This window comes from Schistocerca cancellata, chromosome 8 (assembly GCF_023864275.1).
Source record: "Schistocerca cancellata isolate TAMUIC-IGC-003103 chromosome 8, iqSchCanc2.1, whole genome shotgun sequence".
NCBI lineage: Eukaryota > Metazoa > Arthropoda > Insecta > Orthoptera > Acrididae > Schistocerca > Schistocerca cancellata.
This window is the reverse complement of record NC_064633.1, coordinates 126,022,251-126,310,608: the sequence shown is the minus strand read 5'-3', so window position 1 is coordinate 126,310,608 and position 288,358 is coordinate 126,022,251. Positions and strand designations below refer to the sequence as shown.

Here is a 288,358-nt window from a genome sequence, read left to right as displayed (position 1 = left end):
CCGATTTCTGCTTGGTCCCCTCATGTCCTGGCTTTACCCTGACCCTTTGAGGCTGTTGCCCTTTCTGTACTTGCCCGAGGCCATCTAATCTAAAAAAAAAAAAAAAACGCCCGCTCCACGCCACACAACCCCTGATACCCGAGTAGCCGCCTGATGTGTGTGGTGGACTCTTGACCCATCCAGAGGAACCCAAAACCCCACCACCCTATGACGAATGTCGAGGAATCTGCAGCCCACGCGGTCGCAGAACCGTCTCAGCTTCTGATTCAGACACTCCACTCGGTTCTGTACCAAAGGTCCGCAATCAGTCCTGTCGACGATGCTGCAGATGGTGAGCTCTGCTTTCATCCCGCTAGCAAGACTGGCAGTCTTCACCAAATCAGATAGCCGTCGGAAGCCAGAGAGGTTTTCCACCGATCCATAGCGACACACATCATTGGTGCCGACATGAGCGACCACCTGCAGATGGATGCACCTTGTACCCTTCATGGCATCTGGAAGGACCCTTTCATATCTGGAATGACTCCCCCAAGTATGCACATGGACTGCACATTGTTTTTCTTCCCCTCCCTTGCAGCCATATTGCTAAGGGCTCCCATTACGCACCTGACGTTGACGCTCCCAACTCAGGGATCGAGACGTGGCTGCACGATCCGTTACAGCCATGCGGATAAGATGCCTGACATCTCGACTGCTAGTGATACGAGACCGTTGGGATCCAGCACGGCGTTCCGTATTACCCTCCTGAACCCACCGATTCCATATTCTGCTAATAGTCGTTGGATCTCGACCAACGCGAGTGAAATTTCAGGATTTATTCTGTATTTAATTTGCTGAGACAGAGAACAGGTCTACCACTTTTAACAAGTGACAACTTTCCACTAATGACCGTGAAGATTCACTAAAAGCACTTACTACAAGAGAACTATTACAATCACTCATTTTGAGAAACTGCTGGCTAAAGTATTATTCAGCCACATTAAACACTAGGCATTCATCCGTCACAGAACACACAAATGCACGCTGAATTCATGGTAGTAGAAGAAAAAACTTGTTAAATGCAATATTCCTATCGCATGCAGCTGTTGATGTTTCACGTGAGCTTGGTGTGACGTCACAAATGGACAAATGGGAGTCGAGACCACCACGTTTCAAGAACTATCACAAGGAAGCGCTCACTCGGGCGCACCATCTATTGTGCAGCGCAGAAAGAAGATGTCGGTTCAAAGCGAGGACAATAAGGGCTATGAGGAAGATATTAAATTATGATTAGACTTACAATGAATATTTGTGACTTAACGACTCATCTATTTCAAAGGGCACGCGGTCCATACATTACATTCATGGAGAATATTTGATGCCATCATATTTGTCCTTTATATATATATTCTACTTTTGCTTCTATGCCTATGGTAGTAGCAATATACAGTAAAACGTTTTTCCTTGACTAGAAGTGTAAAAGTCGATAGTAAATATTCTAGTACTTCGTTTTTCTCTAGCTTGTGGTACTGACACAATTTGCGTAAATTAAATAGATTTTCACCTGAGTAAAGACACTCCATTTTATGTACAGTTTTAAGATGCTTTCCTACGTTAGCCAGAAAGTTGGCAATTAATTAGATTCTAGTTGTATGAATATTTACATTTTTTTGAGTGGCTCTATGTAATAAACTACAGATATATGTATGAATGAGATGAAAGTGAAGAGTGTTTTAGCAGGGACTGATCATCGTTTACTTGTATAGAACATTTGCATAGATACCGCTGTTTTTGAAAGCAGTAAAAGGTATACCTCATTACAATATCAGAAGTATATTCAGTGTTGTTGAAGTAGATAAAAAGAAAAGTCTGGAATGTTTCTTTTAATTTTTGAAGAGGTGATGACTTGGTATTGATACTGTTTTCATTTGCAACATGTGCACATAATTACTGTAGATTTGTATGAAAATAAGCTAACATTAGTAGTCTACCATCTTTCTCACAGGAAGAGTTAATGATTAGAATTAACTGTGCTGAACAGACATTTAATCGGGCTGCATTAGGTACTTTTCACACTATTTTCATTGATATCTGTACAAGGCAGTTTTGATGTTTTTTTTGTTTAGTCTAAATATATTACCAATCGATTTCCATTTATGTTCTATGTCTACTTATCACAGATATAACGAAAATGTAACAGGTATGCAATTATTGGTTCAGGGACGAGACAATGAGACGTCTGCCTGATTACAGAATGATGACTCAGGAAGGAGCCACTGCCAAGTTGTTCGTTAGTAACCAATTATTTGTTACCCTGTGGATGTTCCTGCTGTTCACAAATTTTCTTTGGGGATTCTAGCTTCTTTTTGGTTTCTCAGAAATAATTTCTGGGGTTTTTGGAATGAAAAATCACTGGAGGGACGTTAGGAGCACTGGTATCTTTGGTGTTGTAATCTAGTGATATTGCACTCCATACTTATAGCTGGCTTCTGGTGCCCTTCTTCGATGCAGGGGGAACTGTCTTATTATTTGTCGTCAGCGATGCCCAAATACTACTAGTCAAGTGGCGAGTGAGTGTTCAGAGGGTCACTGTTGGGGTTACATACGGAGCGGTCCTCCTTATCCATGTCATTCGTAAATGGTCGGAAGAATTTGGTAGAAAGTATGACACACAGGTTGAAAATAATACGTCGGTCCATAAGGTAAAAGTATTTCAGTGGCTTCGGTTCATTCGCGGAAAAGTGGGCGTAAATTTCTATAAAAGCATAGGCTGAAACACTTTCCTATTGTTAATCAGTAACTTCCGTCGCGGAACATATCGACATTACTGCATAATTGGAAAAGGTTACCGTGATCAGTGGTTACCTGTTAAATTAAAAATTCTGTACCTCGGAGTAGCTCGCCGAACGTCTGGTTTGTCTTCTCCTTTACCTAGTCTACCTTCTGTACGTAGTGTCTTCCCTGTAATCTTTTCTCATTGATTCTCCAAATTATTCCTCTGTTGCTTAAGTACGTGACCAAAGAAATGCAGGATTCCCTGGAAACATATTCTCGACAAGCACTTTTCCACCTTGATGTCTTGAACGATTGATTTGTACGTTTATTTTTTCATCCATTATATTCTCAGGAAATTTCTGTATGTTTGCAACTCAAAAGCATCAATTTAATGCGATACCATTGAGATATTTTTTCAGTACTCTCAATTTAGTGTCTGGTTAACGCCCAGCTTTTCCAAATCATTGTCAGTTTCCATGCAGCATCTCTAACTAGAACAATTCTACGTCGTATTTCCCATGTACAGCCGCCCTGTTTCATTACAGAGCCCAGGTATGCAAACTTATATACTTGCTCATATTGTTACAGTCCACCAATATCTGGTAGTGACTCACCTCTGTCAGTATCATGATCTCGGTGTTCTTCTTATTCACTAACTACCCCAGTAGCTCACTTTCTCTCTGAAATCTCTCCAGTAACTCCTTTATTTCCACTTGCGGTTATGTGGATAGCGTGGTGTCATCAAAACATCTTACATTACTGACTCTACATCCTCCCTACTAATAGAGACTTTTTCTCAAAATATATTCTCCTTGGATGTCGAACAGAACTGGTGATAGAACGCACCCTATACGACTCCTTACCTTGTTCAAAAAGACTTAAGGATCCCACTGTGCCCCGCCGTAACTGGAGTACAATGATCGAAAAGGAGCCCAGAGAACTGCATGGGCTACGTTCTGAAAAAAATGTTCAAACGTGTGTGAAATCTTATGGGACTTAACTGCCAAGGTCATCAGTCCCTAAGCTTACACACTACTTAACCTAAATTTACCTAAGGACAAACACATACACCCATGCCCGAGGGAGGACTCGAACTTCCGCCACGACCGGCTATGTACTGATGGACTGTTACTTTCTAAAGACCGGTAAAATAGTAGGCTGTCATTCGGAGATTTAATGTGTGTGTGTGTGTGTGTGTGTATTATAACACTTCCGTCTGCTACATCTATACCATAACCTCGAAGCTGGAGGCAGATTGTGAAATAAAACTATCTTATTAAAGCAATTATGGTATAACGCAACAGAACAGTGTTACCCTCTGAGAGGAATTTCGCTAGGTTTACCGTGTTGTACTTAACGGAAATGGCTTATCGGAAATGAAAGTCAGAATTATGTAAATATTCGAACAGTAACAAACAATATTTTTGCCTAGCTATACTGTTTAAAGAATAAGGAAAACGGTCGCCAGTCTAATTAGGCAAGAGAAAGATTAATGTTCTCGTTTAAGAAAGTAGGTATGAGTAACTTTAACGGATAAATACAACCTATACTTGGCCACACGTGAGTGCAATGAACTCTGACACATACATATGTTTACGGTAAGATTGAAGCTAACAGCTAGAGCAGCACAAACTATTTGCAAAAATATAACAGATACCGAAACACTCTATTACTTTCAGGACTTGTTCAAACTGAATGGTCTTTATAACATTACTATTAACATTCACTGCAGGATCATAAATTGGACATAAGTTAAGTCTCTCTCAGTTAAATACTTTACTATTTGAAATGGAAGTTAATTGGAATCCACTAACAGGTTGCTTCTCACTATCTTTTGAATAAATAAATTATGGTTTTCATAAGTAGTGGTCTTCCCATTACTTGTTACTTAGCATTAGCAAAATAGACAAACTGTGAATCCTGTTATACTATCAATATGCACTTCCAATACACAAGAGAGACAAACACTTAGCAGTCATGAACATATAATTTCCTACTATTGCAGTTTTCCACTTTTACTACAGTGAAACACAATGTTGACAAAATTGCAAGAAACTGACTCACCTTTTAATTTACTACAGCTAGCACTATGATCATTAACTGAGCAAAACTTTATAAGCCTCAATTTCAAGAACTTTAATTTATAAAAGGAACAGCAAATTTTACTTTCAAGTAAATGATTAAATAGGTGACTTTGAAACTTCACAAAACTACATTTACTGCCTCCCACAATTTCACTAAATCCACAGTAAATCTGAATATGCCCTTCTCATCAAAGATCAAATAACATTATGTAATTAACTGTCTAACTTCGAGGCTTTCATTTTTTCCACAAAATAGGACACTCGGTAATCATAATTCAAATGGAGAGAAACCTGAGAGGTGTTGTGATAGGAAAAAATCAAGGTAGGTACATAAATTCGGTTATAAGTTACCTTATATTTTTGCACACTAAATCGCCCAATAAGCTGATCCTTCACTGTACATTATTATAGTACTCCTTTACAGTGATTGCGCAATGTGGTGGCAACTGCATGTTGGTAGGCGGATTTGCAGACAGAATTGCTGGACTCTGGCCCTTCTTGATGGCGATGATGAGTACTAATTCCAGAATCGTTCCAGCTATTTATCCATCCATCCGAGGCATTGGAAAGTACCAGAAAAAGTCTCTCTCGGAACCAGCACAATATGCATCTTTTACATGGCAGTGCACAGTTTGGTAGCTCGTCCCCGACTGACTCTTGTTCCACCTTTCCTACCTAGGACAACCACAATTTGCGCGCGCTACACAGTTCCGTTTCCGAGGGGAACCACTACACCTTTTACATACAAACTAACTAAGAATCCTAAGTGAGGAGCAGAAGTTTACATAACAGCAACCACACACATTAAATAAAACAGAACATTTGCACATATTGACATTTCTACAAAAAATTATTCACACAAAATTACAATTATATACAGTAAGTTTTGTTCCCTCCAAATGGGACAAACACACTACATTGCATAGAACCAAACCATGACATCAAAGTTCTTGCAAAGAAAGGAGTATACAATTTTATGTTATCGATTCAAACAAACACATTTACAGAAGCTCAACGATGTAACATTAAATAAAACAAAAGCAAAATAAATCAGTAGAGTATAAGAGCTATGGTGTTACAGTGTGTGTGTGTGTGTGTGTGTGTGTGTGTGTGTGTGAGAGAGAGAGAGAGAGAGAGAGAGAGAGTATGTTTTCTTAGGTTTCTGCAATGAAAGTTTTGTAACGAAGCATTGTGTGTAACATAACATTAGTACGAAGCATTATCTGCTACGCCATACTGGTACAATGCGCTCTCTGACAAGTAACACTGGTACGAAGTATAGTCTGCAATGCAACATTGGTAACAAGAATCCCCCCACAACTGTTGACATCAACCAGGCGCCAAAGCCCTACCACCGAATGTAGGCAACTCAAACTTCAAGATCATTAGGTGCCGGTTTTCTGCAAAGCTGGCGCAGAAAGTACACTAATCTCTTACCGCCAGATACTTCACCCAAATTTTTAACATCATAAAAATGAATAAAGTATGTTTCTAGAAAGTAGTTATTGACTACATTCATTTGAAGGTATTGGTAAGGTGGAAACTTTCATTAAAGACCAAGGAAAAAGATAATGAATTTCAAAAGTTCCCAACTGTACATAAACCTATTATAACAATCAGTATTCGTTTATTCTGTCAAATAATTCACGTGTAAATACAATTAAATGGATTTGTACGTTCACGTTGCAGCTGAAACCATAGACAAAAGACTCTCTCACAAGTGAGACAATACGTCAGTTGAAACCTTGATTGACTAAATTAGGTTTTGATCCTCACTCATTCAAAAGAAACAGAGCGCGAAGAAAGATCTGGCATTTCCCACGGCAAATTGGACTGAGTAATGCACGGTCTGAAAGGTCACATAATTTACAATCACGCAAATTCAGTTGAGATGTGCTAGGCCCCAACAATCTCACCGTAACTGAACGAAATGACCTCAGTGCATCCATCTCACTATACCAAGACAAAGCATGTGGACTATGAGGATAACTGGTGTGTACAGTTGTCACTGCAGCAGGAAAGGAAACAGAGTGCCTTTCTCTGCTGGTCACAAGGCCCACCAATCAAGTTCTGCTGCGTAGCACACATATTTTCTTGCTTCAGCCAAGGCTCACGTTATCCGTCAAGACACACGTTGGAGTTTACAGAGAGAGGTGAACTTTGCTAGTGGACAGTTAGAAGGAAACAGATCTTTCGAGGCTGACCAGTGACTACCGTACCGTGCATGGATACAAGGCATAAAAGGTCATCTGTGCCATAGCAGATGCCTTTCATCACTCTCCCACACAAATAAAATGATTGCTAGAATATTTTCTACTAATCCCACAGTTTTAGACATTCTTGCAATTAACTGAACTCTTGACCTTTTTAAAAAGGTTACATTCCTTGGCCGAATAAAGTTAGAGATTTAGCTTTAGTCAAAGACCGAACACAAAATAAGATCACGAAACAAGCATTCGCTAATATATTATGATAGGAGCATGGAATTCAATTAAAAGGAATAGATAAAACTTCGAACATATACGAGTAACTACTGCCCTTTTTCCAAAACTTACAAACAAGTATTTATGAAGTGGGTGGTCAAACGATCTTAGCCACGAAAGTGTCTTTCACTATATATATACCAAGTAACGTTAATGTGACCACCTGTCAGAAGCCTGAATAACTATCTTTTGCAATGCTGACAGTAGTAAGATGTGCTGGAAGACAGTCAGTGATGTTCTGGGACGTACCAACACGGATGTGGAGCGATATAGGCTGCTTATAATTAAAGTTAAACTTTCAAAACGCATTAAAAATAACACCATTGCTCAGAATGACGATAAATTGCAACAGAATATCATCGGAGAATGGGCAAAACATATGGCAGAAGGAAAAAAAAACAGTGTGAAAATTTATCCGTAGATGGCGCCGTATGTGTCAGAATACGTAAATGAAAACACCTGTCATGAGCACGACCCATTGAAGTTGGTATAAACACGCCGGGTACATGGCTTTTCATCCTCTGGCCTCTGCGACGTTCTCTATGACCGTCTCAATGCAGGATCGCGCATTACTTGTAAAGCTGTATTACGAGAATGGTGACTGTGCACACGTCTCTCTGCAGAAGTTCCGGACACGGAAGGGTTTGAAAAAAGGCGTTGGTCCGACGTCTGCCGTAGGTCTGGAGAAAATGATTCGGAAAATCGAAAAGACGGGTTCTTTTGGTGCGCAACCTGGTAGAGGGAGGAAACGAATTGATTTGACGTCAGTGGAAGCAGTGGCCACGGCACTGCAGGAGGAGACGAGTGGTGGTGTGCAAACGTGTAGTGCACGGAGAATTGCCCGAACACTGGACACACCCGTGTGCGTAAAATCCTACAAAACATCCTTCTTTGCTATCCATTCAAAATTACCCATGTGCACCAGTTGCTTTCTTTTGACCTGCCAGCAGGAGAGACCTTTGCTTTAGAATTTCTTGCTCGCATGGAAGTAGACAATGATTGGCCGTGGAAGATTTTGAGGACAGACGAAGCCCACCTCCAGGATATGTCAATACACAGAATTGTCGAATACTCGGCAACAAAAAATCCACTCGCAAATAAACCAGTACCACTTCATCCTGAAAAGGTCACTGTGTGGTGCGGGTTTACGGCATCATTTACCATAGGGCGGTATTTTTTTTTCCGAAGAGACAGGTGCTTCCTGTCCTGTTACCTGTACCGCTACTGGTAAGCGTTATGCGTGTCTTTCGCGCAACCACGACACTCCAGCTCTCCAACAGAGTGAATGTGTGGATGGGATCATTTTTATGCAAGATGGCGCACCTCCGCACATTGCAAATTCAGTTAAGCTGCTGCTGAAGCGCCATTTCGGAAATGCTAGAATTATCAGTAGCCATTTCCCTACAGCCTGGAGGTCCCGATCACCTGATCTTAATCGATGTTACTTCTGGCTGTGGGGCTACCTGAAAGATGTTGTGTTCAGTGTTCACCATGAAGACTTAACTGGATTGAAAGTACGTATTGCGCAACACATTCTGAACGTGATCCCGGAAACACTTCCATCAATTGTGGAACATGCTGTACATCGATTTCAACTTGTTGCAGAAAACGGTGGACAGCATATTGAACATGTTTTGCGCCAGTCAGACGGAAATTAATAATCCGATTTCAATTTGCGGTTTTTGGTATCAGGACAAATTAAAAACCGATGTGATTGGTGCTTTATAAGCGGTTTTTAGCCTCAGGACAATTGAAAACTGCTGTGAGTGATGCTTTTCATGCGGTTTTTTGCCTCGGGACAATTAAAAACCGATTTTTCACATCCGATGTAATATGACCTTGCCGTGGTGGATGGGCTTACGTAACTAACAGTATCACACCTGTACACCCAAGCACACTGAGTAATGCAGTTTTAACGTTAAACGCAGACCTTACGCATTGTTGTATGATTCATTTGTCATTTGTAGCCGACCAATATTAAATTATGATGCTTACAGCGCCATCTATTGCTGCATTTTGTAACTACTTGTTTTTCTTCTGCCAAACGTTTTCCCCTTTCGATAATATTCCGTTGCAATTTGACGTCATTGTGACCAGTGGTGTTATTTCTACAGCGGTGTGGAAGTTTAGTTATAATCACCCTATATATAAAAAATGGTTCAAATGGCTCTGAGCACTATGGGAATTAACTTCTGAGGTCATCAGTCCCTAGAACTTAGAACTATTTAAACCTGACTAACCTAAGGACATCACACACATCCATGCCCGAGGCAGGATTCGAAACTGCGACGGAAGCGGTCGCACGGTTCCAGACTGTAGCGCCTAGAACCACTCGGCCACCCTGGCTGGTTCACCCTATATATATATATATATATATATATTGAGACTAGCAAAAAACGTACCTAGATTCGAGAATACTTAACTTTAATCCATAGTTGGTGAACATCGCTCTTGACGGTACATGTTTTACAGCATCAATAGTGACTGGTAATGGCGCCTTGCTAGGTCCTAGCAAATGACGTAGCTGAAGGCTATGCTAACTATCGTCTCGGCAAATGAGAGCGTAATTTGTCAGTGAACCATCGCTAGCATAGTCGGCTGTCTAACTGGGGCGAGTGCTAGGAAGTGTCTCTAGACCTGCCGTGTGGCGGCGCTCGGTCTGCAATCACTGATAGTGGCGACACGCGGGTCCGACGTATACTAACGGACCGCGGCCGATTTAAAGGCTACCACCTAGCAAGTGTGGTGTCTGTGGTGTCTATATATATATATAGATTGTGGTGTCACCACCAGACACCACACTTGCTAGGTGGTAGCCTTTAAATCGGCCGCGGTCCGTTAGTATACGTCGGACCCGCGTGTCGCCACTATCAGTGATTGCAGACCGAGCGCCGCCACACGGCAGGTCTAGAGACACTTCCTAGCACTCGCCCCAGTTAGACAGCCGACTATGCTAGCGATGGTTCACTGACAAATTACGCTCTCATTTGCCGAGACGATAGTTAGCATAGCCTTCAGCTACGTCATTTGCTAGGACCTAGCAAGGCGCCATTACCAGTCACTATTGATGCTGTAAAACATGTACCGTCAAGAGCGATGTTCACCAACTATGGATTAAAGTTAAGTATTCTCGAATCTAGGTACGTTTTTTGCTAGTCTCAATTCCTTGTCCTGTTCCAGACCTCACGCCAGCCTGCGTGAGTTTAAACGCGTGCCTTTCGGCTTCCTCATAGTGGGTTGGCTGTCTTGCCAATCCAAAACATATATATATATATATATATATATATATATATATATATATATATGTGTGTGTGTGTGTGTGTGTGTGTGTGTGTGTGTGTGTGTGTGTGCGTGCGCGTATGCTTGCCAAACCATACCAAGGACGCCGGATCCCTCCCCAATTCAGTACGTTTGTAGCATTATGGGCAGGGTCTTCCAACCAGCTCGGCATCTTGATAAACTAACGTGCCAATTGGAGAGAACATGGCACGATAGCCCTCAGAAGGATATACAAAAACCCTATCAATCAGTGTGTAGTTGAATAACTTCATATACATCTAGAACTTCTGGAACTTCTTGCATATGGGCCAAAGGTGGACCAGCGCAATACGGACTTGCTCAATTGTGAAGCTATGTCTCGCCAGATTCTCATACTGTCTCGCTCTATACGCAAAAATTATTAAACCTACAGAAAAAAATGGGCAGAACTTTCCGTAGGAAATTTAATGCAGTTAGATTTTTCGGCGAGATATTTTCGCCGTAGACCATGGTTTTCGAATTATTAAAAAAAAACGTTTGAACATCACTTCTGTGCGATTTCCTTGACTGATTCAAAAACTACGGCCTCCATCGAGTACGTATCCAAGTACAAAATTTAACTACATTAAATTTCCTACAAAAATGTCCTGTTCATTTTTTCTGTAGAACCAATAGTTTATGCATAGCAAGCGAGAGAATATGAGAATCTTGGGTGTGGTGTCTGAAGGCACTACAGGTTGTAGAAAACCAATGCGTACGGGCAACTGAATCATCCGGTATACGGACCGTTTATTTCTACCTGAGAGAACAAAATATCTCGAAAACGAAACGAATCATAGAAAAAAACGTTCTAGGTAAAAAGTTAATATAGTAAAGGGGACATCCGTCTGTACTACGAGTGATCAAATCCTAACCACCCCTCCTGCGTGGGTGGGATCGATTTTGTATTTTGAAATGGAAACACCCCATTTTTATTGTATATTCGGATTCTACCCCAAAAATACATACGATTTACTCAAAATATTTTTTCCCATTTGCGGTAGATGGTGATGCTATCGAGAAATATCAAGCGTGCCTGTTTTCACAATTAAGATTCGAAGCGTTTGATTTTACATGTAATTTACAATATAAATGTAAATCTTTGAGTTCTAACGGCTAATGTTGATATTCAGACGGTATTTGACTGAAGAAAACGAGGTAGTACATAACAAATAATGCATGTAGATGTTGATATTTCTGTCAAGTAGGGTACCTGTATGGCAACGTAGTTTTATGTTACCTACGGGGTTGAATGTGGTGAGTCACCAAGCCATCGGAATGCTTGGCTTCGGTGGCCGTTCTCTAAACCTTCCAGTAGGGTGATTGATACAGCTGTGTGTTTCCACCCAACCACCGTAACTCTTGCGATGGCCGCTTCGTGGTTACTGGCAGAATACAAACCACAACCATTGTAACTGTCTTTGAACTGATAGCAACAGGCACATCTGCCGTGGATACTCACAGAACGCAAGCACCCCAATGATGAGAGGCGATGGGACTCCCCTAAATAAAGCACCCGAATGGGACCATAAAACTGTTACATCCACGTCCTTATTATTGCATCAAGCTAAACGTAGTTTCTAACCAGATATTGAAACTGCTGTCGTTCTTAACAAAGAGATTTACTAATTTAAATTCGAACATAAATATAAACCTTTAGAACACAAAATCTTACTTTTACGTCGTAAATGGAATCAGACGCATCGGCCCTTAACTCTAAAATCAGGCATACCTGACACTTGTCGGCTACAGCGACATCTACAACGAATGGGAAACAATGGTTTCAGTAAACTAAACGTATATTTTGGCGTAGAATTTCAACACGGAATAAAAATGAGGGGTTCCCATTTTAAAATACAAAGCTGAAGCCGTCCTCGCTGAAGGGATGGTTAGGAAGTGGCCAGTGAGGTGTCTTCTTTACCAATTGTAACTTTAAAGCTAGAAATTTTTTCTTTGCAATTAGTTGTTTTAGCGATATTTAGTTGTCTCAGGTTAAAACAATACACTATGTGTGTGTGTGTGTGTGTGTGTGTGTGTGTGTGTGTGTGTGTGTTCCACATCTCCTGAACTTCCGTCATCTGTCGGCACCTTTGACGACTGCCTGTGAGGAAGAACGGGGAAGCCCAGGCGCAGCGCAGGTAGTCAGTGCACTGTCTGTCTGCGACCTGGTGGCCGAGCAGGGCTCTTGCTGGGAGAAACGGGCTTTTCAAGGATTAGGGCGGAAACAGCCCACAGGCACCCTGAGAATTTGCTACCTGTTCTGCGGTGCTGTTCTGAGCAGTGCAGCCTGGGGTTTTATGCAAAAATTGTTTTCGTGCCCCTATCTTTCGTTACTTATAAACGAAACGTTATAAGTTTTGAGATATCGTCAATGAATTGGTTGCCAAATTTCGCAGTAATTAAGTAAGGTCATGGATACACCTCACACAGCGCTGGAAACTGTGCACAGTGCCAAGCAGTTATCTCTGTAGTCGTACCAAAAGAAGCCATTGTCGCAGCAAAGAACGTACACTAATTCCAAACGAAATTATGCCGTATTTCAAAAAGACAGAAGAAAAATAACTGTTTTGTTAGATAAGTAATCCGAATGAAAGAGCTGTAGTACTGATCGATCGAAAAAAATAGCCTCACTAATGCACTTCATTTTCTACCTAGCTGGGTTATGTTTCATTGTTAGCACTCACGACAATGTTACCAGACGGCGTGAAGTACTCTGCTCAGAACGAACACTTGTACTAGTTTCGCATTCACGTCGTACACATTTTTCTGGTGACAAAGGGCATAACCCTGGCGTCCAAATTACGAACCCGCCAGTTTATTTGAAGCGTATACAGTCTGTTAAAGTCACTGTAATCGCATCACATGGGGATCCGCGGGTTGACAGGGTAATGGAGGTGTCAGGTCAGAGGGGTGTTCTGAACACAATTTCGACACAAAGCAGCTCAATAGGCTGTGGAGTGGAAGGGGTACGCTAGCAATAGAACAGTGCATCACCATTGACTGTACACTCATTTATTGAACACATAAGTCAGGTATTACCCAAAGGAACAATCAGTACAAATTACAAAATAATATTCTTTTCCTTTAAGTCACTCGACATTTAAACAGGCAAATAGCAATCATTTAACTGAAAGCCTTTTAAGAAAGCAAGACTAGAAAATTTGAATGATGACTTAAAATCATATTTAAATAGGCTCTGACCGAGCACATATTTTAAAACGAAATACTTCCTTTAAGGAACCAGCGATCAAAATTAATTACATAATCCTCAACAACCATATTACATCCAAGACATTTAAGATTAAACAGTAATATATAACATCAGAGAGCTGCAGTCCCAACACTGCAACAGTACAAGTCCCTCAGAGAATCTCCCCACACAGGAAATTATTGCCGCAATCGACAAAATATCAACATCATTCCACGTACAGACCTAAAACAAAGCTCTCTTAAGTTTGGTACAGTTACTTCCCTTTCAACATAACATACATCACAAGTCTAGCCCTAGGACGGCACCGACACACCGCAATTTAGCACTCGAAAAACTACAGCGATGTACTCATCACGTATCCTTACAAAATCCAAGAACAGAGAGCCGGCTCCCCAATAGCGGAACGTTTAACCACGCGCAGCGTGCGGATTTGCGGGATGCTGATCTCGCCCTTAACCTCAACACCAGTTCAAATACCAGTCAGCCTACAATCTTGAACCACCATACACATTCCTTCAGTTACTGCGTAGAAAGCCAATGTGATAGGCAAACAGACCAGCATATGATAAAACCTTAAGCAATTTCCTTATAGACAACCATTATGAATAGTAGCCGTGATATTTTTTTCTTTTAAACGTGAGCACACCGACAATCAAAAGACAAACAACGCCAATCATAAGGACAGTAGCACATAAGGAAGTAGCAATGGTAACTTCTGCTTAGATTGGCTACAAATCAGCTCATGATTTAACACACCAGAGAACAGTCTTTACAACATAACCATCAATACAATAGCAAATTACTCACACATGTACTCCCCCGCGATTTCGATTCGCAAAGCCATAGACAAAACGTAGAGAACCTATCACTTAGACGCTCCCTCAGTTACCCCATATAACTGACTCCTTTAGTTGCACAGCAAAGAACCAGACCTAATGAAACCACCACAGTTTTCGCCTCTAAATTGTCACAGTACAAGTGAGACTCAATCACAAATATATTTTTACATCACCAGTTCCCGTATAGTCAATACAAGCGCCTGATTTTCATCCGTTTATAACGGCAGGCAGCAACATCGTACGGAAAAGAGCGTAGACACAATTCTCTTCTCCGAAAGCAGCCACCGCAACTATCGGGAACCACTGGGACATCCAATGTAAAAATCGTTATTCCTTCACACGAATTACAGGACGACCGCTTCCCGCTGCTTGCTACGGCTCTTTCCGTTCAGAGCCAACTTGTGTATGTCCATGCGATAGGTCCGGACCCACACTCGCTGCGATGCGTCAACCCGACAACCGTCTTCCACCACGTCCCGGAGCACCCCCCCCCCCCCCCACAGGACCTCGCCTCGTTACTGCTCGCGTAGGCCCCAGAGGGCGCTGCTTACCGCCCTGACCGTGGCAGGAAAGATAAACCACCAGAGTTGCACTATCGATATCAGCCGCCACGGCTCAGTAATAAAACGGCATTTTTGCAGTTACGCAGTATAAGTGATTATTACTCTGATGAACATAGCCTACTACGGCGAAAAGTTATAACATGATTACGTACAGTTCATGTGTACAATTGTACGGAATAGTTAATAACTGACTTTTCTGTTTTCCAATTGTCAGAAGTAAGTTGTTTACAAATCTGATATATTAGAATTAACGCATATCGCCTTCGTAATTTTGAGAGTTTCCGTGTGTGACATTCTAAACGTGACCTTCAAAAGCTGTATGTTCTAGGATAGGTTATTGAGATAGGATTGCGGGAAGTGGGACGCCAAACGATTGCATTTAGCACCATAATCTATCATTAATACCTGCACATTCATTTTTATTACAATATCGATATTAAAAATAAATATTAGGTTTATAGCGCTAACTCCACCCGCGCCCCCCCCCCCCCCCCCCCCCCCACAGGAGGGCGCGCCCACCAGTTTGGGAACCTCTGGTCTAGGTGCTGACCACCAACACCCGCTGCGAGTCTCTCACCGCCGCCTGCTGCTGCTGCCCGCCAAGGTGTCGCCTCCCCCTCGCAGTTCTTCCGTCCGCCGCACCTGAGCACACCGTTTCGCAGAAGCGACGTGTATACTACTCTTGAGCTCATCGCCTCGTTATGGGACATTTCCACTCATCAGTTGACTGCCTATGTGCTCCCAGCCTCTCAGGACCGTGACATTGTTTATCTTCCCTGCTCCTCGCCACTACGCGCATGGACTTCGTATCTGTGAGCAATTTCATCAAGGTGCTACCTTTCATTTGTTATTTATTTGTGTGGGCATTCGATTCTCATAAGTTGTACTTATTTGATGTTAATAAAGAAACAGTTGTTACGGCGAAGTGTGTATTTCAGTACTGTCTTGTTACATCAGTCGGTTCAGGACATTTCTATGAGGAATCGCATATACGACACTGTATTTACATGATTGTTTGTACCCTTATCTTTGTGAAAACAGCATGCTAATTCGAATACAGTGGATGGCTCACCTCGTTAGAGAGATAGAGACCTAATCTACAGTACATCTCCATCCATACTCCGCAAGCCACCTGCGGTGTGTGGGTGTGTGGCGGAGGGTACCTTCAGTACCTCTATCGGTTCTCCCATCTATTCCAGTCTCGTATTGTTCGGGGAAAGAAAGATTGTCGGTATGCCTCTGTGTGGACTCTAATCTTTCTGATTTTACCCTCATGGTCTCTTCGCGAGATATACGTAGGAGGGAGCAATATACTGCTTGACTCCTCGGTGAAGGTATGTTCTCGAAACTTCAACAAAAGCCCGTACCGAGCTACTGAGCGTCTCTCCTGCAGAATCTTCCACTGGAGTTTATCTATCATCTCCGTAACGCTTTCGCGATTACTAAATGATCCTGTAACGAAGAGCGCTGCTCTCCGTTGGATCTTCTCTATCTCTTCTATCAACCCTATCTGGTACGGATCCCACACTGCTGAGCAGTTTTCAAGCAGTGGGCGAACAAGCGTACTGTGACCTACTTCCTTTGTTTTCGGATTGCATTTCCTTAGAATTCTTCCAATGAATCTCAGTCTGGCATCTGCTTTACCGACGATCAACATTATATGATCATTCTATTTTAAATCACTCCTAATGCGTACTCCCAGATAATTTACGGAATTAACTGCTTCCAGTTGCTGACTTGCTATATTGTAGCTAAAAGATACGGGATCTTTCTTTCTATGAATTCGCAGCACATTACACTTATCTACATTGAGATTCAATTGCCATTCCCTGCACCATGCGTCAATTCGCTGCAGATCCTCCTGCATTTCAGTACAATTTTCCATTGTTACAACCTCTCGATATACCACAGCATCATCCGCAAAAAGCCTCAGTGAACTTCCAATGTCATCCACAAGGTCATTTATGTATATTGTGAATAGGAACGGTCCAAGACACTCCCCTGCGGCACGCCTGAAATCACTTTTACTTCGGAAGACTTCTCTCCATTGAGAATTACATGCTGCGTTCTGTTATCTAGGAACTCTTCAATCCAATCACGCAATTGGTCTGATAGTCCATATGCTCTTACTTTGTTCGTTAAACGACTGTGGGGAACTGTATCGAACGCCTTGCGAAAGAAACACGGCATCTACCTGGGAACCCGTGTCTATGGCCCTCTGAATCTCGTGGACGAATAGCGCGAGCTGTTGAAAATACGATCATATAATGACATCTTAAATAACGATAACAGGACTTAAGTTTCTTTTCAAAACTCATTTTAAATTTCAGACACTTTTCGAAACCCCGTATTTGTCCCCCCATTCTGACGCATAAATTTGAAATTCCGCTCAAAGTTGCCTACAACTTACCTCTATAATAGTGAAAAAGCGTGGCGCATTGCTACCTCACCCTCAGGCTCAGCGACACTTCAAACAACAAGGTGTCGATAAATGCGAAAAAAAGCAGTCCTGAAGTCCCTGTGAGCTTTCAGATGTGTTAATAACACCGCATTGTAGCGAAATTTGACCACACTTTTGCCCAACGCCAACGTGGATGTGTCAAACAATGGGAAGGTCGTCACATCCCCGCGTACCATATTTCACTTCTTTTGCGCCTCTGCGATGGTGGTCAGAAATTACACGTCCAGCGTTGAAATCATACTGTTTCCTTATGGGTGGCTGAGGGAAACATTTAAAACATATCGACGCCCAGCATCGATACGAAAAGGCATCACGGAGTGTGATAAAGGGCGTCAGTAAACACACTCCTTCCCCTGAGGCATTGATTCCCACACATTTTGTTGTCGAAAATGACAGTCTGCAGAACGACGTTCCCGTCAAAGTTCGATATACCCTGGTTGTTTCAACCCTACTCTAAGGACATCGTGGGGCTGCAACCCCAGTGAAAGTGGCCTGACCCCTTGGAGTGCAGTGCGACCGATGTTTATCCTGTGGCATACAGGACAGCACCACTAGGGAGCGTTCAAAACCATTTAGCGACATTTGAAAGTGATCCGAAGCAACAAACGTGTTTTAGGCTTTTCTCACCACATCCTTTTCGCGCTTTCCCGTGGCGTAGTCACTGGGGTGTGGTCCATTATCAAGTGTGTGAATAAAAAGTCCAAAGGTTCCTCTAAGACCCCCAGTTCTGAAACCCCCTTGGCGCCACCCATGTACCTGTTTTGGGCACGTTAAGAATGTATCTGCCAGAAACCTCGACGTCGATTAAACCTCGTTGTTGCTCTAATGCTTTATGTGTCTTTATCTTCCTTATTGTGCATTTTTATGTAATTTGAATACTAATTAGTCGTACAACAAAATGCTTATTTCAGCTAACGCCTTTTGTGTTTTAAATAAAAATGTGAGTAAGGCATTAAATGTACGAATATACATTTGTGTTTATACGATTGTAAAATTTCCACCTATTTTTTTGCAAATGCTAAAATATTTATGCCCTACATCTTCGTACGTTAACCCCCTCTGCCGGAGCTGCTTTTCTTATATTTTTATGGCAACACGTAAGCCAGTTTGCACTCGTGTTTCACATAATGAATTTCGAAGCGATATTTTGTACGAATAGGATTGTGGTAAAGGTAATTAATTTCTGCAGTGTTCGTAGTATGCTCCAATGGTATTGCTCACTTATTTCCCATTTTATGTTTTTCGTATTTTACTCAACTTTATTGTTTTACTCTATATGTTTCTCAATGTACCCTATCTATTTTTCATTTAATTACGTTTAAAATGATTTAAAAATGAAATTTGTAAGGATTAAGGAATTATAGTAAAGGACTGTGGTCAAGACAGAAGTTCTGTTATAAGTGCAAAATATGAGCGCCAAATCTTGCAGAGCTTTTGTGCAGTACAAATCTAGTGCTAATCTTCCATGTAGTGATGTAAAAACATACGTTGTGAATCCAAACACATGTATATGACATACACAGTGCTATCTTGCAAATATTAGTGTAACAGTCACCAGAAAGCTAGGCTCAAGTAAGAACTGTTACAAAATAATCACCTGTACAAGTTCTAATATCAGCTTTGAAATGTGTCCCTGAAACTATGTAAAAGAAGTTTAATAAATGAAACCTGACATGCTGGTTTACCGGAAGATCACAGACCACTACATCACTGAGGAGAGAAGGAAAGAAGAACACTCTTAGACATTCAAAAGCCCAGCCAACAATTCCATCACAACACATATCCATTTCAACAGTTAAGAATAAAAAAATCCCTGACCGAAAACATACTATTCAAAATACAAATATTTCACCTCATCAAAATTTCTTACCTCATTGCTTTCAAAATGGCTATCATGGTCATATGAAACATCAGTGAAATCAAACAGTCACTCTTTTATATCCTCCATCTGGAAGGAATTTATGAACAGACGCATTCATCACTGGAGTAACCAAACAAATGCAGTTCTCAGTACAGCTTCAAAATATTATAACATCATTCACTTCTGTACTAACTTGAAAACAATAATGTACAGTGCCATCACAATTTCAGTGAACTCACGATCATCATATGTTAGAAACTTTACTGGGAGACAAACCGTATCATTAGATATTTTCCACAAATTATTGCAGCGCTATGTTTACATTCCTGTTATAATTACATAAGACCAATTCCAATCAACTTATTTCACTTACTATGGTCAACCCATTTTTAGTTATTTCAACCAATTATTCACATAGCAAATCTTACCATATGACCTCATTAACCAAATACTCCCTATATTATTGTCTATCATTTTCCACTGATTTGTAAATTTTATCAGCTGACTACTTTTCTAAACAGGCAGAGGCCTCAGTCTTGGCACATCCTTGATATAAAAAGTACATCACCATGAGGGTAAAATGTGACTCTCCTCACTTCATACCAGATGCGTAACTCAGTTCCCCTTGTTTAACCTGATTGAGCAATTAATAGTGGAATAAACACCTTTCGTATCATATACGCAGGTCAAAAATGCCAATAGGCAGGTAAGTAGCAGAATTCAAAACTGACTTGTCTGGATAAATGGTAGACAGTAGACTTACAAGCAAATCCATAACCAATCAGTCAAGAAAAGTCATAAAATTTAAAGTACAGGCTGTCCCACTCAAACCTCCCAGATTTCAAAGACCCAGGAAAAAAAAACAGTAGATACGACAATGAAAAATGCACCACATTGTAGAGCATCTCAAAGAATTTATTTATTTATCATCAATACAAATGAACCATTTGTAGCAAAAAGGTTATTGAGTCTATATTCAATTTCTTGCCAAGTTCTTTGTAACATTTCGTCTGTTATTGTTGCAATCATATTAGAGATATGATGTTGCAATGTAGGAATATCGTCCACTTTGGTCACATACACACCGTCCTTCACGAATCCCCACATGAAGAAATCAAGCAGAATAGTAATAACGGGTGAACGTGCTGGCCAGGCAATGGGTCCTCCGCGTCCGATCCAACGATCGGGAAATTTCATATCCAGGAACTTGCCAACAGCCGTTGACCAATGCAGCGGAGCTCCATCTTGTTGAAAAATGATGTTGGGTTCCAAATCTTGTATCAGAGGGTACACAAACGATTCCAACATGACCAGATATACTGACCCAGTCACTGTTCGTTCTGCAAAGAAGAACGGTCCGACAATCCTGTTGTGCATTAGCCTGCACCAGACGTTTAGTTTAGGGCTATCACGAACTTGTTCTATGACGAGAGGATTTTGCGAACCCAAAATCCGAACATTATGCCTACTAACCCTTCCTGATAGATGAAAGGTTGCCTCATCTGAGAATAAACATATTTCCAGGAACCTTGCATCCATTTTAATTCTCTGCAGCATATCGGCAACAAATTTTTGTCGGACTGGTTTGTCGTTCGGCGTCAATGTTGCGGAATTTGCACTTTGTAAGCACACATACAAAGACGCTGGTGAACTACACGATGCATTAAGTTGCCTAGATGCGTGACGAATTGACTTACGTGGGCTTCTGAGAAACGATTGTCTAATGTCCTCCACTGTCTCTTCTGATGCTCCGTAACATGCACTGCCAGAATGTTTCACAACACTTCCTGTTGCCAGAAACTTCCTACACCATTCCTTAATTGTTTTCACATCAAGTGGATCATATTCATACACATGACGAAAGTTTCTTTGTACAGTAATCGGCGATTTTGTTTCTCCAAACCAGACTGCTGCTTGCGTGTATTGCTGTGGAGTCGCCATTTTCACTTCATGCAACCATGCTGCACTCTGGCGACGATACTTGGCACTTCTGACGAGGGAATATAAATTCTTTGAGATGCTCTGCACTGTGGTTCATTTTTCACTGTCGTATCTACTGTGGCTTTTCTCTACTGGGTCCTTGAAATGAGGGAGGTTTGAGTGGGACATCCTGTATAAACTGCAATAAATTGAAACTTCCTGGCAGATTAAAACTGTGTGCTGGGGGATGTTTTCATGTTAAGCCATTTCTCCGCAATATCCTTTCTTCCAGGAGTGCTAGTTCTGCAAGGTTCACAGGAGAGCTTCTGTGAAGTTCGGAAGGTAAGAGACGAGATACTGGCAGAAGTAAATCTGTGAGGACGGGGCGGAGTCATGCTTGGGTAGCTCATTTGGTGGAGCACCTGCCCACAAAAGCCAGAGGTCTCGAGTTCGAGTCTCGGTCAGGCAAGCAATTTTAATCTGCCAGGACGTTTCATATCAGTGCACACACCACTGCAGAGTGAAAATTTCATTCTGCAATAAATTGTTTTACTCAAACCACCAAACCAATTTACCCTTAACTATATAACTATATTTTTTAATATGGCCTAGTCTTTGTTTAAGAAGATTGTCACTTAGTCACAGCAAAATGAAATCATCAAATTAAAAACCTAGAAATTTTTTAAACAGATCTGGCATTGACCTTCCTACTCATACGTCACCCTGATATTGCTTATTAGTCAACAGAAAAATCCATCACTTAACTGGTTTACGTGGCCATCCCCCACAGTAAGGACAGAAATATTTGTTTTGTAAATAAAACCTGCCTTTGCTTGCTGCACTGTAATTTATTTCTCCCAGAAATGTATCGCCTCTTTTTAGTCTAAGGCATCTTCAGTGGGAACTAGAATGATACTGTTTTGTTTTGTGTTATTTCTGTATTATAAAACAGTTCACATGATTTCTCTTATGTAAATAAGTAATTAGAGTTCTTTTGGTTTTTGATTGGCATGTGTGTTAGTTGGACTAAGTATAGAACTAGAATAAAATGAAATCCGTAATACAATAACATATAAAATAACATTCCAAAATTAAAATCTGATACAACAAACAGATTCCAGACGAAAGAGAAAAACCCTCTGAAAAACATACACACCATAATGAGTAACATCGATAAAAGAAAGCTCACACAGGTTAATACCACTGCACACATTCTCAGAAGCTAACCAGAGATCCACAAAATGAATCTTCCTGTGAGGTCAATACAGAATTTCAGAAGGTCTCTGACTTACAATCTTGCAGGACACATGTTAAAATTACTGCCTGAAAATTTCAAAGTACAAGAAGACAGAACGATTAAAACACTACACAGATAACACAACAAATAAAAGATTCGAAAATCCCAGACACAGCTACACTCCTCTCATCTGATATAACAGGTATGTATTTCAGCATACCAGTACAGGAAATAACAGAAATCGTAGATGAGAACCAGAAAACTTACAGTCAACTCCCTGATGAACAGATTAATAAAATACTTGCATTAATAAAGTTCATAAAACAACAAAATTACTTGCAATTAAATAATGAATTTTATTTACATGAAGATGGATTACCAATGGGGTCCCCAGTTTCAAGAGCTTTAGGAAATATTTTTGTCAACCACAATGAACAGACCATTTTCACAAAAGTAGTAGCAAAAGAATACAACATATTATATTGGTTCAGATGTATGGATTAATCCTTTGCTTAACAGACGAAACATGAATAAAAAACTGAAAATGTAAGTACTGACATCAACATAGCACATAAACATATAAAATTCACAATTGAAAACGAATAAAATAACCAAATTAATTTTCTGCATATAATAATTAAAAAAACCAAACAATAAGCATATGTTTGAAATTTACCATAAAGCCACAGCAACCGTCATTATCATGCCCCAACCCTCGAAGCACCCACACCCATAAAAGGAAGCAGCACTTTAACACATGCTCCATGCTCCATAGGCTCAACACAGTGCCGCTCACCAAAGAAAACTACCAGAAATAACTTGGCACAATAATGCAGATATCACAAAACTGTGATTGCAATAGCAACATAGTCAAAAAGCTAAACAAGAAAATTAAAAGTACAATAAAAGCAGAAAGTAACAAACTACTGACAACAACATATCAAAACCCAGTACCATAACATCTTCATAGAATAATCAGAAAACTAGAAAAGGAATCACAAGTTGGTACTCAATTATATACAAACAGAAACTCACACATCAAACTGCCAACACTTTCAATAGAGTGGGAGTAAACACAGCATACGCAATACACAGTCCTATGCAAAAGTACACCCCATAACTGCCAAAAGAGAGAGACATACACGAGAGAGAAGACATATACACACATCAAAAAAAAATTTGCATCACCTCGGTTCCGAGAGTTCCCGAACCTGTACAGAAACTTGCAACAGAGATCAATATAAACATCATTTCCGCACTTTTTATTGCTCATGAAAACCACACATTGCATGTTGTTCCACCATACAGCGAGACCTTTACAGGTGGTGGTCGACACTGCTGTACACACTGGTATCTCCAATACCCAGTAGCACGTCCTCTTGCGTTGATGCATGCCTGTATCCACAAGTTCGTCAAAGCACTGTTGGTCCAGATCGTCCCACTCCTCAACAGCGATTCGGCGTAAATCCCTCAAAGTGGTTGGTGGGTCACGTCGTCCATAACACAGCCTTTTTCAGTCTATCCCAGGCTTGTTCGATAGGGTTCATGTCTGGAGCACTTGGTGGCCACTCTAGAAGAGCGATGTCATTGTCCTGGAGGAGGTCATTCACAAGATGTGCACGTTGGGGGCGGGAATTGTCATCCATTAAGACAAATGCCTCGCCAATATGCTACCGATATGGCTACAATATCGGTCGGAGGATGGCATTCACATATCGTACTGCCGTTAAGGCGCCTTCCATGTGCACCAACGGCGTACGTCGGCCCCCCATAGTGCCTTCCTAAAACAGCAGGGAACCTCCACCTTACTGCACTCGCTGTACAGTGTGTCTAAGGCGTTCTGCCTGACCGGGTTGTCTCCAAACACATCTCGGACGACCGTCTGGTTGAAGGCATATTCGACGCTCATCGGTGAAGTAAATGTGATCCCAATCCTGAGCCGTTCATTCGGCTTGTTGTTGGACCCATCTGTACCGCGCTGCGTTGTGTCGTAGTTGCAAAGATGGACCTTGTCATGGACGTCGGGAGTGAAGTTACGCATTATGCAGCCTATTGCCCACAGCTTGAGTCGTAACACGACGTCTTGTAGCTGCACGAAAAGCATTATTCAACACGGTAGCTTTGCTGTCAGGGTTTCTCCGAGTCATAATCCGTAGGTAGCGGTCATGTACTACAGTAGTAATCCTTGAGCGGCCTGAGCGAGGCATGTCATCGACAGTTCCTGTCTGTCTGTATCTCCTCGATGTCCAAATAACATCGCTTTGGTACACTTCGAGACGCCTGGACACTTCCCTTGTTGAGAACCCTTCCTGGCACAAAGTAACAATGCGGGCTAGATCTAACCGCGGTATTGACCGTCTAGGCATGGTTGAACAGGTGGAATGACTGGAACTGATCGGCTGTCGGATCCCCTACGTCTAACAGGCGCTGCTCATGCATAGTTGCTTACATCTTCGGGCTAGTTTAGTGACAACTCTGAACAGTCAAAGGGACTGTGTCTGTGATATAATATCCATAGTAAACGTCTGTCTTCAGGAGATATGGGAACTGGAGGGTTGCAAAACTTTTTTTGATATGTGTATCAACCTCAGTGTAACATTGGTGATGGAAGATACATAGTACAAACAGGCAGAATATTTATTGTCAGGTACAAAGAACACATGAGAGCCTGGAAGTATGGGAAAAACCACTCCATATCTGCAGAACACCTAAGAGAACGTAATCACAAACCAAACACTAGAGAAAATGATGTGAAAGTAATCAGAATAAATTAAAAAAAAAAAACCCTAACCCTGCAAGAAAATTACCACTTACAGAAAACCAAAGAAGAAAACGAAAACCTGCTCGTTGCCCAAGTATACATGCCAAAAATTCATTGTTTACACTAACACTACTACAATAACACTCGGTAAGTGAGTTATCATAATAATAATAATAATAATAACAATAATAATCAGAAAGAGTCAGATGAAGTTTTATGAACTATCAGATTACATGGAAATAGACTAACTAAACGTCTATTGGATTGTGTGACATCCCTTAAAACAGCAATACCGTGGGTAACAGAAGTTAAGAAGGATTTGACATAAGCAAATATTTACGTAACAAACACATCAGACAGCGATACATTCAGAAGCAAAATTGATGAGTGGAAGGTTATTCCAGACATGTAACCAAACCCATACCAACCAAAGTGGACTAAATAAAGAAAGAAGGTCTTCTTGGAGAAAATTAAGAAATATTGGGAAAATAAGGAGAACTATAGGAAAGATTGAAAATCACCTGCTTATCGTTCACCAATGAGGACATTCGCTAATAATAATAATAATAATAATAATACCACCCAACACCTTTCTACTCGTCGATGAACTCCTCCAAAGAACATTTAAATCAAAACTCAAATCATCTAATCACCAAAGATTTCAATCAGTCTCTGATAGCTATTACATTCATAATCAACACTCTACAACTCACACTAAATAACCCTCCGTACTCCCACCCCTTGCCCCCCCTCCTCACTCAATCACAAAGTAATAATAATAACAGTAGTAGTTGTTTATGAAGGAATACTGGGCGAAAAGGAAGGCCAACAAATGTTGATTACGCGTGGTACTAAGTGATCCATCCGCGAAGAAGAAGAAGAGGTAGTAGTAATAATATATCTCTCTGTTTCTGTTTGCCTCTCTCATACACACACACACAGATATGAAGAATAGACTTTACTTTTCAACATATACTTCGTTATGTTGGAAACATGTAGGTAAGCAAACCAAACACGGTGAGATACATACTAAACTCGCAATATTTACGTCTTTTAAAGTACAGTAGTAAGTAAAGTAGTTCACCACAAAAACAAGGGTAAACAAGATGAAGAGTGTGAAGGAAAAAGTTCGAATAAAAAAATGTGCTTATGTTCCGTAAACTGTGTCATTCTAGATTCCGCTGAAAGTTCCTTAGAGTAAAAAGACATGAAACGCGTCTGGGAGAAATAAATTACATTGCAGCGAGAAAAGGCAGCTTTTAATTACAAAACAGATAGCCAACACTTCTTATAAATAAATGTTATTCGTTCAGACAATAAATTTTCTACAGCACAAGCTCGGGAAAACTCTCTTTCTAGCAAATGACAATGGCCCACGAATGGTAGCCGTAGGGATTTTACCCAGTAATCATAAGCGTCAGGAAACTCCCCTAAGAGAACGTCACAGTGCTATTTGACAACGTCCACCTATCCGTGAACATCACAAGATCCTAATGATGATTCCAGCACGTCGATCGCTTAGAAGAAACATGACACAGCCCAACAACCTAGAAGGGGCTACCTTCAAAGACAACGCCCACGACAGCCTGCGGCCTTATATAACATGAATGTAGTGCGCTTGCAGTATGTGGTTCTTGAACGAACATTTCTGGAGGTATGAAACATGTGAAAAGATTCATTAAATATTGACCACGAGGAGGATAGTGAATCTGCAGTATCCCACCTATTTTCAGAATTAATGCACGACTGAACGAAACAACGCAACACCAAAAAATTATTAACGTAGTGTAATGACATTTCTGGAATACATTTATCTAGGTAACACATTTAAGTCATTAACATTGCAATATCACAGGTTAACGTGCGGGCGAGATAAGGCTGGGTAAATGGAAATGTTGATACATGAATCACCGGTGTAACCGTCAGAAAGTTGAATACATGCATGTAAACGTGCATGCACCTTGTTGTAAAGGTGCCAGATATTGTTGGATTTGTGAGAAAGAATTACAAGACTATTGCAGTTGGTAGGTATATACAACAATGGTTAGTGCTACACCACTGACCATTAAAATAGCTACACCACGAAGATGACGTGCTACAGAATCGAAATTTAACCGACAGAAAGAAGATGTGATATGCAAATCATTAGCTTTTCGGAACATTCCCACAAGGTTGGCGACAGTGGCGACACCTACAACGTGCTGACATGAGGAAAGTTTCCAACCGATTTCTCATACACAAACAGCTGTTGACCGGCGTTGCCTGGTGAAACGTTGTTGTGATGCCTCGTGTAAGGAGGAGAAATGCGTACCATCACGTTTCCGACTTCTGTAAAGGTCGGATTGTAGCCTATCGTGATTGCGGTTTATCGTATCGCGACATTGCTGCTCGCGTTGGTCGAGATCCAATGACTGTTAGCAGAATATGGAATCGGTGGGTTCAGGAGGGTAATACGGAACGCCGTGCTGGATCACCTCGTATCACAAGCAGTCGAGATGACAGGCATCTTATCCACGTGGCTGTAACGGATCGTGCAGCAATGTCTCGATCCCTGAGTCAACAGATGGGGACGTTTGCAAGACAACAATCACCTGCACGAACAGTTCGACGACTTTTGCAGCACCATGGACTATCAGCTCGGAGAGCATGGCTGCGGTTACCCTGGACGCTGCATCACAGACAGGAGCGCCTGCGATGGTGTACTCAACGACGAACCTGGGTGCACGAATGGCAAAACATTTTTTCGGATGAATCCATGTTCTGTTTACAGCATCATGATGGTCGCATCCGTGTTTGGCGACATCGTGGTGAACGCACATTGGAAGAGTGTATTCGTCATCGCCATTCTGGGGTATCACCCGGCGTGATGGTATGGGGTGCCATTGGTTACACGTCTCGGTCACCTCTTGTTCGCATTGACGGCACTTTGAACAGTGGACGTTACATTTCAGATGTGTTACGACCTGTGGCTCTACCCTTCATTCGATTCCTGCGAAACTCTACATTTCAGCAGGATAATGCACGACCGCATGTTGCAGGTAGTGTACGGGTCTTTCTGGATACAGAAAATGTTCGACTGCTGCCCTGGACAGCATATTCTCCAGATCTCTCACCAATTGCAAACGTCTGGTCAATGGTGGCGGAGCAACTGGCTCACCACAATATGCCAGTCACTACTCTTGATGAACTGTGGTAACGTGTTGGAGCTGCATGGGCAGCTGTACCTGTACACGCCATCCAAGTTCTGTTTGACTCAATGCCCAGGCGTATTAAGGCCGTTATTGCGGCCAGAGATGATTGTTCTGGGTACTGATTTCTCAGGATGTATGCACCCAAATTTCGTGAAAATGTAACCACATGTCAGTTCTAGAGTAATATATTTGTCGAATAAATACCCGTTTATCATCTGCACTTCTTCTTGGTGTAGCAATTTTAATGGCTAGTAGTGTATTTATGGATCACGCTGGAGTTGCGTTCGGTGATGTCCCATATGTGCTTCACTGGAGACAGATCTGGTAATCGAGCAGCCAAGGTTACAATAGCAATATGTGGACGAGCGTTATGCTGTTGGAAAACACCCCTTGAAATCCTGTTCAAAAATGGCTTCAGCAGACTGACGTATAAATTTGCATTCTGGTTGCTTGGGATAGCCACGAGAGCGTTCCTGCTGTCATACAAAATCGCAACCCATATCGTAATTCCAGGTAAAGGTCCAGTGTGTCTAGCATTCAGGCAAGTTGGGTGCAGGTCCTCAATTGGTCTACTTACCAACGCACGGCCGTCAATGGCACCGACGCAGAACCAGCGTTCATCAGAAAACGCACCAGACCTCCACCTTGCCCTCCAGTGAGCTCTCGCTGGACATCACTGAAGTCACGGTGCTTTGGGGTCAGTGGAACGGACGCTATAGTGCGACTGGCTCGGAGCTGTCGTTGAAGTAACCTTTTATTTAGTAACGTAGTTCGTAGTGTCGCTACGGTGCCAACCGCTGCTCAAATTGCTGCTGCAGATGCAGTTCGATGCTCCAGAACCATATGCCGAACCCTATAGTCTTCTCTCTTGGTAGTTCCACGTAGCCGTCTGGAGCATGGTCTTCTTGCGACCACCACTGCCCGCAGTCATGTTCAGTGGCTACAATGCTGCCAAGCCTTTCTGCAGTATCGCAGAAGGAACATCCAGGTTCTTGTAGCTCTGCTACAGGACGTTGTTTAAACTCACAGAGCTGCTGACAACGGCGTCTTTGCCGGGGTGACAAACATTAACTCACCAAGTCCAGTCCCAATATAACCAATGTTCACGATCGCTACTGCTTGTATTTAAAGAAAACTTGATTTGCATCCTCATAGTGGCACTACTAGCGCGACTTTTATGCGACTGGCGCGAACTTTGAGCACATATCACGTTCCAGACGTAGAAACATGCCCACCAACTTTCACTTATGTCGTACAACTCCTTCTCAGTGTTGTGATTTTTTCCGTCGATGTTGTTGTTGTTGTTGTGGTCTTCAGTCCTGAGACTGGTTTGATGCAGCTCTCCATGCTACTCTATCCTGTGCAAGCTTCTTCATCTCCCAGTACCTACTGCAACCTACATCCTTCTGAATCTGCTTAGTGTATTGATCTCTTGGTCTCCCTCTACGATTTTTACCCTCCACGCTGCCCTCCAATGCTAAATTTGTGATCCCTCGATGCCTCAGAACATGTCCCACCAACCGATCCCTTCTTCTAGTCAAGTTGTGCCACAAACTTCTCTTCTCCCCAATCCTATTCAATACCTCCTCATTAGTTACGTGATCTACCCACCTTATCTTCAGCATTCTTCTGTAGCACCACATTTCGAAAGCTTCTATTCTCTTCTTGTCCAAACTAGTTATCGTCCATGTCTCACTTCCATACATGGCTACACTCCATACAAATACTTTCAGAAACGACTTCCTGACACCTAAATCTATATTCGATGTTAACAAATTTCTCTTCTTGAGAAACGCTTTCCTTGCCATTGCCAGTCTACATTTTATATCCTCTCTACTTCGACCATCATCGGTTATTTTACTCCCTAAATAGCAAAACTCCTTTACTACTTTAAGTGTCTCATTTCCTAATCTAATTCCCTCAGCATCACCCGACTTAATTTGACTACATTCCATTATCCTCGTTTTGCTTTTGTTGATGTTCATCTTATATCCTCCTTTCAAGACACTGTCCATTCCGTTCAACTGCTCTTCCAAGTCCTTTGCTGTCTCTGACAGAATTACAATGTCATCGGCGAACCTCAAAGTTTTTACTTCTTCTCCATGAATTTTAATACCTACTCCGAATTTTTCTTTTGTTTCCTTTACTGCTTGCTCAATATACAGATTGAATAACATCGGGGAGAGGCTACAACCCTGTCTCACTCCTTTCCCAACCACTGCCTCCCTTTCATGCCCCTCGACTCTTATAACTGCCATCTGGTTTCTGTACAAATTGTAAATAGCCTTTCGCTCCCTGTATTTTACCCCTGCCTCCTTCAGAATTTGAAAGAGAGTATTCCAGTCAACATTGTCAAAAGCTTTCTCAAAGTCTACAAATGCTAGAAACGTAGGTTTGCCTTTTCTTAATCTTTCTTCCAAGATAAGTCGTAAGGTCAGTATTGCCTCACGTGTTCCAACATTTCTACGGAATCCAAACTGATCTTCCCCGAGGTCGGCTTCTACCAGTTTTTCCATTCGTCTGTAAAGAATTCGCGTTAGTATTTTGCAGCTGTGACTTATTAAACTGATAGTTCGGTAACTTTCACATCTGTCAACACCTGCTTTCTTTGGGATTGGAATTATTATATTCTTTTTAAAGTCTGAGGGTATTTCGCCTGTCTCATACATCGTGCTCACCAGATGGTAGAGTTTTGTCAGGAATGACTCTCCCAAGGCCGTCAGTAGTTCTAATGGAATGTTGTCTACTCCGGGGGCCTTGTTTCGACTCAGGTCTTTCAGTGCTCTGTCAAACTCTTCACGCAGTATCGTATCTCCCATTTCATCTACATCTACATCCTCTTCCATTTCCATAATATTGTCCTCAAGTACATCGCCCTTGTATAAACCCTCTATATACTCCTTCCACCTTTCTGCTTTCCCTTCTTTGCTTAGAACTGGGTTGCCATCTGAGCTCTTGATATCCATACAAGTGGTTTTCTTCTCTCCAAAGGTCTCTTTAATTTTCCTGTAGGCAGTATCTATCTTACCCCTAGTGAGACAAGCCTCTACATCCTTACATTTGTCCTCTCTCCGTCGATGTATCATGTCTAAACACGATTCAACGAATCATGTGTCTTTAAATTCGATAGAATGCAGTAGACAGTAGAAAATAACAGCATAATTTTGTTACTTTCTGAAACATTGTTTTTCGATTGGAGGAGCACTGAAATAAGTCACTTGAAACCTTGGAAGACTAATTGAGAAATGAATGTTGATCTACTACAGTTCTAAAGGTGTTGAAAGCACGAAAAGAAACTGAGCATTCCAAAAGGCTAGTACGACGGCAAAAGGAAAGTCAGCTACAGTAAGAGCTCACACGACTAGTCAAGGCAAACCTTACAATTTACGGCTAGACGTATACTGCGCCAGCAGGCAGATAGATGACTACACTGCTGGCCATTAAAATTGCTACTCCAAGAAGAAATGCAGATGATAAACGGATATTCATTGGACAAATATATTATACTAGAACTGACATGTGTTTACATTTTCACGCAATTTGTGTGCATAGATCCTGAGAAATCAGTACCCAGAACAACCATCTCTGGCCGTAATAATGGCATTGATACGCCTGGGCATTGAGTCAAAGAGAGCTTGGATGGCACGTACAGGTACAGCTGTCCATGCAGCTTCAGCACGATACCGCAATTCATCAAAAGTAGTGACTGACGTATTGTGACGAGCCAGCTGCTCGGCCACCATTAACCAGACCTTTTCCATTGGTGAGAGCTCGAACATTTTCTGTATCCAGAAAGGCCCGCACAGGACCTGCAACATGCGGTCGTGCATTATCCTGCTGAAATGTAGGGTTTCGCAGGAATCGAATGAAGGGTAGAGCCACGGGTCGTAACACATCTGAAATGTAACGTCCACTGTTCAAAGTGCCGTCAATGCGAACAAGAGGTGACCGAGACGTGTAACCAATGGCACCCCATACCATCACGCCGGGTGATACCCCAGTATGGCGATGACGAATACACGCTTCCATTGTGCGTTCACCGCGATGTCGCCAAACACGGATGTGACCATCATGATGCTGTAAACACAACATGGATTCATCCGAAAAAATGACGTTTTGCCATTCGTGCACTTAGTTTCGTCATTGAGTACACCATAGCAGGCGCTCCTGTCTGTGATGCAGCGTCAAGGGTAACAGCAGCCATGCTCTCCGAGCTGATAGTCCATGCTGCTGCAAACGTCGTCGAACTGTTCGTGCAGATGGTTGTTGTCTTGCAAACGTCCCCATCTGTTGACTCAGGGATCGAGACGTGGCTGCACGATCCGTTACAGCCACGTGGATAATATGTCTGTCATCTTGACTGCTTGTGATACGAGGTGATCCAGCACGGCGTTCCGTATTACCCTCCTGAACCCACCGATTCCATATTCTGCTACCAGCCATTGGATCTCGACCAACGCGAGCAGCAATGTCGCGATACGATAAACCGCAATCACGATAGGCTACAATCCGACCTTTATCAAAGTCGGAAACGTGATGGTACACATTTCTCCTCCTTACACGAGGCATCACAACAATCTTTCACCAGGCAACGCCGGTCAACCGCTGTTTGTGTATGAGAAATCGGTTGGAAACTTTCCTCATGTCAGCACGTTGTAGGTGTCGCCACCGGCGCCAACCTTGTGTGAATGCTCTGAAAAGCTAATCGTTTGCATGTCACAGCATCTTCTTCCTGTTGGTTAAATTTCGCGTCTGTAGCACGTCATCTTCGTGGTGTAGAAATTTTAATGGCCAGTAGTGCATATATCTTTGATACGGACGTCTACCGCAGCGTGGACGAGTGCTTGGCGTGAAAGATGTTTTGCGTCAAAGCAGAAGCTTTTTACTTTATGCGTGTCTTTCTCGAGAGACTACGTAGGAACTCTGCTGGTTTTTTTTCTGGTGGATTTTGTTATGTAACCAGCTTCGTATACCAAGGATGTGGCAAGCTTGAGAACCCTAGCCGTTAGCAGTACTTATTTCGTTTTTCTGTGCTGCTTTCCATTCTGTCTCTGTCCTGATGTCTGTTAGTGGAGAACTGTGTTTAATTTTCGTTATGCCGATACAATCTACTGACGTACAGCTTGCTATTTATGGTATCTATGCTGCTTCCAATATAAAAGGATGTCGGATGTCAGGTGCGAAGATGAAGTTCCATACTCTGTACACCTCATACAGCAACTGGTGAAGCAAGTTACGCCAAGGCAAAATTGACCTTCGTCAGTAATCACAACTCTGCGCCATTCGTTCTCGACTTACAACTTCCGCTGAACAATGGAATGCAGGTTTCGCGACACTGGAATCTGAGAGAACGGTTGGCGAGCGTTGTACCTGCTTGTAGCCTAGTACTTAGCAAACGCTCTCTGATGGGAGTCGATGACCGCTGGATAGAGTCCCAATTTATCGTAATGTTGCACTGAGGCTGGCAATAACTGCTCCTCCGGTGCAGCGATAGGACTTGAGTTGTATGATGCTGCTATCCGGAACGTAGATGACGAGTTATTGTACCTTTATTAGACTGTCACCACTAATTCACAGCTGGCACGTCATATCCAACCAGCTGCGCAATTCCTTTTACCAGCCACTCAGTCTCCGTTAGTCATGTTTTAGAAAATGACCTCGGTGAAGTTCTGGTAACTGCACAAATTATACTCAACGACGCCATCTAGGCATTTGAACAGTATTCGCTATTGCAGTATATGTTACTCGAAACAGCAGACTAATCTTCACGTAACTCTGATAGAGATGTAACGGGCAGAATGTTTTCATAGTCAGTATGTGATTCCAACCGTGTTCAGGGCATGATGCTTTTACTACTCTTTTTTGCTCAGTGTCCTACATGCAATATAATACTTCTATGTTACTTCATCGATGTGTTTGTTTTTCATTCTTCAGTTGTCTCTTTATATCGCAAGAGCCACTTGCTTTCTCAACAGGCTATCAATGAACTGTTAACGGAGAGGATTCAGTTCTTTTGTGAATTCAGTACGGTATTGACCAAGGATTCAGCGAGATCCAGTTGCCTTACTTAGTGTTGAGGGTAGTACTTGTAGTTGCCCTTTGATTCTGTCACCAACTGCCTCTTTATTGGTAATTAAGTTCAAATCGATAAAAACGCTACCTGAAAGTACATGAACAACCTGTGAATTAAAAGAGGAAGTTTCGATATTTCGGTACACGTGTTCAACAAGCAGCTAAACTAAGGAATTCAATCCATCAATCCAATCTACGTGAGAGCATAATCATATTCATTTTTTATACACTAGATCAGGGGCGGGCAGGAATCCTGCACGTGTGCGGTGCACTTGCACGCGTGCAGTTAACAGGTGTTCTGCGTGCACACAGGGGCAAGCTGGCCACCCGCTTACCTCCCCTCCCCACCATACTTTCTGTCCTCTCCTTCCTCTGTAATGCGTTTTGTTTTTCTAGCTTGCTTTATTGAATGATGGAATAAGGTTAGCAGGAGTGCTTGAAATAAATCATGGTTTGAAAAAGTACCTATTAACTACGATACGTTTTATTCAATTATCACAGGTGGAGTTTACAAATACGCTTAATATCTGGAACAAAATTTCTGCATACAGACAAACGCAAACAGTTACGTAAATTTTCATCACTTATGTTTGCTCTTAACCGAGGCTTATTAATTCAGCAAATGGTTTTCCAGCTCTCACTATATTAAGCGCAATTTTATAGCTTGCACGTACCGCTGGGCGATTATTGTTGTCGTCCTGAAAAATTGAAAACAGTGCTCCATAAAATGTTAAATCAGTTAGATGAGAGACATGACGAGAGAAAGTCGCAGATCTCTCGTGACAACGGCAACTAGCACAGATGCATCTAATATCTTCAGGTCGCTCTTCTTAAGCTCAGTCAATTTCCCCATCCGCTCAGAATCCGACAATAAACTGTACTCGTCCTTGTGAAATTTATTATAATGGCCTTCAATACTAAACTTCCGCTGACCAGCGAGAATACTGCCACATATTAAACATTTCGAATTTTCGCGTCTTTGCACAAAGAAAAAATGATTCTCCCATTACTTTTTAAAAGACAGCAAATCTCCACGTCTCCGTTTCCTTGATTCACTCTGCATTTTCCGGTTCTTGAAATACAACGTTCACTACGTAGTGGTCGCTTCGCATCAACGTCCGCGGCTTGGCCTTGTACTACACTGCCGCAACCCGACGCCTGTCGCCACTGCCCCATTCGATGATTGCACGCGAGCAGCACACGTGCAGCGCTGTTCGCTCACGAGCCGCGTGCAACGTTTGCCCGCCCCTGCACTAGATGAAGGATGTTTTCCTTGCTGATCGTAGGTGGGAATTAAAAATCTGAATACACGAAAGTTTTTTCGGTCCGAAAGTGATGTATTAGGGAATACATTAAAATTAAAAGTTTCAGAACGTAGCTGGACGAACGGTGGATTCGTATGTCAACATTCTCTTCATTTCATAAGCGAATGAGTTGTGTAGTCGAAAATGTTTTTATAGCCTGAAACCAAGATCGTACAACAATAACAATGCTTGTGAAACAAGGGAAAAAGGGTGTTTCGTTTACGTAATAGAACGAAACTAGGAAATAATAAAAAATACACCAGACGTGTTTCTGCTGACTTCAAAGGATGAGCTTGTAATATTAGTAATTTTCGCCTCACAAACATTAATATACGCTCAATAGTAAACGCCTGATGGCCTAAAGTTATCGAACAATTGTAAAGTAAAAGAAATGAACCATCGCATAGCAGTGACAGAATCTATTATTCTTTATCTTTGCCGTTCTTGCGCGGTGCCAGTAAATCTGTATGTACATGTATCGATTAATGGTGTAAAAAAAAAGAATTCTGTTGTTTCAAGACAAATGAGGCTTTTGGCGCCTCACCTTTTACTGTTTGTATTCCATGAGAGGCGGACGCGGACTTGCTGCGTTCCGCAACTGTATTTTATATTCTAAGTGAAAGTATTGAGTGAATATGCTAATTGTTATTTTTTCCAATCAGAAAACATGTAGTTTCTTGTAACTGATATCGAACAGACAGAGTCAAGAGGACATTTTGACTGTTATGTATAAAGTATCTAACCACAATGGTCATCTATTGTAATTTAATATGAAAAGGTACGTAGCATTAAAAAACGTGTGTTAAAGATAAGTGTGCTTATTTTCGTAAATTAACCTTGATGATTCCATCTCCTTATTTACCTGTATGTTAATTATTTTTGTGTTACTTCATCACCAGAAATACGATCACGCTGATGGGCCGAATGCAGCATGAGGCAGAAGGAACATTATCGTTTTCCTATTATTTCTGAACCAACTCCTTTTTTTTTAATTGTGTAGTGTTGCATTTCTTTTAAAGTCTATAAATCTTCTGGTCCCTTAGTGTTGATCCGGGTATGACTACATCGCGACTATAAAAATGCATAGAAATGATAATGTTTCTTCCGAACGATCTCAAATATATATATATATATCAATATGCTGCTCTTATTCAGGTATTTAATGCTCAACGTATGTTATTATAATAGTGTAATCAATCCCTGATTCTGTTGCCAAGTGGCCCACCAAAATATTCACTTTTTCGACATTAAAAAAAAAGTAACAGTTCTTTTCATTTTCGTCCCCCAAGAGCAACGCTACAAGCTGGATTTACTATTTAACAAAGAATTTTGACGAAAAATATGTTCAGGGTTGATCTTCTATGTAGTTCTGTCGTAGAACTTCTTTGAGTTTTATTTTAGTCGAGTGAACTCCAGTGTGAATCTAATAACTGTGTTAAGATACAAAGGAATTACAGACATTGGATGGAAGCGGGCATTGGTTAAAGTCAATGGGGAAAGTTGATAATTAATGCCGGGCAGGGATTCGAACCCTGGTCTCCTGTTTACTAGGCACATGCCCTCACCATTGAGCCACGTGGGCACAGTGGTCATTGCAGCTTCACGGATTACCCTAGCATGCCTTTCGTCAGACTCAACTTGTCAAATCATACACATGCTACTAATATGGCACCCCTTACCCATTATCCTGGTTAATCGCGGTATTTCCAAATGAACAGACACGGCATGTATACATACGTATAACAACTTGGTATTAAACTTTAACTGAATTTAGTTTTATTTGTTTCAGACCTACGCACCAGCAATGTAGAATTATCGACCATCAGTGTTTTAGTTTGTAAGTAGGTGGTAAATAACTTGGTAGAATGTATATTAACTGTTGAGACTTTGTTTCTATTTGCTTCTGAGAATTAATGTGACACGTGCAACTAGTTTCCCTGGGCCGGATATTACCGGCTCTGCCCTTGGCGGAAGGTATTTTTCCTACTTGAAGTCTGCCTGTCCTTCTACAACTCGGTCGGAATACTTTCCTCGTCTGAGACAGCCAGTCAGGACCCAGGAGCGCCTCGCGTCCTCCACGATACTCGTCTAACCTGCGCTACTTGCCCAGTCGCGACTGACAGCCAACTGTTTGCAATCTAACTTGACTCTCACATTTCATAATAGCAACACGTTTACGTAATGCAGCTGGGCAAGCGGTAGCCTGTGGGTCTGGCCTCGAGGAAGCAGAAAACGCTACTATGGAACTCCGTACCGACGGCGTCCATCTACATCAACGGAATCACGTGCCAGCTCGATGGTCAAGGCCACTAAAGTCCTTACATTTCCAAATTTACACATAACTCCATGATATCACCAGTTTCTTTTGTTTGTAATCTTGTGTTAGCATGAATGAACTTCCTTGGAAGAATAGAATTTTATTTACAATAAATACATAGCCTCGGTTTCGTGGCTGGTTATTCACACTCTACAGAACATCGATTACAACTGGTTCATTCACATTTTGTAAATAAAAATTTCTGTTATTTTACAAGCTGTTTGGCACATTGTGATTCTAATTTTTCATGCTTGAACTACTTTAACAGCGAATTAAGCATTTGCTCAGCATTAAAATAAAACAGTATAGATCGTATAATGTATTCTCGTTAGCACCAGTTTGCCACACTTGGCCGGACATAAGGCCTTACTTGTCACACACATCTACCTTTAAGCAGCCACGTCTTTTTGTGGATTCTACCATAAGATCTAATTTCAACTTATTTAATTGGTAGTATGTTTCTTAGTGTTTTATATTCCGTCTACAGCTTTATAAGCATAAGGTGTACCGTGTCATACTATCGCCACTTTCACTTCAGGGTCACTATGAAGACAAATTTGCAATTTATTATGATTGCATGAGGCAGTCTGCACTTTGCCAAATTCCCCATGGCTCTCAGTTTGGTAAAGGACTTTGGCGTCTCGGCTTTCACGCAGTGATCTCACTTGGGAACTAAAATGATGTACTGTACAAATAAAAATGAACAGTTGGTGCTCCGTGCTGTTGTGATCTTCATTCTGATCTTTTCTGGTTAACCTCTCCGCGTTAGTCTATCCCACGAAGCCTCTTCATATCCGAGTTCTACTGCAGACCAACATCCATTTGAAACTGTTTACTGTATTCATACCCTGGTCTCACTCTACAGTTTTTAGCACTTACACTTTCTACCAGTAGTAATCCGATAATTCCTTGTTGGTTAAAAACGTTCCTGTCAATTGATACATTCTTTTAGTCAAACTGTACCACAAATTTCTTTTCTCCTCAGTTCTCTTGAGCGTCTCAGGATTACTTAAGCGATCCACCCATTTAATCTTCAGTATTCTATTGTAGCAGCATATTTACAAAGAATCTATTCCCCTCCTCTCTGAAAAACTTGTTGTCCACGTTTCACTCCTGTAAAACACTACACCTCAGAACAAATACCTTCACAAAAAGTCATCCTGGCACTTATATTATTTTATATTAGATGTTAAAAAAATTCCTCTTTTTAAGAAATGCTTTCCTTGCCGTAGCCAGCGCGCATTTTATATTCTCTCTTCTGCGGCGAGTATAAGTTACTTTGCCGGCCGGTGTGGCCGAGCGGTTCTAGGCGCTGCAGTCTGGAACCACGCGACCGCCACGGTCGCAGGTTCGAATCCTGCCTCGGGCATGGATGTGTGTGATGTCCTTAGGTTAGTTTGGTTTAAGTAGTTCTAAGTTCTAGGGGACTGATGACCTCAGATGTTAAGTCCCATAGTGCTCAGAGCCATTTGAACCATTTTTATAAGTTACTTTGCTGCCGAAACAGCTAACCATGTCTACTACTTTTAGTACGTCACTTTATAACCTACATCCCTCAGTAACGACTAAATTCATTCAACTACATTCCATTCTTTCTTTGATGTTAGACTTGTATGCTCCTCTCAAGACACTGCTCATTCCGTTGAACTAATCTTCCATGTCCTTTGCTGTCTTTCAAAGCATTTATTTATTCTGGCTGAACTACAATTCCTACTCTAAATTTTATTTAGTTCCCAAAAAGTTCCCTTTACTACTCATTCAAAATACGGATTGAAAAACGTAGGAGGATAGGCTACAACACTACCTCACCCTCTTGGCAACTACCGCGTCACTTTGACACTGTTTTTCTTACAAGTTGTAAATAGCATATCACTACCAGTATTTCACCTCTGGTGTATTCATAATTTCAAACGTTGTATTACAGCAAGCTTTCTCTAAGTCTACAAATCCTATAAACATAGGTTTGCCTTACTTTAACTGCTCTTCTAAGATTTATCGTGGTCCTAGAATTGACCGTAAAATAAATTTAACTTCCCCAAGATCTGCTTCTGTCAGTTTCTCGAGTCTAGAGTAAACAATTCCTTTCTGTATTTTGCAGCAGTGACTTACTTAACTGACAGTTTGGTAATATTCACACCTGTAGAAACTGCTTTATTTCGAACTGTAATTATTACAATCTTACAAAAGTCGGACGGTATGTCTTCTGTCTCACGTACCAGATGGAATGGTTTTGTCATAGTTGGCTCCCTGAAAGATAACAGCTCAGCGGAACATCGTCAGTTCCAGGAACTTTTCTTCTTCTTAGGTTTTTCAGTACTGTATCAAATTACAGTCGCAGTAGCCTGTCTCCCATTTCACCTTCATCTGCTTCCTCTTTTCTTTCTATAATATTGCCTTCAAGTTCGTTTTCCTTGTATGGGCCCTCTGTGTATTCCTTCCTCGTCTCAGCTACCCCTTTTTTCCCTTAGTACTGTCTTTCTATTTCAGATTTGATATTCATAGAGGTGTTTCCATTTTCTCCAAATGCCTCTTTAATTTTTCTATAGATGACACCTATTTTCCCTCCTAGCAATTCCTGCTGATCAATGTTGCACTTTCTGTCAGTCTCATTTATTAGGTGCCTGTATTCCGTTTTGCCTGCATCACCTAGTGCATTTTTATATTCTTTCATCAATTATTTTCAATATCTCCTGTGATATCCGATTGTTTTTGCCAGGAAAATATCTTCCTTCACAATTTCTTCTTACCAAGCTATCCATTCTTCTTCTAATGTATTCCTTTCTCCTGTTTCAGCCCAACATTGCCAGATAATCCCTAAGAAACTTTCAAGTACCTTTAGTTCTTGCAATTTACCCACCCATGTCACATCTCTTTTAATTGCTTAGTTTTTGCAATATCTCCACTTTTTATCTACAGTAGACAACCATTTAATTAACATCAGAGTCACATCTGCCCCTGTAAAGATATTCGAGTTTAAAATGTAGTTCAGATTCCTCTGACTTGACTTTATATGATCAGTCTGAAACCTTCCAGTGCCTACAGGTTTCTTCCATGTCCACATTCTTCTTCCACGGGTGTTAAATAAAGTAACAGCGATAATTAAGTGTATACTGTCCAAAATTCTACATTGTGGATTTCTCTTTCATTCCTTTCCCCCAGTTCAGTTTCTCCTACCATTTTTAGTACATTTCCTATTCCTACTTTAGAATTCCAGTCCTCTATTACAATTAAATTTTCCTCTTCCTTAAGTATACCAATAACTTCTTTTACCTCATCACATGTTCATTCAGTCTCCTCATAATTTGCGGAGCTAACCGGCATTCAGATTTGTACTACAGTGGCGAGTGTTAGTTTCGTGTCAGTCTTCGCTTTGATAATGCTTTGATAATGCGTTCCTGAAGAGGGGCAGCAGCCTTTTCAATAGTTGCAGGGGCAACAGTCTGGATGATTGACTGATCTGGCCTTGTAACAATAACCAAAACGGCCTTGCTGTGCTGGTACTGCGAACGGCTGAAAGCAAGGGGAAACTACGGCCGTAATTTTTCCCGAGGGCATGCAGCTTTACTGTATAATTAAATGATGATGGCGTCTTCTTGGGTAAAATATTCCGGAGGTAAAATAGTCCCCCATTCGGATCTCCGGGCGGGGACTACTCAAGAGGATGTCGTTATCAGGAGAAAGAAAACTGGCGTTCTACGGATCGGAGCGTGGAATGTCAGATCCCTTAATCGGGCAGGTAGGTTAGAAAATTTAAAAAGGGAAATGGATAGGTTAAAGTTAGATATAGTGGAAATTAGTGAAGTTCGGTGGCAGGAGGAACAAGACTTCTGGTCAGGTGACTACAGGGTTATAAACACAAAGTCAGATAGGGGTAATGCAGGAGTAGGTTTAATAATGAATAGGAGAATAGGAATGCGGGTAAGCTACTACAAACAGCATAGTGAACGCATTATTGTGGCCAAGATAGATACGAAGCCCACACCTACTACAGTAGTACAAGTTTATATGCCAACTAGCTCTGCAGATGACGAAGAAATTGAAGAAATGTATGATGAAATAAAAGAAATTATTCAGATAGTGAAGGGAGACGAAAATTTAATAGTCATGGGTGACTGGAATTCGGTAGTAGGATAAGGGAGAGAAGGAAACGTAATAGGTGAATATGGATTGGGGGTAAGAAATGAAAGAGGAAGCCGCCTGGTAGAATTTTGCGCAGAGCATAACTTAATCATAGCTAACACTTGGTTCAAGAATCATCAAAGAAGGTTGTATACATGGAAGAGCCCTGGAGATGCTAAAAGGTATCAGATAGATTATATAATGGTAAGACAGAGATTTAGGAACCAGGTTTTAAATTGTAAGACATTTCCAGGGGCAGATGTGGAGTCTGACCACAATCTATTGGTTATGACCTGTAGATTAAAACTGAAGAAACTGCAAAAAGATGGGAATTTAAGGAGATGGGACCTGGATAAACTGAAAGAACCAGAGGTTGTACAGAGTTTCAGGGAGAGCATAAGGGAACAATTGACAAGAATGGGGGAAAGAAATACAGTAGAAGAAGAATGGGTAGCTTTGAGGGATGAAGCAGTGAAGGCAGCAGAGGATCAAGTAGGTAAAAAGACGAGGGCTAGTAGAAATCCTTGGGTAACAGAAGAAATATTGAATTTAATTGATGAAAGGAGAAAATATAAAAATGCAGTAAATGAAGCAGGCTAAAATGAATACAAACGTCTCAAAAATGAGATCGACAGGAAGTGCAGAATGGCTAAGCAGGGATGGCTAGAGGCTAAATGTAAGGATGTAGAGGCTTATCTCACTAGGGGTAAGATAGATACTGCCTACAGGAAAATTAAAGAGACCATTCGGATCTCCGGGCGGGGACTACTCAAGAGGATGTCGTTATCAGGAGAAAGAAAACTGGCGTTCTACGGATCGGAGCGTGGAATGTCAGATCCCTTAATCGGGCAGGTAGGTTAGAAAATTTAAAAAGGGAAATGGATAGGTTAAAGTTAGATATAGTGGAAATTAGTGAAGTTCGGTGGCAGGAGGAACAAGACTTCTGGTCAGGTGACTACAGGGTTATAAACACAAAGTCAGATAGGGGTAATGCAGGAGTAGGTTTAATAATGAATAGGAGAATAGGAATGCGGGTAAGCTACTACAAACAGCATAGTGAACGCATTATTGTGGCCAAGATAGATACGAAGCCCACACCTACTACAGTAGTACAAGTTTATATGCCAACTAGCTCTGCAGATGACGAAGAAATTGAAGAAATGTATGATGAAATAAAAGAAATTATTCAGATAGTGAAGGGAGACGAAAATTTAATAGTCATGGGTGACTTGAATTCGGTAGTAGGATAAGGGAGAGAAGGAAACGTAATAGGTGAATATGGATTGGGGGTAAGAAATGAAAGAGGAAGCCGCCTGGTAGAATTTTGCGCAGAGCATAACTTAATCATAGCTAACACTTGGTTCAAGAATCATCAAAGAAGGTTGTATACATGGAAGAGCCCTGGAGATGCTAAAAGGTATCAGATAGATTATATAATGGTAAGACAGAGATTTAGGAACCAGGTTTTAAATTGTAAGACATTTCCAGGGGCAGATGTGGAGTCTGACCACAATCTATTGGTTATGACCTGTAGATTAAAACTGAAGAAACTGCAAAAAGATGGGAATTTAAGGAGATGGGACCTGGATAAACTGAAAGAACCAGAGGTTGTACAGAGTTTCAGGGAGAGCATAAGGGAACAATTGACAAGAATGGGGGAAAGAAATACAGTAGAAGAAGAATGGGTAGCTTTGAGGGATGAAGCAGTGAAGGCAGCAGAGGATCAAGTAGGTAAAAAGACGAGGGCTAGTAGAAATCCTTGGGTAACAGAAGAAATATTGAATTTAATTGATGAAAGGAGAAAATATAAAAATGCAGTAAATGAAGCAGGCTAAAAGGAATACAAACGTCTCAAAAATGAGATCGACAGGAAGTGCAGAATGGCTAAGCAGGGATGGCTAGAGGACAAATGTAAGGATGTAGAGGCTTATCTCACTAGGGGTAAGATAGATACTGCCTACAGGAAAATTAAAGAGACCTTTGGAGATAAGAGAACCACTTGTATGAACATCAAGAGCTCAGATGGAAACCCAGTTCTAAGCAGGGAAGGGAAGGCAGAAAGGTGGAAGGAGTATATAGAGGGTCTATACAAGGGCGATATACTTGAGGACAATATTATGGAAATGGAAGAGGATGTAGATGAAGATGAAATGGGAGATACAATACTGCGTGAAGAGTTTGACAGAGCACTGAAAGACCTGAGTCGAAACAAGGCCCCCGGAGTAGACAACATTCCAGTAGAACTACTGACGGCCTTGGGAGAGCCAGTCCTGACAAAACTCTACCATCTGGTGAGCAAGATGTATGAAACAGGCGAAATACCCTCAGACTTCAAGAAGAATGTAATAATTCCAATCCCAAAGAAAGCAGGTGTTGACAGATGTGAAAATTACCGAACAATCAGTTTAATAAGCCACAGCTGCAAAATACTAACACGAATTCTTTACAGACGAATGGAAAAACTAGTAGAAGCCGACCTCGGGGAAGATCAGTTTGGATTCCGTAGAAATACTGGAACACGTGAGGCAATACTGACCTTACGACTTATCTGAGAAGAAAGATTAAGGAAAGGCAAACCTACGTTTCTAGCATTTGTAGACTTAGAGAAAGCTTTTGACAATGTTGACTGGAATACTCTCTTTCAAATTCTAAAGGTGGCAGGGGTAAAATACAGGGAGGGAAAGGCTATTTACAATTTGTACAGAAACCAGATGGCAGTTATAAGAGTCGAGGGGCATGACAGGGAAGCAGCGGTTGGGAAGGGAGTGAGACAGGGTTGTAACCTCTCCCCAATGTTATTCAATCTGTATATTGAGCAAGCAGTAAAGGAAACAAAAGAAAAATTTGGAGTAGGTATTAAAATCCATGGAGAAGAAATAAAAACTTTGAGGTTCGCCGATGACATTGTAATTCTGTCAGAGACAGCAAAGGACTTGGAAGAGCAGTTGAACGGAATGGATGGTGTCTTGAAGGGAGGATATAAGATGAACATCAACAAAAGCAAAACGAGGATAATGGAATGTAGTCGAATTAAGTCGGGTGATGCTGAGGGTATTAGATTAGGAAATGAGACACTTAAAGTAGTCAAGGAGTTTTGCTATTTGGGGAGCAAAATAACTGATGATGGTCGAAATAGAGAGGATATAAAATGTAGATTGGCAATGGCAAGGAAAGCGTTTCTGAAGAAGAGAAATTTGTTAACATCGAGTATAGATTTAAGTGTCAGGAAGTCATTTCTGAAAGTATTTGTATGGAGTGTAGCCATGTATGGAAGTGAAACATGGACGGTAAATAGTTTGGACAAGAAGAGAATAGAAGCTTTTGAAATGTGGTGCTACAGAAGAATGCTGAAGATTAGATGTGTAGATCACATAACTAATGAGGAAGTATTGAATAGGATTGGGGAGAAGAGAAGTTTGTGGCACAACTTGACCAGAAGAAGGGATCGGGTGGTAGGACACGTTCTGAGGCATCAAGGGATCACCAATTTAGTATTGGAGGGCAGCGTGGAGGGTAAAAATCGTAGAGGGAGACCAAGAGCTGAATACACTAAGCAGATTCAGAAGGATGTAGGTTGCAGTAGGTACTGGGAGATGAAGAAGCTTGTACAGGATAGAGTAGCATGGAGAGCTGCATCAAACCAGTCTCAGGACTGAAGACAACAACAACAACAACAACAAGCTGTTCATAGCAGATTACCCTTACTCATTATTAGACCTACTCCTGCATTACTCCTATTTGATTTTGTGTTTATAAACGTGCGCTCGCCTGATCAGAAGTTCAGTTGATCCTGCCATCGAACTTCACCAATTCCCACACTATGAAATATCATTCTGTCCATATCCCTTTTTCAATTCTCTAATCTATCTACCTGAGTAAGGGATATGGCGCTGCACGCTCCATCCCATAGATTGCCAGGTTCATTTTTCCAGATGACAAAATCCTCCTGAGCAATCACCACCCAAGGATTTCAAAGGGAGACTATTCTATTCTGGATTATTTGACCAGGAGGAATCTCCGTTATTTAACCACACAGCAGAGCAGCATAACAATGGAGAAGAATTGACTGTATTTTCCCCTTACTTTCAGCCATTCACAGTACTACCACAGCAAGACCATGATGGTCGCCGCTCCAGTTCAATCAGCCATCCCAACCGATGCCCTGCAGCTAGTGAAAAGGCTACTGCCCTTCTTCAGAAACCCTGTTTTTCTCTGGCTTCTCCAAAGATGCCATTGTGGTTGCAAGTACTGAATGCCTATCTACATCGTTGAGGCACGCAGTCCACTGCACCTCGGCAAGGTCCAGATCTCTCGATCTACATACGTATTTCGCAAGCCATCGCACGGTGCGTGACGGCGATTACTGTCTACCACTACAACTCATCTCACAATTTTTACAATGCTGCAGTTCGTCTTATTCCCCTGCTCACTATGAAAACTGAAGAGGAATTCGTCCTTATGCAAGACAACTATATAGTTTTGTTTTCACCTAGACAAGTTTCAGCTCTTTTTGTGCTACCTTCAATGCGTTTATTTATTTTTCTTCTGCTAAATCTTTGTCAGATGTCACTCTGTAGTTAAATATATTTACATTTGTAAAATGAGTCACTATTGTAAAATGTTTTATAGTGGTTAGCATGCAATACAGAGTTTTGTAACATTATTATCGATATTAACTTTAATTACCTATTCTAACTTCTTCGTCTTTTTTCACTTAACGTGACTTCTCTAATCTAACTCTTGGATGTAACATCTGTGTAAATGTTTATTCATTAATTATGACAGGTTATGTTATTGTAATTAATATGTGGATATATTTTCAAAAGTAATATGGTTACGTAGCAAGAGCCATGGATAATTTTGCCTACTTTTTCTAATAGCTATATCAGCTCGACACTGCCGCTATTTTAATCTCAAATTATCAAATGAATACTTTTTCAATAATCAGTTCGCGTTACGTAAACTTTGTGTTGAGCACCTGTACTTCATCCTTCGTCATTTACCTAGACAGGTTCCTACCACAAGTGCTTCAATATTTCCGAGTGTCCTATTTTATTGAACTGAAAAGTCAGTTCAGCAGATTTTCACTACAGTTAAACTTTATGGAGTAGTAAATTTCATAACTATTCAGTGACCGTAAGTTTTGAAGCACTCCACGCGTGTTTCATAAACGGATAGTTAAATTTTCAACAAAATTCAGATCCCAATGAAAGATTTATAATATTTAGCTTGAAGAGTTCTCTTACTGAAATCTATGAACACAATTATAGTTGTGTGCATAAACGCTAATGATCCAGTACAGTTACTAGATAGTAGACATTGAAGGGCCAGCATAAGAATAATTGTTGCACAGGTTAGGAAGTAACAGTATTTATAATTTCACCTGTGTACAGTTAATCGTTTTTCTCATCTTGTGTTGCGACTAGAATATTCGATCTAACCCTTCTGATAGATTATTTCCTGGGTGCCTTCGCTAACTGTTGATTTTGATTTAAATTACATATTAAAATTATAGCACTAATGAAGCGCACTTGCCAGCTCTCTAACGTTTGTGCTGTATGATAAGCAACTGGCTACAGTTATTGAAACTATTCCAGCTACCACATGTTCCATTTGAACTAACTAGTATAAAAAAGTGAATACTCCTTGACAGTACAAATAATAATAGGAACGGAAAATGTTATTTCTTGACAGACATTTCAAGGATAAAATTTTCCAGTACCAAAGCTGATAAAAATACCTCTTGTCCAAGGTAAACTTGCTTCACCATTAGTAATTTTTCTCGTATAATAATCTGTAGCTTTCTACTTTAATATACATATAATAAATGTTACTGAAAGCCAGTTGTTACAAAAATCGTTAATATTCCTTCTGTGTTGTTCATGAAAATCTACTGTTACCTCGCCTGACGGATTCCGATAGTGCTTCATATCTTATTTGCAATACGTAACTTCGTTATCAAGTCAAGTTAATCACATTAGTCAATTTCATATAGTGCAATATGTGTACAGTAAGTGTTGCAGAGAGCCAGGTGTTGCAAAAATAGGTAATGCACCTTTTGTGTTGCACATAACAAACTACTGTAACATTGCTTGATGAATTGCGCTAGTGGTTGTCATCTTATTTGCAAAACACGCTTGATGAATTGCGCATGTGCTTGGTATCTTATTTGAGAAACATAAATTCAGTAACAAGTAAACTTAATCACAATGGTCAAATTACCATATCATCCGTACTAGTACTCGGTACAACTTTGCCTTAGTAGGCTGGTGACCGTTTTCTTTTGCATAATTTCAGTTTATTTTATTACTGATAGGATCTTGTTTCGATTTCTGTTTGTTTTGCTGCTGTTTTCCTCAGTCCGATGCCTTTCCAGTACGCGTCATTATGGTGAAGTAAGTATCATTTCACAGGAGTAACATTACAGTGTATAGTTAGTGTCGTAATAGCTGATAGCGTAACACTTAGGCCGCATGACAGGACATTCTTCATTCAGTCACACAGTAAAATATAGACTGTAGCATATGTACTAACCTCGAAACAAATGTATTACGAGCACTGGATACCCAACATTACGAACTTGCAGTAAATTCAATAAAACAAATAGTAGCAAATATTACGGACATTTAGAAAGTAACCTATAACTCATATTCAGTATTAAAATGGACGCAAAAACAGTAGTAGATAAAAGCGCACTAGATCGTACAGGTTGTACCGAGACACATCACAGAGTGCGGTAGCAGTTACTGAAATGCGTATGCCGGTAGCGCCACAGAAAGGTAACTGGCTTACTTGGAATACCACACCTATGTAAACGATCTGATTCAGATAATGCTGCCGTCAGAAATAAAGCGGGAGCTAAAGGACGGAACAAAAGAGAAAGATGACGTGGCAGATAGTGGTTGTGCCCATGACTCGCTTCATATGGTTAATTCAGCACAAACAGAAAAAGAGCTGATCGAGACACGTGAGATAAAATCAGACCATGTGGATACGGTAGAAAAAAATAGTGCGAAACTTCTGACCATGAACGATCTGTTAAAAATTTCATCTGCAAAAATTAAACCACAAGGTAGGAGCATTAATAGTCATCTCACGACACAGGAAAGTGGTATTAGTTTCAAGTGAAAACATAAGTAATCGGTAAATTAGCCTCAATAATCAACAGAAAACATAGGGTGTAAAAATCCGTAAATAGATCACAAAAGTGCCTAAATTGTATTTTAGTAAATTTTTGAATGTTTTTAAAGCGACTTAATAAAATTACTATTTCCGCTTAAAGTCAAGGTGAAAGATTAAGAAAATTTAACTACACATGACGGTAGTATTTGTTCCTGAAAGAACAGTTACCATTGATGACCATGTGGCTTTGCTAGAAATGAAATGATAATTAAATTGACACCCTTGCTGCAAACAGGCCTTGACGTAATTCATTGGGTACATGTTGAAAATGTGTGCCCCAACCAGGACTCGAACCCAGGATCTCCTGCTACATGGCTGACGCTCTATCCATCTGAGCCACCGAGGGCACGAAGGATAGTGCGCCTGCAGGGACCTATCCCTTGCACGCTCCCCGTGAGACCCACATTCTCAGCATGTCCACAACACTACATTCGTAGTGCGCCTAATGGATGTTTGTCCATCATACTCATTACTCATGGCAGATTAATCTACCAAGTCCCGTACGAGTTCGGGCATAGCATGTGCATTCGCACAAGAAGGCCAATGGCCGGGAAGCCATATTTTAACTATATACGACGGTAGTATCTGTTCCCGAAAGAACAGTTACCGTTGATCACGATGCAGCTTTGCTAGAAATGAAATGATAATTAAATGAACACCATAGTTGTAAACAGGCGTTGATGTACTTCATTGGGGACATGCAGGAGCACTATCCTCTGTGCCCTCGGTGGCTCAGGTAGCTCAGCGTGTTCGGTCAGAGGGCTGTGTGTTCTCTGTAATAAAAAAAGAGTCAAGGAAACAACGATCAATTTGAACGGATGTCTTGTGACGTCCGCCCCGACCAAACGAAACGAACTATATCGAACAAAATGACGAATACGAACAAAATGAGCAAAAAAAAAAAAAGGATGGATAGAGCGTCTGCCATGTAAGCAGAAGATCCCGGGTTCAAGTCCTGGTCGGGCATACATTTTCAATATGTCCCCAATGAAGTACGTCAAAGCCTGTTTGTAGTTAGGTGTCTATTTAATTATTATTTCGTTAAGAAATTTGTTGAGAGAAGACTGTAATTTCAAGAAAAGTTCAATGTAAACATTTTGTTAATTTAATTTTGAAAAAAAATGTGATTTTGGAGAAAGATGGAAATTTTCTGTAATTTAATTTGATTGTATGCTATTCAGTCCTAGCCTTTAATATTCAATGTATTTGTATATAATACTGTCATGTAGTTTAGATATTTGATTAGCTGCGGAAATCAAATTTCGATTAACAGTGTCGTGGTAGATAAGGATTCAAGTTTTGGACGCAATAAGAACCATAAAATGTAATGAAAAGAAATTTATGTTCTTAAGGGGTGTGTAGCGTCGCAAGGTGTCCCGTGTGAACGTTTGTTTTAGGATAGCTTGCTGTATATAATTTCGGGGGCTGACATCTAGCGGCCTAACTGAGAGACACACGAGCATCTGTCACTACCTGCTGTGGGAAAGCTATTTAAGGGCTCTTATTGGACCTATAAGAACCTAAATAAATGATATTAAATATTGTTCAATCTTTTTCATATTGGTACACTACCTCTTGTTATTCAGGAGAAGATTGAATAAAAATTTCAACATTGTAACTATCATAATTTCAGAGATAACAAATTACTAAAAAGTAAAAAAAAGACACTTAGGGAACTAAATTCAGTTAGGAAATATGGAATAACTGGGAAACATAAACCGAACTCTCAGTGTGCAGAATTAATGAACTGAGATTTTCATATGAAAACTTTAATTATTTTTCGTTTTCGTAATATAAAAATCAGAAAAAGTTATTATTTGTGTCTAACATGGTTGTGGGAGTAAACGTGAGTAAATGAGAGTGTGTATGTGAGACATTCATTTAATTTGAGTGTTTCAGTATATACCATCTTAAGTAACCTACAAGAGCTACACAAGCCTGTCGTGGGAAAATGATCCTAGGGGATTTACCCACATTGCTGATGACGTATGTCTAGGTGTGATTGCTATTGTAACAGAGCAGCCAGAAAGTCAGCTGGAGTAAAATCTGTATCTAAAGAATATTTCCAGAATTACTGTATTCTCGTTTTCGTTTATTAAACATTACTTTAATGTCCACTTATAGGAAACATTTTTTTCAACGAATCCCTTAAACAAGGATCATTAAATAACTGCCCTGCCACAATTTTGCGATAAAAACAAAAAAAAAACCGAACATTCCTTTTAGTTCCTTACGTGTGGACGGTGCTGCACAGTCCCTAATAGCATTTATCTTACTTGGATCGGGCATAATTCCTTCCCCAATTATATGTCCGAGGAATTTAATCTCTTTTTTGACAAATTCTGTCTTATCTAACTTCAATTTCATCACTCCTGCTTCAATAACATTTAACACATTGTCTAACAAGAAACAGTGCTCTTACCAAGAGGAAGTCGAAATCAACACATCGTCACGTAAACAGTAATTCGCCGCAATAACAGATCACCTAAGACCTGAGACATTGCCCTGACAAATGCACAAACACTGATATTCAACCGAAAAGGCACAACCTTATACTGGTAACATCGTCCTTCAAACAGGAACGACGTATACTTCCTGGATTCCTTAGCCGGAGGTAGATTCCAGTATCCACACGTAGCATCCATAGAAATAAAAAATTTTGCCCCTTCAAACTTCTGCAATAGTTCTTAAGTGTTTTCTGGCCTGTCGCTCTCTGGTAAAACAATCTTATTCAACGCCCTAGCGTTTAAAACCAGCCTTCTTAGGTACTACAACCAATTGGTCACTATATACACTAACAACCTTTCCAATTATCTCCCAATCGAGCATTTTCTGTATTAAGCCTCGAATGGCTTCCTTATGCACTTCTGGAACGACAAATGGTTTTTTGAAAAAAAATGTGCATCTTCTTTCAAGGTTGAGAAGCATTCATAATTTCGAATTAATCCAGGCTGATATGAAAATACCTCACAATGTTTATTCAAAATTTGTCTTAAATCATCCTTTTGTATTTCATTTAATTCTGGAAGTTTCTCTGATTTCTCCTCTATCCTAATTCTGCCACTTTCTACCTCAGAAGGACCTATATCTTTTCTTTCACAATAGTCATTATAGCCTTCGATCAATGTAGCCGCCCCACAGTATCCTATTGGAATGGCACTTCGTTCTTCATTTACACTCTCTCTTTTTCCCATGAATGGAATAACTACAGGTTTTCCACTTATTCTTATAATTATGTCATTAGACCCAATATATACCCTTCCTTCATATTTATGCAAAAAGTTGGCAACCACCAACATTTCCACACTGATTCCATTTATAACTAGAAAATTCCGTTTTATGGCTACTCCACTTACAGTTATGGGTAACAGGACTTCTTGTTTAACCACTTCCTTAGATTTTCCAGTAACTACAATAATGTTTAGATCACTCACTGGCATGATAACTACTTCTTCATTATTTGGGAGAGCAATTACCAAATTCTGAGATACAGCAGACACTTCTGAACCGGTATCAATTAGACAAGGAACTTTTTCTTCAAACATCCTTACTTCAATGACACGAGGCCTATATTCTCTCCTGGAATTTTCTTCTTCTTTAAAATACTTTCTACCCTTTCCAGATAGTGAATAAATCTATCAACATTATCTCTAGGACCTGAAATTATTTTGTTTTTCCAGTACAATGGCAGCTTATTTTCTATCCCAATAATTATTTGCTCAGTTTCTACTTTTGATCTTAGATACAATAAAGTAGTTCCCATTTTTGTACAAACCTTTTAATATTATCTTTCTTCGGATAGTATCTTTCCCCTGACCAAAACTTATTCAAAACATCCATCTTTTTCCTCTTACCCCAATATTCTTCAAATAACGCCTGTTTGAAGTGTGCCAACTTATTATACTTATCAGAAGCTAAGTTACCCCAAATTCTAGCTTCTCCCATTAAATTATAAGTAATAAAACTTAGTTTTTGCTTGCCATTCCATACTTTAGGTAATACATCATCATTGTCGCTCCAGATTTCTTTTGGATGGACATTCTTGTTTGGGTCAAATTTCAAAAATTGTTGATGAGTTCCATATGCTATTTCAGATGAGTCTATTACATTGTTAGAGAGGATACTACCACTACTGCTGTTGACACACCGTTCAACTTTTGTTAGTCTACCGTCATATTCATTCATGCTGGTACCTAACTGACTAATGTTAGTTTCTAGGTTAGTGATTTTGTTATCCTCATGTGCTCCAAACTTTGTATACCTGTCTTTCTATTCTTTAATTTTACTTTCTAAGGCAGCGTGGTTAACCTCACAGTAATTTTCTACACTCTGTACATGTTCATGAATTTTATCTGCTTCAGAATATACGTATCCTTTGAACTGTTCACTACCCTCAACAACCTGCTTAATCATGGAAGTTAGTTCACTTTCTACTGGTACAATTGCAGCATTATGTTCTTACCTGACCTGATTAATTTCTCTTTTAATATTATTATTAAACAAAGTCAGGTCATTTTTTCACAGATCTCTCAAATTCGAAATTTTATCTTCCATTTTCGATTCCATTTCAACTGAAAATTATTAAATCCCTGTTCACCTTCAGAATGCAATTCATTTATTTCAGAACTTAATGATGTTTTAATATCTGACCGCATTTTACTCATATTGGTATTCATCTGACCCACATTATTTAAAATATTTGTAACATTTCTGGCATATTGTTCTTTGGTTCACAAGCAGCTAACATTGGTTCTTGCTCTATGTCTTTGACAAGTATATTTTCAACTTCGTCAGGCATCATGTTTTGTTCCCTATCAGTCCCACAACTAACATACAGCGAATGTGAGAAACTATTACTAACATTTTCCTGTGAAACACCAAAACTGAAGTTATCAATCATGGAATCATTTTCATCTTTTACATACTCCAAATCTACCTCTCTCCTTTACTATCGCCTGATTATTTTCAGCCATTTCAGACACTTTTTCAACCAACACACAATGAAGAAAAACACTACTTAACTTTTATCTTCAGACGTCTTCACCATGGGAAGATGGAACCGCAGGTCCGTATAGCAGGCCCAGCAAACTCCAGTTTAAGGGCCACCACATCCACCATGCCTCCAACCTCCTTGTCTGTCTGGTTTGTTTACTGCAGTAGCGCAGCGCCTGTCGGTCGTCCATTGTTAGCACATTGTCTGTTACAGTGCACCGTCAATTGTTCTCACTGTGCGGTACACTTCACTAATAATTTTGCACTCGAGTTATTTGCTGTTGCGCTCCAACTACAATTCATTAGCACACATGTCTATTGTTCCACAATAGTTCCTTTCTCACTCGCATGTGAGTAATTTACGAGTCCATTTATACACTACTGCTTTTTATAAAGTTCCTACACACCCAAAATTTACCACTGTTTTTCCTGGCCGATAAATCACCAATTGCGGCAGGGCAGGGGTTCGTTTCTTTTTTTCTCATTACATCGTTGTCACTGTGCAGGCTACAACTTAAAATTCACCTACCTCAGAACGGCATCTGTTCGACGTTCATTCAGTCATAGATACTTACAAGATAGATACTTACAAGATGATGTAAAAGCAGCATCGATTAAAAACACCATCTAAAATCTACAATCACTGAGGCCGCACAATTCTAGTTATGAAAGGAAGTTCTGTAGAAAAACTGTCATTCAATTTTATCGGGCAGCAATACAGTGGATTGGCTTCTAGAAAATAATGTCCGAAACTTACACACCAAAATGTTTATTTTGTCCTCGATAGCCACAAAAAAGGTACCATTCAGTCCACATTGAAACAATTAGCTATTTTTTTCCAGTTCACAACTCACACTCACATTTCACACGCACAGCAGCCATAAATCTGTCCAAACCCGACCCGAATTAATCAACATTTCCACAGACATTAATTTACCCACTAATTTGAGTTATTACATTCGGTCATTCATGTGGAATTCTAAATAACAAACTGCTCAACAAAAACGCTCAGTGCTTGAATACTGAAACATACCACACAGATACTATGAAGGCCAATATTTCACACGTGAATATCTGTCCAACAGATTTAGTTAAAATCTCTGATATTTTGCCAAACAGTCCTCAACAGCAACTGCTATCGACTTAGCTCACCAATATCTCAAACACTAAGAAATTCTTCACCTTACACATTATTTTGATTAGCACTAGTAACATGACTGTCCACATTCAAAGCTAGCAATCGAATTCCTTCTTCCAGCCTTACTCCCAGTAAAAGTATCAGGTAACGAGCGGGAATCATCTCAATTCTTATTGGCTGACCATACTCGCTGCCAATCAGAATGCTCGCTCATGATCATACTTCCGCCATAACTGGCCTGCACCAATCCTTAAACACACACACACTGATTTGTGTCAATCTGACATGCAAATATTAAAGTAATGTTTAATAAATGGAAACGAAAAGACAATAATTCTGGAAATATTCTTTAGACACAGTTTTTACTCCAGCTAACTTTCTGGCCACTCTTCTGCAATAGCAATCACACCTAGACATACGTCATCAGCAAAGTGAGTAAAAGCCCTAGGATCATTTTTCCACAACTGGCTTGTGTAGCCCGTGCAGGTTACTTAAGATGGTATATAATGCAACACTGAAATTAAATTAATGTCCCACATACACACTCTCATTTACTCACTCAACCATATTAGACACAAATAATAACTTTGTATGATTTTTATATTCCAAAAAAGAAAAATAATTGAATTTTTAATATGAAATCGCAGTTAATTAATTGTGCACACTGAGAGTTTAGTTTATGTTTTCCAATCATACCAAAAGATAAACTATCGTATTTCCTAACTGAATTTAGTTCCCTAAAGTAGGTATTTTTTACTTTTTAATAATTTTTTTCTCCAGAATTATGATAGTTACAATGTTGAAATTTTTATACACTCTTCTCCTGAATAACAAAAGGCAGTGTACCGATTCTGAAAACGATTGAATAATATTTAGTATCAATTGTTTAGGTTGTTATAGGTGGTGAATGTACATGTCCAGTAAGAGACCTTGAATAGCTTTCCCATAGCACGTAGTGACAGATGCTCTTGTAAGTTAGGCCGCTAGATTTAAGCCCCTGAAGTTACATGCAGCAAGCTATCCTAAAACAAACGTTCGCTTGGAATAACTTGCTACGCTACAATGACAGATACAGGGGTTAGTGAACACAAGTCATTGTAGCGAGACTTAAAACTATCTCAACCATATCCACTAAAAATAAACGCAAACTATATCTATTTCAAACAGCAGATAAAAAGTCGCTTGATGCCTTCCTAAGAGAGAGTATCTATTCCTTCCAAGCTAATTATGTAAGTGTAGACCAGAGGTGCCTCAAATTCAGAGATACGGTATCGGCAGCAATACATAGATTCATACCGCATAAGTTAATAAGAGACAGGACTGATCCATCATTGTACATAAAACACTTCAGAACACTGTTGCAGAAGCAACGAAAAGAGTATGCCAAATTCAGAAGAATGCCAAATCCCCAAGACTGTGTAAGTTTCATGGAAGCTCGAAATTTAGTGCGGACGTCAATGCGAGATGCTTTTAATAGGACCCACAATGAAACATTGTCTCAAAATATGGTAGAAAACACAAAGAGATTCTGGTCGTATGTACAGTACACCAGTGGCAAAAAACAGTCAATACTGTCACTGCGTGATAGCGCTGGAAATGTTACCAATGAGGGTGTCACTAAAACGGAGTTACTAAATACAGTTTTCTGTAATTCTTTCACGAAAGAAGATGAAGTAAATATTCCAGAATTCGAAGCCAGAGCAGCTGTCACCATGAGTGACATAAAAGTAGATATCTCAGGTGTTGGAAACAACTCAGATCACTTAAGAAAGGCAAGTCTTCCGTTCAAGATGGTACACCAATCAGTTTCCTTTCAGAGTATGCAGACATAATAACGCCTTTCTTAGCAATCATATACAAGCGCTCACTTGACGAAAGGTCTGTTCCTTAAGACCGGAAAGTAGCACAGGCCACACCAATATTCAAGAAAGGAAATAGCAGTAACCCATTAAATTACAGACTCATATCACTGACCTAAATTTTTAGTAGGATTTTGGAGCATATACTGCACTCCAACATTATGAATCACGTTGAAGAAAAGGACTTATTGATACATAACAAACACAGATTCAGAAAATATAGTTCTCGTGCAACACAGATAGCTCTTTATTCCCATGAAGTAATGAGTACTGTCGACAACGGATCTCATATCACTTCCATATTCCTACATTTCCAGAACGCTTTTGATACCGTTCCTCACAAGCGACTATTAATAAAACTGCATGCATATAGAGTATCGTCTCAATTGTGTGACTGGATTCGTGGTTTCCTCTCATAGAGGTCACAGTTCGTAGTGGTAGATGGTAAACCATTGAGTCGAACAGAAGTGATATCTGGAGTACTGCAAGGTAGTGTCATAGGCCCTCTGCTGTTCCTGACTTACATAAATGATCTAGGTGATAATCTGAGTAGCCCCCTTAGATTGTTTGCAGATGAAGCTGTAATTTACCGTCTAGTAAAATCGTCAGACGATCAATTACAATTACAAAATTATCTAGAAACAATTCCTGTATGGTGCGAAAAGTGGAAATTGGCACTAAACAAAGAAAAGTGCGAGGTCATCCACTTGGGTACTAAAAGAAATCCTATAAATTTTGGGTATACGATAAATCGCACTAATCTAAGGGCTGTGGAAGGCGAAACAAAGATTGTGCTCCGTTGGCAGAACAATTATAAGATGCGACAAACCCAGTAAAGAGACAGCCTCTATTACACTGGTCCGTCCTTTGTTGGAATATTGCTGCCCGGTATGGGATCCTTACCTGGTAGGAGTGCAGGAGGACATCGAAAAAGTGCAAAGACGTGAAGCTCGTTTCGTGTTATCGCACAATAGGGGTGAGAGTGTCACTGATATAATATGCAAGCTGGGATGGTAGTCACTGAAACAAAGACGGTTTTCTTTGTGGCGATATCTATTTACAAAATTTCAGTTACCAACTTTCTCTTTGGAATGCGAAAATATTTTGTTGACACCCACATATGTAGGGAGAAATGATGATCATAATAAAACAAGAGAAATCAGAGATCGACCTGAAAAATTTATGTGTTCCTTTCTCCCACACATCATTCGACAGTGGAATGAAAATGGTTCGATTAACCTTCTGCCAGGCACTTAAGTGTGAACTGCATAGTAACCATGTAGATGTAGATGTAGATGTAGTTAACATCGTTCCAAAGTACATCAGTAAAGATATACTCAAACTAAGATCGAAACAAAGAACATAAAATTGGAAATAAGTTAAAGGAATTGAAATTCACTCAGCAGCACAACAGAACAAATATGATAACATATACTTACACAAACAGTAATTTATCTTTCTGTAGTACAGTAATTATATGAAATTTGTGTTTTAATCATGGGGTTAATTGTTTTACAGCGACATATACTACTATACAGTCAGATTATAAAACGTTTAAAATAAGGTTGAAACAAGAATAAGATAGCAAAACTGAGAATGTACATTGTCCAAACAGCTTATTGCATATTACAAATGAAATTTTCATTTAATTAAAAAATGAATTTATTCAATTAAAATTTGTTCAACTATATGAATGGGACGATTTTTACTTTGTTATTTACCTTGATAAATGAAATTAAATCCAATAATTTTATGTAATTTATAGTATGTCATTTGTAAAGGTTTTAGTATAACAAGTCAGAAAAGTAATTTTAAATCCATCACCTATAAGTAATAAAACTTTATCACCATATTTGGTTGGTAAAATTTCAGTTTTGGCAATTATGTAAGTTTTATGTTTTTTAAGCTCTGGTAATTTAGTGAACATTTCTGTGCAACTATCACTATAACTGTTATATTCAGTTTCCAAAAATTAATACATTTTAATTTTTGGAAAGCTATAGTTTTCAGTTTTATCTTCTTTAATTTAATGATAATAGTTCGAAAGGAAATGAAAATATTAAGTTAGAAGTTCTTTAATCGTTTCTAATTTTTTTATTTAAAATTAAAAATTTTAAGCAAGCATTCTATGTTATTCTATGTTGCAAATCATAAGTCAAGTTCTTTATACATATTAACATAAATAATAACATATGCAGTTGTATCATTACCTATATTTTCATTGAAGAATACACATAATGTCATTCTGTTCTTTTGAGTAGACACAAACCTCATTCTTCTAAACATATATTGACATAGATAGGATAGTATGAATACAATTGAATGTATTTAAATTTACATCGTTATTTAATTGTGTTATTCCTTTATAATCTCTACAAGCATTGTAAGCTATAAAAAAGTTATTTAATCGACCAAAATACCATAATTGTTGAGGAAAAACATAATAACTTCCATTTTTAACATAGGTGTTTTGTAATTTAACTTGACTGAATAAGGAAGAATCATTTAATTGATTATTTTTGATTGGTTTGGGAAACAACGAAAATGGAGTAAAGTAGATCGAATTTGGTAGAATTATAATATTTATAATATGTAGTTCAAATTATTTTTCCATGTAAGCCAGCAAATACAATTTCTTGCAGAAAGAAGATGGAATTATTGGATTTTTCAGACTTTCTTGTTCTGGTTCAGGAGAATATTCTGGTTCATATTTAACAACAAGAACACAAAGTTTCATACTTTTAACAACAATTTTAACTTACTTTGGAAGTTTACTGTTATCATTCTCAGTAGTCCAATGAAGAATTAAATCTTCTTGATCTTTTCTTGAAATCCAAGTAAAAAGGTCAGTAATTTATTGATAATCTTTGAAAGATCCACGAAATAATTCTAATGGATAAAGTATTTCATTTTCTTTGGTTTTAATTTTAACATTCTTAAGGATATGGCCTACCATATTTAATTCATTTGATAGGGGCTAAGTTAATTAAATAAGAGTTGATAAAGCAATAAAAGGATATTCCATTCTAGATAAAATATTCATGCCTTTCTTATTCTTGATAACATCAAACAAGTTTAATAGATAATTATCAAATAGTTTATTATTTGATTCACCATCATATGCAAAACATCAGTTCCTTTTGTGTGAATAACATCAAAGGTCATGTAAAGTTGAGAACAATATAATGAATCCAGCCATCACCAATATTAATATTAATTTCCGTTTGTTTTGTTAGGAAAATTTAAATTATTTTTCTCATTAATGGGAAATGAGTAAAATTGATAACTCCCAATGTTGTTCATGATTTATAAAGGGAAAACTTTATTAATTTACTTTTAAAACAGCTGTTACATAAGCGCCATAAATTATCATTATCATCAGTTACAGTTATTTGTAACTTTTGAATAGTATCAAAAATTGGAATACTTATAGGATGAATTAGTTCATAAATTATTGGGCCACCAATTCGTTTTAAATGAAGCTGTAATATTAGTTTCTCAATGACAATGATCATTATGCTTAAGAAACATTCCATCAACTAGATTATAATTTACATTAATTAATTTGTATGGAATGATTTTAGGAACATCATTAGCAACAGCTTTTTCATTAGCTTCAATGATTTCATTATTACATCCTAAAACATGGCCAATGCAATCTTCTTTGTCCATAAATAATTAAACTCGTTCTCAGTAACCACAATATTTAAAATTTTATCTCCTTTAATGCTTGTATTAGGTTTTTTCGATTGAATGTACTTTTTTTATTTTTCAAAGTATTCTGACCAACCATAAATAGTATCGTTCCTACGATTGTATATACTTTTTTTTTAATTAGATATTTGGGCATCATATTAAAGTTTATTATTTTTCTGTGTAATATTTGGAGTTAAAAAGTTGAATAAAAATGTACTACAGAAGCACTCTATAAGTTTCTTTCACTGGAACAGTTAATCTTTTTTCAGAACAGATGAATTGTCACTCAATTGAAATAGTACACTCATGTATATTAATAAAAAATTTATGCAAATAAAGGACAGATTGGAAACCAAAAATAAGAATTCCAGAAGACTGTTACAAAATTCTGTTCAGTGTGCAATCATATGACCAATTTTTGGGGGAAAACAATATTAATGATTGGTAATTACATTCTGTGTCCAGGGTGGTTAATTCAGAAAAATTTATATTTTGTGTTTTCATTATAAAGGATTAGTTCAACCAAAGCATCAAGAATTTAGAAAACGATGTGAAAAAGAAGAATGTAAAATTAATGAAAAAATGATGAAAATAGTCTATTAGATGAGTGTGAAGATAATTCAGTTGTAGTTTTTATGACTTCATTCTTGAAAGTGAAGATATAGTCAGAGAATGTTCTTCAAGAGGTAAACGTATGGGAATACATTGTTTTTATGTAAGTCAAACGTATTAAAAAATAACAAATTTATTAGTTAGCAGTAATTCTAATTTTGTATATCTTCTTACATTAGGTGATACAAATTTAAATCATATTTAACATAAATTTGTTGATGTAGATTTGAAGTTTTATGAATTTAAAGAAATATGTTCTAAACGCTAGTATAAAAATGAATTTGCTTTTATTATGATAGATATGACATTAATAATGGCAAATATAGAGAAAATGCTAAGAATTCTTTAATCATTGAACGTAGAAAGGTTGAAGGTAAATGTGGACTAAAACATAAACAACAAAGGTAAAAGTTGAACATAAATGATGAACATAATGTTTAATGTAAATCTTGAATCTAACATTTAATATAAATAATGAACATATAGGTTAACATAAACACTGAACATAAAACAGAAATTTATTATCTAGTTTTTGATGTTTAATAAAAATTTTCGAAATATGATGCAGAAGTTGTTAAAAAGACTGAAGAAATAGAAGATTAAAGGAACAATTAAGGGAGAGTTTAAGAAATTGAAAAACAACCAAAACCAGGATACAAAAAATTTAAAAGTGATATCAACCAGTCATTGATACAATTAAAAAATTAAACAAAGAACAAAAATTACAGGAATTTAAACCAATTACAGAACCTTTTTGGTCCATATTATGGTTGTTAAAATAACAGATTTTACAGACTGCAAATAGGAAATGAGAAACAGTAAATTTGTGTAAAATAAGATCAGCATGTGAAGGTTTAACAATTTTGTAAGATCAAAATTTTCTAAATTTAATTAAGCAGGGCATGGAGTTAAAGCAAGATTTGCTTATTAATCAGATTCTAATGTAGAGACAATTAAGAGTGTTAAAAATTATTGCTAAAGATGTAGAACTTATAAAGCAAAAATACTTGAGTCCTATTATTATTCCCTATAAAATAGATTTAGCAGATGTTCAATTATGTACACCTTTAACAGAGTTACCACACATTTTAGATGAACTTAATGAGAAACACTACTGGATGTAGACATGACTCACGTTTTTACAGTATTTTTTAAGAAAGAAGGAATGATAGAATATTCAACAAATTCTTTCAATTTTCGAAAACAAGTGGAATATAAAAAACAAAGATATATAATAGTAAACAATGATCATTCTATTGGAAAAGACGTTTATCTTGTATAATTGTAATTCTAGAGTAAAAATCCAAGAGTAAATAAAAATTTTGGTAACCACATGATAGATTTTTTAAATTCTCCAGACAGAAGGTTAAAATTGAAATTGAATAACAAGGTTAGAACAGTTTTCATTATATTAACAATGATTTCCGAAAAGAAGAATTTGATCCATCAAGAAATTCTTTAGAATTATTGTAAAATAACAGAATATATTTCGACTAAGCCTTTTTTTATCCATTCCAGTATCTAAAATGTTTTAAAAATTGACACATACACTACAAAATATTTGTTGTTTTTAACGATCTCCTACAATATGTCTATTAGGGTAAAAAAATATGAAAAAATTAAAAAGAATACTAAACAAAATTAAGACAGATAATAAAGAAGAAAGAAAAAACTGCTTAAATTTGTTATATCTGCCTTTAGTTAGAATTATTTACCAATTAATTGTATAGAAATTTTCGAAGTGACAAATAACATAATTTCTGTAAAACTAATTTATTTTATAAAATGTTTATGAAACATATTTTTCTAAATCTAATTGTTTATTTTCTACAATACCAAAAGAAGTATATATCGCAGAATTAATAAAAACAAATAATATTATTCCATTTGAATCTAGAAAAAGAACGATGATTTCCAAAGAACTTTATTCATATCCTATAAAAGAAATTAAACCAATTAATGCAGTATATTTACAATCAACTAAAAATGAAAACGAGAAGTATAAAATTTAGATATACAAGAAACAAAATTAGAATATTTGGATAGTATTACATCTTTTAAAGTGAAGTAAAAAAATGTTTTGGGAAAAGTATAAAATATAAAAGGAACAGAAGAAGAAATAAAAAACTGTTTTAAATGACAGTGGTTAGATTTTTAATGAATGGTATATGTAAAATATATGCTTTTGTTGCAAGCAATAAGAGAAAATTTGCATATGTTGGTATTCTTTAGATGATAAATTTAAAATAAGTTTTCCCAGATTGACTTACAACAATCTTTACAAATAACGATGAGAAATGAGATAAGATTATTGGATTACATTTTATTTATTGAGGTAAGAAACAAAATTAAGATTTTCACATTCATATTACTGAGTCTGAATAAATTTTAAGTGAATAAGTTTTTTAATAAAATGAAAATTTGGTTATGTTGGTATTGATAAGATTTTGATGGGGGACACAGTGAAATTAGATTCTTGGTTTATATCATGGAATTTTTAATACAAAATGGTCTTTGCACCAGATACCACATAGATATACTGCTAATGAACTTTCCTGAATATTTGACAGTTCAATGAAGATTATTGGCGAAGTAATCATCAGTGTCAGCAGAATGATAATTCTAGGGATAATCATAGTGACAATGAACAAAAGGCACAGCAATAATATTGGGCAACGAAGGAGGGGCAGAGGAGGATTTGAACCATGAGATTACCATGATAACAAGAACACAGTAAACTGAGGACTGCATATGTGGACAGCTTTTGATTGCCCAGACGTAAGAAGAAATACAAGTGTAGAAGTAATGCATCTAGTACATGAGAGAGTGACTGGGAAGCACCCTAGGGCACTGCAAGCAAAGAGACAGGTGTGCTCAGGAATGAGTCATGCCAGGCAGGTGATGAAAAGTACAGCTGGAATTTATCGGAAATAATAGGTCAATATAGGTGACTGAAAAGTACATTATGTGTCTCAATGATTTGAAGAAGCCAGGTGCTGTGTACCAAGTGTAGAGGCAGGAAAAATGTTGGATCATTAACAACTAATGATATCACAGACAACGACAGATGTTGTAGGACACTTTCTACAAACTTATAATTGCAGTTCTTTTACTTTCGATTTGTTGTTGCTGTTGTTGTTGTGGTGGTCGTAAGTCCTGAGACTGGGTTGATGCAGCTCTCCATGCCACTCTATCCTGTGCAAGCTTCTTCATCTCCCAGTACCTATTGCAGCCTACATCATTCTCAATCTGCTTAGTATATTCATCTCTTGGTCTCCCTCTACGTTTTTGACCCTCCACGCTGCCCTCCAGTAATAAATTGGTGATCCCTCGATGCCTCAGAACATGTCCTACCAACCGATCTCATCTTTTAGTCAAGTTGTGCCACAAACTCCACTTCTCCCCAATTCTATCCAATACCTCCTCATTAGTTATCTGATCTGCCCATCTAATCTTCAGCATTCTTCTGTAGCACCACATTTCGAAAGCTTCTATTCTCTTCTTGTCCAAACTGTTTATCGTCCATGTTTCACTTCCATACATGGCTACACTCCATACAAACATTTTCAGAAACAACTTACTGACACTTACATCTATACTCGATGTTAACAAATTTCTCTTCTTCAGAAATGCTTTCCTTGCCATTGCCAGTCTACATTTTATATCCTCTCTACTTCGACCATCATTAGTTAGTTTGCTCCCCAAATAGCAAAACTCCTTTTAACTACTTCAACTGTCTCATTTCCTAATCTAATTCCCTCAGCAACACCTGACTTAATTCGACTACATTCCATTATCCTCGTTTTGATTTTGTTGATGTTCATCTTATATCCTCCTTTCAAGACACTGTCCATTCCGTTCATCTGCCCTTCCAAGTCCTTTGCTGTCTCTGAAAGAATTACAAAGTCATTGGTGAACCTTAAAGTTTTTATTTCTTCTCCATGGATTTTAATACCTACTCCGAATTTTTCTTTTGTTTCCTTCACTGCTTGCATACAAATTGAATAACATCGGGGAGAGGCTACTACCCTGTCTCACTCCCTTCCTAACCACTACTTCCCTTTCATGTCCCTCGACTCTTATAACTGCCATCTGGTTTCTGTACAAATTGTAAATAGCCTTTCGCTCCCTGTATTTGACCCCTGCCACCTTCAGAATTTGAAAGAGAGTATTCTAGTCAACATTTTCAAAAGCTTTCTCTAAGTCTATAAATGTTAGAAATGTAGGTTTGCCTTTCCTTGATCTTTCTTCTAAGATAAGTCGTAAGGTCAGTATTGCCTCACGTGTCCCAACATCTCGATGGAATCCAAACCGATCTTCCCCGAGGGCAGCTTCTACCAGTTTTTCCATTCGTCTGTAAAGAATTCGCGTTAGTATTTTGCAGCTGTGACTTATTAAACTGATAATTCGGTAATTTTCAAATCTGTCAGCAACTGCTTTCTATGGGATTGGAATTATTATATTCTTCTTGAAGTCTGAGGGAATTTCGCCTGTCTCATATATCTTGCTCACCAGATGGTAGAGTTTTGTCAGGACTGGCTCTCCCAAGGCTGTCAGTAGTTGTAATGTAATGTAATGACCCTCCACATACTCCTTCCACCTTTCTGCTTTCCCTTCTTTGCTTAGAACTGGGTTTCCATCTGAGCTCTTGATTTTCATGCAAGTGGTTCTCTTTTCTCCAAAGGTCTGTTTAATTTTCCTGTAGGCAGTATCTATCGTACCCCTAGTGAGATAGGCCTCTACATCCTTACATTTGTCCTCTTGCCATCCCTGCTTAGCTATTTTGTTGCATTTCCTGTCGATCTCATTTTTGAGACTTTTGTATTCCTTTTTGCCTGCTTCACTTGCTGCATTTTTATATTTTCTCCTTTCATCAATTAAATTCAGTATTTCTTCTGTTACCCAAGGATTTCTACTAGCCCTCGTCTTTTTACCTACTTGATGTTCTGCTGCCTTCACTATTTCATTCCTCAAAGCTACCCATTCTTCTTCTACTGTACTTCTTTCCCCCATTCCTGCCAATTGTTCCCTTATGCTCTCCCTGAAACTCTGTACAACCTCTGGTTTAGTCAGTTTATCCAGGTCTCATCTCCTTAAATTCCCACCTGGTCACTAATTCATATACACCAAATGGAAAGACGAAGAAGTTGTTGACAAGTATCGTGGATAGTATCAGGTAGAGCAGATGACCTCAACTGTTTTAAAGGTACAGTTTGATACTAAAACGTCTATCATTCGCGTCAGTCGGTTAAAACCATTTATGTGTATGTTGGATGCGGTATCGTAGTTATTGGCGACCGACCCCGGAAGCAGAGATGCAGCAGGCAGGAAGAAGGAACCTCTAGTAGTTAGACAGCGCAAGCCACCAGACATGTTTTGTGCTCTGAGGTCACGTAATTAAGTTGTTAGATTCTCTGAAATGTTATTTTGGTGGTAGGTTTATTCTTGATATTTGTACTTTGGAAATTTTTTGCATTGTGTTATGTTCAGGGGGATTTAGAGTTTTCATGTCTTTACCACGTGTATATATCTTTTGTTATTGTAGGGTTATTGTCAGGTTTTTGTTGCTGTTATTTCTGTTTGTCGCTAGTTACTCGTTTCGGAAGGAGGGAGGGCATGGTGGACGGCTACTTTCCGCTGGTGGCGACTTCGTGATAATTGGGAAACGGCTACGAACAAGGACGCAGGAGGAATTTGGATAGCAGGGAAGCTCATGTCGTTAGCGGATCTGGAGAAGGTCTCTCGAGGGAGTAATGTTGTCTGTCGAGATAGACCACTTCGCACTGATATGTGGACATGTGACCTGAGTATGTCTCTACGAAAAACTAATGAGACAATCTAGCTCACACGGTCTTCCTTCCAGAAGGTAGGCAGGCATTGGCTGTACTCGGCCTTCTCGCCAGAAAGAGTGTTGACAAATTGCTAAGGAGAAGGGAGACCTGCGAGGGTGAGAAAATTAGAAATACAGAGAAGCGGTATCACCGTTACCGGTACATTTAGTGAGATAAGCGGGAAGGATTTCCGGCTTCCGGGTACAATCAAAGATACAGCTGTCATGACACTCACACAAAATACGTTATATTGGTCGGAAGGGTCACTAACGGTATTACTCAGCCAAAATTTAACTTGCCTTAGTGACACAGCCAACCCTGAACTTATGCGTACACCAGACAGATTTATCGAATCACAGCAAGAGAAAATTCCAATCGAATATATGTTACAACGTGTGCAAAATTTTAAAGAAAGTCGTCAGCAAAAGATTGTATCGATCAGCAGTTCGGCTCTCAATTGTGGCGTATTTCTACTAGGTATTCGCATGTTTTATTTTTGTAATAACCACAGATGTGCACAGTCTACAGACTAACCGATGCATCAGTTGCCAGTCAGGTGATTAACCGACATAAGCCGACAGGACAGTTGATGAATGTAGATCATTTGTATTATGTACCGTAATCATTAGATTAAGGATTACATTATAATAAGGTCCTGGTGTCCACAGTTTGCGAGTAAGCTCATGCTAGTAGTGGATAAGGGAGGAAACCATGTGGGACAACTCACAGTTACAGGCGGATGTTGCTATCTGCACAGCATGAAGGAGTTCGTTTTCTTGTTTTCTTTTTTCAAGAGTAATTTTAATTAGACTCATCTTGAAAGATTCGGCGAGTGAACTGTGAATTTTTTTACATTTTATTCCTACGCCCCGCACCTCCAGGGAGTAGAGGGCAGCCTGGCCGATGTGCTAATCTAGTAAGCCTCGGGACGGTGTTCTCCACATTACGATGAAATACTTTGGACAGACGGGAGTTTGCGACAACTGCCAACGGTTGAACACATGGAACAGCTAATATAGCGTTACCAAGAGTGAAGTAATATTGTGTAACTCGGACACTCGCATGCTACCGAGAAACTCACATATTTCAAATTAAACAGGGGGCGTAACAACTCATGCACGGTGCAAAGCAAGCTAGGAAAAGCTGATAGGACAAGAAACCATAAGGGTATAAAAATGGAGCTGAGGGGCACCAAGCATTCAGTGGTGCCGCCATTCTGCCAGTCTTGAACCGCGCAGAAACCACGACTTGTCCTTGGTGATGCAAATAGTTTGACAGCCTGCCATTGACTAGCTCACAGAGTTCGTGAATGAGGCGCACCATGTCTGTGGCTCGATGGCTGCAGGTCTTTAGAGCCGCTGTGGGAAGGTGAGGTCTAGCAAGACTCAACCCGCTGAGCGACTTCAGTCAACAGACTGCAAGCTATTTACGATGCGCAGAGGGAGGCGTTCCTAGTCATCTAAACGTCTTCGGCCATCATCCTGGTGACCCCCTGAGAGGTGGCCAGCACATCGCTGCTCGGCATTAGGGCAACTGGCATCGTCTAACACACCCAAGCACGCGCAGTGGGGACAACGAGTGCACGTCGTGGGACTGCTTAGCCCACACGACTGCAAAGGGTCCCGACGGCTGGCGGCCCATAGTCGCTGCAGCAGCAGTCACCGCGACCCAGGGCAACAGGCGTCTGGCTCTTCGACTCTCTAGTACCTTCCGCCGCGGAAGTCGAACACGCGGCAGAACAAATGGACGTGGTCAGCCCATAGCAGGCTCCGCCTCCGCGACGGCTATTCCGCGCAGCGGCTCTCGCGCCACCGCTAAGCCACGTGCAGACAGCGGACAATAGCCGCACCCTCCGGTTTCGTATATAGGGACCCGCTCTGCCCTAGTCCAGCCAGTCTGGTACTCGCTCTGGATTTCGTTTCTATCTCGGCGGTGCTGCGTTCTGGTCGTTGCTCGTTGTTGACATTTGCCTGGCTCTGGTTTCGAGTGGATTTACGTTTGGTGTTTGGTGTTGTGGTTTCCACAAGCCTCCGTTGTTTATCTCTTCCTCGTTGTTTCGCTCATAGTCGGTCGTCGTCAGTTGTCTTTGTTCTGTCGTCCGACTCCTCCTGCGTTTACCCGGTGGTGCGTGCTCCACCGCCGGCGGCTTTCACGCCTGGCGGCTCCGATCCGCAGTCCAAGGCGTTCCCGCTGTTGGTTGTGGTTACAACAGACTCCCTGGAAAAGGATTACCGCTCCTTCAGTACATTCATTTACTTCTGCGATCGAATCACCATTACGAGCTGTCTTGTCTTCTCGATACGCACTTTCGACTTGATTTTGTAATCACTGAAATAAAATCGAACAACGGAGATCTATACAAACTACCAACACCATTGGATCAGGAAGTCTCCACTGGAAGTTTCGTCTTCCGTTTCTGTTACACTGACTGTACGTGGTAAACATTGTGCAGACAAAATAAATGTTGATTTATCGAACCCGATTCTACTCTAACTTAATATACCAAATCTCGTCTGTCTGGTAACAGCAGCAGTATATTGGAAGCTCGGATATAATTTACATTTTATAACTCGTCAATAATAGCAAAACGAGATGAAAGAGCTCGTGGTTGGACGACCTGATCAGCACAATTTCTATTCGACAAGCCTAGGACCGTCTGACGCAAGCCGACGTCAGCAAAGGTGATCGCTGTGCAAGGCGCATTGAGGCTATGAACCACAACGGATGATTCTGCATTCACAACGGCAAGCGTTAGATTATTATCATCGTTTTTCGGTATTCAGCGTGAAATATTTTCGATAAACTGAGTGTACACCATGCTGTAACAGCAGCATTTTAACCAGTACTTACGCAGCATATGATGTTGTTGTTGTTGTTGTTGTGGTCTTCAGTCCTCAGACTGGTTTGATGAAGCTCTCCACGCTACTCTACCCTGTGCAAGCCTCTTCATCTCCCAGTACCTACTGCAACCTATATCCTTCTCAATCTGCTTAGTGTATTCATCTCTTGGTCTCCCCCTACGATTTTTACCCTCCACGCTGCCCTCCAATACTAAACTGGCGATCCCTTGATGCCTCAGAACATGTCCTACCAGCCGATCCCTTCTTCTGGTCAAGTTGTGCCACAAACTTCTCTTCTCCCCAATCCCATTCAATACTTCCACATTAGTTATCTGATCTACCCATCTAATCTTCAGCATTCTTCTGTAGCACCACATTTCGAAAGCTTCTATTCTCTTCTTGTCCAAACTGTTTATCGTCCATGTTTCACTTCCATACATGGCTACACTCCATACAAACATTTTCAGAAACAACTCACTGACACTTACATCTATACTCGATGTTAACAAATTTCTCTTCTTCAGAAATGCTTTCCTTGCCATTGCCAGTCTACATTTTATATCCTCTCTACTTCGACCATCATTAGTTAGTTTGCTCCCCAAATAGCAAAACTCCTTTTAACTACTTCAACTGTCTCATTTCCTAATCTAATTCCCTCAGCAACACCTGACTTAATTCGACTACATTCCATTATCCTCGTTTTGCTTTTGTTGATGTTCATCTTATATCCTCCTTTCAAGACACTGTCCATTCCGTTCATCTGCCCTTCCAAGTCCTTTGCTGTCTCTGAAAGAATTACAATGTCATCGGCGAACCTTAAAGTTTTTATTTCTTCTCCATGGATTTTAATACCTACTCCAAATTTTTCTTTTGTTTCCTTTACTGCTTGCTCAATATACAGATTGAATAACATCAGGGAGAGGCTACAACCCTGTCTTACCCCCTTCCCAACCACTGATTTCTTTTCATGTCCCTCGACTCTTATTACTGCCATCTGGTTTCTGTACAAATTGTAAATAGCCTCTCGCTCCCTGTATTTTACCACTGCCACCTTTAGAATTTGAAAGAGAGTATTCCAATCAACATTGTCAAAAGCTTTCTCCAAGTCTACAAATGCTAGAAACGTAGGTTTGCCTTTCCTTAATCTTTCTTCTAAGATAAGTCGTAAGGTCAGTATTGCCTCACGTGTTCCAGTATTTCTACGGAATCCAAACTGATCTTCCTCGAGGTCGGCTTCTACTAGTTTTTCCATTCGTCTGTAAAGAATTCGTGTTAGTATTTTGCAGCTGTGGCTTATTAAACTGATTGTTCGGTAATTTTCACATCTGTCAACACCTGCTTTCTTTGAGATTGGAATTATTATATTCTTCTTGAAGTCTGAGGGTATTTCGCCTGTCTCATACATCTCTCTCACCAGATGGTAGAGATTTGTCAGGACTGGCTCTCCCAAGGCCGTCAGTAGTTCTAATGGAATGTTGTCCACTCCGGGGGCCTTGTGTCGACTCAGGTCTTTCAGTGCTCTGTCAAACTCTTCACGCAGTACTGTATCTCCCATTTCATCTTTATCTACATCCTCTTCCATTTCCATAATATTGTCCTCAAGTACATCGTCCTTGTATAGACGCTCCATATACTCCTTCCACCTTTCTGCTTTCCCTTCTTTGCTTAGAACTGGGTTTCCACCTGAACTCTTGATGTTCATACAAGTGGTTCTCTTATCTCCAAAGGTCTCTTTAATTTTCCTGTAGGCAGTATCTATCTTACCCCTAGTGAGATAAGCCTCTACATCCTTACATTTGTCCTCTAGCCATCCCTGCTTAGCCATTTTGCACTTCTGTCGATCTCATTTTTGAGACGCTTGTATTCCTTTTTGCCTGCTTCATTTACTGCATTTTTATATTTTCTCCTTTCATCAATTAAATTCAATATTTCTTCCGTTACCCAACGATTTCTACTAGCCCTCGTCTTTTTACCTACTTGATCCTCTGCTGCCTTCACTTCTTCATCCCTCAAAGCTACCCATTCTTCTTCTACTGTATTTCTTTCCCCCATTCCTGTCAATTGTTCCCTTATGCTCTCCCTGCAACTCTGTACAACCTCTGGTTCTTTCAGTTTATCCGGGTACCATCTTCTTGAATTCCCACCTTTTTGCAGTTTCTTCAGTTTTAATCTACAGGTCATAACCAATAGATTGTGGTCAGAGTCCACATCTGCTCCTGGAAATGTCTTACAATTTAAAACCTGGTTCCTAAACCTCTGTCTTACCATTATATAATCTATCTGATACCTTTTAGTATCTCCAGGGTTCTTTCATGTATACAACCTTCTATCATGATTCTTAAACCAAGTGTTAGCTATGATTAAGTTGTGCTCTGTGCAAATTCTCCCAGGCGGCTTCCTCTTTCATTTCTTAGCCCCAATCCATATTCACCTACTATGTTTCCTTCTCTCCCTTTTCCTACACTCGAATTCCAGTCACCCGTGACTATTAAATTTTCGTCTCCCTTCACTATCTGAATCATTTCTTTTATTTCATCACACATTTCTTCAATTTCTTCGTCGTCTGCAGAGCTAGTTGGCATATAAACTTGTACTACTGTAGTAGGTGTGGGCTTCGTGTCTATCTTGGCCACAATAATGCGTTCACTATGCTGTTTGTAGTAGCTTACCCGCATTCCTATTTTCCTATTCATTATTAAACCTACTCTTGCATTACTCCTATTTGACTTTGTGTTTATAACCCTGTAGTCACCTGACCAGAAGTCTTGTTCCTCCTGCCACCGAACGTCACTAATTCCCACTATATCTAACTTTAACCTATCCATTTCCCTTTTTAAATTTTCTGACCTACCTGCCTGATTAAGGGATCTGGCATTCTACACTCCGATCCGTAGAACGCCAGTTTTCTTTCTCCTGATAACGACATCCTCTTGAGTAGTCCCCGCCCGGAGATCCGAATGGGGGACTATTTTACCTCCAGAATATTTTACCCAAAAGGACGCCATCATTATTAAATCATACAGTAAAGCTGCATGCCCTCGGGAAAAATTACGACCGTAGTTTCCCCTTGCTTTCAGCCGTTCGCAGTACCAGCACAGCAAGGCTGTTTTGATTATTGTTACAAGGCCAGATCAGTCAATCATCCAGACTGTTGCCCTTGCAACTACTGAAAAGGCTGCTGCCCCTCTTCAGGAACCACATGTTTGTCTGGCCTCTCAACAGATACCCCTCCATTGTGGTTGTACCTACGGTACGGCTATCTGTATCGCTGAGGCACACAAGCCTCCCCACCAATGGCAAGGTCCATGGTTCATGGGGGTATATGACATGAGAAATACTAAACACGTAGTCCACAAATCTGGTACCGCGCGCCGCAGAATTTGAATCCCCGCCAGATGTCATGGACGTCGAAGACCCCTAGAGGTCTCTGCCGCAAGCTGCGGCGGTGCGCCTCCTGGCCCGCATTTAGTGTGAGGGTGCCACAGTGGAACGTGGTTCCAGCAGCCAATAGCGGCGTCCTCGATAGAGTATTTAAACCGCCTGCCTCTCGCTCAGCCAGCCTGTCCCACGTTCTATAAATCCCTTCAAATCCTCGAACGCCATGCGCTCTGCCAAGCCTTCCAATTCCGCCTTCCATCCCCCATGCACATCCTCTACGACCTCAACCCCTTCCCCCACCTCCTTTTCCTTGAACACATCCGCACACTATATATTGTTCGCTGCACTGATCCCCCAGCCCATTGCCGAGTCTTTACCGTTCTGTTGCACCCTGACTCCATCTCCACACCCTCTGTCTCCTTTCCCAAAGCAACTTCCACCATCTACCCCTCCCAGATGATGAGCTTCACCCTGACATCTACCCTTCCTACCAACTCTAACCCCACTTCATCCTGCCTTCTCCTCAGGGCTCCCTCTTCTCCCCCTCCCGTCTCCTGAGTGGCTTTTCTCTCCTACTTCCCCTCCCTCTCTTGTGCTCCCCTTCAGTGTCTCTGCACACCCTCTTACCTTGTCTTCCCTCTTCATCTCCTGCCCCACCAGTCTCCTGCCTCTTGCTGTACCCACTGATGCCCCTCCTCTTTTCTTTCTGCTGCCAGTCACTGCTGCCCCTTGCTCTCCTCTCCTTTTCCATCCTCTCCAGCCTCTCCCTCAGCAGGTCCCACCTGGCAGTTTTATTATTTATTCATTGTGTTTGCTCCAGGTAGGAGTTAAGTGAGTTGTTCTTGGGTGTTTTTAATACTGTGGCCGACTTTTAACCTGTATGTGTGCCTTCAGTGTCTTCTTTGTGTTTTAAGAATCGCCAACTGTGTTTTTTAACTTTATGTTGACTTTTTTTATTGTCCCCCCATGAACATCTCCATGTGAGTATATTTTTAACTCCATTGTCTCCCCTTGCTCTGTTTTATGTCCCCGTTTTTTATCGCCTTATATGTAACATTTTGTCTTAGTTGTCATGTCACTTGGCTGAAGATCGGCGGATTGTGCCGCTGACAGCCCTCCCCTGCCCATATGGGGCAGGTGAATGAAATCATCAATAAAGAAAAAAAGAACTCAGCCAGCGATTCTCATTGTTGCATGAGTCTTGACATATCGCCTTGACAACAGACAGCGTATTTACTGTTCTTTGTTTTCATTACTAGTGGACGTCTTGGATTTGTTTGGTTGTTGCTGTCACTCCATTGCTTCTTGCTTGTTGTCGTCGTAAGATCTCTCTCCATCGTCCGTCGTTGTTTTGTGTCCGTCCGTTCCGTTCGTTTGTTTGTTCGTGGGCCGCTCTCCGTTTGGTCCGACAGCGCTTTCTCGGCCACCCCGCGACCATCCCGGTTGCGGTTACAACAGGTTACTATAGCAAATGTGTGCAAACTTTTCCCAGAAAAAGGAGGTTGCCGCGTAAATTCATGGCATTTTTGTTTAGCGTGTAGGTACCGGGTTGCTATAAGTGTACTTCTCAATCTTCATTTTTTATTTGAGTTTCTAGTATTCGCCTTGCTATGGCATCTTAAAAGTTGCGTATTTTATAGTTAAGAATGGCGTTGTTTATGGATTGGAAAACGGAACGGTAAACAGAAAAAGTTTAACATTTGGGACATTTTGTTCTCTTTGGATTTGTCAGATGAGTGAAGGAAGGTTGAACGTTTGTGCCAGACTATGAGGTGACTGCTGTCTAGAAACTCACTTCAGATAATGGTTTTCTCTCTTCATGTAGAATAGGGTAGCGAGGGGTAAGCTCTAGCAAGTAGCGTGGATTTTTGCCTTGGGACGCCTAGCAGTAGCGTCGTTTGGGGAGTCTGGCCGACAGTACAGGCGCCGTGCGACGCAGCAGGAAGAGCACATCTAAAAGGGGCTGTTTACCCGGGTGCCGGAGCCGTAGCAAATATCGCCGGCGTGGAAGCAGTCGCATTACTGGGAAGCCATTTGTGTATTTCGACTACTGAGTCTGTCCTCGAATGTGTTTAATTTCAACTTGCTCAGTACGCAATGTTCTAATGAGAGCTGTAGTTGTGGGGTGGGGAGGGGGGGGGGCGAACTCTATATACCGTTAGCCTGCACGCTAGTTACTTGCATTTTGATTTCGTTTTATCGGGACTTCCGCTGTCTCTCCTGGTAGCCCCCTTTGCCCGCGTGTGCTGGGTTCTGTTTCTTGGCCGGCCATTGCTACTCCTACTGAGTCTGTCCTCGAATGTGTATAATTTCAACTTGCTCAGTACGCAATATTCTAGTGAGAGCTGTATGTGAGGTGATGATTAACATTTACTAGGGCCTGGAGTTCTGTTTGTAGATTACTATTGTCAGTGTTTAACCGTCACTGAAAACAGTTTGGCTTGTCCTTGCCTAAGTGCTGCCTGGTGATTATATCACACGACGGAGTTAAGCTACCCAGTTGCTATAGATAAACACGGATAAAATTTTCCCTGCATATATTTGCCATGAATTGCAATAACATTACTGTTACGTTTCTATCTGAAGTAACAGTGTGTCTGAGAGAGACGTGTCTAATTCTGAACGAGTAGTTTCAGAAGTTCTTACGAGTTACTGAGAGGCCAGTTGTTCTTGTGTGTTTAAATTGTTTGAAACTGATTCTATTAATGAAAGTACAAGATCTCCTTCAAAGACAGTATGTGGATATTGTAATTAATTCTGATTTAATCACAAATTTAAGTGTGGCTATTTGCTGTAGGTCGCTTTGTGTTTTGCGTCGGGGGCGGCAACTAGATATACCGTTAGCCTACACGCTAGTTACAGTAGAGAGTCGAGTATCCGAACGTCGGTCAACCGAACGACCGCTTAACCGAATTGTGCACTCGCTCGCACCTGTTACTCTCCCACCCTACCGTCCATCATCCTCCTCACTCCCAAACCAAGTTTCTCACAGCAGTCGCCGCACTGGGCCACCGCTGGTGAAACATTGCTTCTAATGGGGCCTTCACAAGGCGCTGCTGACAGGCCAAGCCGCCAGTCGCTGTGTTTCAATAATCAACTTCTGTCGGCTTGGCACTGGCAGTAGAAGTAACGGCAGTATCAAAGGTGTTCACAGCAATAGCTGCGCCAGTTATCGAGACTTCTACTGTCTCTCCTGGTAGCGGGTGCGGGATCGTGGGTTGCGTCCTGCTTGTGCTGTTGTGTATTTTCCGCCCGCTTTGCCCGCGCACGCCGGCTGGTCGTGTATCTAGTTCGCTCGCGACTTAATGTATAATTGACCTTACGCACATGAAATAGATTTGTACTGCTTAGCTGATGTTCATTAATAGGTTGATTAATTCTACAGATGATGTGATGTAATGAATTACTGTGTTTCTAGTTGTTTAAGACAGATGCCAGTCTGTTGTAGATGCCCACTAATTCTGTGATTTTTCGTGCCTATTCTTGACCGTTGCTGCTCCCGTTTGGGGGTCCATGGCAAGCCTGTGTTGGCAACAGCTGAGTGGGCGGGCGTCCGCTTCTGGGCGTAGTTTGTTGAATCCCACCAGGTTGCTTGGTCACATGAAATTTTATATTTTATATCCTTCATTGCAGGATGCCTGCCATTCAAGTAACATGGTTGTGTATCATGGTATCTGATTTGTTGTTGCTTGTACTCTGAATTACTTTGGTAGTACCAATCACTGCAGTAACAATAGATTACATTTCCTCATTAAATTTTAGTAAATTGTTCTTCAGGTTGATCATAGTTTTTGAGTAAATAATTTCAACTCATTTCACTAAATGTGTAACAGGCCATAAATGCCGTGGTTTATGAATGTTTAAATTTTGAAGTAACTTCCTCCCACCTAAATGGTAATTTTAAAAATGTGTTGATGGTTTTGTTATTTGTCTTGTTTAAATGTGCCAAATAAATGTGAAGTTCAACTGTCGATGGTGATTGCCTGATGTGTCACTTGGTCCAGTCCTACCACCCCACACCCTATTGTGCTGAGCTTGTGTCGTTGTGTAAAAGCTGAATTCAATGCTGTGCTGACACATCATTGGTAGCAGAGCGTGGTTGCAGTTCTGGATCCCTGGGTCAGACGTCATCATCCGTTGTTGTATCTGGTGATAAATTAGGTTATTTAGCTAAACTTGTATTTTTTTGTGTGAGCAACCTCTGCTGCCTGTATTTCGTGTCATACAGGACGACGAAGTCAGTGACCCGCAGTCCCGAAGGGTGTCCGGGACTGAGTCAGTTGAGGAGAGAGCAGCCACTTTAGTAATGTTCTACAAGATGTTTTACTGCATGACAGAATGGTGATGTACTTCCAACATGACGGATGTCCGGCACATAGCTCGCGTGCTGTTGAAGCGGTATTGAATAGTATATTTCATGACAGGTGGACTAGTCGTCGAAGCACCATACCATGGTCCGCATGTTCACCGGATCTGACGTCCCCGGATTTCTTTCTGTGGGGGAAGCTGAAGGATATTTGCTATAGTGATCCACCGACAACGCCTGACAATATGGGTCTGCGCATTGTCAATGCATGTGCGAACATTAGCGAAGGCGAACTACTCGCTGTCGTTACACGTGTTGCCAAACGCATTGAGGTTGACGGACATCATTTTGAGCATTTATTGCATTACTGTGGTATTTACAGGTGATCACGCTGTAACAGCAAGCGTTCTTAGAAATGATAAGTTCACAAAGGTACATGTATCACATTGGAACAACCGAAATGAAATGTTCAAACGTACCTACGTTCTCTATTTTAATTTGAAAAACCTACCTGTTACCAACTGTTCGTCTAAAATTGTGAGGCATATGTTTGTGACTATTACAGTGCCATCTATCACAAAGCGAAAAAAGTGGTCCAACTAAAACATTCATATTTCTTTACGTACTACACGAATATGTAATAAAAAATCGGGCTTCCTATTTTTAAAAAGCGCAGTTGATATCCGTTTGACCTATGTCAGCGCCATCTAGCGGGCCAACCATAGCGCTATCTGGCTTCCCCCTTCAAGCTAGACGAGTTTCGTCTTTTGGAGTTTTTTCGTTTGATGCTTATTTCGTGAGATATTTGGCCCGGTCACTATCAACGGACCACCCTGTATGTATAACTCTACAACAATATGTAGTGATTTACCACTGTGACGTCAAACAGTCAAGCCCTAGTTGATACACCGGGTCCTGTCAGATCGCCGACTGCAGTTTCACCGTTGAAGATTTAAAAAAAAAAAAAAACAGGGTAATAGTTTTTCTGCTATGTTGTTCAGACAAGAACCTTAAGGTCGAGGAGATATATGGACAGTGTTCGTTGACGAGACAGTAGAGAGGACAGAGCGTATTGAAATCCCTGAGCTTGTCTCCACGCATAAAGGATAGCTGTGCATATGACGGTGAAGTATGATCAAAGAACAGAATGTCATAAATATAATAAACACAGGCATTTATAACCAGTTACAGGGTCCGTGAGAAAGGGCTTGAAGGATAACATCACAGTAATCAATATTGAAAGAATAAGTGAGCCGTGGCTGGCTCATGCTATGCACTGGATTAAACCTTCAGTGCGATTCTATCTTTAGCCTTTCGCGGTTATCGCGATTATGCTGATATCCTCTCCTTCAGTGGGTGGCAGCAGCGGTGTGTATCGATATTAGCACTTTGGAGTACCGTTGACTTAGCGCTTATAGTTTACGGCTGGGCGGTGTGCGGGGAGTCGATCGGTTGGCGTGGAGCAGTGAGGAATTCTCGGCGAGGCGTAGTTTGGCCAGGGCCCGCTGGCGGTCTCTACGCGGTGTCGGAAAGTGTGGCGCTGTTCCTTTTGCTACGAGGTCCGTGGCTCACCGACACGAAAGTTGAGTTTTGATTTAACGTAACAGCAAGTCAAGACTGTACATATTGTGCCGTTTGCAGTTCGTTGTCGGCTATTGGGATATTCTCGCGAGCAACAACGTGATTTTCAAGTTGGAAAATTCTAGTCACCCTCAGGTGGAGTTTCACTGTATTTTGTGATTTGAATAAATTTACCGGCGGAATATTCTGCCTTGTGGCCGTTAACGTTCCTGTTACCTGCTCTGGGTGTCGACGTAAATTTCATGCAGTGTAGTTTCCTCATCGTGTTCTTGCTATCCAGCACGGTGTGTAGTTTGACAGCTCCGTGTATGGTTGGTTATGAGCACCAATATCTTCTACGTTGTTCCGTTGAACTCCCTGTTGGAAGTTATCTTGTCGGTGGGTCCGCTGACTTTCGGTCGGTTGGGTTGTCGTCGCATCGTGAATGGTTGGCCCAACTGCCTGTCTCACCTAAGCGAGCGTTAGTGTTTGAATTAGAGGCCGACCCTCGAACACCTGGGCACCTTTGTGTGGACTGCCTTATTTTTCTTAAATTTGTTCTTGTTGTTGGTACTTGTATGGCTTCTAGCCAGTTTTGTGTTTTAAATTAGATTTGTTTTACTCTTAAGTCCTTCAGCCTAGTTTAACGGCTGTACAATACGTGAATGCCATCCTCCGACCGATAGTGCAACTATATCGGCAGCATATTGGCGAGGCATTCGTCTCCATGGACGACAATTCGTGTCCCCATCGTGCACATGTTGAGAATTACTTCCTCCAGGGTAACGACATCGCTCGACTAGATGTTCTCCAGACATGAACCCTATCGAACATGCCTGGGTTAGACTGAAAAGGGCTGCTTATGGACGACGTGACCCACCAGCCATTCTGCGGGATCTACGCCGAATCGCCGTTGAGGAGTGAGACAATCTGGACCAACAGTGCCTTGATGAACTTGTGGATAGTATGCCACGACGCATACAGGTATACATCAATGCAAGAGGACGTGCTACTGGGTATTAGAGGTACCGGTGTGTACAGCAGTCTGGACCACCACCTCTGAAGCTCGCCCTGTATGGTTGTACAACATGTAATGTGTGGTTTTTATGAGCAATAAAAAGGACGGATACGATGTTTATGTTGATCTCTGTTCCTATTTTCTATAAATTTCCTATACTCTCGGAACCAAGATGAAAAGATGATGCAATACTTTTTTTGATGTGTGTAGTTTCAAGTTCTGATTTACTGTTTGACTTTTTTTTGTCATCAGTCTTTCGACTGGTTTTATGCGGCCTGCCACGAATTTCTCTCCTGTGCTAATCGCTTCATCTTAGAGAGTGGCATATGCAACCTACGTCCTCAATTATTTGCTGGATATATTCTAATCTCTGTCTTCCTCTACAATTTTTGATCTCTACAGCTCCTTCTACTACCATAGAAATCATTCCCTCATGTCTTAACAGATTTCCTATCATCCTGTCCCTTCTCCTTATCAGTGGAGATATTTTGCCATTGTTAGTCTGCTTTTGAAGTCCTCCTTGCACCGTCCGTCGTTGGTTATTTTACTGCCTAGGTAGCAGAATTCCTTAACTTCATCTACTTCGTGATCAACAAGGCTGATGTTAAGTCTCTCGCCGTTCTACTGCTTCTCATTACCCTCGTCTTTCTTCTATTTACTCTCAATCCATACTCTGTACTCATTACACTGTTCATTCCGTTCACCAAATCTTGTAATTCTTCTTCACTTTCACTCAGGATAGCAAAGTCATCAGCGAATCGTATCACTGATATCCTTTCACCTTGAATTTTAATTCCACTCCTGAACCCTACTTTTATTTCCGCCATTGCTTCCTCGACGTACAGATTGAATAGTAGGGGCGAAAGGCTACATCCTTGTCTTACACCCTTTTTAATACGAGCACCTCGTTCTTGGTCGTCCACTCTTGTTATTCCCTCTTGGCTGTTGTACATATTGTATATGACCCGCCTCTCCCTATAGCTTACCACCACTTTTTTCAGAATTTCCAACGTCTTGCATCATCTTATATTGTCGAACGCTTTTTCCAGGTCGACAAATCCTATGAACGAGTCTTGATTTTTCTTTAGTCTTGCTCCCATTATTAACCGAAACGTCTGAATTGCCTCTCTTGTGCCTTTACTTTTCCTGAAGCCAAACTGATCGTCATGTAGCGTATCCTCAATTTTCTTTTCCATTCCTCTGTATATTGTAAACATTATTATTATTTTTGCGGATGCAGGAGCTGTTAAGCTGATTGTGCGATAATCCTCGCACTTGTCAGCCCTTGCCGTCCTCGGAATTGTGTAGATGATACTTTTCCAAAAGTAGATGGTATGTCGCCAGACTCATATATTCAATACACCAACGTGAATAGTCTTTTTGTTGCCACTTCCCCAACGATTTTAGAAATTCTGATGGAATATTATCTATCCCTTCTGCCTTATTTGACTTTAATTTCTAGAAAGCTCTTTTAAATTCTCTCTCTACTACTGGGTCACCTATCTGTTCTAAATCGGCTCCTGTTTCTTCTTATATCACATCAGACAAGTCTTCCAGCTCATAGAGTCTTTCAACGTATTCTTTCCAGCTATCCGCTCACTCCTCTGCATGTAATAGTAGAATTTCAGTTGCACTCATAATGTTAGCACCCTTGCTTTTAATGTCACCGATGGTTGTTTTGACTTTCCTGTATGCTGAGTCTGCGCTCTCGACAATCATTTCTTTTTCGATATCTTCACATTTTTCCTGCAGCCATTTCGTCTTAGCTTCCCTGCACTTCCTATTTATTTCATTCCTCAGCGATTTGTAATTCACTGTGTATGAGTTTCCCGGAAAATTTTTGTACAATACTTCCTCCTTTCATCAATCACCTGAAGTATTTCTTCTGTTACCCTTGGTTTATTCGCAGTTACTTTCTTTGTACCTATGTTTTCCTTCTCAACTTGTACCTATGTTTTCCTTCTCAACTTCTGTGGTGGTCCTTTTTAGAGATGTCCATTTCTCTTCAATTGTACTGCCTACTGAGCTATTCCTTATTGCTGTACCTATAGACTTAGAGAACTTCAAGAGTGTCTTGTCATTCCTTAGTACTTCTGTATCCCACTTCTTCGCGTATTGATTCTTCCTGACTACTGTCTTAAACTTCAGCCTACTCTTCATCACTACTATACTGTGATCTATGATTGCTGCTGGGTACGCCTTACAATCCAGTATCCGATTTCCGAATCTCTGTGTGACCACGATGTACTCTAACTGAAATCTTTCCGTATCACCCGCCTCCTTCACTTGTGATTCTTGAAGAGGGTATTCGCTACTACTAGCTGAAACTTGTTACACAACTCAGTCTTTCTCGTCTCTCATTCCTTGTCCCAAGCCCATATTCTCCTGCAACCTCTTGTTCTACTTCTTCCCCTACAACTGCATTGCAGTTCCCCATGACTATTAGATTTTCACCTCCTTTACATACTGTATTACCCTTTCAATATCCTCATACACTTTCTCTATCTCTTCATCTTCAGCTTGCAACGTGGGCATATATACCTGAACTATCGTTGTCGGTGTTGGTTTGCTGTCGATTCTGATAAGAACGACCCTGTCACTGAACTGTTCACAGAAACACACTGTCTGCCCTACCTTCCTATTCATAACGAATTCTACTCCTGTTACACCATTTTCTGTTGCTGTTGATATTACCCTGTACTCATCTGACCAGAGATCCTTCTCTTCTTTCCACTTCACTGACCCCTACTATATCTAGATTGAGCTTTCGCATTTCCCTTTACATATTTTCTAGTTTCCCTACCACGTTCAAGCTTCTCACATTCCACGCCCCGATTCGTAGAATGTTATCCTTCGGTTCAATCTTTTTCTCACGGTGTCTTCCCCTTTGGTACCCCCTCCCACAGACACGATTGGAAGACTATTCCGGAATCTTTTGCCAATGGAGAGATCATCATGAGATTTCTTCATTTACACGACAATACTGGCTGCTAATGACAACAAGGGGTGGGACAGAAGGTATCCAATGATGACAGCATGAGGCTACAGAGGGTAGGTTAACTGCTTAGTCGACGCACTCACAACAGTGCTAGTAGTGTTGATACAATCAGAGTGATGGCAACGGTAAACAAAGCAAACGTTTCATTATATCTACAATGAAGAGCCAAAGAAACTTGTACAGCTGCCTAACATCATGCAGGCCCCGGCGAGCACACAGAAGTGCCGCAACACGACGTGGCATGGACTCCACTAATGTCTGAAGAAGTGCTGGAGGGAACTGACACCATGAAGCCTGCAGGGCTGCCCATAAATCCGTAAACGCACGAAGGGGATGGAGATTGCTCCCAAACAGCACGTTGCAAGGCATCCCAGGCATGCTCAGTAATGTTCACGTCTGGGGAGTTTGGCGGCCATGGGAAGTGTTTAAACTCAGAATAGTATTCCTTGAGCCATTCTGCGCCAATTATGTGTGAGGTGTCGCATTGTCCTGCTGGAGTGGCACAAGTCCCTCGGAATGCTCGATGAACATGGATGGATACACGTGATTACACAGATGCTCACGTACGTGTAGCCTGTCAGAAGCGTATCTAGACGTATCAGCGGTCCAACTGCACACGCCCTTCACCATTACAGAGCCTCCACCATCTTGAACAGTCACCTACTTACATGCTGGGTCCATGGATTCAAGAGGTTCTCTCCATACCTAAACACGTCCGTCCGCTCGATACAATTTGAAACGAGACTCGCGCAACCAGGCAGATTGTTTCCACTCATCAACAGTCGAGTGTCAGTGTTAATGGGCCCAGCTGAGGCGTAATGCTTCTTGTTGTGTAGTCATCAAGGGTACACGAGTGGGCCTTTGGCTTCGAAAGCCCATATCGACAATGTTTTGTTGAATGGTGCCCCCGCTAACACTTCTTGATGGCCCTGCATTTAGTTGTGGAGCAATTTGCGGAAGAGTTTGACTTCTGTCACGTTGAAAGATTCTCTTCCGTCGTCGTTGGTCCCGTTCTTTCGGGATCCTTTACCGGCCGCAGCGATGTCGGAAATTTAATGTTTTACCGGATTCCTGATATTTACGGTACACCCGTGAAATGATCGTACGGGAATATCCCCACTTTATCATTGCCTCGGAGATACTGTGTCCCGTCGCTCGTGTGCTGACTATAACACCACGATTAAACACACTTAAATCTTGTTAACCTGCCATTGTGGCAGCAGTAACCGATATAAAAACTGCTCCAGACACTTGTTGTCTTATATAGGAGTTGCCGACCACAGCACCATATTCTGCCTGTTTACATATCTCTGTATTTGAATACGCATGCCTATACCAGCTTTTCTGGTGCTCCGGTGTACAACAGCTGCCGAAACTGGCATTTCGTTATGGATCATCACCCGCAGCATAGTAAAAGAGAGTGATGAACAGATTTCAAGCAAGTCCGCAGCAATATGACCGTATAGCGGATAAGAGAAAGTACGGATATTCAACGGAGGACAAGGCTCACTTGTTATACAAACTGGTGTTCGTACTTTTCAAGAATGCCCGATACAGTTTACAAGATATACATGATAGAGATCTATTACGTTATGCACATCAAACTGCGCGCTGCGTAGATTACAGATTTCAAGCGAGACATTGGGTGGGTGTATAACTTCAAACAGTGCTACAGAATTGATAAGATAACGAAATTTCAAACGAAAAGTCAACTTGCTAATGCTCAGAAAACTGAGGAATGGGCTGGAAAAATTTGTAGATGAGATAAAAACTCTTATCCCGTCGCTCAGTGAGAAATTTGTTTTCAACTCCGACCAATCGGAACTTGGAAAGGAAATACTTATGAAAGGACCCTTGCAATTGAAGGTACCAAAAGAGTTGTATCAAGATCGACTAACATCGTAAGTATTCGTGTGCAATGCTGCCGACTGTTAATCTGGATGGTGAACTGGCTGGAAATTTATTTATTGTGCTGCGAGAAGCTGAAGATGCTCTGCCCCCATATGATTCTTTCACGTGTGTGTGATGTTGCAGGGGCAGTAGGGAATATTTACGTTATAGCAACCAAGAGTGGGAAAATCAGTGAAGAGAACTACAGCTATGGTATGAACACTGCTTTTGGCCAATAGGTGATGCAAACTTCAGAGCAAACTATTCCTCGTTAGAATCCTGCCTCGGGTATGGATGTGTGTGATGTCCTTAGGTTAGTTAGATTTAAGTAGTTTTAAGTTCTAGGGGACTGATGACCTCAGACGTTAAGTCCCATAATGCTCAGAGTCATTTGAAACTATTCCTCCTGATAAGTGTGTGACATTGCAATTCATTTCGCCTGGAACCACTGGACAAATTCAGCCTCTGGATGTTTATTTTTTTCCGTGCCAGTAAAACATATTACCACGGTATCTTGAGCTATTTAAAACGTAGCCAGTTTCACGATATGCTGTGCGGCTGATCCCGGCGGAGGTTCGAGTCCTCCCTCGGGCATGGGTGTGTGTGTTTGTCCTTAAGATAATTTAGGTTAAGTAGTGTGTAAGCTTAGGGACTGATGACCTTAGCAGTTAAGTCCCATAAGATTTCACACACATTCGAACATTCACGATACGCACCACCACAGACCTTTTTCCCTTGCTGTTGCATGACGTCACATCCCACCAGTTCTCGTCAACCAGTTACACCAGTATGATTCTATGCGCATTCTTTAACAGTAGATACCTACCTGGACGTCCTGTAGTGTTAGTAACCCCAAGGAGCTGACCTTCGATCTTGATGATGCAAACCTTTTTGATCACTGTGGCATGTCATGTTTCATTCGGTGTTCATGATGCAAGTTAATGGTTTGTTTTGAATATTTCTTGAATGTCAGTTTTGTCCATCTTGTGAAGGGTAATTCATACATCTCATAGAAGGATGATCTTTGCACCTCCAGGACACTCCCTCTCCTGATGCTAATGGTGAGAAATTAGCAGCTAATATTTTTCGTGGCAAAATTGTGAACACAACACTTTCAAATGAGCCTTACTGAAGATTGACCTTGCGGCTTCTCACTCAAGGGGTTCGTTGTTAAAATTATCATAGAATTTTTACTCATACGTTCTGAAAAAATCTAAATTCGCTAATGGATTTAGTTTTGAGTAAGGATTACGAAATGCTTTATTCGGTAAAGTTACCAGCATTAGTTGTTGAAGATACTGAGAGTGGTAATGTTTTAGAAACGTCGCTTCTTGTAATAAATTTGAGTTTACAAAGCGTTAATGGTTGTCTCACGTCTAATAAGATGGTTCTTGATATTTGTAATATCGTAGTATGTTTATACCAAGAGTTATAGCCACCCAGAGAATTGTTCTCTAGTGGTAACCATTTCTTATAACCATTTTGTATAGACAAAAGACTGAATCAAAAAGTGATTAGAGGTTGGCTAATGGCCCTGAGCACTATGGGACTCAACTGCTGTGGTCATAAGTCCCCTAGAACTTAGAACTACTTAAACCTAACTAACCTAAGGACAGCACACAACACCCAGCCATCACGAGGCAGAGAAAATCCCTGACCCCGCCGGGAATCGAACCCGGGAACCCGGGCGTGGGAAGCGAGAATGCTACCGCACGACCACGAGATGCGGGCTATTAGAGGTCTTGCAAGACATTTGTGTTAGGTAATCTGCATACAAATCAGTCGGAACGCAGTTCAGTTGGATCAGACATTTTTGAGCGTAATACAGGGTGACACAGAATAATGGGAATGTTTGAAATGGGTAGTGGCAGACGTGGGCAGGTGGCAGCACTGCGGGTTCGTGACAGTTAGACAGTAAACAGTCCGCCATTTCAGTAATCATGGATCAGTGGAACGGTCAACAGCGTGAATTAGCCATAAAAATGATAGTTTGGTAGAGGCGCAGAGGGAGTTTCGACGCTCTTATAATTTAGGACGTCATGATGCCGTTTTGTCGAAACACGCCATAGTACAGGGTGATTCAAAAAGAATACCACAACTTTAAAAATGTGTATTTAATGAAAGAAACATAATATAACCTTGTGTTATACATCATTACAAAGAGTATTTAAAAAGGTATTTTTTCACTCAAAAACAAGTTCAGAGATGTTCAATATGGCCCCCTCCAGACACGCGAGCAATATCAACCCGATACTCCAACTCGTTCCACACTCTCTGTAGCATATCAGGCGTAACAGTTCGGATAGCTGCTTTTATTTCTCGTTTCAAATCATCAATGGTGGCTGGGAGAGGTGGCCGAAACACCATATCCTTAACATACCCCCATAAGAAAAAATCGCAGGGGGTAAGATCAGGGCTTCTTGGAGGCCAGTGATGAAGTGCTCTGTCACGGGCTGCCTGGCGGCCGATCCATCGCCTCGGGTAGTTGACGTTCAGGTAGTTACGGACAGGTAAGTGCCAATGTGGTGGCGCTCCATCCTGCTGAAATATGAATTGTTGTGCTTCTTGTTCGAGCTGAGGGAACAGCCAATTCTCTAACATCTCCAGATACTGTAGTCCAGTTACAGTAGCACCTTCGAAGAAAAAGGGACCATTCTCTGTAAACTGTTTACACCAACGTTTAATACACCACCTACCAGGAGGTTTAACACCATACTTCGTTCGAAATGCACGCTGAACAACTGTCGTCGATCCGCTTCTGCCGTACTCAATAACACAAAAAGCTTTCTGTAGAGCGGTCGCCATCTTAGCATCAAGTGACGCTGACGCCTAGTCAACAGCGCCTCAAGCGAACAAATGTACAACTAAATGAAACTTTATAGCTCCCTTAATTCGCCGACAGATAGTGCTTAGCTCTGCCTTTTGTCGTTGCAGAGTTTTAAATTCCTAAAGTTGTGGTATTCTTTTTGAATCACCCTGTATATTAGATTAATAACTTTGAAGCGACTGGATCTGCCCTCAAGACGAAACCGACGGGACGACCAAGACGTGTGCGTTCTCCGGCGGACATTGATGTTGTACGCGAGACTGTCTTACGGAGCTCGCGGCGTTCAATTCGTAAGCAAGCAGCAGTGGTTGGAATGTCCCGGGAGAGTGTCCGCAGCATTCTTCATCTTGATTTAAAATTTGATCCGTACCAACTACAGATGGGGCAACAATTTAAGGACAACGATTAGGCTAATAACAAAAATAAACAATGACGATGAATTTCTAAACAACCAGTGGATGTCAGATGAGGCACATTTTCATATCAGAGGTTATGTGAATAAACGGAACTACCGTTACTGGGCAAACACAAATCCTAATGACGTTCATGGGCGCCCTTTACACGTTAGTGAAGTGACAGTATGGTGTGGTGCTTCATCACATAGGACTATCGGACCGTATTTTTTCGCAAATGAACAGGGAAAGATAATATCTCTCAATGCCGATCGTTACGTGGAGATGTTGCAAACTTTCTTTACACCTGCATTGAACAACTTTCCCAAAGTTCAAGAAGCCTGGTTTCAACAGGACGGAGCGACATCACATATTGCACGGCAATAAATAATGGCATATGTGAGGGAATTGTTTGGCAACCGTATGATCTCACGATTCGGTAACATTCCGTGGCCCCCTACAACGCCAGATTTATCCGTTTGCGATTTTTTCTTGTGGTGTTGCCGCAAGAGCAAGGTCTACACGATTCGACCAACAACCCTGGATGAGTTAAAACAGAGAATTCGGGATGCAATTCACAGTATCCCAGCTGAGGTGATGCAGCGGTCAATGAGGAATCTCAACAGCAGATTTCATGAATGTATTCGTACAGGAGGACACCATCTAAAGGACGTAATTTTTTAAAAGAAATGATAAATGCCATTAATGTTTCGAAAATGGCAAAGTTGTAAGGTTTCAATAATGACTAATGCAATTTCTTTCCTTCATCACTTCTACTTTTATTGGATTGTGGAAATGTTCCCGTTCTTCTGTGTCACCCTGTAGTACGGAGAGTTCCTGGGGGTTACGACCACTCAGACATCTGAAGAATGCACTCAAAGGGAGATGGGGGAGGGAGGAGGAGGTGAGAGGCCGGCAGGCTCACTGAAAACACTGCTGACAATAAATAATGGCTCTATTCCATTCCAGCACAAGATGTGTCACGTTTCAGCCAGGCAAACATGCGTCACTCTGTTGTCCTAGACTGGAGTCGACGTGTAGGCAGCGGCTTCCGTCCTGGATTCTCAGTAGGCACCCTGCGATGCTGATGGAAGGCCCGTCGAAGGCCGGCAGCCTCTTAGAGGGCAAGGGCGTGTCGTCAGCGACGTCTTGCTTACTTGGGTGGCGTGCAGTGCTGGAGATCCCTGGGCTCCACTCGCGTCTTCTGCGGCGACGCATTATGACGGCTGTATGCGGCACATGGCTTGATGCTCTCTTACAGGAGTTGGAAAGCAGATGGCGCTGAGGCACTAAGTTCCACCAGGAACTCAGTGCTGGCGGTATCAGGCAGGGACAGCACGTTGGCGGAGCTGTGGCACCGAGTGGCTGGCGGCAGCAGGTGCAGCCCGATCTCGAAACTGTGGCTGCTGCTGCAGCGTCCCACTCGCCTCACGGCCCGCTGCGGCCCTTGGTGTTGCAGTGGAACTACTGGACAGTGGCGACCACAGAATACAGTCCCTTTACGTGTATGTTATTCTGACTCACATGCCAGAACACTTGCGGCTACCAATCTGCGACTGCTAATGCAACATTTCGCAGCAGCTTTCTCAATATTTTTTATTACTTTTTGCGAAAAACTGTTTAGCAGCGTTACAGCACACCGCTCTACGGCAGGTAGATAAGTATTCTCGATATACTACACTACTGGCCATTAAAATTGCTACACCACGAAGATGACGTGCTACAGACGCGAAATTTAACCACCAGAATAAGTTGCTGTGATATGCAAATGATTAGCTTTTCAGAGCATTCACACAAGTTTGGCACCGGTGGTGACACCTACAACATGAGGAAAGTTCCCAACCGATTTCTGATACACAAACAGCGGTTGACCGGCGTTGCCTGGTGAAACGTTGTTGTGATGCCTCGTGTAAGGAGGAGAAACGCGTACCATCACGTTTCCGACTTTGATAAAGGTCGGATTGTAGCCTATAGCGATTGCGGTTTATCGTATCGCGACATTGCTGCTCGCGTTGGTCGAGATCCAATGACTGTTAGCAGAATATGGAATCGGTGGGTTCAGGAGGGTAATACGGAACGCCGTGCTGGATCCCAACGGCCTCGTATCACTAGCAGTCGAGATGACAGGCATCTTACCCGCATGGCTGTAACGGATCGTGCAGCGACGACGTTTGCAGCATCATGGACTATTAGCTCGGAGACCATGGCTGCGTTTACCCTTGACGCTGCATCAGACAGGAGCGCCTGCGATGGTGTACTTAACGACAAACCTGGTTTGCAAGAATGGCAAAACCTCATTTTTGGGATGAATCCAGATTCTGTTTACAGCATCATGATGGTCCCATCCGTGTTTGTCGACATCGCGGCGAATGCACATTGGAAGCGTGTATTCGTCATCGCAATACTAACGTATCACCCGACGTGATGGTGTGGGGTGCCATTGGTTACACGTCTCGGTCACCTCTTGTTCGCATTGACGGCACTTTGAACAGTGGTCGTTACATTTCAGATGTCTTACGACCCTGCGAAACCCTACATTTCAGCAGGATAATGCACGACCACATGCTGCAGGTCCTGTGCGGGCCTTTCTGGATACAGAAAATGTTCGACTGCTGCCCTGGCCAGCACATTATCCAGATCTTTCACCAATTGAAAACGTCTCGTCACTGGTGGCCGAGCAACTGACTAGTCACAATACGCCAGTCACTACTCTTGATGAACTGTGGTATCTTGTTGAAGCTACATGGGCAGCTGTACCTGTACACGCCATCCAAGCTCTGTTCCACTCAATTCCCAGGCCTATCAATGACGTTATTACGGCCAGAGTTAGTTGTTCTGGGTACTCTTTTATCAGGATCTATGCACCCAAATTGCGTGAAAATACGAGGGCTGTTCAGAAAGTAAGCTCCGATTGATCGCGAAATGGGAACCACAGTGAAAATTAGAAATGTTTTATTTTTAACAGTTAGCTACACCATCCAGCTACTTCTCTACGTAGTTGCCGTTCTGACTAAGACATTTGTCGTAGCGTTGTACCAACTTTCCAATACCCTCATCATAAAAGACAGCCGCCAGTGCTTTCCGCCAATTCTCTACGCTGGCCTACAGCTCGTTTTCTGTGCCAAAATGTTGTATTCATAGCCAGCGGTTCATTTGAGCAGAAATGAAACGCAGGGGGAGTCAATTACTGGCTGTATTGTGGGTAGTCAAACATTTCCAATTGAAAACGATGCAGGAGCATCTTCATTGCCCCTTCAGAATGCGGCTGAGAATATTGCCTTGTAGAAGAAACTGCACGACAGTTATGTAATGTTGGCTGTATAGCTTCAGGCGAAATTTCTCACCAGGTCCTCGTACTTGGCGGGAGACACTATTCTCTAGACAACTTTACGCGATCACTGTGAGCTCAGAAATGAGAGGAGTGACGTGATGCTATCTAGGGTCATACTAGAGACACTGTCCAACACATCTGTGCAAAGCTTTATCGGATTATCATAGTCGTTTCCATTTCGCGATCAATCGGAGCTTACTTTCTGAACAGCCCTCGTATAATCACGTGTCAGTTCTAGTTTAATATATTTGTCCAATGAATATCCGTTTATCATCTGCATTTTTTCTTGGTGTAGATATTTTAATGGCCAGCAGTGTAGGACTATATCCCCTCACTTCTTCGTCCACCTTGATAAAACGGTTCTGAAAAACTGGTCGAACGACTGTCCGACGAAGGACATCCTGTGTGAAACAACTACATCCCCTTACGATTCCTCAGATAACCACAGTCTGGTTTCTGTGTTCTCTACATTTAGATTTACGCAGTCGTTAAACATAAATCATTCTAGATATCTTACACCTATGACAGGCTGCCATATGATATCGGATCTTTTCGTATACGAAGAGCAAACACTTGCCACTGGAAGACTGAAGAGTAAAGTCTTGCTCGAGGTCAACGAGACGAATTTTGCAGTCGTATAGACTCAGAATCTCCAGCCGTTACTGCTACTTACTTGCATCTTCACGCTGTATGAGTGTGGTGAGAATGGGCCAGCGCTGCAATCACCGATACATTAAGGGCGCAATGTCAATTAACTCGCATCAGGAGCTAGTTGCAGGGTTTTAACGTTTTGCAGCCAGATAGTTGCTTCTAACAAGCAGTTGGGGATCTTCATATTTATTTTTCCATGTTTCTTCTCTAATCCACTAACTACTCTTGCAGTCATTAGATGTGCCCGTGATTTATTCTCATAATTACGCTTTTCTCGTGTTCACGCACTTGTGCCGAGATTAGATTTCACGATTATAATACCTCGTCCATTTATTAAATGTTCATTTGCTTAACTCAGTCGATGATTCATATGTTGATGTTTTATGATAATAAACCTTGTTGTTATAGGTATGACTTGTTTCCGTTATTGATAGATGATACCTCCTCTCATTAATATATCCATGTATTATGTGGTACCCATATACCCATATTTTCATGCTTGATTGGGCCACTTTTATTAATCATCACTGAATAATACCTTTCCGTTTCCGTGACACTGTCAGATTCTTAAAATTTGCCTGATCTTATAGGGATCTCCATTCTCTGTAGGACACCAGAGATAATAGTTATAACATGTTAGGAGTATGCTAAACAGCTCAACTGGCACCCCACAGTATGTTAACAGAATGCATTTTTCATAAATAGTTTTCACGGCTGATCTCAATATGATGGAAGTAAGTGTTGATGATGGGATTACGTTGTTATGCTGCTTATAATGAATGTTAGATCTGCTGTGGTTGCGGTGAAGGCTGTCTTATTGATTCCCAACTAAGGTATAATACTTAAACGTTAAGGGATTCTGGAACACAGGAAAAGAAGTGCGATCCGGTATGGAAGGTATGTTGTAGATGCGATATTTCTATATTGCCAGAGTTGGGAAAATGGATAGGAAACCAACTGTGTTTATAATGGACGTTACAGAGTCCCCGTAAGGCGGAAAACGAATTGATATCTTCTTCAATTCAATGGAGATGTCATGTTCTTTCAATAGACTATGTTTCTCTTTCGTTAACACTCTGCAGTTTTTGAATTTCATTTACGTTTCGACAGAAACGTTAAACAGAAATAAAAACAGAAATGTGATTTAAACGGGAAATTATAGTTCTGGCCTTAGTCTCTTTCCACCCTGTAATCCCGACACGGGGAGGAGGCAGGTGAAGAGAGCTGCATGCTCTTCGTTATCCATTTCTCTCTTTTGCGCATGCAAATCCCGCCTTGTGTGACACCAAGGAATCAATAGTAAACCAGAAAATACTATAAAAAAGATACCCATCGGCCTGCGATTTATCCAGCCTGTTATCAGCGAAGATTTGTAGGGTCCACTGAGACACATGCTCGACCTTCCAGTATAAATAAAGTGAAAGGTAAAACTCCTACGTGTATACTGTCACATATTGCGTGTCAAGTCATTTAGCCGGATGATACTTCAAATCACAAAAAGCACAAGAAAACCGGTAGCTCGTCAGGTACTCATGAAGAAAATGTGAATGAACGTCTTCGAAAACTTCAGTCCTAACGCCAGTGAGTACAACTTGAACACCGAGAAATACACAGAAGCCCGCCGAGATGAACTAGTCCATTTTCTGCCGCTGTAGGCCGATGTTCTACAGCAGTCGGTAGGTGTGTCACACTAACGTCGTAACTGGAAGTTGAAGACTGGGTCTACCTACACAGAAGTTCAGACCGATTATCTCGCCGGTGGCAACGTATTTTGCGTTCTTTTGTTTTGCAAACTGAACAACTGTAACATCATATTTTGCTACGCGAGGGAGTCATAGCAATCCATTCATGAAGTTTCTTCACTTCGGTTGTCTAATATATACCATTCTTCCCACGATACATGGGAAATTTTCGGAGCGTATTGTCTGGTTGTATATGCATCTAATACAGTAGAGAAGTGATCTGTTCCAGGAGTCTCTCATTCTTATACTTTTGCTCAAAGCTCGCTGTATCCCACATTGGGTCCATGGTAAAAGTTCATAACCGAAAACTATAAAATAGTAAAATTACAGTAAAAATCGTGTGACAAGATCAGGCCATGACCTACATGTATACAACTATGGACAGTCTCAAATCACTGCAAGCGTTATAAACTGAGATGACAGTAGTCATAGGATACCTCCTATCATCATGTCGGAGCTCCTTTCCCCCGGCGTACTGCAGTAACTCGACGTGGCATGGACTAAACAAGTCGCTGGAAGTACTCTGGAGAAATATTATATTAAGCCGTGCTATCTCTACGGCCCTCCATGATTGCGAAACTATTACCGCTGCAGGATTCTGTACATGAACTGACTTCTCCATTATATCGCACACATGTTTGATTGGACCCACGACGAGAATCTGGGTGGTCAAATCATTCGCTCGAACTGTCCAGAATGTTCTTCACACCAGTGCCGAACAATTGTGGCCCGGTGACATGGCGCAGTGTCATCCATAAAAATTCCCTCGCTGTTTGGGATCATAAAGTCCATAATTAGCTGGAAATGGTCTCCAAATAGTCGAATGTAACTGTTTCCAGTCAATAATCGGTTCAGTTGGAGACACCTGTCAACTCCATACAAACACAGCACAGACCATCATGGAGATTGCACAGTGCCTTTTTGACAACTTGAGTGCATGGCTTCATGGCGTCTGCGCCACATACGAACCCTACCGTCACCTCCTACCAACTGAAATAGCGTGGTGCTATTTTTTCCAGTGTCAACGGCCTTACCGCAGTGGATACACCGATTGCAGTGAGTTCAGCGAAGTTAAGCGCTGTTGGGCGTGGTCGGTACTTGGATGGGTGACCATCCAGGCCGCCATGCGCTGATGCCATTTTTCGGGGTGCACTCAGCCTCGTGATGCCAATTGAGGAGCTACTCGACCGAACAGTAGCCGCTTCGGTCAAGAATACCATCATCCTCCACTGAGGATGACACGGCGGTCGGATGATCCCGGTAGGCCTGGAGTGCCTTTTTTTATTTTCCAGTCGTCTACTGTCCAACCGACGTGGTCATGAGTCTAGGAGAGGCGCTGCAGGCGATGTCGCACTGTTATAGTTGGAGCCCAAATGACTTGTTCAGCGCACGTGCGTCGTGCATTGTCTGACAGTCGATGAGCGTTCGGTAGTGTTCTGAGAGCTTTGCTGTGAATGTTGTTGCCAATGACAGTATTAGACGTGATGGTAGCGAGCTATTTAGTGCATTTGTATTCCATTTGTGGCGAGTTGCTATAGTCGATGGTGGTGGCAAGTGTCTACAGAAGCAGGCGAGAGACATAACTTGAAGGATACGCGCATTCTTCAAATGCAAAGCACAAGTATGCGCAAACCACAGCTATGTCTTAAAACAGACAACAGTACGAACCCCGTCCATACCTCGAACTGTGGTACTCGCGTCGGCCGTTTGCTGCCATTGCACATTAACGCCAAATGTTGCCATACAGTCCTAACGGATACGTTTGTCACACCTCCCAAATTGATTTCTAAGGTTATTTCACAGAGCGTTGCTTGTCTGTTAGCACTGACAATTACACGCAAACACCGCTGCTCCCGGTCGTTGAGTGAAGGCCGTCGACTACTGCGTTGTCCATGGTGAGAGGTAATGCCGAAATTTGGTAATCATAGCACAATCTTGACACTGTGGATCTCGTAATATTTATTTCCCTAACGATTCTCGAAATGGAATGTCCCATACATCTAGCTCCAACTACCGTTCCGCGTTCAAAGTCCGTTAATTCCCGTCATTGGTCCAGAACAACGTCGGAAACCGTTTCGCATGAATCACTTCAGTACAAATAACAGCTCTGTCAATGCATTGCCCTTTCATACTGATGTGTTGGCAAATGTGCCAACACCTTGTAGATAGAAGAGGCCGAAATGCACGCTATCTAACGCAGACGGGCGTGAAGTCTGGAACAGGATACGTAATTAATGCTATACTGAAAAGTACGTAGCTGAGGTTATACTTAACTTTTATTCCATCATTGTGGTACATCGCTATTGTTAATACAAGTGAGACTCTCTCCAGATATGGTTAATGGCGCCTTGCTAGGTCGTAGTCATGGACTTAGCTGAAGGCTATTCTAACTGTCTCTCGGCAAATGAGAGGAAGGCTTCGTCAGTGTAGTCGCTAGCAAAGTCGTCGTACAACTGGGGCGAGTGCTAGTCCGTCTTTCTAGACCTGCCATGTGGTGGCGCTAGGTCTGCAAGTACTGACAGTGGCGACACGCGGGTCCGACATGTACTAATGGACCGCGGCCGATTTAAAGCTGCCACCTAGCAAGTGTGGTGTCTGGCGGTGACACCACACATACCTTGTGTGCGTTGCGGCCATCTGTATATGTGCATATCGGTATCCCATGACTTTTTATCCCCCAGTATATGTCACATTTTCTACATGTATCGTACGCAGGTGTAGCAACGAAAAGAACAATAAAATCAAAGTTGAAAACAGTCGAACATAGTAAAGAAACAAACTTTCATTCGCAGAAAGAACAGAAGTTAATTTTTTTTTTTTTTGGGGGGGGGGGGGGGGGGGGAACAGTTTGCAGTGTATGTGTTTTGTGAAGCAGTATTCAATGAAGTTATTGTTCACTAAACAGTGTGTTCGACCATGATTGTTTTCGATCCACTAGGATGCCAGTACAGTGGTGACGCAAGTGAGGAGATGTTTCACAATAAGAAATGCACAACACCAAACATTGGACCGCGATGAACAACTTACAGAGCTAGCACACAGTGGAAGTTACCGTTCAGGACACAGACTCAAATGGCGAATTGCCTACCATTCTCGTCCCATCAGCACAGGTCGAAGGAAATTGTAGTAGACATGATTACGCACCTACAGACTACACGGACCATGGAAGTTTCAACGGACCAAACCAACATCAGCTCTCCTGCAGTGCAAGAACAAACATGTCACATTGTGCCACAAACCATCAAACCCTCTACAAGATGACGCATGTGGACTACTCTTCACATCAGGCTGCTTCATTACAAGACTCAACCTCGCCATATTCCAACGCGCCGGAACGTATCCCAACATTTCCGCTCGTACCGCAGCATACCAGTCGACAGTTCGAGCCACGTGATGGGTGCTCCGAATTTACTCTCGCTCATTTTAAAACCGCATACCCGAGTGAAATGCGCACCGGTTGTACTATCACGCTGCCAATATGCCAGGAACTTTCGCAGTCCGAATTTAGCAAAGTGATTCACTTTAAACAAGTGGTCAGCGACGAGTCTCTGAGACCTGGACCCATTCCAAAATCAACAGAATTCCAGCAGAGCCAACCACAGACTTGGTTTCAAATTGTCGAATTAATTCTACGACCTCATTAATGGTATTATCGCCTCTCCACCTCGATCAAACAAATCTGATAAGACAAAATTCGCTTTATTGCGACATTCCTCAAAGATAACTGAATGTTACGCCATGTTCTGTATGAAGAAGAAATAGAGAACAAATGGCATTCGCAACTATGATACCAAGCGAGGTACGCAGTGGTCAGCACACGAGACTCCCATTCAAATCCACGTCCGGCCATCCTGATGCAGGTTTACCGCGATTTCCCTAAATCGCTTCAGGCAAATGCCACGAGGGTTCCTTTGAAAGGGCATGGCTGATTTCCTTCCCCAACCTTCCCTAAAACGATGGGACCAATGACCTCGCTGTTTGGTCCCCTCTCACGAATGAACCAACCAACCAGTCGCAACTATGACGGTACCCAGTGATATGGTGTGACGTGATACACCTTTTTCTTGATTAATTGGATAACCGACCACTCCACAGATGGAACAACGTGACGTAGTAAGAAAATAATATAAACGTAATCTGTGACTCTCAAATGTCAACTAATGTCTGTTGAAACAAATGCTTGTAGTTTCTTTAGAAAGGGATCCTGTCTCACTCTCTTCTGCCTCAGCTTCCGATCGAGACGTTCGCTTTTTCAGGAAGTGTGATACTTTTAATATCTGCTTTTTTAAGCCACTATATCAGTTAAACTCTCAAGCTTTCTTATTAAAAATGAATCATTGTATCTACGTTGCAACCCATATTTGTCTGTTTCAGCATTAATTCGAGATGAGACGACGTGGAAATCTTCATAGGATGAGGTAACTGATCGGCCGCCGTTGAAGCATCCTATAGGCAACAGTGTATAATTGAGCATAGAACCTGCCTTCATTGTCTTTGCATCATTGACGACGAGCGATTGTACGTATTTCTATGCACACCAGCAACGGTAATTCAAACCTTTATAACCGATACACGGTCTAGTATCATCCCGTTAATGACTGCCCACGAGATGCAGCTACGCTGGTTTTAAAGTAACACTTTTCTTCATTTCATTTTCTTTATTACAATGTCTAGTCTTTCCTTATAATATTGTTGCTCCCATCATTAACTCTGAACCGGAGCAGAAATATTATAAATGGTGACTGTAACAGAATGTGTAAAATTTTACATTGTTATATTCTATGTTTCATGGGATTCCGTCTAACCGCTGTTATTCTTGGAAGTGAATGAATACATGTCCCGTACCAAAATTGGATGCAGACGAAGAAAGAAAATTTAAATGTGGAAACCATTGTTGAAGAGAACCCGACGTCATCGCTATTTCAGTTCCAGACATTACGTGTAGCAAACTCTCTGCTCCAGTGGCTTCTTTCAAAAATTTTCAATATTATTTTATTGAATTATTTATGACGAAGATAGAACAAGTTGACAAAATGGCTTCACACAACAAGAATAATGTTGAGGTGAATGCTGAGCAAAACGAACCTGAAAGTATGGATGGAGAAAATTCTAATGTTTCCGAGCCCGAACCAGAATCGAGATTTGAAGCTCGGGTACATATCTTAGCTGCTCGTCTTTTGTGTGAAGACGATATTCACTCAAAGTCAAGCACTAAACGTAGACTTTGAAACTGATGAGGTTTCACGTGAGGCGAATGTTCCGATGGAGAATGCTTCCTCTGAATTTGATTTGCAAACAAGTAATCAGCCTATAGATCCGATTATGTTAGTGTTACAAGAGTTATGTTAGGATTTTAATAGTTTTGAAATAGAACGTAATATGTCTAAGCAGTACAGTAGCTTAGAAAGTTGCGTTTTACAGTTAAAAACAGCTTACCGTGATATTCCGCAAGTTACATCAGTTTTGAGGAAGGAGTAAAAACAAATACGCGGTACGATAAACCAGTTAGAGGATAAAGTAAATACTTTCGTCAATAAGCACGGTGAGAATATGGAAACACAGTTTAAAGATCAGTGCAAAATAATTGTTGATGATTCTTCGCAATGGCTGTTATTGCACGGAAATCAATGATAAATTAAATTCCGAACTTGGACGAGTTGTGAGTAAAACGCTCACTGCCGTCTTGTCGAATTATAACAGATCTGACGAATCTGTTAAGACAGAGCTCAAACTAATTTTAAGTAAAGATTTACCAGTATGCGCTGGCCAGATGATTACGCAGATTTCAAATCTTCAAATGTGTGTGAATTCGTAAGGGACCAAACTGGTCCTTAGACTTACACACCAATCAACTAATGTAAACTAACTTACGTTAGCCGGCCGAGGTGGCCGAGCGGTTCTAGGCGCTTCAGTCTGGAACCGCGCGACTGCTACGGTCGCAGGTTCAAATCCTGCCTCGGGCATGGATGTGTGTGATGATATCCTTAGGTTAGTTAGGTTCAAGTAGTTCTAAGTTCTTGGGGACTGATGACCTCAAATGTCAAGTCCCATACTGCTCAGAGCCATTTGAACCATTTAACTTATGTCAAGAACACACATACCCATGCCCGAGGGAGGAGTCGAACCTCCGGCGGGAGGGGCTGCGCAGTCCGTGACATGGCAGCTCAAACCGCGTGGCCACTCCGCGCGGCTACGCAGATTTCTAGCACTTAACAAGAAATACCTGTCGTCGAAGGTTTAATTCGAGGTGCAGCACCGACTGCACACCCAGTATGTTAATCCCATTGTTTTTCCTGCAACGCGCGGTAGTGCTACGATTTGTAGTGGTTTGTTGCCGAGTAATGTCTCGCACAAAGCACCGGCAACAAGTACGTCGCACAGAGTCTGACTTCAACAGAGCCTGCTGCAACATAGATTCTTCCAGCCTTTTAAAACGGAAAAGAATACTCCACGCCAGATTTTGGTCATTAAGGCCTTCAGAGGTGCGTTGCCGCGATCCTGATAGGAGCTGCAAAACGTAAGTTTGTCTATCAAACCATGAGTGACAAATGTGGTGGTTGCCGTAGAAATTTGAAAGAGGGGGTGTTCTGTGTAGACTGTAAGTTATGGTTTCATTGGGGCGAATGTAGCGCCGAGGAAACGAGGGAAGAAAATGTGGCTCTTCCATGGCAGTGTAGGTTATGTAGAAAGGACAGAAAAATCGCTGGAGGCCAAAATTTGTGTCCTTAAGGCTGAATTAGAAAACGCGAACTTGGAATTATGTAGGTTAAGGGAGGAAAAAGAGACTGGGAACTGGGAAAAGGTAGCAAGCAAAGGGCGAAAAAGGGAAACAGTTGAAAAAACTCGAGAAATTCAATTAGTAAATCAGTTTGGCTTGCTATCTGAAATGGAGGAAGGGCCTCATCCAGATGTAGTTGAAAATAGGTTGAAGTTGAATATTAGCTTAAAGAAAAAAGACAGGTTGGGAACAAACGAGAAAAGGAAAAGAAGAATTCTGCTTATAGGCAGCAGTCATGGACGGGTGTGAGCCAGCAGTTTCAGGAGAAATTAGGTGCAGGGTACCAGGTCACAAGTTTTGTGAAACCTAGTGCTAGCCTTAGCCAGGTGACAGAAAACTTAGGTCAACTATGCAGGAAGGAAGATCGGGAAATTATAATTGGGGGAGCAGGAAACAGCCTGGCTATGAACCCAAGATACAGTATTAGGAGTGACTTGGATAAAAAAAGGAGCAGAAACTGAGCACACAAATGTGGGGTTTGTGGAGATCTTTCAGTGCCATGATCAGCCCTGGGTAAACACTGCTGTAAGGCATGTTAACACTGAGCTGAGCAGGATGCTCCAGACACCGGCAAAATCTCACATAAGTGTTGTTCCAGTAAATGCTATTGGTAGGTAGGGATACACTACACATGGCCTGCACCTGAACAGGATGCGGAAAAATAAGTTAGCTTGTCTATTAGCAGAAACTGTAAGGGGGTCCACAGTCACGCAAGGGGTGATACCTGTGGTTAATGGGTCCAGGCAGCCAGATTTTTTAGGTTAAAGCCAAAGTCCAGACAGATGACACTAAAATAAATAGAATAAAAGAAACTTCATGTACAGTAAATAGGGGTAAAGCTAAAGGCAGTGTCAACTTACTTCATCAAAATATCAGGGGAATAAAAAATAAAGTAGATGAGCTGTTAGTGTGTTTAGATGACCTCAAAAATAAGAATGAGATTGATATAATCTGTCTGAACATCATGCAACTGTGAGCATGGATAGTGTCACTATACGTGGGTATGATTTAGAATCTTACACTTGTAGGTCTAGGATGGTTAAAGAGGGAGTTGCAAAACTGTAGAAGTAAGCAAATTTTGTGTTGATCAGCACTTTGAGGTTTGTGCATGTGAACTTCAGCTAGATAATGTAGTAATGATATTAGCAACAGTGTACAGGTCCCCATTAGGAGACTGGGAGTTATTCATAAAAAAGTTTGACTTCTATTATGCTATCTGTCAGACAAAAAGAAGAAGTTATTAATCTGTGGTTATTTCAATGTAAACTTTCTAAATAATTCTGAGAGGAAAAGTGAACTAGAATTGTTATTAACAACATATAACTTAGAATTAGTGATCAATTTCCCTACATGTATAGCTCAAGACAGTAGCACACTAATAGATAATGTATTTGTACATAAAGAGGGTGTAAAATAAGCACATGCTTTCCCTGTGGTAACTGGATTGTTACACCATGATGGACAACTGGATAACTTACAAAACCTAACAGTGTGTACAGTTCGGAAACCATTAAGTACAAGTGTAAGGTCGCTCAACTCAGTATCTATAGAGCACTTCAAAGAAAGCTTAAGAAATGTTAACTGGGGAGATGTATATAATGAGCCAAATGCTAATGATTAATGCAACATATTTCTTGATAAATTTATATCCCTTCTTGAACATTGTTTCCCAAAGAAAATTACTAAATGTAACACCACACACTTTTCATAGAACCCTTGGATTACTACAGATATTAAAGTGTCTTCAGAAAGAAAGAGAAAACTTTATCAGACAGCAAAGAACTATTAAAGATCCAGAAGTAGTCTTACACTATAAAAATTATTGTAACATACTGAGAAAAGTATGAAGGCTTTCATGACCGGATGACATATCTTCTGGTAAACCTTCCAGGATGTAAGGTCGTGGTCCATGGACAGTAGCACTACAGAATTGCTAGACAGTTTTATCCGTGACGAGATCACGATCGATAGTCAAGTTTTATCTCTGACAAAGATTATCTCTGCATATCACGTGTAACTCTGGCCACGCCCACTTTCTACGATATATAAGTCGCTCTCAGACGTCCGATCCGTCAGTCGGCAAGACTCACCGGAGGAGAAACACCCCTCTGAAGATGTCCAGCGCAGCTCTGGACGAAACGTTAGGAGCTGAAGAGTTTCATGGACCACGACCTTACATCCCGGAAGATTTACCAGAAGATACTGAGAAAAGTTTTAAGGAAATCAAGAAATATGTGTGTTAGAGAAGAAATTAAGAACTCCGGCAATAAAATCAAATCAATATGGAATGGTGTTAGAAGGGAGACAGGAAAAATAGCCACTGGGGTAGGTAGTATTATTATTAAGGAGAACGAGACCATCCTAGCCAATAGTACAAAAGTAGCCAATGTATTTAACAACCATTTCTTAAGTGTAGTAGAAAAAATGGGTGAGAACAGGTCAGAAGAAAAAGCCAGGCAGTACATGAAAGAGTCTGTTTTGAAAAAATTTAGTCAGATTAAGTTTCACCTAACAAGCTCTTGTGATATCAGTAAAATTATTAAATCTTTGAAAAACAAATGTCCTGTTGGAGTAGATGACATCTCTAATAAGATAGTAAAACAGCGTGGAGCAATTACAGCTGATGTTCTGAGTCACATATGTAATGCATCACTAACTCAAGGCATTTTCCCAGACAGGTTAAAATATGCCATTGTCAATCCGCTCTACAAAAAGAGAGACACCACAGATGTCAATAATTATCGTCCAGTATCCTTGTTTACAGCATTTTCAAAAATCTTCGAGAAAGTAATGTACTCAAGAGTGGTTAGCCATCCCAACAGTAATAGGATACTTAGTAAATCACAGTTCGGATTTCAAAAATGCTGTTCCACTGAGACAGCAATATACAACTTCACTGTCCACATAATGGAGTCTTTCAATAGTAAAATGTCACCAATAGGAATTTTCTGTGACTTGTCCAAAGCATTTTATTGTGTGAACCATGACATTATGTTACAGAAATTACAGTTCTATGATATAAATGGAATAGCATATGAGTGGTTTAAGTCGTACCTACAGAACAGGAAGCAAAAAGTTTCCTTATATGGGTCAAGTGATTTAAATAAGTTCGCCACTTCATCTAACTGGGGTGAAAGTACACAGGGTTCAATCATGGGTCCCCTTCTGTTCTTGATGTATGTGAACAACCTCCCTTCCTATCTGAAACAGGAAGCTGAACTGACACTGTTTGCTAATGATACAAGCATCATTGTTAATCGAGTAAAAGAAACTCCAATTGAAAATGATACAAATAAGGTCTCTGGAAGAGTCATTAATTGGTTTTCTGCAAATGGGCTTGCTCTAAACTTTGAAAAAACACAGTGTATCCAATTTTCTGCTGCAAAAAGTACAGTTCGTTCAATAAATATAACGCATCAAGTCAGTAGACAGGATAGAGCATACTACGTTTTTCGGTGTACACATACATGAGAATCTTAATTGGAAAATTGATATTTTGGATCTTCTAAGGTGACTAGATTCAGCAACTTTTGCAATCAGAATAACTGCCAATTTTGAGGACATAGAAATTAGTAAGCTAACATACGTTGCATACTTTCACTCTCTGATGTCATACGGAATAATATTTTGTGGTAACTAAACATTTAGACAAAAAGTATTCACTGTTCAAAAGAAACTGGTTAGAATAATGTGTGGGGTTCATAGAACCACGTCTTGTAGGCATCTTTTTAAAAGATTGGGAATTCTTATAACAGCCTCACAGTACGTTTGCCCACTAATGAAATTTGTTCTCAACAACATGGGCCAGTTTAAAGACAACAATGACAATCGTGATTACAATACCAGAAAAAAGAAAGACTTACACTATCCTTTACTCAACCTATCTTTGGCACAGAAAGGGGTAAAATACGCTGCTATAAAAATTTTCGAAAGATTACCAGATGAAATAAAATGTCTGACAAACAGCAGTAATAGCTTCAAAAATAAACTGAAATCATATCTCCTTGGCAACTCCTTCTATACCACAGATGAATTATTGAATAGGAATAAATAAATCTATAAATTAGTATATGTATTTTGTGCCATTTAAGGGGATGGGGTATATATTTAAAAATCTTTTTTCATATGTGCATTTCTTGTGCACTTGACACGTTCCACATCATAACGGCTACCGTACCGTGCGGTTGATCAATGGAACAGGCAACCAACTAACTAACTAACTATATATAAGGAGAAGAAGCCCTATGAGCGACACAAATGCCTGAGTACTGTCAAATTTATGGACAGTTCGAACGAGTCTTTCTTCGAAATACTGGTCTTGACGTCATCAGAAAAGATTGAGAAAACAAGTTACTAGCCCAGACCAATTCTACTCGAAGCAAGGTAGTCTCTGACACTACTTCGAAAAGTATTTAAGCAAAACGCGTTACTAGAACGAGTCAATCTCCCACAAAGACGCGCTGAGAATTTTGAGGTCAAAATTGCCATTAACATTTGTGAAAAGTCAGTGCACGTACCGATCTAGATACGACTGACCTTATACGCGAAGATGTGAAAGCTAACAAAAATAAGGGCCATAATTGCGGGTCGCCGTCGAGACAGCAACGCTCTACGAACCTGAACAGAAATAATAATAACAATAATAGTAGGAGACATAATAATATTAACCAGTATTATTCTGGTTATCGAGGAAGTGATAGCGAATGAAAGTACAGAAACAGTAATAATGGTTTCTGACACACAATGCAAACCAGAAACAGAGAGATGAGAACAGTACTTACCCACAAATAATCAGGTGCCCGACGGTTCGCCTGACAACAGCTGGCAAAATCTAGGTCGCTTCATGAATATCACTGAAGCGAAGAATGAACAGCCACCAGCCATGTGTGTTGAAGGATCAGGAAACTAATTTAGAACTCATTAAACCCTCCGATGTTGGTTGTATCGCATGCTGGGAGCAATATTGGCAGTCACGATAACATGTTGTACTGTAATGAAGGTAATGATATTAGAGAATTCTGTAGTGATCAGCATATAGATTCAAATGAAATGCAAGCTACGGTGCAAGCATTTATAAATGTTACTGCAGGAACAATTCCTACCACGATTATTCTAGATACTGGTGCCTCTGTGAATGCCATGTTGCTAAATCTATGTAGTAAAATTAAAAAAGAAAACAAAGTACCAACAATCCGCGGAAAAATTGTTGGATAATAGCTCTTAGTGTGAGTCACAGCGTCTCAAATGGCAAACTCAAGAAAAAATTTTATAGGAAATGGAGTGACTTTATGCCCGTTCCTAATTTTATAGAATTTTATAGTTGACAGTCTAATAGGCATTGAATTTTTAAGGGATAAGGACGCAGTAACAGACGTCAAGTACATCCTGTGCATTGAGAGTGAACTTGCTGAAGTTGACTTAACACGAGCTCCTGTTAAACCTGATAAATACTATGAGTTGGTGCCGTGGCTATGTTGGCATCGTGTTATTTGGATAGTTAGCTCTCGTTTCCTTCTTGTGTTCGCTAGCGCCGATACGTTTGCTAGCGTTCTCTGTCCGCGAGTGGCAGCAGTAGTGCTTATAGATAGCTGGTACCGTGGTACTGTCTTTGGAGCGACCTCGAGTTTTCCGTGTCGTGGCGTGTCAGGGCAGTTCGGTTGGGTCGGAGCACCAGTGAGGTCCGCACAGCCGCAGGACTCGCCGAGACAGCTGGCAATGGATGGAAGGATGTGGTCGCGGCCGGCCGGGGTGGCCGTGCGGTTCTAGGCGCTACAGTCTGGAGTCGAGCGAAAGCTACGGTCGCAGGTTCGAATCCTGCCTCGGGCATGGATGTGTGTGATGTTCTTAGGTTAATTAGGTTTAAGTAGTTCTAAGTTCTAGGCGACTGATGACCTCAGAAGTTAAGTCGCATAGTGCTCAGAGCCATTTGAATCTTTTTTTTTATGTGGTAGCGAGAGAGGACGACCACGCCAAGTACCGGATTCAGCTAGCTAAGTTGAATGGATCGTTAAATCCGAGTAGTAAAACCGCCACCATTGTGTGTGTGTCCGTGACCTCATGGTAACAAGCTCTTAGTTGGCGATTCGTACTGGGACGTCTGGCTTGCCGTTGGTTGGTCGTTCGGTCGTTCGCTTCTGGATTCCCTGTGTTTGTGTCGACTTGTAATTTGTCCTTGTTGCTGTCCACAGTGACTGGTTTTAGTATTGTTTGAGTTGTTTGTGGTATTGTTTTCGCGGATTCGTGTGTACGTAGTGTGGTTTTGAACGAGCAGTCATTTTAACGCCGTCTGCGTACTGGATTCGTGGAGGCAACTTGTTGTCATTACTTCGGATTACTCTTGCGTTTGAACATGGTCTTTGCATAATGTCTGTCATTTTACGATGTCAAGAGTGTAGTCTTCCCGTCTGCCTGGCATTGTTTAAAAAAACTGATTTGAATTGTTATTATGGATTTTAATAAACTTGCTATCCAGGCCTTCAGCCGTCAATTTGTTTGAGTTATTACTGCTACTGTGGCCTTCAGCCGACAAATACTTGAATTTCTTGTTAATAAGGCCTTCAGCCGTGAATGCAAACTCGACTTAAGAATTTTTAATTAGAAATTGTCTCTTAATATGAGTGCCCTTGTATAATGTTTAAGTAAGAATTTGCTATCTAGGCCTTCAGCCGACAAATAATTCGAACATCTGGGCAATAAGGCCTTAAGCCCTGAATGCAGTTTGTCTAAAGAATTTTTAACTTTTCCTGCCTTCCCTATGTCCCATGTCTCATACTATGTGTCAAGGAACAAAAATACTTTTTTTAAAGATTAAGAGTGCACATTTTGAAGATACATCGTCTTGCTGTAGTAAGAGCTATATTGATAATACTAATATGCTTGATAATGTATTTAAATCACCCCAACTTGATGATAAGCAACAACTACACAACTGAAAAAATGGCTAATTACAGATTTATATATATTTGATGAAATGTGGGTTAATAACACACATTTCTATCACAATTACGGTGGTGTCACGTAATACTTTTGTAGGAAATCATACACTATCCCATGGTCGACCGAGCGAGGTGGCGCAGTGGTTAGCACACTGGACTCGCATTCGGGAGGACGACGGTTCAATCCCGTCTCCGGCCATCCTGATTTAGGTTTTCCGTGATTTCCCTAAATCGCTTCAGGCAAATGCCGGGACGGTTCCTTTGAAAGGGCACGGCCGATTTCCTTCCCCATCCTTCCCTCACCCGAGCTTCCGCTCCGTCTCTAATGACCTCGTTGTCGACGGGACGTTAAACACTAATCTCCTCCTCCTCCTCCCATGGTCGAAACGTGAGTCTGTAGGTCGTGAAATTAAGAGAATATCATGGAATGTGATCGATCTTTTACACTCCCAGATCTGTAGTCTTTCGTCAGCTGTAATAAAACGTATTGGAAAAGTAGGTCTAGTCCTAGATGCACGTACAATTAACAAGATTATAACAACAGTGCATACATTATAGTGTAGAACAATTATCTACCCAAGTTTGAGGTGTTCTTATTGGCAAATCCCATTATCAGTTGAGTCTATAAAATACACAGCTTTCGTTCACACTGGTAGCAGTTATCAAATCTGCGGTTTGCGCTTTTGTGGAAGTGTAGAGTCTGGTGTATTTATTATAGCGCCAGACACTGTGCTTGGACCTGACGTGATAAACAATGTTCGTTTTATGTTCACATTCTAATTGTTCGTGGCACATGGAAAGAACACCTGGACTTATTTCACAGAATTTTGTGCAAATTTTGGCAGAATGGAGTGAAAGCTAATCTGCAAAAGTCAAAGTCTGGTCGACAAGAAATTAAGTTTCTATGTCATATAATTTCCCCATCAGTCCAAGTACTGACCCTGAAAAAATCAGTGCAATCAAGAATTTTCCTGCACCGCACACCAAATGACGGTTAGAAGCATTTATTGGTTTACGTAGCTTCTTCCGTCCTTTTGTATCCAATCAATTGCTGAACAGCCCATCACGCTTAGGTATACTAAAGAGAATTACCGTTTGGTTTTGGTTAGATGGTTGTCAACCAGATTTTGATGCTGTTAAAGACGCTGCTGTGAATTCTGATATCCTACATCAGCCTGCCTTGCAGTTAGATTTTTGTATTGCAACTGATGCATCCTTTTCAGGAACTGGTGCCTCCCTGTGTTAGATGCCAGAGAGAAACGGTAAAGATGAGGTTGATATGACCACTTCTGTCTGAATGTGAACTTGGATATTCAGCTACCGAGCTCAAAGCTCTTGCATTCATTCTTTCTGTTAAGAAATTTTATTATTACATTTATGATAAACATATAAAACTGTACTGTGATCACCAAGCATTTAGCTTTGTATTACATGGAAGCTACTGCACCCTAGAATTGGTAAATGCACAGTAGTTCTTCAAGAATATGACTTTGAAATAATGACTACACAAGGTAAGAATAGTGTTGTCTCTGACATTTGATCGTATCTCCCACAAGGAGTAACTGAACTTTCTGGTCGCACTGAACATATGACATATTAGAGAATATTTCTGACGAAAGACATCTGCTATAAACATTATTATTTAGACGTGTAATAACATTGCAACATTGCAGGATTCAGATCCTGTGTGGAAAAAGATAGAAGCACTTCTGTCAGACAACCGTCTGATTGGATTCGACATTACAAGACTCACAATGATGTATTGTTCTACCCACGCAATTTCAGCAGTAATAACTGGTATGTATGTCTCTCTAGCACATATTTAGTATAGCATACACACTACGTTTAGGTCAACTACTTGCTTGAGAAAACTGAATTTATATTGCTATTTCCAAAATACGCACAGGTACACTGAAAAGCTTTTAAAAACCTGTCACATATGCCAGAAGGCTAAACCAAGAAACAGATGTTGTAATGCCGGCCGGTGTGGCCAAGCGGTTCTAAGCACTTCAGTCTGAAACTGCGCAACCGCTATGGTCGCAGGTTCGAATCCTGCCTCGGCAATGGATGTGAGTGATGTCCTTAGGTTAGTTACGTTTAAGTAGTTCTAAGTTCTATGGGACTGATGACCTCAGATGTTAAGTCCCATAGCGCTCAGAGCCATTTGAACCAGATGTTGTAATGCTGAATTACATCCAACACCACCAATGTAAGCAATACATTTAGCGTAAAATCGTAAACGGACACATTTGGTACCAGTGTAAATGGTCCAGGTTACCCGACACGGGACTCCTCTGCCCATCACCACTTTCGAGCATGGGTTCTCTGCTAGGCATGAGGAAGAGGATGTTGAGGGTCTATACACGGATGGCTCCTGATGACAGAATAACAACATTTATTGATCAACTGCAATACTTTGGTCTTGGGCCCTGTGGGCGAGGTTTGCTTCCACTCGCAATATCGTGGCGGCGCGGAGACGAACGGCGGACGCTTACTCGCGCGCCCGCTGCTGCATCTGAAGCTACGCTGGCGTAGCTCGGCGTAGCTGGCGTAGCCTCGACAGCGGCGCGCCGGTCTTGCAAGGACTTAACTGCCGCAGCTGGAACCACGCGCCACGGGTCTCTGTTGTGCTGGCGAGTGGGGGGCGTGGCGGCAGCGGGACAGGTCAGTGCCTTGTCTGAGCGGACATCCCTGGCGACGGCTGTCTGACGTCGGCGGGCCAGGTTTCCCGGCTCCTGCACCGGTCGTCCAATTACGGTGAACAGGGATGGTGAAGATTGCGTTTTGTTGAACCGCAATCGCAGAACCTGTGTGGTTACACTGCGACGAAAAGTAGTAAACAGAATAAGACGAAATAAAGAAAGGTCATGTCCCTTGGCAAAGAAGTTACCGGATCTCGAAGGTAAAAGTCAAAAACATTTTAACTTTAATCTCTGCACTTGAATGTTTTTCTATCAGCATAACCATCGTGAGTTGTGCCGAGGCATCACTGATCATATTGTTTAACGGTTTCATGAGTCCTTAACCTTTCGACAGCCTGAGGCCCTATCTGAATGGCATTCTGTTCATCTTACAATGCCAGGTGACAGTCCGGACGCACAACTCCTTTCACGATTCCCAGTGCCAGGGCTGGTACCACTTGTCACGCTGTCTCGTCAGCTGTCAAACGTAGCCTCTATGTCTGCAATGATTCTACGTATAGACGCGTAACATACTGTGATACAGGAACAGTGAAGAATCTAATACTGTAGCCTTTATTCCTTATGTAAACCATTCCTCTTGTGAACAGTGAACAGGCTATGTAGCACCTAGTATCGACAAAGAAAAAGTATTTTAAGAATGTTGTACTCAAAAGAAAGGAACTATGCAGCTCCCAAATCGAGAAAAGACCATGCCTATGTAAATAAAACTGCCATTTGATATGAAGTCACATACATGTAAAGTGAAAACTCTGTACAATGTATCGTAAAGTAAGTTATTGAATTATTAGTGTCAATATGTGTTTATGAGAAATGATTATGAGGGTAACAGACAGTCAATAGCCACCACCTCACTACTTGTTGAATGGTGTCACCGTTAGTCGATAAACTATGTCAACGCCTTTCAAGGGGGCTGTGTGATACACCTTTTCCAAACTTAAACGGATAATCGAGCGCTCCACAGATAGAACGGCGCATCGTGGTAACAAAATTATGTAAACCTAATCTGAGACTCTTCAAATGTCAGCTAATGTCTATTGAAACAAGTTATTAAAGTTTCTTTAGCGAGGAGTCCTGTCTCTCTTCTGTCTTAGTTTCCGATGTAGACACAGCTTTGATAGGAGGTGCGGTACTTTTGTGTCTGCACGTTTTATTTCCTATATAATTTAATCCCTGACATGTTCTTATTTAAAATGAATCACTGTATCTACCTTGTCCTAACGCATATTTGTCTGTTTCAGAAATAATTTGAGACAAGGCGACGTGAAAGTGTTGATGAGGTGATGTGACTGATCGGCTGCCATAGTGACAGCCAATATAAAATTTACATGATCAAACATAGAACCTGCCTTAATTGTCTTTTAATGAATTTTGAAGTCCGATTACAATTCGTTGTACTGATTTTTATGCTCGCCAGCATTGGCTATTGAAATCTTTATTAGTGATAGACGGTCTAGCATCATCCTATTAATGACTGACCACGAACACCAGCTACTCTGGTCTTAATTATTTCTATAACTTATTTTCTTTGCATATATTATCTTCTGTTAGATCTAATGTTGCTATATGATTTATACCTTTTCTTTCAAGTAAGTTTGTTAGGTATATCATTTCATTTCCTTTATTAGAATCTCTTGTCTTTCCATATAATATTGCTGCTCTCATCTGTTCTATCAGTAAACATTTTTAATAATTAACTCTGTACTGGAGCATAAATATTAAAATGACACTTCTGAAACACTGAATATTATACTATTATTAATTCTAACATTATTTTATATATTAATATACAATAATGTTATGATTACTGATAGTAAATATTATAATATTACTATTATACTATTATTAATTATAACATTATTGTATATATTAATATACAATAAAGTTTTAATCAATAACAGAGTATTATTCAGTGTTCAATAGGTGTGTCACTATAATATTTCTGCTCCAGTACAAAGTTAATTATTAAAAATGTTTACTGATATAACACATGAGAGCAGCAATATTATATGGAAGGGCAAGACATTCTAATAAAGGAAATGAAATGATATATCTAACAGACTTACTTGAGAGAAAAGGTATAAATCGTGTAGCAACATCAGACTTAAAAGAAGATAATATATGTAAAGAAAATAAGTTATGGAAAAAATTGAGACCAGAGTAGCTAATTATATTATTAATTAATCGTCTCAATATTGTAATTTTAAATGAATAATAGTAAATAGAAGGATAAGCTCATCTTGATAACGCTCACAACTGATATTATTTTAAAGTAAAAGACTAAATATTAATCACTGAAATCACAAATGGTAACAGATTAAACTGAAGGAATAGATACTGAAATAATTAGACCTAATACCAATTCATGTTAGCATAAGCAAACTTTTAGAGAAAATAACTAGTTTCTGACTTGAATCTCTTCCTGATCATTGTTGTAGACCACCTCTGCAATATCAATGGAATCCAAGTTCCATCCTTCTCTCCTGGGAAGCAAATTTTGTAACCACATCCGCAAAATATTACATCTCTCTGAGTTCTCACAGTAGGCGAGCTGCAATTAAAAATGAGTCAGCCTCTCTTCTTCATAAGAACTTTTGAGAACACTTTTTGATACTCTTTATAGCTGAAAACAACCTTTTTATCGAAAACTTTCTTAAGGAATTGTACATAGTGATGACACTAAAATATTATGCATCTGAAACCTTTTGTTTGGCTTTAGAGTAGTACTCATTACTTTTGCAAGCTCACTTGCTGTTTTACTTCTAAACCCTTCAGTACTGCACAGTATAGTCAACTTAGTTTTCAATCGAATGTTGTCGAAGATCTTTGCAAAAGCATCTAAGGGTTTTTGGAAGTTTCTTTGGAATAACTGGTTGGAATATTGTTCACGGTTCTCATGTGACAATAAGTTTAAAAATTTCAATTTAGAATTATCCTGGAATCTTAAATCCAAGTGGGTATCAATGATATCAAATACTTCGCAATAAATGCGTTATTAGTTGATATTTTTCCTCTTCGAAGGTTCTCCTACTTGAGACAAGGTTTCTTGGGAAATTTCTTCACAGTCGTCAGGTAGTGTTGCTGTAGAGTGGCGAGCTTCTTGGATTTTCCATTCATGGCACAAAATATCACTTGCTTGGTTTCGTAGCACAACACATGATTGAAAATAAGTAGTATGTCGACTGTGTTCAAGTAAAAAAAATCTGAAATCTTCTGAAAGTGCCAAAAACCTCATTTTCTTGAGGATGACACTAAACACAGTGTTCGCCAGTCTTGATGAGTAATTCCATCACGCTGGAAAAATGTGTGACAACAAGGTTGCAAAAAGTGTATCCAAAAATTTAATAATTTCAGAAGATTTTGAAAAATAAACTGCAAGAATATCAAGAGAATTTAAAAATATTTTAAACTCCGCTATTTGGCTCGTGCATTCAGATAAAACGAGGATTATTACGTGAGCATAACAGTGGAAAAATATGGCTTCATGATGTGTGACTTTGATTAATGCTTGAGTTCCCTTCAGGTTTCTCGCCATAGTGAGCGAGCCGTCAACCGTTTGTGCAATCAGTCTTTCATTTTCATTACATCCGAATTGTGATAAGAAGTGCTGAACAAGTTCTGCAATAGCCTGGAAATGTGTATCACTCCTTGTATCACACAGTCCTTAAAATCGTACTTTCATCTCTCCTTCATATACACAGTGCAGGACAGTAGAGAACTGCGTTGTTTTCCGCATCTGATGGCCACAAAATGAACATTTACAACTTCCCTCTTTAAGCTAATGAAACAGTCGAACCTATGACTTGTATTAGATCATTGTGAATTCGATCAGAAATTCCTTGAAACAAAGTAGAAGTTTCTATGTGCTCCCGCAAACGAGGATCATACTCCGCAGTTTGCTTCAAAAATTCCACAAAAATTCCTTGATTACCATTATTTGTTGTTTCATCCTGTAATCGAAAGGACAACGCTACTTTTTCCGGAAAACTCACTGCATTAATAAGCCTTTTGAGGATGTCCCTCATCTGCCTTACCATTGGATTGTGTAGAGATATTTCATTTTTAAACTAGTCATCAAACACAGTTTTTATTGCGTAATCCCCAAATGTAGCTATAGCTACAGATGATCGTAGATGGTTAACAGACATCGCGTGCTCTTTATCGACTTCACAGAATTTCAAAAATGCGTTTAGCCAGTTTTGGTCCAACTAGTATTTCTGTCCTTTCCAAACAACAGACAATAGCAACAAAAAACCACACTTAAGTCACCGTTACCGGCTAACCAGCCGCATTTGGCATAAAATTTAATATTACACTGAAAATGTCTAGCGAATTTATTTGTCTTTTGAAACGCGTTCGGTAGCTCTGCTGTTGGCCGTCCATTTTCAATTATTTCCTTCTTTTCTGAGAAATAATGTGCACAAAACGGTTTAGGAAAAAGCTGTTTTCTAATGCTTGAACACATAGTTCTATATTATACTAGCGACTGGCTTCACACGGCTAGCGTTAAGTATTTACGGTAAGACGACTTGTGTGACGTAGCGTATTTTATCTGTTGTCCACTCCATAGAATTATGGATAAATTTCAAAGAACAACATTAAGTAACTGAATATCATCACCTTCGTATAACTTATGCGATGTTAAGAGATGCATGGGACGAAAGTTGTCTGGAGACAGGGATGTTAAGTATTCCACATTGAATTCCCTCTTGATGTGACATCTAATGACTATGATGGGAGCACACGGAGTGTGTCTTTCATTGTTGGAAAAAGCCAAAAGTCACTAGGAGCCAGGTCAGGTGAGTAGGGAGCATGAGGAATCACTTCGAAGTTGTTATCACGAAGAAACTGTTGCGTAACGTCAGCTCGATGTGCGGGTGCGTTGTCTTCGTGAAACAGCACACGCGCAGCCCTTCCCGGACGTTTTTGTTGCAGTGCAGGAAGGAATTTGTTCTTCAAAACATTTTCGTAGGATGCACCTGTTACCGTAGTGCCCTTTGGAACGCAATGGCTAAGGATTACGCCCTCGCTGTCCCAGAACATGGACACCATCATTTTTTCAGCACTGGCGGTTACCGAAATTTTTTTGGTGGCGGTGAATCTGTGTGCTTCCATTGAGCTGACTGGCGCTTTGTTTCGGGATTGAAAAATGGCATCCACGTCTCATCCATTGTCACAACCGACGAAAAGAAAGTCCCATTCGTGCTGTCGTTGCGCGTCAACATTGCTCGGCAACATGCCACACAGGCAGCCATGTGGTCGTCCGTCAGCATTCGTGGCACCCACGTGGATGACACGCATTTTCAGGTCGTCATGCAGGATTGTGTGCACAGAACCCACAGAAATGCCAACTCTGGAGGCGATCTGTTCAACAGTCATTCGGCGATCCCCCAAAACAATTCTCTCCACTTTCTCGATCATGTCGTCAGACCGGCTTGTGCGAGCGCGAGGTTGTTTCGATTTGTTGTCACACAATGTTCTGCCTTCATTAAAATGTCGCACCCACGAACGCACTTTCGACACATCCATAACTCCATCACCACATATCTCCTTCAACTGTCGATGAATTTCAATTGGTTTCACACCATGCAAATTCAGAAAACGAATGATTGCAAGCTGTTCAAGTAAGGAAAACGTCGCCATTTTAAGTATTTAAAACAGGTCTCATTCTCGCCGCTGGCGGTAAAATTCCATCTGCCGTACGGTGCTGCCATCTCTGGGACATATTGACAATGAACGCGGCCTCATTTTAAAACAATGCGCATGTTTCTTTCTAGTCCGGAGAAAAAGAATTGGAGGCCTTAGAACTTGAATGCACCTCGTACACACAGCGGGTTAAATGTTGCTTTAGCAATTAACGACAATGACAGAGGATGACTGTTATGTGTAGAGTTGTACTCTACCGAAACAATGGATCAAGCAGTTTTCTCACAGTACGGAAATGACGTAAAAATCGTATAATTACCGGTAGTATTTGTAGAACTGGTTTATACAAACGCGTGAGAGATAAACTGGTAGCCTACGCCTTCTCTTGTTTGTTGTTTGTTTGATTGTTTGTTTTACACATAATTAGAACTGCACGTCGTTCAGTATTAGTCCATTGCGTACTTTATATCCTTACAAAATATAAAAAGCATTTTATAAGTAATAAAAATTTGTTGATCCCATAACTTCTGCGCTTATGAAACCAAATCAATTACTTTTGAAACAAGTGCAGTTTACAGGCACAAACGTACAGAAATCTGTGTAAGTGTTTCTATTATTTTGTACCCAATAAAACTTCGTTCATCAAGATGGAAAGCAGGAGTTTCCTGTTATTGTTGGTAACTGCGAATGTTGTTTGTGAATAACAGAAACATGTTTAGTACAATCTCCTCAAAGTATTAAATAGGTATATGATATGTTTTTGTTTTGTGGTTCTCTTTAATTTTACCTTTCTTCAAGGAAGTCCCGATTTCTAGCGCTATATGATAAAACGATATTTTTTTACGTTCCAAAAGAACATTTTTTCTTAAAAAATCTTGAATCAAACATCAACGATTTTGCTATGGATGCTGTTTATTTTTTAGCAACTGACAGAAAGCTGCGGAACAAAAGTGTTCCATAGGTTAGGCGGTCCTTTATAAAGGGCAGAAAACAAAAAACATCGCAGTTGAATGTCGGCATGCGATTCCTCATTCAGATTCAAGACAGAAGTTTATCTAGCAAAATCAAATAGGGGGCATTCTAAATAATGTGTGAAAACAAGGAGCTGGAAAAACTGTTACGACGTGCAGCGCTTCGAAATGTACACTGGAACGTGAATCACTCTGAAGTACCGTACCAGCCGTCGTAGCCCACGGAATAGACTGCTGTGACATCCAACCCACGTGCACGATGATGGTATTGTTCGAATCCTCGTCAGGTCCCTTTCTTTATTGTTTAGACGTCCTTTCCCTAGTTTTCGTCGTTGAAAGCCCGACTCCATTTTGTCACGTGACAACAGCCTGTCGCATAACACTGGAACCCATTAAAATACATGCGTGTGTCTGCTAAACTCGCAATACAGAACCATAACTGGTCCTGTCACGTTCACGCAGGGCGGCTTCTCGATGGAGTACACAAACGATGAATACGTCGATAAGCTTTGATATTGGACGCATCCAATTGCCAAGCTGCTGCTACTGTTCATGCATATTCCTCACGGAGTCTTCCTAAAGGTACTTTCCCTATAAGAATGTTTTTCTTTGCCTGGAGCAACGCCTTCGGGAAACCGGGTATCTTCATCCACAAGTAATGGAAAGAAGTCGTCCAAGGACAAGATGTACTCCACAAACCCAGGACGCGATTCTTCAAACCGTCCACCAGTCACCTATGCAATGTGCCTGTGATACTGCAAGGCCGTTCCAGATGTCTCAAAGACTGGTTGTTGGAGTGCTGCATGATGAAGAACTTCATCCATATCATTTACACGTTAACTCAACACCAGTGGCCAGAACATCGGAACCATTATTGGTCCGAACAAGACCCACATGTCAACCATGAACGTGTTTTCAGGCACGCTTTGCCATAAACCTGTGGGCTGGAATCGTAGGAGGAGCGGTTTTGGGCCCTTACCTATTGGGGCTGGGCAAGTTTAATGCGCTCCTGTCGTACATTTCTTTGCAGATCTTTGCATGACGCATTAGAAAACGTCCCACTTCGTGTTCGTTACAGCTATGTTTTCAGCACGAACGTGCACCGTCACACTCCGGAATGAATGTGTTTAACTATTTAACGAAGCGTTTCCAGGGAAACGTGTTGTTCGTGGAGGACCAGTGTCCTGGCCTCCACGTTTGTCGGACCTTAATCCATTAGGTTTTTATTTTTGGGGACACTTATAGGAACAAGTTTGTGCTACACCTCCTCTGGATGAAACGACCTAACAGCTCGCGTATATGTCGCTTCTGCAACGATTGGTGCAGCTGTGTGGCATAGGGTCCAGCGAAGTACGATCCACGGATGGCGAAGTGTTCGTAAATGCAAGGTGGTCGCTTTGAACATCTCCTATAAAGTTATCGTTGCTCATCTGTGTACATAACGGCTATGTGAAGATAAGCCTGGATGTGAAACGTACAGAATGGAATTATTGTGTGTAGCATAACGTGCAATCTAGTGTAGCCTACTTACCGCGTTTTTTGTACCTCACTGGAAACAGATGATGTTACTGTATTCACTATTATTTACTATCGGGTTGATTTCTTCATTTGTGTCATGGACGAAACAAAATGGTCATTTACGTCTGCAAGAAGTTTATTTAAAGTCTTAATGTTTAAATGAAGATAGCAGTACCAGAAAGAAATGCACAAAATACCGCACTTAAATTAGATATATCCTGATGCTTTAAGTGAAAAAAAAGTTAGGCGCGAATGTGACTCGAACATTGGCGTGTCTGCATATCCATTCCACACGGCATTGCCTCATTGTCTAGTCTCGGTGAACTTAATGGGACAGCTCCGGCACAGTGTAGATTTCATACTACCTCTTCTTGGCCACACTGCATACAGTTGCAACAGTGGCAAACACTTGTTTTTGAAATTGCATTTCTATTAAACCTTTTAGGTATGTATGTCTCAGAGGAGACTACGTCGAGAAGTAGAGTGAGTTGTTTACAAAACAAACATTTTTCCTGCTTTTTTACCAGACCTCAGCGCGGCCCCTCCCGCCGGAGGTTTGAGTCCTCCCTCGGGCGTGGGTGTCTGTGTCTGTATTGTTCTTAGCATAAGTTAGTTTCAGTTAGTTCAAATAGTGTATAAGTCTAGGGACCGATGACCTATGCAGTTTGGTCCCTTAGGAATCCACACACATTTGAACGTTTGAATCAGACCTTAGACCATCCTTATAACTGTGTGTGTGTGTGTGTGTGTGTGTGTGTGTGTGTGTGTGTGTGTGTGTGGTGATTCAGAAACCTGAGTATAGTACCAGCAAGCAAGAATATATGTCAACAATTCTGTCGTCTTCACCTTAATGTTTTACGGTGAGGAACTTGGAAAATTTTATTCAAAGATAATAATTAAATGACCTAAATATTTTCTTCTCTAACATTTCTGACCGTCTCTTTCCGAATCGCTCGTGACAACCTGCTTGAGCACAAATTTTAAGCCGGCCAGAGTGGACGAGCAATTCTAGGCGCTACAGTCTGGAACCGCTCGACCGCTACGGTCGCAGGTTCGAATCCTGCTTCGGGCATGGATGTGTGTGATGTCCCTAGGATAGTTAGGTTTAAGGAGTTCTAAGTTCTAGGGGACTGATGACCTCAGAAGTTAAGTCCCATAGTGCTCAGAGCCATTTGAACCATTTTTGAACAAATTTTAACTAGCACAATGTTATTGCAATACTTATGGTGTGTATGTTGCTAATGTTAATAACAACAAACCAAAGAGTTCTATAGGTTACTCGGTTACTCATTACTGGTTACTACAGGGAAGAGACTGGAACAGAGTACAGTGGAGTTCGTTGTAAATATTGTGTTGGTGTTTAATACACTGAAGTAATCACGCACAGGTTCGGCCATATGGTCCATTCTGTTCACAGCTATAAGATCTTTTGCACTCTTTATTTGGATTCTGAATGCTGTGGTGCTCTGTTTCAATCTGCAAGTGCTGAAAGCAAAATTCTGGCGTTACTTAACTAATGCTAGGTGCTTCAGAAGACACAAGATGCCTGTGTTTATGTGATAGCAGTGCGTTTGCCTGCTTCACACAATGCCGAAAAAATAAGTTTGGATTGTTGATTCCGTGCAGTTATATTCACACAGGTTACAACTACATCAAGCAGAAATAAAGAAACGAATTTTTTCTGTGTGTGAATGTATATGCCGCATTTAATAAAGATTTTGTAAGAAAATATTTGTTTTTGTATTCCCCACCCTGCCAAAAATTGCTAAACAAGACTCCTATTTTTGGTGATTCGTATGTATTTAAAGTGTTTAGTTTCCTGAGTCCGGAAACTAATCGAAACTAGGTAGCTGAAAGTACAGTAGACCCTTTTTCTGACCTATATGACGATGGCACTGTGATAGTAGTCACACACACACACACACGTGTGTGTTTTGCATGAGAGATGCCTATGTTACACCAATGTGGTGAACGTTTGTAACACATGTCTGTCGCCATTAGTTTGGAAACCTTTGAGCAATAATTAATTTGTTGTAACGAATACCTGACTACTCCAGGAATTGTTGATCTCAGCAAAATATAGGTAGCACATTTACCTCAACAATGTCGATGTTGGATCTCCCCTCATAACCTTGACATGTGTCGACAGTGACTATGAGGCGTGCAATTGTGTCAGCAGTAATATGACACCAGTGTGTCAGCACTGATAAGAAAGTACTAATGCGAAAGTCTGCAAAATTATTGACAGAACATACATTAATGGATGTGGAAAATAATTGATTTAAGCGGCTCTTATGTCTTGAGCGAAGCATTGTACATACAGCAAAAATTTATCATTGTTACCACTGCATACATCTGTTGGTGATAGGACGAAACTTCTGGTACAAAGAACTAACAATGCACGTTTTCTGTAGTGCAACATTTGTTAGTGACAGCGAGCAATCAGGATACAAAACAGGTGTCGATTGTATTTTGCGTGTTCTCAGGGTTTGCATAATAGTATTAAAAGAAAACTCATATTTGACAACTGTGTATCACTAATTTGTTAGTTACATTTTATAAGCAAATACTAATTTTTAATTATTTACAGAGAGTATATTTTATAAACTTTTCAATAATCCAACATGATGGTATGTACCTTCAAATGAAATTTGCCGATGTTACTACTGAGACAGTCCATAAACGATTTTTAGAAGGCACAAATATTTTACACTTATCAGCCAAAACATTATGACCACTGCCGACCGCGACGTTGGTTAAAGCTTGATGGCGTTTCGGTCATGTCACACTGTAACGAAAGGACGTATGTGGAACAGACGTGGACGCGAGACCACCCTATCGAAGATGGGCTATAAACGTAGGAGTCTATTGAGATAAGCCACTCTAACAAAGTGCACATTCTTATTACGCAAAGTCTGTGAACGAGTATCACGAAAACGGTGAAGCTGGTCGAATTGTCACGTGCTACTGTCGTGAGCACCTTCGGAAAGAAATAGAAGGACAGTGAAACGAGTACTAGGGGCCAAATGGTTGGACGTCCACGATTCTTCACAGAACGTGGAATTCTGGGGTTTGCCTGCTTTAGAAAGCAGCATAGATGGTTATCTGTGGAATCTCTGCCATAGTTCGTCATACATTACACAATTCAGATACTTTGACCTATATTTTTTTAAATATTTCAGGTACTTTTGAGGATCAGCTATTTAGCCAAAATGCCCACTGCCTTCCTACGTATGGTTGCTGGACGGATGGCAGCCATGAAGGTGGATGTAATTCCTCATACGTTTTGTCAGTACTCTAAGAATAAACGTTTCGTAATATTTTGTTTTATTATTCCCATCACATTGTCACAACAAATCTACACGTTCATCAGGACAAATTTAAGGTAAGTATCTCCATGAGAATTGCGGATATGTGTATTTATTAACGGCTGCTGTGTTAAATGCCAGAGAAAATATGGTATATCTCAGTGGTTAGCACTATTTTTATTGTATGCTCGTAAAATTAGAAATTCGTTCTGCAAATGAAGCCTAGATCATGGCTAAAGTATCGCTTATAAGCTACCATCTTGGATTCACCTAAATTACTTTAAGAAATGTTGATGGTGTTAGGACAGCAACCAGCCACAAATTTACTGTTAAGTAAATTTGTGGCTGGTTGCTGTCCTAAGACCATCAACATTTGTCTTCAAAAACAGCCACGGTCTCCAACATGTCATCATATGACAAAATTGCATACTTTAAGAAAACTGTTCAAATTTTGAGAACAATGATTTGAAGTGCATTTCGCCCAAACATGAGTTCTGTCTCCTACTCAACCTATCAAACCAAATGACCTATGCCTGTTATTAGCTATACTCTTTACAAGGCTTCATATGATGTTCTGATACTTCTTAAATTGCTAACGGTATTTCAAAGGAAAGTAATTTTGAGCTACGAGCGTGGAACAGGTTATGAGGCGTATTGAGCTAGTTGCTGACGCTTGTCTCTATCATGACACCTGTGTTACTACAACGGAGCGACAAAAGCAAATTTAACAGATCTACACGTGTTGGGATCAGTAAGCCGTAAATATTTCTCCTATCACGATTTTTAACAGTGTCTTTAAAGAGAACATCATCACTGGGTGTCAGCACAACCTTCTAATAAGATATTTCAACAATGTTCAGCCGATTCAAATCGCTATTGCTAGCTGTTGCTGGCTCTTTGTCGCCGATAAATACTTCAGAGGTATCATTCCGACGTCTAGAAGACAGAAACGGGAAAAAGAGCCTATTCCTGGTTCTATTCGCAATAACTTACATGGGACTGAAATACATGAGAATAATTAAGATGAGTTATCTAGACAGTTCTTGTTGCTATTAAACTTCATTCATTTGTTGCTTCAGTAAGACTTGCATATTATATCAAGCTCTAACTTCATAGTTTTATATTAAACAGATGATATCATTTGAAAGAAAAGTCTTATACTTTTTATGTGAGGAAAATTTATTATGAAAAACGAGGAACTTGACAGAAAAAACATTCTTTCTACTGGCAGAAATATTTTAGGGGCATTATAACAGTTTTCGACACATATAAACTGAGGAAGAAAAAACTTAAAAAAATATCATTACTCAATCCAAATCGACATACTTAGTATAAGAAAATTTATTATTCACAGTTACTGTACAGTCCTCATTGTCACGGACTTTCTTGAGAAGCTTAAAATAATACACGCAAAAAAATACACTCTGTAGTTCACCAGCAACCACGAAACCTTTATATTTTTGAAAAGAGAGAATTAATACAATACCTCTAAGTATAATTGCATTACACTAGGTTTCAGTTAGTAATTGATGGAGAAACCGACCATTAGGAAACATCATAAATGTGTAAGCTGCAGAAAGTTAAGTTACTTAAAAGTGTATCATATAGCGTTCTCTTTCCAATTTTCATCACGCGAATTTTTTTAATCTCGTGTGCTCTACAAAACATATAGTACAAGGCTATAGCTGGGATCACAAAGTAGTGAAGCCAAACCAATGAATAAACAAAATGAATCAATGGGATATCCCAACAATGGGTAAAATTTCCTTACAAGTTCTAAGACTTCTGCACAATTTTAATGAAAACAGTCAGAGTGGAAGGGAAGGCTGAAGGTTTCCCTATTTCTTATCATTCTAGGTGTGTCGTTAAATTTTAGGACCCATCGAAATCACCAGCGCCAGAGATGGAATAGGAACTGAATCACAGAAGTGTGAGGAAGAATTAGCCTGGCCATGTTACTGTCCCATCCCGTCATTTGCCTAATGTGATTCAGGAAGACCACGCAAAATCCAAATCAGGATGATAAGTCGAAGGTTTTGAGATCATTACGAGAAGATGAATGTCTTAATTACAACCTTACATCACTCACCTGTTCACTGTTCATTGTATGTAAATGCTCCAGTTGCTGGTACGGAGGAAAGAAGCCTAGAAGTAGGCAAATTTTCACCTTGGAACTGTAGGGAGCTCACAATATTATTTAACTACGTGCTTGTTGTGTAAATGTGGGCTTCTTCAAAGATACGAATCTCACACACACACTGTTGTATTAATATTAAATTGTTAGGCTATTATATCCACTGAATTGTTAGTGTGGAGCTGGTTATTTTAATTTGTTAACAGGAGGAACGTGCCCTGTAAACTATAAAGCGTTCTATATCAGCAGGAAAATCAAAAATTGTGTGGGAAAACCGCTCTGTAGAAACCTCTGTAAGCGGGCGTCTTTGGAAACAGCTCGTCGTAGGGTACAGTATCGAAGACGGCTTGTGCATAATGGCGGAACACTTCGGCCAGCCACTTTTCCAGCGTCGGCTTCAAATTCGGTTCCACTACGTTCGCTGCAACGTTGTTGATGAACATATTACCAGCGAACACTGTAAACAGAAAAACTACAGTCTTAAACAGATCAACTGAGACAAAGTGATTGTGAGGTTATTGCCTTACAAGCTGTGGTCCGACCAGAACTTTTACTGTTGAAATGTGCAACCCAGTTATTAAGAATTAAGGAACTGAACAGCTTTTACTGTCATTGAGGCTGTGGTCATTACAGATGGAGCAGTTTCTCAATTGCAGAAGTATAGGAATATAACCATCCATCGGTTCTTCAACTAAACAATTCCTAGATTCGCATGAACAGTTTTAGCTAGACCTTAGGCCACGAAAGTTGGTGTTTTTTATAGAAAAAGAGACGTTTTTTATTACAGTCTATATATCTCAAGTTCCTCTAATTCTTCTTTCAGTCTTGCCAGATTAAAACTACTGATATAAGTCGTAGGAAGAATACATAGTCTGTTGAAGTGTTTATGAAAGACAAAACAAATACCTTAGGAGGTTGAAAAGTAGCTTTCCACTTGAGGTTTTTTGACAAGTCACTTACGTATGACACTAGGTGATACACGTGGAGTACATGCATAACTTTGCATTACATTAAAACAAAATGATATTCCCAATTCCTCCACGAATTTAATACACTGACGGAAAAAATCGCAGCACCAAAAATTGTTTAAGGTACTCTGATGAAATTTCGGGAATAAATTTGTGTAGGTAACATATTTAACTGATAGACATCGCAAGACGACAGGTTAACCGGAATAGCAAAGAGTTGGAAACGTGGAAACGTGTCAAAATTTCGTTGCCTATGCCGAGAGAAAGAGGCAGTAGTTTAGCCAAGAGGTAGGAGGATTGCACATATATCGGAGTGTGTCGTGACACAGGGGCAATGGCCTGGTTACACACAACAGGCGAGAGAGAATTTCTTAGCATGCGGGTTTGTGTTAGACGGAGACTTTCGTAGAGTGCAAGACAGAGGTATAGCGTCAGCTGTACTGCATTTCACAGCTTGGCGTAAGTCTGCCGTAACAACACGTAACTCTGTCGCAACAACACCTAAGGGGCGAGTACGACAGATGAATCAGCAGTATAAGTGGAATGAATGCATGACGTCAGGACGTCGCTCGTGCTTCCTTTAAATACGCCAACATTGATAGCAACAAGGCACTCACAGTTAGACTTGCAGTTAGATGTATACTGGGTCGCTGCGTAGCGCTCAGCTCGGTGCTTGACATGTTAATCTTTATTAAGGAGATGTTGCAGTAAGGGTGGCCCATCCAGCAGCAGACGTGAGGGGACAGTACCAGCTCTGGTCCTCTTGCTGTCGCTGTCAATCATCAACCCAGGATTAGCAGACATCGCGGCAGACTCGCTCGCCGCCAATGCTGACCACATCAGTGAGCCGTCGTCGAAATCGTGTGGGGCCTAGGCCCTGTGCATCCGCCGTCACAACCGGGTGAGCCGACAACGCTGGGGGACTGCAGCCTGTTCCGCCCGTCCACTGCGGAAGTGCCGCCAGGAGGAGCAGGGAGGAAGACGGGATGGGATACACTCTCCACTACGAGAACGCCTCTCGTGCCGACAGCACCAGGACTCCAACCCGGAGCCTCCTACGCACAGCGGCTTGCTGTCTGCAGCCGAGCCGGCCGGCCAGCCGGGCGCCACCAGCCACGCGCGGCCGAAGTACGAAGTAAGGACATTACTTCACTACGTCACAGCGCGCGGCGCTGCGCTGGCAAGACTGTGCGGCCCGAAGCTGGTGTCATCGCTACGAGTCAGCGAGGACTCGGGGAAGGTCATTGATATCACCAAGCTCAGCCAGCCTGTACTACGCGATCCACATTGTACTCGGCGGGAATAAAGGTGTTATGAATTAATAATGTTTCTTTGGCGTTTCTGACGCGTCCACAGTCATTTCCTAGCGTCCTGACAACTGGTGAGGTCACCGCTCGGCCATCTAGTCCACCGTAGGCGACCAGGACCACGGGGGTACCTACACGAGGAAGCCATTGCAAATGTGAAATGCTGATACGTTAATAACACATGTAACCATGTGAACGTTGAATACAAGCATGCAAACGTGCATGTATTGTATTGTACAGGTGCCGCACGTCCGTTTTTGGGGTGGAGTTCCATGCCTGTTGCACTTGGTCTCTCAGTACCCGGATGGTTAACGCTATTTGTGAATGACGGGAGTTATCATCTGATGACATCCCATATGTGCTCGACTGGAGACAGATCTGGTGATCGAGCAGGCCAAGTCAACATGTCGACAATTACAGAGTGTGCTGGGTTACAACAGCGACATGTGGACGAGTGTTATCCTGTCAGAAGACACCCCCTATAATGCTGCTCAATAATGGCCTGATTACAATACAATGTTGCAATTTGGGTAAGTAGGATAACCACCAGATCACTACTATTGTCATACGAAATCGCATCCCAGACCATAACTCCAGTGCATCTATCAAGCAGACAGGTTGGTTGTATGCCCTCAATTGGCCTCACATGATCAACACGACCATCAGAGAACACAACAGAACTCTACCCTGCCTTCAAATGGTCTCTCGCCTGACATCACTGAAGTTGCAAAGGGTGATGGTTTGGGGTCAGTGGTATTCCCGCTATAGGATATCTGGCCCGGGACTGTCCTTAAGTAACCGATTTGTAACAGTGCTTTGTGTCAATTGGGTGCCAACTGCTGCTGAAACGTCTGCTGTAGATGCAGTACGATGCGCAAGAGCCATACGCTCAACACCATGGTCCTCCCTCTTCGTAGTGCCACGTGGCTCTCCAGAGTTTGATCTTCTTACAATCTCGTGACCACCCAAGACAGCTATCGTGCATAGTGGTTACTTTCCTGCCAGATCTTTCTACAATATCGCACTGGGCACATCATACGTTTCGTGTAGTAACACGACCTCGCTCAAACTCAGTGGGATGTTGATAATGGCGTCTTTGTCATCTTAAAGGTATTCTTGACTAGCATCAACACGCCACGTCCAGTTCCAAAGATAACTCACGTTCACAACCGTTGCAGAGTGTATTTAAAGCAAAACCTGATGTTCATCTTCATAGTGGCGTTATTAGCGCCACTCTGATGCGACTGGCACGAAATCTGAGCAGACATCCTCTCTCAGATGTAGCAACTTTCGATTATGTTTCTCATCTTCTTCTTGGTGCTGCAATTTTTTACGACAGTGTATTGGTGTACTCTGTTCTACCTAAGACTAAAGTGAGTGTTTCTGAAAGAATGCGTTAGTTTCTTAGAATTATGGCTGATGCTGCGACCATATGAACGCAAGTGGATATAATCAATGAAAAAATACTAACTGCTCTTCTAAGGTAAGATAGATGAGAATTTACAGTTTACGAAACCATCAACAGTATATTTTCTTACTACTATCAAGACTTTGCGAATGGATATGGAAGTAACTGTATACAAAGATGCACACTACAGTCTAATTCCAAAAAGCATTCTGTTAACAGCGTGAACGGAACGAGTTGCTCCGTAAAAGTGAGAGACCAATGGTGAAGATTTCTGGCATAGTCTTTTTTCGTGTAATTAAACAAGTCGTTAGGCCTTGACATCTTCTGCGAAATTGAATTCTGACTTCTCTCTGTTAGAAAGATGTTATGAAAATGTGAGATAAAATGCTTTGATGTATATTGTTTATAGATTTTTATTCAGTAACGTACCTAGAGGCTGGTAGTCCCCAAAGAGACCAGTGAGCTCATACTGAGACCTGCCTAAGGCCAATGCGACTTGGACAGTGTCTAGCTTCAGATATGACCATCCTCCCTGGCCGCTCTCAAGGTGTCCAGAATACGTGACGTCCACGGCGCCACCACCTGAAATGCAATATGTATGTACTTCTCTTTTAATGTACGTTTTTTTATAGCCACTCATCCGAACATGAAAATGACGTTTTGATAAAGGGACGTTGTGTTTTTTCTTCTGATCGTACCTGCAAATAAAAATGATTTCTTGGTACCGGTAATACAGCATTTGAAACAATAATGTAGCCTAGCAAGTAAGATATTAGTGCCAACATAACTGCTGCTCTGCTTTTTATAAATAGCAGATGAGGAAGAGGAATAACAACATAATAACATGGTTTTCAACATGCATTCACCAATTTTTTTTAATTGATTTTCTCTATCGAATCTTAAATATTTTCACAGTTGTGCCAAAGACTTATGAACGTCTGATTTTCAGTTTGTGACAGTCACGTGTCACTTATCACTTAGGTAATCTCTCCTCAGCAAAGTGCTTCACACGTCGTTAGACATTAAATTTCCTTCATCTTGTAACTTTAATTTTGTGTTTGTTAACTTTTTCTCTGATATGTCTCTTCGTTCCACACTTTCCCCTTCTTTCAAGATTCTTTATTTTCACACTAATGCGATAGTTAATGTCCCGCATAATACATCGTGCTCTCAACTGTCCATTTTAATAGAACAATTTATTGGATTACCTTACTGAGGGTACTGCATCACTCAGTGAGCGTTCGTTCAACAACTATCTGTTTGCGAACTAGTGATAGTTATTCACAATGTGCTCACAAGGGAACATTAAAGGTAATAACTAGGGCCATCCTTTACATCTACATCCACACTTATTCTCCGCAAGCCACCGAGAGGGGCGTCGGGTAGAATACCCTGTACCACAATTAGTCATTTCCTTTCGTGTTCAACCCGAAAAATAGAGCGAAGGAAACACGACTATCTGTATGCCTCCATACGAACTCTAATCTCTCTGATCTTATCTTCTTGGTTATTACGTAAAGTGTACGTTGGTGGCAGTAGAATAGTTCTGCAGTCAGCCTCAGTTGCCAAGTGTCTAGATTTTATCAATAGGGAAGGAACGTCGCTTCCCTCCAGAGATTCTCATTTGAGTTTCTGAAGCACCTCCGTAATACTTGCGTGTTCTTAAAATCTACCGGTTACAAATCTAGCAGCTAGCTCTGCATTGCTTCAATGTCTTTCCTTAATCCGATCTTGTGCGGATCCTGAACACTCGAACAGTACTCAGCAATAGGTCGCACTAGTGACCTATATGTGGTCTCTTTTACACATAAACCACACTTTCCTAAAACTCCCCCAATAAAACTAAGTCGATCACGCGCCTTCCCTACCACAATCTTTACACGTTTTTTCTTTTTGTTGTGGTCTTCAGTCCTGAGACTGGTTTGATGTAGTTCTCCATGCTACTCTATCCTGTGCAAGCTTCTTCATCTCCCAGTACCTACTGCAACCTACGTCCTTCTGAATTTGCTTAGTGTATTCATCTCTTGGTCGCCCTCTATGATTTTTACCCTCCACACTGCCCTCAATGCTAAATTTGTGACCCCTTGATGCCTCAGAACTGGTCCCTTCTTCTTGTCAAGTTGTGCCACAAACTCCTCTTCTCCCCAATTCTATTCAATACCTCCTCATTAGTTATGTTGTCTACCCATCTAATCTTCAGCATTCTTCTGTAGCACCACATTTCGAAAGCTTCTATTCTCTTCTTGTCCACACTATTTATCATCCATGTTTCACCTCCATACATGGCTACACTCATACAAATACTTTCAGAAACGACTTCCTGACACTTAAATCTATACTCGATGTTAACAAATTTCTCTTCTTCAGAAACGTTTTTCTTGCCATTCCCAGTCTACATTTTATATCCTCTCTACTTTGACCATCATCAGTTATTTTGCTCCCCAAATAGAAAACTCCTTTACTACTTTAAGTGTCTCATTTCCTAATCTAATTCCCTCAGCATCACCAGACTTAATTCGACTACATTCCATTATCCTCGTTTTGCTTTTGTTGATGTTTATCTTATATCCTCCTTTCAAGACACTATCCATTCCATTCAACTGCTCTTCCAAGTCCTTTGCTGTCTGACAGAATTACAATGTCATCGGCGAACCTCAAAGTTTTATTTCATCTCCATGGATTTTAATACCTACTCCGAATTTTTCTTTTGTTTCCTTCACTGCTTGCTTAATATACAAATTGAATAACATCGGGGAGAGACTACAACCCTGTCTCACTCCCTTCCCAACCGCTGCTTCCCTTTCATGTCCCCCGACTCTTATAACTGCCATCCGCTTTCTGTACAAATTGTAAATAGCCTTTCGCTCCCTGTATTTTACCCCTGCCACCTTTAGAATTTGAAAGAGAGTATTCCAATCAACATTGTCAAAAGCTTTCTCTAAGTCTACAAATGATAGAAACGTAGGTTTGCCTTTCCTTATTCTTTCTTCTAAGATAAGTCTTAAGGTCAGTATTGCCTCACGTGTTCCAATGTTTCTACGGAATCCAAACTGATCTTCCCCAAGGTTGGCTTCTACTAGTTTTTCCATTCGTCTGTAAAGAATTCGCGTTAGTATTTTGCAGCTGTGGCTTATTAAACTGATTGTTCGGTAATTTTCACATCTGTCAACACCTGCTTTCTTTGGGATTGGAATTATTATATTCTTCTTGAAGTCTGAGGGTATTTCGCCTGTCTCATATATCTTGCTCACCAGATGGTAGAGTTTTGTTAGGACTGGCTCTCCCAAGGCCGTCAGTAGTTCTAATGGAATGTTGTCTACTCCCAGGGCCTTGTTTCCACTCAGGTCTTTCAGTGATCTGTCCAACTTCACGCCGTATTGTATCTTCCATTTCGTCTTCATCTACATTCTCCTCCATTTCCAGAATATTGTCCTCAAGTACGTCGCCCTTGTATAGACCCTCTATGTACTCCTTCCACCTTTCTGCTTTCCCTTCTTTGCTTAGAACTGGGTTTCCATCTGAGCTCTTGATATTCATGCAAGTGGTTCTCTTTTCTCCAAAGGTCTCTTTAATTTTCTTGTAGGCAGTATCTATCTTACCCCTAGTGAGATAAGCCTCTACATTCCTTTTTGCCTGCTTCATTTACTGCATTTTTATATTTCCTCCATTCATCAATTAAATTCAATATTTCTTCTGTTACCCAAGGATTTCTACTAGCCCTCGTCTTTTTACCTACTTGATCCTCTGCTGCCTTCACTGCTTCATCCCTTAGAGCTACCCATTCTTCTTCTACTGTATTTCTTTCCCCCATTTGTGACAATTGTTCCCTTATGCTCTCCCTGAAACTCTGTACAACCTCTGGTTCTTTCAGTTTATCCAGGTCCCATCTCCTTTTTGCAGTTTCTTCAGTTTTAATATTTACATGCCTGTTGCAGTTCATATCACTTTGCAATGTTACGCCTAGACATTTAGTCGATTTGACTTTGTCAAGCCGCACACTACTAATGCTGCTCTCGAGCATTATTAGTAGGTTTTCTCTACTCATCGGCATTAACTTATATTTTTCTACATTTAGAGCTAGCTGCCATACATCACGTCATCTAGAAACTTCGTCTAAGTCACCTTGTATTCTCTTAAAGTCCCTCAACGACGAAACCTTCCCATACATCTTAGCATCATCAGTAAACAGCCCCAGACTGCTGCTTACCCCGTCCGCCAGACCATTTTTGTATACAGAAAACTGGTTCACTGCTTTAGGTGTGCTACTCCATTTACGTGTGCTACTCCGTTCTTCATTACGTTGATCACCCTTATTCTTAGACACTGCAATTCATTTTTACTTTATGAACGACAAAGAGCGCCGACCATCGACTCCCTTAGAGTATCAATGATTGGTACAAACGACCAGAAAGTCTGTTGTGTGTATTCGTTCGGCAGTGGCAGGCCACAATAACGAAACATTTCAAATGATCACGGTTCTAGGCGCTTCAGTCTGGAACCGCGCAACCGCTACAGTCCCAGGTTCGAATCCTGCCTCGGGTATGGATGTGTGTGACGTTCTTAGGTTAGTTAGGTTTAAGTAGTTCCAAGTTCTAGGGGACTGGTGACCTCAGATGTTAAGTCCCATAGTGCTCAGAACCATTTGAACCATTTTTTTTCAAATTATTAACTTTCTCGTAGACCCTGTACTCCCAAAATAACAGGCATTTTCAACTTTTCTCTGACCTCCAGCATCTTCCCAACGTCCTGGAAGCATGTTCTCATAAACCCGTTACCCAAGAAGGGACCTACCAAAGTTCCTTCCGACTACAGGTCCATTTGCATTCTACCAACAATACCCAAGGCTTTAGAACATAGAGTCCACGAACAGTTTACCAGTTGTCTAACATCAAATAACCTTTTAGATAAATACCAGCTGGGTTTCAGGCAAAATTGCAGCACGACGACCCCTCTTGTAAAAGTCACTGATGAACTGAAACAAGCTATGGACAAAGAGAGACGACCATTATGTGCTTCTGGATTTCAGAAAAACTTTCAAAGCAGTTAATTTGACATTCAACTTGCTAAATTTAACCTTCAAAATTTTCTACACGTGCTGTATAATCGTTCCACTCATACCTTACATCTTGCCAACAATATGTAATGACTCGAATTAAGAGGTCACAATGGAGGAATGTAGAATCTGTGCTCCCACAGGTATCAGTATAGGGCCCATTGATTTCTCATTCTATATTGATGTGTCAACTGTTCTCTCCCACTGCAAATATCATCTACACTCCAATGACCCTCAGTTATATCTAAGTACAAGTCCAACAAACGTACACAGTCATCTGCCTGTAAATACTGATCTACTTGCCATATCTGAGGGGGCACATCACATAGGTTTGAAAATCAACCAATGTAAAATGTAAGCAATCTTAGTCCTTCACCACAGAATTATTACCACGCAGTTCACCGAATTTTTCCGTCCATAATACTTAACGGCATAGATATAATCTTTTCTTTTTCCCAAAAGAACTTGGGGTCAATTCAGCATCATCACTTAGACAGGACTGAAAACACAGCTGCAGACTCTAAGATGGTGGCAGCGTAGCTTCATTCACTACAGAAATAGACAAAAGTATTTCCTTTCAAGCTTCAAAGGAAGCTCGTAGAGCCACTAATACTCCCCACACTTGATGCTGCTCTCCAAGGACTTTTGTACGAAAGCTCACACACGTTAGAATTGGAGACGAAAACTTGTGAGCGATGCATTTGCGATATGTGATATTTAGACATATCACTTCTGCCTATGGACAATTATCATGGTTACGTGCCCATAAGCGCAGAGACGATCACACTCCACACTGATCAGCCAGAACATTTTGACCACTGACCTACTACCGATATAAACCCGTCCACGCGATAGTAGCCCCATCTGGTGAGGAATGACTCCTAGTCAGACACACTTACGGTGCATCTATCAGTGAGCTTGCTACCCATGTGAAGAATGGGGAATGAACGCGATCTACCTGAGTTTCACCAAAGGGAGATTGTGATGGCCTGGAGGCTCGGCACGACTGCACGACTTGTCCGGTGTTAGAGGAATGCTGTGGTGAGTGTCTTCAAAACCAATGTGAAACCAATTCCACACAAAGTGGGGTTGGCGGTTACCCCTCGTTACAGATGCCGGACATCATAGAGGGGGCTGGTGGGTAAAACAGAACAGGCGGCCAACCGTGGCAGAGCTAACATCACACCATGGGTCAATGACACATACCTTTGCCAATGTTAAGACCATGATGTCAGCAACTATTACTGAAATGGACACTTGACCATCGGCACTAGACGTTGGTGTAGTGGCAGATTGTTACATGGTCTGATGAATCCATCACATTGTTCATTGTGTGGATTGGAGGTCGCGAATCTATTGTCTTCCAGGGTAACAACTCTTTGACACAGAGACAAGCTGCTGGAGGCTCCATGTTTTCCAACAGCACTGGCATTTTTCAACAAGGTAATGTGCCTCCAACTTGCCGGAAATGAAACTGATCGTAAACATCTGCGATGTGATAGAACGTGGAGCAGGAGTTCATCATCCCTTCCCCAGAATTTATAAGAATTAGGTGATTTCTGTGTGCAGATGTGGTGCCAACTCCCTCCAGCGACCTACAAAGGCTTCAATGCTTCCATGCTACGATGTGTCGCCATTTTCATCCGTGCCAAAGTTAGACATACTCGCTCTTAGCTAGGAGGTCATAGTGTTCTCTCTGATCAGTGTATGTCCACTCTTTCGTCTTCTCTATCATTGCACTCCCTTTCATTTAACTCCAGCTTTTACATTGGTAGTCGGCCGGTGTGGCCGACCGGTTCTAGGCGCTTCAGTCTGGAACCGCGTGACCGCTACGTTAGCAGGTTCGAATCCTGCCTCGGGCATGGGTGTGTGTGATGTGCTTAGGTTAGTTAGGTTTAAGTAGTTCTAAGTTCTAGGGGACTGATGACCTCAGAAGTTAAGTCCCATGGTGCTCAGAGCCATTTGAACCATTTTTTACATTGGTATCTGAACATTACAACTGAAGTATGGTTCTCACCAAAGTAAAATCCTCTCTGTATTATCACATAACACTGCCATGTTCTCTCCATTCATTTCCTGTATTAGGAACCCGAGCTATGAACAACATCCCTTAAAAAAGCAGAGAAATTACATTCCTTCCAAACTTCAAAAATGCAGTTGATGCCCCACCTTCTGTTAGCCTGCAGCTAACTCATGTCAGTCTTCTCTCTGTTCAACTTTTTGTCGCCCTTGTTGGCAAAGTCCTTTACTTAAATTCTGTTCTTTCCTAATGGTAACTGTCCCTGTCATTTCAATCTACTCTTCTTTCTTTATCACTTCTGCTTCCACAATACTCAAAATGTATTCAAATGTGCTATATTAATCTATATTAATCTATATTATTCTTAATGCCCTATACTATTGCTATAAAAAGTGATTTATTGTTTTCATTATTATTATTATTATTATTATTATTATTATTATTTTTCCTGTGAATGTTTTGTCGTATCTTTGGTATGTGTTGCCATCGTCAGATGTAAAAGGTTGCCTCAAGGGCCTAACCTGGTCCATCTAAGTTCTGAATAAATAAATGATGTATTTCATCTTCTCTGTATCAGACCTCTTTCTGTTAAAAATTAACTGTCTTATTACAATTCTATATTTGTCAAATGCAGTACTTACAGAAAATAGTTGTATCTATGATTATAATTATGGTAAAGAACAGCATAAAACTCTACCAGTACTTGCTCCATAAAGTATAACTAAACATAACAGCACCCCAGATTCAAACAATCTACTGCATCAGATACTCCAGAAAACACAACATGAATTGTAACACTAACTCTGACACAGAAACTGGCTCTCACAGTTTGTCTAATTAATGATGGAGCCATTTCTGGTAGCAAACATGAAAAATTTGAGAGAGTTTCTGCATCCCTGTCATCATTCTTTTTACTCCTGCCTCTCGGATTTAGATTAAATATGCTACTATACTTCCAGAATATTCCGTTTTTCTATCATGAGAAGATATTTTTGCATGGAAATACTTACCCATCACACTCTTGAAGATTCCAGTGCCCTCCAAAGGTATGCCAAGTACATGGGCGGCCAAAGTGTATGCACCTTCTAACGTGTAAATGCCATCACTGTGAGCGACAATGCGGATACGTTTGCTAAAGGAATCCACCCTGGAAAAGAAAACAGAATGTAGTGATATGAGCGATCAAGAAAAAAGAGAGAGTGGAGGCGAAGTGACTAGCGACATACAGGGTAAGCCAAGACGAAAGGTACATGCTTTGAGGGGAGATAGTAAGGGGAGATTATATTTGTGATTCTGAACAAAACACTTCATCTAGACCTATGCCCCATCCCAAATAGTTTCTGAGATCTAACACATTTAATTCACATTGGTAGAAGATAAATATAGGTCCTGGCTCAGTTTTTGTAAGTTAGCTAACTCACTCATTCACTAACTCAACACAACTTACACTTGTCTTCTGCTGCAGTTGAATATTTTAGGTCAAACTCACTTATTTTCATTAAAAAACTTATATTTTATAATAAGTTACTTAGAAAATTGAAAAGGTAGCAATCTTTTATCACATTCACTTTTTATAAAAAAATATTTTTTCTCACAAAAGATGAATGTAAGAAAATAAATTTAACATATTTTTGTGGAAGATGCATGTAAGAAGAAAAAAATTTATTCGTTCTTACAATGAACAATTGATATTAAAATTTTACTGGCTAATAGTTCAATGTATTTCATTGTAAGAGATGTATGCTACAAAATAAGTAACAACTGTTCTATCCCTTACCCAGCCATAAGATTTTCATCAAATGTCGATTGTACATGTCTTTTTAGTGTTTATTTCCCTACAATTCTACCACATTCACATGTGACCTTAATTTTCTGCTAATAAGATACACGTTCATTACATATATTAGATATCCATTTTACAATACGCATCTTTATGAAATTCTTCAATGTTCTTTCTAACCATGCAATTACTACACTGCTTTAGCTCTCTGGTAGTGTCCATTTGAAGATTACAAAATTCCATAGGTTAAAAATAAAATTTAAAAAATAACTCATGAACTACACTCCAGACCATAGAATTTATTATTTATATTTTTAACTTTCTTCATTCCTTTATATTTCAGTTTCATACGTCCATCAACTAATCGAAAATTAATTAATTAAATTAATAAATTTAATTTATTAATTAATAATTTAGAATATCTGTCTCATAAAATAATTTTAAATTTATTATTAAGATCCATATAAATCTTTTCTCCATATCTGGTATTTAAATGTTCACATACAGTAAAATTTGATAAAACATTTGTCGCTAACTTAATTATTTCCTTAATCTGCTTTGAGACACTAGCATTACTGAGCTTCTTGATTAGAGTCCCCATTTATATAGACAAATTTTTATTAGATTTTTTACAATCATAATGTAAATATGGTAATGTACCTAACTCATTTTCCAAAACCTCCCTTTTGTCATCATGTGGAAATAATTGTGACTGTATTGATAACACTACTCCATATTTTCTTTATATTTTGGTTTTATCATTCTATAGTGAAAATTAGGCATCAGTTCATTAGATAAATCAAATATACTCATTCCAATGTCGATTGGTTCTTTGGATCTAATTTTTGTTTTATTCTTAGCAATAGCAACTAGATTTTTGTTAAATAGCTCTTACTTTAAATTTTGTTTTAGCTATAAGTTTGTCTCACTCTTTTCTGCCTAAAACTAATTTTATAACCAACCTATTTCCCATATTATCAATTGTCTTACCAAATATTGAATAATTTATCAGTTTATAGAAATCATTTTCAAAATAATTTTTGGCTTTAGTTCTCACTCCTGTGTTTATATACTTCTTGAACCAATCTGATTGTTTAAATTTTAAAACTCTGTGTATTTTTGTTATTTTCATTCCCAATGATGGACACTCTGTGCAATTTCTATAGTTAACTAAATAATTAAATTTGTGTTCTAAAGTAGTTATTAAATTTTCTTTCTTTAGTTCCTGGCACAATTTTATTTTTAGGACCAATGGTACATCTTCATGTAAATCATGTAATTCTTTTGTATATTCTAAATCTACTTCAGATATATATCCAGTTTTTACAGTATCTGATACTTCATTTATTTTTGTACAGTCAAAGGTATTTAGTTCATCTGATTCAAATTCACATATGGTCAAGAGAGACTCATAGCATAACCATATAAATTATTCACATCTAAATATGCTAAATAATTTGATATCATTTTATCATCAAAATCTTCCATATATTTGTTATTTGCTTCAACATATCTTTCAGAACACTGCAATATTGTTTCTCTTATTCCCTTTTCAACCATTAATCTCATATCATAATTGTGAAATAAATAAAGATGTTGTTTAGTCATTTTCAGCCTGGTGCTATAAAATACCAAGGTGGGTGGAAAACATAAGCTTTAATACAAGTATTTCTTAAATTTTCGTACACATCAACCAATAACAAACAATAGCTCAGGTTTAAGATACGAATCATGATATTCGCCAAGATTTTTCATATAAAACTTTTCCCAAATTAATTTTGCATATTTATAGTCTCCATCACTTATTTTACAGTCAGTGAATTATAAAATTTTCTTTTTGGTGGTAATTGTGTCGCTTCAAATTTTTCCCAAGAATCCATGAAATTATATCCACAAATTGAATAACTCTTGTGAGAAAAAAGTTTAATACTCTTTGATTGTTACTTTTTCAAATTTCATGAAAGTGTCAAATAAAGAGCCATAAATTTAAAAGCATCAATAAATCTCATTATCAAACTTTCTTTCTTCTGACCAAAACTAAGGCATCAATCTTCATCACTCAGTATTCAGTCTACTTCTTTTTGTCATATCCAAGTTCTTTTACAAACAGACATGAATCGTATTCAGATAAATTGTGTAAAGAAATTTGTACAAAACTAAGATATTTTATCTGTAAATTACGTTAATCATATAATGGATTTATATATTTTCCAGTTAAATGATCATCATGCAAACCTTTTTATTTTTGTTGAGGAATGACATTGACAAAATCAATATTTTTTGAATCTTTTATATGAAATTAAAATAGCGGGATTTTTTATATTACAAACAAACTGAATACAAACATATATTTTTGCCATAAACCAAAGGCTACCTCTGTTACTACCAACATTTTTCTTATTCCATTTACACATATTTAGTTCTATAACTACCAAATGAATTTCGTACACCACATCTACATCTCTTCATAAAATTTAGAGTCTGTTTACTTAATTCACTGGTTACCTGAAGATTGGATGTTAACTGAACTAACACTCATGATTCTCTTAATAAATCATCAGTCTTTTGAGTTATTTCAGGTGTTGATGGAATATTCAAATAATAAAAATCAAATAAATATTTTACTGCATAATTCTCATTACTGCTAATTACTGTTTTGACAAACAATAAGAGTATTATATATATATATACGAATTTACTTGTGCTCTTATATATATACATATATATATATATATATATATATATATATATATATATATATATATACACTTAAAATATTATAAGATTAATCATAACAAAAGCAACAATGGTATTTGTTAATGATTCTGAATGTAGTATTTACATTTTTAATAATACAAATAACAAATCTAATAAAAACGTTTTCTATTAAATGGAGTCAAATAAAGATCTATTCAACAACAAGCTTATATACAATTATAAGCAAGTGTTTATTATAATTGATGAAGGAAAATAATCTATGGTTTTTGCACATCATGTTGCGGATCTTTTAGAACATAGTGGACATGGGAAAGCAATTGAAGACTTTGTTAAACAAAAGTATTGTAAATCATTTGAAAATCTTGATAATCGCATTACAGAACTACCTCACGATATACAAAATCCAACAAAATCATCAATGAACATCGTTTATATCCTTTAATTTTGATATCCAAAATGCAATTTCCAGAATGTTTTCACAATTGGGATTATGAAGTAGTTCTACCATCAATTAGAAAATATGGAAAACATAAAATTAAAAAATAAATAAAAGAGATGTATAAACATCAAATAACTCACAAAAATATAAATGGAAATCCAGACAATCACTTTGAAAACTTAAATGGGCTAATAGATAGAGGTATAGAAAAGTTACATCAGAAAATGGAGTACTAAATCGATTATTACCTGACGTTGTTTCTCAAACAGTTAATAAATTAAAATTTAAGACAAACTTTTGTTATTTTAAATTATTTGGTGGTGATTAAGATTATAATTATTATGTAATTAGAACACAAAGAATAAGTATGCAACAATGATTCATACAACTGGGACATCCAAACTGTGAAGAAATGTTATGACTTAATTAATGATTCAGTACATTTTTCACATTTCAATAAGCAGATATGGTTTACATTTGCATAGTTAAAAAATTTAATAAGATTTAAATTATTGTGCCATTCTGTCATCGTCATTTGATTCCAAAATAAGTTCACAAAACATGAGTAAGTCACCTGATACAGGTACAGTTATAACTGACTGATTTAGAGCTATAAATATTTTATTTTATTTTCAAGTAATGAATTAGTGAACTGAGTTGGTCATAAATTCGTTAATTTATGTCTTTTTATCTCTATTTTAAAATCAGTAGTTGACAAATCACGATCTATATTTGGCCAAATCAAATTATTCTCTTGAATTTTACATCGTTTTCAAATGTACACTTCAATATTTGATCAATTCTAACAAAATAAAATTAAAGTGTTTGATTGTCACACAATCTTTTCTGAAGATTACTTCACTGAATTAGATACAGTGTTAAATCTGCCTTTGAGAAATAATCTGTAAAAGCTTTTCCTATTTCTTTTTTTGGAAAGTAATTTGCTAGATCAGTTTTATTAAGTTGGTAAATTTCTTCAGTAAGTTCTTTAGTAGAGACATAATTACAGAGTTGTGTTAGAATACTTGTGTATTCAGGTATTGTAACAAGGCTGTTTAATTAAAGCATAGGTTTTGTAACTGGGTCATAACCAATTACTGGATCTTTTATATCTACTTTTCTTTTACCTTTAGAATCAATATATCCTTTACTTGCTTTAAAACTATTACATAATTCCGTATTAAATTGTTAAAATTATACTTTCTATTTTGTATCAATTTTTGCTTCTAATTCCATTTTTGGATACTTTCTAAATTTATTTGACCATTAATCGTGTGACCTTTAGGCTGCAACTTATTTCCCAAAAAGGTCCATTTATTAGATTCAAAATATCATTGCACTTATAATTATCTGAAAACAGTTTTAAAACAGACACAATGGACCATGAGTTTTGTATTGTGTCAATATTACAGTATAGACCATTTTTTCCCAAATAGTTAAGTAGTTGTTCCGGTATATTACCATCAAATGAAACAAAAGCAAATTTTATATCATTATTCTTATAATAACAAATCCAGTGAGTACCAGCATGATCAGATGTGTCTAAATTTACAATTTCAGATACATTTTTTTTTGGGTCGTTAGATAATTCCTGGCAGATTAAAACAGTCTGCCAGACTGAGATTCGTACTGAGGACCTTTGCCCTTCCTTGACAAGTGCTCTACCAACTGAACCACCCAGGCATAGCTGGTGACCTGTTCTCACAGCTTTAATTCCGTCAGTACCTCATATCCTACCTTCCAAACTTTAGTCAGTCAGGAAGTTTGATATCATTGCACATTCCACAGCAAAGTGAAATTTACATTCTGGAAACATCTTTCAGGTTGTGGCTAAGCCATGTCCCCAGAATACCCTTTCTTCCACAAGTGCTAGTCTAGTAAGTTTGATGGATATGTGTGTTGTCCTTAGGTTAGTTAGCTTTAAGTAGTTCTAAGTCTAGGGGAATGATGATGTCAGATGTTAAGTCACATAGTCCTTAGAGCCATTTGAACCATTTGATTTTTTGTACCATTTTTTGAAAGCTGTGAGGACAGGTCACAAGTCGTGCTTGGGTAGCTCATATGGCAGAGCACTTTCCCACGAAATGCAAAGGTCCCGAGCTCGAGTCTCGTTCTGGCACACAGTTTTAATCTGGAAAAATTGGAAATTTGTGCTAAGTTACGCGAAGGACAACACACACACACCCATGCCCCCAAGGGGGGACTCGAGCCTTCGACGAAGGGAGCCGTGTGGATAGCGACAAGACGCATTAGACCGGCCACTGCCCCGTGCGGCAGTTTTAATCTGCCAGAAAGTTTCCATATTGATGGTGCATTATATCCACACTTGAAGGCCTAGATCTGGCCGTCTCTGCTCCGTACTCATACTGCCAGAAAACTGAAAGACGATCTCAGAAGGGTCACTAGAGCCTCTGTGTCCGATCAGACTGCAATGAACCAGTTAGGAGTAAGAAACGTACGACCTGTTCGAGTATTCCCTCTGACATGACAATATCTTGCAGCTCGTCTTCAGTTCTACCGTTCCCATGTCAACTGGTAACTCTGTCACTGGCGAAACGAGCTAGTCACGGATAAGTCCAGATATCCTCTGACGCAAGGTGATAACTGACTCGAGTGCAGGGGCGGTGGTAGCGGTATCTGCCAAATGTTGTCCAGGAAATCTACAGATTTACAAAGTTCTGTGATGTTGTGGAGAGGCTTCAGTGTTGATAGCCATATGGATCTTGTCATTGTCCATAGTCGCCTTACCGCCAGGCAGTACATTGTATAGATCCTGTTGGATCATGTGGTGGCTGCTGAATACGGTGGTATCTTGAGGACTCTGGAAAGGCCGGCCTAAACACCGTCTTCCATATATGAGACATCCTTTACAGGCATGTCCATGGTAGTCTTGTTCCCCAACAGTCTCCAGAAACACTTACAGGCACTCATTAAAGCATGGGAACAGATACCACAAGGTGACATCTGTAAACTTATATGGAGATCGCCACGTAGGTGTCAGTCAGTGATAAACACTCAAGGAAGGGGTACATGTTATTGAAAGCCTCAAAGTATGAGAAGTACCCAGGGTGAGGAGACGAATGATCGTTTCCACTTTGTTTTCAACTCCTGTCAGACATTTTAGTTCTTTTTATGTAAAGATCGAGAATGTGATGATGTATTGTTGTGTACTTAATTTGAAGAAGATAATGGTATAATTTGGTAACATACCCAGTCCTCAATTATTACTTAATGGCGTATGGCAGACACGCAAAGCCATATCCCCTAATTCTGTTGAACACTGGAAGTATCACCAATAATTTTACAAATAGTCACTATGGTCTCACAAAATAATGAACAGCGTGATCAGAACATTGTATCCATTGTGGACTAACCGCAGCTACAAATGGCGTGTTATCTAACAAATTAAAAATACCATTGACATATCAACATTTTTTTTAAATGAAACTCGTATTTTTTGTTTTCTAAGAACATTAGTAGAAGTTTTGTTCTGCTGCTGTTTATTGATACAGCATAAGTTATTTCATTGGCAGTTAATTTGTCAGTGTTAAATCTCACGGTATTCCTCAGACATATTTTAAAAATTCATTACGCTACCAGACTCAGCATTTTAAAGGCAGCGTATGTTAACTGAACTTCAACATATCACCCAATACCCTTTATTTACGCTGACGTTGATTCAGTTATTCTTCATTCAAATCTTCAGAAAGGCAATACAAAATTAATCGATTACATCCCACTTTAGTAAAGCATTTTATTACTGAGAGAATGATAAAATTTAGGTGGTGTGTATCGAATCCACCTTAAGTACCTCATGAAAAACTAATCTGAAGTACACTTCTAATATGTAATACCTTCTCTTACCAACGAAATATTGTTACAGCTGAATGAAGTATACAGCGTGTTTCACTGGTACAGCAAATATATTAGGAGATGGTAGTATAAACCAATTCGAATAAAACATCTCATATAAGTTGTGTCAAATTTTTATCAGTTTCAGAGATAAAGTTGTTGGAATAACCAAAGAAGGTGTTGACCAAAGGCAAATGATTAAGCTTAAAATTGTTTTAGATAAATTCCGCTTCCGAGTTAAGTGTACGAGGGACATTACATAAATAATGCACACTAATTTTGTTTACATACATGCTTTTTTCAATATCTCTTTACACTCCTTCAGTATAGTCTCCCTGCTTCTCTATGACTCAATCCCAACGTCTCGGGAGCTCTATTATTCCATCCAGAACAATTTTCGAATTCCTCAGGTAATGCTGGTAGAAATCTATTCCATAGAAAGTTAATGACATCCATGCATAGGTTTTTTAAACTTCAAGAACAAGTCGAAGTCTGATAGACTCATGTCTGGTTTGTAAGGAGGATACGGCAACACTTCCCATTCGTGCTCGCGCAATTTGTAGCTACAACATTAACTGATATGCAGGCGACGGTTGCCGTAGAAAATGAGTGGCCCACCCTCACGCAAGTGATGTCGGCTTTTGTGCAATGTTCAGAGCGGGTTTCGCATGAAGCTACGATACAACACCGCTGTCACACTTGTTCTGTATGAGATTCTGTCTGTCATTATGAATCGTTGGTGGTTATAAGCAAAAATTATCATTTGCTTGAGTTTTAAATGATCGCGCCGAAGTTTTTTGGATATGGAGAATCTCAAGCTTTCTCTCACTGAACCATGATTGCAGTCTTAGGTTGAAAGACTCTAATCCACTTTTCATCAATAGGCTAATTTCACACCAAAATTCTTGACCTTCACGTAGAATCGTTGTTTGAGCAAGGTTGCAATATCCAGCCGTTTCTACTTCTGATTAGCAGTCAAACAGTGTGGGACCTATCTCTCAGATATTTTCTCCCCTCTTCAAATCATTTGGCAGAATCAGGAATCATGAAGTTGGAGAAATTCTCCTAGCTTCAGAGAGTTTCTCAAAAGCCGCACTGCGATCTTCTTCAAGAGCATCTGCCACAAGATTCACGCTATTTCATCTGTTTCCGTTTACGGCTTTCTGGGTCTTGGATTATCGTCTGTGCTGATATGACCGCCACAAAAAAGATTAATCCGACATGACACTGTTCAAAGTTCCAATGTTAAATCACCACAAACTTCACTTAAGGACGCAGGGTACTTTTCTGGCTCAACATTATGTAAAAATCAACACCTACTTCTTTCAGGCACTATTTAAATTGTGTTTTACAGATTTTTGTTGATATCAGGTAATGAAGAAAACTTTATAAATAATGTAGAAGTATTCTGAATATTTTTAAGCTGCTTAGGGTTACTAAAAAATTAGAAAGAAATTGATCCAATGTTTTTTTCCAAAATGTTTCCTCTAATTGCGGTACGATTGCATCCAATGTTATACATTTGAAGGAGAGCAAAATTTTACCAAATATGCATGACATGATGGCTGAGGTACTAGATCTTTTTAATACGACCTATTATGTATATTCCAAGGATAAAAAATATCACATCTTACATTTTAATTTTTATAGCTTTTTTCCTAATGAAAATGTTATTTTTCTATAATTTAGTTGATTCTGCACTAAAGCATATGTCTACTACATAAGTATGGACTATTGCAAGTTACAGAAAAAAATTACAGCAATGCTGTATAAACTTTAGGAAATATTTGTACCTGAATTCTGAATAATATGACTTGTGGGAAATTGGAAATTAAGATATGCCTCAGAACATTCCTGAAGCATAGTCTTCGTCCTGCAGCATTTCTTCATCTTGAAGCTTTCTCTTTGCATTCCTTTTAGTACGTCTTGCTTTTTTGGTAACTTAAAGAGCGACGCTTTCAGCTTTATGCGCCCATTTTCTGTCACATGCAAGCAATTTATCTTCCACATTAGAGCCACATTTTATGCCTAAATTTCTCAGGATTTCCAACCTTCCTATCACTCCATCATTGAAACATATCACTGAATCTAGTACACCAACTTTTAATGTATTTAGTCCTACAGAACCATTCTTGGGTAATCTTTCCCATATGCAATGGCTGAAACTTTCATTGGTATTCCGAGTGCCCCCATGAAGACACTGACTAAGCAAAACAGGGTCACTCAGATCTAAAAAAATCGGTTTTATTTCATTCATAAGAGGCGCAGAAAGAGAATGCTTATGATGGTATATTTGACTACTTTCTTTAGCTTTTTGCTAACCACACCAGGAATCTGCCAATTTAGGGCAAAGTCCGTGAACAGGGTCGTCATTTGTGGACAACTCATGAAAGTAGGTGGCACATTCAGCTTTTCTCATTGCTGTAAGATCATTCAGAGGTGCAGTTCGTCTAATAGCCAGATCATTATAACTCTGAAGAAGATCTATTTCTGTCAATCTGCCTCAGCCAGAGAGAGATTTTCCATCAGATAGCAACTTTCCTTTCATTTCTCTTCGTAGCTTCCTCAATCTAGCATCCATTCTCTTCTGCACATGTCCACAACACTCCAGTTTTGTTAGCAAGGTATCACCATAAAAATGTCCTAGATACTTCCTACATCTAACGTTATAAACTGGCACCGACCTCTGAAACATTTTTAGAGCTCCATCACTCTCCATACCTCCACTGTAACCATCATAATTCTTAGAAAACTGATGTTCAATATGTCCTTCAGTGTTTACCATAGCGGGTGTGGCATCAATTAGATAAGCACTCAACATCAACATCTTTCCCATTCTCCAAAGAAGTAGCACTTACAACAACATTCAAGGTATGATGTCCTCAACGTTGCCAGGTCCCATTAAGTGCAACAGCAATGTCCCTGTTTCCACTAATATTTACAGTTTCTTCTACTGCACGTTTTGTAGATGCTTTAGACACAACCGGCAAGGCACCTGAAAGTATTTTTATGTACTTTCTGAACTTACTGGGAGGAGGAGGAAGGTCCATCAAACAACAAAACGCTCCTTTTCCTACTGCACGCATTGCATACACTAACTTCAAATTCACATGATATGAATTATGCACAATGTTCGAAGTCAATTTCGAGGTAGATTTATTGCAGGATCTACATAGAACAATTAATTTTGACGCTAAACCCTTCCTGCTGCTTTGTTGTTCAGTTATTTACAGACAGCCTATACCATTAAATTTTTTTCATTTCGCCATTTCCTTTATCAAAGAAGATAAGATGCCCACACCAGTAACAACAAATCCACTACAAACAGCGTCACTGTTTACATAAATATATGAATTACCAGGAGGAGTGCCATGTGGAAGTTTCTTCCCTGAAGAACTCATACATGGGTTACGTTCAACAGTGTGACTTGCTTTGTTTGTGAACTGGTTATCACGGAATTTCCTTTTATTGAATTTCTTGATGCGTGGCATTGTTCATATTTATTGCACACTAAGGGATATGCACTTCCACAAATATAAGTAGCACTTGGGCAACAAACATTCACTAAAACGTGAACGAACCGCTTCAGCGAAACAAAAGTAAATACTAGCAAAGGTAATCATTTACAAACACTAGAAACCTGCACTGTTAGCAATGTATAATTCGTATAAACGCTGGAAACAGAAAGTTCACAGTTATTTTCGAAATAATACTGGTTTTTGTAACACAAATAAAGGCGACGTGGCGGCATACATGCCCTCAACTTTAAAAATTTGGTATATATAGGTCAGTTTTCATTTGAAAACCTATAATGTATTTCTCAGTGTAATCAGGAAAGACTATAGAATTTCGATTTTTACACCATTTATAAGTCCACTGTGGCTTTCTGTCAGCCTTTTGCTACGTAAAGTTGCGATCTTGATGTAAGACCTCTGGTCTTCAACAATCACAGTACCCGAGACCCTGCAGGGTTCTAAACCTACCTCTTGCCAATTTTGTTAGAGTAAAAAAGCGAAGAAACAAAAACACTTGCTTCTTCCTCAAGCTCCCAACTACATCTGACGTAATTTTTATTGTTGTTGCATCAAGCAATCCACAGTAATACCACCCATTGCATTATTTATGAAATGCCCCTCGTACTTTCGAATTCTCATGACAACACTACCTGCAGATCTTCTGTGGTCGCCTTGACGTTCAGCAGGTTGATCAATTCTTCTCTTTGCGTTTACTTTTTCTTTGTAGACTTTGCTCTTCAACCATCATCACAAAAGCATAACAGTGTAAGTTCTGAGGGCCTTGGCAGCCAAGAAACGCGACCATTTCTATGGATCAATTTTCTGGGAAATGTTAAGTTTAGATGATGAGTCACCTGACGACTAGAATGAGCAGGAACCCCGTCGTACTGGAAGATCATACTCATTCTTGTATCCAAAGAACCTCTTCCAGCAATATTAGAAGTTTGTTTCAGGAAAGTCTAGATGAGTAGCACCTGTAAAGTAGTACCGTAACACAAGAAGCCGAATCAAGTGATTGTCTATCGTAGCACACCACACATTTAGAGTGAAGCGTTCTTCAAAATGTTTCTCCATTAACACTTGTAGATTTTCGTCGGTTCGAATCTGTATTTGTTACTAGTGTTACTGATGCCGTCACTGGTGAACGTTTCCTCATCAGAAAACTGTATTAATGTTATTACTCCACGATTTGCAAATAACCATTCCAAAATTCAAATCGCCTATCTTCATTTGCTTTCGAAAGGAATTGAATCCACTGTAAATGTTAAAGACGGGAGCTGTGTACATGTCTGCTAATTTCTTGTAGGTGGAAAAACGATATGCGCAGATATTGCGCATATTGTCATTGAAGGACTATGTTCTACCAACTGAGTAATGTCTTCCACTTCATCCACACTGTGTTCAATTCTACAAGCAAATGAAATACTATAACTGCTGGGTACTGCTCCAGTCTCACAGTCTCACGTAGTTTAGTGAAAACAGAGTAAACACTCTTGAATCTGGTACTCTGTGGTTAGGAAATCGTCTACCGTATTCTCTACAAGCAGCAATAGCGTTTCCATTGCTAAATCCGTATAAAAATACAATATCGACTCTCTCGGCGTTTGTAAATAAGTCTACATCTACATTTATACTCCGCAAGCCACCCAACGGTGTGTGACGGAGGGCACTTTACGTGCCACTGTCAGTACCTCCCTTTCCTGTTCCAGTCGCGTATGGTTCGCGGGAAGAACGACTGGCGGAAAGCCTCCGTGCGCGCTCGAATCTCTCTAATTTTACATTTGTGAGCTCCTCGGGAGGTATAAGTAGGGGGAAGCAATATATTCGATACCTCATCCAGAAACGCACCCTCTCGAAACCTGGACAGCAAGCTACACCGCGATGCAGAGCGCCTCTCTTGCAGAGTCTGCCACTTGAGTTTGCTAAACATCTCCGCAACGCTATAACGCTTACCAAATAACTCTATGACGAACGCGCCACTCTTTTTTGCATCTTCTCCATCTCCTCCGTCAACCCGACCTGGTACGGATCCCACACTGATGAGTAATACTCAAGTATAGGTCGAAAGAGTATTTTGTAAGCCACCTCCTACAGGGTGTCATTGTTGTTGAGCCTCAATAGATGTCGAGCACAGTCTTTGGTTATTGTTGAGCGTGGGAGTGGAGGATCGCGCTTAGTTTTAACTAAGCGCGATCCGCTGGAAAATTAACTTCCGGTCTGATAACGCGGAGCTGATAAGAGTCCACATCCGCTGCGTGCGCCAGGACTGATGCTATATATAGCACACTGTTCTGTTTAGCGCATTCACTTCGATTGAGTGAATAGCCACTGAGGCACTGCTTCTTACAATGATGCGTAAACGTTGCTTTCGTCGTCGTCGGCGAATGCTGATTTACAAATCACTTGTCAATGTGGACGGCACTCTTGGTGCTTCGACATCTTCTGGGAAGGGGAAGAGAAACGAAATTAGAGGAGTTTCTAAGACAGCTCAATTTGTTCTCATTCATGGACCTACTTTGTTCTGTGGGGCCAGGTTTAATTTTTCTATAATGAAAATATCTTCTACCTCTGGTTTGGATAACGGCTGGCTAACTGTAGCTTTCGTTGCTTGTAATAATGCAGATAGAGCAGGGTTGGAATCTTTTGAAAGCAGAGAAATCTTAGCTTACCGGACTATACCTGTTTCTGAGATTATCATTTCTAATGAGGGTTCCTATTTTCTTCCTCACGGGAGTTTGTCTTTGTCTTGTCGTACACGTCGTAAGATAAATTCTGACTGTAGCATCCATTAATGGGAGAAGGCAAGTGGTCCCTCTTCTTTGGAAGATTGTTGCATTGTTGGTGATTGTACTTTATATAATCATTGAAAGTAGTGTTTTCAAAAAAATAGGACTACATTTTCTAAGGACTCTCCCAATGAATCTCAACCTAGCATCCTCCTTACCAACAATTAATTTTATATGATCATTCTACTTCTAATCGTTTCATACCCATACTCCCAGATATTTTACAGAAGTAACTGCTACCAGTGTTTGTTCCGCTGTCATATAATCATACAATAAAGGATCCTTCTTTCTATGTATTCGCAATACATTACATTTGTCTATGTTAAGGGTCAGTTGCCACTCCCTGCACCAAGTGCCTATCCGCTGCAAATCTTACTGCATTTTGCTGCAATTTTCTAATGCTGCAGCTTCTCTGTATACTACAGCATCATCCGCGAAAAGCCGCATGGAACTTCTGACACTATCTACTAGGTCATTTATATATATTGTGAAAAGCAATGGTCCCATAACACTCCCCTCTGCACGCCAGAGGTTACTTTAACGTCTTTAGACGTCTCTCCATTGAGAACAACATGCTGTGTTCTGTTTACTAAAATCTCTTCAATCCAGCCACACAGTTTGTCTGACATTCCATAGGCTCTTACTTTGTTTATCAGGCGACAGTGCGGAATTGTATCGAACGCCTTCCGGAAGTCAAGGAAAATGGCATCTACCTGGGAGCCTGTATCTAATATTTTCTGGGTCTCATGAACAAATAAAGCGAGTTGAGTCTCACACGATCGCTGTTTCCGGGATCCATGTTGATTCCTACAGAGTAGATTCGGGTTTCCAGAAATGACATGATACGCTAGCAAAAACCATGTTCTAAAATTCTACATAGATCGGTGTCAGACATATAGGCCTGTAGTTTTGCGCATCTGCTCGACGACCCTTCTTGAAAACTGGAACTACCTGTGTTCTTTTCCAATCATTTGGAACCTTCCGTTCCTCTAGAGACTTGCGGTACACGGCTGTTAGAAGGGGGGGGGGGGGGGGGCACGTTCTTTCGCTTACTCTGTGTAGAATCGAATTGGTATCCCGTCAGGTTCAGTGGACTTTCCTCTGTTGAGTGATTTCAGTTGCTTTTCTATTCCTTGGACACTTATTTCCACGTCAGCCATTTTTTCGTTCGTGGGAGGATTTAGAGAAGGAACTGCAGTGCGGTCTTCCTCTGTGAAACAGCTTTGGAAAAAGGTGTTTAGTATTTCAGCTTTACGCGTGTCATCCTTTGTTTCAGTGCCATTATCATCCCAGAGTGTCTGGACGTGCTGTTTCGATCCACTTACTGATTTAACGCAAGACCAGAACTTCCTAGGGTTTTCTGTCAAGTCGGTACATAGAATTTTACTTTCGAATTCACTGAACGCTTCACACACAGCCCTCCTTACGCTAACTTTGACATCGTTTAACTTCTGTTTGTCTGAGAGGTTTTGGCTGCGTTTAAACTTGGAGTGAAGCTCTCTTTGCTTTCGCAGTAGTTTCCTAACTTTGTTGTTGAAGCACGATGAGTTTTTCCCGTCCCTCACAGTTTTACTCGGCACGTACCTGCTTAAAACGCATTTTACAATTGCCTTGAACTTTTTCCATAAACACTCAACATTTTCAGTGTCGGAACAAAAATTTTCGTTTTGATCTGTTAGGTAGTCTGAAATCTGCCTCCTATTACTCTTGTTAAACAGATAAACCTTCTCCCCTTTTTTATATTCCTATTTACTTTACTAGTAGAAGCCGACCTCGGGGAAGATCAGTTTGGATTCCGTAGAAATACTGGAACATGTGAGGCAATACTGACCTTACGACTTATCTTAGAAGAAAGATTAAGGAAAGGCAAACCTGCGTTTCTAGCATTTGTAGACTTAAAGAAAGCTTTTGACAATGTTGACTGGAATACTCTCTTTCAAATTCTAAAGGTGGCAGGGGTAAAATACAGGAAGCGAAAGGCTATTTACAATTTGTACAGAAACCAGATGGCAGTTATAAGAGTCGAGGGACATGAAAGGGAAGCAGTGGTTGGGAAGGGAGTAAGACAGGGTTGTAGCCTCTCCCCGATGTTATTCAATTTGCATATTGAGCAAGCAGTAAAGGAAACGAAAGAAAAATTCGGAGTAGGTATTAAAATCCATGGAGAAGAAATAAAAACTTTGAGGTTCGCCGATGACATTGTAATTCTGTCAGAGACAGCAAAGGACTTGGAAGAGCAGTTGAACGGAATTGATGGTGTCTTGAAGGGAGGATATAAGATGAACATCAACAAAAGCAAAACGAGGATAATGGAATGTAGTCGAATTAAGTCGGGCGATGTTGAGGGTATTACATTAGGGAATGAGACACTTAAAGTAGTAAAGGAGTTTTGCTATTTGGGGAGCAAAATAACTGATGATGGTCGAAGTAGAGAGGATATAAAATGTAGACTGGGAATGGCAAGGAAAGCGTTTCTGAAGAAGAGAAATTTGTTAACATCGAGTATAGATTTAAGTGTCAGGAATTCATTTCTGAAAGTATTTGTATGGAGTGTAGCCATGTATGAAAGTGAAACATGGACGGTAAATAGTTTGGACAAGAAGAGAATAGAAGCTTTCGAAATGTGGTGCTACAGAAGAATGCTGAAGATTAGATGGGTAGATCACATAACTAATGAGGAAGTATTGAATAGGATTGGGGAGAAGAGAAGTTTGAGGCACAACTTGACCAGAAGAAGGGATCGGTTGGTAGGACATGTTCTGAGGCGTCAAGGGATCACCAATTTAGTATTGGAGGGCAACGTGGAGGGTAAAAATCGTAGGGGGAGACCAAAAGATGAATACACTAAGCAGATTCAGAAGGATGTAGGTTGCAGTAGGTACTGGGAGATGAAGCAGCTTGCACAGGATAGAGTAGCATGGAGAGCTGCATCAAACCAGTCTCAGGACTGAAGACCACAACAACAACATTTACTTCCATATTCAGAGATGTTGCAACGGCCTTATGATCACTGATTCCCTGTTCTGTACTTACAGAGTCGAAAAGTTCGGGTCTGTTTGTTATCAGTGCGGCATGCTTCAAGATGAAACAGAATTATCTAACAAATAACTATCACAATCGCAGTAGAAACATACAGCTGTTCAAACTGAAGCACAACTTCAAACTTAACATTGAAACAAAACTGGCAATCTATAAATAAACCCATATCATCTAGAGTACCAACTCTATAACCACCTCTAGCTCTGTAACCAATAAAAATTGTATAAATGTTACATGTAATGTTTTATACAAATGAATTTACTTTAGCACTTTCCAAAATTATTTTCTGTTCCTCGTGAATCACCTTGTGTAATCATACGTATGTACAGGGTGGAACGAATAAAAGTTTTCCAGAGAACAGAGTTCTAGGGTACAAAGAAACACAGCAGAGGAAAGGACATACAGAAGTAACCTGACTGTAGTAGGTATTGAAAATGACCACCATTCATCTCACGGCACTTTTTCGCCCTGGTCAGCAAGTTCCTGAAGACGGATCGAAGCTGAACTGCTGGAAATACTGCAAACCCATCCGAAGAAGACTATTAGGGTTGTTGCGATATGCCTTAAACTAGATGGCTCCCCACAGATCGGGCGACCAGGCTAGCCAGCTAGATCCGCGACCAGAATGACTCCACTAAAAAGAAACTCTGTCAGGCGTGAAGACTGTGTAAATATGCTCCAAGGTTCGGCCGTCTGTATGTGCAGTTGCTCCATCCTATTGGAGGTAACTGAAGGTCTGTTCCTCCTCCGTTAATCCTGCCACAAATGGTTCCAAAATATTGGCAATGTAACGCGGCGAAGTCAGTGTCTGATGAAAGAAGATGGGACCAATAATACGGCGTACGTACCCTGCACACCAAACCCCAACTTTCTCATCATGCAGTGATGTTTCGTGGAAGTTATGCAAATTCTCTTCAGCCCTGAATCTGTGATGTAGTGAGTTGACATAACCAACTCAGGTTTCATCAGACATAAGGAAAAGATCCATGTCCAAACCATTCACTGTTATCTCAGTGAACATCCATGCACAAAACTGGAGGCGCTCACGAGTATCTACTGCTTTTAATGCGTGAACAACAAACACTCTGTAGGAAGGCATGTGCAGGTCAAGGGGGAGTATCCGTTCGCGATATGCCGGTCTCTTGCGACAGGTGTCAGGTTGATTTGGTAGGACTCTGAAGCTTTTGCTGGTGCACATTTTCTGGTGTGCGGGCACGTTTCGGAAAGTTTTTTCACTTATTCAAAACAGATCCTGAATGACGCCATTTACGCATTAAGCATTGCATGGCACTATTTGCTAGCACTCTGACACTATTACACTTCTCAGCAAACAACTAACCTCACGTTTCCAGACTGTTGACACATAAATTTCGATAACGAACACCCGCTGCTCTACTGTGAGTACCCTTTGCACTGCTCCACTCATACTGACACAGCCCACACTGCGCTCTGCACCGGCGTGGTTCATGTGGCGGGCGTACACGTGGTGGTGTGCGCCATGGGGTGTGGTTGTATAGTTGCACGCATACTTTCAAGTCCAATCGTATCCACTCGTCCAGTCCACTTTTATTTGCCCCACACTATAATGTCGTGCTCGAAAGCATCCCAACCACCAGTATTACGTTCCGCCTGATATGCATGCATCCCACATAACGTAGCTCTAATGTAGCTCCTCTAACAAAATCTTGACTATACAAAATACACTCCTGGAAATTGAAATAAGAACACCGTGAATTCATTGTCCCAGGAAGGGGAAACTTTATTGACACATTCCTGGGGTCAGATACATCACATGATCACACTGACAGAACCACAGGCACATAGACACAGGCAACAGAGCATGCACAATGTCGGCACTAGTACAGTGTATATCCACCTTTCGCAGCAATGCAGGCTGCTATTCTCCCATGGAGACGATCGTAGAGATGCTGGATGTAGTCCTGTGGAACGGCTCGCCATGCCATTTCCACCTGGCGCCTCAGTTGGACCAGCGTTCGTGCTGGACGTGCAGACCGCGTGAGACGACGCTTCATCCAGTCCCAAACATGCTCAATGGGGGACAGATCCGGAGATCTTGCTGGCCAGGGTAGTTGACTTACACCTTCTAGAGCACGATGGGTGGCACGGGATACATGCGGACGTGCATTGTCCTGTTGGAACAGCAAGTTCCCTTGCCGGTCTAGGAATGGTAGAACGATGGGTTCGATGACGGTTTGGATGTACCGTGCACTATTCAGTGTCCCCTCGACGATCACCAGTGGTGTACGGCCAGTGTAGGAGATCGCTCCCCACACCATGATGCCGAGTGTTGGGCCTGTGTGCCTCGGTCGTATGCAGTCCTGATTGTGGCGCTCACCTGCACGGCGCCAAACACGCATACAACCATCATTGGCACCAAGGCAGAAGCGACTCTCATCGCTGAAGACGACACGTCTCCATTCGTCCCTCCATTCACGCCTGTCGCGACACCACTGGAGGCGGGCCGCACGATGTTGCGGCGTGAGCGGAAGACGGCCTAACGGTGTGCGGGACCGTAGCCCAGCTTCATGGAGACGGTTGCGAATGGTCCTCGCCGATACCCCAGGAGCAACAGTGTCCCTAATTTGCTGGGAAGTGGCGGTGCGGTCCCCTACGTCACAGCGTAGGATCCTACGGTCTTGGCGTGCATCCGTGCGTCGCTGCGGTCCGGTCCCAGGTCGACGGGCACGTGCACCTTCCGCCGACCACTGGCGACAACATCGATGTACTGTGGAGACCTCACGCTCCACGTGTTGAGCAATTCGGCGGTACGTCCACCCGGCCTCCCGCATGCCCACTATACGCCCTCGCTCAAAGTCCGTCAACTGCACATACGGTTCACGTCCACGCTGTCGCGGCGTGCTACCAGTGTTAAAGACTGCGATGGAGCTCCGTATGCCACGGCAAACTGACTGACACTGACGGCGGCGGTGCACAAATGCTGCGCAGCTAGCGCCATTCGACGGCCAACACCGCGGTTCCTGGTGTGTCCGCTGTGCCGTGCGTGTGATCATTGCTTGAACAGCCCTCTCGCAGTGTCCGAAGCAAGTATGGTGGGTCTGACACACCGGTGTCAATGTGTTCTTTTTTCCATTTCCAGGAGTGTAGATACATCCGGATACCATCAGGGAATATTGTTCTTTATGTCAATTAGTCCACACATAAAATAACATCACGATATTTCAAACATTAGGATACATGTCATTAGAGATGATAAGGTCCTTATCGCCTGTAAACTCAATTTTATTACAATATGTGACATTTCAAAAGCATTTGCACAATCATTAGATTTGAGACTATGTCACATACATCATTCAGTAATCCTTAGGCAAATTTAAATATTTTTGTGAACAAGACATTTTGAAGCAATATTTGAACATCAAAAGTTCTATGAAAGTTTGAATTATTACATTCTCTAAAAGTCTTTCCCGCACCTGGTGAAAGTCGTTTCTGTGGCGAGTGCTTTTGCATAAACTGCTTGTTGACCTAACCAGTTGAAAATAAAGCGCAATTGGCAGAGGCAGGCAGTCTATGGGAACTTCAACTCTTAACAGAAGTTTGAATGTACTCATGATACGTGAACAAATATTTGTGCATATGTTTCAACTTTAAATCACACGATGAACTTTTTTGTTCTCGATCTTTGCTAATCAAGCAAAGATCGAGTATCTGACCGAGTCTCGACCACGGCAACAATCGTCATTGCTGGTTATTCATAAAGAGACCTGAAATATGGATGTTATCTCCAGTATCAGTTATCAAATTTGAACTTGAAAATATATGAAGAAAATTTTATTACTGAACTGGGTATCCTATCAACACACTTATCTCCCTGTTAAGTAACGAAGAAAGACTTTAATATACTTCGATTCACAAATAAAGGAGTGTGCACATGTTTAAAATTGAAAGTAATGATGTGAAGTTCCGTGACGAGGATTCGTACTCAATATGTAATCGGAATGTTAATTAAGTAAATTCAGATGTGGGGTGTCAAATTTTTTCATCAGCTGTGAGATGTCTGAATCTGAAATAAAGACACAATTATTCTTCTTATCTGCCCGAAATCGAACCCGGTACCTACAGCCGTTTTCTGCCCACTAAGAGACTAATTAAGTAAATTCAGATGTGGGATGTCAAATTTTTTCATCAGCTGTGAGATGTCTGAATCTGAAATAAAGACACAGTTATTCTTCTTATCTGCCCGAAATCGAACCCGGTACCTACAGCCGTTGTTTTCTGCCCACTAAGAGACGTTAAGTATCAACTGCTAACTCACCGGTAGTAAAATCTTTGCATATTTGACTAGAAATAACGGCACCTATAGACATTATTGACAACATATAAAGACTAATTAAAAATGATCATTATTTTTCACTACCAGTTTTAGGTGCACATGCTAGACCTTGAAATGAAATTAAGGATACGTTTGTGCTTGCCCACAATTTGAACCCAGATACGTGCCTTTTGTGAAGAATTAGAGAAGTGTGTAATCCTGAAGAAAACAACGTAATGATTGAATTATATCGTTCCGAGAGTGTAACATACTGCGAAAGAGGAGATCCGAACAGGAAACCGAATCCACCACCAAAATTTTCAATATCAAGTTGAAATAAAATCAATCCTGATAACCTTAAATGAACATTCATAAAATAAAATTTTTAGTGTAATAAAGCTTGCAATTGACAAAGTTTCTGTTTTCCGACTTCCGCCTCAGGTATGGCCCAATCTAAACCGGCTCTCCCCCACTTGGTTGCGAAGCGATATTATGTTCAATACGGATTCTGAACTATGGCGCAGACGTGAAAGAGATCTCTTCATGCCTGGTAAAAATGGACGCCTGACGTTGTAATCTAACCCTTACCTTACATCTGTCAAACTAGAATTATTCCACTAGACGTCTGAATGCCTTAGTTCGCAGATCGCTTATTGTGTTGTAACGGAAAATTAGCTTAACTTACAAATTAGACTCGATGAAGAAAATCCGGCTGTCCATTAACTGGTAAATTAACAGCAAGCTTCTCACACGAAAACCATTCCAGTCTCATACCAGTGGGATGTAAAGGTGCTTCTACTCACCATAGACCCGAACGAAGCCTTTTGAGATTTTCCCTATTTCAACAAATTTCTTAGTTTCGAGAAATGCCGCTTCAGAGTTGAAGTCACCCACCAGATAATTCGGTTATTACTGCCATTGTTATTATTGTCATTCCACTGCTGCTACACGTGGAGATTAAGAAAGTGTTTAGTTCTATTTGGTCATAACTACACTGTAACAGCAACTTCTTGTGCAATCAACCACTGGTTGTGTCAGTCAGTTGCAACAGACACATAGCCTAAGAGTAATGAGGGTACTTGTTGCCCGCCGTATACTTTGCTGTACAGAAGCTGTTCATGTCTTTTGACACTGTATTGTATGGATGATTACAGTTAATAGCGAAGTGTGTGGTTTTTGGAATGGGCGTGTCAGCCCGAAACCGGTAACCACTACAGCTGAATTTTATATCAGTGCAACTGAGGGCAACTGAGTCGCCATGTCACGGACTGCGCGGCCGCTCCCACCGGAGGTTCGAGTCCTCCCTCAGGCATGGATGTGTGTGTTGGTCTTAGCATAAGTTAGTTTAAGTTAGTTTAACTAGTGTGTTAAGTCTAGGGACCAATGACCTCAGCAGTTTGGTCCCTTAGGAATTCACACACATTTGAACATTTTGCAACTGAGACGGACGAAATAAAAAATTATCCAGTTCCCTCAATACTTAAGAATAGCGCACCTACCATCCTGTGGCAGCATGACTCGAATAAGCAAGTATCCTAAATTGTCACGAATGAGCGGAATAATACGCACAATCGGCTTCGAAACGGTCTGTCTCCATGTTCAATCCACATTCATATTGAAGTACATTACCTGACTACCGCGAAAGAATGCAAACGTAGCAGTAGGAGTTGATACGTAACAAGATCCAGCTAACAAATCATTCAATGACACAATTCAGTCAGCACAACGTCGGAGATGAAAAGGCTGGCACTAACAAGTGTGCAACTAAGAAACTTTTTCACCTTTAGATTTACAGGGTAGCGATAAAATTTTTGGGAGATAAGTTGTCTTAGGAATTCTTCACTAATTGTCAGTCTTTCTGCTAGTGGCTCTTTCACGGAAAATGTAAAAATCTTGTCTCCAGCGATATTGGAACCAAAAACTAACGCATTCTCCCGCTTAAAGGACAAACACTTTACGTCAAAGCTACCCTACAACTGCTTCTAACACCACCTGAGACTCACTTCTTGGAGACAGACAAAAACTGTTAGTAACAGTTCTTCAGAAAGTGTTAATCCGTACTGAGCTCTGTACGAGGGCGCTATCTCACAAGTAAAAAACTGGTAGCGCGATGGAAGACCCAAGTGACAAGCGGAGCATCGACTTAACATAAAATGATCGTTTGGTGTTTGCTCAATTGCTTTACAGACGCTATAAGCAATGGCATGTCATGACAACTGGAGCACGATGGCAGTGGGCATTGGCTGCAGCAGCCCCATTCCTATGAACAAGTTTTTGTTTCAAAGTATCAAACTAAAACAACTGCTGCGATTCATCCATAGGCAAACACAAAATTCTGCAGCGTCATGCCCCAAATGCATCAACACCAATGACAAGCTTACGTTTGACGAATTATTGAAAACACCAACATTCTTTCAACTTCAAACCTGTGCTATGGTTCCTGAAGTCAACACTGACTTTGTTATAATTACGGATCAAACAGAATGTATCTCATCTCTAGTAAGAGAACCTTTTCAGTTTGAAGTGAGAAAGGCTGTCGGCCAATTGAAACAAAGAAATCCATCGTCAGCTTTCGAACGAAGTGTTGCGACCTTATATTTAAAAAAAAAAAAAAAAAAAAAAAAAACGCTCGATCTGAGGGTTCCGTACAAACTTAATTATGTAAAGAGATAACAACAATGTTTTCAGGTGACTCAGTAACTTAGTGTAAATCTTTCTATTGGACCCCCTTCGACTTAACAGTCCATAACCTACCGGTTATACAACCGGCGTAATAGAATCTACAATGTAACGCGGAATACGAACTACATGTTGTTTTTGGCGACTCCTCAAATCGTTGAGTACTAGGTTAAAACAAAAACTATAGAATCAGTAGTCTCACCGAGATCCAGTCCCGCAAGCTCGTGGTTTGCAAGCACAAAATGATTCAAATGGCTCTGAGCACTATGGGACTTAACTTCTGAGGTCATCAGTCCCCTAGAACTTAGAACTACATGAACCTAACTAACCTAAGGACATCACACACACCCATGCCCGAGGCAGGATTCGAACATGCGATCGTAGCGGTCGCGCGGTTGTAGACTGTAGCGCCTAGAACCGCTCGACCACTACGGCCGGCTGCACGCACATATTTCACGACTAGACCAATGCAACTGACATATTTGTACATAATAAATCTATTTGTTTCGATGAATGAGTTACTAGTATCAAAATATTTGAGATATATCGTCCATCTTTTAAGTTCATTGGTTTAGAAGCTTCAGTTATTCACATCGCTTAGATTATTTAGATAAATTTCATCTTGTTACCTTTACCTATGCCATAAAAAGGGATCTTAACACTAGAACAGAGATACAGACAGACGGACGGACGGACAGCAAAGTGCTCCGATGTGGGTTTCGCTTTTATTGATTGAGGTATTGAATCCTAAACATGGTGCTATTTCTGTACTTCACTGATCTCTACCCTCCCTTACACGATGGTTTGACTGTCGATGAAATTGGGAAATCGAAGTTTTCGTTAAAAGTGATTCCACCAAGGTGGGCGCCGTTCTGTCAACTCTACGACGTATACGTTACATACGGCGGTTACAAAATGCCTAACTCTCATCACACAGCAAACGGAAATCGATGTCATTAATAAAATGCACGCTTGGATGTGTAGTCAATCGCAGGTTCCAGCTTCGAGAAAATGTTTTAATATGCTTGATCTGATGTGAAACTGTCACCATATCGCAAGGTATTTAGAATGTTAGTGAAATTTCTATTCCTCAAGACAACTGCATTAAGGAATGTGACTGTGGCATATGTGTCTGTGTGTGTGTGTGTGCAATCTTACAGGACTTGACCGCTAAGGTCATCAGTCCCTAAGCTTACACCCTACTTAACCTAAATTATCCTAAGGACAAACACACACACCCATGCCCGAGGGAGGACTCCAACCTCCGCCGGGACCAGCCGCGCAGTCCATGACTGCAGCGCCGCAGACCGCTCGGCTAATCCCGCGCGGCGTGGCATATGTGCCTTCATGCATTGCTGACGATGCTTCGATTTTTTTTATCCCCTTAACATTTTATGACAGATATCACACTTGGGAATAAACTGTTTCTCTTGAAATATAAAAGTAAAAATTAAGGCATAAATTAATGTACTACAATTTATGTGTTCTTCGCTTTCAGTTACTGTTAATTACTTAAGGTTATATAGGATTTGTGATGACATACACTGAAGAGCCAAAGAAGCTGGTACACCTGCCTAATATCGTGTAGGGCCACCGCGAGCACGCAGAAGTGCCGCAACAAGACGTAGCATGGACTCGACTAATGCCTGGAGTAGTGCTGGAGGGAACTGGCACCTTAAATCCTGCAGGGCTGCCCATAAATCCGTAGGAGTACGAGGCAGTGGAGATCTCTTCTGAACAGCACGTTGCAAGCCATCCCAGATACGCGTAGTAACGTTCATGTCTGGGGTGTTTGGTGACCAGCAGAAGTGTTTACTCAGAATTGTGTTCTTGGAGCCACTCTGTAGCAATTCTGGACCTGTGGGATGTTGCATTACTCAAGTCCGTCGGAATGCACAATGAACATGAATGGATGCAGGTGATGAGACAGGATGCTTACGTACGTGTCACCTATCAGCGTCGTATCTAGACCTATCAGGAGTCCCATGTCAATTCAACTGCACACTCCTCACACCGTTACAGAGCCTCCATCAGCTTGAACAGTCTCCTGCTGATATGCAGGTTCCATGGACTAACCGGGTTGTCTCCATACCCGTACACGTCCTTCTGCTCCACACAATTTGAAACGAGACTCGTCCGACCAGCCCACATGTTTCCAGTCGTTAACAGTCCAAGGTCGGTATTGACGGGCCCAGGCAAGGCGTAAAGCTGTAGTCATCAAGGGTACACGATTAGGCTTTCGGCATCGAAATGCCATATCGATAGTTTTTCTTTGAATGGTTCCCACGCTGACACTTGTTGATGGCCCATCATTGAAATCTGCAGCAATTTCCGGAAGAGTTGCACTTCTGTCACGCTGAACGACTCTCTCCAGTCGTCGTTGGTCCCGTTCTTGCAGGATCTTTTTCCGGTCGCAGCGATGTCGGAAATTTGGTGTTTCACCGAATTCCTGATATATACGGTAACTCGTGAAATGGTCGTACGGGAGAATCTCCCTGCATCGCTTCCTCAGAGATGCTGTGGCCCATCATTCGTGCGCCGACTATAACACCACGTTCAGACTTACTAAGTGACTTGATAACCTGCCATTGTAGCTGTGGTGTCACCGCCAGACACCACACTTGCTAGGTGGTAGCCTTTAAATCGGCAGCGGTCCGTTAGTATACGTCGGACCCGCGTGTCGCCACTATCAGTGATTGCAGACCGAGCGCCGTCACACGGCAGGTCTAGAGAGACTTCCTAGCACTCGCCCCAGTTGTTCAACCGACTTTGCTAGCGATGGTTCACTGACAAAATACGCACTCATTTGCCGAGATGAAATTAGCATAACCTTCAGCTACGTCATTTGCTACGACCTAGCAAGGCGCCATTACCAGTTACTATTGATGCTGTAAAACATGTACCGTCAAGAGCGATGTTCACCATTTATGGATTAAAGTTAAGTATTCCACAGCTACGTCCTTTTTTGCTAGTCTAATTTCCTTGACCTGTTCCAGACCTCACGCCAGCCTGCGTGAGCTAAAACGCGTGCCTTTCGGCTTCCTCTCATACCGGATTGGCTCTCTTTGCCAATCCGCAACAGTAGCAGCAATTACCGATCTAACAACAACGCCAGACACTTGTTGTCTTATATAGGCACTGCCGACCGCAACGCCGTATTCTGCCTCTTTGCATATCTCTGTATATGAATACGCATGCCTATACCATATTCCTAGGCGCTTCAGTGTAATTTCAACAATATCTGAAATGCTTATTTTGTAAATAATTCCAACATATGTCTCAATGGCATAAAAATACTGACGTCATTTTTTGTGGAGCATCAGTGAAGGGTTTTAAACTCCACAAAGCTATAAGCGGTAGCTGATCCTTTCGAACAATTGTGAAGGAGGATAGAACTGCCGCGGCAGCCGCTGCTGGCTACCAGCAAGTGGGCCCCGGAGAACTCTGGTGCTTGCATTGTTCACAGGTGGACAAGCAAAAATGTTATCAGACGGAACTATTATTACTCGTGTGTTATAAACTGAAGTCGGCCTCTGTGGCAGAGTGGTTCTAGGCGCTCCAGTCCGGAACCACGCTGCTGCTACGGTCGCAGGTTCGAATCTTGTGTGATGTCCGTAGGTTAGTTAGGTTTAAGTTGTTCTAAATCTAGGGGACAGATGACCTCAGATGTTAAGTGCCATAGAGCCATTTGAGCCATAAACTGAAACACATTGTAACTGTGCTACCATTGCACTAGAGACTTCAGCATTCAGACCAAATGCGGTATAAAAATTCAGGCAAGCAGCGGTGCCAAACGCGAAATTTCAGATTCAGTTGTATTGTTCGCCACATTTTTGTTTTATTTTTGTTTTAGGGTTTCCCATCTCCCCTTATAGCCCAGTCATACTTTCACCTTGCGTGCCTTCGTCGGCTAGCTTGTTACCTATGGTCATTACTGCTTACAGCAGAGAAAATTTGTTCTTTTTCTTAGTTTTCCAGCTCATCGACTGTTTCAGACTTCGTCTTCTCAGAGTTTCGCTTTCACTGTTTGTCCAAAACAATAGTCTGACATGCGACGTCTCAAAATAGCATCTTTGGCAATTGCACCTGAGTTTGTACGTTTTTCTTGTATGTTTCACTTGTATTCGGTTTCTAAGCATATTGTAAGTACTTATACCTAGTATGTACTTCCGTTCCTGATGTTACGTTGGCCTTGTAATAATTATGTATTAACTTTTCTAACCTGAGTTTTGTGCAAAATTTGCCACAGTGATATGATAATGATTACTCGAAAAGCGTCATAAATAAAGTTTTAGTGATCAAGACGGGTCCATGGAGTTACTACAAAAGTCTTTGCCAACAAGGGAAAATAGAAAATTGACTGTAGCAGAGCTTCCTGTTGAGTTAGCAAGTCACGAAGTGAAATTTTCTGAAACAAAAGCAGGCACGTAAAAAGAACTTTAAAACCTTCGGCACATTCGTCTAGTCAGCAACTAAAATCGAGGGCAGATCGACGCCAAAATTCGCATCCACCCTCTCATCGCAATATACAATGCACTCGATTAAAATATGGAGTACAGTAACTTGCGTGCCACAGGCATCACACAATAAGCAGGGAGGAGGGGTGGTGCGAGGGGTAGACAGAAGCCTGGCGTCACCAGCCGTGGCTTATTGTCCGCCGCTGCCAGCCACTCCTCCACCTATAAATGCTCGGACCTCCGATACAACACCGAAATGACTGCCTGAACAGGAATGACACTTTGCATCGTGTCATATTCGCTGCAGGCATCCTTTGCAGTTTCGTCTGCTTGTTCATTTTCCCAAACTTTCACGCGGCCTGGTACACAGCGGGATGCCACCTGCTTACCCCGCTGTTGCTTGACATATACTTCCTCGCGTATTAACTAGACCATTTTCTTAGCTGGCTATATATTGTACAACGATTGTAAGGCGGTAAGAGATTTAGACCAGATGAGAAACTGTTCGTATGAAACTGCCTCTTCACATGGAGCTTTGCGGCAAACTCAGTCTAATCACAAAGAAGCCATATCCTGAAGGACATGTTGGGGGATACTACTGAACCGCGAAGGGGGTCCGCTTGTTTAAAACCATCAGTGGTGCGGCCTAAAATAACTTAAAGAAACTTCTTATAACTCGTCAAGTATAAATTAATAATGGGTCTACAAAGCTAAGGCGGAGATCTCCAACATTCGTGTAAAACTTGCAGGCCAATCACTCGCACCCCAAAAACGGATAGGGCCTCACAGTTCGTTGTGGATTATAGATAAAACTTTCCACTGATGACCTACCAACGGTATGGAACGCAGGTGCGTACGGCATGGACAATGCTTTACAGTGGACATGAGCAACCGTCGCCTGGTGTGCAGTGGCCGCTCGCTCCACTCGGTATTAGGCTGGTTGAAAGGGCGCCGGTGATCACTGTGCATCACGCCTAACATTTCTAAACAAGAGGGCCGTGCCTACCTATACAGTGTACACTCGGATTCAAGCCTAGATCGCATGAAGGACGTGAAAAACCGGAGCAGACAAGTTTCGTTTGCTCGCCATGAATTATGGGGGAGATATCTTAAAATATCCAAAACTTTTAGCGGCCATCTTTTCAGATTCCTATGGTGTGGCAACCGTGCAAGTTGAGAGTCAAATGAGAGGCACAAGAACTTCGCCGTATCTTTAAAAGTATGAGTCTTGTGCCCCATTCGCAACTCTAAAGAGTATAAAATACAACATGAATGGTTAAAAAGAATCCACGAAGACTTCTCGGTAGAGATACTAAAACCACTCTTCTCTGCCCATTTGTCCAAATTTCGAGAAGTACGTTTAATTGAAGAGTTGTTGCTGCAAGGCATGAGCAGATCAAAAGACAGAGAAGACGTCAACAAATAAAGAGTATTACACAATACATTTAACTACTGACGTGATATTATTTATAGCAGTGGCGAAGCCGGTCATATTTAAAACACGGCATTGAGGGACGCCCGCCTGGCTAGCCGCGCGGTCTAGCACGCTGCTCCACGAGCGGGAAGGCGTACCGGTTCAAATTGTTCAAACGGCTCTGAGCACTATGGGACTTAACAGCTGACGTCATCAGTCCCCTAGAACTTAGAACTACTTAAACCTAACTAACCTAAGGACATCATACACATCCACGCCCGAGGCAGGATTCGAACCTGCGACGACCGTAGCGGTCGCGCGGTTCCACACTGAAGCGCCTAGAACCGCTCGGCCACTCCAAGGCGTACCGGTCCCCGGCTCGAATCCGCCCGGCGCAAAAGTGTCGAGGTCCGGTGTACCTGCCAGCCTGTCGACGGTTTCAAGGCGGTTTTCCATCTGCCTCGGTGCATGTGGGCTGGTTCCCTTTCTTCCGACTCAGTTAAAGTATGTCGACGATTGCTGCGCAAACACTGTCTCCACGTACGTGTACACCATAACTACTCTCCCACACAAACATTTGAGGTTACACTCGTCTTGTATGAGACGTTGCCTTGAGGAGGGGGTGGAGGGGGAGGCCCACTGGGGGCCAAACTGCACAATATCCCTGGATTCGGTGTGGGGTGGTGGTAGGGCGGATGGACTACTGTGGCCTGTTGTGAACCACTGCGAGCTACGGCGGGACGAAACCTCTCCGTCGTTTCTAGGTCCCCGGTTTAAAACAAAATACCCACCCAACTTGAGGGACACTGTTCGGACACTGATCCCCTGCTCAAAGCTATCATAGAGGACGTCACTGACTCGATTTCTAAAATAGAATGGTAAGGGTAAGGATGGAAGACATCAACTAAAACAGTATTTATGGAGCTGCCTGAGCATAATAGGCTTCCGAGAAGTGTCATAGGCCTTCTCAATGTCAAAAATATATCTGAACTTGAAAAGCCTATTATATAGCAACTTCCAGCAGTATCAGTTTATCAAACGTGGAGCGATTCTTCCTGAATCCACACTCAGAGCGACTAAGGAACTGCCTGGAATCTAAGATACAGAAAATGTGGCGTTAACCATCCTTTTCAAGGTCTTTCCCACGGCGTTAGTGACGCATAATTACAATAATTATTCGATTATGAGCGGTCATTGCCAGGTTTTAAAAGAAGGATTAAAATTGCCTCGTGCCTCGAATAGGTAAAGTGAATTGAAGCCGAAATGAGGTTAAAAAGGACAGCGATAATTTCTTTGTCCCACCCTATGAGGTGCAGTAACATATCCTAATGGAACCCATGATGACCTAGTGACGTGTCAAGAGCTTCAGAGGGCTCAGAGTCCAGGTCCTGCGTGAAAAAGGGGCAGTTTTATTCTTTGCTTTGTAGCGTCGGAGGGCTGAGTACTGTTTGACAGTTGTGGCAACTGTCGCAAAAAAGGCCGCCATCGTCTGGCCAATGTCTCAGGGTTTGGTCTGGGAACACTGATTCCCTATTACAGCAGCCAAGGGGCATCTCTCTATTCTTCAGGAGTCCTCCTGATGGTTTCACCAGGGACAGAATACTGAACAGCCTGAACGCACACCGTGCGCGCTAGAATAATTTCTCTTCAGAAGACAACTCAAGTTGGTCTACCCTAATCCAACAGATGTATTTTCTCCACGTGTGTCCTGAATCCACGGAAGTTTGGAAGTCGTTTTAACAGTGAGGTTCCTCTCTGTGTTATTTCTTGTCATTCCTCCCTGGTTGGAAGACTGAAGCGATGTGAGGGAGGGGCGGGGAAGGAGGGGGTGTTACTTCAGGGACTTTCTGGTTATATTAAGCAAACGTCGACGTTGTACCTCATGTATCAGACGATACCATGTCACGTAGTCTGATGGCTCTCGAACTGATCATTTTGGCCTATTTTCCGTCATACATTTTAGGGATGCTGGCAAGGTCGCTTTAACAGAAATATTTTGCTATGTCTCTCCTACTATCTGCTGTGAGGGTCTGTTATGCTTTCATACATTAGGCTCGACAATTACCGTCATTTCAGTGGTAGGAATGCTTAGTTGTTGGACTAGCTGTGGAAGATTGCAGCTGCATTTACAGGTTCAAGCTGGTGTTCTCTGCTCATCTGTCAAAGCTTGGTGCCAACGCTTGTTTCCTGTACAGGTTACTTCAACGCTGACACAAACGACCTGACGAGTGGCTGCGAGGCCTGAAACGTCATCATTGGACATTCGTTGTGTGATTTTTTCTCCTGTATTTTTTTCTCTTGCTCCAAATTAGAAGGACATGGGTGCAATTGACACACGTGTGAGGCAGTACATTGAATACCTGGTTCATGGACCATGGAACCGCATCTTACAGGCAGTACGTGATCGTTACAAACCCTTGATGGTGTGACTGAAACTTTCACCCTTAAAGGAATCGTTTGAATTAGGTAAATAAGGCCTAACTTTAAGATGGAGAAAGCCTCCTGCAATAAACTCTGGTACTTCGATAAATGGAAAGCCACGATGAAAGAAGCTGACTTCTCAAGCTCACCATCTATCTGTACTTCAGTGGCACTTTCGCTTTTCCGTTACTGTTGGAGTTCTTTGGTATCTATATTCATACTACCCCAACGTATCACAATTCCTTTACAATACTTGAGCCCAGTGTGCAGCTCGCAGGTTTTAGTATATTCTCTAGGTCATGCTGTTCCAACCGAGCTCCAGGGAGCCAGAGCGCTCCGGAGCGCTCACTGTGGCAGCTCGGAGCCCGCGTGGAGGGGGAAAGCGAACTCACTGCCCCCTGGCCGCATGCAGCCGCAACTGACGCAATAATCCGTGTTCAATGACAGCTATGACTAACCGCGGGAGCCCTGTACCTCTATTGGAGGATACCTTTCTATTCATTGAGACATAAAGTATTTAATTCTGCGAAGAGGTACAATATACAACGACATTATACACGTCTTCACGCGGCACACTACGATCAGGTAGAAGGGATTGCACGCAGAGAACTGGTAGCCAGGCTTAAGAACGACATACCAGGAGACGTAAGTTTAAAAACGGTTTCGTAATACGGAGTGTATCAAAACATGCAATATAGTTCGTGTTCTGTAACGCGTTTATAATTTTCAGGTGAATGAGAGTGGAGGAAACACCATTGATCAAAGCGTTCATGGAAAAGTTACGTTTATTTGAGAGGCAGATGAGTAAGACATTTAACGTTCTTCATTCGTCTTGCTTCTTTAAAACTACCTGAAGATACTACTTTCGGCGATTACCAAGCAAAGTTAAAGCTGCTCATCACGTCGTTTGAAACACGATTCTGAGACCTCACTAGTTTGGGAATGGAACTTAGGTGTTCAGCACACGTTTTTCAGTTTCCCCCGATGACTTGTCATCGTCACTTCAATTGGAGATTATTGATTTGCAAAATTCAACTTCGTTGAAAGAGAGGTACTACAACACGTTGGATTTGTCATGATGGTATCGTTCATTACAGAAAAAAAAACAAGCTTCACAACAATGCCGCTCAGATCATATGCATGTTTGGATCTACGTATTATTCTGAGCAGCTCTTCTCAGCAACAAAAAGAGTAAAAAATAAGGAACATTCATTTCTTCAGGGTGTAACAATGTAGACCATCCTCCGCATTAACGCTGCGAACACTTTGACGCCTGTTATTTCTGATCTTGTAATGAAAAGAAAATGTCAAGCTACAGAGGCCCAACAAATTTAGTATGCAATTTCTTGTAAAACAGTTGTTTCTTATTTATTTCCTGAACATCGTATGTCACCCCGTCTGAGGAGCTAAGAGTATGAGGTTGTCGATCTTGTAAGACGCAGCTGGCACTTCAAAACGCTTGCCTTGCCGACTGCCTCAGCAAGCCATGTCACGTGCCGGCATGCCGGCCCACTTGAATGGTCACAGCGAGCGACACGGCTCCCTGGAGCAGGGAGCGCTCCGCGGCTCACAATGGAGCCGACGAGCTGGAACAGCCTGCTCTAGGTGATTCAGCATTTAACAAGTTGTTCGGCTGGGTCGCCCTCAATGTTTCGAACAGGAGGTTATTACTGTGCAGCCTCTCTTCATTTAAGTTGTCCTGTTAAGTCCCTATATGGGATGTAGAAAGTGGATAATTTTTCGAACGAAGCTTCTACACTGTTAACGCAATAAATATATTATCTGCCACCGAATGGCGTCTGTTACTGATTTCTCTTACGACCAATTAGGTTCCTTTCGGAGTATGCTGATGCATTAGCTCCATACTCAACAATCATATACAACCGTTCGCTCGACGAAAGATCCGTACCCAAAGAATGGAAAGTTGCACAGGTCACACCAATATTCAAGAAGGGTAGTAGGAGTAATCCACAAAATTACAGGCTCATATCGTTAACGTCGATATGCAGCAGGATTTTGGAACATATTGCGTTCGAACATTATGAATTACCTCGAAGGAAACGGTCTACTGACACACAGTCAACATGGGTTTAGAAAACATCGTTCCTGTGAAACACAACTAGCTCTTTATTCACATGAAGTGCTGAGTGCTATTGAGAATTGACTTCAGATCGAACCGTATTCCTGAACTCCCGGAAGGCTTTCGACACTGTACCACACAAGCGGCTCGTATTGAAATTGCGCACTTATGGAATATCGTCTCAGTTATGTGAATGGATTTGTGATTTCCTGTCAGAGAGGTCACAGTTCGTAGTAACTGACGGAAAGTCATCGAGTAAAACAGAAGTGATTTCAGGCGTTCCCCAAGGTAGTGTTACAGGCCCTTTGCTGTTCCTTATCTATATAAACGATTTCGGAGACAATCTGAGCAGCAGTCTTCGGTTGTTTGCAGATGACGCTATCATTTATCGACTAATAAAGTCATCAGAAGATCAAAACAAACTGCAAAATGATTTATAAAAAATATCTGAATGGTGCGAAAAGTTGCAGTTGACCGTGAATAACGAAAAGTGTGAGGTCATCCACATGAGTGCTAAAAGGAACCCGTTAACCTTCGGTTACACGATAAATCAGTATAATCTAAAAGCCGTAAATTCAACTAAATACGTAGGTATTACAATTACGAACAACTTAAATTGGAAAGAACACGTAGAAAATGTTGTGGGGAAGGCTAACCAAAGGCTGCGTTTTATTGGCCGGATACTTGCAAAATGTAACAGACCTACTAAGGAGATTGCCTACACTACGCTTGTCCGTCCTCGTTTAGAATACTGCTGCACGGTGTGGGATCCTTACCAGATAGGACTGACGGAGTACATCGAAAAAGTTCAAAGAAAGGCAGCACGTTTTGTATTATCTCGAAACATGGGAGAGAGCGTTACAGAAATGATACAGGATTTGGGCTGGAAATCATTAAATGAAAGGCGTTTTTCGTTGCGACGGAATCTTCTCACGAAATTCAATCACCAACCTTCTTCTCCGAATGCGAAAATATTTTGTTGACACCTACCTACATAGGGCGGAACGATCACCACGATAAAATAAGGGAAATCAGAGCTCTTACGGAAAGATATTGGTGTTCATTCTTTGCGCGCGCTATACGAGATTGTAATAATAGAGAATTGTGAAGGTGGTTCGATGAACCCTCTGCCAGGCACTTAAATGTGATCTGCAGAGTATCCATGAAGATGTAGATGTAGATGTCGCTGGTTGGCTATCTGACAATTTTAGTAGGTAATGAGCAATTATGTATTTAACTAGAGAGGTGCCGATTTATCCATAGGGAAACGTTGGTTCCCTACACACACAATGGAAGATAATTGGACTTACTGAAGGCTATCGACGACGGCGCTCCCCAGTCCGCTAAAGCGGCCGTTGTCCAGACGGAACGTGATGTCGAGCCCTGTGGAGCTGGTGTGCCACGTCAGGGGCGCCAACTGATCCGCAGGGTCGATTGGTGGAGCGCCGATCCCTGGAATTCCTGCGCACATTGTAAGGATTCAGTAGTGAGATTGCTCTTTCTTTGGACCTCTTTGGATTACGTTTAGTGGGTTGAGTCTAGCATGGCGAATGCAACAATGTGAGATTGTTGCAGGTTAGAAAATTAGCCACTCTTCCAAGTAAAAGAGAAGGACAAGAAAGTATGCTGATCACGTGTCATCAGAAATATGTACCCAGTTAAACAAAAAGAGCTGATTTAACTATTGTCTTTTCAAAGTTCCTGTCTTCAAGTTTATTTATTGTTTATTTACGGTACTTTTTAAGCACATTATTAAACATAATGCAAACGATAACACATGTAATTTGCATTCAGACACGTAAATTTTTAATGAAATCAATTGAGTCGTTCGTTGTTACCAGAAACTTGTCAAACGTTCCGCGACGTGTCACATTGGTACATTCCATAACAACGTGACAAACGGTTTGCCTGGCTGCTAAATAATCGCGTGTTGACGTGGCGCCTTATCCCGTCTACGAAGAGAGTCCGTTTTTCTGCCTTCATTGGTGCGTATTCTCTTAATCGTTGTCCATGTTGTGCGCGACTAGTTTATTACTTAGCCAGGGCAGGTTTTGACAATGTGGAGGGCAACACAAGGGCACCCGTACCCACGCTCTAGCTTTTAGAGAGCTTTTCTTTCAAGAAAATTGTTTAAAAATCGATATTACAAAGGTTTTTAAAAGGGTCGAAAATGTAAATTTCTATGGTTACTTTCGAGTCGCCTTCCGTCTTCCAAAATATTATAAGTACTACAGATCCCCCATATCTCGGCCCACCATCTACAAACAGTCGTGTGGGGCCCTTGTACCCGTGAGTCGGTTGAGCTGAAGTGAGCCGTGTGATTTTCAGCGGGAGTTTTCGTGAATGGTTTCGTTGATCGGGGCCGGTTTCTTTCCAAGGTAACGGCATTTTGATATTTTGATAGACAGGAAGGTTGAACCGTATGCGTTTAGGGTATCTCGTCTCCTACCTTCCAAACTTAACAGAAGCTCCCCTGCGAACCTTGCAGAACTAGCACTCCTCAAAGAAAGAATATGAGGATACACGGCTTAGCCACAGCCTGGGGGATGTTTCCAGAATGAGTTTTCACTCTGCAGCGGAGTGTGCGCTGATATGAAACTTCCTGGCAGATTAAAATTGTGTGCCGGGCCGAGACTCGAACTCGGGACCTTGCCCGCGAAAGGCAAAGGTCCCGAGTTCGAGTCTCGGTCCGGTACACAGTTTTAATCTGCCAGGAAGTTTCATATCAGCGCACATTCCGCTGCAGAGTGAAAATCTCATTCTGTATGCGTTTAGACTCACAGATAAGAGCTACTTTTGGTCAACGTCAAGGGGGGAAGGGGTGGGGGGTGTAAATGTGGCTCAATATGGACAGCCATTCGACGGGATTGATCTTAGTGTACCACTGATAATTTCGTTGCGTTGCCAATCTGTGTCTCGAAAACTTGTGTGTGTGCGCGCCATTGAACCATACACGAACGCAATGTCCCGCAGTAGACTAATCTAAGTGGTGAAGTGAGCACAGTTCCAGCAGTGGAGGGCCAGACAGATCAGTACAGTTTACGTAGGATGTTGTTTCTAGTTCATATCTTCGCAGGCTGCTTTCCAGATACTTCTTGTAGGAGAGTGTCGGGCCCAGTGTAACCCCTAGATATTTCAGGCGCTGGTTGTCGTTTAGTACTCTGTCACCGAAATAGACTTGGAGCCGCTTATATGCCGCTCTGTTGCACTAATGGCAGCAAGCAGTCTCTTGTCTTAGTGGGGTTTGGTTTCAGTCTCCCTCTCATAACATATTTTCCCATTACCGCCACATCAGGTGTTAAGACGGCTTCCGTTTCTTCGAAATTTCGGTTTCCTACTACCAACACTAAGTCTTCAGCGTATTAACACTTACGTGATCTAGTTTCAGTCATATAGGAGATGTATAAACAGAACTGCAATGGGGTACCGTCTTTCAAGAGCTTATCCTGTTGCCCAGCATTATCTGGAATGAGCTGCCAGCAAGCTCACTATTAATAAGTTGCACTGTCTTTCTGAACGAGATTGTTTGAATGGGTCTGTAGAGAAGACGACGTCTCCATATTCTGTCATAAGCTGATGAGAGATTATAAATGCAGTTGATGTTTTTAATTTCTTTTGGAGATCTGAATCTATATAGGTAGTGAGTGACATTATTTGGTCTGTATATCTTCTTTCTGCGCAAAAACAAGCTTGTTCAATTGGAATTTTCTCAAGTATTATAGCCGAGAGTCTTTTGTAGATGGTTCTTTGAAGAAGCTTGTATATTGAGATACGAAGAGGTATTGGGCGATAGCTTTTCAGCTCGTCGTTGGTGTTCGAGGCTGAAGGATAGCGCTGACTAGGCTTTCTCCTTCTCATGGTGATATCGGTAAAGAACGCCACAGGTCATTTTTTGGTATATATCCGTAGTACAGGAGGAATGTGGGATGAATTACATCAGGCTCTGGCTCCTTTCCCAGTTTAACTTTTCTGAGAGCAATACCTACCTCCTTGGTACTAAATGGTTAGGGAAATACGGTATAGTCTGGGGTTGATGTCTTCAAAGGCGCAAGCTCGTGTTAGATATGGGTGGCGTATCTCAAAAGCATACAAACTTTCAGTTTCTTTATATCCACACTGAGCATTGCTGCGGCTCTAGTTGGTGCTGTTGTAGGTTTCCGTACTCTGTTGGAGGCCAGATTGTATCGTTTAGTTGACATGGTTGCGGTTGTTTGTATTCATCTTGTGTTGACTGGCGCCACTTGGTTTCGCAACCGTTGCCTGTCTGCTAGTGGCAGCAGCGGCGTTATCGATATGTAGTAACTATGGCCCTATCTTTGGGATGACGTGGTTGTTCTTCTGGGTCGTGTGAGTGAGCAGTTCGGTTGGGAACTCATGAGGAGCCAAGAGGGCTGTGCGGGAACACGTCGGGACTGCTGGCGGCAAGCATACACTGCCGGAAGAAAGGGCTGTGGTCGAGAGGGTACACGACCTAGTCGACACCCGGATCCAACAAGCTTTTAGTTGAGTGGATTTTAATCCTAGCAGTGAAACCTCCACCAATGTGAGATCTCGCGGTTCTCCAGTTACTTGGGCTCGTGTTGCTGCTGGCAGTGTCGCCGAGACGAAGAGCAGTGAGTGGAGTGCTTGGGGAGGTGGATCTAATTAGCTTTCCTCGACTTCTTGTTACCAATTGCTGCATTCTATGTGTTACTATTTGTTAAGTTCAACCAGCGGTATTTTTCCTGCCTGGTGGCCGCTAAGCCCCAATAACTTGCCCTGGAGGTTAGTGTATGTTGGCAGTGTACGTTTCCTCGCCTTGCCACTGCTGTCCGGTAAGGCGTGTAGTTTTGACAGCTTTCTTGATTGTAGGTTGGTTGGTGATTCTTCTACTCTGGTAGTATTTGTTCCTTTCTCCTTTCGGACGCTCTAAACACAGCATTCTGGGGACGTAGTGCTGACCACCACTTCCACCGTTGCATTGGTTACCGGACGCTAGGTAGCTTCAGTAGATTATCATTAGTCATTCGTTAGACAGCCAGTAGTCTGAGTCACCATCTTCTGAAGTGAATGCAATTCTTGGCTGCCTTTCTCATCGCTCGCGAAAGTGTTTCTGGCTTGACTCAGACGTCGATTCCTGGAGCACTGTCTGTGACTAGTCCTTGTGTTTTGTTATTGTGTTATTATTTTATTATTGTATTTTGAATTAAACTTGTTATTATTTTTGCTGTTTTATTGTATGTTTCTAATTTTTTTAATATAATTGCCATTCTTGGCGTTACAGCAAGTTTAAATGGTTGTGCTACCAAGTTTACTACCATTTTATCTCACCTGTTTGGTGATCAGTTGCCTGTCTTTTAAATTAACTTTTTCTATGGCCTTGCTGTTTGACAGTATGTTTGTTAATTTTTTTTAATAATTGCCATTCTTGGTGTTAAAGACCTTCACCTGTGACTGTCGCTACTTGTCTTAAAATTCTAATGTGGCAATTATATTTTTGCAGTTAACCTTTAAGACCTTGGTGATTTGTTTCCAATATTTTAATAACTGTAGTTTGTAAGTTGCAACAAGTTAAACAGTTCTTAATTTATTGCCATTAAGGCCTTCAGCCATGAAACAATTCTTAATTTATTGCCATTAAGGCCTTCAGCCGTGAGTGTCGTTATTTGTCTTAAAATTTTAATTTGGCAATTGTATTTTTGCAACGAGCTTTAAGACCTTGGTCACTTGCCTTTTAAATTTTAATAACTGTAATTGTAAGTTGCAGCAAGTTTAATCCACTCTTAATTTATTGCTTTTAAGGCCTTCAGCCGTGAAACAAATCTTAAATTATGGCCATTATTTAATCTGTTGTTGATTTTAAAGAAATTGTGAGTTATTAAAAGAAAAGTCAACCAATAGTAACTGATTACGTCCCCATCCGCAATCGTAACCGATCCTGCCTTCCTTGACCACCACGTCTCACACACCATATTTTCATTTCATTTCCTGTCCTCACGTAGGATCTCTACTCATAATTCTTTTTAATATGATGAATGATAAATACAAAGTATTATAGAACATGAGATATTTTAAACTCACACTGCCAAATAATATACCGAACTTGCAAATATTCTTTTTAGACAGAGTTCTTTTATTCTAATCATTAGTAAGATAACATTTCATTATATTAATTTATAAATCCAAAATTTGACTATTTATTCGGCGGCTTCGTTACCGTCCAGTCTAAATATACACTCCTGGAAATTGAAATAAGAACACCGTGAATTCATTGTCCCAGGAAGGGGAAACTTTATTGACACATTCCTGGGGTCAGATACATCACATGATCACACTGACAGAACCACAGGCACATAGACACAGGCAACAGAGCATGCACAATGTCGGCACTAGTACAGTGTATATCCACCTTTCGCAGCAATGCAGGCTGCTATTCTCCCATGGAGACGATCGTAGAGATGCTGGATGTAGTCCTGTGGAACGGCTTGCCATGCCATTTCCACCTGGCGCCTCAGTTGGACCAGCGTTCGTGCTGGACGTGCAGACCGCGTGAGACGACGCTTCATCCAGTCCCAAACATGCTCAATGGGGGACAGATCCGGAGATCTTGCTGGCCAGGGTAGTTGACTTACACCTTCTAGAGCACGTTGGGTGGCACGGGATACATGCGGACGTGCATTGTCCTGTTGGAACAGCAAGTTCCCTTGCCGGTCTAGGAATGGTAGAACGATGGGTTCGATGACGGTTTGGATGTACCGTGCACTATTCAGTGTCCCCTCGACGATCACCAGTGGTGTACGGCCAGTGTAGGAGATCGCTCCCCACACCATGATGCCGGGTGTTGGCCCTGTGTGCCACGGACGTATGCAGTCCTGATTGTGGCGCTCACCTGCACGGCGCCAAACACGCATACGACCATCATTGGCACCAAGGCAGAAGCGACTCTCATCGCTGAAGACGACACGTCTTCATTCGTCCCTCCATTCACGCCTGTCGCGACACCACTGGAGACGGGCTGCACGATGTTGGGCCGTGAGCGGAAGACGGCCTAACGGTGTGCGGGACCGTAGCCCAGCTTCATGGAGACGGTTGCGAATGGTCCTCGCCGATACCCCAGGAGCAACAGTGTCCCTAATTTGCTGGGAAGTGGCGGTGCGGTCCCCTACGGCACTGCGTAGGATCCTACGGTCTTGGCGTGCATCCGTGCGTCGCTGCGGTCCGGTCCCAGGTCGACGGGCACGTGCACCTTCCGCCAACCACTGGCGACAACATCGATGTACTGTGGAGACCTCACGCCCCACGTGTTGAGCAATTCGGCGGTACGTCCACCCGGCCTCCCGCATGCCCACTATACGCCCTCGCTCAAAGTCCGTCAACTGCACATACGGTTCACGTCCACGCTGTCGCGGCATGCTACCAGTGTTAAAGACTGCGATGGAGCTCCGTATGCCACGGCAAACTGGCTGACACTGACGGCGGCGGTGCACAAATGCTGCGCAGCTAGCGCCATTCGACGGCCAACACCGCGGTTCCTGGTGTGTCCGCTGTGCCGTGCGTGTGATCATTGCTTGTACAGCCCTCTCGCAGTGTCCGGAGCAAGTATGGTGGGTCTGACACACCGGTGTCAATGTGTTCTTTTTTCCATTTCCAGGAGTGTATAAGAGCGTTCTTTGACATTTTACCATTCCATAAACATAAACGTGAAAAAAGACGCCTTTACTAGATAATCGTTATCAGTCTGAATACTCAGTAACACCACAGACGGAATATTTACTCTTCTTTTGCTCTGTAACGACATTTAGCAATCCGCCATAACATTTTTCACTAGCACTTATGACTCGACGGACGTTCTTTTATAGCACACTCCGCTGAGATACTGTCTTCATTTTAACCACGTTGCCCTCGTTGATCGACGATTCTGTGTGCTATGCTCCCGTTATGTTTCCTGCTCCTGTTTAGTGAGTGAGGCATGGTTTGGTATCAAATGGCTCTGAGCACTATGGGACTTAACATCTATGGTCATCAGTCCCCTAGAACTCAGAACTACTTAAACCTAACTAACCTAAGAACATCACACAACACCCAGTCATCACGAGGCAGAGAAAGGTTTGGTATCAGTTCCGGTCATTCCGTTATTACGGCTCCATATTTCCCGCCATTCCAGGCGTCTTGTATTTTATTATGTGACAAAGGAACATATTTTAGACACAATATAGTAACAAGCTTTTATAATTTTCGTCATATTTTTATAATATTAATCTTTTACTTTCCATGTCCCAAACGCCACAGAAAGGTTTCCCAACTTCCCAAATAATTAATTAATTAATTCCATGTGTTCAGATATATAATCAATATTCTCCAACCAAATTATTTCACAGTAGAACTCAAATCATTACAAAACAACCACAAACACTGCGCCTTTTGATGCGCCCATGTTTACGTCACTGTGACGCACTTTTGTGTGATGGACTCGCTATATGGCCACCTCCTCCGGGGGAGCCCTTAGCAGCAGGTCGATAACCTGGTTAACGCCTTTAAAATGTATCGCTACACGCCAGTTCACACAGCCGTTAAACCGAGGTGGCTTCGTGTAAGTTGACAAACAGTAGACAAAATATTACATATGTTGGCCACTTGCCAATAAAATCTTCTTTTTCTACTATATATATACAATTACATTTCAATTCTTCTTATTTTGTTTACGAAAGGGGTTCTTTTCCAGTTTCAGGTATTCATGTGAGTCATAGCCAAACGGCTTTTCAAACGTTAATGTGGTGTTTCTTGGCATGCCTGTTACTAACCGGGACTCAGGACGTGCCACTTCTGCTACCTGTGGATGGAATACGCTGTGCTTGATACACTGCTCTTCTACATATCGAAAACCCGTTTTGTGGTTTCGAAAACAAATTCTTGAAAATCAAATTCCTCACTCCACATATAACTATTTGCTACCCATATTAATTTCCTTTACTTTAGCTCTCATTTCACAGTTTGCTAACTTTGTTTCACAAAAATTCAGACTGTTCCTTTCCCTTTGTGATGTAATTACACCCTTACTGGATTCGCATTGAAAACATTCACTTATCATCGTCATGTAACATCACTTTAGCGCTTCATCCTGGTTCATCAATATTTTCAAATTTCACTTTATTTTCCGTACCACTTACCTTAACGGTCATATTGGCCTTCTCAAAGTTCATGACGTCAGCATGGTGTACCAGCGGATCATTTCCTACAATAAAACTGACACGTTGATGTCGTTTCACCCAGTCAATAATTCCCACTAGTTTGTCTTTATACTTCATTTTTACCAAATTTTGTTTCTTTATTTCACTGGTGTCTGCGATGTCAAATCTCTGCACTGGTATCGCAGGTACGCTCTCTTTAGCTGTTATCCACCTTTTAGATTGACACATAACTTGCTAACGACTCCAGTGGTTACTACTGTTTCAAACCTACGATCTTCAACGCTCAGCCTAAACGGACAATTCTCTTTATTCATATTCCTTATCCTGTCTCTTGGTCCATACATCCTTTGAAATTATTATTAAATCATCTGTTATTGTGAAATGTTGATCTCCAAAGAAGACGCTCTCTGTCAAAATCGTTACATCGTCTCTTATCGTGCAAATGTAAATTTTTGTCTACACTTTCCTTGTCACATTCATTATTTTCTCTACAATCATGAAAACCTGAACCGCTTCTTTTCCCATCTACTTCTTTCTTAGGAAAACCGTACCACATCTTTCTTTTTCATTCGAATTGTTCTGGTTTCCATTGTCATTTGGTTTTTCTAGGGCTCCCACTATTGTGTACTTTTCTCTTAGCGATAAATTTGCTGAAACTACCCATTTTTACGTAGAAGTATTCTTAACCATTTCTACTACGAATTCTTACTTTAACCCCGCTTCTCGATTTTGCATTTAATTTGTTCTTAGCCTTTTGAGTAGAATGCTCAATGTCTATGTTATTAAAATCACTGGTCTTATGTTGAATTTCAACTACTTTCGCAACCATCTCATTTGCATTCTGGCATCAAATTTCTTAACAGAATCTACTTTAACAGATGGTGTGGTTTGGATTTGCTCATTTGTGTCCAGCTTTGCATCAGAATTCATTGTAATATTTAGTACTGATTGTACGTGTTCATCTGGAATGAATTTATTATTTACATGAGAGACTGTCCTCTTGAATCATTCAGTCTCATCACTGACAGTAGCTTCTAAAATATTAATGGCATCCTCATTTTCATTTACAATTTTACTAGGTTCCAACTGAAAGGTTTCACTTACGATAGTGGATAAAGTATCTGTCATTAAATTCATTAGTTTCATGACATCGACAGACTGTTCTTCCAAGTCCTTCGTTCTTTCATCAGTATCAGTGATAACTGTTATTACTTTGTTACTGTTATTGTTAGTATTCTTAACCGAACCACCCTTGCTGTCAAATCTTGTGTCAGTATGGTCTATATTACCACAGGTATCTCTAGTAGATTCTGTTAATATTCTTATTTCTTGAAGCAGTCTTCCTACATCTGAGAAATAACTTTTCCATACTCTAATTGCATCCTCCCTGTTAACTATTGGATTACTAGCTTCAGGCACTTTATTTGTCATTTACATCCACTTTAACGATTCCCTGTTCCTCATCTATCATTAAATCATTCATCCTAACTTTTCGTTGCTCTTACGCATTTGCAAAGATTCTGTCCAATAAATTTTCCTCCTCATTATCTTTCAAATCGCTCCTTCCGACCTCTAGGACTTTCGTACAGCTTTCTTCGAAATTCACATCAGATTCTTCTATTTTTCCACCTTTCTTTATCCACCTATTTGCTAAAAACTCTTCGTCGGTGTATTGTGTTTTACTTTGAGTGTCACTATTATAGTCTCCTACGTCGGCATTTAGATAGTTTACCAAGTTATCGGCATTCTCCTTGCGTTACCCTTGCATAGGGAGCATTTAGTTGCTCTGTAATATCCTCTGGAATATCAGACACATCTCATGATAATAGCCATTTATCGAGTTCTTCTCTAAAATGATTGACCCAACCCCACATTTTGGTAAGATTCCAACCAATCTCATGTAATTCTTCTAGAGTATCCTGCCTGATATCGTACTGCATGGTACCAGCAACCTCTAGTACGTACTCATACATAGTATCAATTTTATTACTAATACAATATATCGTAAAAGTCGTTTATTCTCTCCTGATGCTATGCTTTCTTTTTCCCACCTTTGTAACAAATTGTTCTTAAATTTATGGTTATTTTAGTTCTTTCCTTCTCACACACTTCTAACGTACTCATTTTAACTATTCTAAAGTAGACTATATACCACAGCAGTTAATCACTAAAATTCAAGCTCCATGTGACTAATGTAAACGTTGACTTACTTTTTGTAAGGTTTTTCACTCTCCTGACGATGCAATTGATTAAAGTATGTGGCAACATCAAGCCCGCATGTCGAGTCTGGACCTCATATGCGACTGTGCCCCTTGTGCACCCAATACTGATGCTTTTGTGCTTTTGTGATGGACTGCTACCTTTGCACTCCCTGCACGCAGCGATGCCTTCTCCTGGTATGTGTATGGCCTCGCCATATCTTCTTCCTTCTTCCCCACGTCGTCTTCTTGATGATCTTCTGTTATCTTTCACTTGTGACATTTTCGTAAGCACTGATGCTGTTTTTAATTTTTCACGACAATCAGTAATTATATTTCATGACACACTTTCCGCACTCAATGACATGCACAATTTTGGTACGACTTTTCTACCTGAAAGCCACAATTTCAGTCGCTTTTAGTTCATAGTTCACTCCCTCCTTTTCCTTCTGACGCACTCGATTTCAAATCGCATTTTAGATCTTAAAACACATGTACAAAATCATACATATTGCTCATCTACGCTAGTAGTGGAACTAGTCCGGCGTCACCCCACTTTCCATTGTTGCCAGGCATATCCAAGATGGCGGCGATGACGTCTTCCAAGATGGCAGCCTATAAACTTGACGACAGCACATGATGTCATCCAAGATGGCGGATTTTGGCGGGAAGATAGGTTAGTTGGGCTACCTCCACTAAAATGTTGTTTTGTAGAGCGGGCTCGCGCAGCCAAACTTTGACCTTTTTCAAAGAAAATTCCGCAATGTCTGAACGAATGATTTTTATTAAATCTGTGACTGGTTTTGCTGTGGCCTTCTCCACCAGACATCACGGCGCCTAGAGTTTCAGCAATCAAGCTGACAGTCTGCAGCTACGGGTTGCCCACTCACAGGCACACCGAGGCACTACACAACCGACAGGCAATATTGATGAATAGCCACAACAGCAACAACAACAACACCACTGCAAAGACACCAGCAGCCATCAGGGGCTACTACCGGCCCACATAAACATAAGGAAGAGGTCGCAGATCCCAGAACTACTTCCACATGAGAAACCGCGTGATGGAAAATAGTTCTGAGGTACTCATCCGCCGAAGCGCTATAAAGGCCGGTGCTTGGCTGCACATCGGCAGTTCATCGACCGCCAGCAGACATGGATATTTGCCGCCCCAGCAGCCCAGCTTGGATCTTCTCGATGATCTCTGGATTACGCTTGGTATATCGGAGAAGCCCCTGACGGATCTCTATTTTGCGTTGGTGTTATACTTGGAGAATTTGTTTTGGTTAATTGAACAGTCCAATTAATTGTTTTCACACTTTGATCGTTAGTTTCTTCCGCTTGCGCAGACATAGCAGGTTTCACATCACTTATCAGTGCACCCTCAGGCAATATACGCTATTTATAACATAGTAATGTAGAACATTGCTCTGTAGCCACTCCCCATCATTCACATCCAATATACCGTCATCTGGCTGGCTGCCACGTGGCTCCTCTCAACTTGCACGGTCATTGCCACTCCCATCATATAAAAAAATTTTAAAAAAAGATTTTTAATTTTTAACCACCACTTTCGCCAGATGATGGTATATTGGACATGAATGGTGGGGAGTGGCTACAGGGCAATGTTCAATGTTACTATGTTGTAAATAGTGTATATTGCCTGAGGATGCATGGAAAAATCATTCATACTCCCAGTGCGGAATTTTCTTTGAAAAAATACCTCCACTAACCTAACCCCCACTCCCCTCCCCTCCCCCAGAAAATGGCGGGAAGTTCAAATTTCATCCGGACAATGCAACACGCCACAACTACCTCTACTAACCTAAGAAAATGGCGGGAAGATACTTCTATTGGGCTACCTCCACTAGCAGAAGTCATCCGACCGCCACCTCTTCCTACAGATTGGAGGAAAATTTGAATTTTGGCACTAAAGAAAGGCCACTTGGACTATCTCTACTAACCTTAGAAAATGGTGGGAAAGAAAGGGCTCTTGGGTTACCTTCACCAACCTAAGTCTTCTGACAGCCACCTCCTCCTAGGAACTGGTGGGAAGAGGACTCAGCCTGTGCTGAACACATGTCATTATTTTGCATTCAGTCTTTATCCAAACAATTGGAGGCAGTACACCCATCCAGTGTGTTCGCCACAAGGTCTGGCGTCCAACTGACATAGTACACAGTACTTCCACCAGTGGGCATTGTCATCCATTCCATTATGTAATCCAAGATGGCAGTTTGGCGTAAGGGAAAATGGTGGGAAAAGGACTCAGTCTGTGCTGGATAGGATGGACATAAGTCTTTATTTTGCAGGCAGTACCTCCATCCAGTGTGTCCACGATGAGGTCTAGAGTCCAACTGACCTAGTACACAGTACTGTCACAAGAGGGCGTTGTCATCCCACCTGTGATGTATTTCTAGATGGCAGTTTAGGGGGGAAAATGGTGGGAAAATGACTCAGCCTGTGCTGGAGTGCTGGAGAGAGGAAGCAGCATACTTGATTTATTTTCGAGCAATTTATTTAGGGACGGATTTCACATAGTTTATTTATTACAGTGATGCAAAACAAGGGCACTGACATTCTTAGGATCACACAACACAGCCTACAGACCTGAAAATTACTCGTAAATCACCGAAATAACGCATGTTAAACGCTCTGCAGACACGCAAACAAAACCTAAATTACCGAAATAATGCACTACACAGCACACAGACATGCAAACTATATGTAAATAATGCAGTACACTGATGTGCAGACATGTAATCAACTCGTAAATTGTCAAAATAATGCAGTACACAGCATACAGACCTGCAAACTACTCGTATATCACAGAAATAATGCATATAAAACACTCTGCCAACATGCTCACAATGGTTAAACAGCCGGAAATAATGTGGTGCACAAACACTCATTGCATGTAAAAACGATTTCGAACTATCATCAATGTATCAGAGGCTCCAGGGGCGTATGCATGAAAACGCCACCAAGAGCCACTGCCAGATGCAAGCCAGTGTGAGTCATCACTCTCACGCCGCTGCAACCTACAGCAAGCAGGTGAAAGTCATGTCTACTGTTAAAGTTCTTCGAGTGTTATACTGACGTCATATGTCTATCTATATAAGCCCCAAGTCACCCTCTGGGCCGTGTTGCTGATGCGAAATGAAACATGTGCATACTGACATCACAGCTTGTGGTATAGAAATTTATTCAATCACTTTCTCTCCATCATGATCCTAACAGGACATGCAAGACACGTCTAGCCGTGAACGCATAGCTGACACATTTCCCCAAAACATCCGCATGGCGACTCAGCATCTAAAAGTTTCTCAGTGTTATACTGACATCACATGGCTATGTAAAATAACAGCCAAGTCGACCTCTCGGAAATTGTGTAGTGCCCCATAATAGTTTTGGTCGCTTCTGTAGGAGCTTTTATGATGTCTCAGCTTGTCTGCATGGAAATTCTTGTCCTAACAGAATCTGTTTGCGAAAATAGATCAGAATAACGCCGAAAGCATTCCTCCTGATGCTCCTAACTTGACACCGCGTCCATCACATGTTACCCTTCCTGGAAATCGTTAAGTCCTGCTTTCTACAAAACGAAAATGTTCTCGTTGCTATGTAGAGGCTTCTACGTTCCAGAACAAAGGATGCCTTGTGGAATGAATGGAGCATTATGATTGGTTCTTATTGAATTTACTTACGGAATTACTGATGCCGCTGGTGTGGAAGCACCGCCCATCTTTATTTTCTTCATTCTGCAGACAATACTTTCAGTGGAAAAAATGTATTCTGCACATATCACCCTATTTCACCGACAATTAAACCTTGCAAAGTGGCCTACAGATCGTCAGATATGGAAATACTCAATTATGCTGCTCTGCCACTCAGGACAGGAACTTGAATATTAGAGTGTGAACTCATCTCCCACCCAGCAACGTACCATGTTGATGGAATAAACATACAATTTGTATCCTGTGCATACAAAAATCGCCCCTTTTACATCACTCGTATTGCTATCGCCCACCAGATGCTCGTACATATACCGCGAGGACAGACAGCACCTTATACACTCCTTGCAGAATTATCTATTTTGCAGCAGTGGACGGTCACAAGTCATCCACTCCCGATGCATGACCAGAGCACCCTCAGCAGACCGATGTCACTATCAGAAATTTAGGCTCGTTTCCCCTTGGCACAAACGCGTTACTGCTTCTGGTCCAGACCTGCTTGTTTGCTTGCTTTTCTACACCCATCTCCAGACTCTGGGATTACAAGAACACATGTATTTCCGCATGGTTTGCCATAATATTATACCATTTTCGCGGTACTTCTTGATATCAAGCACACAGCAGTACCATAGCTATCGCTTGCACAACATAATTCCGAAGATATAGACTGGAAATTATTACTCTACAAACCCAAAACTTTAGCGGGGTGGAGCGTGCTGTAAACCACTGAGTAACTAGAAACGTATCACATCTGTGAAGACATTTACGTGACAACTGGAAAACAATAGAGGAAACTGATATTTCCATTCACGAATACTGATGTCAGTAATGGAACAGATTCCAAATCATCCCTATAATTTACAAAGTCAACTAAGGTGTTTCTCATGTCTAGAGAACCAGAAAATGTGTCTTCCACAAGCCTTTCACATGCTAGATGCACATACCACAATCGATGCCCCTCAACTTAATAAAAGCGTGAAATGTGCAGAAGCAGTCAACTGAACAATATACATGGGAAGGGGAGGGGGGGGGAATAATGGTCCAATGCAAATACACGTCCATATTGAATCTTTTCAAATTTCCACGCAATCACGAAAGCTATCCTACGCATACTAAGTATTTGTTCGCTATTCGGTCGTCTAGAGGACAACATGGTTAATTCAGCTATATTCCTATACTCCAACATGCCTCTGCATTCCAACAGCCCCTACTGTTAAAGGGAAATGTGGATCATTCCTACCACAGGTCACTGGCGCAAACGCCAAGCATGCATAGACAGAATCATCCTAGGAAAAAAAAGCCAGCCTCATATCTTTTATCCCTGTACTTACAACTGTGTGTGTGTGTGAAATCTTATGGGACTTAACTGCTAAGGTCATCAATTCCTAAGCTTACACACTATTTAACCTAAATTATCCTAAGGACAAACACACACACCCATGCCCGAGGGAGGATTCGAACCTCCGCCGGGACCAGCCGCACAGTGTGACAGTATGTTTCCAAATTCCAGTATCTTAGCAAAACTGGCCCCTGTCTACTTTGCGAGTATCTTTGCCGATGTAGATGGATGACTGTGCAGTATGTCCATTCATTGTTAATTGTCGAACACATACATCATCAAAGTATAGCAGACAGTGCTCTACACATTTCTAATGCCTCAAACATAGTGCTGAATTTACGATCTACCTCTATGCTGATGAGGGTCACAGAGCATTCTCGCAGTCTTAGGGAAAAATTAGAGACCGAAAGACCTTGTCACACTGTCACTGACCAACCCACCCTGCAGCACCATTACCGATTTAATCTGCAACTGACCAGAAGTAGACTGCTACATTACATGTCTCGCCCATCGAAGTACACAAAATTTCTCCAGATGCACCCATGTTGAGGTTGTTAGCGCCCCTCATCGGTGTATAGTAACAGATTTGAAAGTGCTGTGATGTAATAGCAGATGGTTAAGAAGAACAAGAAATGGGTGATATTTAGCATGATGGAGATCCGAAGAATGGAGTTCGAAGCAAATCAACTGCGCTGGAGGCTCTGATACGCTGACAATAGTTCGAAAGCGTTTTTACATGCAATGAGTGTTTGTGGACCACATTATTTCGGCTGTTTAAGTGTTGTGAGCGTGTTGGAGAGCGTTATATATGCATTTATCAGTGACTTACGACTAACCTGCAGGTCTGCACATCTGTGTACCGCATTATTTCAGTGATTTACGAGTAGTTTGCAGGTCTGTATGCTGTGTTCTGCATTACTTTGACAATTTACGAGTAGATTTCATGTCTGCACATCATTGTTCTGCATTATTAACTAGCTGGCATATCTGTGTGCTGTGTAGTGAATTATTTCGGTAATTTAGGAGTTGTTTGCGTGTCTGTGGAGCGTTTAACATGTGTTATTTCGGTAATTTACGAGTATTTTTCTGGTCTGTAGGCTGTGTGGCGTGACCCCAAGCACATCAGACTGTGTGTTTTGTATCAGTGTAATAAATAAACTATGTGAAATCCGTCCCTAAGTAAATTGCTCGAAAATAAACGAAGTACACTCCTTCCTGTATCCAGCAGCCCAGCACACATTGAGTCATTTTCCCGCCATTTTTCCCCCCAGACCGCCATCTAGGATTACATCATGGGAGGGATGACAGCACCCTCTTGTGGCAGTACTGTGTACTAGGTCAGTTGGACTCCAGACCACATGGTGGACACATTGGATGTAGGCACTGCCTCAAATTGTTTAAATAAAGAGTGCCAGCAAAATAAAGACTTACGTCCATCCTATCCAGCACAGGCTTTTTCCCGCCATTTTCCCCCCACAGCAAACCACCTTATTTTATTACATCACAAAACAGATGACAGCACACTCTGGTGGCAGTACTGTGTACTAGGTCAGTTGGACTCTGGACCTCATGGCGAACACACTAGATAGCTGTACTGCCTCCAGTTGTTTGAATAAAGACTGAATGCACAGATTGAGTCCTCTTCCCACCAGTTCCTAGGAAGAGGTGGCAGTCGGATGACTTAGATTAGTCACTCGATGTTATATAACGATGTTATATAATAACACCGAGATATTGGAATGCACATCCAGCTATTGGGACAGTGTTGTTAAGGAGGCAGTTTAGATTAAATTGGCGAGCAACCTCGTTAACAGGGATGGAGGTTTTTGTTTAAACTCTGTTTGGAATCCGGCTCTCTCCCTTGTCAAAGAACAGAGGGGCAGAGTCAATGCTACCTCGCCTGCGAGTTCGTAGTCTCACTATCGCTACCCCTGAGTTTGGTCGTCTTTGGTGGCACTAGTGTTCAGTGTGTGTGTTATCTTTCCTGCATCAGTCCGAGAATCGTGGTTTTAAATTTGCATGTACGTCGCCTGTCCGTTGCAGTTTGCCTTGAAACTGGCAGGGTGCTCTCCCGCCGAAATATCGGCAGTCGCTGAAAGTGTTACCCGGGTGAATTCCCGTAAGTTATTTGAGGTATTGAATCATTGAATCACTCGCACACACATACACTCACTGTAAGTACGTAAAATTTATATTAGTTGTAAACATGCTATTTGCACCACAGTGTGTTCCCGTCATTGCCATTAGATGTCACTCGAAACGCAAATACTATATGGAACACATAATATTCATGCCTCCAGGGCACTTTCCTGCAGTGGGCTGCTTACATCGAATATGTTATATGAAAGTTATGATGCTCACTTACTTATTATTGTTGTCTGAACAATTTTATTTGTGGTCCACAAACATAATACGCTACGCCAATCACGTCGGCTGGCGGCAGATGCTCGATACCAGCCATCGCGTCGCTAGTACAGGCATAGATTCACGTCGCCTTCTCTTGTCTATCTGTATGTGCAGTCTAATGTCTGAAACTGCTATATGGATTTTTATCCGGTTTTCACTAATAGATAGGGAGGTTTTCCTACATAATTAACAAAAATTTCATACAAATTGTCTCAATTATGGAGAATTAAGGTTAAGTTGTGAACACATTGCCACTGTCACCTAAATAACAGTCACCGAAACTCGAGAGAGCAGCAGTGCCTTGAGGCACCCGAAAGCGTCACTAATTTCACATTTGCTGTGGTGGTCTAGTGGCAATCTGCCTTTGGCAGCTGTTGTGTGCGAACCTCCACCATGAGCTGTGGTCGCATTGCTCGTTCGCGATAAGCCTGAGCGCTTATTGCAGCTTTCCGATGGGTGGTTGTGTTTGTGTGAATATTACCGGATGCCAGTGTGAGTCAATCAAATAGAGCAGACGCCTTGAAGTTCACCTTCATTTGGAACTTTGCTAAACCGAACTCTTACGAATCGTTTCTTGAAGAAGATGTGAAGATAGGTCATGATGATCTAGTTGGTATCTATTTCTCGGTCGTGAGTACTGTTGTCAGTGTCAAAATGATAAATGCCGATCTCAGCGATAAAATTGTCGAACCTAGTGGCACTTTTAGATTCAAGCACTTTGACGGAAGCATTGATGAATATATTGTTACCCATTACGGTTTTGGTCTGAGAACAGCAAGGATTTTCGAGTTACCTTTTGAAGTCCCAAGTGAGCAAATGAAACCAGAAGTATCGTCTTATGGGAAAGTAGCCAATAATGTTCCAGAAAAGTCGCCGAACTCGCATACGTTTGCGGCGCTGAATGGTATCAGACAACTTAAAGCAGAACTACGGAAACATGTCCCACCTTTTATTAACTTTTGACTTCTGTGGCTACCGGTGTATAGCCATGTATGAAGGGTAGCATACAATGTCTGCAGGTTGTCGCTCAAAAGGTCATGTATGATCCTAGCCGGTCGCTGTGACCGAGCGGTTCTAGGCGCTTCACTCTGGAACCGCGAAGGTGCTACATTCGCAGGTTCGAATCCTACCTCGGGCATTGATGAGAACGAAGTCTGTCGCGACGGCACTTATGTACAGGGCTATTACAAATGATTGAAGCGATTTCATAAATTCACTGTAGCTCCATTCATTGGCATATGGTCACGACACACTACAGATACGTAGACAAACTCATAAAGTTTTGTTCGGCTGAAGCCGCACTTCAGGTTTCTGCCGCCAGAGCGCTCGAGAGCGCAGTGAGACAAAATGGCGACAGGAGCCGAGAAAGCGTATGTCGTGCTTGAAATGCACTCACTTCAGTCTGTCATAACAGTGCAACGACACTTCAGGACGAAGTTCAACAAAGATTCACCAACTGCTAACTCCATTCGGCGATGGTATGCGCAATTTAAAGCTTCTGGATGCCTCTGTAAGGGGAAATCAACGGGTCGACCTGCAGTGAGCGAAGAAACGGTTGAACGCGTGCGGGCAAGTTTCACGCGTAGCCCGCGGAAGTCGACGAATAAAGCAAGCAGGGAGTTAAACGTACCACAGCCGACGGTTTGGAAAAACTTACGGAAAAGGCTAAAGCAGAAGCCTTACCGTTTACAATTGCTACAAACCCTGACACCCGATGACAAAGTCAAACGCTTTGAATTTTCGGCGCGGTTGCAACAGCTCATGGAAGAGGATGCGTTCAGTGCGAAACTTGTTTTCAATGATGAAGCAACATTTTTTCTTAATGGTGAAGTGAACAGACATAATGTGCGAATCTGGGAGGTAGAGAATCCTCACGCATTCGTGCAGCAAATTCGCAATTCACCAAAAGTTAACGTGTTTTGTGCAATCTCACGGTTTAAAGTTTACGCCCCCTTTTTCTTCTGCGAAGAAAACGTTACAGGACACGTGTATCTGGACATGCTGGAAAATTGGCTCATGCCACAACTGGAGACCGACAGCGCCGACTTCATCTTTCAACAGGATGGTGCCCCACCGCACTTCCATCATGATGTTCGGCATTTCTTAAACAGGAAATTGGAAAACCGATGGATCGGTCGTGGTGGAGATCATGATCAGCAATTCATGTCATGGCCTCCACGCTCTTCTGACTTAAGCCCATGCGATTTCTTTCTGTGGGGTTATGTGAAATATTCAGTGTTTAAACCTCCTCTACCAAGAAACCTGCCAGAACTGCGAGCTCGCATCAACGATGCTTTCGAACTCATTGATGGGGACATGCTGCGCCGAGTGTGGGAGGAACTTGATTATCGGCTTGATGTCTGCCGAATCACTAAAGGGGCACATATCGAACATTTGTGAATGCCTAAAAAAACTTTTTGAGTTTTTGTATGTGTGTGCAAAGCATTGTGAAAATATCTCAAATAATAAAGTTATTGTAGAGCTGTGAAATCGCTTCAATCATTTGTAATAACCCTGTATAAAACTTCTCGGTTTTCTTGGCGCGTCAATTCTTGATAAGATCTCGAGCTTTTTATACTACCGAATATCATAGTAAAATGAAATCACTGTTGGAGGACAGTACGTATAAATGTCTTAAACGGGTCCGAACTTTGACGTGCAGCAGGAAAACCATGAAGTTACTGAAGAATTCCGGGCTACCAGGCCATGTTATAAAAAATCTCAGAGTCCGAGCTCCTAGACCGCCCAGGTTGTACGACTACCGAAGATCCACAAGGATAATGTTCCCATGAGACCTATTGTCAGTGCAATTGGTTCTCCTACTTACAAGCTGGCCAAATACCTAACAAAGTTGATGACTCCGATAGTCGGACGGTGTGAACATCACATCAAAGACTCCCAGATGTTCATTGAGAAAATCAAACAGGTTATAGTTGGTCCAAATGACATTTTGGTCAGCCTGGATGTGGTCTCGCTGTTTACAGAAGTTCCGGTGGACACTTTAGAAATGCTGGCGGATCTTTTTCCTCCTGAAACTATAAAGTTGTTCGGGCATGTGATGACGACCACCTACTTATTGTATGGTAACAAATTTTATGAAATGACGGACGGTATGGCGATGGGCTCTCCGTTGTCTCCATCACTGACAAACTTTTTTATAGAGAATTTTAAGGAACGTGCATTAAATTCGGCTCCCCTCCGCCCATCCTTATTTTATCGTTATATTGACGATACATTTATGGTCTGGCCACACGACGCAGAAGCTCTCGAACAATTCATGGAACACATGAACAGCATACATTCGAACATCCAGTTCACTGTCGAGATGGAGAAGGAAGGGAGACTGCCTTTCTTAGACGTTTCAGTACAACGACAGGCGACCGTGCGTCTTGGCCACTCTGTATACCGTAAGCCGACGCATACCGATTTATACCTGAATGCACAGAGTTTCCATCATCCTGCTCAGAAGAGAGCCGTTTTGAACACGTTGGTGTTGTTGTTGTTGTGGTCTTCAGTCCTGAGACTGGTTTGATGCAGCTCTCCATGCTACTCTATCCCGTCCAAGGTTCTTCATCTCCCAGTACTTACTGCAACCTACATCCTTCTGAATCCGTTGGTATATAGAGCAAAAACTGTTTCTGACGAGGACCACTTAAGGTCCGAGATTAACCATCTGAGGTACGTGTTCCGAAAGAATGGCTATGGTGCACGCGATATAAAGGCAGCGTTCTCCAAAAAAAAGAAACGTGAAAATGCTGCACACTCACAGGATGAAACACCAATTACGGTTCTTCCTTTTTGTGGCGCTATTTCTAGCAAAATAGGAAGAGTCCTGGGTAGATGGGATAAAAGACCGATTTTTCGTCCTCCTAAGAAAATTAAGGAGATGATGCGCCCTGTTAACGAAAATCTTGGCCTAAGGATCCCTGGAGTTTATAATATCCCCTGTGAGTTTGGAAGGAATTATATAGGTCAACCATTCGTACCGTTTCCGACCGCTGTGCACAACACCAATGCCATATTGAAAATAGAGAACTGGAGAAATCGGCAAATGCGGAGCAAGGCCTCATGAACAAACATAAAATATTGTTCGATGAAACAAAAATTCTGTCCCATGCCTCCACGTACTGGGATTCTGTTATTATGGAGGCTGTTGAAATAAGAATGAGCCAAAAGAACTTTAACCGCGATAGCGGATACCATCTGAGCTGTGCATGGAAACGAGCGCTTGATGCAGAGAAGCAGCAGAGACGTTCCTTCCAAGGTTTACGTTCCAAAGGAAGCGGTGGCGCCACCGGCGCAAACATTGACACCGTCTGCGACAGCAATACGTAATCGCCGACCAATCACAAGCCGACCAATAAGAAGCCGTCCACGGGCTATATAAGGCCACCACAGCAGCAGAGAAGACAGTCAGTTGCTCCTGACGATGACGATGGAGGGTATCGTCGAAAGCTAGAGATTTTATCAAGAATTGACGCGGCAAGAAAACCTATAATGTCTTATATACTCGGGCATTGATGTGTGTGATGTCCTTAGGTTAGTTACGTTTTAAGTAGTTCGTCGTCAAGAGGACTGGTGCCCTCAGATGTTAAGTCCCATAGTGCTTAGAGCCATTTGAACCATTTTCTGTGATCCTAACGTATACAGCTGCGCGTGGTCCAGCTGCCGGCCGCCGAAGCCGCTGGACATGCAGCCGCGCCCTCTATGTTGATAACGTACGTGGCGGCTGTCACTGGACTCACACCCGCCGCCCCCATTCTGGTCACTCCTCAAATTGATAGTGGTAATGATAACAATATTCCAATATAGTCACTGAAGTGGTAGAGGTAACTCCGGCCGCATCGCAACCAACCGAACGTTGCAAGGAACCTTAAACGAGCCAGTTTCGATAAGTATTCCGAAATTGGATACACCGTCTAATGACGAGAACTAAACCTGAACAAGATACTGCAGCTGAAAAATCTGCAAGTTCACCGAAATGCCACTCCCCCAGAAAAAAATTAAAAAAATGAGCAAACAGTTCCATCTAAAGCACGAAAGCCCATAAATTAAACGAAAGTTCAGAGGAATTTTCCAATCGTACTCAGTCTACGCCAACTCACACACCGGCCGGTGATAATTCACCCACCACAGCGGAAGAAAAGACACAGATGCAGCTCTACACAAAGGTGCTTCAGAAATCCCCCCTACACCCGCTATATACACGTTCAGATTTTCGTTTGCGAAGAACTCGGCGGACAAGAGTGCAGAAAATGAGAAAATGAGAGAATCTCCCTTAAGTTTTAGACAGGCCCTACCCGTCTCCTCTAACGAAAGGTTACTCCTCCCAGAACAAGCAACAGGAGGGAGGTATGTGTCTAAACTAATTGACAAATTTCACACTGACTGCTTGTATGAAAGAGTTGAACTTATAAAACGTTTTAGATTATGAACGCGTCTCAGGCCAGCAGAACTGTGACTCTGAACATAAACAGCATATGCAGTTCACTGAAATTAAATACCTTAAAAGACTTTCTGTATGCAAACGAAGTACATGCACTACAATTGATTCGGGAACAGGAGCGAATTGAGGACTGCAATACTCTCGAAGTAAGGTATAATAGCCCAGCTCGCTGAAAAACTTACAAATAATAGTAGAATCAAACTGCCTATTTGCTTCTGTCTCGGGTTCTTCGGCCGACGTTCGTCTGATGATTTTACTGCGTTTCGCTAGCACGAGTGGCTGGCATTGTCAGAGCATTACCCTCCATTGCCGGTGGTGAACTGGAGCCGAGCTCGCGGCCGCAGACTATATGTACCTGGCGCGCCAACGTCAGAGGGCTTCTCCGGCGCGGTTCTCCTCTTGCTACCTGCGACGGTCGTTCGCTGCAGTACGGGAAGCCAGGATCCATTTACCTTAAGGCTTTCCTCTTTCTTGTTGAAGCTGTTCCCACATTTGTGTATTTCTACAGCTTCTCTAAACAAGCGGGTGTGATAGTGCTTCTCTACAGCCAGAACTTCCGTGTCGGAGAATTTTATTACGTGGTCGGTCTCACTCAGCGCGTGCTCTGCCACGGCCGATTTCTCTACCGGCCCCAACCTGCAATGTCGCTTATGTTCTTTGATCCTGGTGTTGCTTCATCGTCCAGTCATTCCGATATAAACTTTTCCGCATGTGCATGGTAAGCGGTATATTCACTGCATTGCAAGTGGGTCCCTTTTATCCTTTGCCGATCTAAGACATTTTTTGATCTTCCTTGTCGGTTTTCAAATTGCCTTTACGCCGTGTTTGTGCAATATACGGCCGATTCTGTCCGTAACTCTGGGAATGTATGGTAGAAAGGCCGTACCCGACATTTCTTTTCCTGATTTCTTACTTCGCCGAGTGTTTGACTCTGTTATACTTCTAATATAATTTGTGTAGTACCCGTTGCTCTTCAGAACACTTTCCAGATGTTGCATTTCGCGTTTGAGGTGCTGCGGCTCACATATACGTCTTGCTCGCGTTACGAGCGTATGAATCATGCCTCTTTTCTGGGTCGGGTGGTGGTTTGATAGTTTGTGCAGGTATCAGTCCGTGTGTGTCGGCTTTCGGTACACGATATGTCCCAGGTTTCCGCCATCCCTTGTGACCAGCACGTCTAGAAATGGTAGTTTTTTGTCCTTTTCTACTTCCATTGTAAATTTTATGTTGGTGTGGAGGCTGTCCAAGTGTCTAACGAAGTCACCCAACTGTTCTTCACCATGGCTCCACACAACGAAAGTATCATCGACGTACCTGTACCACACCTTAGGTTTAGAAGTCGCTAAATTCAGTGCCTGTGCTTCGAAATGTTCCATAAAGAAGTTGGCCACCACTGAACTAAGAGGACTACCCATGGCAACGCCTTCCAGCTGCTCGTAGAAATAACCATTCCACGTCAAACAGCTCGAGGTGAGTCATGCATGGAAGAGCTTTGTGATGTCTTGCGAGAAAATGGAACCGATGTGCTCCAGAGCGTCGTTGAGTCGCAAAGGTACATATAGTTTGCGGCCGCGAGCTCGGCTCCAGTTCACCACTGGCAATGGAGGGTGAATCTTTGACAATGCCAGCCACTCGTGCTGGCGAAGCGTCAGTAAAATCATCAGGCGAACGTCGGCCGAAGAACCCGAGACAGAAGCAAACAGGCAGTATGTCAACAACTGGCCACGAAAGCCTAACAATTTTGTAATAGTGTAATGGCCTGTACCGTACACAACACCCGAATCGTGAATGTATATGCCCAATCTGGCAGCGGCAAATGTCGCAATAGAGCAGAGATTTTTTTAAATATTAGGTTGTCCCTCTATTCGGATTGCGCCATGATAATATTATTTTAGCGAACGATTTTAATTATGTATTGAGTCCCAAAGATCAAGTCCTAAAGTTTGTCTCGTTTGCTGAACTGGAATACGTACTTAAAGAGTTCGTTTTAATTAACACGTGTTAGCAGAAAACGGTGATGCGCTTGGTTTTACGTCTATCACTAATTGCTCAGCAGTTCGCTTAGATCGCATATTCGTATCTGATAACTTAAAGCCCAACGTGTTGCTAACGGAAGAACAGCCCTCCGGCTTTACTGGCCATACTGTATTTACACGAATAACTGACATGAACAAACAGGGCATTTAGCGCGATAGAGGTTGCTGGAAACTAAATGTTTCACACTTTCAACATGCCGAATGCCAGCAACATTTCAGCCAAACACGTCAGGAATGTGAAAGTAAGTTCACTTCCTATGATTCTGCTCTGATTTCGTAGCTTAAAAGCGGAAGACGAAATTAAGGAAAACAAATAGAATATTTGCGCGAAAATTGTTTCTGGTACAAGAAAACAGCCGAATTCTATTTCTAATGCCTGCGTGACCCATTCAAACCCGACGCATCAGTCAATGGAAATAATGTAGCAGTTAAGAGAATCAAATCCAAACTTTTGGCTTCGAGGCAGAAACAATTATAACGTTTCCAAATTCGTGCAAAAGAGCAGGGTGCTGTTTTCCGTGAAGAAACTTCGCTATTGCAGGTCATCCAAGAAAGGAAGACAGGAGACACAGAAATAATCACAGAAATTAAAAGAAGTGATGGAACTATTCTTACAGCGCAGAACAAACCTAAAAAGGAAAATTAGGGCCATCTTGCCACCCTTATATTGGGCAGTGCTGCTGGTTACGAAGCACAAGACGACCTGTTATAAAATCTTCAAGGACTCAGCACTGAGACATCGCGGAGTCTTATAGCAGAGACTGGCAATGGCGATCTGGTAACTGCGATTGCGCAAAGACCGAAAGACATGTTGCCTGATTCTAATGGCATTCCGCTAGTTTTACCAGGCAAATGAATCTAAATTGCTCCTTGTATGTAAAGAGTTAATAAATCCTTGTGCAAATTCCGAAGCAATACTTAGAAGGCTCTGTCGTGCTAATCCAGAAAACCCATGCCGTGCGTCAATAAAAAACTTATGACGTATTACTCTGATGAATACTGACTATAAAATTACGGCGTGCATACTTGCTCGACGATTAAAAATGATCATGCGTGAAGTAACCAGCCAATATACCCTTCATTATGACTCGAAAATAATTTGGCAAAGTGGCAGTGCTCGTAACTTACTAACAAGCATGAAAGCTTCATGGTACAAGGCAATAAACAGCAAAGCAGCAACCAAATTGGAACATCACGCCATCCGTATAGCAGATTCGCCAACGTGTGGGTATTGCGGCTTAATAGATACCGAGGAACATAGATTTATGTGCGTTACACTGACGGAAATGTGGCAGTTCATTAGGCTAATGTTGCACCAAACAGTATCATGACTGCAGATTTTTTGAATCCCAGTAATGTGCCCTACCCATACATCAAAAAGAAAGCTGGAAACTGGCTAAAAGGCCAAACAGTACATTACCTCATGACCGAAGAAAACAAAAGCAAGGAAGATTTCCAGCAGTATTTTGACCTTCTGCACCACATCCTAATGAAGACAAAAGACTATAGGAAACAAATTGTCAACTTTTTTTAAATTGTTGTTGTGTGAAACTTAGTGCCTATTTTAAAACGAAACAGATCGAACACAGTACCTAAATAGTAACTCTATATTGATTTTTTTCTTCTCATACCTCGTTTTTTATGGTGTCTGGAAAGGGAATAGACGTTACCTATGAAACAGCCAGGTCTGTAATTTCGGTTTGAAGATTTCTTGGGCGAAAACTATGTCCTCTCGCCAGTCATATATTTTTTTCTGTTCTTATTTTTAATTCTGTGAGCTTTTCTGTTAACCAGAATAAGTGAGTAACTTGATTTCTATTGTTCTACCATACATTCATCGTCATCTGGAGCAGTCCAAATGGTGGTGAGAGCTTTCGGCCAGTGGAGTGCTCAGAGTTATTTCAGTAAATAAGCTTCGGGATATCAGTGCAGTGGATAAATCATGAATAGATTCTGGAATACACAGGTAAACCCGCGAAGATAAACTTTGGGCCTGTCACTGAGCTGCGACCGTTCCCGTACAATGACAGTCATCTGGACAAGGACGGAAAACGAAAAGAGATACTTTTTATCTACCGTTCTACCATAATAGAAGTTAAACCAAATTAAGGAAACGGCATGGAAGCCATAACTAAGTTAACTTAGTGGTTCCCCACATCTCTTCTGAGCAAAGGGCGACGAAATTTCTCAGTTCTAACAGTGGTGCAGAACAGTGCATTATAGGTTATTCCCCGTGTTATTTAATTAGGCTTCAAATTGTCAGAAGAAATTCTTTAACAACAAAGGTAGTGGAGCGTTTGGTTAGAAACTGAAAAGCTATAGGATAGAATCCCTGGTGGTTCATTTTTTTCACTCTGCTTTTTAACCTGGCATTGACATCCCAATGATATGGAGATTCGACAGAAAAGAAACATGGCTCGGATTCCAAGTTCCACTGCAGGCCCCATTTCCCTGGTTGTATAACTGGTTACGGACATGCAAGTCACCTAAGTGTCACCCAGTTGATGGCAGTCGAATGAGAGCATTGCATAGCGAAAAAACATGTGAGTCTAAAACCTGTGGTTTTCAGTTATGTATGCACAAAGTAAAACGCAGCAGGGGAAGCAGCTTCACTGCGTTTACATAAAAAAAGTTGTGCTGCAGCGCAGAAGATGACTCAGCTTGCTGCTTTCTGCTGTCCTTGAGTCAAACACAGTAGCGAACACGAATCTTTGCATATGGAGAGAAACATTATTTGTTTAGACATTCTAAAATTGTACACAAGACTGGTAAACGGGTGTCTACTGGCGAGAAAGAGATTTAGGCCTTTTAGATATCATAAAGAGATGGGCACAGTCTACTCGAATGGAATTCAGAAATTTTTTGCGGATGAATACAAAAATTTCGAAATACTTCTACTGACGATTGAGGGACGCATTTCGAAATATGACGACAGCTTCTGACTGCCAGTTTCTGCTTTCGACAGATTAGCAGCCGCAGTTCCACTCTATTTTTCTTCAAATTCTTCGAACAACGGGTGGAGAGTTACTGAGCTTGATGTATCGAATATATATGACCAAAAGCGACAAGATAACCACCTCATCATCAGGCGGTTTGAAATGATCAAATATTTTTTAACCAGTAGGTTTCCTGCAGTCGTTTGAGAACAACTGCTTGTTGTTGTTGTTGCTGTTGTTGTTGCTGTTGTTGTTGCTGTGGTCTTAAGTCCAGAGACTGGTTTGATGCAACTCTCCATGTTGCTCTATCCTGTGCAAGCTTCTTTATCTCAAAGTGCCTACTGCAACCTACATCCTTCTGAATCTGTTTAGTGTATTCATCTCTTGGTCTTCCTCTACGATTTTTAAATTCCACTCTCCCCTCCAATACTAAAATAGTGATCCCTTGATGCCTCAGAATATGCCCTACCAACCGGTGCCCTCTCCTAGTCAAGTTGTGCCACAAATTTCTCTTCTCTCCAATCCTATTCAATACCTCCTCATTAGTTACGTGATCTACCCATCTAATTTTCAGCATTCTTCTGTAGCACCACATTTCGGAAGCTTCTATTCTCTTCTTGTCTAATCTATTTATTGTCCACGTTTCACTTCCATAGATGGATACACTCCATACAAATACTTTCAGAAACGACTTCCTGACACTTAAATCTATACTCGATGTAAACAAATTGCTCTTCTTCAGAAACGGTTTCCTTGCCATTGTCAGTCTACATTTTATATCACCTCTACTTCGACCATCATCAGTTATTTTGCCCCCCAAATACCAAAACTCATTGACTACATCGAGCGTCTCATTTCCTAATCTAATTCCCGCAGTGTCACCAGACTTAATTCGATTACATTCCATTATCCTCGTTTTGCTTTTGTTGATGTTCATCTTATATCCTCTTTTCGAGACACTGTCCATTCCGTTCAGCTGCTCTTTCAGGTCCTTTGCTGTCTCTGACAGAATTACAATGTCATCGGCAAACCTCAAAGTTATTATTTCTTGTCCATGGTTTTTAATTCCCCGAATTTTTCTTTTGTTTCCTTTATTGCTTGCTCAATTTACAGATTGAATAACATCTGGGATAGTCTACAACCCTGTCTCACTCGCTTCCCAACCACTGCTTCCCTTTCATGCCCCTCGACTCTTATAACGGCCATCTGGTTTCTGTACAAATTGTAAATAGCATTTCGCTCCCTGTATTTTACCCCTGCTACCTTCAGAATTTGAAAGAGAGTATTCCAGTCAACATTGTGAAAAGCTTTCTCTAAGTCTACTAATGCCAGAAACGTAGGTTTGTTTTTCCTTGATCTATTTTCTAAGATAAGTCGTAGGGTCAGTATTGCCTCACGTGTTCCAACAGTTCTACGAAATCCAAACTGATCTTCCCGGAGGTCGGCTTCTACCAGTTTTTCCATTCGTCTGTAAAGAATTCGTGTTAGTATTTTGCAGCCGTGGCTTCTTAAACTGAAAGTTCGGTAATTTTCACATCTGTCAACACCTGCTTTCTTTGGGATTGGAATTTCGCCTGTCTCATACATCTTGCTCACTAGACGGTAGAGTTTTGTCAGGGCTGGCTCTCCCAAGGCTGTCAGCAGTTCTAATAGAATGTTGTCTACTCCCGGGGCCTTGTTTCGACTTAGGTCTTTCAGTGCTCTGTCAAACTGTTCACGCATGATCATATCTCCTATTCCATCTTCATCTACATTCTCTTCCATTTCTATAATATTGTCCTCAAGATCATCGCCCTTATATCGACCATCTATATACTCCTTCCACCTTTCTGCTTTCCCTTCTTTGCTTAGAACTGTGTTTCCATCTGAGCTCTTGATATTCATGCAAGTGGTTCTCTTTTCTCCAAAGGTCTCTTTAATTTTCTTGTAAGCAATATCTATCTTACCCCTAGTGATATGCGCCTCTGCGTCCTTACATTTGTCCTCTAGTCATCCCTGCTTAGCTATTTTGCACTTCCTGTCGATCTCATTTTTGAGACGTTTGTATTCCTTTTTGCCTGCTTCATTTACTGCATTTTTATATTTTCTCCTTTCATCAATTTAATTCAATATCTCTTCCGTTACCCAAGGATTTCTTTTATCCCTCGTCTTTTTACCTACTTGATCCTCTGCTACCTTCACTATTTCATCTCTCAAAGCTACCTATTCTTCTTTTACTGTATTTCTTTCCCCCATTCTTGTCAATCGTTTCCTAATGCTCTCCCTGAAGCACTCTACAACTTCTAGTTCTTTCAGTTTATCCAGGTCCCATCTCTTCAAATTCCCACCGTTTTGCAGTTTCTTCAGTTTTAATCTACAGTTCAAAACCAATAGATTGTGGTCAGAGTCCACATCTGCCCCTGGAAATGTCTTACAATTTAAAATGTGGTTCCTGAATCTCTGTCTTACCATTACATAATCTATATGAAACCTTCCAGTAACTCCAGGCTTCTTCCATGTATACAACCTTCTTTTATGATTCTAACAACTGCTTAGCAAAAGAAAATTCTAATCCAAAATGTGTGTCTTTTTTATGCTTCAAGTGAAACGTTTACGAAAAAACTACTTGAGAAACTTAGCTTCGTTCAGTTCTTCCTAGAGGTTTACACGATTCCTTGAGTGGCACGGCGAAGAATACTGGCATAAACAGTCCCATGAAAAAGAACGGCGGCATTAAGTCTCAACAATGAATCTCAGTGCGTGCTAAGCTTCACAAGAGGAGTGCTGTAAAACGAGCTAAACATGTAGATAAGCATGTATCTTCGTATTTTTTCTCTTATTGTGCGACCTCAGCCAGCCTTCAATACATACTGAATCACTCACACACATACACCAATGATTGGCCTACAGTATTTAAAGTGGTTGTAAACATATCACTTATATCACGATGCGTTCGCATTATTGCCATGAGATGTCTCTCCAAACACCATTCAGTATCGAACACATAACTTTCATGCCTGCAGATAAATTTCCTTGCCTGCGCTGCTTGCATTAAGAAACTTACACTGAGGTGACGAATGGGATAGCGATATGTACAATTACTAATGGCGGCAGTGGTTCAAATAGCTCTGAGCACTATGCGACTTAACTTCTGAGGTCATCAGTCGCCTAGAACTTAGAATTAATTAAACCTAACTAATCTAAGGACATCACACACATCCATGCCCGAGGCAAGATTCGAACCTGCGACCATAGCGGTCGCTCGGTTCCAGACCCTAGCTCCTAGAACCGCACAACCACTCTGGCTGGCATGGCGGTAGTGTCACGTACACAAGGTACAAAAGGACAGCACATTGGTGCAGCTGTCATTTGTACTCAAGTGATTCATGTGAAAAGGTTTCAGACGTGATTATGTCCGCGCAAAAGGAATTAACAGACTTTCAACGTGGAATGGTAGTTATAAATAGACGTATGAGACGTTCCATTTCGGAAATCGTTAGGGAATTCAATATTCTGAGATCCACAGTTTCAAGAGTGTGTCGCGAATACCAAATTTCAAGCATTACCTCTTATCGCAGACAACGCAGTGGCCAACGGCCTCCACTTAACGACCGAGAGCAGCGGCATTCGGGTGGAGTTGTCAGTGCTAACAAACAAGCAACACTGCGTGAAATAGCCGCAGAAATCAACGTGGCCGCGTACGACGAACACATCCGTTAGGACAGTGCTGCCAGATATGGCGTTAATGGGCTGCGGTGGCAGAAGAGCGACGCGAAAGCCTTTGCTAACAGCGCAGCAGTGCGACTTCGGCTGCAGCGCCTCTCCTGGGCGCATGGAAATTAGAAATTTGTGGTAAGGTCTTATGGGACCAAACTGCTGGGGTCTTCTGTCCCTAAGCCTACACACTATTTAATCTAACAGACTAACTTACGCTATGGACAACACACACATCCATGCCCCAGGAAGGATTCGAACCTCCGACGGGAAAAGCCGCACGGACCGTGACAAGGCGCCCTAGACCGCGCGGCTAACCCGCGCCTCTTTGGGCGCATGACCATATCGGTTGAACCCTAGACGATTGGAAAACCGCGACCAGGTCAGATGAGTCCCGATTTCAGTTCGTAAGAGCTAATGGCACCACGAAGCCATGGACCCAAGTTGTCAAAAAGGCACTGTGCAAGATGGGGGTGGCTCCATAAGGGTACGGGCTGTGTTTTCATGGAAAGGACCGGGTCCTCTGGTCCACCTGAACCGATTATGGCTATATCCTCGGTTACTTGGAGACCTTCTGCAGCCATTCATATAGTACATGTTCCCAAACAAAGACGGTATTTTTATGGACGACAATGAGCCACATCACCGGGCCACTATTGCTCTCCATTGATTTGATGAACATTCTGGACAATTAGAGCGAATGATTTTGCCGCCCAGATCGTCTGACATGAGTCCGATCGAACATTTATGGGACGTAATCGAGAAGTCAATTCGTGCACAAAATCCTACACCAGCAACACATTCACAATTATGGACAACTAAAGAGACAGCGTAGCGCAATATTTCTGCAGTGGACTTCTATCGATTTGTTGAGTCCACGCTACGTCGAGTTGCTGCACTAGGCCAGGTAAGAGGAAGTCTGATACGACATTAAGAGTTGCCTAATCACTTTTGTCACCTCATTGTACATGAAATTGTTGACACTCTCACTTACTTAACGTTACTCTCTAAATTTTATTTGAGATCTCCAAACAAAACAGGCAACGCCACACAAATCGTGTGGACGTAGATACACTACTGGCCATTAAAATTGCTACACCACGAAGATGACGTGCTACAGACATGAAATTTAACCGACAGGAAGAAGGTGCTATGATATGCAAATAATAGCTTTTGAGAGCACAAGGTTGGCACCGGTGGCGACACCTACAACGTGCTGACATAACGAAAGTTTCCAACCGATTTCTCATACACAAACAGCTGTTGACATTTTTACCTGGTGAAACGTTGTTGTAATGCCTCGTGTAAGGAGGAGAAATGCGTACCATCACGTTTCCGACTTTCATAAAAGTCTGATTGTAGCCTATCGCGATTGCGGGTTATCGTATCACGACATTGCTGCTCGCGTTGGTCGATATCCAATGACTGTGAGCAGAATATGGAATCGGTCGGTTCAGGAGGGTAATACGCAACGCCGTGCTGGATCCCAACGGCCTCGTATCACTAGCTGTCGAGATGACAGGTATCTTATCCGCATGGCTGTAACAGATCGTGCAGCCACGTCTCGATCCCTGAGTCAACAGATGGGGACGTTTGCAAAACAACAACCATCTGCACGAACAGTTCGACGACGTTTGCAGCAGTATGGACTATCAGCTCGGAGACCATGGCCGCGGTTACCCTTGACGCTGCATCACAGACAGGAGCGCCTGCGATGGTGTACTCAACGACGAACCTGGGTGCACAAATGGCAAAACGACATTTTTTCGAATGAATCCAGGTTCTATTTACAGCATCATGATGGTCGCATCCGTGTTTGGCGATATCGCGGTGAACGCACATTGGAAGCGTGTATTCGTCATCGCCATATCACCCGGCATGATGGTATGGGGTGCCATTGGTTACACGTCTCGGTCACCTCTTGTTCACATTGACGGCACTTTGAGCAGTGTACGTTACATTTAAGATATGTTACGACCCGTGGCTCTACCCTTCATTCGATCCCTGCGAAACCCATGCACGACCGCATGTTGCAGTCCTTCACGGGCCCTTCTGGATACAGAAAAAGTTTGACTGCTGCCCTGGCCACCACATTCTCCAGATCTCTCACCAATTGAAAAAGTCTGGTCAATGGTGGCCGAGCGACTGGCTCGTCACAATATGCCAGTCACTCCTCTTGATGAACTGTGGTATCGTGTTGAAGCTGCATGGGCAGCTGTACCTGTACACGCCTTCCAAGCTCTATTTGACTCAATGCCCAGGCGTATCAAGGCCGTTATTACGGCCAGAGGTGGTTGTTCTGGGTACTGATGTCTCAGGATATATGCACCCAAATTGCGTGAAAATGTAATGACATGTCAGTTCTAGTATAATATATTTGTCCAATGAATACCCGTTTATCATCTGCATGTCTTAATGGTGCAGCAATTTTAATGGCCAGGCGTGTACTTCACATTTCCCCAGCGGAGCCGGCCCGGGTCACTGGTTTACTTTAATTCTCCAAAAGCACACTCTAGACAAAGAAGAAGTGTATTGACTGAGTGTCTTGTAGTTCATGTCACTCTTTACCACAATTGCGAAATACACAACTTACAACGATGATCCACACGTACCGAGTTCACATCAGTTTCTACTGGCCTCATCATAATTACGCCTTTGTGCACTTGTAACGAGAACTTTTACGTGAGATTCGTATGTCTTCCTTAAACAACTCACTCTTCAGTCAGTTCACAATACTACAATAATATCGCTCAGAGCACACGTTTATTATAACCTAATGGATCTCCAATGTCCTTCCACATCGTAGGACATCATAGCAATTCTTTGCACCATTCCATTTCAAGATGACTCTCAGCTCGAAAAATCCACAACTTCCAAATTCCTCAATCATTGACGAGGCGCCTACTTTTGGCAGTATGTGATTCCCCACCTCTTTATACAAACCAAATTGCTTCAAAGTACTCCCTCTCACCCAATACATTTTCTTATAAATGTTTCCGAGTAAATAACAGTATTTACAAACACACTATACGATTAACAATTTGAATACACAAAAGTTCACATATATTAATATATCAGATTAATTACAGGGTTAAATCCATAGATTATTAAACAACAGTGCCGCCTGGAAATGGCCAGTAAGTTGATCATATTACACTGACGGAAAAAAACATTGCACCAGTGAAAACAATAGAAGTAGAGTAATGAAATTTCGGGAATACATTTTTCCAGGTAACATATTTAAGTGAGTAACGTTGCGAGATCACAGGTTAATGTAAGCTAGAGATAAGCCATTGCAAATTTGAACTACTGGCACATTAAGAACCAGTTCAACCGCCAGAATGTTGAGTGCATGCATGCAAGTGTGCATGAACTCTGTTGCACAGGTGCCCGATGTCAGTTTATACGATGGAGTCTGTAAAGGGACACGCTCCTGAAAAAACGGCTTTGAGCACTATGGGACTTTACATCTATGGTCATCAGTCCCCTAGAACTTAGAACTACTTAAACCAAACGAACCTAAGGGGAAGGTCATCACACAACACCCAGTCATCATGCTCCTGAAGTGTTACTTTTCCTCAACAGAAGTAGTGGATACCAGACCTAATTTTCGAATTTTGGACAGGTCTTTATTATCTCTACTGTTTATCTGAAAAATGCCATATAATTTTATACACAATATATTATAAGCTAAAAACTACGAAATTGGATTACTTTATCTTCGTTGTTACAGTCGATATGTATTGTATTGTATGGAACTGGGGACGTAGAAACGACGGAGAGGCTTCATACCCACTGTAGCCTGCAGTGGTACGAAACCCCACAACAGGCTACAGCTGTCCACGCACCCCACCACCACCGCACACCAAACCCAGGGTTATTGTGCAGTTCGGCTCCCACTGGACCCCTTCCGTCATCCCATCCCCCCGGGAACGTCTGACACCAGACGAGTGTATCCCCAATGTTTGCGTAGTAGAGTAATTATGGTGTACACATGTATGGAGAAAGACAGTCGATATGTACTAGTTCTGTATGCACAGTTAAAATAATTTTTTTAGAAACATTTCAAATTACGAAATATTTGGCACACTTAAAATTTTTATTATTTGTTACACAATCTGGAACTGTTCATTATGTTTATTTCTGGATTCATTTATAAATTAACAGAAATTCATTTGTCGAGAAAATTTGTAAACCCTTTGGAATATTGTTGTTACAGCAGAGTGAGGAAGGCGTGGAGGGTATGCCTCTGTTGTGATTGGACTTGTTTTTATATTTTGGAAGGACAATGTAATTTTGGCTCTGTTAATTAGAAAATTCAAAAGACAATGTGATATAGGAAAAAGTGACACAAATAAACATAAAAAATGACCACGGGCATTCTTCAACTTTATTTACGTCAATTGGAACCTGAGAACTTAAAATGCGAAAACTTCAGCTTCAAGAATCAGACCCCTAGACATGAAGAACTGGAACCAGCTACAAAAGAAAAGATAAATAAGTTTATTGTAAATCTTACTCCTCTCGAATTTTCTATAATGACTTTAGCATCGACGTCAGTAGTGATGACAAAGAAGGGAGGAGTAGATTACTACACCCATGCTTATAGCATTTGGTCAGTCAATACAGGGACCATTGTAAGGTGGCAGAATAAATGAAGGTCAGATTCACACCTTACATGAGAGCTTTATACACCGCAATGAGAAGGTGAATATGACACATAACGTAATTCAATGGTTATGAGCAAATTTACTTACAAGTATGTAACACAAAAAGGGATGACAGTCAATCGACAGTAATTAACACACTATTCCTATATAATGCATGTCTTTGAGCGGAAGGTGGAACAAGCTGCACGAGTCTTTTGAGTTTGAAAGCCAGGCAGAAGCGAAGGCATGCTGCAAACGTTACCACAGAAACCACTTAAAGGGGTGACAGGTGGAAAGTCAACGACCTGACCGGGTGACTCAGGTGGGAGAAACGCAGGTAGTGGCACATCTGCAGAGGGACAAAGAAAAAGTTTTAGAAAGCTGCGTTTCGAAATTCCAAAGGGATACAGACAAAAACCAGTGAAGCATTTCGATCACGTGTCCAGCAAGTGCGACACACGTGAAGGTCAATTTACTTTAGACGTCTAGAACGGGCGCAAAACATCCGATTGGCGGAAATGCACTAGGAAGCAGAAAAGTACTGAAGCGACGCAGTTTACTAGAAGAAATGGCGCTGAGCACTATCCGACGTAACTTCTGAGGTCATCAGTCGCCTATAACTTAGAACTAATTAAACCTAACTAACCTAAGGACATCACACACATCCATGCCCGAAGCAGGATTCGAACCTGCGACCGTAGCGGTCGCTCGGTTCCAGACTGTAGCGCCTAGAACCGCACGGCCACTCCGGCCGGCTACTAGAAGAGACATAGCGATTGGTAGAGAGAGTTTCCACAAAATAAGAGGTATTCTTCTATTGGTTGAAAAAGGCCATGACGTGAAGAACGAATGAATCTAGGTGGGGGGAGGCAGTTCGCCCATGAGTAAGACAAGAGAGAAATTTTCGGGGTACTCCTCTCTGATCTGGCGTCAAGTGCAGAACAGAGCGCTTAACGCTCTGTACGATGCAGAGAAGAAATTTGTGTGAACACTGCGTTTACAGTGGCTGAAATCCAGCTAGAAATTAGCTGTAGCAATGTTTAGCTCCAACTGTGGAAAAACGAACCAGCAGTTAGTTAATACTTCTTGCGAGAACTGAGAAGGCGCTATAATACGCACGCTGCTCCTACCATGCGCGTGTATATCGCCACCTACAAATACTAGGCCTGAGTACGAGAAACATAGGGAAAGTTTCTGTTGGAAAAATCAGCAAAGGTTTGATTAGTTTTATAGGAATTTCAGCGGAAGAGAGCGGCCTATCAGACGGCAGCTCGTCGCAGCTTAAGGTAAATACTGAGTACAGAGGTGTACACTTTGTTGGTTCACCAGATTGCATTCACCATCCACCGTAAACTCGAGTGGCCCTGCGTAATCTTTCGCTCAATTTGTCACATAACTAACCATCCACTGTAGACTTGATTGTCACCCTAAATAGTACCAAACTTTGAACCAGAATCGGACGATTTTCGTAGTACTGACCAATATCATAACGCATGTGTAGGAACAATTTTGTAAAGAAACTTCTAATTAAATTTTAATATTGTTGTGTTTAGGATTTATATTCTTTCTGAGAGTTAATATTTAATATTGTTGTGTAGAGGATTATTTCACTTTTTGATGTTGGCGAGATGCGTTATCCTGACAACTGTTATGTTATCAAATTGAAAACAGTGTAAAAGCGTGCATTTTGTGCTAAAAATTGCGACATTAAACATGTCATTTCAACTTAGACAGTTGTTCTCAATCATAGAATAAGTAACCACGTTACACCGTTAATGCTGGTTGTGAATGACGCTGGAGTTGTCGTCTGATGATGTCCCATATGCGCTTCACTGGAGACAGATCTGGTGACCGAGCAGGCCAAGGCAACACGTCGAATCTCTGTAGAGCATGTTGGGTTACAACAGCGGTATGTATCTGAGCGTTATCCTGTTGGAAAACACCTCTTGGAATGCTGTGCGTGAATGACAGCATAACAGGTCGAATCACCACATTGACATACAAATTTGCAGTCAGGGTGCGTAGGATTACCATGAAATCGCACCCAAGACCATACCTCCAAGGGTAGGTCCAGTATGACTAGCACGCGGACAGGCTGTTCCACACGACCACCATTGACACCGGGGCAGAACCGGCTATCATCAGGAAACACAACATACCTCCACTTTGCCCGCCAATGAGCTCTCGCTTGACACCACTGAAGTCGCAAATTGTGCTGTTTTGGGGTCAGTAAATGCACCCTACAGGATGTAGGAATCAACATGGATACCGGAAACAGCGATCGTGTGAGACCCAACTCGCTTTATTTGTTCATGAGACCCAGAAAATATTAGATACAGGCTCCCAGGTAGATGCTATTTTTCTTGACTTCCGGAAGGCGTTCGAACAGTTCCGCACTGTCGCCTGATAAACAAAGTAAGAGCCTACGGAATATCAGACCAGCTGTGTGTCTGGATTGAGGAGTTTTTAGCAAACAGAACACAGCATGTTGTTATCAACGGAGAGACGTCTACAGACGTTAAAGTAACCTCTGGCGTGCCACAGGGGAGTGTTATGGGACCATTGCTTTTCACAATATATATAAATGACCTAGTAGATAGTGTCGGAAGTTCCATGCGGCTTTTCGCGGATGATGCTGTAGTATACAGAGAAGTTGCAGCATTAGAAAATTGTAGCGAAATGCAGGAAGATCTGCAGCTGATAGGCACTTGGTGCAGGGAGTGGCAAATGACCCTTAACATAGACAAATGTAATGTATTGCGAATACATAGAAAGAAGCATCCTTTATTGTATGATTATATGATAGCGGAAAAAACACTGGTAGCAGTTACTTCTGTAAAATACCTGGGAGTATACGTGCGGAACGATTTGAAGTGGAATGATCATATAAAATTAATTGTTGGTAAGGCGGGTACCAGGTTGAGATTCATTGGGAGAGTCCTTAAAAAATGTAGTCCATCAACAAAGGAGGTGGCTTACAAAACACTCGTTCGACCTATACTTGAGTATTGCTCATCAGTGTGGGATCCGTACCAGATCGGGTTGACGGAGGAGATAGAGAAGATCCAAAGAAGAGCGGCGCGTTTCGTCACAGGGTTATTTGTTAACCGTGATAGTGTTACGGAGATGTTTAACAAACTCAAGTGGCAGACTCTGCAAGAGAGGCGCTCTGCATCGCGGTGTAGCTTGCTCGCCAGGTTTCGAGAGGGTGCGTTTCTGGATGAGGTATCGAATATATTGCTTCCCCCTACTTAACCTCCCGAGGAGATCACGAATGTAAAATTAGAGAGATTAGAGCGCGCACAGAGGCTTTCAGACAGTCGTTCTTCCCGCGAACCATACGCGACTGGAACAGGAAATGGAGGTAATGACAATGGCACGTAAAGTGCCCTCCGCCACACACTGTTGGGTGGCTTGCGGAGTATAAATGTAGATGTAGATGTAGATGTCTGGCTCGGTGTTGTTCTTAAGGTAACCAATTGGTAGCAGTTCGTTGGGTCACTGTCATGCCTACTGCTGCAGAAGCAGTACGATGTGCAGAGCCAAACGCCAAACACGACGGTCTTCCCTCTCACTAGTGCCACGTGCCCATCCGGAGTTCAGTCTTCTTACCACTGAACAGTCTTGTGGCCTCGGCCACCAGAAGTCATGTGTAGTCACTACATTCCTGTCGGGTCTTTCCGCAATATCACAGAAGGAACATCCAGCTTCTCGTAGCCCTATTACGCGACCTCACTCAAACTCAGTGAGAAAATGATAATGGCGTCTTTGGTGCCTTAGAGGCATTCTTGACTAACACCAACTCACCACGTCCGATCTCAAAGGTCAGTAACGCTCACGACCGTTACAGCGTGTATTTAAAGCAAACCTGATTTGCATCCTCTTATGCGACTGGAGCGAAACCTGAACAGACATCAACTTTGGTATGCAGAAACTCGCCGTCAACTTTCGTTTATGACGCATAACTCCTTGGTGTTGTGATTATTTTCTGTCAGTGTAGTTACACTATGCAGGGTGTTCGCCTATAAATTGGGGAGTGCTTACTTGCCCACGGGGCAGCGCCTCTCGGCCGTGTGCTGTGGTTATGTGCCTACGCAGCTGCGGTGGGCATGTGTGCAAGTTGTAAGTTGTTCAGGTTTTTATGTTGGTAGCGCCATGTAGTGCTCTGTATGAAAATCACTGACTGTGCTGTGTGCAGTCTGTGGCTGGTTGGCATTGTTGGAATATTCGCTTGTGTAGTGTTGGGCAGTTGGATGTGAACAGCGCGTAGCGTTGCGCAGTTGGAGGTGAGCCGCCAGCAGTGGTGGATGTGGAGAGAGAGATGGCAGAGTATTGAGAGGTCACTATAAGCGGACGATCTGGACGTGTGTCCGCCAGAAAAATGAAATTTGTAAAGATGGATGTCATGAATTGATATATATATATATATATATATATATATATATATATATATATATATATATGATGGCTTTTGAAGATTATTAAGGTAAATACATTGTTTGTTCTCTATCAAAATCATTCATTTGCTAACTATTGCTATCAGTAGTTAGTGCCTTCACTAGTTAGAATCTTTTATTTAGCTGGCAGTATTGGCGCTCGCTGTGTTGCAGATTTCGAGTAACGAAGATTTTTGTGAGGTACGTGATTCATGAAAGGTTTAGGTTATTGTTAGTCAGGGCCATTCTTTTGTAGGGATTATTGACAGTCAGATTGCGTTGCGCTAAAAATATTGTGTCTCAGTTTAGTTCAAATGGTTCAAATGGCTCTGACCACTATGGGACTTAACATCTGTGGTCATCAGTCCCCTAGAACTTAGAACTACTTAAACCTAACTAACCTAAGGACATTACACACATCCATGCCCGAGGCAGGATTCGAACCTGCGACCGTAGCTGTCACGCGGTTCCAGACTGAAGCGCCTAGAACCGCACGGCCACACCGGCCGGCTGTTAGTTTAGTGATGATCAGAATAAGTAAAGAGAAAACTGTTTGAGTACGTTGAGTTTTGCTCAGCTGTTTGAAAATCACAGGTAGGTCACAGGTTCGAATCCTGCCTCGGTCATGGATGTGTGTGTTGTCCTTAGGTTAGTTATGTTTAAGTAGTTCTAAGTTCTAAGGGACTGATGACCTCAGAAGTTAAGTCCCATGGTGCTCAGAGCCATTTGAACCATTTCTGAAGGGGCCGGCAAGAGAATAGCGTCACGAGGCACTGCAGCTACATCCAGATCCCGACTTGGGCATGAACTCGATCTAATGAAATTAATCACAATAAAACACTGAAGGAAATTAAAATTTAAAGGCTGGTAAGGGATGGACCGTCTGTGTGGAACTGTCAAGCAGAGTAATTTTTGCATAAATAATAAGAGATTTTTATGTTTTTCTATGGTTTTTTTGCTAGAAGAGCGCGCTTATATCAGGTGGTACCTTGTTTGCTACAGCGATGCGGAGCATATTCTTCATTATATGGTCATGAAGCAACGGCGTTTCTTTGTTTTAGTCCTTTTCATTGCAGAGAATTGCTGCTCACAACAGTATGTTGACCCGAACATGTTTCCTATTCCATTTTGATACCATGGAGACAAATTCAGACCATAGCAGTACCTGTCCATTAATGATGTTGACCTGTGTAAGTCAATTAGTTCCAATTGCATTCAAATACGCGCAGCATCAGATACAACTGAAAAAGTAGTACTGAACAGTTGCAGCGCCTACAGTGAAATGTTCGATTCTTGGATCCACGATTCTAAATCATTTATTTGCTGATTAATTGTAGGTTGATAGTTTACACAGGAGACGTCAGCAAGAAAATTTAGAGAATCAAGGCGAGTGAAGAACGTCAGATTTCAGTTCCCCATCTATCTCGCAAATACACACCTTATATCGGAACGCCTTGTATTAGTCATGCATGCATGCTACCAACAAATCTTTCTCCTGTAGTGATATATTCAGTGAATTTAGGTGCACTGTTAGACCTGACAGGAAAACAAGATCTGATATCCATTTTGGTTCTGTGTAATTTATATCCCTTTTCGTCTAGGCACAAGGAAATTTCCTCATGAATCGCAAAAATAAACAAATAAAAAGAATCCAGAACCTTATTTCTGTTGATCCACCGAACGACGCAATGATAAAGTATATCTCCACATCTGTATTTAATGTTGCGTAGACAGCCTTTGGACTGACAATGGTTCACACTGTGCCTTCGTATAAAATTCACAGACATAACCACAATGTTCACTACATGACAAAGTTCCACGTTGCTGCACAGAATGCCTCCTAATGAACGATACAGTGTGTACTGCAGACATCCTTTCCAAAGTTACTCTTTCAGTTTATTTTTTAAGCGAGAGAGAAACTATGCTGACGCCCAACCATTTGTCGCGCACCGACGGTGGCGACAGAATTAAAGTTCTCCCACGGCAAGCTCACGTACTTTATACACACACATACGGTTACAAAATCATCAAGCCCTTATTGCCGTGTATTCCAGTGGTGCCAGATCTAATAGCTCATTCGTAACTTGCATCTGCATGTGCACACCACGGACAAAAACAACAAGTTCGACGCAGTCATATAAAACTCTCATCGAGTGCGAGATAAAAGGCTGTGTAACTCTGGCTTTATTCCTGAGTCGTGCCTCGAAATCAGCTTCCTTATCGAGGATTCGATGGGTCACCGATTGTTTTGAGAGACAAACGTTTTCAAAAGTTGCTAATCACCTTGTAACTACGCATTCTGCTACTGCTACCAGACATGATTTAACGTGTGGTCACAAAGACAATGGTTTTTTCAATCTGAGCAGTTACGTGTACTACTTTGTAACTTGGACGAATTACACCTTTATTTAGGTTGTCTTGAGCAGCATTTATCCGAAACGAATAAACGTATTACTGTAGCATAAGAAGTGTTTTACACTTCTGCTAAACACTCATTCACAATACAGAGAGGTCCAAAAAAATGTATATACTGTTTAAAAGTCCATAACTGGCAAACTAATTTACAGAGTTGTCTTATCTTTGGTAGTGTAATAGTCTGTAGTTCCGGAAATCGCCACACAAGCGTTGTATTGCGTTGTTTTGTTTTGTCAGATGATAGTCGCCAGATAGTCAGTGTTTTGTTCTTAGTTGCACCTAGTTACTCGAGTAAGCACGGCTGGCGGAAGGCTTACATTCGATGAAAGGAAATCAGCTTTGAAGTGGTATTTTAAGTACGTAAACATTAATGAGGTTCAACGGCAATGGCGAAATGAGTATCAAACAGAGCCACCGACACGTTTAACAATTCGTCGCATTCGAGACAAATTTGAAGCCGAAGGCTGTGTTAAAGATGTACACCAACAACGATCTGGACAACTTGTAACAGTAGTAAGCCCAGCTAACTCCCATAGTGTGTTACAACAATTCACTCGCTCACCACAGAAGTCTGTGAGACAGTGTGTCCGTGAAACTGGAGTGAGTCGCCCAAGTGTTCGGCGAATTTTGAAGACAGCAAAGTGGAAGTGCTACATACCACGATTGCTACGCGCAATGAACGAGGATGACCCAGATCGTAGAATGGAGTACTGCGAGTGGTATACTAACATGGTGCGCAACGATGAAGAGCTTGCAGAGATGATTGTGTGGTCTGATGAGGCACAGTTCAAATTTGCCAGGAGTAAAATGTGTGGTGTGGGTTGTCTTACCGGGGCTTGATTGGGCCATTCTTCTTTGACGGCACAGTTACCGGTGAGGTGTACCTTCAGAAGCTTCCGACATCCATTTTACCTGCCATCCGAGACTTGTATGGAGACGGAAGAGCTTACATTCAACAAGATGGTGCCCCAGCCCACTACCAAAATCGTGTTAGGGCGTATCTCGACGAAAATCTACCAGGAAGATGGATAGGCCGTAGAGGTGCTGTGGAGTATCCACCACGTTCCCCAGACCTAACTCCTCTGGACTTTTACCTGTGGGGAACACTAAATGACGTCGTTTATCAACAAAAGCCACACACATTGGATGAACTTCGAGAATCCATTGTAGATTGATGTTCAAATATCCAACTGAACACGTTGCAGTCAGTAGTTCGTGCTGCAGTTCGGCGGCATCATTTGTGTGTGGATGTTAATGGTGACCATTTCGAACACCTACAGTGATACCTTTAAGTTGGACTTTAAGCTACACTTTCACCAAAAATGAGACAACTCCGTCAATTAGTTTGCAAGTTATGGAATTTTAAACAGTGGATACATTTTTTTGGACCCCTCTGTATGTTCTTAACTTACATCTTCTTGAACGTTGCTGTTCAAACAGGAAGTAAGTTTCTTACGAGGACCCTCTTCTATTAGATCGTAATCCAATGCATGAAGGCGAATTAATGACTTTGTAAATTGCATTTACAGGCACTGTGGACGTCAATCTCAGCCACTGTTTTTCTCCCCAAAGAAGCAGGCAGTGGACTTTTGCCTCTAGACATCTTTCTTGCCGTCACAACTTCATATCCACGATTACTAAACAGGCGAAGGCACATCCGTTTACTTGCGCCTGCAGGGTATTACCGCGCGTGACGTCAGCTCCACTCACCAGAGCATCAGTGAGCTGAGGTCGTGAGCGTTCCAGCCCGTGAGACTCTATCTTGGAAAGACCGCTATACAGGGTTTCCCAGCAGGAATGGGCAGTATTTAGGGATATGACAGGAAAGAGCATTCGAAGCAAACAAGTCTAGTAAACATGGGCTCTAAAATGCGCTACCTCAAGAGCTATGAACACTTATTCAGTAGAAGAAATGTTTTCCACGATAGTGAATGTTGTTAACAAGTGCTCATAACTCTCAAGGTATGCATTTTAGAACCCATGTTTACTAGTCTGTTTTGTTCCGAAGGATCGTTCATGTCATCTTCCTGACTACAGACCAATCTTCCTGGGACAGTTTGTATAACTCATAGATGGCTCCTGTGAATATATTTTGTTATTAGCGCTTCTAACGCTCGCACTCGCATTCACTCTTACAATCTGACTTGACAGTGAAGGTATGTCAGTCTCTATAGACAAACATGGACACAAGGCTAGCATAAAATTCGTCCTGCTAAACAGGCGTTCCACCTCCACATGAAAATTGCTTCAGAAATGCACACTAACAGCTTAAAAATTGAACTTTTTTCTAATATTTTCAATAGTGAGCAGCTAAGCTTACCGTAATTGGAACTTTACTCTAAGCAACTTTGCACATCTTTTGTCGCATTTAAAGCTATGTGGTCCTTACATTTGGAAGATGGAATTCCTGTTACTAACGATTTATGCTTATGTGGTGTTCTAACGATAGGCGAGTTTCTACTTACCAGTGGCCAGTAGGGGTATCACTTCCTGTAGAGCCTGCCGTCGACATTCCGCAACGTTGTGTTCATCGTCAGCACACGTCTTGAAAAGCAGAGGTGCCACTGTAAACAATAAGGAGCTCTCTGTACAAACAGTCCGGCCTTTGACATATTTACTTATCGTACTCGTGACATATCGTCGACATTTTCAATCTTTCCGTGGATAACAGAAAGCCACATTCCTTACATAACATACGATAGAGCCTTGTAAATTATACGACCTTTTGAATTGTCCCACTAACACATCGAGCAAACTGTCAGCATCTTGAAGCTACCTATTGAAGAGTATGTATATAGATTTTATCTGGCTGTTGCACTTAATAACATGCAAGAGAAGCAAATATGTCTTTACTATCGACGTATGAGTCATATACGTGATCAACTTGTTCTGTTTCACCAACGTGTAATACAGAGTAAATGAGGTGTTTGAATTTTATCAGTGTTTATCATATCGTGAAATAACAGTACATTTAATCAGGCCCAACAGTCCCTTGTTCCAAGATCCAAACACAGCCCTCTTCCTAATTTAACACGGGTGCCGACTGGTTCTCATCTTCAGATAGTATAAAGGATATTACTTCTGGGTTATGCTGAAGACCTAATTACTGCTTTGAATCAGCTCATCACAAGGAGTCCTCAGCGAAAGTCTTACTAATTCCCAGATACGTCCTTTATGACAAACAGTCTTGATGATAGTTAAGAAGGCTGAAGGCTATAGGATCGAATTGTCGGAAATTCAGGTAAACAAACTGGATAATGGCCGCGGAAGATCTCAAATAGCATATTGCAGCTTACTCTGAGTCAACTGAGAAAAGAATTTATAAAAACCACATAATTAATGTAGAGCAAACTAAGTGGGACATAGCTGTAACTGACTTGGCCCACTAGAACGTGAGGACGGGTAATCTTTTTCCATGGGAAATGCGGCATCTCAATTATTTAGAACCCCAATATAATTCCAAATTATTTACAACAAATCAACTCTCGCGGCAGTGATTTACTACATCATTTGAAGTGGAAGCTATGTGGAAATGAAGCCAGGCAGTTTTTCGGAGCAATGCACCATTATTGCGCACCCCTTTAACAGCGATCTACGATGTTTGCGTCTCGTCATCTCACGGCCGCAGGAAGAGTGCTTTTGAACGCTACCGTTGGAAAAAACGAGTCGTTTTCCCCAATTCTCCCTAACGGTACTCTGGAGTGCGCACGAGGGTACCTCAGTGAATCCCAAAAAAATTTTGCTCTAAAGATAACTAAGGAACTGGATATATCGCCGTATCCTGCTAATCAGCTGGGAGTACGTGTTTGCGGTACTAAATTGTCGTGGAAAGGAAATCTCGGAAAATGTCAGTAAACCATGATTAGGGGTCGCCTACAAACGTGCCTCAATGTGAACAGTCTAACAGATTGTTGAGAATTCTGGCGCAGAGTGGTTCAAGATTATTTTCTACTCTGAGGAATTAAACATCTGTTTGTGGAGTTAAGAGCCTCTACTTTTACTAGAATGTAAAGACTGTTTGCAATTTATGTAAAATATAACTGGACTTATTTAGAGGCAATATGCGCAGCAACATTGAAAGCCGCCCTAGACTCTGTGTACTAAAAAGTGAGTTTTAACAATGTGCGGGAAGGAAAGGGAGGACTGATGCAGCATTCATGGTATTTTCGGTAAAGCCACAACGGTCGTCGGCCGTTGTGACCGAGCGCCTCTAGGCGCTTCAGTCTGGAACCGTGAGACCGCTGCGGTCGCAAGTTCGAATCCTGCCTCGGGCATGGATGTGTGTGATGTCCTTAGGTTAGTTAGGTTTAAGTTGTTGTTCTAGGTGACTGATGACCTCAGATGTTAAGTCCCATAGTGCTCAGAGCCATTTATTTTAGCCACAACGGTCCCCGGGTCGTTTTACGTGGCAAGTACCTCAGGAAGCTTAGCATTCGTTTCCTGGCTACAGGCTTAGCGAACTCGGCATCCTGAGTTGAGGAACGGAGAGCGCCGAAAGTTCTCTATAACCCTAAGCTCTGGGCACGCTACAATGACCACAGTCCAGCGCGGCGGTGGAGTGTTAGGTGTCACAGGGAACGGATATCTTGAGTTAAGTGCTCGAATCGCGAGGATGGCAAAAACGTCTATAAAAATTCTCAATCTGAAGGTGGGCTGCGCATCAGTGAGATGTTTGGCTGTAGGGCAGAACAGTCATTAGAAAGCAGCCTCTGCACCTCAGTTGTACGCTGGGGTGCAAAATATAAGGACGAAAAAATTTCCGCATGATGTGCCACTGCCAAGCAACATAGCTACATGAAACTTGGACTGTACAAAGAAAGAACTGCTATATGCCAGAAGATAACTCAAAGAAATACGCAATGAGACGCTCAGAAATGAAATTTTTATTAGGAGACTATAACACATTGAAGTCATTGCGATTTATGATGGTCCACTGAACACACAAAATGGGACATGGTCCTCAACAGTGCGTGCAATCATCACGGACGACAGTACATGATTTGCAACGCTCCTTTGTTGGCCACAAGGTTGATAAAGAGTTGTTATGGTAGGATGTTCCATTCCTCTTCGAGGGCGGGCTGGTGGAAGGTCGTTTGTGCAAGCAGATGTGCTTCAGTAGGCCTACACCTTCTCAAGGCACCCCGCACGCGCTCGGTGGGATTTACGTTGGGGGGATGGGCAGCCCAGCCCTTTTGCCAAGTATCATCGTGGACCAAGAATTCCTCCACCTGCACTGCATCGATAAAAATAGAGGTAGAACCGAATGCACTACTGAAAAAATGCGCATGGCGAATGATTACAGTGTCTCAATAATGTTGACCGGTGAGTGTATTTGCTCAAAGATTTGGAGGTCAGTACAAGCATGCAACACTTTACCTCCCCTCGCCATAACACCTGCACCATCAAAACGATCACGTTCAAAATCGCCCTCAGCACTATGGGGCTTAACATCTGAGGTCATCAGTCCCCTAGAACTTAGAACTACTTAAACCTAACTAACGTAAGGATATCACATACATCCATGCTCGAGGCAGGATTCGAACCTGCAACCGTAGCGGTCGCGCGGTTCCAGACTAAAGCGCCTAGAACCGCTTGGCCACATCTGCCTGCCGATCATGTTCGACAATTTTCCTGGGTGCATGACGTATTCCCACAACTCGCCATAGGAGAATACGCCCAGAATACTTCGTCGTTTTTGTGATCCATGGGGGGTATAATGTTGCATGGCAATACTAGCCTCCAAATCTTTGAACACGGTAAACATACTGCTCAACGTTGTTGTAACATTGTACTCTTTCCGCTTGAGTGTCTCTTCAAGGGTTCATCCAACCCTGACTATTTTTATGGGTGAAAATAATCTACCGCATCGAACAGTGCAGGAGCTGTTGGAAGAGAGGAGATTCGGTGAATGCACTATCCTACCCGATCCCACTGCTTAAATCGCATCGAACACACGTGGGATGTGTTGGAGATACGTTTTGCGGCAATATCACACACACCAACGACCATGCAGCAGTGCTGGTGCAGGAATGGAACGCCCTACCAGAAGAAGTCTTTTCCAGCCTTGAGACCAGCTTGGAAAATACGTTGCAGAACATGCACCGCCGCCTGTGATCATCGTACACCCTGTTAAGGATCCGGAAACAAAACGGAATGCCATGAAGTGACACCTCGCGTGTCGATCATAGTCCGCAAGCCACCCAATGGAGTGTGGCGGAGTTTACTTTTGTTCCGCTAACTGAGCGGTCCAACCCTGTCCACTCGGGAGTGGCGCGTGGGAAGCATGATTGTCAATAAGCTTCTGTACTGGCTCTGATTTCTCGAATTTTCTTCTTGTGGTCAATACGCGAGGCGTATGTGGGGGAAAGTACACTACTGGCCATTAAAATTGCAACACCAAGAACAAACGGAGATGATAAACGGGTATTCACTGGACACATATATTATACTAGAACTGACATTTGATTATATTTTCATGCAATTTAGGTGCATAGAGCCTCAGAAATCAGTACCCAGAAAAACCACCTCTGGCCGTAATAACGGCCTTGATACACCTGGGCATTCAGTTAAACAGAGCTTGGATGGCGTGTACAGGTACAGGTGCCCATGCAGCTTCAACACGATACCACAGTTCATCAAGACTAGTGACTGGCGTATTGTGACGGGCCAGTTGCTCGGCCACCATTGACCAGACGTTCTCAATTGGTGTGAGATCTGGAGAATGCGCTGGCCAGGACAACAGTCGAAAGAGCCCCTATAAGACCTGCAACATGTGGTCATGCATTATCCTGCTGAAATGTAGGGTTTCGCAGGGATCGAATGAAGGGTAGAGCCACGGGTCGTAACACATCTGAAATGTAACGTCCACTCTTCAAAGTGCCGTCAATGCGAACAAGAGGTGACCGAGACGTGTAACCAATGGCACCCCATACCATCACGCCGGGTGATACGCCAGTATGGCGATGAGGAATACACCCTTCCAATGTGCGTTCACCGCGATGTCGCCAAACACGGATGTGACCATCATGATGCTGTAAACAAAACCTGGATACATCCGAAAAAATGACGTTTTGTCATTCGTGTACCCAGGTTCGTCGTTGAGTACACCATCGCAGGCGCTCCTGTCCGTGATGCAGCGTCAAGAGTAACCGCAGCCATGGTCTCCGAGCTGATAGTCCATGCTGCCGCAAACGTCGTCCAACTGTTCGTGCAGATTGTTGTCGTCTTGCAAACGTCCCCATCTGTTGACTCAGGGATCGAGACGTGGCTGCACGATCCGTTACAGCCATGCGACTAAGATGCCTGTCATCTCGACAGCTAGTGATACGAGGCGGTTGGAATCCAGCACGGCGTTCCATATTACCCCCTGAACCCACCGATTCCATATCCTGCTAATAGTCCTTGGATCTCGACCAACGCGAGCAGCAATGTCGCGATACGATAAACCGCAATCGTGATAGGCTACAATCCGACCTTTATCAAAGACGGAAACGTAATGGTACGCATTTCTCCTCCTCACACGAGACATCACAACAACGTTTCACCAGGCAAATCGGTTGGACCTTTCCCCATGTCAGCACGTTGTAGATGTCGCCACCAACGCCAATCTTGTGTGAATGCTCTGAAAAGCTAATCATCTGCATATCACAGTATCTTCCTCCTGTCGGTTAAATTTCGCGTCTGTAGTACGTCTTCTTCGTGGTGTAGCAATTTTAATGGCCAGTAGTGTAATATGCTGTCCGACTCTTCCCAGAAACTACTCTCTCGAAGTTTCAATAGAAAATCTCTGCGTGATGCAAAATGTCTCTCTTATAAATTTTGCCAATGGAATTTGTTGCGCATCTCCGTAATGCTTTCGCGCCGGCTAAAAGATCCCGTGACGAAGGGTGCCGCTCTTCGTCAGCTCTTCTATCAGTCCTGCCTGGTAGGGATTCATCATGAACAGTACTCAAGAAGCGGTGGAACAAGTGCCTTATAAGCAGCTTCCTTTGCGGATGCGTTACATTTCCTTAAGATGCCTCCTATAAATCTGAGTCTAGCATCTGGTTTACCCGCTATTTGATTTATGTGGTCATTCCACTTAACGTCGCTCTGGATAGTTCAAATGGTTCAAATGGCTCTGAGCACTATGGGACTTAACATCTATGGTCATCAGTTCCCTAGAGCTTAGAACTACTTAAACCTAACTAACCTAAGGACGTCACACAACACCCACTCATCACGAGGCAGAGAAAATCCCTGACACCGCCGGGAATCGAAATCGGGAACCCGGGCGCGGGAAGCGAGAACGCTACCGCACGACCACGAGCTGCGGACTCTGAATAGTTGCTGACCACCTCTTCTAAGAAGTTCAAAGCCACACCCTCAGCCAGTAAAGCAATGGAGATGGTCCTCTGGGACTCTGAAGGAGCAATTTTATTTGAATTCCACCTTCATGGTGCAAACATCAACTCAGAAGTGTATCGTGATACAATCAGGAAATTGAAAAAGGACTTCAACATGCTCGTCGCCAGAAATATGCAATCGGACTTTCATTTTCCATGACAACACAAGGTTTCACACAAGTCTGCACCCTCCAGAGAGGAGCTAATAAAACTTCTCTGGCTTCTTCTTCCTCATCTACCCTATAGGCCGGCTCTTGCGCCTTCTGACTTCCATCTGTTTCGCTCCACGGGAAGCAGTTCGTGGATGATGGGATTGTTATTGATGCAGCAAGATGCTGGTTCCGGCATCGAGCAGTAGAGTGCTACCATATGAGCGTACAACCCCCTCCCCCCTCCAATAAGGTGGAGCCAGGCCATCGCATTCAACGGAGATTATGTTGAAAAGAGAGTTTTTTAGCCAAAAAAGAGGGGAATAATATAATAATATATTGTATTGGAATTCGGACTAAAATCAACCTGCCTTCAGAAAAAAGTCTGTTGCATAAGACATTGGACGCCCCTCGCACAAATCGAAGAACTCCAAGGAATGGGAAAGCAAACGAGTCCCTGAAATATAGAATCGTTAGAAAAGTGTTGATGGTGAGCTTCAGAAGCCAGCGTCTTATATCTTGGCTTTCAGTCTATAAAAGTTTCCTCAGTATTTTCCAGCAGACTTTCGTCATGTTGAAGTTAGGCGCTACGTACTTAATCTGATATGCTGCTTTCGACGTCAAAACTTTGGTCACACCACCATGGACTGTAATATTCAGGCACCCTGTCACCACGTACCAGGTATCCACTGTGCTGCACCACCTATCTGTGTCAATTGTTCCCGAGTCCTTCCAGTTGTGAGCAAGGAACGTCCATTTTCCCGGAAGAGAAAGAATCCAGAAGATTAAAATCACATACAGAATCTCATAGTTTGACGCGAAGAAGACGTTTGAGGTGTTGCAGCCACCCATTTCCGTCGAACTGATTGCATCAGCACTGAAGCAGCCTTTACAGAAGACTACTGTTCGCAACCAGACTCTGACAGCTGAGCACAGCACATCCACCTCACCTTGAAAATGCAGCGGAAATCCTCCACCACAAGTCCAACAACTATGTCTGCCTACCAAAGCAATAATGACTTTTGTCGAGTACACTGTCAGAAAAGATATCAGACCCTCACGGCAGGTAGTAGGAGAGGCTCAGGAAAATGTTCCTGTTATAGTGGCCTTGCCCCAAAATCAAAGCTGGTGACGGAAACTGGCAGGCCAAAATCATCATGTCCAGAATCATTAGACTATGCGACTTTCGTCTTGTCTGCTAAATGAGACGACGATGATACCATCGACGGTATGGACGTGGACTTCTTTCTGAGGGAAATGGCAAGTCCCTCGGGTAACACTTCCTCCCCCCTGCCCCCCCCCCCCCCTACATTGCACAGCTTTAGTCTCCCCACCACGGAGACAAAAACAGAGGAACACATGACCATTAAGTTGGCTTCCATACTTTATTTTCAATGGAACTTCGGCGGTTCGGGACACATGTAGAGGAACTACGTCCATTGGCTCATGCATAGACCAATGTGTTTGTGTCTTCGGGAGATATATTATTAATTCGGTAATGCCCCTCAGCCATCTGGCTACTGGCCTCCCAAAAACGACTGCGAGAGCGGAGAGAGAGAGCAGATAGAAGTGTGGCAGTTTTGTAAATCACGCCCACCACTGCTAGCTTCTCTCTCTGACAGCCGGCCTATAACTGATCGTTGTAACACTGCAAACATCTCATATGTTGACAATCTGATCATTCCAGCGGGTCCCAGTGAGGTGCAAGACGAAGAGACTCTCTGTGATCTCCTTACTTCATTCTCTGTGGTGGTGGTAATGCATGCGACATCCCTTTGGCTCAGCAGTCATCTGTCCCAGGGATAGAATAATTGCCATTCTTTTCATGACCTTATGTGTGTTTTCTTGAGTGTGGAGCAGAGCAGGCAGTTCAGCAGCTCAACAGAGCCGTACCCTGGTACCTATCTCTCGGTGTGCTCTCCAGTCTGTAACACTTATATCCATTAGGATATATTTTTGTAAAGTATACATGAAAAAACCAAAGAATATGTCGAAATATTAAATTATTATAATATGAATGGGTTTATGAAAGAAGTATGTTTGTTAATACACTCCTGGAAATTGAAATAAGAACACCGTGAATTCATTGTCCCAGGAAGGGGAAACTTTATTGACACATTCCTGGGGTCAGATACATCACATGATCACACTGACAGAACCACAGGCACATAGACACAGGCAACAGAGCATGCACAATGTCGGCACTAGTACAGTGTATATCCACCTTTCGCAGCAATGCAGGCTGCTATTCTCCCATGGAGACGATCGTAGAGATGCTGGATGTAGTCCTGTGGAACGGCTTGCCATGCCATTTCCACCTGGCGCCTCAGTTGGACCAGCGTTTGTGTTGGACGTGCAGACCGCGTGAGACGACGCTTCATCCAGTCCCAAACATGCTCAATGGGGGACAGATCCGGAGATCTTGCTGGCCAGGGTAGTTGACTTACACCTTCTAGAGCACGTTGGGCGGCACGGGATACATGCGGACGTGCATTGTCCTGTTGGAACAGCAAGTTCCCTTGCCGGTCTAGGAATGGTAGAACGATGGGTTCGATGACAGTTTGGATGTACCGTGCACTATTCAGTGTCCCCTCGACGATCACCAGTGGTGATGGCCAGTGTAGGAGATCGCTCCCCACACCATGATGCCGGGTGTTGGCCCTGTGTGCCTCGGTCGTATGCAGTCCTGATTGTGGCGCTCACCTGCACGGCGCCAAACACGCATACGACCATCATTGGCACCAAGGCAGAAGCGACTCTCATCGCTGAAGACGACACGTCTCCATTCGTCCCTCCATTCACGCCTGTCGCGACACCACTGGAGGCGGACTGCACGATGTTGGGGCGTGAGCGGAAGACGGCCTAACGGTGTGCGGGACCGTAGCCCAGCTTCATGGAGACGGTTGCGAATGGTCCTCGCCGATACCCCAGGAGCAACAGTGTCCCTAATTTGCTGGGAAGTGGCGGTGCGGTCCCCTACGGCACTGCGTAGGATCCTACGGTCTTGGCGTGCATCCGTGCGTCGCTGCGGTCCGGTCCCAGGTCGACGGACACGTGCACCTTCCGCCGACCACTGGCGACAACATCGATGTACTGTGGAGACCTCACGCCCCACGTGTTGAGCGATTCGGCGGTACGTCCACCCGGCCTCCCGCATGCCCACTATACGCCCTCGCTCAAAGTCCGTCAACTGCACATACGGTTCACGTCCACGCTGTCGCGGCATGCTACCAGTGTTAAAGACTGCGATGGAGCTCCGTATGCCACGGCAAACTGGCTGACACTGACGGCGGCGGTGCACAAATGCTGCGCAGCTAGCGCCATTCGACGGCCAACACCGCGGTTCCTGGTGTGTCCGCTGTGCCGTGCGTGTGATCATTGCTTGTACAGCCCTCTCGCAGTGTCCGGAGCAAGTATGGTGGGTCTGACACACCGGTGTCAATGTGTTCTTTTTTCCATTTCCAGGAGTGTAGTTGGAAATTTGTGGTAAGGTCTTATGGGACCAAACGGCTGAGGTCATCGGTCACTAAGCTTACGCACTACTTAATCTAACAAGGACAACACACAGACCCAAGCCCGAGACAGGACTCGAACCTCCGACGGCGGGGAGCCGCCCGGTCCGTGAGAAGGCGCCAAGACCGTGCGGCTATCCCACGGGGCTGTTAAAAGCTGGGTCATACTTAGGGCTCTTCTATTTGTAACATGTAAACGCTGTAGGGAAGTCCCTCAGCAACTAAAGTGGCATCGAGCGATTTAAAAGGTGGGTTTCGCGGTCGAACTGAACGGCTCCTTTGTGTGAACGGCACGTAGTGTGTGGCTAGCCTTAGCACGGTACACCTCGACGGTGCTAAAAGAGGCAATTGGAAGCTGAATTAGAAGGGATTTGCCTCGGATGTGGATCTGGCTATTATCTGGTATTCATGGAATAATGGAAAGGCTCTAATATGTTGAAAATCCGACGATAAGAAGAGATTTTATATAGCATTCACACAAGAGCCGTGAGTACAGTTAGCAGCCATTTCGCCTGCCACTAATCCTCGCCACAGCTTCACCGACTTCATACATTCAGTTACGCAATGGACATTGGCATGGAACAGTTAATTTGTGTGTTCTTTCAATAATATTCACATAAATCATCAATTCGTGTTCGAAATCATAACTTCAATTCTGATCACGAACCTACGCAGGGTCCTCATCTAAGTGCTACTAAAACCGAGTATCCTGAATTCTGGCATTCATTGTTTAAAGGTGATTTTTGTCTAAAGTAAAAGGAGTAGTAAAAGTTAAAGTAAGAGTAAAGTTCGTGATCAGTGCTTTGTTTATGGACTACTCCAAGTGTGACCGAGCGGTTAAAGGCGCTACAGTCTGGAACCGCACGACCGCTACGGTCGCAGGTTCGAATCCTGCCTCGGGCATGGATGTGTGTGATGTCCTTAGGTTAGTTAGGTTTAAGTAGTTCTAAGTTCTAGGGGACTTATGACCACAGCAGTTGAGTCCCATAGTGCTCAGAGCCATTTTTTGACTACTACAAGTGAAATTGTTAAGGTAGGAACTTTAAGTACACAAATTTAAAAATCAATCAATAATAAAGAGAAAACCTTAATTTTTGAAAGCTAAAACCATAAAAGCGAAGTTGGTTGGCTTTTGCTACAGTATCTTTAGTTTATTACAAAATATAGTTTTGTAGAGTTACAGTGCAAGATTGTGTAAATATTATTTCCAAGAATAACAGCTTCACAGGTGGTTAAAGAACAAGTACATATAAATCTTAAATGAATCGATTTGCGGCAGTACTATTAGAAGTGAAGTTATGCACATTTTCAAAGATAGTGTAGTTTTGATACCCAACATGAATGGTTCCTTTTGAAGTTAATTAAGCCTATGGTTGCATTTTATTACCTTGCAAAGTAATTTAAACGAATGATTAGCTTTCAGAAATAGTTTTACATTTACAGTAATCAAAGAACCTTGGCTAGTGAAACTATACCAGTTTATGGGTCCCCATCACATTGTTCTCCTGTTAAGAAAAAATGAACTATTCCTGTTACTAATGAAAACAGCTGTATGCATAAGAGCTTAAACAGTGTATTTAAGATGTTATTCATCTTTTATTTGTGTTATTCATGTCAGTCAAGATAGAAGCACCTCATGTCCAAAATTAGTTCTGCACTTAATGCAGTGATGTTTCAGTATTTTGATTCAGTAATGCCATCATCAGTATGAGCTCGGTGCAATTTTGGTCCCCATAATGTACTGGTGTGTGTGTTATTGGTAACTGCTGCTACACACAGTACAGAGTGCACTGTATCCTGTTTGCTATTCAAAGGAAAATCTCAACAAAAGTAACTTCAATTTCTAATATCCAATTTTCTCAAATATATATTTCCAAATTAATGTACCTGATTAGGCTGGCGACCGTTATTTTTTTCTGTCACTTACAATTTTACCACTTCTAGTAACTCCCAAGGTTAAGCCCCGTTTGGTTTTACTGTCAACTTGTAATCCGAGACCCTTTTCCATTTGACACACGCACAGTCGAACTTTGAAATCCTCTCAGAGGGTAACATTACCGTGTTTCACGTGACATTAGTGTTTTACGTAGCTTTTCCCGTGACAGAACTAAAGGTTCAGTTATTAGGGCATAGTGTTATAAATCCTTGTACAGGCCGTTCAAAGTGAAGTGGTCGATGATGTGCACTCAAGTGATCACGCTGCAGTCTCGGTTCACCCACAGACAGAGTAGTCCCCGAAAGACTGCTAGGCTGAGTGTTCAGTAGGGCCGAGAGGACGCTATACGGCAAACTTGCGTCGTTTAATCACTATAACAGTGTCGGTGATTGGATGGGTCACACAGCAAACTTAACCATCACGTGACTCAGGGTTCCATTCTGAAGTATTCAGAACAGCTAAAAAGGCAGCCTTCCCATTGGTGGATCAGCGAATGCTGCTCTGCAATCAGGACCATGTGGGTGGTTCTGAATAGGGTCAAGTGTCGACCAAATGCGAAGAACCTACTGATCATTCGGGTCGTGAAGGCAAAATGTCGCCAAATTATTAGGGAGAACAACCCGTAGTAACTGCTGCAGTAACTGCTTTTTACCACTATGAACCGTTCCACCAGAAATTGTTTGGCAAACCACCTGGTTGATTTCTGGGAGAAGAGGGAGGTGCCGCTTTGCTGTTGTTATGGGAAAATGGGAGTCTGTGGCCACGCGGTCTTGGCCGCCTTGCTACGGTTCGCGTGCCGCGTGGTGCCCCCCCCCCCCCACCCCCACCCCCTTCTAAGGTTCGAGTCTTACCTCTGGCATGGGTGTGTATGCTGTCCTTAGTGTAAGTTAGTTTAAGTTAGATTAAGTAGTGTGTAAGCCTAGAGACCGACAATCTCAGCAGTTTGGTCCCATTGGTACTTACACAAATTTCCAATTTCTAATGGGGTCTGCCGCCCAACCCGTGATACATTTCGTAGACACTGGTTGCCTATTTTGCAACACTTGCGCAACATCCAGTCACTATTCAGCTTTCAAAGCTAGAGAGTAGCTACTGAGAGGCCATTTGGGACTTCAGCTCCATCACTGGTGAAGAATACAACTACCCTTTCTCGATACAGGAGATGGATCCTGAACTATGTGCAGCTCGTGACAGGTCACCAGATTCCGATGCGGTTCATTAGAGCATGTTACGGCACCGCAAACAGGTGGAGAAAAGAAATCCTCCTCCCCTTTTTAACTTCATTTCAGTTTCAGGTCATTTTTCCTATTAGTGACGAGAGACAGTATTAACTCCACTTTTGAAACTCAGGAATCCACTAACCCGAGTAGTTATCGTTGTGCTGGAGACGATGGTCAACCGCCTTTTAACTGGGTCTTAGGATGAGAAGGTGGCTGGTTCAAATGGCTCTGAGCAGTCCCCTAGAACTTAGAACTGCTTAAACCTAACTAACCTAAGGACATCACACACATCCAGGATTCGAACCTGCGACCGCAGCGGTCGCGCGGTTCCAGATGTAGCGCCTAGAACCGCTCGGCCATCTCGGCCGGCGGATAAGAACGTATCTCTTCACATTTGCTAACCTGAATCGACTACAGCGGTTATACAACAGGATTTCCTGCAACAGCATCACCTCCTGAGTATATTTTGACATTGACAAGGCTATTGAGCTGTGGTAAAATTAGCTGTTTTGAAGAGCGCGCAGCAGCGCATAGTGTGAAGCAGTCGCCCTCCGTTTCCGGTGGTGGTGCCGCGGTGACAATCGCAACTTTGGTGTCTCACTCTGGTGGCAAAGGGGAAAGGTTGCCTGTTCACGTGCATTTAAGGGGCGCTGTAAGCTCGCCAGTGGCAGGTGGTCAGTCAGGGAGTGAGGCTGGGTCAGTCTCGCGTCACCAGTTGCTGGTCCGTCTCTCGTTCGTATTTGTGCGGCAGTTAGTGTCTGTCTGTCGTCAGAGTGCTAGTATGTCTGTCGTTTGGATCAAACTTTAAAGCCAGAAAATGAGTGTCTTGCCGTTCCAACAGTAACAGAACTCAGCTAGTGGTCGCCCGGTTGGGGCTGAGTTCCTGCATCTGACTCTGTGCGTTAGGCCGGCAGTCTGCTCGAGTTGCGCGGGCAACGGTCATTGGCGGCTGGATCGGTCGGTTGGTCTGTCGCGCAATGAGACACAAGATGACTTCTCCGCCTTCAGTGTCGGCGCATGTGGGGTCCCCACGTGAGTCCAGTGGGCCGCGCCGTATAGAAAGGGGTAGTGGCTTCGCGGTCGACACGAGAGCAACAGGAGTCAACCCACGACACCAGTCTGGCCGGTGCGAGCTGCGACACCGTCAGACGGGAGATCGGCGCGCCTTCCTGCGTCCGTTGAAGCGGCTGGCAGCAGACGGTTCGGGAGAGCGTTGGGGGTGCTGCGCCAGGTCTTCGCCAAAAATCGCAGTTTATTAGAAGTTGAATGATTGGAGATATGTTGTTTCATTTACTTGTTGAATTCTACTTGTTTTCATGGTGAGGTCACCTGCCGCTTTGTTTTGGGGTCGTCCCACCATTCTTCTCCGTTTGCCCATTCACGGGAAGGTGGTTATTTATGAATTGGGTGGTCCGTTTTTCCCTTGTGGAGTTGGGGCGGTATAGAGCAATCTGAGGTTCGGATTGTTCAGTAATCCTTCTGTCAGTCTGCCATACGTTAATAGCTGCCTCTGTCATGTTTGTCGGATTCAGTGTTAAAGAATTTATTGCTTAAGGTGTAAAGGCCTAATTCCTGGAATATGTTTTTATCTTGCCTATAATCTTGAGAGGCGGTATATGTGTAATGTAGAGCATGTTTGTACATTCTATGTAAGACTGCATTTCATAGGTTTTTATTTAAATGGTCAATTTAGTATATAAAGTTGCCACCCTTCCACCGTAAGAGCTTTCTTTTAAAAACAAGTTGCACTTTCGGTGGCAAGTAATTTTTTTAATGTGAGTGTTTTGTACTATTTCCATCCCTCCTACGGGTGCATAGTTTATGTGTTTGTGTGAGTTGTTAAAATTTTTAGTTTAAAGTAATCGGGTGTGTTGCAGATTTGCACCAGTGTAGTCTTTCATAGGTTGTTGTGAGCAGTCGTGACTACGGCCGTGTAAAAAGGGAGCGGCAAGGTTCTCAGCCCGAAAGCTCATATTGTCAACAAAAAAATATTGTTATTTTGCCCCTGAATAAATTGTAACTTAATATTTAGAGGGTGCTTTCTGATTATAATTTTTAAATCTGTTTTTTTTTTAAGAAAGGGTTTTTAGGAATAAAATTTCCATTTGTTGAAAGAAATTTGTTTTCATCAGTTACCCACTGGCAACTACTTCCACGCTCACTTTGTGTCATTAAATGTGTTAATGTTCTTCATGAATCGCTAGTAAATAAAGTAAATTCTTTAAGAAAAGATTTTGAAAGTAAATCCACGGTTCAGCTATAATACTACATGGAGGGATATTATTTTCGGGCAGCTTCATAGATGAAAATTTCGAGAATTTCTTCCTAACTTTATGCTCCTCTTACTCTCACCACGCTATTTTGCCATTCTGGTGTCTTTCAGGCGAAAACAGTGTCCGTCAAGGCAGAGTTTTAAGTGTTAGTGTCTTTGCCACTGCCAGTAATACAGTCACGTCATTAGTAAAATGTCTTATACAGTGACGTTTGTTTGTTGACGACTTCTCTGTCATTTGTCCCTCCTTACGCCTTGCCGCGAAAACTCATGAGATGCAACAGACTGTTAAATGGTTGGAGCTATGGGCGGAGAAGAGTGGTTTTAATTTCTCCACTGAGAAGTCTGTGTGCATTCTTCTTAACCGGCCGTGTTCCAGTTTAGATCTTTCTGTGCTGGGCATGAGAGACCCTTTCTTAATTTTAGAGACACTGTGAAGTTGCTAGGTCTCACATTCGATTCTAATCTGAAATGGTTGCCATATTTTGGAACTTGAGAAGATGCCTTTGGAAGGACTCTAAAATACAATGGCCAAATTTCATGGAGAGCCGACCGAACTTCACTCCTCTGGTTTTACGGGGCGTTCGTGCGATCTTTGCTTCAGTGTGGGTGCGCGCTTTATGGGACGGCAAGGTCCTCTTATTTAAAACTGTTGGAAGTGATGCACCATGAAGGAGTATGGCTGTCCACCATAGCCTTTAGCAATATCTTCGTACTGAACCTGTTCGTTGAGCCTAGTGAGACACAGCTTCAAATCAGGCGAGGGCTCCTCATTGCGCGACAGGTCTACAAAACACTGTACGCGCTACACGTACCTGAACATCACACCGTTGCTCGGACACCAATAAAAAGGCCATTTCCTACACAACGGATTGCTATGAGACTCACGTGAAGGACTGAATTCTCGAAAGGAAGATTAGGGTTTAACGTCCTGTCAGCATCTAGGTCATTAGAGACGGACCTTATCGAGATGGATATGTCCAGTGTTAAATTCTTAAATCGAAGATAGAGTAGATAGATAATATATCAAGGCGAAGCGATTGAAATTCCGGCCACCCGCTGAAAAGACTTGTGAAGCCAGCCCCGGACCGAGTACGGACCAGCTTTGCTTGTTTTCTTGTACACGCAGACTCTCATCGCTGGCCACCAGGTTCTTCGTCTGCGCCACAAGAGGTCACGGTGTGCACGGACCAAATTTCTTTCGCCCAACACGTAACTGGAAATAGCCCTCAATGCATCCTGGAATAGAGCTAATAATGTCCTTAATTGGAAACTCTTCTTTCCGCAGTCCGCGGATATAGCAATATCCACTTGAGATCCTACAGAGGCTGAGAATTATTTTAGACTCGATCAATTATAAGAAGGACTGCACTCCAGGTTTCGTTTCAATCTCTTTTCCTTAGAACTTGTCGGCCGGGGTGGCCGAGCGGTTCTAGGCGCTACAGTCTGGAACCTCGTGACCGCTACGGTCACAGGTTCGAATCCTGCCTCGAGCATGGATGTGTGTGATGTCCTTAGGTTAGTTAGGTTTAAGTTGAGGCCTAAAAAAGCTTTAAGGCTCAATGGTTCAAATGGCTTTGAGCACTATGGGACTTAACATCTGAGGTCATCAGTCCCCTAGAACTTCGAACTACTTAAACCTAATTAACCTAAGGGCATCACACACATCCATGCCCGAGGCAGGAGCGGTCGCGTGGTTCCAGACTGAAGCGCCTAGAACCGTCTTTTCGACACATGTGACTGTCTGCCTCTCCACTGCTTGGAGCGTTAGTGTCGCTCCAACTGCCAAACGGTAACTACTTTCGCAGCGAAGAGTGTCGTGGTTGCAATTATTAGACGGTGGTATCCTTCAGTGTTATAACACAGTCTAATAAACGCTGCCACAACACTCTCTGCTACGAAAGTTTTTACCGGTTGAGAGATGGAGCGACACTAACGCTCCAAGTGGTGAAGAGGCAGACAGTCACGTGTGTTGAAATGATAACGTTCGTTTTTAATTATTTTCTACTTAATTAACGAAATAGTTGTTATAAATGTGCACTCCGTGCGTTAGTAAATTTCCAAGAGACATGGATTTCCATGAAACACTCGTAAAATCATCCGTACCACACTGATTCAATGACGTAAGCTACAACTCATTCACGGGGAAATACTTTCGAGCATCAGTGACGTAAGCTACAACTCATTCACGGGGAAATACTTTTGAATATGCGTATGTTGGCAGCTTATTCCGCTGGAAGCAAGAGAATATAAACATTTTTGTATGGCTTTCTAATGCACGAATAATTTTGTAAATGTGGTTATTTCCCTTCAAAAGCGGATATGTTGATGATTCTTGCCGTTTGAGGTTCAAATTTAGCAACAATTGTGGAGCTCGTTTACTCTAAGTTGGGAAGCAGTATTGTTGTGTTGCTTTTGACGACTTATTATCATGTCTATGTTGTTTTCTCTTAAGCTACAGCTGTGATGGCTTATTTCGTACCTTAAATAATATAGATATTACATTCCGTATAGATTTCCTACACTATAAATTCACTAATATGGATGAACGAAACTTGACCTTCTTGGGTAGATATACAACGTCTCTTTGCAAAACACCAGATCTACCAGTACTTACGTGTAATATTTTGTTATGAAAGATAAACGACATTATTCAGTAAACATCTGTACGTGACAAGAAAATGGTAAACTGAATGTCCCGTAATGTACTATTTCGTACCTTACCGGACCCTTTGGAAGCTAAAGAGTGACAACTGTGTCATTTTGTAGTTACCGTCGATTTTACGACATATAGTATTCTCCTCATTGTAAAAACTATGTTACAAATCAATACAAACGTTAGTACTCCCACGCATTCGCTACCGTCTTCGGAACTGTTACTTGCTGACCGCCTGGGGCCAAAATGCTTCCAGTGACGTAAAAACTGGAATCTGGCGGTTGAACAGACTTCTTGGCGACGATAAACCAACCAAAATCAGAAGCTAGATATGAGTATGAAGAAATGAATGGACGGCAATTCAAGAACTCCCAGCGACATCAAGGTAAGCTAATGGGAAAGATACACTCCTGAATCAGATACCCACAAAATAAAAAAGTAGTAGGAAAGTTTAATTAGGCTCACACAACACCTCTTCTGTCCCAACTCCATAAAAAAGAATTAGAAGTAGATTAACTTACTTGTCTGTTTAGGGAAAAGAGGCTTCATAAAAAATATTAAAAGAACAGAAATAAGTCGAACGAAACTATAACTGGTAGAATCAAGTGAGGCAATAGATCTTCAAGCTGTTCTACAACATGTACGCCGTTGACCAGGAGGAATGATTAAGTGCCTCAGATGTTGCGTACGGTTCTATACCCAATATGTGGAAGTAAGCGTGAAGAAAAAAGTATTTTATTTGTAGTGGTGCAATTTGTAATGAGAACACCTGGTTGTAAATAGTACCACGTTGCATCTCAACACCTGCTATGTTATATCTTTGAAGGTGTAGTAAATTTAGTTACTGACTTTCGGCATATGTGTCTGAGAAAATGGGCTGCACATTATCAGTGCTCCAGTAACCATAAAAATGCTGGAAATTGTGCAGATTATGGGAGCTTAGCCTATTTCAGGCGTAAATTTCATTTTCAGTTGTTATAGAATCTTGAAACGTCAACCATATTTAATAATTCATTGACATCTTAATTTTTATTTCAACAATTGTGATTCGCACTATAGAACTCTTTTACACTAATACGGTAGTATCACATTGTTACTTGCAAACTAAGTTGTACACTTACAATTATTATCTGTAGCATTGTTTTTAAGGGTTCCCCAGGAAGGTAAAAATAATTCCGACGTCCTATCGTGTTACAATTTTCACTTTGCACAACATTTTTTCAGCAGCCGTTGTCACATTTTCTGAGTACGTTTTTATAATGACGAGTTGATCGAAAATAAAGCCCTAGTTCAGTTCAAAAACTGCAGTAATGTGGGACTGCAACAACTTCAGTATAGCGAAATTAAAGACAATAGTAGTGTCTTGTGTATAGAAACTGGGGAGGACTGCAGACAGGCCTTCTAACTGTAGAATACAGAATCAGATGAAAGGTTCGGTCAGTACAAAATCAACACATGTTTTCAAATGGTTCAAATGGCTCTGAGCACTATGGGACTTAACATCCAAGGTCATCAGTCCCCTAGCACTTAGAACTACTTAAACCTAACTAACCTAAGGACATCACACACACCCATGCCCGAGGCAGGATTCGAACCTGCGACAGTAGCAGTCACGCGGTTCCGGGCTGGAGCGCCTGGAACCGCTCGGTCACCACGGCTGGCCAACACATGTGTTCATATATTCTTTTCGTGCTAAGAAAACACCTGGGATCACCACAAGCTCGTTAAGGCATGAACCTGATACCCGCAGCATGGGGTAGTTTGCTGAGAGAGTGGAGCAGCTTACCTAACTCAGCGACCGCCATCCCGGCGACGAGCAGGAAAAAGGGGACCAGTCGGTGGTGCATGTCTTGCAGAACGTGGAGTGCAGACATCAGGTACGGTCGCACTTATATGTTGCGGCGAATACGCGGCGTCGCGAGGTCATTACGCGTCCCCACTCCGGCGGCGACAACCACTCGACGGCGGCTACAGCTGTTTGCAGGTAACTTGCGAACTTACGTAATTATAAGGAAAATGTGTAACATACGTACAACATCAGTAAAACTATCTGTACGACAATATCAGTTACTGGGCCAGTTATTTACAACGTCGTCCACGCACGTTGAGGAATAGTTTAGTATGCACTCTTCTATGAGTGGCCATACATAGTAGTTCTTAAAGGAAGGAAGATTTGGTATAACATCGCAACTTCAATGCGAGATGCCTATAACAGTTTCCACAACGAAACGTTGTCTCGAAACCTGGCAGAAAATCCAAAGAGATTCTTGTCGCGTGTGAAGTATGTTAGCGGCAATAAACAATCAATGCCTTCTCTGCGCGATAGCAATGGGGATATTATCGAAGAGAGTGCGCCAAAGCAGAGTTACTAAACACAGTCTTCCGAAATGCCTTCACAAACGAAGACGAAGTAAATATTCCAGAATTCGAATCAAGAACAGCTGCTAACATGAGTAACGTAGAAGTAAATATCCTCGGAGTAGTGAAGCAACTCAAATCACTTAATAAAAGCAAGTTCAAAAAATGGCTGTGAGCACTATGGGACTTAACTGCTGAGGTCATCAGTCCCCTAGAACTTAGAACTACTTAAACCTAACTAACTTAAGGACATCACACACATCCATGCCCGAGGCAGGATTCGAACCTGCGACCGGAGCGGTCGCTCGGTTCCAGACTGTATTGCCTAGAACCGTGTGGCCACTCCGGCCAGCAATAAAAGCAAGTCTTCTGGTCCAGACTGTATACCAGTTAGGTTCCTTTCGGAGTATGCTGATGCATTAGCTCCATACTTAACAATCATATACAACCGTTCGCTCGACGAAAGATCCGTACCCAAAGACTGGAAAGTTGCACAGGTCACACCAATATCCAAGAAAGGTAGTATGAGTAATCCACTAAATTACTGGTCCCAAACAGTTAACGTCGATTTGTAGCAGGATTTTAGAACATATATTGAGTTCGAACATCATGAATTACCTCGAAGAAAACTGTCTATTGACACACAGTCAACATGGGTTTAGAAAACATCGTTCCTGTGAATCACACCTAGCTCTTTATTCACATGAAGTGTAGAGTGCTGTTGACAAGAGATTTCAGATAGATTCCGTATTTTTGGATTTCCGGAAGGTTTTTGACATTGTACTACACAAGCGGCTCGTATTGAAATTGCGTGCTTATGGAATATCGTCTCAGTTATGTGACTGGATTTGTGATTTCCTGTCAGAGAGGTCACAGTTCGTAGTAACTGACGGAAAGTCATCGAGTAAAACAGAAGTGATTTCTGGCGCTCCCCAAGGTAGTGTTATAGGCCCTTTGCTGTTCCTTATCTATATAAACGATTTGGGAGACAATCCGAGCAGCCGTCTTCGGTTGTTTGCAGATGACGCTGTCGTTTATCGACTAATAAAGTCATCAGAAGATCAAAACAAACTGCAAAACGATTTATAAAAAATATCTGAATAGTGCGAAAAGTGTCAGTTGACCCTGATTAACGAAAAGTGTGAGGTCATCCACATGAGTCCTAAAAGGAACTCGTTAAACTTCGGTTACACGATAAATCAGTCTAATCTAAAAGCCGTAAATTCAACTAAATACCTAGGTATTACAATTACGAACAACCTAAATTGGAAGCAACGCATAGAAAATGTTGTGGGGAAGGCGAACCAAAGACTGCGTTTTATTGGCAGGACACTTGGAAAATGTAACAGATCTACTAAGGAGACTGCCTACGCTATGCTTGTCTGTCCTCTTTTAGAATACTGCTGCGCGGTGTGGGATCCTTACTAGATGGGACTGACGGAGTACATTGAAAAAGTTCAAAGAAAGGCAGCACGTTCTGTATTATCGCGAAATATGGGGGAGAGTGTCACAGAAATGATACAGGATTTGGGCTGGAAATCGTTAAAGAAAGGCGTTTTTCGTTGCGACGGAATCTTCTCACGAAATTCCAATCACCAACTTTCTCCTCCGAATGCGAAAATATTTTGTTGACACCGACCTACACAGGGAGGAACGATCACCATGACAAAATAAGGGAAATCAGAGCTCGTATGGAAAGATATTGGTGTTCATTCTTTCCGGGCGCTATACAAGATTGGAATAATAGAGAATTGTGAAGGTGGTTCGATGAACCCTCTGCCAGGCATTTAAATATGATCTGCAGAGTATCTATGTACATGTACATGTACATGAGACGGAGCACAAGCTCGAATTGTGTCAAGGATAGGGAAACAAATAGGCTGTGCCCTTTCCAAGGAACCATCCCGCCATTTGCCTGAAGTGTTTTAGGGAAATTACAGAAAACCTAAATCTGGATGGCGGGTGCGGGTTTAACTGTTGTCCTCCCCAATGAGAATCCATTGTGCTAACCACTTCGCCACCTCGCTCGGTCATATTAGTTCTGATTGACTCAACTCGAGCAGATTGTTTTGGCATCACGTAGACGTAACGAAATGACGTCTTAATCAAGAATATCTAATAGATAAATATCATATAACGCTTCACGTTTTTCTGTAGTTACAAGCGGTGTATGCCAGGTTCTTGTTAAGTCATTGTGATTTATCTAAATTACACGTAACTAAGGTCTCTTAAACAACAACTTTACAACAGTACAATCAAATGTCTATAATGACGGTAATATCAACAATTCTATACTACTGTACCGAGAGTGAAGTAACAAATCCAATTAAGGGGAAATGATGATGATGTTTTGTTTATGGGGCGCTCAATTGCGCGGTCATCACCGCCCGTACAAAGTCGCAATTTTTTCACAGTCCAATCTATCCACTTGCACAACGATGATGATGATGATGATGATGATGAAATGATGAGGACAACACAAGCACCCAGTCTCCAGGCAGAGAAAATCCCCAGCCCGGCCGGGAATCGAACACGGGACCCCATTATCCAGAGGTAGCAAGGTTGGCCACTAGACCACGAGCTGCGGACCCAATTAAGGGGAAAAGACCACGAAACGTGATTGACAGTTTTGATGATAAGTAACACATTTCACAAATTAATAAGCAGTGACATATCAAGGAAGAAAAGCTCAACTTTCAAGGCATAACCTTCACTTATAATGCATTCGCAGCAACTCAGATATCCGTTTTCATAACACTGCAAGAATGTGATACAGTTAAAGAACTGTATGCCACTGTGGCTATTGTTTATTTGACATTTGTCAAAAATAATTTCAGTTCTTATATGAGTCGGCAGATCCGAATAACATAAGGCGCAACAATATGTCATACCACCTATAACCTTCTGTAAGTTTACGACCTCTGGTAAATGCATGGCTCTGAGCACTATGGGACTTAACATCTATGGTCATCAGTCCCCTAGAAGTTAGAACTACTTGAACCTAACTAACCTAAGGACATCACACAACACCCAGTCATCACGAGGCAGAGAAAATCCCTGACCCCACCGGGAATCGAACCCGGGAACCCGGGCGCGGGAAGTGAGACCACGAGCTGCGGACTGGTAATTGCAAACAAGTTTATAAAGGACTGACTGGAGGTAGTGTAGAAATAATTTTTATTTCACTTGTTTCTAGCATAAATTGGTCTAAGCTATTACAAAATAAAATAAGTTTATTCCAGGTTTTTTTTTACCACTGTGTAAAAGTGTTATGCAAACATTCCAGACCGTAACTCTATAATCTATGTAGTGTTTTTGTCTCCCGTTCTAAAACAGATAGGAAATTTTAACCACGCACTCCTTAAATGGTAGTCCCTGTAGCTGGGGGTTTCAATGTTGCAACGCATTGGAGAAGAAAATTTTTTATCGTGAAATCGATTGAGCTGCGTCATTTTTCCCTGAATTTGTGGTCTGCGTTTCTACTTCATTCGTGTCTTGACGAAAAAAGTACCTCGCTTGCCACTTTAAGTAGTGCATATACAGGGTGGTCCATTGATAGTGACCGGGCCAAATATCTGACGAATTAACCATCAAACGAAAAAACTACAAAGAACGAAACTCGTCTAGCTTGACGGAGGAAACTAGATGGCGCTGCCATAGGTCAAACGGATATCAACTGCGCCTTTTTTTTAGTAGGAACTCACATTTTTATTACATAAGTACATAAGTACGTGATATCACGTAACATTCCGCCAGTGCGTAGCCGGCCGCGGTGGTCTAGCGGTTCTGGCGCTGCAGTCCGGAACCACGGGACTGCTACGGTCGCAGGTTCGAATCCTGCCTCGGGCATGGGTGTGTGTGATGTCCTTAGGTTAGTTAGGTTTAAGTAGTTCTAAGTTCTAGGGGACTTATGACCTAAGATGTTGAGTCCCATAGTGCTCAGATCCATTTGAACCATTTTTTTTTTTTTGCCAGTGCGGACGGTATTTGCTTCGTGATACATTACCCCTGTTAAAATGGACCGTTCACCAATTGCGAAAAAGGTCGATGTCGTGTTGATGTATGGCTATTGTGATCAAAATGCCCAACGGGCGTGTGCTATGTATGCTGCTCGGTATCCTGGACGACATCATCCAAGTGTCCGGACCGTTCGCGGGTTAGTTGCGTTATTTAAGGAAACAGGAAGTGTTCAGCCACATGTGAAACGTCAACCACGACCTGCAACAAATGATGATGCCCAAGTAGGTGTTTTAGCTGCTGTCGCGGCTAATCCTCACAACAGTAGCAAACAAATTCCGTGAGAATCGGGAATCCCATAACGTTGGTGTTGAGAATGCTACATCAACATCGATTGCACCCGTACCATATTTCTATGCACCAGGAATTGCATGTCGACGACTTCGAACGTCGTGTACAGTTCTGCCACTGGGCACAAGAGAAATTACGGGACGATAACAGATTGTTTGCACGCGTTGTATTTAGTGACGAAGCATCATTCACCAACAGCGGTAACGTAAACCGGCATAATATGCACTATTGAGCAACGGAAAATCCACGATGACTGCGACATGTGGAACATCAGCGACCTTGGCGGGTTAATGTAGGGTGCGGCATTATGGGAGGAAGGATAATTGGTCCCCATTTTATCGATGGCAATCTAAATGGTGCAATGTATGCTGATTTATTACGTAATGTTCTATCGATGTTACTACAAGGTGTTTCACTGCACGACAGAATGGCGATGTACTTCCAACATGATGGATGTCCGGCACATAGCTCGCGTGCGGTTGAAGCGCTATTGAATAGCATATTTCATGACAGGTGGATTGGTCGTCGTAGCAGCATACCATGGCCCGTGCGTTCTCTGGATCTGACGTCCCCGGATTTGTTTCTGTGGGGAAAGTTGAAGGATATTTGCTATCGTGATTCAACAACAACGTCTGACAACATGCCTCAGCGCATTGTCTATGCATGTGCGAACATTACGGAAGGCGAACTACTCGCTGTTGAGAGGAATGTCGTTACACGTATTGCCAAATGCATTGAGGTTGACGGACATCATTTTGACCATTTATTGCATTAATGTGGTATTTACAGGTAATCACGCTGTAACAGCATGCGTTCTCAGAAATGATAAGTTCACAAAGGTACATGTATCACAGTGGCACAACCGAAATCAAATGTTCAAACATACCTACCTACGTTCTGTATTTTAATTTTAAAAACCTACCTGTTACCAACCGTTCGTCTAAAATTGTGAGTCATATGTTTGTGACTACTATAGCGCCATCTATCACAAAGCGAAAAAAGTGCTCCAACTAAAACATTTATATTTCTTTATGTACTACACGAATATGTAATAAAAAATGGGGGGTTCCTATTTAAAAAAAAAACGCAGTTGATATCCGTTTGACCTATGGCAGCGCCATCTAGCGGGCCAACCATAGCGCCATCTGGTTTCCTCCTTCAAGCTAGACAAGTTTCGTTCTTTGTAGTTTTTTCGTTTGACGCTTATTTCGTGAGATATTTGGCCCAGTCTCTATCAATGGACCACACTGTACATGTAATTAATGATTTCTGTATGTAAACGTGAGAAATAATACTGAATTAAGTTGACGCTGTATGATTCATGTAAAGGAAATTATATTTTCCAACTTGAAGTAGTGACCATATGGATTAATGTACTGTTTAACTCTCTAGAATGTTTCGTCAGAAAAGTGATTTTCAGTTGGACGTTTAGATGATCCTAACGTCGGTTATCATAAAGGACTATTGCACCAGACACTTAGGACCGCGCTCTTTATTTAGCATACCCCCAGCTCTGCGAAGACAGATCAGGTAAGTCTCAATTCCTTAACATTTCCAGGGTTTTTGATTTACTCAATATGTCAGTGAATTTGCTTCTATAGATGAAGCGTCATGTCCACTCTCTCTTACCTGTTGCTCGTCATTCCTCCTCTGTTTTTCCACCAACTGATGAAACATATTCAAATGGTTCAAATGGCTCTGAGCACTATGGGACTCAACTGCTGTGGTCATCAGTCCCCTAGAACTTAGAACTACTTAAACCTAGCTAACCTAAGGACATCACACACACCCATGCCCGAGGCAGGATTCGAACCTGCGACCGTAGCAGCAGCGCGGCTCCGGACTGGAGCGCCTAGAACCGCACGGCCACCGCGGCCGGCGATGAAACATATTGAAAGTAACAACAGCCTTACTGAAAGTGAAAATGCATGACTTGCGAGAGACTCAGATTTGTTCCGCTAAGTATTTAAAGTATGAAGGAAGAAAGATATGTTACTTTGTTCAAATGGCTCTGAGCACTATGGGGCTTAACTTCTGAGACCATCAGTCCGCTAGAACTTAGGACTACTTAAACCTAACCTACCTAAGGACATCACACACATCCATGCCCGAGGCAGGATTCGAAACTGCGACCGTAGCGGTCGCGCGGTTCCAGACTGAACCGCCTAGAACCGCTCGGCCACTTCGGCCGGCGATATGTTACTGTTCGACGTCGAGGTAATCATTTCTGCAATTGTATACCGCTAAGGAAAGAAATCGGCCTTGGCATATACCTGGGGAATGTCCAGCGTTTGCAGGCCTACTGTTCTATGTGCTGCTCCTGCATGCTTCATGAGGTGGTTTAATTCTTACAGCTTTGCATTTACACTAAACATCAAAAATAAAACATCAGCGTACTAAGGAAACATGCTATAATACTGTAGTCTGACCGCCCTGATTTTGGGCAAATCTGCACTGGCAGAAAAAAAAATCACAACACCAACTAGTTGTGCAACATAAGCTAAAATTGGTTGGCACGTTTCTACATCTGAAACATACTGTCTATTCAGATTTCGCGCCAGTCGCTTAAGTGTGGCGCTAGTAGCGCCACTATGGGGATGCTGATCAGGTTTGCTTTAAATACACGCTGTAACGATCGTGAGCGTTAGTCACCTTTGAGACTGGATGCGGTACGTTACTGTTAGTGAAGGATGCCTTTAATGCGCCAAAGACGCCGTTGTCGGCACCTCACTCAGTCTGAACGATGTCGTGTAGAAAGGCTACAGAAACTGGGTGCTCCGTCTCCATATTGCAGAAAGACTTGACAGGAATGTAGCCACGTTCACCCACATATCGCTACTGCAACCCAACATGCTCTAAAAACAGTCGACATGTCACTTTCGCCTCCTCGATCACCAGATCTTTCTCCAATCGAGAACATATGGTACATTATCGGAAAACAAATCCAGAGCCATTCACAAATCACAAACAGCATTAAGCCCTCCCTGTATTAACCGACCAAGGGCAATAGACATGGAACTCCATCCCACAAACTGAAATCCGGCACCTGTAAAACACAGTGCATGCACGTTTGCATGCTTGCATTCAACATTCTGACGGCTACACTGCTTATTAATGCAGCAGAGTGTCACATTTACAATGGCTTATCTCGCGCTTACATTAACCTGTGATCTTGCAATGTTCATCACTTAAATATTTTGCCTGTCGGTGTATGCAACATGAAAATCCAGTTTCGTTCTGTATCTAGTATGTTCATTATTTTACTAGCACAGTTCTTCCTCCAAACTGTCGTAGACAGCACAGGGTGAGTCACTTGAGACACCCATTTTATTTCGTGAACGGTTAAACATATCGAAACGCGGTTTTCGGCAAATGTTAGAGCGTCCAGAGGTACGTTTTTCTTTCTTTTTTTAATAATGTTCTTAGCACTGGTATCGATCCCTCAGTCAACAGATGGGGACGTTTGCAAGACAACAACCATCTGCACGAACAGTTCGACGACGTTTGCAGCAGCATGGACTGTCAGCTCGGAGACCGTGGCTGCGGTTACCCTTGACGCCGCATCACGGACAGGAGCGCCTGCGTTGGTGTACTCAACGACGAACCTGGGTACACGAATGGCAAAACGTCATTTTTTCGGATGAATCCAGGTCCTGCTTACAGCATCATCATGGTCACATCCATGTTTGGCGACATCGCGGTGAACGCACATTGGAAACGTGTATTCGTCATCGCCATACTGGCGTATCACCAGGCGTGATGGTATGGGGTGCCATTGGTTACACGGTCGGTCACCTCTTGTTCGCACTGATGGCAGTTTGAACAGTGGACGTTACATTTCAGATGTGTTACGACCCGTGGCTCTACCCTACATTCGATCCCTGCGAAACCCTACATTTCAGCAGGATAATGCACGACCGCATATTGCAGGTCCTGTACGGGCCTTTCTGGATACAGAAAATGTTCGACTGCTACCCTGGCCAGCACATTCTCCTGATCTCTCACCAATTGAAAAGGTCTGGTCAATGGTGGCCGAGCAACTGGCTCGTCACAATACGCCAGTCACTACTCTTGGTGAACTGTGGTATCGTGTTGAAGGTGCATGGGCAGCTGTACCTGTGCACGCCATCCAAGTTCTGTTTGACTCAATGCCCAGGCGTATGGAGACCGTTATTACGGTCAGAGGTGGTTGTTCTGGGTACTGATTTCTCAGGATCTATGCACCCAAACTGCGTGAAAATGTAATCACATGTCAGTTCTGGTATAATATGTCCAACGAATACCCGTTTGTCATCTGCATTTCTTCTTGGTGTAGCAATTTTAATGGCCAGTAGTGTACTTTTTAACTGCTTTCGATATCTATTGAGAAGACAGTTACATAGACTTTGTTAATGTTGAATCCTGTCGCAAAAAAATTCACAAGATGTCCTAGAATATGGGAGCACGGCGACCGGAATCGGCATTAGCGATGCAAGCACCGCCAAGAAGAGCTCTCATGCTATTCTGTCCGATGTCAACACTTTTGCCTGCTGACTTGTCTGCATTGCAGGCCGCTCATTTCTGCTTCAACGTTCGTTGCGTGCAGACATATACACCAATGAGGACAATTGGATATACTACTTTTATGTGGTAAATGTGAAAGAAGTGCCGCAAAAACACTACAGTGGTATAGGGTTTGCCTATCCGGTTCGCCAACATCCGATGCGCCAGGCAGTTGCGCGATCATTAACATGCTAGTGCGGACAGACTGCTTGAACGTCAAAGACAGAACAAGAAAAGAGGTTGCAACCGACAGAAAACACGAAGGAGCTGTTCCGGCTACGACGCTAATTAATCCGTACAGTGGTACGAGACATACGAGGTGCATTCAAGTTCTAAGGTCTCCGATTTTTTTTTCCGGACTGGAAAGAGATAGAAACATGCGCATTGTTTTAAAATGAGGCCGCGTTCATTGTCAATACGTCCCAGAGATGGCAGCACCGTACGGCAGATGGAATTTTACCGCCAGCGGCGAGAATGAGAACTGTTTTAAACACTTAAAATGGCAACGTTTTCCTTACTTGAACAGCGTGCAATCATTCGTTTTCTGAATTTGCGTGGTGTGAAACCAATTGAAATTCATCGACAGTTGAAGGAGACATGTGGTGATGGAGTTATGGATGTGTCGAAAGTGCGTTCATGGGTGCGACAGTTTAATGAAGGCAGAACATCGTGTGACAACAAACCGAAACAACCTCGGGCTCGCACAAGCCGGTCTGACGACACGATTGAGAAAGTGGAGAGAATTGTTTTGGGGGATCGCCAAATGACTGTTGAACAGATCGCCTCCAGAGTTGGCATTTCTGTGGGTTCTGTGCACACAATCCTGCATGACGACCTGAAAATGCGAAAAGTGTCATCCAGGTGGGTGCCACGAATGCTGACGGATGACCACACGGCTGCCCATGTGGCACGTTGCCAAGCAATGTTGACGCGCAACGACAGCATGAATGGGACTTTCTTTTCGTGGGTTGTGACAATGGATGAGACGTGGATGCCATTTTTCAATCCGGAAACAAAGCGCCAGTCAGCTCAATAGAAGCACACAGATTCACCGCCACCAAAAAAATTTCGGGTAACCGCCAGTGCTGAAAAAATGATGGTGTCCATGTTCTGGGACAGCGAGGGCGTAATCCTTACCCATTGCGTTCCAAAGGGCACTACGGTAACAGGTGCATCCTAAGAAAATGTTTTGAAGAACAAATTCCTTCCTGAACTGCAACAAAAACGTCCGGGAAGGGCTGCGTGTGCTGTTTCACCAAGACAACGCACCCGCACATCGAGCTAACGTTACGCAACAGTTTCTTCGTGATAACAACTTTGAAGTGATTCCTCATGCTCCCTACTCACCTGACCTGGCTCCTAGTGACTTTTGGCTTTTTCCAACAATGAAAAACACTCTCCGTGGCAGCACATTCACCAGCCATGCTGCTATTGCCTCAGCGATTTTCCAGTGGTCAAAATAGACTCCTAAAGAAGCCTTCGCCGCTGCCATGGAATCATGGCGTCAGTGTTGTGAAAAATGTGCACGTCTGCAGGGCGATTACATCGAGAAGTAACGCCAGTTTCATCGATTTCGGGTGAGTAGTTAATTAGAAAAAAAATCGGAGGCCTTAGAACTTGAATGCACCTCGTATTGCCAAGGAATGTGGAATACGCCGGATTCGCATCCTGCTTCGACGGAATTTCCATCCCTCTCATCTGTCACTACATCAGGCACTCGACAACCGTGATTTCTAACGTCGAACAGAATTTTGCCGGGTTGCTCTTCAGTAACTGAGGGACAACCCTACGTTTTCCCAACGAGTGCTCTTTACCCCTGAAGCTACGTTTACTAACCACGCTTATGTAAATTTGCATAACATGCACGGGCAGCCGAAAATCCACACTGTCTTCGTCAGGTGCAACATCAACGGCAGTGGTGCGTAAACGAATGGTGCGGCATCATAGGAAGTTACAGTGTGGGACCTTACTCCATCTCAGGCGTTCTAGGTGGACATTCGTAAGCACACTTTCTGGCAAATATTCTGCCGGTTCTCCTAGGGAGCTACCACAGGGTATTCAACAGTGTACGTAGCTGCAACACGACGGTTGCCCAGCTTAAAAGTCCCGCGTTGCAACACAAACACTGAATGAGAACTTTCCTGGACGCTGAACAGGACAAAATTCTGTTGTCTAATGGCCTGCGAGGTCCCCGATTTGACTCCTCTCGATTTCTTTCTTTGGGGAGCACTCAAACAGGTAGTCTATGGCGAACCTCCAACTATGCCAGACGATATGTGTCGTGGAATCGACAGTGCGCGCTCTAGCATATTATCCACTATAATTACATCGTTCATAGTTCTTTCGAAAAGCGATTGCGAATGTGCCTTTCAGTTCACGGTCAACATTTTGTAAATATGCTTAAATAAAGGAAGACAAAATGTATTTTATGTGATTTGCGTAGTTAGCATATCATTGTTAATAAATTGTTTATTTCATTTACGTGTGTACGTGGTAAGACTGTCATTTGGCGCTTACGTTGGGTATGAAACGACGTTTCGTTAAGAAGGATATTTATTTTGCGGTGGACAGGTGGTCACTAACGTATTATTAACAAAATGTTTTGTTCAACAAATGTTGGCTCTGAGCATTATGGGACTTAAATGCTGAGGTCATCAGTCCCCTAGAACTTAGAACTACTTAAACCTAACTAACCTAAGGACATCACACACTTGCATGCCCGAGGCAGGATTCGAACCTGCGACCGTAGCGGTCGTGCGGTTCCGGACTGTAGCGCCTAGAACCGCTCGGCCACTCCGGCCGGCCCAACGAATGTATCCCTTTAATATAGAGCCGTGTAGGTGGAGAAAGTTGTTCGACAGCATGGATTTTACCTCTAAGAAGCACACAGCCATATACAGGAAAAGATAAGTAAAATTTTCCTTCTAACATTTATATATTTTATACAGTAGTTGTCTTTTGCAACGTACAAGACATCCCCATTTTTGAATAAGGAACAGTTGATTTCTCTATAAATTTAGGAGCATACACAAATGTGAAATAGCTTTTCTAAGCCCTTTGTCGTACGCTAGACTCTAGCCATGTCGTATTTTCACATACATCATTCGTAGGTAAACCTGCATCTATGTCATAAGTTGGTTCAAGCGGAAAAAGAGCTTTATTACCGTAGCGCAGGCCTACCATACGGTATACAACAACGCAGCCTGATCCGAGACGCCTGCTTGGAAGTGTTTTGCACAGAAATGGCGTTCCCGGCCACCGTACTCTCACATTCTATGACATTTCTCGAATTTTTACGACAGATTTCAACCTCAAAATTAACAGACGTTATATTACTGTAACTTTCCTCTCAAAAGCTATCGGCTGCTGTTGTAAAAAGTACACTGTTCCATTAAAAAAAAAAAAAACAAAAAAAACGTTGTTACTTCAACATCTCAGCTGATACCCGCGCAAAAAGCATTAACCAAAGAATAACATATGTGCCCATCGACGCTCTAACATTTGCCGAAAACCACGTATCCATAGGTGTCACCGTTCAAGAAATAAAATCGGTATTACATCCTACGAGACTCAACCTGTGTATTTCCCTTACACGTCAGTTACGTTATTATTCTCTCCTGCTCTAAAATTCTTCGTTAACAACATCGAAATTTCTAATTTAAGAAGTGCTAAGTAAAATCACTCTTGGCGGTGACACTCGAGAGGATAAGAACGGTTATTTTCACGTCTAACTTGCACAGTATTTGCCTTACTTACAGTTTATGGATATAATGAAGCTAGCTTGGTGCTTGAGTCAACCATTGGAGAAAAGCAGTATGTGGAATAAAACGAGAGCAAGTATGACGCAGGGCGGGTGCGTATTTGGCTCTATGCTGTGCCTCGTAGCGGTGTGGCGAGTTCCGTTACGTGTCGCCACTCACTAGCAACCAATATGCAGGGCACCGTTGCTGAACCACACACCTGGAGGCGTGTCAACACGGCGCAAGGCAGGCCCTTCAGAAGGCGGTAAATTAGACAGCCACAAACTCGCCACTGAAAGATTTATGCCGTTGCCGGCTCTAAACAAGAAGCGTGTTAAACACTCTAAAGTATTTAAATGCTTTTTTGAAAATGTTTGGAAATAAGCCGCATAGGTTTTGAAAATCTATCAGTGATCAAATTAGAAGATTTAATATTATTACATTTCCTTCAACTGAAAACATTGTCCGTTATAGAATCTACAGTTTACAGCTTTATTTAATAATGGTCAATTTAGACGTTTTATTATTTGTAGAGCGATAAGAGAACGATTGAAGACTCATGGTCATTCTGATGTGGGGTGGGAATGAGCCCTAGTTCAAGGTCACTGACATGTAGCCCAGATATAGTGTCACATAGAATATCATGAGGCAGTTGAACATTTTACCTTCAAGGGTACCCCCTCCACATCACCAAGGGAAATCCAGCAATTGCAAAATGTAGCCTCTGACGTGCCTTCGCCACTATCAACGCTGACGCCACCTTTTGGGCAATTTGCAGATGAAGGTCACCCACCCACTGCGCCAGTTTGGGTCCCAGAATCAAGGTCACCTAGATCGATCCCCATCCTCTAGGGAAATACAGCACTTGTGCTTTGCACTCCATAGTGAAAGTATCAGAGTTTTTGTCTTTGTAAAAGATAATAGGCACATAACAAACTTTTGGTTTATTGACAATAATTTAAAATGGCGCAAATGGCTCTGAGCACTATGGGACTTAACTGCTGAGGTCATCAGTCCCCTAGAACTTAGAACTACTTAAACCCAACTAACCTAAGGACTTCACACACATCCATGCTCGAGGCAGGATTCGAACCTGCGACCGTAGCGGTCGCGCAGTTCCAGACTGTAGCGCCGAGAACCGCTCGGCCACTCCGGCCGGCTGACAATAATTTATTTAAGATATATTTTTCCCAGTTGCTTTACAATACAACTGCATTTGTATTTTAATATGAAACTTATGTACACAAAGAGATACAGCATCAAAGATACTGTGGAGGAACAAGCAAGCACTGAGAGAACAGTGAAGTATTGATTTTTTCTCGTCGGTCAGCAAAGGTCGAGACAACAGAGCCTAGCATATGCCTTGAACAGCTAAGAAAGAGATTGCACAAAATACTTGTGTAAGGTTAAATGTGTAGGTATTGTTTAAATACTTGCTCAGATTTTGTAAGACTATGAAAAAGTTAAATATTGTAAATCGCAGTAAGGTACGCTAATTAGTTCCTTCGAAAACCCACCTTTTGTAAAATTCTAAGAGAGGTGTAATATTAAAGATAGGAAGTTCTTCTTTTGGAATTAAATTTAGTTTCTCATAAATACACATAGTAGAAGTTTTGAGGAAACTACCTCTTCCACTTTTGAATTTTTTTGAAATTTTAGAAGCACATAATACTGACTCAATTAGGTTCAGTTTATCTTTAAAATATATGGTGAAGTTTTCAGGTAGCTACCGCATCTAATTTTTGAATCATTAATAAAAAACCATTTTCGTAACTAAAATTTGCTAAACTAATTAGATTCGGTAACTTTTGTTATTCAAATACAAATCCGAGACGACAACACTAAATTTATTTTATGCAATAATAAAGCTGTACCAAGTTTGAAGATAATACTGCAAACGGAAATGATCGTTTAGCGTCATTGGCCGGGCGGCCCCATACGGGGTAGGTCCGGCCGCCTTGGTGCAGGTCTTATTACATTCGGCGCCACACTGGGCGACCTGCGCGTCGGATGGGGATGAAATGATGAAGACAACACAACACCCAGTCCCCGAGCGGAGAAAATCCGCCGGGAATCGCGCACACACAGGACAGCAGTCCGTCACGCTGACCATTCAACTATCGGTGCGGACAAGATAATACTGTAATAATACTGTAATTTTACGAAGGCACAGAAATTAAAACAGGGACAGTTCAAAAGCCACGATCTACCGTCAGTTACGTTTCAAAAATTTTCGAGTTCAAACTTCAAGAGTTATCAAGCTAAAGATTTTATAGAACATAAATAAGGCAGAGATTGACTTAGAGAAAAAATGGTATCGTTTTTAACCTTCAAGTAACAACGATATAAATAATTTTATAGTCATAAAAGTTGCTGGCTGGGAATTGCTACCGACGTTGGAAGCAGTTTTTGAGCGAGTGTTCACAATGCCGTCCGCACAGAGCATACATAAAGAACGAGGTACCTACACTGTGAAGTTATTCCATCGCCGTCAGTCGTACATATTGACCATCGCCACACTACAAAATGGACTGTGAATGTTCCAGTAACCGTGTTCGCTTAAGCCTCGGATGGTGTTAACGACTGATGTGACTGTTTTTCGGTCGAATGAAATATCGCGCTTATCTAGTGAAACTACGGCAAAGCGAACAATCGTAAATTTAATTATTTATAAGGAGATCTCATGCTTCGATTTTCAACGTTCTGTTTTATGTACCACCCTCTGTGTTATGGCAGACCACATGGAAAAGTGGGTTACAATATTCTCCACTTTCAAAGTGGCCAATTAAACTTACATTCTTATGAACTTAGAGTAGATATCTTGCTCTGTGCCGATGGGAAAAGCTGTAATTAATTACAGAAGTTAAATATTCTTGTTTGTATGGACAATTACCACAATAAATTGATCTGTTAAATGACAGTAAGCTTTTATTTATCGTCATAATTTTTGAACACCTTTCCATTGCTCGCAAAGATGTAGAACATTTAATCTCAAATTCGGCAAGCTCACCAGTGGACCTGTGGACAGTAGATTATGAATAGCATGTTCTCCACCGCTTTCTGGCTGTTTGCTCTAATACAGTAAAAGAGAAAAACTCAACACCAAGAAACGGCTGTGTGCCATAAACGAAACTTGGTAGATGTGTTTCTACATGTGGAAGATGTTGTTTGTTCAAATCTCTGCCCAGTCGTGTTAAGAGTAGCGCCGCTAAATAACAAACATAACAATATGTATAGTTTTTACTCACCATACCACGTATGAGTAGTAGGATACAGCCATTTCTGGTGCAGTTTGTGCAGACTGCATATATTCAAATATATATTCAGCAGCAAACCTATTTTTATGCTAATTTATTTATGATCCACTAGATGTTGATTTACGACTCTCTGAGGAGTTATAAATCAACTCCAAACCCTCCCCGTCATTCTGGGAAATTCCCTATTGCCTCTCCCCTTGCCCATTTGGCAGTTGGCGGGAAAACTACTTATCTGTGTTGAGATGCTGTTAGAAATTGGTGGAAAAAGCTCGGCTCCTCATTTCCCAACCTCTCCCCTCCCCCCACACAGAGAAATGGGGTGAAATGCTCAGCCTGCGCTGAGTTATTGGACTGGAAGGTGCAAGCATTACCTTGTCCAGCAGGTGCATGCCCTAATTACGTAATTACACTGATGCAGACTGAAAGTGTTGTCTTGTTCGAGAATTTTCATGTGTGTGCTCACCTTGATGTGCACGGATCGACTGACCTAGAGCACAGTGCCATCACTGGAATACATCCTGTCTCCCCACACCTGAACCCCTCCCTCCCTGTCCCTCGCAAAGAAAACTAGTGTGAAAAATCGATGAGCTGGTGGACTGGAAGGATCCCATGACAGTAAATTCAATTACATTGATGAGGACATAATAATAAATAATAAGAATATATTGTTTATTTATAAAGTTCACTTTGCAGGTGTTGGATCTATCTTTTATTTGGTGGCAAAGCTCATCATTCCCTGCAATTTACTTAATTTTGTAAGATGCTGGTCTTGTAAAATACATCTAAAAAACTAAATACGTAAATCGATCGCTTTCTTCCGCTCACACAAGGAATACCATCACGAAATCGATGTCAGCATAACTGACCACATGTAATTACACTGTTACAGATCGCCCAACCATATCTGGCAAAATAAGAACTTTCTGACTGTACACACTTGCTTCTTCATGTACGCCATTCACAGACTACTTGGTGATGATGGACTCATGGCAGCATGTGCATAGATCAGTGGGCAGCGACTGCAGGAATCCTGAGCCACCATCGGTAGCAGTCCCAGTCACGTGCTACTTAACCCCTAAACATAGGTTCCAGTGTCCCTTTGATACCAGACTCACTTATGGTTTTGCACCCAAACACACTTTCCAGGCCCGTGGAAGCAACTGCTGTATACACCCCGCCCTGATGTGCAGATACTGACTGAGTTAGTTTACAATACCATCAGTAGAGGACGCTGTGAGAAACAACCTCCCTAACCATCCTCTCTTCAATTCCCTCCTCCCCTCCCTCTCACCACTCCTGTTACTTCCTGCTGGATAAAGCATCAGGTGGTGGCAACTCCTTCATATTGATAGCCGTAAATTCGTGTTAAAACACATACTCTCCTTCCCTGCCTCCCTCCCTCTCTCTCTCTCTCTCTCTCTCTCTCTCTCTCTCTCGCTCTCTCTTTCTCTCTCCCTTTCTCTTTCTCTCTCTCTCTCTCTCTCTCTCTCTCTCCCTCTCCCTCTCAAGAGGCTAAATCCTGCCCATCTAGCATCTGTCAGATACCACTGGAAACCAAACAAATCCCTCATTTGTCCTGAACAAAGTAGTGGATATCTAGTAAATCCCCAGCCATCTGATAAATTTTTGTCTGTAAATGTCTTGGAAATAGTCCACTTGTACGATCTCCAATCAATCAAATTCATTGACTAATTAATTAAATCTATGCCCTCAGAGTGGGACAGCGTTTACTTGCTTCCTATTGCTGGATACTATGGCTGTAATATTTGGTATCCTACATCTGCCCAGTTTCCAAACCCTACTCTTTCCCCTTATGGTTTTTTTCCTTGCATCCTGTTGGTGAATACAGGCACAGGTACGTCGTTTGCCAGTATGTCTATTATGTTGGAGATAGCTGAAAATTTCAAATCTCACCTCAGCTGCACTGTGTCCTAAAACGATTAACAGGAGACAGGGCAGTGGTTTGACTATGGAAAACAATAAATTGGTAAATCAGTAATTTGAAGTTGCTATTGGTTTTTCAAGCACTGTGTAATTCGTAAGCTGCTGCTCTCAGCTACACCAGGATGGAGAATGAGGAGGAGGAGGGTGAAGGGTCTACCACCTGAGTGGATAGCAACAACAGTGAATACCACTCCCACCATTCCACTGCAAGAAAGAGTCGACTGGACTATATTGAGAAGTAGTGAACACCACACACTTAAACCACATTCCATTCCATAGTGATGGTTTACACGATTAGATGTCGGAGATAGCAGAAACATTTGCGCATCCCAGACACTCATGTCCCAATGGTCATACACAGCGCCCCAGGTCAGAGGTCGGACAGTGCCAGTTGCAGCCATGGACGCGCATCTCAGCGACCGCACCAGTATTGAAACTGGAGAGGACTGCCTGGGCATGGAGGATGTCCAGGATGACCAATGTGGCAGGAATTCGGTTGTTACCAATACATCATGCGCTTACACTTGTCAGTGATCGACATTGACTCTTCTCAAATATCCTTGTAAAAGTCGAGAAACTCGCAACACACGCGAGTATGAAGGCTTCCCAACACAAACTTGGTATTAGTTCGCTTTTCGAGAGAGGATACCAATGATACGACTCACTGATGACATTGTCAACCTGAATCAAAGTGAAGAAGAATTACTGGATCTCCTGAAAGGAATGAACAGTCCAGTGTGTACAGGGTATGGATTGAAAGTAAATCGAAGAAAGATGAAGGTAATGAGAAATAGCAGAAATGAGAACAGCGAGAACCTTAAAATCATCATTGATGGTCACAATGTAGACGAAGCTAAGGAATTCTGCTACCTAGGCAGCAAAATAACCAATGAGAGATGGAGCAACGAGGACATAGCAACCAAACTAGCCCTGCAGAAAAGGGCATTCCTGACCAAGAGAAGTCTACTAGTATCAAACGTAGCCCTTAATTTGAGGAAGAAATTTCTGAGAATGTATGTCTGGAGCACAGTATTGTATGATAGTGAGACGTGGTCTGTGGGAAAACCGAAACGGAAGAGAATCGAAGCATTTGAGATGTGGTGGTACAGGCGAATGTTGAAACTATGGTTAGTTTAAACAAAGGAAAAATCCAAGAAGATTTCATCTGAAACCAAAAATGTTCATGTGTGTATATCAAGAACCTTTTGGAATAATGGGTAAGTCACATGCAGATGCTTACAGACTTGGGTATCCAAAACTAAGAAAAAAGTGGGTGTCAGAAACAATGTGAATGTGAAGAAATTTGTGGATAATAGTAAATGGAATCTGTCACTCTTTGCCGTATACACAATCTGGCGAGCTGCGCAGTCCAAGCTGGAAGAAATCTCATTTCTCTTCAGGTTTCACTTCTTCTTCTTATCTTTCCTCTCAGAATAACAGAGTTTCATCTCAACAGTATAGTGTAGACAACCTGCCACTCTTTGGCAGGTACGCAGTTCAAATGGTTCAAATGGCTCTGAGCACTATGGGACTTAACATCTTAGGTCATCAGTCCCCTAGAACTTAGTACTACTTAAACCTAACTAACCTAAAGGCAACACACACATCCATGCCCGAGGCAGGATTCGAACCTGCGACCGTAGCAGTCCCGCGGGTCCGGACTGTAGCACCCAGAACCGCACGGCCACCAGGGCCGGCCAGGTACGCAGTGTGGCATAATGTGTAGCCACAGCAGGATGAAATCTTATTTCATCTTCTGGTTTCATTCCTTCTATTGTTCTACCTTAGGAATTAGGGCCGGCCGGGGTGGCCGAGCGGTTCTAGGCGCTTAAGTCTAGAACCACGCGACCGCTACGGTCGCAGGTTCGAATCCTGCCTCGGTCATGGATGTGTGTGATGTCCTTAGGTTAGTTAGGTTTAAGTAGTTCTATGTTCTAGGGGACTGATGACCCCAGAAGTTAAGTCTAATAGTGTTCAGAGCCACATTAGGAATTAGGAATTCTACATCATTACATTTGTAAATAAATTGTTAGTAAGTCAGAATCTCCCTAGTTTAACTATTATTTTACCATGTCTGGACTGTTACGTAGCAACCACGAGAGGAGAGTTTGGGTTACAGAATTTAAGATTTTCGTTGAAATGCTGAAGCTTCAGAAAAAAGTGGAGAAAATACTAGTACGAGTGTATACGGGCTGTAAAATCTGAAAGTAACGACTAATAGAAAAACATATAAGCACTAAATTTATTATATGCAGTAATGAAGCTGTACCAAGTCTGAAGATAATATGGTAATTTTACATATTAAAACATAAACAGTTCAGAGGCCACCATTTACCCTTGGTTTCGTTTTAAAAATTATAGAATTCAAAATTGAAGAATTATTGGGCTAAGGACTTTATAGATCATAAATAAAGCACAGATTTACTTAGGAAAAAATTAGGGTAATAATTCCGTAGCCATATAGGGCGCTGACAGGGCGCTGCTGCCGACGCTGGAAGCAGTTTTGGAACACGTGTTTCCTTCGCCACCGACGCTGAGTATATATAAAGATCGAGGTGTCAGCACCTGCGCAGTGATTTAATCCCAGTTGCCGCCGAGAGGCCGTCGTGAAAGAACGCCCAAGCTGTATTGTTTCACAGGGATAGTATTTTACGCACTGAAAGTGAAGCTCCTCTTAAATTGTGTTCTGCGCAATAAATAGCAAATTTGCCGTGTTTGCTGTTCTGAAGAGTAAATTGACGTGTTTTTGCTGTTCTCACGGAGGAACAAAATTGTCAGCGTTAAACTAGCGGATAGCATGAGAAAGGCCAACCACAATAATCAGTAGAAGATGAAAGTACGGATGGAACGTCCACTGCCGAAAAACTGGAGGAGACAGCGTCACAGAGAAGACAACAACAAAGTTCCGTATTGTAAAAGGCAGGGTCCAGAGAGGTGTCTGGCGTTTACCTGTTACACTGGAGACCATCGGATAGAGACCAACGATGATTCGACTGATGAACTTCGATACTGGCCCAAGATGACTCCGATGGATACCGATACTACACTGGAGAAGCAGACGTTCACTTTGAATGACCAGGGTACCGTGAGGAAGAAAATGAAGGACTAGCTTGTTGAAGAACCAATTAGGACAGTACTGCAGAAGAAGACGTTACAAGTTATGATCCTGCCACACGGCCTGACGTGGACTTTCGATGTGAAACAGTGCGTAAAAGCACGACTGTACCACGGATTTGGTGCCACTGTGAAACTTCACAATCGAACTAATAAGAAAAAACCACCGCTGTTTATTCTGGCTGTAGATCCATTGGAAGAAGCGGCTAGAACATAGCAGAAGTTAATAACTTCATGGGCTTCGATGTCAAAGTATCCAGCGGGATTTGTGGTTAAATCACAATGTTTTAGATATTAAGGGCAGGGACGTATAGCGAAATATTGCCATAATCAAGCGAAATGCGTTAAGTTTGCTGGCAGACATGACAGCTGCATTTGTACGCAAGTGAGACAAGGTAATCCGACGTGTGCTGTGGGGGATCACACGTTGCCATCTGGCGTCGCTGCAAAGCTTTCAAAGCCCGCGGGAACAAGAAACGAGCAAATCCAGAAGAAACTGTCATTGTACGCCCCACCAGTGACAGTGGAGGGGGAAGGGGCAGCCACACAGCCCGGAGTCGGAACAGACAGCGCCGAGACACCGAGGAAGAAACGTCGCTCCAGCGACAAGTGGCTTCGCAGAATCGGAAGACTTGGAACCTGGAATAGAGTTGCTAGTGAAGATCGAAGCACTTTTCCAAGTGGCAAAGACGAGACTTAATAGCCAGTTTGAAGTCAGATTCCTTAATAGGATTGATGAGGCAATTCAAGCCGCAGTGAAGACAATAAAATTGCACATGTGCGCATTAACAGTTCCAACTAAGTTTTAGCGGAGGTTTTCCTTTGACTTCGAGGAAATTTTCAAGACTAACAGCTCCCCCACCGCTGGACAGAGGCACCCTTCTACCCTTGCAAAACACAAAATAAAGAGAGACCCCATAAAATACCCAAATATTCTCTGATCCAAACTAAAACATTACTTCGAAAACGGGCCCGCATCTCCCTCAGGTATGGAATGAAAAACAAAATTTAAAAAATTATATTGCCGTCAGTCATAGGTATTGTGACTCGCTACACTACGCAATGGGCAGTGAATCTTTCCTCACCGCGCGGAGTGGCCGCGTGGTTCGAGACGCCATGTCACGGATTGCGCGGCGACTCCCGCCGGAGGTTCGAGTCCTTCCTCGCGCATGGGTGTGTGTGTTGCTCTTAGCATAAGTTAGTTTAACTAGTATGTAAATCTAGGGACCGATGACCTCGCCAGTTTGGTCTCTTAGAAATTCACACACATGTGAACATTTTGCAACTGAGACGGACGAAATAAAAAGTTATCCCGCTTCCTCAATACTTAACAATAGCGCACCTACCATCCTGCGGCAGCATGCCTCGAATAAGCAAGTATCCTAAATTTTCACGAATGAGCGGAATAATGTGTACATTCGGCTTCGAAACGGTCTGTCTCCGCTTTCAATCCACATTCATTTTGAAATACATTACCTGACTACCACGACAGTATGGCCGGTATTAACAACAGGCATGATAGTGTTTCGCTCGAATGTAATATCGTGCTTATCTAAGAACTTCCGTGAATTTATTAATTTAAATGGAGATCTCGTGTTTCACTTTTCTATATTCTGTTTCAGAAACTGTCAGCTGTGTTACAGCAGACCAAGTGGCTAGTGGCTTACATTATTCACCACTTTCAAGGTGAGCAATTAAACTTTTGTAAATATGAACGTAGAGTAGAAATCGTCTCTGAACTTGTATCGAGTGCTGTGGACTGATAGAGTAAGCTGTGATCATATACAAAAATTAATTGTCCTTGGGGCTCTAAACATTGATCATAATATACTGCTTCGTTAAACCACTGTAGGCTTTTATTCATCTCCGTAATTTTTAACTGTTTTCATTATTAATAGAGAATTAGAACATTTAATTTCATTTTGTGGGAGCTGAATAGTGGACAGAAGACTACGTTCTCCATCGCTTCCTGGCTGTTTGAGTAAATAGTTTTCAGGCCCTTGTAATAGGCTGTGGTAGCACATGACACCAGGATCCTGTTGCATGAATGTAACAATTCGTTTACCACTACTGGAAGCACCCTTGCAGGAATTTTTACGTTACATGACAGGGGAAACTCCAGAATCAAAACACTTTCTCCAAAAATAAAAGTGTACGGTGCCTGCTTCCAAAAGATTCTACATCAACGAACATAGCTCACAACAAATCACTCCTCAATGACAATCGAAAGGAAATTTACAACGTTATCGTCGACCGGATCGATAACAACACAGGCGGAATTATTCAATTATTTGCTTGGGCAAACCAGGTGGCACCGGGAAAATGTTTCTAATAAATCTATTGCTGGCGGAAGTAGGTGCTAATCAACACATCGCACTTGCATTGACATCATCCAGCACTGCAGCCACTCTTATCTAAGAAGGACGAACTGTCCATTTCTCCCTAAAATTACCGTTTAATATAGCCGAAGAACAACTCTCGGTATGTAAAATTTCAGGAGCATCTTGACGGGGCGAACCTCTTGAGCAATCAAAAATTATCTTGTGGGACGAACGCACAATGACACATAAAAATCACTCGAAGCCATGGAAAGAACATTACAAGACTTCCGAGGAAGCTCTGAAGTGATGGAAGGAGCTCTACTTATACTCTCAGGAGACTTTCGACAAACACTTCCAGTTATCCCCAAGTCAGCACCAGCAGATAAGATCACTGCATGCTTAAAAAGTCGCATCTCTGGCCACATACAAATACTGCGACTAACAAAAAATATGAGAGTTGAACTATCGAAAGAAGAAACAACAGCACATTTTGCTCAATAACTTTTACTAACAGGCGAGGGCACACATTCTACTGACCAGAAGACCGGCCTCATTAAACTCAGCAGTGCTCTCTGGAAAATAGCCATTGCTGAAAACGAACTCATCGACAATATTTATCCAAACATTGTTCACAACTACACCAACCCGGACTGGCCGTTTGAAAGGGCAATTTTGGCAACTAAAAATAATATTGTCGACGATGTCAACTTTAATATTCAAAAGAAAATTCCCGATGAAGAGGGAATATACAAATCGATCCACACAGTGGTAAACGTTGAAGAAATTGTGAACTTCCCTACAGAATTTCTAAACTTCGTCAAATAGCTGCCGAATAACATCATCAAAGCCGAACTTATGCCTGGACAGTACAAAGGACACACACTATTTATCCCCAGAATACCACTGGTCTCTACTGAACTGCCATTTCAACTTAAAAGACTACAATTTCCAATCAAATTAGCCTCCAGTTTACAATTAACAAGGCGCAAGGAACAACTTTAAAATGTTGCAGCATCAGTCCCAAAGACCCTGCTTCTCTCACGGTCTATCATACGTAGCTTGCTCTCGAGTAGGAAATCAGAAAAATTTGTACATACTGTGTATACCCTGGATAACGAAATGAAAGATGTTGTTTATAGACCAGTATTGTAAATAATTATAATGTGTTTTCAATAAAAAATTTAGCTCTTATACTTTAACAAATATTGCAAATAGGTAGAATATGTTTTCAATAATTTTTTTAGCTCATACGCTTTAACGTTTATCCTTTTATTCCATCTAACACACAGTCTCATATAAACTCCCTAAGTGAACCCAAGTACCACAGCTAATTTGAAATAGAGGAAATGAATTTAATTAGATGGCAAAAGAAACTAATTGCTTCCTCAATGAATACTATACTACTAAAACTCAGTACTAAAGTACATTATGAACGTTTCGTGATGCAAGTGCCATGTTTGACTTGGAATATCCACGAAAGTAAATTACTGCTCTACTCGGGAGAAAATAACTGTTTAAAATTACCAACACTGTTCATAGAAAATTAATCTGGTTTCCAGCAAGATACCTGACAATCCCGACTACACATTATTTAAATAAAAATGTTAATATAACCAAGCAGATACAGCAGCTAACAAAAAATAATCTCCTCTACCTTCTTTTTTATTGCCAGAGACAATCAGATGCTGCGTGTGGCAGTAGGTGTAATGCACAACGCAACACATGGCAAAATGTTCAAAACTTTACTCAGAATTATAGAGGTGGATTTTACTTGAAAACTGTTCTTGAAAAATTATAATCTGATTATTGACAAAAACACTGCACAACGTAAGGAGACTCTAACAATTACAAAATTCTTTCATTACAAACTTTACAAACATTTCAACCAGTTGTGTTATTTGTGACATAATGAAAAACAAAGAGCTCAGATTAACACTAATCATGAAAGTTATTAGTTATCTGAGTGACAAAGACTTCATTCAATTAATATTTCTGCAAAGAAACATTTCATTCTTGCCCATGTCTTCGTTACCTTTAAAATTCCTCCAAACTCTTCTCCATGAATATAAAGAACGAGAAAATTTGTTAAATGAAGTTTCATAACCATAATAGAGTATTCCAGATAGCTTCTCCCACATTCATCAGAAAACAGATCTCTTACCATGGAAACCTCAACTGCTCGCTACAAAACCTCAAATAAGGATGCCCCAGCGCTTTACAATGTACAACTGACTGACTAGCAAGCCAAACACAGATTAACTAAACAGAGTCAATGATCTTATTCACTATTCATGCACTGTGCTCGTCCATCTTTTTCCAATTACAGAAAAAGTGAATTATTTACAGTATCAGAAAACATATGAGAACCTTATATTATCCCTTTTTTCCACTTGTTTCGTTTTCATTTGACCGCCCCTTCTACTACATTCCCCACTCCTTATTTACATTTTGTTCTATATAATGCAATTTTTTCTATATACACTTTTTGTACAATACATGGAAACGAGACCAACTAATACGACTAGCAGGAACTGTTGATCAGGGTAGACACAATTCCCATAACATGGCTCAAGCACAGGCTGCAGACTTTGGGGCATGTGCTGCATGGTCAGCATCTTCTTCAACCTCTCTCTCCCTGCTGCACCACCTAATGCACCAGTTTCTTCACATTTCCTTATAATATTGACATGGGGCCTTTTTGCAGCTGCTTCTGTCCGCGATATTCCAGCAGTGCAGTGCTGCTTTTGGGCCGTTCTGATAAAACTACACTCCTGGAAATAGAAATAAGAACACCGTGAATTCATTGTCCCAGGAAGGGGAAACTTTATTGACGCATTCCTGGGGTCAGATACATCACATGATCACACTGACAGAACCACAGGCACATAGACACAGGCAACAGAGCATGCACAATGTCGGCACTAGTACAGTGTATATCCACCTTTCGCAGCAATGCAGGCTGCTATTCTCCCATGGAGACGATCGTAGAGATGCTGGATGTAGCCCTGTGGAACGGCTTGCCATGCCATTTCCACCTGGCGCCTCAGTTGGACCAGCGTTCGTGCTGGACGTGCAGACCGCGTGAGACGACGCTTCATCCAGTCCCAAACATGCTCAATGGGGGACAGTTCCGGAGATCTTGCTGGCCAGGGTAGTTGACTTACACCTTCTAGAGCACGTTGGGTGGCACGGGATACATGCGGACGTGCATTGTCCTGTTGGAACAGCAAGTTCCCTTGCCGGTCTAGGAATGGTAGAACGATGGGTTCGATGACGGTTTGGAATTACCGTGCACTATTCAGTGTCCCCTCGACGATCACCAGTGGTGTACGGCCAGTGTAGGAGATCGCTCCCCACACCATGATGCCGGGTGTTGGCCCTGTGTGCCTCGGTCGTATGCAGTCCTGATTGTGGCGCTCACCTGCACGGCGCCAAACACGCATACGACCATCATTGGCACCAAGGCAGAAGCGACTCTCATCGCTGAAGACGACACGTCTCCATTCGTCCCTCCATTCACGCCTGTCGCGACACCACTGGAGGCGGGCTGCACGATGTTGGGGCGTGAGTGGATGACGGCCTAACGGTGTGCGGGACCGTAGCCCAGCTTCATGGAGACGGTTGCGAATGGTCCTCGCCGATACCCCAGGAGCAACAGTGTCCCTAATTTACTGGGAAGTGGCGGTGCGGTCCCCTACGGCACTGCGTAGGATCCTACGGTCTTGGCGTGCATCCGTGCGTCGCTGCGGTCCGGTCCCAGGTCGACGGGCACGTGCACCTTCCGCCGACCACTGGCGACAACATCGATGTACTGTGGAGACCTCACGCCCCACGTGTTGAGCAATTCGGCGGTATGTCCACCCGGCCTCCCGCATGCCCACTATACGCCCTCGCTCAAAGTCCGTCAGCTGCACATACGGTTCACGTCCACGCTGTCGCGGCATGCTACCAGTGTTAAAGACTGCGATGGAGCTCCGTATGCCACGGCAAACTGGCTGACACTGACGGCGGCGGTGCACAAATGCTGCGCAGCTAGCGCCATTCGACGGCCAACACCGCGGTTCCTGGTGTGTCCGCTGTGCCGTGCGTGTGATCATTGCTGGTACAGCCCTCTCGCAGTGTCCGGAGCAAGTATGGTGGGTCTGACACACCGGTGTCAATGTGTTCTTTTTTCCATTTCCAGGAGTGTATTTTACCATTAGTGCATTGTCTTTCTTCTCAGTATCCATTGCATTTCATGAACATCACTTCAACCTTTTTAAGCCTTTACGCAAACAGTCACTTCACAAAACAAGTCGACATGAGTTGAAAAGACAAAAAATGCATGCTGGAAAATAGGAAACATTTCACATTCTGACTGCTTACAGCGTCATATTTTTACCTGGTGGAAAGTTGAATAATTGTTTTTTCAACATATTTCATGAGCTCGCCAATTAGTGAACATAAGATGTGTCAGCGTCCTGTGATGTATACAGCCTACGCTGCAGCACTCAGAACACCATCAGTTTTATTGTAACCAGTCAGTACTTAAAAAAGGAGGTAGGCCATTCCAGCCCATGGCATGCAAAAAATTCCCAGGCGTGCTGCGATGTGACACAGAGATCACTGGTAGCTGTGCATTCTGTGGAACACGACCATTGTGGTGTGCACCCAAAGAAACAACACTTCTTATGTCGACATGGGCAACGATGCTATAATTGTGTTACTTAAAGGATGACCGATGTTATTTATGATAGGTTTCTCAAAGATAAGCATTTGCATCATGGGCAGTACTTTGATCTAAGTGTGCAGCATAAAGGGGTAAAGTCTTAAAAGGCCCCTTTTATCCAAAGCCATGGTGTAGTGTAGTGATCCAGACACATTTCTGATATGATAATGGATGTGGGTTCGAACACCATTAGGTGCATTTTACCCTTTTTATTTTTAAATCTTATCAATATAACTTTGATCGTTATTACTATTATTAAATTAGTTGGTTGAAATGTATTTTTTTCCTTATTATTTGCTGCATCATTTGAATTATAATATTAACTTTTTTATTTGCTGTGGTTTTTTTTTCAGATCATTCTTTTTCCATCTGGAATCATGGTGGATGTGATTTTAATTATTTTTATTTGTCTATTATAATATTAAACGTTTGAAAATGCTGATGTATCTGCTACAAAACTAAAGACGAAATAATTTATTTATATTGGCTGTGCAATGATCTCAAAAATTATTTTTTGTTAAAAGATGTACATTTTTATGGTAATTTCATACAAATGTTTATGATGATAGAAATATTTAAATCATAAATTTTTTGGACTATGTACAAAATAATACAAATGAAGATTAAACTAAGTAAGAGGTTATAAATAAAAAGAAATTCAAGCAACATGAGGAACAGCAATAATGAATGTAATAACACTGATGAAAATTGAAAATGATAAAAGGAAAGAAATTAATCAAAGTTAATACATAAAAATAATTAAAATCAGATTTAAAAGGTTCCAAAAGAGAAAAGAGCAAATAAAAAATTAATACAGTACTTAAAACTATAGAGCAAAGGATCAGAAATTACAAAAAAATCATTTAAAGCAGTTAACTGAAAAAGAGAATGATCAAAGTTATTTTGATAGTGATCTAAGGATAAAACTATAAAAATAAGTGACAGGCTCGAACAAAAAATATTCAGCATGGTATTACTGAGTCTTAACTACTACGCTTCAGCACTACCCGACGCAAATGATGCTTATGAACAGTAATAGGAGAAATGCCAGAAGCTGTGAAAATCGAAGAAAATTTATTATCAGATGCAGGAATATAGTGTGATGGCTGAGTAATGTCGGATGTTGTACCAGTTGCTGTGTAACACTTTGCAGGCTACATTGCATTTAAACGCCAAAACAATGATAGACTAAATCATAGTGTTTTTTTAGCAGTAGAATGTGAAGTAGGAGAGTATAATACAGAATGAATGTCAGTTGTATCTCATGGGGTCTTTACTATACGTCAGCAAGACAAAGCAGAATTTTCTGATTTTCATGGAAATGGAACGCTCAAACAAAAAAATTTTGTAAAGAATATTTGCTCTATTTTGAAACAAAAGTTTCCAGAGGATCATGCAAAAGTTATATCTCTTTATCAAAGAACAAATACATTTATAAGAGTTGGATATCTGAATCACGAAACCAAGTTGGAACCCATGAAGAAATGGCCCGCAAGGAGTAAGCAGCTATGGGTTGTATATTCATTCAGTAAATGGAAACATCTGCTTCATCAACAAACGAGTGAGCTTTTATTTATCGTAACTATCATTTATTTACTCCTAAAGTGTAATATATTTGCCATCCCATGTAATTTTATTTTTTCAACAGTGTTCTGAACCTAAAGGAAAGTAAAACGAACAAGTAATACACCATAACAACATCTGCACTACACATCCTTCTGTGACGTCAGAGCCTTCACAACTAACAGAAAGCGTCTTTATTGGAATGCCCCTCCCCCCTTGCTTACACCATCGATCACTCACTCGTTGTAAACTTCGCTTGTTATCGCCTTTGCGGCTGCACGAAGCACACAGTTAGCGCATCTTAGGATGGTCCCTGTGTGTATGTGGTAGGTGTGCAATTTTGATTTGAGTCACACAAACTTCACTGTGCGTGACTCATTCGCCTTGTCTTTCATCAGAGCGATAACCTTGTTTTGAGATGAGATATCATAAGGATTCGCAGCCACATATCCAGACGTGTAGAATGCGTCGGAATTGTACCTTATAACTTCACATGGATCGTAGCTTTTCACTCAACATATGAAACTGTATGTATCGATAAAAAGGCGAAGTGTTGGTTTGCAGATTGATAGTCGAAGCGATACATTTGCAGTTTGGAATGGCCCAGTATATACACACCGACGTAATCAGGTTTCGTTAACTGTACCGAAACCTTAGCCACCTCCAGAGCGGCTAATCCTTGGTGGTAGGTAGTGGCCTACTTAATATTTGTCCTGGCGATGTAATGTCTTGCTCCATAGCGCCCATTCCATCGGTAAACTAAAGGAATTTCACCACGCTTTCTCAGATCTTTCACAGTTTTTCCGAAAACTGAATTGTTCATTAACTTAAAAAATTCACTTATCACGAGAGCCCTCTTTTCTTTATTGACATCTACACTAATGGCAATTGGAATTGCTACACCGCGAAGATGACCTGCTACAGACGCGAAATTTAATCGACAGGAAGAAGATGCTGTGATATCCAAATGATACGCTTTTCAGAGCATTCACACAAGGTTGGCGTCGGTGGTGACACCTACAAAGTGCTGACATGAGGAAAGTTTCCAACCGATTTCTCATACACAAACAGCAGTTGAACGGCGTTGCCTGCTGAAACGCTGTTGAGATGCCTCGTGTAAGGAGGAGAAATGCGTACCATCACGTTTCCGACTTTGACAAAGGTCGGGTTGTAGCCTATCGCGATTGCGGTTTATCGTATCGCGACATTGCTGCTTGCGTTGGGCGTTGGTGAAGATCCAATGACTGTTAGCGGAATATGGAATAAGTGGGTTCAGGAGGGTAATACGGAACGCCATGGTGGATCCCAACGGCCTCGTATCACTAGCAGTCGAGATGACAGGCCTCTTATCCGCATGGCTGTAACGGATTGTGCATCCACGTCTCGATCCCTGAGGCTACAGATGGGGACGTTTGCGAGACAACAACCATTTGCACGAACAGTTCGACGACGTTTGCAGCAGCATGGACTATCAGCTCGGAGACCATGGCTGCAGTTACCCTTGACGCTGCATTACAGACAGGAGCGCCTGCGATGGTGTACTCAACGACGAACCTGGGTACACGAATGGCAAAACGTCATTTTTTCGGATGAATCCAGGTTCTGTTTACAGCATCATGATGGTCGCATCCGTGTTTGGCGGCATCGCGGTGAACACACATTGGAAGTGTGTATTCGTCATCGCCATACTGGCGTATCACCCGTCGTGATGCTATGGGGTGCCATTGATTACACGTCTCGGTCACCTCTTGTTCGCATTGACAGCACTTTGAACAGTGGGCGTTACATTTCAGATGTGTTACGGCCCGTGGCTCTACCCTACACTCGATCCCTGCGAAACCCTACATGTCATCAGGATAATGCACGACCGCATTTTGCAGGTCCTGTACGGGCCTTTCTGGATACAGAAATGTTCAACTGCTGCCCTGGCCCACACATTCGCCAGATCTCTCACCAATTGAAAACGTCTGGTCAATGGTGGCCGAGCAACTGGCTCGTCATAATACGTCAGTCACTACTCTTGATGAACTGTGGTATCGTGTTGAAACTGCATGGGCAACTGTGCCTGTACACGCCATCCAAGCTCTGTTTGACTCAATGCCCAGGCGTATCAAGGCCGTTATTACGGCCTGAGGTGGTTGTTCTGGGTACTGATTTCTCAGGATCTATGCACCCAAATTGCGTGAAAATGTAATCACATGTCAGTTGTAGTATAATATATTTGTCCCATGAATACCAGTTTATCATCTGCATTTCTTCTTGGTGTAACAATTTTAATGGTCAATAGTGTAGTAGCTGTGTCGACAAGATTAGTTTTCATCATGTTTAACTTTCTGAAACTGCATTGATAAGATACTGCAATAACTGGAACTTTCATAAATATACTATTTCAGTGTTTAGGTAAGCTTTTTGTAATCCTTCCTCAAGAAAAAAAAGCTTTCCAATATCCAAACTGGAAGTTGGGTCTGCTCTTCATTAACGCTCTTTACTGGAATTTCGTTAAGTAGCTCACATGCATTGATATTTTTGCTATAGTTGACACCAAGATCTGCTGCATAAGGTAAAGAGCTCTTAGTTGAACCTGGATTCATCCGAAAAAATGACGTTTTGCCATTCGTGTACCCAGGTTCGTCGCCCGCATCTCGTGGTCGTGCGGTAGCGTTCTCGCTTCCCTCGCCCGGGTTCCCGGGTTCGATTCCCGGCGGGGTCAGGGATTTTCTCTGCCTCGTGATGGCTGGGTGTTGTGTGCTGTCCTTAGGTTAGTTAGGTTTAAGTAGTTCTAGGAGACTTATGACCACAGCAGTTGAGTCCCATAGTGCTCAGAGCCAGGTTCGTCGTTGAGTCACCATCGCAAGCGCTCCTGTCTGTAATGCAGCGTCAAGCGTAACTGCAGCCACGGTCTCCGAACTGCTGCAAACGTAGTCGAACTGTTCGTGCAAATGGTTGTTGTCTCGCAAACGTCCCCATCTGTTGCCTCAGGGATCGAGACGTGGATGCACAATCCGTTACAGCCATGCGGATAAGAGGCCTGTCATCTCGACTGCTAGTGATACGAGGCCGTTGGGATCCACCATGGCGTTCCGTATTACCCTCCTGAACCCACTTATTCCATATTCCGCTAACAGTCATTGGATCTTCACCAACGCCCAACGCAAGCAGCAAGTCGCGATACGATAAACCGCAATCGCGATGCGCTACAATCCGACCTTTATCAAAGTCGGAAACGTGATGGTACGCATTTCTCCTCCTTACACGAGACATCACAACAACGTTTCACCAGGCAACGCCGGTCAACTGCTGTTTGTGTATGAGAAATCGGTTGGAAACTTTCCTCATGTCAGCACGTTGTAGGTGTCGCCACCGGCGCCAACCTTGTGTGAGTGCTCTGAAAAGCTAATCATTTGGATATCACAGCATCTTCTTCCTGTCGGTTACATTTCGCGTCTGCAGCACGTCATCTTCGTCGTGTAGCAATTTGAATGGCCAGTAGTGTACTAAATTTGACTTGAATGACATAACTAGTGGAAGGAAATTGAAAGTACACTTATAATAAAACATAAGTTTTTGAAAGTTGTCTCAACACTTATTTATAGGCCCTTTCCTTTTGTTTCCAGTTAATAATTCATGCAGTAATAATAATTTATGAGGAACAAGCAAAATCTTATATATCATACCTCATCAGAGATCAGTGTTTGAGATCAGTGGGCAGACGCCAATGTAAAAAATTAGGTTTTGTCTTACTTTCAGTTTTATGTGCAATATTTCCCATCTGCTGTTGGCGTTGTGGTCTTCAGCCCGAAGACTGGCTTGATTCAGCTCTCATTACAGGGCCGCTGCGAGAACGTTTTCCCAAACCAAAGACCTATCATTCGGTGCCCCTCCCACCGCAACCTTCCCCCCCCCCCCGCCCCCCCCCCCCCATTTTTCCCGCGCGCTCTGTCACCCACGTCAGTTTTTGCTACTAATTGTGATACAAACAGGAGTATACAAAAATCTTGCACTTGGACGCCACTGGTGCCCTTCGCAGCCTGGCAAACCCAAGCGGCCGCTACTAATTGTTTTATCTCCTGCACAGATATCTTACAGTTGTAGTGCCCCTGGCGCCCCTTTTAGCTCGGCCACCAAGAGGCGGCGTGTGTCGCTTGGGCCTTAAACCGGCTCTGTCTCCATGCTAGTCTATCCTGTATGAGCCTCTACATGTCTGCATAGCTCCCGCAACCTTCATCCATTTGAACCTGTTTACTGTAGTCGTCTTGGTCTCCCTCTATAGCTTTTATTCCCAGCCTCCCCCCCTCCCCCCCCCCCACCGTCCTGCCACACACACATTCTTCCATTACAAAACTATAATTCCTTGATGCCAACCGACCCATTTATTATAGCCAAAATGTACCTAAATTAATTAGTAAGCTAGCCAGTCAGCCAGCAGCTGATTCACATCTACAGAGCGGCAAGTCAGGTGTTTATCTTTCTCTGTGTTTTCCTCGTAATACATTTATTAAATTTTTTGTCATAGTAAATTCACTCAGTCTAGCGCAATAGTTGCTGACTGAGCAACCAGCTACATAGCTCAATAACACATCAGCGTTCATTGGTGACACATCAGGAAGGTAGCAAGTTGCAAATCTAGCATTGTCTACAGCCGGCCGCTGTGGCCGAGTGGTTCTAGACGCTTCAGTCTGGAACCGCGCGACCGCTACAGTCGCAGGTTCGAATCCTGCCTCGGGCATGGATGTGTGTGATGTCCTTTGATTAGCTAGGTTTAAGTAGTTCTAATTTCTAGGGGACTGATGACCTCAGATGTTAAGTCCCATAGAGCTCAGAGCCATTTGAACCATTTTTGTCTTTACAGTTTACTTCCTCAGTTAATCTTGCTAGGACGGTCAGCATATGTGCGTCCTGTGTGCGGACGCAGGACGAGCTGGCCGAACAGCTGAATGCCCTTTTGGCTACAGTCATTCAGGCTGCTGCCTTGGGTTGTGGTGGTGGCGGAGACTGGCGCGTCGCATGGGATATCTCAGGTATCGCTTGTTTTTCCCACGGGTTCCACTTCTGAGGCACCTCATAGTATACCCAACGCAGTGGATCCGCCATCACAGCAGAATGAATGGTGAGTGGTAACGCGTACGCATCGCTGGAGGCGGAGATCCAACGTGGACACTTTCCGCCTGGCCTCGCCCATTCACCCTCTGATTGGACAAGTGGCTGCTCCTCCAGCATTGTCGGAGCAGGCACATGGGGGGAGAGTTTTACTAGTTATCTCGAGATCCAACGTTAGGCGTGTTATGTTGCCCCTTATACAGATAGCGTTCAGGTCTGGAAAGAAAGCCGAAGTGCGTTCAGTATGTCTGCCAGGGGAGCTCATCCGAGATGTGAAGGCGGCCTTGCCTGCGGCTATCGAGTGTGCAGGGAGCAGTTGTCTGCAAGTTGTGGCAGACGCCGGCACCAACGACTCATGTCGCTTGGGTTCTGAGGCCATTCTCAGTTAATACAGCCGGCTGGCGGAGATGATGAAGATAGCTGGCCTACTGAGTGCACATGAGGCTTTTTTAAGCTAGACGGTAGTCTGAGGCGCTCTCATGAACACTCGCAAGTCGATAGCAGCGAGAGAAGTCAGACCGCATTCACAGCAAAGACACCTTAGACTGTCAAAATTTTATCAGTAAACTGTAGAAGTATTCGCCATAAAATTCCCAAATTTAAAGCCCTCCAGGAAAGTTTTGCCCTCAAATTATTCTTGGGACTAAGGGCTGTCTGAAACCCGACATCGAAAGCTCTGAGATATTTAGCGTGTCGTGGAATGTATGCCAGACAGACAGAGGGCATAGGTGGGGGAGTGTTCATTTCAGTAGACAAAAATACTGTCTCTATTGAGGTCGACGTTGAGTGTGACAATAAAGTTATCTGGTCTTCAGTTGAAACTTCCGGGCTGAGAGGCCGTGGTAGATCTATAAAATTTCTACCTGACATTTGGTCTCCATCTGCGGGAGACATCTTCTGAGGTCGTCCGGCTACTGCAGTAGCAGATGGAGACGAAAAGTCAGGTACAAATTTTATACATCGACCACGGCCTCTCAGCCCGGAAGTTTCAACTGAAGACAGCACCGGCCGCGAAAGCCTGCATTGTATGAAGTTATCTGGTCCCCTATAACAGGCGTGGGTGAAACAAGTAAATTGTCGGATGCCACCTGATTCCGCTGTGGCAGTTCTAGAGTCATATAAAGATAGTCTACGGTCAATAGCGCGTAAATACCCATACCATGCAATACCAGTTGGACGCGACATTAGCCTACCGATTGCAGACTCGGATGGCCATGGATTCACTGCAGAGGGTGCAGATAGACTGTCGTGAGAAATACTGTTGGACACGTTTCCTGAAAACTCTCTTGAGCAGCTAGCTCGGCAGTCCATACGCAATGGAAATATCTTGCACCTTTTAGCTACAAATATGCCGGACCTTATACATAGTGTCAGTATAGAAACGAGGATTAGCGATCAATACATCATTATAAAACCTATGTTTACGGAAGTTAATAAATCAGTCAAGAGGGCTAGGAGAGTGTTTCTGCTAGATAGACCAGATAAGCAGTTGTTGGCATATCACTTACACAGTGAATTGACATCATATAGTTCCAGTAAGATGGACGTAGGGGAATTATGGGTAAACTTTAAACAGATTGTAAATCTTGGTCTGGAGAGTTATGTGTTTAGTAAATGGATAAAGGATGGAAAATACCCACCATGGTTTAATAACGAAATTCGGAAGTTGCTGAGGAAGCAGAGGGTGTTGCACTCGCGGTTCAAAAGAGGTCGCATAAATAACGACAAGCAAAGGTTAGTAGAGCTTTGTGCGTCTGTGAAAAGATCTATAGGCGAAGCGTACAACTACCACCGTCATACCTTAGCAAAAGATCTGGCAGGGAACAAGAGAAAATTCTGATCATATGTAAAATCTCTAAGCGAGTATATGATTCCCTTCAGTCCCTTGTTGACCAATCTTGTGTGATAAAACGAAAGCCGAAGTTTTAAATTTCCCATTCAAGAATTCGTTCACGAGGGAGAATCGTACAAACATACCGTCATGGACGATATGGTATGAACGATGTAGTAATAAACATCCGTGGCGTACAGAAACAACTGAAACACTGGAAGGCAGATAAATCACTAGATCCAGTGGGAATCACAGTTTTACAAAGAGTACCCTGCGGAATAGGCTGTGGTGTCACCGCCAGACACCACACTTGCTAGGTGGTAGCCTTTAAATCGGCCGCGGTCCGCTAGTATACGTCGGACCCGCGTGTCGCCACTGTCAGTGATTGCAGACCGAGCGCCGCCACCCGGCAGGTCTAGAGAGACGTCCTAGCACTCGCCCCAGTTGTACAGAAGACTTTGCCAGCGATGCTACACTGACAAATACGCTCTCATTTACCGAGACGATAGTTAGCATAGCCTTCAGCTACGTCATAGCAAGGCGCCATTACCAGTTTATATTGAGATTGTAAAACATGTACCGTCACGAGCGATGTACACCAATTATGGATTAAAGTTAAATATTCCAGCAGCAACGTACCTTATTGGCTACATTAATTACATTGTCCTGTTCCAGACCTCACGCCAGTTTGCGTGAGCTTAAACGCGTGCATTTCGGCCTCCTCTAGCTACACGGTGTTGGCTCTTCTGCCAACACATCATAGGCCTCTTACCTGTCTTACATTTAAGTGAATCTCTCGCCCAGTAAAAAGTTCCAAGCGCCTGGAAAAAAGCGCAGGTGACTCCTTTATACAACAATGGTAAAAGAACGGACCAATATCCCTAACTTCGGTTTGCTGCGTAATCCTTGAAAACGTTCTCAGTTCGAATATAACAAATTTTCTTGAGTCTGAGAAGCTTATGTTCGTGAATCAGCATGGTTTTAGAAAGCATCACTTGTGCGAAAGTCAGCTTACTCTTTTCTCTGATGATGTTCTGCGAACTATGGATGAAGCGCAACGGGCTGATTCCATATTTCTAGATTTCCGGAAAGCATTTGACACGGGACCTCATTGTAGGCTGTTAACGAAGGTACCATCATATGGAGTAGGCGAGTAGCTCGAAGACTTCTTAATTAATAGAACCCAGTATGTTGTCCTCGACGGCGAGTGTTCGTCAGAGACAAGGATATTGCTGCGAGTGTCCCAAGGGAGTGCGATAGGACCCCTCTTGTTTATATACATAAATTATTTGGTGGACAGGTAGCAGTCTGCGGTTGTTTGCTGATAATGCTGTGGTGTACGGTAAGGTGTCGAAGGTGAGTGACTGTAGGAAGATACAAGACGACTTAGACAAAATTTGTATTTGGTGTGATGAAAGGCATCTAGCTTTAAATGTAAGTTAATACGGATGGGCAGGAAGAACAAACCTGTAATGTTCGGATATAGCATTAGTAGCATGCTGTTTCAGACAGTCAAGTCGCTTAAATATATGGGCGTAACGTTGCGATATGAAATGGAAAGATAATGTAAGAACTGTGGTAGGGAAGGCGCATTGACAACGTCTTTTTATTGGGAGAATTTTAGGAAAGCTTAGTTCATCTATAAAGAAGACTGCATATAGGACGCTAGGGTAAGCCATTCTTGAGTACTGCTCGAGTGTTTGCGATCTGTACCAGGTCGAATGAAGGAAGACATCGAAGCAAATCAGTAGTGGGCTGCTAGATTTGTTACCAGAGGTTCGAACACGACGTAAATGTTACAGAGATGCTTCGGGAACTCAAATGGGAAACCCTGCAGGGAAGGCGATGTTCTCTTCGAGGAACACTATTGAGAAAATTTAGAGAACCGGCGTTGGAAGCTGACTGCCAAACGATTCTACTGCAACATGCATTGCGTGTAAGAATGAAAAAGATAAGGTATGAGAAATTAGTGCTCATACAGAAGCACACAGACAGTCGTTTTTCTCTCGCTCTATTTACACGTGGAACAGAGGAGGAAATGGCTAGTGGTAGTACATGGTGCCATCCGCTACGCTCCGTATGGTGGTTTGCGGAGTATCTGTGTAGATGTAGATGAAATAACAGAACTCATGTACTAGTTTCAGTATCTCATTTCCTAATCTAATTCCCTCAGCGTTATACTTCTTCTACGTTCCATTACAATATTTTTATTCATCTTACAATCTTCTTTCAACACACTATCCACACCGTTCAAATTCTGTTCCAAGTCCTTAACAGTCACTGACAGAATTACAATGTTATCATTAAATAGTAAAGTTCTTATTTCTTCTTCTTGAATTTTAAATCCCTTTCCAGATTTCTCGTTTGGTCACATTCACAGCTTGCTCAGCGTACGGATTGAATAACGTCGGGGATGGGCTACAACTCTGTCTTACTCCTTTCCCAATTCCTTTCTTTCGGCTCTTATACCTGCAGTCTTCTTTCTGCACAATTTGCAGATAACCTTTCGGGCACTGTATTTTATTCCTGCTAGCTTTAAAATTTCAGTAAGTGTAATCCAATCAACACTGTCCAAACCTTTCTCTAGATCTGCAAATAATGTAAATATAAGTTTCCGTTTCCTCAATCTATTTTCTAGGATAAATCGTTGGGTCAGTATTGCCAAGCGCATTTTTACATTTCCCCTAAACCCAAACTAATCTTCCTCAAGGTCAGCCACTACCTATTTTTCTTCTGTAAATAATTCGTGTCAACATTTTGCAACCAGCATCACTTATGTTCCGGTAGTATTCGCACTTATCGACATCTACCTGCTTTGGAATTCGAATTATTACATTCTTCCTGAATTATTACATTCTTCCTGAATTCAGAGGGTATTTCGTATGTGCCACATGGATTGCTTACCAGATATAATAATTTTCTCATGGATGGCTCACCAAAAAATTTCAATAATTCTGAGGAAACCTCATGTACTCCAAGGGCCTTGTCTCCGCTAGAGTCTTTCAGTGTTCTATGAAATTCATCTTGCAGTATCGCATCTCCCATCTCATCTTCATCTTCCCTTTTTAAAATATCATCATGAAGGTCATTTCCCTTCTGGAGGCCCTATATATATATATATATATATATATTCCTCCCACCTTTCACCTTCCCCTTCTTTGCACAACACTGACTTGCTATCTAAGTTCTTGATGTTCTTACACCTGACCCTCTTTTCTCCAAAGGCCCTTTCAATTTTTGTACAGGCAGCACATCTCTTTTCTCAAGTTTTGTATGCTTCTACAGCCTTGCATTTATCCTCTACTCCTTCTCGCTTAACCCTCGCAATAGCAAGGGGGGAAGGGGATACTTCATGCCCACATTTTGAGAATATTGTAATCTAGTCATGTACTTTATATTCTAAAATTATGAAAGTATTGTTTATTGTTTTTAATAATTTTTGTACTAGATTCTATAATTGTTTTAAATTTTTCAGTTAAACGTAACCCAAAAATTAAAGTCTTAGTAGTAAATGTGACTTTTTGGGACAAATTTAATACTCATATTTTGAAGCTCAGGGCCCTTCTTATTCGTCTATATGTATTTACAAAGACTGTTGTGAATGAAAGTCAACGGCAATCAACTAAATCTATATTTCTTTTTAATTTTTTATGGTGGTCATAAACTACCTGTCCTCTTTGTGTACTCATAACAGAAAATGCAGTGGTATTGCTCAGGTTGTGCTAAAAGATATTTTCAGATTTCGGACCGTACCCATACATCAGTACCTATTTAGAGAGCACCTTAGTAACAAAAGCTAACAACAGTTAACGACTTTTCTTGCGGGCAGAAAGTACCCCCTCTTAGCAATGGAAAATATGTTGCTATTGCTAGGATTAAACGTTTCCACTTTCTGTGAGTCTCGTTTTTTAGACCTCTTTATTCCCTTTCGATTACTTCATTTATTTCATTTGCTGCATTTTTATATTTTCTCCTTTCGTCAGTTAAGTTCAGTATCCTCCCAGTTATTCAATGATTCTAGTAGGTCTTATGTTTTTATATGCGTGATCCTCTGCTGCCTTTACTATTAAAACCTCAAACACTTCCAATCGTTTTCTGTTGTATTCTTCTCTGCAGTTCAGTCAAGTAATGTTTAATGCTTCCTGTAAAACTACCAACAACCTCTGGTTGCTTCAATTTATCCGTGCCTCATCTCTTTAATTTCCTGGGTTTTCGCAATTTCTCCGGTTTTAGTCTGCAGTTCAGAACCAATGAATTATTGTCAGAGTCGACATATTACCCTGGAATATATTACGGTTTAAAACTGGTTTCAAAACCTCTGTCTTATCATTATATATTAAACACGAAACCTTCTACTGTCCCTGCGGCTCCACGTACATAGCTTTCTTACATGATTCTTAGATGAAGTACTGGCCATGATTCAATTGTGCTCTGTACAAAATTGTACCAGTTGGTTTCATCTTTCTTTCCTTTCTCCAGTCCATGTTCTGCTATTATTTTCCATCCCTTCATTTTCCTACCATCGAATTTCTGTCACACACCAAAATTAAGCTGGCATCTCCTGTAACCACCTGAATAATTCCTTTTATCTCATCATACATTCTGTCAATCTCTCCATCATCTGCGGAACTAGTTGGCATATAAACTTGTACTGCTGTGGCGGCTGTTGGTTTTGTGTCTATCGTGGCTACGACAATGTATTCGTTATTCCATTCATAGCATCTTACCCGCGTTTCTACTCCCTTATCCATCATTAGACTTACTCCAGCATTATCCCTATCTGATATTGTGCTGATAATCTTGTACTCACTTTACCGGAGGTCCTGTTCTTCCTGCACTTCACTAATTACCACTGTATCTAGCTTCGGAACAGCCTTTTCCCTTTTTAAGGTTTCTAATGTAGCTATACGATTAGTGGATCTAACATCCCATGCTCGTTTTACATTAACGCGAAATGGGGAGAGAGTGCCACGGATATTTTACGTGAGTTGGGGCGGTAAACATTAAAACAATGGTCTTTTCCTTTGCGGCGAAATATTTCAAGAAAATTTCAATCACTAACTTCCTTCTACGAATGCCAAAATATTTTGTTTGCCCCCACCTACGTAGGGAGAAATGATCATGTAAATGAAATGAGAGAAATCAGAGTTCACATGGAGAGATTTAAGTGTTCCTTTTCCCGCGCATTGTTCGATAGTGGAATGGTAGCGGAACAGCTTGGAGTTGGTTCGATGAAACCGATGCCAGGCACTTAAGCATGAATTGCAGAGTGGCCGTGTAGTTATAGTCATGTGGTTGTATATAAAGGTATACAGTAGTCTCCAGTCAGAGATCCCAACAGAAGAGCTGTATCTTTGGGATATTTTACCTGAGGAGATATTATCAACATTTAACCACAGAGTAGAGCAGCATGCCTCCGAAAAAAAAATTAAGGTTGTAGTACAGTAGAACCCCTCTAATCCGTCACCTTCGGGACCGGGACCATGGTCGGAATGAAAAAAAGGTCGGATTATCCGAAAAATCTAATATTTATTGCAAAAAATATAAAAAGACATTTAGTACAAAAAATTAAACGATTTAATAACTAAAAGATGGCTACAGTAATATACAAAGACGTTTTTTACATAGTGTTAAACAATTCATTAACTAAAAAACGTCTACACACACTATAATATGTATTGGTTTTAGAAGGAAAAAGACAAACAAATTACAGTACTGTACTGTACTTAATAACGTATTAACGATATATACTGTAAACTAAGAAATGTTTATAGCACAGTATATAAAAAAGAAATTGTTTACAAAGAAATAAACTACTGTATGTATAAACTAAGAAATGTTATACTGTATGCATTGTTTTTACAGTAAAAATGAAAACAAATTACTTGTAAAAAAAGTCGGTGATACATTTTTGTTTAGCAGATGATATTCTAGATTTATCTGCAGTGTCCCTCCATTTTTTTATCCACAAAACATCCATTGGAGTTGGATTCTGCTCGACGTACTGAAGGGCGAGATCAAAAGCGTTTTTTGCATCGTTGTGTGAAATCCGAGTGGGGGGTTCGTCTACGCCGTCCGAGTCCTCATTCACAGTTTCCTGGCTAACAGCGGCAACAATCTGGTCGTCATTGAGCTCTTCAAAAGTGTCAGTCTTTGTCACATTCGTTGGTCCACTCTTCAACTTCATTCGCAGGGACGTTCGGCTCCAGAGTTTGTAGATCATTAACGATTTCCAGGGCGTCGTTGCTTTGCTCATCTTTGGTATGCTCATTTTCAGTCATAACTTGTGGCCAAAGCTTACGCCACGATTTCCGCAGTGTGTCAGGTTTCAGTTCATCCCATGCAGCAGCTATTGTGTAGATAGCATCTTTGATGTTCAGGTATTTCGTTGCCTCAAATAAGTTATGACCTCCTTCAGATTTTTCCAGGATTGAACTGATACACTTTCTGCGATATCACCTTTTTAACCATTCGATAACGCCGTGATCCATTGGTTTGATGAGTGAGGTAACATTAGGAGGCAGAAAGAGAGCTTTTATGTCCCCTTTCACCAAATCTTCCTCAGATGTATGTGATGGTGCGTTACCCAACAGCAGTCAGCAGTAGAGCACGAACAGGCAGATTTTTTTGCTTCAAGTCTTTAGATTGCAGTCCAACCAAACAGATTTTTGATTGTGGTAATAAACCGGCAAGGAAGTTTATATTTTTAAATGCCCTTGGCTTCTTGGATTTGACAATGACGAACAAGTGGAGATTGTGGGTACCATCTGAGTTGCTACGAGGAATGACTGTTATTCTAAGTTTCGTGCCTACCACAGATTCATTTGAAGCTGCGAGCGCTTTTGTTGGCAACATTTTTAAGTTCCCGTCGATGTTATACACTTGGCAGGGTAAAAGTTCATTTTCTTCTATAATTTCTTGAAACGTAACAGAAAACTCCTTAGCAGCTGCGGCATCGGCAGATAGCTTTTCACCGGAAATAGAAACAAATCGGACACCATGACGGGTTTTCCAATGATCAATCGAGCCTTCACTGGCAGCAAATTTACTTTCGGCTTCCAGTTTTTTGTGCAAGACTATCGCTTTTTCTTGGAGAATTGGCCTGGATATTGGCGTTCCTTTCCTTCTTTCTTGACAAAACTACATACACAATGCGTTATCAAGCAGTTCGAGTTTAGGCTTTTTTAATGTTTAGCGATTCTTCAGAGTCTTTTCACCATCAATCGTAACTGTATAGGATTCAATGTCTTTCCGATTCTTCCTCCAATCTTTATTGTCGTAACAGCTACATTCAGTTCCTTTGCAAATTTTTGGAGCGATTCTCCTTTGTCCAGTCTTTGTAGTACTGCTAATTTTTCATTTAGTGAAAGAGTTACGTGTTTACGTTTGAATCCAGACATGTTGAGAAACAGACACCTGTACACACAATGAATCTACAGTAATATGTATTGTAGAGAACACGGAATAAAGCAAACAACGACGTTTTTTAATCCAAACAAAGGATAAAATTGCACAATAACGTAGAGCACAGCAATATGCACAACGATAGACACCGCAACAATGGCCCGACAGGCGTCCAGTCAGTGACAAGTCGGCACAGGCTCGCGAACCTGAGCATGGTCGCACTAACCAGAGTGACGGACCATCCAAGGTCGGATTAGAGGGGTTCTACTGTATTTTCCATTAACAAGAGGGCATATTTTATGCCCACAACACTCGTTGTATCTTAAATTGCTTGTGCCTCCCCTTGACCCTTGCAATGATCATGCAGTGCACATCGTACACGTGTGCCATTCTTTCACGGATTTCCATTCCTTGTACTCTTTCCGCTGCAATTAAACCCACATCCACTACCCCCTCTGCCTTTCTTTTCAAGCAATCATTTCTCCGTTTTCAGCACTACTGTGTGCAATGGAACTTCGAAGTGTGCACATATTCGCTCTGCCGTCATGTGGGTAAGCTCCAGCGAGACCTCAGCTCGCTCACAGGGACCGCAGCTACTTCCGTGGGCAGTGACATTATAAACTCCTGGAAATGGAAAAAAGAACACATTGACACTGGTGTGTCAGACCCACCATACTTGCTCCGGACACTGCGAGAGGGCTGTACAAGCAATGATCACACGCACGGCACAGCGGACACACCAGGAACCGCGGTGTTGGCCGTCGAATGGCGCTAGCTGCGCAGCATTTGTGCACCGCCGCCGTCAGTGTCAGCCAGTTTGCCGTGGCATACGGAGCTCCATCGCAGTCTTTAACACTGGTAGCATGCCGCGACAGCGTGGACGTGAACCGTATGTGCAGTTGACGGACTTTGAGCGAGGGCGTATAGTGGGCATGCGGGAGGCCGGGTGGACGTACCGCCGAATTGCTCAACACGTGGGGCGTGAGGTCTCCACAGTACATCGATGTTGTCGCCAGTGGTCGGCGGAAGGTGCTCGTGCCCGTCGACCTGGGACCGGACCGCAGCGACGCACGGATGCACGCCAAGACCGTTGGATCCTACGCAGTGCCGTAGGGGACCGCACCGCCACTTCCCAGCAAATTAGGGACACTGTTGCTCCTGGGGTATCGGCGAGGACCATTCGCAACCGTCTCCATGAAGCTGGGCTACGGTCCCGCACACCGTTAGGCCGTCTTCCGCTCACGCCCCAACATCGTGCAGCCCGCCTCCAGTGGTGTCGCGACAGGCGTGAATGGAGGGACGAATGGGGACGTGTCGTCTTCAGCGATGAGAGTCGCTTCTGCCTTGGTGCCAATGATGGTCGTATGCGTGTTTGGCGCCGTGCAGGTGAGCGTCACAATCAGGACTGCATACGACCGAGGCACACAGGGCCAACACCCGGCATCATGGTGTGGGGAGCGATCTCCTACACTGGCCGTACACCACTGGTGATCGTCGAGGGGACACTGAATAGTGCACGGTACATCCAAACCGTCATCGAACCCATCGTTCTACCATTCCTAGACCGGCAAGGGAACTTGCTGTTCCAACAGGACAATGCACGTCCGCATGTATCCCGTGCCACCCAACGTGCTCTAGAAGGTGTAAGTCAACTACCCTGGCCAGCAAGATCTCCGGATCTGTCCCCCATTGAGCATGTTTGGTACTGGATGAAGCGTCGTCTCACGCGGCCTGCACGTCCAGCACGAACGCTGGTCCAACTGAGGCGCCAGGTGGAAATGGCATGGCAAGCCGTTCCACAGGACTACATCCAGCATCTCTACGATCGTCTCCATGGGAGAATAGCAGCCTGCACTGCTGCGAAAGGTGGATATACACTGTACTAGTGCCGACATTGTGCATGCTCTGTTGCCTGTGTCTATGTGCCTGTGGTTCTGTCAGTGTGATCATGTGATGTATCTGACCCCAGGAATGTGTCAATAAAGTTTCCCCTTCCTGGGACAATGAATTCACGGTGTTCTTATTTCAATTTCCAGGAGTGTATTATGATCCCTTCAGCGGTTTTCATATTAAAGCCTCCGGATTGTTTTGCTTTTAATGGCGCTAGCATGAAAGGAAATCAGATGAAAATGATACAAATGCAAAAAAGTGTGAGCAAACTGTCAGTGCATTTGCCTACAGAAGCATAACCGTACCCACGCGTGCACCTCTTTGTCCAAATCAAATCAATGGCCGTGAATGTCTCTCTTCAGGGCCCGAAAAAAATATGTAAATTGCATGAAGAGAGATTGGGACTGTGTGGAGGATAAAATTTTCACTCTGCAGCGGAAGGTTTTTAAGGAGCTGGTTGGTGTCACTGTCGTCTCCTGACGCGTATTTTGTAAGGAGGAACCTTTTTTACTTTTGCCACGTCTTCGGGGGCGAAAAGTGGGGGTTCATCCTCTGCGTCTACCTCAGCATCCTAACTGCTTACTTACTAGCCATAGTGTGTGATCGTCTACTTTGAGGGCTATGAGACGGTTTTGCCGTTGCTGGTTTCTGTGCTCATTAAGTGCTATCTTCAGCTATCTCTGTAGACGATTGAGCAGCCTCCTGGTGGCCTGATTTCTGGTGATCTTCCACTCTTTTGCCACTCTGTTCTTGTGTCGCATTTGGGCTAGCAAATGTTGCGGGAGTTGTACTTCCGGCGGCGGGCCGTTTCTTTGTGGGGGAGTGCATCTTACGCTGTCTGCAAGATGGTTCCTGTTGAGTCTCGTAGCGCTTGTTCTACTGTTTCGGCAGTAGGGGACGGGGCGCGAGCGATATCAGAGGCGACAGTTTCTCGGTATCGCTCCCAGTTTCTACGTTTGTAAGACGTCTGATACCGTGGGAGTGCTACCCACTCTTCCACATGGACCTCTAGAATGACTGGGTTGTAGTCGCAGGACATTCTGTTGATTGTCCTTGCGGCCACAAATCCCGTGATCCTCCTAGTGAAGGCTATGTCTAACACGTCAGGCCTACCTCAATGTTTTGGAACATGTGTGGGCGCGACCGGACCCCATGTTTCGAAGTAATGGCTGCGCGTTAGTTGCTGCAATTTGGTGCCTGCTCTGGAGGTTACTTTAGAGTTCCAATCGGGTTGTTTGGCATTGAAGTCGCCTCTTATTACGAATTTGCCTTCAATTTGCCCTAGAGCAGCTGTCTCCCTCGTCTATCTCGTCTTGTGGGGGTCGGTAGATTGCGACAACTGTCAGGGGTCCGGTGGCAGAGGTTACTTCCACCGCCACTGCTTCGATTTTACCGGTAGCCGGTAAGAATACCTGGTGGTGGGGAATCCCTTTTTTATGTATATGGCCACTCCTCCGCCTTGTGATTGCCTGTCTTTACGGAACTGTCGCTTTTATTCCTGGTTTTAAGTGGGTTTCCCCCATCATCCGTATGTCGACGGAGAACTCCTTCATGAGTTCTCTGAACTCGACCTCTTGATTAACAAGTCTGCGTTAAAGAAGCACATTGTCAGGCCTTCGATATTTGATCGTGTAACCATGATAGGGCTTTGAAACGACTGGGGAAGTCGCAGAGGGGAGCGACTGCTGGACTGCTGCCTGAAGGGCAACGAGGATCTGAGTGTTCTGCCTCTGGGCCTCCCTGAATTCCTTCATCATTTCCATGACGAGATTTATGTTCTGGACCATAATGCCTAACGACTGATCTGAGGGGGTGGACTAAGTGTGGAGTTCCATAGAACTTCCTCTGTCTTGGTGAACCTGGTCATCATTATGTTTTTCCCAGTGTTGTTCTTGTGTGTGCGTGTCTGGTGTTGTGGTGACTGGGCTTGCGTCGATTTCTCGATGTTTCCGTGATTTTTTGGTGGAGAAACCACTTCCGCATATGTTCTCCTTGGTGCGTCAGGCCGTGCTTTTACCAAGTTTTATTTCTGTGTGTTGTCCTGTTTTGTCTCTCTGAGCGGTTTGATGGGATGGTGGTGTCTTGTTTTCCTGTGTGGTAGTTACCTTCGCACCCTTTACCTTCTGTGTGTGTTTTTGTGGACCTCACAACCTTGGTACCCTGCCGTGTGGTTCTTCCGACACAGTGTTCACCTTATCTATGGGTCCATGTGTTTCATTGTGCAAGTCCTGGTGTCGTGGGGTTCGGAGCATTTTCTGCACCGCATGGGCATCTGGCAATGGGCGGCTATATGATACAGTCCCTGAGACCTGAAGCATTGCACCACCTTGTTCTTGCGGCGGAGCGGCTCTGCCAGAACAGACTTGACCTCGCGCCTGTTCTGGGGTATGTCTGTCAGAGTGACTTGAAATAATGGCCACTTTACTCTCTGCCCCAATTTTGCCCATCTGCTTAACGGTTTTTACAACAAATCCCTAGTCAGTCAGGTCTATTTTAACCGCCTGGGCGTAGAGCCATCTGGGGAGGTCCCTAATAACGATGTTATTGTTTCTTGTCTTGGTGGTGACGAGGGAGGCGGTGTGAAGTCTGATTCTGTGTTGTTGTTTCGTGTGGTTCCTCTGATGCATCGGCCACAGCCTGAAACCTGTTCTGGATGGGATCCACTCCACGAGTAGGTGGAAGTCTCGGCTGGCGAAGGATTTTCCTCAGCAGCACAAAGCTCTTCGAATCCTCCCCGGTTTCGTTGTTCCCTTTGTAATACCATAGCTCTAATACTCTACTGGTTTATTTTGCTTTTGTTTCATTTAATGTTACATCATTGAGCTTCTGTAAATGTTGTTGGACTGAATCAATAACATAAAATTGTATACTCCTTTCTTTGTTTAAAACTTTGATGTCGTGGCTTGATTCTATGCAATGTAGTATATCTGTCATTTAAATTATTTGTCCCATTTGGAGGGAACAAAACTTACTGTATATAATTGTAATTTTGTGTGAATAATTTTTGGTAGAAATGTCAATGTGTGCTAATGTTCTGTTTTATTTAAAATGTTTGTTTGCTGTTATGTAAACTGCTGATCCTCACTTAGGGTTCTTAATTAGTTTGTATGTAAAAGGTGTAGTGGTTCCCCTCGGGAACGGAACTGTGTAGCGCGCGCAAATTGTGGCTGGCCTAGGTAGAAAAGGTGGAACCATGAGTTAGTCGGGGACGAGCTACTAAACTGGGCACTGCCATGTAAAAGTGGTATATGGTGCTGGTTCCGAAAGAGGCTTTTTCTGCCACTGTCCAATGCCTCGGATGGATGGATAAATAGCTGGAACGATTCTGGAATTGGTATCTATCATCGCCACCAAGAAGGGACAGATTCCAGCAATTCTGCCTGCAAATCCACCTACCAACATGCAGTTTCCATCACATTGCGCAATCACTGTAATGGAATGCTATAATAATGTACAGTGAAGGATCAGCTTATTGAATGTGTTAGTGAGCTCAAATATAAGGTAACTTGTAATTGAATTCATGTACCTACCTTGATTTTTCCCTATCACATCACCTTTCAGGTTCCTCTCCATTTAAACTATGATTACAGAGTGTCCTAGTTTGTGGAAAAAATTAAAGCCTCAGAACATTAAATAATGTTGTTTGATCTTTGGCAAGAAGGGAGTATTCAGATTTATCGTAGATTTAATGAAATTGTGGGAGGTAGTAAATGTAGTCTTGCGAAAGCCTCCCAGGGATGGAAACAGTCTAATTTAAAGTTTTGTGGAGTTTCAAAGCTTCCTATTTAATCATTTACTTGCAAGTGGAAGACTGTGGTAATAAAGAAAATTTGCAGTTTCTTTTAAAGATTAAAAGCTCTTAAAACTGAGGCTTATAAAGTTTTGCTTAGTTAACGATCGTAGTGCTACCTGTAATAAATTCTAAAAGGTGAGTCAGTATCTTGTAATTTTGTCAACATTGTGTTTCACTGTAGTAAAAGTGGAAAACTGCAGTAGTATAAAATAATATGTTCATGATTGCTAAGTGTTTGTCTCTCTTATGTACTGGAAGTGCATATTAATAGCATAACAGGATCCACAGTTTGTCTATTGTCCTAATGCTAGGTAACAAGTAACGGGAAGACCACTATTTATGAAAACCATAATTTCTTTATTCAAAAGATAGTGAGAAGTAACCTGTTAGTGAATTCCAATTAACTTTCATTTTAAATAGTAAAGTATTTAACTGAGAGAGACTTAACCTATTACCAGCTCATAATTTTGCAGTGAACAACATTTATAATTCTATGTCAACTAGGAAAGTGTTTGAAAAATAATACTTATGTCCAATTAATGATTCTGCAGTGAACATTAATAGTAATGTTATAAAGACCACTCAGTTTGAATAAGCCTTGAAAGTAATAGTGTGTTTCGGTATCTGTTATATTTTTGCAAATAGTTTGTGCTGATCTAGTTGTTAGTTCCAACCTTAACGTTAACATAGGCAGGTGTCAGAGTTCATTGCACTCGCGTGTGGTAAATTATAGATTGTATTATTCGTTAAAGTTACTTATACCTAATTTCTTAAACAAGAATTTTAATCATTCTCTTGCCTAGTTAGGCTGGTGACCGTTTTCTTTATCCGTTAAACAGTGCAGATAGGCAAAAAAATTTTGTTTGTTACTGTTCAAATATTTACGCAATTCTTTCATTTCCGATAAGCTACCCCCGTTAGGTACAATTCGGTCAACACAACAAAATTCCTCTCGGAGGGTAACACTGCTCTGT

The 288,358-nt window shown here is 41.9% G+C and overlaps 1 protein-coding gene across 1 annotated transcript; it reads right to left on the bottom strand.

Moving 5' to 3' along the window:
* Nucleotides 1-123,751: 123,751 nt before the first annotated feature.
* Nucleotides 123,752-237,385, bottom strand: LOC126094693 (putative beta-carotene-binding protein). Its single transcript, XM_049909218.1, has 6 exons — nt 237,301-237,385; nt 217,851-217,949; nt 172,244-172,394; nt 136,473-136,609; nt 128,819-128,971; nt 123,752-125,163 (listed from the first exon to the last, which is right to left on the bottom strand). Exons 1-6 carry the CDS (start codon nt 237,359-237,361, stop codon nt 124,961-124,963), a joined length of 804 nt encoding a protein of 267 aa, XP_049765175.1. The 5' UTR covers nt 237,362-237,385; the 3' UTR covers nt 123,752-124,960.
* Nucleotides 237,386-288,358: the final 50,973 nt, after the last annotated feature.

Excerpts from the sequence above, each read along its gene's own strand:
- LOC126094693 (XM_049909218.1), bottom strand. The coding sequence starts at position 237,361 with ATGCACCACCGACTGGTCCCCTTTTTCCTGCTCGTCGCCGGGATGGCG. Across the intron at positions 172,395-217,850 it reads GATACCCCTACTGGCCACTG|GAATTCCAGGGATCGGCGCT; the intron begins GTAAGTAGAAAC and ends CAATGTGCGCAG. Across the intron at positions 136,610-172,243 it reads GCCGTCGTCGATAGCCTTCA|GGTGGATTCCTTTAGCAAAC; the intron begins GTAAGTCCAATT and ends TTTCTTTTCCAG.